Source organism: Odontesthes bonariensis, chromosome 19 (assembly GCF_027942865.1).
Source record: "Odontesthes bonariensis isolate fOdoBon6 chromosome 19, fOdoBon6.hap1, whole genome shotgun sequence".
NCBI classification, from domain to species: domain Eukaryota; kingdom Metazoa; phylum Chordata; class Actinopteri; order Atheriniformes; family Atherinopsidae; genus Odontesthes; species Odontesthes bonariensis.
In genome coordinates this window covers 18,168,940-18,372,209 of record NC_134524.1, presented here as the reverse complement: position 1 = coordinate 18,372,209, position 203,270 = coordinate 18,168,940, and the positions used below count along the sequence as shown (strand labels likewise).

The following is a 203,270-nucleotide window of genomic DNA, read 5'->3' as shown; positions in this document are numbered from 1 at the left end:
CAGAAAGCACAGCAGTCTGCAGAGTGAGAGCTGCAGGGAGTCTGTTAGAAACACGAGCCGGACAAGATAACAGTGGTGCCTGCAAGAGTCCAAATGATGCTTTGCTCACACAGTGTTCTTTGTTGAGCCGAGATCATCACCAAGGAAACCAGTTGACCCATGAACAGCACAAGATACGTGCATACATTTCCCCATCTATTGAGCTTTAGTAGAAAGACGAGTTATTCGTTGTTATTGAACTGTTTTCTAAAGACTTTTCTATCTTCATCACAGTTCCCTTGGTGCATGTTTAACTGTAGTGTTGGTGTGTTAGCAGAGTACATTCCTGAGAGGCAGGGAGGTGTCTGGAACCCCTTTGGCGGGAAGATTTGTTTTACAACTCTAAGTTAATACAAGTGGTCAATCTTCCCCCCCGAAACAGACGCATGTTGTAAAGCTGACATTCCTTGACCCTGAAGGGCTAAAGTGCTGACTGACCCTGCTCTCCTGCATCAGACACAGGCAGAAAACACGGCTTTCAGTATCCGTACGATCCCTTTGCAAAGCATATAACAAACATTTGTTGAAAGGCAACTCCGAGCTCCAGTCGCCAATCTTCCTTTGTTTCAGATTTCCACCGCAGAGCTAAGGCAGTGCATGCAGAAATCCATCCCTCGGGTTCTAAAACAAGACGATGTCGAGGTTTACAAATGACTTCCAGAGTGTGATCACCGACATGAGCATCTTTTTTTAAAAGAACGCTCAAACAATTCAGTAACTTTACAATCTCTCTCACATTCGAGTCTTTTTTGCTGTCTTGTGGAATTTTGAGAAATCTACAATATCAACTTTTCAGGATTCAAGAATAAGACCAAAGTTCTCTTTTGCTGTCACCACCATCTTTTTTTTTTTTTCCCCCCAAGAGTTCATTTGAATTAGGCGGGAAGGCTCCAGCATCACAAGTTTCAGTAGTTTCTGCAGATCCTCCTTGACGGTCAGGGGAGAAAAACTCACCTGCACGAACAAAATGTATGAAAATGTTCTGTGTAAGATGCTCCGGCTCAGCCTGGTAGTGACCCTGTACACATTAGTCCTGTTTGTGTGTTATGTGGTGCATTTAGTCAGCCGGGGTAGAGGCGGCAGGAAGAAAGGAAAGAAAAAGGGAAATCTCACAGTCAATGGAGTCCCAATAATCATTATAAACCATATGTATACGTGTGTGTGTATGTTTATCATAAATAAGAAAATAAATAAATAAAAATCAACTCATAATCATTTAGCTTTCTGTATCATATAACGATGTCTTTGAAGTGCACTTGACCTGCTGATATTAAAACTGACCTAATCATGACTTTACTCTGCCTTTAAGCTTAAGAGGCTGTTGATGATAAAAAAAACTAAAAAAACAAAAGCATGCCAGTATCACATTGGCATTGGATTTCACTATGTGGACAGAAACATCTGTCATTCCCAGATGTGCATATCAGGCAAGGCAAGGCAATTTTATTTATAGAGCACAATTCTTACACAAGGTCATTCAAAGTGCTTTACAGCTACATAAAATCACAAAAGGCAATAAAATCATTAAAAAAAATAAAAAACCCATGAAAAATAATCATTCATTAATTAACTAAAAAGTGAAGAGTGCAGATAAAATACTTTCAGGTGTCATATGCACAGCTAAATAGAAATGTTTTCAGCCTGGATTTAAACATTGTCAGAGTTGAGGCCTGTCTCACATCTTCTGGAAGACTGTTCCAGATTTTAGGAGCATAAAACTGAAACGCAGCCTCACCTTGTTTAGTCCTGACTCTGGGCACCAGCAGGAGACCCCTCCCTGAGGTTCTCAGAGCCCGAGTTGGTTCATATGGCTCTAACATGTCAGAGATGTACTTTGGAGCTTGACCATGAAGAGACTTGTACACAAGCAGAGCTGTTTTAAACTCTACTCTCTGAGCGACAGGAAGCAAGAGGAATATTAGGTACCAGGTTAGAAATCTGCATGGTGCTAGTTCATCAGTCACTTGTTTATGGGTTTCATTAAAATAGTTTACACACAAATGCTTGTTTTTGTTATTAACCCTTGTGCATTTTTCCTTTTTGGCTTTCAGGGTCTCGTGCCAAGTGGGATGGAACTACAGAACTCCATCAGAGCAGAAATGAAATGGCATTACTCTTAAAGGGTTAAGACTCTTTTAGACAGTTGTAAACAACATTTCACTGGCACTGGTAAGCTTGTGCAAAATATTTCAGTTCATCACAGTTCATGGGATCATGGTAACCAAGGTGATGTCTCAGGACAGTGTGAAACAGATGGAAATGGAGACGCTTTCTTTTAAGCTTTGGCCTAAATGAATGGTTTCCTGTCTCACTTCCTCTCCTCTGAAGAGTGTGCTCCAATTTCCACGAAACGTGGCAGTGTTGAAACATTTCTCGCACTCTAAATGGCATCGGTAATGGAAAGCTCCTCCTCGTTTGCCTCTTCAGCAGATGAGGCTTCCTTCAGATTCAGGCTGATAATCATTATATGGGCAAACCGTGCATGGTCCCTAAAGGATACGGAGGTGAGTGGATTCTTAGTGTTGCTGTCCAAAGCGTGAGAAACATTTTTCCAAGAACACTTTTTAGATAAATATAAACTTTTAAAAAGAAATAAAATAACCCGACACACACTGATGATGATATGATACATATTATGTAATAAAGTGGTCTGTGTGTGGTGCTTATTCTGATGTTTTCTCCTCAGATTGATAGAAATCTGATGAAACTGTTGCATTTTGTATGTTATACACACATTATTTCTGTATTACTCTGCAAATCGTCAAACTCTTTCTCCATTTTCGAATATCATAATGTAACTTAAGCATTTGGATACAAGTTAGAACTTCCTGAGATATCAGGGAGTCTATTCCCACTCATGTCTCCACATTGGATTTAATGTGATAAACTGGAAACCATCAGCAGTAATCTGAAAGGGTGAGTGGAGCGAGTATTGATGCGTCTCTGTGGTTTGTTTTTGGAGCAGGAAGGGACTGATAAGGGAATGAGTAAAGTCCACATCTGAAACATCTTGCAGAACGAGGTCAGGGACCAGAGAAACTTCCTGCCTCTCCTCATTGAGGCACAAACACACAAGTGTACGAGTGAAGGTGGACCTCTGCGTGTTCCAGATGTTCATCGAACTGGACTCCCCTTACGATGGCTTGGAGTGGCTTGAGTGTTAACTTGAGCCTTCTGCAAAGAGGCCGTTCGGCTAATCTGAAAAATCTACTTGTTTTTAGTTTGTGCTGCACCAACACTGGCGGACAACGCTAGGTCAGACGGCAAGGATAGTGTTGCCAGGGAAACCATCTCAACAACATCTCTGTACTTCAACCTGGTGGTCCTACCGCTGCAGAGGAGTGTAAGGGGTTGGATGGCGGAGGCTACAGGTCCAGGAGAGAAACTCAGACATCTCTCTCCCCAGCTACACTTTGCAGCTCCTCCAGGGGAACCCTGAGGTGTTCCCAGGCATCTGGGATATGTAGTCCTTCCAGCTTCCAGCGTGTTCTGGCTCTGCCCCGAAGTCTCCACCTCAGGCTTTTGCCCCGCCAGCAAAGTGACGTTCCACGTCCCAAAAGCCAGTCTGACACGTTTCTTTCTTTTTTTGTTATACCTCCAGGTCCTGTGTGTATTTCAGCAACTGGGCAATGTGCTGGAAATTTGTCACAGATCACCTCAAACCTCTCAGCGTGCAGTTTGTCTAACAGGACACGCATCCTGGATCCAGTGTGGTATGGAAACTCCTCGCTCGTCTCGAATACTGTAGAATGTGACGTGGAATGAAAACTACTCAAGTCTGATCTGGCAAATGTTTAAAATCCCACGACTCGCCAGCTTTTTACGATCAGAACCGGCAAACTCGAGTGACTGACTGACAGCTTCTTACAGATTTAGACATTTGTTCATTTTATTTAGAAAAGAAAATTGAAAGAAATCTGAAAATATTGAAGAAAAATGAAGAAATTAATGACATGATACAAAACATTCTGAGCTGTATAGGTTAACAGGATATGAACCTGATGATGCAATCTCACTGGAATCCCAGTATATATACTGTATATAAATATAAAACAATAATGCAATTAGATTCATGGTGTTTTCCATCAGACTCTGCTGAGCAACAACTATGCATCAGCCATCATAACGTTACTGGTAGTGTTCCAGTTACCTTCCAGTGTGGAGTACTGGTGGCGTTCCAGTTACCTGCCAGTGTGGAGTACTGGTGGCGTTCCAGTTACCTGCCAGTGTGGAGTACTGGTGGCGTTCCAGTTACCTGCCAGTGTGGAGTACTGGTGGTCTTCCAGTTACCTGCCAGTGTGGAGTACTGGTGTTCCAGTTACCTGCCAGTGTGGAGTACTGGTGGTGTTCCAGTTACCGGCCAGTGTGGAGCACTGGTGGTGTTCCAGTTACCTGCCAGTGTGGAGTACTGGTGTTCTAGTTACCTGCCAGTAGTGTTGCGCGGGTGAGGGTTTTTTTAACACCCGCCCCAACCCGACCCGCGAGAATTTCCAAACCGCCCTGCAAAATATGACCCGGAAAAAAAAAAAAAAAAAAAAAGCCAGGGCCTGTAGAGGGTTAATTTAACACGAACCTAAACGAGAAGGATTTGCGCTAGACTCGCATTATTGTGAAACTTCAACGGTAGTGTACACACTGAGTACATACATTTTGAGAGCAATTGAAGCCTGATGTGATAAGGAAACGTAAACCAAGGTGAACCAAGGCCTATGAGGTAGAACGGAGTTAATGTGCACCTGTCCAAACCGTGCGCCTATATTTACAAGCCCCTGTGCCACCTGTATAAAGCCCTTCCCAGAGATAATGTCAAATGGGCGTAAATCCACGCAGCAGAATTCCATGAAGTCATCCACTAATTTAGACTTTGCATGGAGTGGTACCGTGTCTTTTAGGAAAGATGACATTAAGGGCTGCACTCAGCGGGTGTGGGAAACTTGTTTGCCTGCGCAGCAGACCCACGGCATGAATGTCGTAACAGATTTGATGTAGCCTACCTGTCTTATGTCCATCATACTTGTACAGCGCCTCACAATGCCAGCACATGACGTAGTCTGCAATGGTGTCATCGGACGGGACGACTTGTCCAAATTTATCCCACACCTTGCTCTTTTGGTCGCCTTTTCGCACAACGTTTGCGTCGCCTTTTTTATCTTATCTCTTATCAAGTCAGCCATCTTCATCCGAGTCCTCCTAGAAGTTTGGCGGTGTAAACAAAAACTACGGATAGCTGTTGGGATAAACTGTTCCAAACGAGCTGAAAAGCTCTTAAACTACCGTTTTAAAAGGTAACATTTTACAGAATATAAAGTATAGAATAAAATGTGAGGTGGACACCCAGGTTATGTAATTCAGACAACTGCAGGAGTGAAAGCTTTGAGTGCAATGACTTTGTGACAGCGGGATCTATGCAATTGATAAGTTCTGTAACTCAAAATTGCGATTTCACCTATATTTCCAAACTTCCGGGTTGCGGGTTTTGACTATTTTGACCCGCCCCGCCCGCACCCGCAATACTTAGAAAAAACTGCTACCCAACCCACCCGCGCAACACTACCTGCCAGTGTGGAGTACTGGTGGTGTTCCAGTTACCTGCCAGTGTGGAGTACTGGTGGTGTTCCAGTTACCTGCCAGTGTGGAGTACTGGTGGTGTTCCAGTTACCTGCCAGTGTGGAGTACTGGTGGTGTCTCCAAGGGGAAGTGGCCCCTAACCACAGCAGGGGCTCCTTGTTGTAGCTGATAACTTGTTAGTGTTCAGAACAAAACTGCTCAGAGGACCAGAGACGGTCATAATTCGGCTCCATGTCCAATAAAATCGTTGTCACCCATGTGACAACCGAAGCTAATCACCTGTAACCCCAACACGCCCTTTCAGCTTCCGAATCGGGTGAAACATTTGAGGTTTTATTTTATTTCGCTCAGTCGCTCAGTTTTATTATTTTAAAAAAAGCTGTCAGTTGGTCTAATCAGGCTGTTCTGAATACTATGTATTATAGTGTTGTTGAAGCTATGACCTCTTCAGTTCTTTGCCCACTTTGTGTATGGTGGGAGCTGGTGAAGTGCACCCAGAAGCCTTCTTTATGCATCTACTGAAATCTGATGAAATGGAGAAAACGCTACAGGTAAACAATAAAAATAAATAGCAGGCCTGATGAAAGTGAGCCGTCTCTTTGCAGCTCAGTGGTCTTCTCCACAGGACAAAAGTTCCACATGTTGAGTTGTAAGTGTCTCACCTGGAGCCGTTCCTTCTCCGATTAGGATTCAGAACATGCTGGAGAGATCAGAATTCTCAGTGAGGTGATGACTGTGAAGTTTGAAGTCAATTGAGATCATATGTTATGTCAGAGGTTTTTAGTTTAATCAAAACACTTAAGTGTGTGCGACATGTTGGCTTTGCAGTTCAAATCAAACCCTGAAGAAGCAGTAGGGATCCTTAATATTCCGTTATGCCTGCGCACCAACAGCAGCGGTGGCCAGAGACAAGTTTTCAGATTGTCCCGTTTTGCACCTAAATCCCTGGCTGCACACTTGGCAAATGAGCCAAGCTAACCTCATGATTGATGTTTGACCAATCCAGACCGAAGGTGTAATTTCAAAAGTGATGAAATTTTTATATCCATATGATCAAAAGTCAGCTTCACTATGAAAAAAAACAAAAAAAAAAACACTTTCTTGGTCATTATTCAACCCCTTAGTTCACAATCGGAAAGGGGGAGACGGGAAATGGTTTGCACAGATTTACGGCATCTTTAAACTTTCTTTTAAGCCTTTTTGCTGCAACATTACTTTTAAAACTCAAATAGAAAAACACCTCATCTTAGTTATGAATTAAAATCCCAGTCTACTCTGTAGATACTACAGCCATAGAAACATGAAATAAAGCAGTTTCATCTTAGCGACTGCACTTAGAAACTAGTCAACAGGAGATCAAAGGCTTGTTTAGACTTGCAGCTTCTCCAGTAGAAAAAATAACTTTACATGAAATTTTTTTAACGAACTTTCAACCAGTTTGTAAGAACATTTTGGAGAGCACAATGTTCCCCTGCAACTAAAAGAATTTCTGGTTTTAATTGCCGTTTCAAGCACAATCTAAGTCCGAGAATACTCCAGAGATACAGACGAGTTTTGACCCGTCACATTGCAAACTTCAGTGACCCGAACTCTTTCACCACTGTTTCCCCCCATATTTTTGATAAATTCATTAATGCCAAAGAGCTTAAATGTAACTCAACATTTTTTCTAGTTAATAACTCAGGAAACACTCAGGTTATAGTCTGCATTTTATAGAAAAACAAAAATTTTTCACATCACGTGACAAACACGCGAGAGAATCTTCTTCATAGATTAAAGAAAAAGAACAAATTCGAAAACATATGTACATGAAACTAAATTACAAAACAAAACAAAAGAATAAATCACTTTCTGGCTAGTTTATGTTGACTGAAAAGTGCTGATTTTGGATCCTTTCAAACGGAAGGAAACACAAAACTATAGTCAGAACAAATGATAAGTCTCCTCAAACCTCGAGGCAACAGAAAACATTCTTCACATTATTGCAGGTTCCAAAACCTACGTTCCCCGTTGTGAGCGTGTTAATGAGGCGGTTAAGTTTGGTTCCAAATTAAAGTTCAGACTTCTGATGAGAGCACTGAAGGCATTTCACATTATTCAGCATGGGTAAATACTGAAGTGAGCCTTTCTGTGCAATCTAAACCTCCATGCTTAACTTGGGAACACACACACTTAACCCTAACAGTATTTATGAAAGGCATCTTCTGATAAGTGTAGGCAGAGTGAAGAGCCAATTATTCTGTTAAACACAGTAATCTAACTCACTAAGTAATGTGCCACGGCTGCTTTGTCTTGGATTGTTCTTTAAACAGTATGAATATACTGTAAAAGTACCTTTTGGACCCTCTGTTGGCACTGCAACACTGACCTGTTTTTCACTGTGCAGAAATCAAGCAGCGTTACCTCTGTCACATACTTATGACACACAATCACAGGTTCAAGTCAGTCAGTCCGGTTTTTTTCGTTGTGTTTGAGGGTTTCTGTTGGAGCTTCTGGTAAAATTCCTGAACGAGAAAAAACACCATCAAAGAACTTAAACAATGAGAGGCCGAGCGTGTGTTTTTGTGTTGAATCCTGGATGTGTTTGTGCGCACCTGCAGCTTATCGTAGTGAGCTCTACTGCAGCAGTGCTGGTCCTCCGCAGAGCTCTCGTTCAGGTAGAAAACGGAGCAGAGGTGGCAGAAATAACCCAGTTTATGGACGACAAACTCCTGACCTGAAGAGAAGCACAAAACAGGGCCGTGAGGAAAGGAAACAAAACATTTGCATTGAAAGTCGCTGTTTTAACTGCGTGCTTTGCTTTTCACCGAGGGGGTTCTTGGGGTTAAAGGGCGGCGGCTTTGAGTCGACGGCAACACGAGGAGACTGAGAACAAGAACGCTTCGCTTCAGGTCCAACAAGATCCATCCTGCATTTATTAAGGGCTGAAGGAGAAGAAACGGTGAGCGTTATTGTTCGGGAAATTAATAAGAATACTCAGGAATACTGTCTGAATTTCATAAGCATGGGACATTTAATCATCTTGCAGCAAAGGGAACAGCTTACACACACGCACACACACACACACACACACACACACACACACACACACACACACACACACACACACACACACACAGAGGCTGTGAGGCAAATGTTCAGAGATACCGAGTTCTCAGGGAACTTTTATAGGGTAGAGTGCACGGAGGCTTGCTTTTTTTTGCTAATACGAGTGGTGGGATATTCCTTCTGCCCTTCTGGGAGCAGACAGACGGGCTGATAACGCCAAGGCCGTGGGCATAAAGAATTAAAAACTAAATTAAGAATTAAGAATAAAGAACATTTTCCATTAGGACAAGAAAGGCAGTAACATGGACACATTTTTACACTTCTCTAACATACAGATAACAATCCTTTCCAGAGCAGCTAGTTTTATCTGCTTCAGAGAATGATTAGAATTCTACCTTTTGGTCAAAGGCCTCTGTCCCTTTAACATTGTCTCTGTTGCATTTTTTGCCACCATGAAGAAACTATTTATATTAAAAGAGTGTCGACCTTTAAATCTAACAGTATTGTATTACTTTGTTTTTATGGTAACCCAGAGAAGATAAACCAAACCCTGGCCCCAGTGAAGGCAAGAAGGATGGGTGCTTAAATGTGTCCGAGTACCTTCAGATGTCTACAAAATATGTTGTGGTCAAAATGCAAATAAACCCGCACATGTACGCTGTAGTTCTCAAAGACCGAACAATACAGACCTGAGCCGTCGTCATGTCTACGCTTGACAGATGAGGCTTTCTCCTCTGGCTTCGAGAAGTCCAATGATTGGCTCTCTTGGCAGACCGGGCGAGGCTCGAGGGTTCTTTGCTCATCCTTTCCATCCTGCGTATCTTTCTCCCTCTTCGCTTCTTCTCTCTCCCGGGTCCCCCTCTCCTCCCGCTGTACGGCGGCAGCAGCAGCAGCAGCAGCAGCAGCAGCAGCAGCTTGCCTTCTCCTCAGTTCCTCTTCCTCTGCTATATCATCGGGGTAATCTTCCTCCTCATCACTCACATCTTCCAGAATCAAAACAGTGGTTCTTGGAGCAATTATGTCACTTTTCTTTGGTGATGCAGGTTTCTCTTTTGATGCTGGAGGATCACTTTCGTTAGCATCTTTCCTGTCAACTACTGATTTTTCTTCCTCATCCCCAGCAGCCTTTTCCTCCACAGCATCTAATATTTCATTGGAACGAGAAACCCTCTGCTCGCTTGTGTCTCCTATAACAGTGCCACTCTTCATCGTTGGACTGCTTTCTTTTGTCTTTGACATTTTCTCTCCATTTAGTTGCTTTGAATCTCTGGCAGATGTGTTCATTATTGGCGTCTCATCGTTTTCAGTTGCATCACTCAAGGCATCTTCCTCTGCTGTTGCAGCCTCGTGTCCCGCACCGTCTGAAATCTTCTGCATGGTTTCTTCATCAGCTTTTTTGGGCACCTCTGAGAGGTTTTCATCCTCTTTGGCTCCACGAGCAGTTCTTTGAACTGAACTGTCTTCAACAAAGTCCACCAGTTCATAGACCATCCACTCCATCGGAGTGCCTCTTCTTGCTGTGTTGTCGTTTCTTTGGGTTTCATATTTTTCAACTGTGGAGCCGTCATCATTGATCAGATCACTGTCCTCTTGAACCGTAGCTTCTTGGTCTTTAGTGCTGCTGTTTTGCACTTGGTTAGAAGCATCCGTCTCAATTCTAATGCACTGCTCTAAGCAGGATTTGCCTTCATCCTCAACACTGTCAAAGACCTGATGATCTTTCTCATGTGATCTCTGGTCTGGCTCAGGTCCAGAGGTCTGGGTTTCAGTGCTGCTGTCTTGGTTCTCCTCTTTGATTGTCTGTTCATAAGTCCGATCATCAAGTGAATCAAGGATTTGGTCATTTTTACCATGTTCATCCTGAAAATGTTTTCCTTTCTCCCTTTCTTTGTCTTTACTCGCCTTCACTTCTTTGAGTGTGCCGTCCTTAAAATCAGGCTCAAAACTCTCAGTTTTGTTTGCCAACTCTAACTCCCGTCTCTGTGCAGGTGGATCCATCTTTGACAAGGTCTCTGTTTTTGTCTCCGACTTGGCAGTTTTTGCAGTAATGCCCTCTCTCTCTGGAAGTGCATTCGCTTCATTCTTATATGACTGATAGGTCTCTTTTGGGATCTCTACAGCTGCTGTTAAAGAACAGGTCTGCTGACCTGTGGATGAGGTATCTGATGCTCTAGCTGGACACTCTGTCTTGCTCAGCTGACTTGTAAAGATCTCCTTCATTGTAAAGTCTCTCAATGCTGTAACAGGCTCAGTAATGGGGGATCCACATGAGGCAGCTGATTTAGTGGAAGCAGAGCTGCTGGTTTGCTGAGTGAGTTCTGTCCCGTAATCAGAAGGTTCAGCAGGAAAAAGCCACCTTACACTTTTCACAGCTGCTGACTTGGCATCAGTCCATGTGGTGTCCAGTTCAAGATTGACTGTGATTTCACCACAATCTTCTAGACGCTGTTTCAGGTTACTTAAACTGAAATTAAGAGCAGAAAATGCCAGAGAAAATAGTGTTACTCTGACAGAACGGCCAACTGTGCAATTATTTTCCACTTCTTCAAATGTTTGAAATGCTTGTAAATGCAACAAATGAACCAGTAAGAAATCACACGGTTTAACCTACAATATATGCATATGATCTTATCACTTGTTTGCAAACAAGCCAGTATTAAGAGCAGATTTTCAATACCATTTTAAAATTGGGGCATAGCAGTTACAGTAAAAATGATTTTCACAAACAAATGAACAGAAAAAGATTTATTTTGTTGGGTGTGTTGGGACCCTCATGTCTCTGGAGGCTGAACGTTTGATCTGATTTCAGCCAAAATGAAATTCTTCTTTGAAATTTATTCAAAGACAACCAGGGGAAACATGCAGGGTTTAAGCCTATAGTCTATGTCAGAGAAAACATATTATCCAGAAAGTGTAGTTATTAAGACAAATCTACTAATCATGTTGAATACACACATGTTTGATGATTAATCCCAACATTAACTCTGAGGTATGTCCACGGGGCCACCGGTTAACCTTTGCCATCGTCAACTCAACAGTCGACTCAGAGATTCTCGTGATACCGCTCGTGTATTGACTTTCTTAATGCAATGTGGAACAATAAAGTGAAGTACTCACGACTCAACACGTCGAACTTTCCTCCTGTGTGTGGGGGGGGGAACAAACTGGTCAGATAAACGACACAGAAACACAGAAAAAGGTCAGCCACGGTTTTCCATACTATTTCAGAGGCACATACCAACTTTTGTGTTCAGACAAATCTTCTATTAAGGGAATCCTCTTCAGCACTTCTGTTACACCACCGGATTCAGCCATCTCAATGCAAATCTGAGGCAGAGACGGTCACAAACACATCTTATTGGGCAACAACAAAACATGTCACTAATCACAAGTCAAATAGTTTGTGGTTACATTATTTCTGAGAACATTATTTTGATGTTTATATAAAAACACGTCAACTTAAATTAGAAATTGGACGAATTTCCTTCCAAATACACAACATATTCTTCTAAATGGATGCTTCACACACTTTTCAGTTCAGCTGCACTGAAGATCTATACAGAAGCAACAGTTTCACGATAAAAATCCAAGATTATTATTACTACTGATTTGAGTTTGCGCTGTTTTACCCGGTTTGCGAGCGGCAGGAAGTTGGCAAAAGGAGCAATGGACTCCACCACTTTCATGACCAACATGACGAGGTGCACAGATGTTTCTGAGATCTCCACACACAGCAGCCGCGCATCCAGAGATTCAAGCTTTGGAACAGGCTGAAAAAACAAGAAGTTGAGGAAAAGGTCATCTGGACGCAACAGATTTTACAAGACAGAAAATTCCAATAAAAGAGGACTTACAGAGTTGCTCCATTTCATCAGAGTTTCGTACACGACCTCCTGCAAAATGAAAAAAAATAAATAAATAAGATAATAAATAAAAACAGAACAAGGCTTGTTTCTGTCAGCTCTCATCAAATCCTGGAACCCTTTAGTCACTTTCTCAGGATCCTGCCTCTTCAAACTCCAAATGGAGTCAGAATCCATTGTAACAACATGCAACTGTGTCCATAAGAGAAATGACTTTTAACAACCTGTAAATGAGTGATCTACCGAGAAGCCAGACTTTTGGGTTCTGTTAAGTTTGTTTAAATCCTCTAATCTAAGATTAATCTCAGTAATGCTCTTAAAGATAAGAAAGAGCATAGGATTGTAGATCAAAGTTACAGCTCAAGTGTTTCATAATCATTTAAACAAGAAAATCAAACAAATATATGCAAACTCTCCAGAGGTCTAAATTTTACTTAGAATTTTAAGCTGATATTAAATTTGGAAATAAATACTCGATTAACGGTGGTCTTAGACTTTTCTTTGTTTCAAGTATTCTTAATGAAGTATCGGATGGCTCAGATTTGTTGCAGTGATCGATCACTTTCAATCAAACTTCCAACAAATCTGAAATTCCCCCCATTTGGAAAAAACGATTTTGGAATTTTGACGGATTGATCCAGCACAGAGTGAACCGTGTTCTCATGGGCAACCTCTACGCTCTCTCCAGTTTCCGTACCTCATTGGATCCAGGACCCATGTCCTGCAAGACAAAGTGGACATTGAGCTTGACGCCTCTGACAGACACTGGATTTTTTATGTGATCTCGGACAAAATAACAGCACGCATCCCAACTGCTGAAATACACAAAGGCCTGTAGGTAAAGAGAAAAGGGTCATAACTAAGATATTAAGTCTGTGCTTGTGTGAGTCTCCTCATCGGCTCCTTACCCTCCTCTGCAGCGTTAGGACCATCACCTTGTAGTACAGAAAGTTAAGAGTGTATTCAGGGAAATAAGGCCACACCAGCTTAGTAATGTCCTCCTGGGTGTAGTTTCCTTCTGGCAAACCAGTCAACATGATCGTTGAGAACTCAGAACATTGAAGGTGAGCTTTCTACAGGACACAAAGATCAAAATCAAATGTTTACTCAAAGAGCCCACATGGTCCTCATTTGCATATTCGGTTCCCTTTTTGGGGTCCATTCGGAAGTGTTTACATGTTTTTAAAAAAAAAAAAAAAAACCCAAACAAAACAAAGCCGAGTCTGATCTGACTGGTCTGCGGGCACTGTGAAGACTGTAGACTGTTGAGTGAGTACATGTGTAGCCCTTTAAATTGGATCATTTGGAGAACAAATTGCAGCGTCCTGAAATGCTCGTGCTGGCACGACAAAGTTTTGTAAATAAGCAATTCTTGCACTCAGCATCTCAATCCAAACTTTTAGAAGTACTCATGTGGCAAACCAGTGAACATATAGAAGTAAACACCAAACATAACCAAAACAAAAAAAAAAAAACTTACCTCGATATCATCCATTTGTTTGACTGTTAGGAAATCTATGAGTCAAAAATATAGTCAGTTACTCACAGCCTCCATGGTACAGTTAGTAGATACATTTAGGTGTTTTCTTACCTGGCACGAGGAACCAAGGGGACACAGTTGGGAATATATATGGACAAGTTGTCATTGTGACCCAAAATGGTGATGTACTGCCCTGTGCCCCCACAGCAACATCCATGTTGGCTGGCATAGCCGTTGCTGCCAGTTTTGGTGCTACACAGACAAAAAAACAAGCTGATTGAAGTTAAAAATGACACTTACCGTTGCTGTGCGTCCTTTACTTTGTATGGTACATACGTGCTGTGCAGAGGCCTCGTGGTATCTTCATTCTATAGACTTTGTAGCCAAGGCCCCGTTTCAAGAAGCTGAACCAAACTCCAAGCTGATCCGCATCATGTAAGGACTCAAATTCAACGAACACCTGAAACACACAGAGTACCGATATGACCAACAGGAAGTCTTAAAAACGCTAATACATCTGTGTGATGTGTGTTTTTACCTTGTTGAGGAGAGGCAGGAAGTTTCTTACAGAGCCTATTTTTCTCAAGGCTTTCATGAGGTCTCTGGCCTCACTGGAGGTGATGTTCTTGATGTAGATGGTTCTCAATCCGTCATCTTTGAGTTTCTAGTTCAACAACAGCACGAATTCAAAACACACAGAAAAACAGGAATGCAAGCCTCACACTTTGGGGAATGGGTTGGGTGTTACTCACATAACACATTCGTCTCATCAGAAACTGATAGAAGCCCAACTGAAACAAAAACATCACAGAAGGCAGTGTTAAAAATAATCACAACCATTTAGTATCATTACATTTATACAGTGTTGCATCACATACATGCATAAAAAGAATGAAATGCATTATTATTCATGATTCAAATCAAAAGGGGACGTTACCGGTGTCATTGAAATGCCGCCGTTCACTGCATGAAAACACAATTTCGACCCACTGAGAATAAAGTCCTTCCTTGTTGATGCGTCAATGATGTTCTGCACTTTCCCCACACCCGGCATGAAGGCAAAAGCCTGAATGGAAAAAAAAAATACAACAAAACGTATATTTTTTTGCTACACTGATTAAATCTTTTACGAAATTTAACTCGATGTTGAAAAATTACACAAACACGGAATCAATTATCCAGCCCACTTAAGATTTAGAACTCGATACCTACCATGCGTGTTTGAGGAATGATGTACATGTTGTCATCTACATTCCTAAATCCAAATGGGATGAGCAGATTGGCGACGTCAGCCTCGGTGTAGCAGCTGGCGTGATATTCTGGCAGGTTGGTTATGAACAACACATCCAATGAAAAAGGCTGAAAATAACAGGACAGAATTATTTCGCCAATAGTTACGTGCCTGCAGCCACGAGTCAATAGGCACAAAAATCCACATCTGTCCAGATGTGATACAGAATAAATACAACACCATAATTCTCTGCCACCATAATTTTTTTATGGAACAAAATAGAATCATAATCCATTTTCTACGAGCAGTAGTTCATACAAATGGTTGGAAAACTTACTCGAGATGATAGGATGGTTTCCATCTTGAGACAAGCTGTGAAGAAGAGTTAAAAGCAGCTGTAAAGTACAAATTATGATCACATACAGACATTAATGAGATGCGTGTAGATTTCATACACAAGTAAAAAATCATTTGAAAAAGCCTCAAACGATGTGCTCGGTGGACTCGTCTTTAACTCTTTGAAAATGATCAACACACCTCCAAATGAGAAAACAACTTGATCAAGCTCCCCTAAAGTCTTCAACTGTCTCTCAAAATCCATTATAGTTTTATACTCCATAAAAAAAAATACATTGTTCAGTTATTAAATAAAACTGTTTTGTGTTTTGCAAAATAAAGCTGAAGGAACATCCTCCAACTGTGGAGTTCCCATCATTTCACAGGGGCTTGTTGTCAGATGTTAAAAGTTATGAAGATCACCAATTTCCTCATTTTGTTTTCAATGTGGTGAATCATCTTACAGGTTTGCACACAGTTTTGTGCCAACTTTGGTCATAATTAACATGCAGATATTTGGTGTTTCTTACAGATTCTGTCTTGATGCAGGAACTTTTCTATCTGTTCCCCAACAGTCTGGAAGGTAACAGCAGCTGCAGAAGTTCCAGCTGTCGGCTGCTTCTTGCTCACTACCGCGGCCGTTGAAGCAGCTTCTTCTGTCAGCACATTTGAAACATTTGTAGATGCTGGTGTCTTCTGGATCTTCACAACAGCCCCGGGATCTTCAAAAGATAAAGTTCAATTAGGATGGCTCAGAATATTGTGTGATTAAAAAAAAACTAAACATCCCAATTTCCCACTTAATTCAAATTAAGCTTTTACTCTTGAAAGGCTAAGCTTTTTCAGACCAACTGGGATCAGTGTCAGAACAGAGGCTGCGACACAAATACACTCATGACTGCACCATGTAAAATCCTTGTATAATCAAATGTTTGGCATTTAGCTTGAAAAATTACAAATATTTGAAGATCATAATGACAGCCTATTAAATCTTTTGTTAGCGTTTTCCTTCCGTTTTCCATGAAAGACCATAACCAACAGTTAACTGAGCATAACTAAAATTTCACAAACATTTTGGAGGATCCTCTTGACAGGGATACAATACTTTTAACTATGTTTTCAGGAATAGAACCACAGGAAAATAAGAAACTTAATATAATGGCTACTAAATGAAACCAGTTCTATCTACATATATACTGCAACCTCCTCACATCGACAGCCCAGTGGGAGTACTGTGGTCAGTCAATTTGTTTCAGATCGTCAGAGATCCACAGTAAAACAGAAGGGCGATGACGCTTTTGTTCTAATTGTCCCACAATCTGTGAAACATTTTACATCCACATACATACCACTCAAACTTCAGACATATTGAAATTGCTGTGAAGCCTAACGAACATCTTTTTGCCTCTCATCTTACACAGAGCATGAGAGACGGATCATTTTATTCGATCATTTCGCACTGGCTTGCACTGCTGTTGTCCCTTATTGCTTAGCTTAAAAAGTTGGCTGCAAAGCACTTCGGTTAACTTTGCTGCTTTTAAATGTGCTCTGTAACTACATCCGACTTTGACTTTTTTACACAGGCTGAAGTTTTCCAGTCAGTCCAACACACATCGTCCTGCTCAGAGAAAAACCTGATGAATAAATTAAAACAAACTGCAACAAATATGCACGGGAGAAATAAGCTCTCTGTCGTACCTTTTCCTGTGTTTTTGGTCTCAGTTTCCAGTTCAAGTTGAGCAGACTCTGGACCCGTCATGGTGCCAGTGGTGTCCAGTTCAAGGTTTATTTTGATCTCATTTAAGTCTTGTAGACGCCGTTTCAGACTTTTCAAACTGAAATCAAAAGCAGAAGCTGGGAAGCTAAAAACTGAATTGTTCTTTCTTACAGAGATGATATTTTAACAAATACCCTGGACTATAGCTATTCAATGAAATCATGATTCAATAGCTGAATTATCTAAGGATGTCTAATTAAATCTTACTGTCGGTGGACTTAATGTGGTTTTAACGAGCATATATGGCTTTTTAAAAATACTACAAGAACAGTAGACAAACTCAAACCTATGAAAATATCTTTGCAAATTGATAACTTAGTTTTCATAATGCACCTGCAGTGATTTCACACCAGCTTCAAATGCGTGGATCTAAACATACAATTAAAATCTACACTCGTACAGCAGGTATCTGGAGTTTCTTATCTGAGGAAGTGAAAGAGCATACGTGTGTGTGTGTGTTTGAAAGACTTGTAGAAAGAATTTCATTCTGTAAGGAAATTCCTCAACTATGCATGCAGCCAGACTTCCTTTTAATGATTTAATGAAGACCATTGGTAAAGAAAGCATGTATTCCCAGGAAGTTTGTGGTTATTTAGACTATACCAGACCTCATTCTGCATGATTTACAACAGTGAAGCTTCATTAACACAGAGTGTCTGTGCTTGACTAGCTGTCTGCTTGCTGTCTTCCATTGAAAATCTATGGCGCATCAAGAAGAGGAGAATCGGACAACCACGGACGCCTGAGCAGCTAGTCTTGTATTCAGCAGGAATGAACAGAGTCCTCTGAAAAACTGCAACAAGTCATGTCTTTGGGTCTCAAACAAAAAGTGTAAATCGAAAGGAAGGAAAATGGTAACCTAATGGTAAACATGCCTTTCTGCTAACTTTTTTATGTGTTGCTAGCATCAATTTCTAGATCTATCTACATGCTCTAGATACACAGAAGTTGATCAGAGAAGACACTGAACATCCATTTAATTTGTATTGGTTTCTGTTGAAGGTTAAAACAAATGACAGATCTATATTTTTGTTGCATTCTAGAAAACTTTTCAGGAAATGTGGTTTGCATATGTGTCTCATCCCATCAGTTCTGGGACATGTGCACGGGACCATATGCCAACTGCAGTAATGCGAAAATTCAATCGACCTCGAGAGATGTCGTAATTGTGACACTGATTATTGTCGACCTTTTCCTTACAGATTTTGTCAACCTTACAAAGAAAAGAAAGGTAAGATACTCACGGCTCAATGCGTCTAACTTTGCTCCTGAGGTGGAAAAAAAGATTTTAGATAATAAACAGATGGACAGTAAAAGCAGCTCATTTTCATGAAACCTGTGTTTGGAATTGCTCATGAATAATATTTAGATTTACTAACACATACCAAATTCCATGTGATGATAAGCTGTCCAGTGAGACCTTCTCCAGCACCTCTGTAACACCACTGGATTCTGCCATCTCAATGCAAATCTGACGTTATACGACGGTTACGGACACAGAGCAGAGCGGCAGAGGAGGAAAAGAAACGCAGAGGAAAAAAATCTTAAACCCATCCACTCACTTTTATAAGCTTCGGTCTGTGAAAGCTTCTGGTTGAGATTGGATAAAAATCTGTGGCCTGTTTAATGTTTCAGATCTGATCACAACTAATTCGGCATCAGGCAACATCGCTAGAAATTTAAAAATTTAACTGACTCGTGGCAATACTTTGCTCAAGATGTAGATGTGAGTGATTTATCAGCAGACTGTCCCCAGTTAAATGCATTTTGACTCCAGCGGCAAAGGAATGAGCAGCTTTGAAGCTAGGCTAATTAGATTTTTGGTATCAGTAAGTATCTGACATTTCGTTTGACAACCCTTGTTTTGGATACATCCTAAAACCTTTTTTTAACTAAATGCAATTCCTTTTAAGACCAACACACATCCCGACTATACGCTCTGCAGACCTCGACATGATGTGGGTACCATCATACCCTGTTAGCGAGTGGCAGGAAGCTGACAAAAGGTGCAATGGATGCCACCGTTTTCATGATCGCTGTGATGAGATGCACAGATGTTTCAGAGATCTCCACACACAGCAGCCGCTCCTTCAGAGAATCAAGCTCTGGAACATGCTGGTGGAAAAAAAGAAAAAAAAAAACTGTTGGTGTGACAAGTAGCTGCTGCCACTTTACAGCAGATTTAAATACGTGATGAATGACTTACAGTGTTGCTCCATTTCATCAGAGTTCTGTACATGACCTCCTGCAATCACAATACAAGGCACAATATCTTCAAAACCTGTTTTAACATGCAAGCATTCACGGTCATTTACTGAAGGCAGCTTTTAGTGAATGTAGGATGTACAGAATGTCCCTCTGGTTTGCAGTTAGGTCCAACTCTTACAAGTGAACTCAGGCAAGCAAAACTCCAGATGCTGCCAGTGAATATTTTCTATTGTGCAACAGAAGCACCTTCAACAGCTGGAAACTAAGCAAAGTGGAGCTATTTTAAAATCAAAACAGGCAGTAAGTGGCACTCCAACAACCTTTGTTAAAACTGGATCAGTTGTATCCAAAGCACAACTGAGCAGACTCAAGGTAAGAGACCATTTAAAAATAAACGTATAAAGAGAGAATGCCAGGGAAAAAAAAAAGTCTATCACTCCAGTTTTGGGTTTGTGGCCATAACAAAATGATATTCCAAGAGAGGAAGTTACTGCAGTGCATCAAATCAATAAGGAAGCATCTTGGTGGGAATATTAAAGCCTGGAGTTTTTTCCTCTTTATCTACTTTGTAGCTTGATGTCTTTAAAAAATGACGACACCCTCACCAAGCTGAAGCAGAATTACATATTTCAGAGGCTTCCTCATCCACTTTCTGGTTTGTATCTTAGTGGAGGAGGTTTTATATTGCGGCAGGATAATGTCCACAAACGAGTCTGAATGTTTAACAAGAACTAAAAGGACAAAACAAGAGTAAGAGAAGCTCACGGTCGTGGATTTCTCACCACCAAGTTATCTCAGCTCAGCCCCAATAAACAGAACTGAGTAGAAAAACTGTTATATTCTCAGCTGAGTAGAGTCTGATCTGGCCTTTTGATTGGATCATAATATTTGTTCCGGTATATATGCAAACTTTGTTTCAGGGAGATGTTTGTACATCTAGGTAAAGTCAAATTCACAGCACAGACATGTCTTTAAGGTCCTTAAATGGTCATTTTGTCAGATGACGCAACGGTTATAATATGTGGGAATGTTTTAAGGGACTGTGACAGATTTAATGGCAATTAAACTGTGTTAATAGATACTTACACTTTGAAGTTTTTACAAAAAGATTTAAAAGTTGGAACTCTTAAGCTTGTACAGAGAACCTGGTTCCATTGAGGTCTAACCAAGTTAACACAAGCAGCAATGATTCGAATCTCAAATGCATTTTCAGGGTATGCTAGTCCGGCTTTGACAGCTTCGATTTCGTAAGATTTCAGTGACTCTCAGGTTCTATACCTCTCTGAATCCAGGGTGCATGTCCTCTAAGACAAAGTGAAGGGTGAGTGGGAAGCCTCTGACAGAAACTGGATATCCAATGTGATTTAGGACAAAATCACAGCAGGTGTCCCAGTTGTTGAAATACACAAAGGCCTGGAAGTAAGCAGAGTGCGAGGGTTACATGTCAGTCCCATTCGTGATTAAATAAAAGCCTAAATGTGGTGTTGCCCATCCTTACCCTCCTCTGCAGCGTTAGGACGGTTATGTTGTAGTACAACGAGTGGAGATTTTGTTTGGGGAAATAGCGCCACACCAGCTTAGCAACGTCCTCGTGCGTGTAGTTTCCTTCTGGCAAACCCGTCAACATGATTGTGGGGAGCATGGAGCCTTGAGAGGAAGCTTTCTACAGGACACAAGGTTCAAGGACAAAAAATGCATTTGAAAAGCGAGCGAACAGAGAAATGAAAACTCCTGCATATTGTACTACAGGGGAGAAACCCTGGGTGTCTAAAAAAAAAAAAAAGTAGTTTACCTCAATATCTGTCATTTTCTTGACTGTCAGATAATCTAGGAGTCAAAAAAAAAATAAAAGTCACTTCAATTATAGTCAGTTAAATCGAGTCTCAGATTATTTCTCTTACCTGGGATGATGAACCAATGAGAGAAAGTAGGAAACACAAAAGGATAATTTAAAATGGCGACCCAAAATGTTGATGTGCAGCCTTCTGGAACACCTTCGTCTGTTGCTGGGATGACGGCCCCATCAACAATTTTCTCGCTATCTAGCATGCCGTTTACTGCAGGTGCTACAAAAACAAAAATAAGTAGTGATCTGTAAGAAAAAGTCTCTTTGTTTTGAATCTGTATCACAATCCCTTAAAAGACCAATATCTTATGGTCCTTATTTCATAAGAAAAGACTGGCTGTCAAGCTGCCAACTAGTTAATGCTCATCTTTCACAGAAAATGAAGGTGAAATCAATTTAATTATTGTTATACTAAACTGTTGTTGACTACAACCTGTTATCTCAGTGTATAAACATATGGACTGAGCTGCAGATCAAAACCTACACGATGAGCCTTTCTAGCTTCAACATCCATCATTTTTATATAGCCAGCCTGGATTCTTAAATTGTGTTTATTACTTTTTTTTTTTTGCAGAGGGTGAGCCGAGCCAATAATATTAAATGTAATTAATATCATATCTCCTTCCATAATATCCCAGCTCTGACTTGTTCCTCATCAGTACTCACACCTTGTTTTGGATCAGCCATCTCTTATCCTTCCAACTTGTCCTGTTGTAGAAGAATCTAGTGTTGCTATGCATGCCAGCCCTATTCCTTCCTGTGACAGCCACAATACCAGTCTGCAAGAGTTCTGCATTGTGCACTTTTATTATTGCAGCAACTCCCTGCACAGGTCACCATGATTTCTTCATTCAGGCTACTGATGAGATCTTCACTCTGTTGCTCTGCTCATGTCAGGCCATGCTGCCTATGGTTCCCAGCCACGTCCGTGGGATTTAACCTTTTTCAAAGTTGTGGAGTGTGGATGCTGTCATCTTGGTAGCTCCAGCCTGCACATTGACCAGATAGGACTGACTTTCCCTGCTGTTTTGCAGCTAGCCAGCATGCCGGCTGAAAGCCGGCAACTTGGATAAATGGCGCTCAACTACTATAGATTTTGCACTTGGCAGAATAGGGAAAATGTCAACGAGCCAAGGGAACTCGACTTTGCCAGCATTCTTGAAGTTTAAACAGGATAATGTGATCAGCACCTACAATGATTGCAGGATCCAAGATTAGATTGTCAAAGTTATCTGCTGACCACTGTCTTGGCCTCCTTCCAGCCAGGTTGGATTCTGGTGGTTAATCAAGGACTTAAAGTACCGTAGTTATTTTCTCTCTCACTGGCTTCATCACCAAGACAGTTTTTGAGGTGGCAGTTAATCTCAGCTTTAGAACAGGTAAGATGACTACTGATGTTGTGTAAAATAGCTGAACTCAAATAGGTTAACAATGAATGTGGTTCGCTTCCTTGCGCTCTGTGTTAGTAAAGCCCTATGTGGGGTCATGAGCGTCTTCTAAAGGACTTTCCTCTGGCCTTTCCTCACCAACTTGAACAACTGTCTGAAGCTTTTTAAACCTCTCCTTAATCTGCTCTCTCTTGTTCATGGCGTAGAAGAGAATAAATGCTTTGCTCTCCAACCACAACCAAACACTGTTAGTAAAACATTAACCATGTTGACGTCTCTTCGAGCTGTCCATTACTGGGTGTCAAGTTTATTTTCATATCAATGGTCGTTTCAGACTTGGTTTTCATCATTTCTTCAAACAAAGACTTACATGGTGACGTCGTGGTGGTTTTTGGCATTTTCAGCCTGTGCACGTTATAGTCAGGGCATTGTCTCAGGAGGCTGTGCCAAACCCCGAACACATCAGCATCATAAACGGACATGAAATCAACGAACACCTACAACACACACACAGACACAAAACCAGACTTGACAGATAAGAAAGGAAGCCATTTAAATTCACTTAAATAAACGTGTTTGCTGTGGGGGTAGTGTGTTAACACCTTGTTGAGGAGAGGCAGGAAGTTTCTGACGGAACCAATTTTTGTTACAGCTTCTCTGAGATACCTGGTCTCGCTTGGTGAGATGTTCTGGATGTAGACTATACATGTTCCATCAACTTTGGGCTTCTGCTTAGAGCAGCAGATAAACATTTGAATCAGTAGAGAGACACACACACAGATACACACACACACACACACACACACACACACACACACACACAATACTGCTGCATTCCCGCAGATTTGCATTCCCGCTGATGGTTTATGACATTAATAAATACTAAATTGAATAAATAAAATAAAACAAATAAGGACTAAGCCTGTATACTTAAATAAGAAGGCATTGTGACTCATATTCATCTGTAAACTCCCACGCCTCATTTCGGGGATGAGTTTATTTGTGAGGAAGAAATACTTACAGAACACATCAGTTTCATCAGAGCTGTATAAAACCCAAACTGAAACAGAATAAGCACAGAATGAGAATTTGAAGGGCTTACTTTACCAGAGAGAAACTGAGGTCAGATAGAGCAGCCATATAAAACAGTCAAGGTGTACAACATGATTTATCAACTATCACACATAGGGCTGTCACGATAACCGCAAAATGCAATCACCGCGGTGCTGAGAGGACCTCCGCGGTGCGTTTCCAGACCACCGCCACCACCGCCCACCGCACGCCCGCTTGCACGCGCAGAACAACTCGAGAAACTAAAAGAGTTTTTAAGACTGCACAGTAGATACAAAGCGACTGACAGAACTGATACTTTTTAAAGCCAGCACAGTAATAATGATACATTGTATATTCCCCACAAGGCAGGAGAAACACATTAACACAGCTATGGGCCGCGTTTCTGTCGTCATCTATGCATATAGGCACCGCACACGCACACACGTCTGCATGCTACTCGTTGTGGTCTCATTCTCCCTCAGCAGCTGATATTACAAGAATATGCCTACTCAGTGTTGTAGCAATAGAAGTTAAAATAAAATGCAGTGGCCTACCTTTATCTCGGCTTTACTCCTCTGCCTAGTCCGGACACTTTATGGCTTTGAATCTTCCCTTATTATCCATGTTTAACGTTGTAAATGCGACCGTCTAATATCAACAATAAACTAGCTTCCACAGAACCACAGCTTGGTGTGCACATTTGCTGTTGGGAAATACCTGATCATTTCAACAAAACTGTGTAGGTGAAACGTATTCTCAGAGTAGTTTGTGAATTGTCTGTTCGTGTTGCCACAATGTGTTTATTGTGTATTGCTTTGTCATCAAGAAGGGTACTACGATGCCGTTTATTCTTCCTGTCCGGTCCCACTGTTGTTTAAAAAAACTGTATCCCGGACACGTGAGCTCAACTGCTGCACTGATCTGCTTCGTTTTTCTCCGTCATTACTAAACGAAACGTGCGCAGGTCTCCAACAATGTTGCAGAACTGGGGTATGCGCTGCTTGATCTCCGCTATGTTGGTCTGTGAGCAAGTAAATGACAGGCAAAGCAAAGTGAAATGTCAGAATCGCTGGGGAAAAAAGACGGATTATGCGCTCGATTTACATCTAACATTGCGTGTCGTGGAAAGTAGCCTAATGAACAAAAATGCAATATCACCGCATACCGCGCTGTTGAGCGGCTATGAGTCACCGCGACAGCCCTAATCACACACCACTGGCCTCTTCAGAATCGGATGAACCCCTCGGTGCTTTTCTTTTCCAAATCATGAGATGAAACTATTTCTAATTTTGATTTAGTAAACATTCAGATAAAACGTTCTTTAAGTGTCATCTTAATGTTTTGATAACATTGTGCCAATAAGATGCTCCTTTCAAAATGTTTTATCCTGTTTTTTCTGTGAATTTTCTATCTTATGTGGTTTTCAATATACCGAGCATGGCTACAGTAATTGAGCTTTATTTTAAATATGCTTACCGGTGACATTGAAATTCTGTGATCAGGAACATAAAAGCAGAGTTTAGAGCCTTTGAGAATCATGTCCTTCTTCTCTGAAGATCTGATGATGTTTCGCAGCCGCTCCACAGAGGGCATGAGGACAAAAGCCTGAAAGGAAAACGAAAAGAGAAGAGCATTTTTTTTTTTTTACTATATATAAAAAAAAAAAAAAAAAAAAAGGAAAACAGACACAGATACGACACAAAACTATCGACTGACATCAACTACGGGGTAAGGTGTAAATTCAAGACTTTTAGGAAAGAGAATACTAAAATGCTCTGAGACCCATAAAGATGGATTAATAATCCAAGCCCCTATAGAGGAATAACTTGGTGCCTACCATGCGCTTTTGTTGAATAATATAGATGTTTTTGCTCTTGTAGTTAAATCCAAACGGGTGGAGCAGTTTAGCAACATCATCCTCCGTGTAGCAACCATCATAATACTCTGGCAGACAGGTGATCAACAGCAGTTTTGCATCGAGTGAAATAAGCTGGGGAAAAAAAATTAAATAAAATCAGTGCAAGGATGTCATGATATTGGCGAGTTAAAGATTTTATATCTAGAGAATGGCTTCATGTTTTTTTGTTTCCAGTATCAAACCAACCACAAGGACACAAAAGCTCAGTCGGATTCTTGCAAGACCTCCAACTGATACACTGTACAATATTATCAAATCTATAACAGACATTTTAGCAAAGCAAGATAAAGTCAAATCAAAACTGAAAGTTTTGACCAAGTTTAGCTCTTAAATCAACTCTGTGGCGTCGACTGCAGAGTTTTGTGGCTAAAAGCAGTTTTCTGATTGCTTTCACACCAGCGTGTTTCAAAGGAGACCATCCGCAGTATCAGCTGCCTATTTGCTGACAAATCTCCACAATCGTCCTCTAATATAGGACTTCATTCATTCACGCTTCTAGGAGCAAACAGGAAATATTGTAACTGGCACAAGTATTTAAGAAGAAGAGAAAAATATTTAAAGAGCTATCACTTACACAAGCGGTTACAGTGAACTTACTTTGGGTGACATGATGGCTTTCTTACTTAGACAACCTGCAAATGAGTTGAGGAAAAGTTAAATCTGAAAAAAAAAAAATGGGAGTTTTAACATACATCTAGATTATTTTGACTTCTTACTGATTTGCTCTGGATGCAAGAGATCTTGTATCTTTTCACCGATCGTCAGTGAGCCGACAGCATCTGAAGGAGGCGTGGATGTGGGCTGCTTCTTCTTGGTCTTCCCTGCCGTCAGCAGATAACGGCATTTTAAAACATCCATTATTTCCTAAATACTAAAAACCCTTAACTAACCTTAACTCTAAGTAACAAACAAAAAGTACATTGTGTCAATATTACCGTCTTATTTTCAGGACTGCACTTGAGAGAAAAAGTATGGTAACAGTTGTCACATATCTTGTGTCACTTCATAAATGGTCCAAATAACTCAGATTTGTCAGTACTTAAGACCATAAGACCAGCACCGAAATGTATAGCCTGTGCATTCCACACCATTGTTGTTTTGTGGGGTTTCCATCTTTGGATGTTTTACTGAACTGCTGACAGGCTCAAAGTTGGTTTTTCATATTTCAGGTCAGAAAGTTTCACTTGCTTCAAACCTTTGCCCCAAAAACTACTGAAACTTATCAGTGGGCCACACGGTGGAAAATTCCCTCTTTAACATTCACACGTAATAAAAGTACTTTGATTTAATCTCATATAAATCATTTTGCTGACAGAAATACTTCATAAATAAAAATGGTACCAAACACATGATATATCGTGGCATCATTTCAGATGAGTTGGCTCTTTAGGTCTTTTCATGGGATTTTGCCAGACATTTTGAACCATTCTCAACATACCTCTTCGCTTTGCTTCTGTCACCCTGACCGGCTGCTCCGTCTTCAATGCGGATTCAGCTGAACTTTCTGTGGCCTTCCGTTGCTTTTTCAAACAATCCGTCTTGGTCCCCAGTCTATGCATAGAGGACATTTGTTCCAATATTGTGAGCTGTGGGACCTGCGTTGAAGCTTTGATGGTACTCCGTGGTCTCTGAGGTGGAGCTTTAGGTGGATGACGGTTACTGGGTTCAGATGATAAAGACTTTATACAGGTCGATATTTCTTCTTTGGCCTCAGAAGAACCTTCAACTTCCATGTGCCATTCCTCTGCCGTTTTGGTTTCCCAAAGCTCCAACTGATCAGCATCTTCGATCTCTTTTATCTCAACATCAACTTTGTCAAGTTCTGCCTGTTGCTTCATTTGACAGGCTGCTGCATTGCTTGTTTTGACATAACTTACTGAGTCTTTAGGCTCTAGTGCAGCTTCCTGAACCTCTGTTTGCAATCTTTCAAGCTCGGCTCTCTCTTGAGGTGCCATTGCAGATTGTTCCCCATATCTTTTAGCTGTTGGTTTTACCTCAACCGATTTCACAGACCTTTCTGCAGTCACCTCGCCCGTCTTTACAGTCTTGAGTTTCTGCTTGGATGAGACAAGTTGTCCTTTAGTGGTTCTTTTCACTTGTTTTTGTAAAGATAGAAGTCTTTTGGTGGGAGAAACAGCAGCCTTTGCAGTGGAAGTGGACTCAGCGGTTTGAGCTGTGGGGACGCTGGTCTGTGGCGAATTTCTGTGAAAGAGTTTTACACATTTTCAATAAGTAGAAAACATATTTCTTATTGTAATATAATATCCTTTTATTCCAACTGGTAACAATTGTTTATTATGTAAATAATAACTGAATTATTTTGTCGGACGATATAAAGTCTGATTCAATTATAAATTAATTGTACTAATGTGTCATCACAAACAAGGTAAAACTTCCAAAAACAGCGTTCCATGTGAAGCGCTGACTTACTTCTTTGGAGGCTTCTTCCTCTTCTTTGTATCAGTAGATTTAGGCCTCTTACAAGCAATTTCCTGTCAATCAAGGTTTATTTGTAATTATTCCTGCAGTGTAACCACATCTTTTTATTTCCCAGACAGAAACAAACAAAGCACAGTACTACCTTTTCTCCGACCACAGCAACTGACAGTCCTTTCACATCAATGCTTCTCATGTTTTTTAGTTTCTCAGCATCTTCCTCTTTCCCAAAGCACACGACACAGAACAAACAGAACTTTTGTCCAAACTTCACCACATTCACACACATGAACAGCTAACTACTACATTTCAGTCGCTTTATAAATCAGCTCCCTTTTTTTATGAGACGATTCTTTAGTTTTTAAGACTGTAGCTCCAGGAGGCTTCTTTTGTTTCTTTTTTTTTTTGGGGGGGGGGGGGGGGGGGGGTGATCAGTGAGGCTAACAATTTCATTCATGTAGCTTTAATATAGCTTAAGAGCCACTTAACTGAAAATGTCTGGCAAACATTGAGCCATTCTGAGATCCATTTACTTCTAAAGTGTTTGGTAGTAAGTAACATGAGTTTTAAACTATGTTCAGACCATCAAAAAATGCAGTGAAGCATCATTGGTGCCAGGTTCAGAGAATCAGGTTAAACTACCAATATTGTGCATCCAGATCATTTCCTGGTGAAACATCCAACTGCATCAGGAAGACATTTACTTTACACTGGTGAAAAAAAGATGTCATTCTGATTAAATCTGTAGAGAAATTGTTCAAATTCACTGCCTGTTATTTTTCACTATGGTTGGAGGTGAGGATTTACCAAGCAGAGAAGTTGGGAAAAAACAAAACAAAAAAAAACAAATTGCTTGTTTTCTGATTTGATCATAACTAACACACACAACTGACATACTTTTATAAATTGTTGGAAGGTAAAGATCTGTTTTGATTCTGTTTATGTCACTGATCAAAACATCAGTGTTTCAGTACCGCAGGAAGGGAGGAAAAGAACCATAATGCAGACGTTAACTGTATACTTTTTGATTGATCTACAAACCAACCTTCGGCTTCGTGGAAAAATTTGACTCGTTCTTCTGAAGGAAAGGATTTACTTGAGAGATCTTAGCTGTCGACTCCTTTTCTGCATAAGAGGAGGATGAAGGGGCAGCAGGGGATGATGACGATGATGCACTTATTTTGGAAAGCTCAGTCAGTAAAACAGGAACCAGAGTTTTAACAACGGCCTCCAGGTCTGGCTCTTCCAGCAGAGATTTCACACCTAACAAGACAATGAAAAGGAAAAATAACTGGAAACAATTATCGGAATCAATTTTTAGAAGAAAGTGGCTAAACGTTCTGTTCACAACTGGCTTACTTTATCCTCTATAATATCAAATTATGTTTAACTGGTGAAAATATCACTGGTTTAATTCTCAAACCTGATGTTTCCAGCAATCTTTTAGCCAGTCTCTCTGCACTGCTTGCCCTCCTTCGTTTCTGGAATGACCTCTCAGTAGAGGATCGTCTCTTGCGGCTCCTCCTCGATGAAGGTTGCTTCCTTTTACTCCTTCTGAATGATGATCTTTTCTCACGGCTTCTTGAACGTGATCGACAATAGGAGGAGTCTGGATGGTCATGCCATGGGGAGAGGGAGCGAGACTCCGACCTAAAGGAAACGCAGATCAAATTATTAATGTAACTGTAAAACACATTTTGGCATTTCACAAAGCACTGATGTCAGGAGTGATGTTTCACAGACCTGCAAGTGGGTCTGGATCTGTGTGACGATCGTGCTCGACCCCTATGCTTCTTTCTTCTACCCTCTGAGCTTTGGTAGTGATAAGGACTAAGTGAACAGGAACTGCTACTGGATTTGTCCATTTCCTCCTCCACTCTGCGGTGATGGTGCGGGCTGTCATAGTAACAGGAACTGCTCTCATGCCTGGTTTTCAGATCAAGGTGCTGGGAAGTCTGCGCAGACCTTGAAGCTGAGTGGCTAAAACAAAACAAAAAAAATGGATTAAACAAAAAAGAAGAGGTGACTGATGGAAGACTGATGGAAAGTTCATGGAATGGTTCACAGCTATAGTGGTTATCATCTGTAACAAGATAAGTTTACCTTTGGAAGAGTGGTACTTTACCATTCCACACTGGGTATCTGTGGGAACATTGAAGCATGGCTATTAAAAAGAGCCACGGGTCACATTTTCACAACAAAAGGGTTTCTGAATTAGGATGGAAAAAGTTATTTGATTTCTGCAAACTAATTACACAAACAACACAGGAAGGACTTAAAAAAAAATCTGGTTTTGAAGAAAATCTTAAATCTGACTGAAATGCCAAATCCAAAAATGGTGTGGGTCTAAAGAAGATGACTCAAGGTACCTGCGTCACTTCTGCACTTAAGCTGCTGCAGGCGCAGTTAATAATAAGATGCACAGGCCGCATCGACTTGCAGAAAATGTAATAGGCCTCCCAATTATTTAACATAAAGATTTACGGCTATAAAAGTTGAAAAAGGAAAAGACTGACTGTTCTCGGAGGAGTTTGCAGTTCTTAAGGTGAAGGTCGGTGTTCTGGTGGGAAATCCAATCCTAGTCGTCGGAACGAAAAAAAAAAAAAAAAAACCTTGAAAGAAGTCTCACTGTCAGCTTCAGTGGTGCAAATGCCATTTTTGTGACTGACAGCACATATTTTAACAAATTTCCCAGCATTATTGGAACACTCCCCAGCAGCTTCAAATATTAGAAATATCATACAAAAGCCTTTTAAGATATTAGGTCGGGATATTAGCTAGCTCGGGATCGTTTTATTAAAAGTTATAACATATTACTGTTAATCCAACAATAACCGTAACTGTCCAACGAATTCTCATCTGTCTGATTAACTTTGATCTCTTAACAACAATTTTGAGTTGGTTAAATAATACGAACAAATCAAATATTGCAGCCATAATATTATAAATAAAACAGAAAAAATAATAAGATCATCAAAAAAAAAAAAAAAAGGTACAGAATACTTAGTTAGATATGCACAATTTCTGAAGTGGCGAAAGATGGGAATATAGTATTCAACACACCTTTATATGGACACATTCTCTGTTGCACAGAGAGCAGGAGTGTGGATATATTCTGGGTGTGGCTGCAGCATAGTCCTCCATCATGGCGGGTGATGGCAGACCGTTGGAGACCGCTTCCTTAGCTTGAGCCTGCCTGCTCAAAGGTGGCTGCAGAAGAGGAATTGAGCCGACTTGGTTTGGGACTGGCTGAGGTGGAGCTGGGTGAACAGTGACAATCCTGGGGTTGATGGCAGGCATAGAAACTGGTTTCACAGCAGAGAAATCTTGCCCTATATTTGATATTGGCTGCGTTAACTGTTGCTGCTGCCTCTGAATCTTCTTCGGTTGTTGCTCCATTTGCTGCAGCTGTCTCTGCTGCTTTTTTGCCTGCTGAACAACCTGTGAGCCTTGTCCTTGACTTTTATTTTGATCGTTTAAGCTGCCATCGAGTTTCCTACCAACAAGTACAAGGCCAGCAGGACTAGGATTCACATTATCCACAAGAATTCCAGATGGTTGGATTTTTAACGTCGACTGGCAATTTGATTTAGGTTCTTTGAAAGGAAGGAATCTGGAGACTTCAGGCTTGAGAAATGTCTCGTCTGCGTCCTTCTTTGACTGTGGAGTCTGGTTTGGGAGGGTCTGCAGTTGTTCAGTTGGACAACTGCTTGGAAGAGCCACTGAATTCCTTGTTGAGCTAAGGCTGAAGACGGAACTCATTTGATAAAGTGGAACAACTAAGGAACTACTTTTCATCTCTGTTGTACTTCTTTGCAGGGATTCATCACTGTGGCTGGCACTACTGAAAGTGTTCATCAGCAACAAACCTCCACTCCCACCACTGAGAGCTCTACTGCCAATGGTTCTGTCCATCTTATCCCCAACCCCTGCAGTGTTTTTACCATTAAGCCAAAAGTCAGTCACTTCACTTGGTTTAGGAATAGCTGAAGAGCTTTCAACCTGGTTCATTCCTTCCCCTTCAGAACAACTCAACCCACTCATTCCACCCACTTTTGTGGGTTCAAGTTCAGAATGGGGTTCTGACTGAGCTGCTGATGTTGCTCTCTTGGCCTTCTGAATGCGGATTTGGTCCAAGATGACAGGCAGGTTCTCAACAGTGGTCTGGTCTGCTGGGTAAGAGAGAAGATGTTCCAAGTCGTCGTTTTCGAGTCCAAAACGTAGAAGGATCTTAGAGGCCAGCTCTGGAGTATACCTGGGGCAACTGGACTCAGGAGACAAAGGCTGGTCTGTGACTGCATTGTCATAACCCTTCAAGCCTCCAATAGGCTGCCTTTCACATTCTCGTTCACTGAATATTTTAATTTTGCTGTCACCACTGTCTAGAGATCCAGATGCTGCAGATGATGAATATGATGTCAAAGAATGATCCTCAGAAGCCTTTTTGTAGACTGGCAACCAGTCTAAGGAGCTACTGCCACTTTCAACATGAGAGTGTCTATGAACTTGTGTGGCTGAAGATGTCAGATGGGAGGTCAGCCCTAAGCTTGAAGAGGGCAACTCGTCTCTTTGGGAAGTGGTAAAAGAAGTGCCTTGGTCCACAGGGAGACACCTTACCCCCTCTTTGGCTTTACTAATGTGCACATCCATAGATCTCTCTGTGTTTTCTCCTATTGTTGCCCTACTCTGTTCATATTTGTAGCTAAAAAGCAGAGCTCGCAGTGACGGGATTCTTGACCCAAACTGGCCAGGCATTATGGAAGACGTTCCATTAGGGCTAAAGCTGGACCCGGGTCCAAGGTGGGGAGATGCCCTCTGAGTAACCCTCTCTGCCTGTGTGCTCAACAATCCATACTGCCCTTGGGGTGAACTCTGGTTTCCAGAGACAAACAGGTTATACAGAGGATGAGGCATACTGTTAAAGATATACAAATGGTTAAGGAGATTGTTGGTCACAGCAGTTGGGAGGGGGTGTTGTGGGTATGTGCTGTCAAATGTGTGGCTTGGTCATCAACAACAAGAGAGCATTTTTTTTTTTTTTTTTTGCATCTATGCTGCCTGAGGATGCAACCTGTCTTTCAATCAATAATACGTTCCCTCAAAGCCCTACGACAAAAGTCCCAGGAACAGGAAAGGAAGGGCAAAATTCCAAAGGCAAAAGAGCTGAAGGGTAAAAAAAAGAGAAAAATCAACATTCAAAATAAGGTTTAATGTTAAAGCAGAGCTTGTCAACAAAAGTGACAATTAAGCATTGTGTTTTTCTATGAGCAACCCCATCACTTGATTCGGCACATCATCCTAAACCTCAAGCTCAGATCAGACAAAAGAGACACGTGACCCTGAGCCTTCTGAAATGAACACCCTCATTGGTCACTCCAATAAAAACCTTTTTAGAAACGTTTTTAACAGAATCTTTAACAATCAGGAGCAGGTCTGACTTATTACTGGCAATGCAAACCAACCTCTGGAAAACTGCCGAAGTTAAGTCGGACCCAGTTAATTGTGCATGAAGAAAAAAGGAGTAAACTCGACCTCCAAAAGTTAAAATGACAAACGCTTTCACGATGGTGGTTGTGTTGCTCAATACACTCCTGTGGTAAATACAGCGGTGAGAAAAACAACCACAGCAGCTCTGGGGGTGGAATTAAAACACGTTAATGTTTTGTAATTTCGGCATCTTAAATTATTTTTTCGAGAAGTTCCCAAAACTATAAGGACCTAGCTTGACATTTTTAATTCTGACAATTCAACAGGATTATGACGTAGTGAATATTAAAAAATAAATCCTTGGCTGTTAAAACTAAATTAATTCAAAATGGCACAATGAACAGAATTTCATTTCCGGCATTAAACTGCAATGATAAAAAAATAATAATAATAACAAAACCGGACAGAGAAACTCAAAAGTATATATTTTTAAGTGGCTTTAGGCCGACCACCCGCTTAAATGAACAATTTTAGCCATTTTTTTGTCGGTTAAGCTAACGGGAAAAACGGTGACAGTCTGACAAACTTTAACAACTGAGTCTAAATCCAATTGCGACTTTCTCTGTGTTTTTATATGACATGGTGTTACATACCGTTGTTGTTTATCTTGAAGCTAATGTGCTCAAAATTAGCTGGTTGGGTCAATCAAATCAACCGTTGGCACGTGCGACGTTGGTTACGTAACTTCCAGATTAAGAGTAAAAGCAGGAACATTGAAAAGCAATCGAGATTAACTGTGCCTCCCGTGAAGACGGGAAAAAAAATTAGGTAACCAAGACTGTTAAAAGAAAAAAAAAAAGAAAAAAGAAAAGAAAAGAAATAAGCTTATTATACAAAGCATTGACCAGGTAGGCTTCTCCAACCATACTATAACCTCTCCCTCATATGTCATTGTACATGTACCCGCACTGTCCCTTTACTTAGAACATTTGAGTCGGTTAACAACTGTTACAAATCAGATAACCTTTAAAAGACAGAAAGACAGCTGTTTCCCTGTGATTAGCTGAAAGATAATACAGTATAAGAGAGGAAATGCAAAGCCAAAGGAAAAGTGAATATAATGAGCATGATGGAAATGAAATTATTAAGTTTAGAAGAAAAATAGTGTTGTATGCATGTGTAAATGTGCCTGTCTCACACATGAGTGTCGGAATAAAAACAATATCTGTGGAGGCTAAAAATTCAACTGAATCAGAAGCAGCAGACATTTCTGAACCAGTCCTCTTCTCCCTCAGGATAAAAGTCAAGTTAGTCACCAAATAATTGGAGAATTAACTTCATATCAAAAGGAAAATAAAAAGACAAACACCACTGCAAGTATACTAACTGAATTTATGGGAATCGAACTTGTTTACTTTAACTCAAAAGCATTCTGAAACTACTTGTTGATAACTGGCACTATGAAAATAAACTAAATGCTGCTTTATACTCTCAAGTTTAAACATAAGAATATTTATCTCATCTGCTGTTTAACTTTCCCACTGTCTTTGTGAAAAAATGGACAATGTGGCTAACCCAAACACACACAAAAAAATTCTTAGCTTTCAAATAAATTACTGCCATTTACTGTTACTAAAGACAATGGGCCTCATGCAAGAACCGTTCGTACGCACAGATTTGTTCTTAAATCGTCCGTACGAGTGATTTAAGAGAATTTGTGCATTCACCAATCTTTTCGTATTTTACGTTTTCTTTCAGGTACGAACAGAATTTACGAGTGATCCAGACCTGTCGTAGAAGTTTCGTAAAATAGTCCGCTGTTATTCAAATCAAGGTTGCTTGACTAATGGATTGTATATTTAATTACTTTGAAGAAAACATAAATAAATATATACATTATACCCCATAATTATGCTGACATTATTCTGTTTGACTTAAATTATGCACTAATTGAAGGTTCATTTGAATCTATATATAACAAGGATAATGGGAAGCGTAACCAGTGACTGTCTTGCTACTTTCGGATGCCTTAGCGCGTCAGGCTCTTGGAAGACACCGTATGGAGACAGACGAATGGCTGACATCGCGATTAAGATTGCCAAGGATTGTGCTGCTGCAAATATGCAGCTTGCTAGAGCCACAACTCCAGAGAGAAACACGCCGATCAAACCCAATTCCACCACACGTCCAGGTCCTCAGCACCCTTGGATTTTTGGCCACTGGAACCTTTCAGAGGGAGATTGGAGACAGATCGGGGGTGTCCCAGTCCTCTGTGACTCGCGCTCCCCTTGGTCATCAAAGCTCTCATCAGTTTATCGCCCATGGTACATCAGATTCCCATACACCGCTGTCCAACAAGTACAAATTAAGAGGGACTTTCATGCCGTGGCTGGACTGCCAATCATAATTGGAGCACGAGACACATATACGCATCAAAACACCCGTGCCCCTGTCGTGGAGCGCACTGAGCTGAAGGCCAGGTGGGTGCCAGATTTGTGCAATATTGCCATGATGAACGAGGGTCTCCATCTGAACCAGACCAGACAGACTAGAAGGTGTGGTGGCAGAAGACCCCCCTCATGGACCACCCCATCAAAGTGCCATCATGATGAGGCAACAACTGATTGCACGGCTTTAGTTGCAGTCATCGAGCGCCTGCCCAGGGAGAGACGTCTTTTTTTTTAAGCCATTTTCATATCAAACCATTTATTTTTTATTTCGGTGACATTACGAACTACAGGTGACACGGAATAAACAGCACTCTAATTGCTTCCCATTTCTTTGCTTTAGCAGGTCCCGTAATTCCACTGCTGACACTGCTAAAAATGACAGATTTTCCTTTTTGGATCTCTCAAAGCAGAACTTCAGTCTCAGAGCCCGTAAAGTTGTTCTTTTTGCGCCTTGATGCCATTCTCATGACTCAACACTCAACACTTCCTGGTACAGGAGAGAGGAAGCACAGCTCCTAATATGGTATCATTTTGGGCGTGGAGTATGCAAATTTACTATCCTCGTGCACGTTCACTTAGATACGCATGAGTGGGATTCATCATTTACGCAGGTCGTTTACACACTTTTTCCGAAGTTAAAGTGATAGTTCGGAGTAGATTCACCCTAGGGTCATTTGAACCGTGACATCCAGCCAAGTAGCCCACACGAAGTTTTTCCGACATTGGCTGAACATCAGCCGAGTTATTCCGAATAGCTTAGTACAAGCGCTAATGGAACCTGGCAGTATCTCCAAAATTACCACACTAAAATCACATGCCATGACACCAAACTTCTACAGTAGTACAAATATGGTCTGTACTCACAAAACGATGCATTTGGAAGTTTGTACATAGTCCAGGAGTTTATTATTATCAACACAATTCTAATAGCTTCTCTGCTGCTAAAGCTGCGTCGACGTCACTTCCTTGATCTGGGATCTTCAAAGTAAGATGAGCGTTGATCTATTACTGTAGACAACAAAGTATATGCTATATTCTACATGAATTTTTATGTTGTAGAGTTGTGAATTTATTTTATCAATGGAGAAATTGAGCAGCCTTGCTTTGTTGTCTACAGTAGTAGATCAACCCTCATCTTACTTTGAAGCTCCCAGATCAAGGAAGTGACGCCGGCGCAGCTTTAGCAGCAGAGAAGCCATTAGGCTTGTGTTGATGATAATAAACTCCTGGACTATGTAAAAAACTTCCAAATGCATCGTTTTGTGAGTACAGACCATATTTGTACTACTGTAGAAGTTTGGTGTCATGGCATGTGATTTTAGTGTGGTAATTTTGGAGATACTGCCAGGTTCCGTTAGCGCTTGTACTAAGCTATTCGGGATAACTCAGTAACTCAGCTGATGTTCAGCCAATATCGAAAAAACTTCGAGTGGGCTACTTGGCTGGATGTCACGGTTCAAATGACCCTAGGGTGAATCTACTCCGAACTATCACTTTAAGAGCGTTTGTTGAATCTGACGTGGCGTGTTCGTACGAGACCTTACGAAAAAAGTAAGAGAAATTTAGAATAAAAATACGAAAATGTTCTTGCATGAGGCCCAATGTTATTACTCCAATTATTTTAGCAATATGACTTCCCACATTAGCTTTTTTATTTATTTTATCAGTCCATGTTTCCATAAATCTGGTCACCAAACAGATAGCAAAGATTCTTTGGCCAAAACAAGGCCACGCATTTGGGCCTAACCTGGACACTGGAAGGTGTTATTTAAGACATTTGCCTGGTCGTAGCAAATGCTGTGAGGGCCGCACATGGCCCTTATAAAATGTCAATTTAACTTAACCCACTCCAGTTTGCGTACAAACCGAGGATTGGTGTGGAAGATAGAGTCATGCATCTGCTTCACTGCTCCCTCTCCCTGCTAGAGACTGCTGGAAGCACTGCCAGAGTCATTTTTTAAAAACTTTTCTAATATTTTTAACACAATTCAGCCTCTCCTCCTCGAGGTCAAAAGCCAACTCTACTTACTGAGAGGGGTTGAGATCTTTTGGTGTGTTCATTACTATGACTTAAAATGTGATATATGTTCAGTTTATTCCCGACCTTACTTTGTTTTATAATATAACCTATATTGCCATTTGTTCCATTCAGATATATTATTATCAATTGATGTGTGATCTTTCTTTGGGTCACCCGCCATCTTGTATCCTGCTGCTGTGGCAAAGAAATGTCCCCGCTGCGGGCTGAATAAAGTTCTATCTTACCATAAATGCATGTTTGGTATAATCGCCCAAAGAAAATGTAGATTTGGGCTGTGTCTGGTGGGTATGTGGCATCAAGTCAATGGTGTCAGTCCAGGCCAAATGTGTACTATAATACCCCAAACACACTTTGCTATCTGGGTGTTGATTTAGAGCCAGCCTGACTGCCTTAAACTCCGCCAGATGGAAATCTACATTTTCCTTGGGCCTTGTTCCAAACATGCTGCTAAGACCAGCTCATGACCTTGGGGCTGCATGTGGCCCACATAAAACCATCCCTTTGGAATATCGATGCATCTCTTTAAACCAAACTGGCCACATGTCCTGTAATAAGAGAAGGCGGAGGTGATGGCTTAGTTTATACCAGCTAGACTTCAGATGAATGATGTGGAAAAGGTGATGAAAACAAGACTTTATTTCATAGATGAAATTCAAGGGCTGTTTATCTAACACTAACTCAGTGGTTCACAAAACAGACAGTTCGCTCATCTGTCTTTAACATTTTAATGAACAATCAGCAGTTTACGTTGAACAATCAGAGACGGAGCCTCGAGGATGTTGTGCCGACGCTCTTGAGGATTTCTGTTGGCGTTTCTGGTAATGTTTCTGAAAAAAGAAAGAGACAAACAATGAGGGGCCCAACGTGTGTTAATGCTGTTGAACCCGGTGTGTGTGCGTGTGTGTTCGCATTTACCTGCAGATTGTCGTAGTGTGTCTCGCTGCAGCAGTGCAGGTCTTTGTCGGAGCTTTCGTGATCGTAGAAAACAGAGCAAATATTACAGAAGGACGCCCATTTACGAACCGTAAACTCCTGACCTGAAGGGAGGAAGAAAGAAGAACGTGAAAAAGTAGCAAGGAAGCATCTGAATCTGGGGTGGGCAAAGAAAAACAAATCTGCTGTGACGAGATTGAGCTATGACTTGAACTTGTTTACACATAATTCAGTCCTAAATCATCAGTTTAACAAAGAAGCGTCAGGTCTGATTCGGACTGATACTGAGCACAGTGAGATTTCCTTCTTTTTCAGCTAAACACAAATAAAGGTTACTTGAGGATACATGTGTGGCCTTCACAACAGTTTTCAACCAGCTCTTGAGAGGTACTTATCAGAGGTCAGGATGTTCCTCTTTTCTCCCTTAAAGCTGTCTGCAACCTGCTGTCCTTGCAAATAAAACACAACACCCTTGCAGACACTCTGGTAAACCGAATGCCTCTCTGAATGTTGAGATATTGTAATGCGTGTCAACTTTCACACGTATATGAATCTGTTATATTTGTGGGATGCTTTCTATCTGATTTGAGTTGACTTTTTTCTTCAGATAAATACGGCACCAAAAAGGGCAGGACAGTGGGATTTTTATGAGAAAGCGAGAAAAGTCAGAGTTTACTGAGGAATTAAAGGGAAGTTTTCATTTTTGTCTTTTTGGGAGCGTGTTTGTTCATCACACATATTGTAGTATATAAAGATATGCTGCCTGCAACTTGTGGAGGCGTTTTGTTTTGGTGTTACGTCCCGCATCTGCAGGTCAAATTCTCTTTAAAGCTTTAAATCTATGGTGTGTGTGTGTGCGTGTTTCTCACCGAGGGGGCGATCAGGGTCAAACGGCGGCAGTTCGAAGGAGTCGGCAACACCAGGAGAATGAGAACGAGACCGTTTTGCCTCAGGTCCAACAAGCTCCCTCCTCTGTTTACTACTGGCTGAAGTGGGAGAAAGAAAAATCAATTCTTAAAGATGAACACCTTCAATGTAACGACTGTATTTCTTTGTTACCCGACAGCTTTGAGACACTCACGGAACAATCATTTAAGGACACCGAATCCTCAACAAAATAATGTGTAATAAATCTGATCAAGCTCAATCTCTCTTTCAAGAGAAAAAGCAGAATAAGTTCACAAGATCTAAGTCACATTTGTAAATAATGTAAATAAATTGAAGAATACAAACAATCCAAATTAAATATTAAATCAAATAAAAATATATAATCGTTGTTTGCAGACCCACCGCATCGAATGTTCATCTTTGTCAGAGAGAATGATGTGTTTAGTCGGTCTAAAAACAGCTTGGAGTGAATTGTGTGTTGGACAGCTTCTTGTACCTTTATGGTCAGCTCTGTTGTGTCCTCCCTTCTCTTCCTCCTCCACACTCCCCTCTGGTGGCGTCTGGTTATCAGCACACTCAGACTCTGGCTGCTGTCCTGTGGAAGCAGCATTTATCTCAGACCGGCTTGCTGCTTCCACCTCTGTCTTCTGAATCTCCGGCTGAACGTCCCTTGACAGAGCAGATGTGTCTTTGTCCAGTTCAGAGCAGGAGTTGACTGAAACAGGAGGCAGTGACTCATTTTCTTCTTCTTCTTTATCATCCTCTGCGCTCAAAGTTTTCCCTCTGGCAGATTTTCTTACTGCAAGTGGAGACACAATAAGTGGATGTCATGTTTGTCTTGTGTGCTGAGATGACAGTGTACCAGTACATAGGCGCGTTTGTGTTACCAGGAGTCTTTCTGGTTCTCTTCCTGGGTCGGCCCCTTTTCGTGGTTGTCGTCGCTTCATTTTCCTCCTCTTCAGCCGTTCCTATCTCGTCTACCATCACAACGTTCACGCTCTCCTCTAAAACAACAAATCAAAGACAGTTTCAAACTCTCATGAAGTCTAAAACCTTCAGCTTTGTGAAATGCGTAGGAGCTAACAAACAAAACAAGCATGTAGCTCCAACTTCAGAGTAGAACCTTCTTAAAACAAGTGGAAGCGTCTGGGAATCATTGGCAGGGAAACTGGACGGAACAACGTAACCAGATGGTTGAACCAGATGTTGCAAGTCCTCTGTGACTGTGTGTGATGTTACATCATACATTTATAATCAAAAGATAGGTAAAAAAATGGAACGGAGCAACAGAGGAGTCTGATTTCAATATGACCGTTTATACTACAATACCCATGAGCCTTTGCCAACTCACACCTTAAGATTTAAAATGTGAAAACAACCGAATTTAAATAGCAGATGATGTTATTAGTTTTAATCTTTGACAAAGTTTCTTGCATAAATGTACCTTTTAAGATGGTAGTTTACAAGATTTTTAGATATTTATTTACCAGCTTGTAACTATGTACCCAGATACTATGTCATCAGTATTTTTTTTAAGGATTTCAACAGAGCAAAATCTGCAAAGAAGATAATCAGCATTGAAGTACCTTTCATGTCGGACCTGCACATGTCAGGCAGAAAGTTTGAGAACACAAAACATCAAGATTCAGAATACTTCACTTCCACATAATGGTCAAAATGACACAGGAAAGAGACGTCCGACAGACTGGACTTTATTCAATCAACACAGACCTGTGCTGTCATCGTGTTTGCGCTTGGCAGAAAAGGAGCTTTTCTCAGCTTCCTCTTCTTCCGCACTGCTCGCTTCACTTCCTTCAACTGTAACCTAAATACAGACACGCGAGAAATGTATCACCAGATTCTGATATTTAAGCAGAAAGTTCACAGATAAATTAAAAACTTAAATGTGCTCAACTCTTAACCTCACCTCAGGCTTCAAAGTGTCGGATTTATTCGCTTGTGTCTTATCGTCACATCTGGATACAGTTGCTGGACCGTCCTCTTTCGTAACATCTGTTTTTGGTGTCCTGTCCTGCTCCCCTGTACCAGAGCCTTCTGCAGCAGATGGGCCATCACCAACCTTCTCTACATCATCAGCTAACTGAAGTAGACTCTTCTCCTCCGAGACTTCTTTCTTGGACACTTCCACAGCTGTGGAGTCGCTTGTTATCGAGTCTTCTTCCTTTGCAGCAGCCTCGTCTTTTGTTGTATTTTCAAGTGCTGCTTCACTCCTTTCTCCCCTCTCCGTGCTGGAGACTTGTGTGGTCATCAACTCCTCCTGAACCTGATCATCTTCCAGAGAATCTACAATGTGATACACAGGCTCCTCCTCCTCCTCCTCATTTATGAGTGAACTTGCTTCCTTTGTTTCATCATCATCTTTAGAGATGGCTAACTGGCTCACATTCTTACTTTGGTCTGTCGGAGCCCTATCGTCAACTGGCTCATCTTCAACAGAGTCCAGAATGTGATAAACTGCTTCTTCTTCATCGGCCCTTCTACTGGACGAGTCTCCCTTCTTCACAGCAGCAGGTTGTTTCCTCGTCGCTTTAACGTCTTTCTTTGGTCTTCCCCGCCGTGGTTTTTCTGGTGTTGGGGGACGATCCTCCCCAGCAGCCTCTTCCTCCACAGCATCTAATATTTCATAAGTGGCCTCCTCCTCCTCCTCGGCTGCGTCTCCTGCAGCAGATTCACTTTTCTTTGTTTGCGTGTTTTCTTCAGGAGGAGTTTTGGCTTCCGTCTCTGTAGCTTTCTCTTTGTTTCGATCCACTGAATCTCTGGCAGATTTGCTCCTCCTTCCTGTCGGGGTCTTATCTTTATTCGATTTCTCATTCTCAGCATCTTTCTTAGCTTTTTCTCTTCTGGCTCTGGTGGATCTTCTCGTCACTGTCGGTTCGTCAGAGGCAGCCTCGTCCTCCACAGAGTCTAAAATCTTAAACTCGGTCTCCTCTTCTCCGGCAGGTCTTTCAGGCACCTCCTTGGGAATCGTTGTTGGCGTTTTATGGTCTTTGTTTCCTCTAGTAGTTCTTCTTCTACCGGACTTTTCTGTGGTTGAGGTCTCCTGAACAGATTCATCTTCAACAGAGTCCACTACCTCATAGACCATCTCCTCATTGTCCTCGACAACCTGTTGGTCTTTTCCTGTTGTGCTGTCCTTTGTTGGAGTCTTGTTTTTTTCAGCTGTCCTGTCTGGTTTCTTTGGAGATTTCTCCTTCTCTTCACTTTTAGATGTTCTGGTCCTCAGGCCGCTTCTCCTGTTTGGTCTATCGTCTCTTTCAGCTGTCACATTGTCTTTCTTTGTTTTGTCTTCCTTGCCGTCAACCTCCGACTCCGTCTCTGTAGTTGTTGGCTGATCCACCACAGAATCTATTACCTGGTATGCATCTTCTTCGTCTGTGGGTTCAATGTTTCCTTCAGAGATCTGTTCACCGGGAGTTTCGGGTTTCTGACTGTCACCTTCTGTCTCAGTCTGATCATCAATCGAATCCACCGTCTCTAAGGCTTCTTGTTCAGTAAAATCTTTCAAAGTGTCTTCAGGAGGCTGGTTTTGGTGAGCATCTTTGGAGGTTTTGCAGAATTCCTCTGAAAGCATTTCTTCTTCATTTTGTTCTACCCTCCCTCCACCTCCCCCGGTACGTTGCGTTTGAGTGCTATTTGCATCTAACACTTGATTTTTATCAGTTGCATCTTCAACAACAGATTTTTCTGAATTGTTCACATTTTGAGTCAAGCCTCCCTCCGGCTTTAATGTAAAACCTTCATCTTCTACACAATGACTGTCTTCCTGAACTGTAGCTGCTTGGTGATCAGAAACACGGTCAAGCACTTGGAGAGATGCATCCACCTCCATTTCGCTGTGCTCCTCTGTGGTGGCTTTGCCTTCGTCCTCAACATTCTGTTCCGACACTCCGATTTGGTCAGCATCTTCGGAAAGCATTTCATCCTCTTTTTGTTTTCCCTTCCCTTCACTTTGCTTGCTATCCCGATCTGTGTCTGCTGTACCTTCAATGGCTGATTTATTTGAATTGTCGCTCACTTGAGTCCCGTCTTCTTCAGACATCTGCACTGCTTTGGAGCTTTCGTCCATAACCTGATGACCGTCCTCCTTGCCGACAGATGCTTTTTCTTCAGTAACACTGGCATCCATTCCACTGCACTTCTCTGGGCAGGCTTTGTTTTCACGGCTCCCACCTTCATCCATCTGTTCATCAGTTTGGTCATTGAAAGCATCTTGAATTTGGTCATTTTTACCATCATCTCCTTTCTCTTCGGTCTGTTTGCCATCATCATCCTTTTCCTTTTCTTTGTCCTTGTTCTTCTTCTCCTCTTGTGAGGCATCCTTGAAATCTGTTTCCAGACTCTGGCCTTGGTTTTTAAACTCTAGCTCCTGTCCTGGTGCTTGTGACTCAACACTTTCTGCAGGAATACTCTCTGCTGATTCTTTATGCTCAGATGCTGAACTCTCTGCGGGTTTCGCTTCCTCTCCTTCAGGCGGATGAGTCTCTAGCATCCGAGCAGCTGCTGTTAAAGAACGGGTCACGCGACGAAATAAGGTGGAGTCGTCCTCAGTCGTCTCAGGTACGCGTTTCTCACGATTCTTCTTCCATACATTCAAACCTTTACTGGTGACACTGGCCCCTCCCTTTCGGTTTTTGCACATCCCTTTTTGAGGATTGGCCTGAACGACTACAGGGTCAGGTCTAATGTCAACCAGCCTATGACCAGAGCTTTCTAGGCGATTCTGTAGGCTGTTCAAACTGAAATGAGAAGCAGAAACCTGATTAGATGCCAGTTTAAACTGGACTGTTTTAAAAGTAACATTTTACAAAACCAGTGTTCCTGAGCCAGCAGGTCAATCAAAGTCCAAATAGCTCTTTTATTTCTCTGCAACCTACTGGGATCTTTAAGGACTGGGATTGCTTCCTGTCCCTGCCATCAGTCCCATCAGATTGCTATCAGGGGAGTTTTGAGGCCCGTGAACACCTAAGACTCCTTTGCCATGTTTTTGAGTCCTTTTGAGCAGTTTTTGGTGGGCCCACTGCTGTATTACTGCTGTTGAATATGATGGGATGTGACTAGCACAAATATATTTAGGTAAGTGGCAAATGTCTAAGTAACATCAACATTTTCTATGATTCCGCCCCCTCCCAACCTGACAAGAAACAATTACAAAGTGAAATACTCACTGTTCAAAGCGTACAACTTTATTCCTGTGAGGAAGATAAAAGGAGTTGGTCAGATGAACATCTCACCAAGTTTCTTAAATAATATAAATCACATGAAATAACAATCATCTCCTCAGTTTTCCTATGCCTTTCACCTAATTTACTGGCAAACGTACCAGTGTAGAGAGGGGAAGTCCATTGAGTAAATGTTCTCCAACACCTGCGTTACACCACTGGATGAGGACATCTCAATGTAGATCTGGCAAAGAAAAACGGGTCGACGGAGGTCAATGGAGCGATCTTTCTCAAGCTCTAGAACACGTCAAACCTGAACCCGGCAACAGTGATTGTGCAAAGTTTTCATCGTACCCTGTTGGCGAGCGGCAAGTAGTTGGCAAACGAAGCAATGGACGCCACGACGTCCATGACCATCATGATGAGGTACCTAGACGTCTCAGAGATCTCGACAGACAACAACCGATTCTCCAGAGACTTCGTGTTTGGAATATCCTGAGAAACAACCAACAGCTGGTGTGAAGGACCAGACAATCCAAAAGTCACTGCTTTCTCTTGAAAGCCGATTTAAACAAGTGATAACTTACAGAATCGCTCCATTTCATCAGGTTTCTGTACATGTTCTCCTGGAAAAGGTCACAAAACATGGATCGTCACAGGTGATGCCAAAGCACATTTTGAAATAAATTTACTTGTTTACTTGCCCAGTTCAACATTTAAGATTGCACTTTGAAATAGTTTATCATTTCAGTCAGTGCCGTACGCATAATGGTACAGCTCTGAGTATGCCCTCGACTGGTTTTCCCAGTTTTCATACCTCGCCGGCTCCGAGATCCATGTTCTCTAAGACGAGGTGGACGTGGAGAGCGCAGCCTTTGAGACAAACCGGATTTCTGATGTGACTGGTGACAAAATTGTGGCACGAAAGCCAGTTGTTGAAATACACAAAAGCCTGAAGGTAAAGAGAAGATAGGAAAATTGTCTTAAAAGGAAGGGAAAAAAAAAAGCACTCAAAGAGAAAAACAGACTCGTACGATAACACCTTCAATCGCTATTAAAATGCCAGAAGTCTGCAGTATATATAATTCCATTTTGATAACATCCTTGCTTTCATTAAATATTAAGGATCCTTGGTTCTTAATGTAGTGACTGAAGAAGAAAAAAAATCGGTCCAAGTGTGAAGATAAACAGCCAGTATCCAGTGACAGCGCTCTGGAACATGGAACTTTCACTCAGAGGAGCAGGGTCCTCTGAGTGAAATTCAACTTGCTCTTATCGTTTCTAGACGTTACTACGCCTCTCAGTCATAGTTTGGTTAAGTTCGAATGACAAAGCTTTACTGAATAACTAAAACGTTAAACGTAGCCGTGTTCCGCTTCTTACCCTCCTCTGCAGCGGTAAGACGATCACGTTGTAGTACAGACTGCGGAGATTCTTCTCAGGCAAAAAACGCCACACCAGCTTAGCCACGTCCATGTGTGTGTAGTCGCCTTCTGGCAAACCGGTCAACATGATGGTGTCCGCCTTACCATCTTTAGGACTAAATTTCTATAGGAAACGAGGTTCAAAGACAAACGTTAAGGTAAAGAGCAAAAGAGCAGAGGAACAGAAGCTTCTGCATGTGATTTCTCCGCGTTCCATTGTTTCACTTTACAGTGAAATTTGACAACAGACGATAAAATAAGACAAAATCTAGCCGCTTCGAAACCAAGCTTAATATTTGCATGCATTTTACATTTCTCTTGGCTTCTCTTTGCTGAGTCGTTCTACTAGTTTAGACCATTCAAACAGCTATTAAAACATTAACATTAAAACTAAATGACAACGGGGTGGATTGAACAATGCTTACCGAAATGTCCTCCATTTTATTGACTGTGTTATAAACTGGGAGTCAAAAAATGAGAAGGTTATTTGGTCAGTCACTTACAGTCAACGTGTGATAATTGGCAGTTAAACTGAGCTTCCATTTGTTTCTCTTACGTGGGTTGAGGTACAAAGGAGAGACGGTGGGGAACACAAAAGGACTGGCCGTTATTGGGATCCAAAATGGTGGAGTGCAGCCCTGTGGAGCTTTTACTAACCGGCAGGCTGCTGTGGAGAAGAATAATGGCTTCTCAGTTTGGTTTGATGGTTGTGCACGCTGCAACCGTTTACCAGCCATTAAAGTAAAATATACATGATATCTTGATTTTTAAAGACTTTAAATACAAGACTGTGCAGTGATATGCAGATATAAAGCATCTTTGACATCATTAGCTTTCTGTAACTCTGTTTCAGCGTTTCAAATACAGATGTGAAAACTTCTCCTCTCCACTGCAGGCAGCCCTGTTTAACCTGCATGCTGTTCTGTCTCTTTCTATAAACTGGAGGATACAGAAAGCCTTCTACTCCATGTAATTTTGCCAACAAGAACAACGAAAATTCGGCATCTTCCATACATTTATTTTTCATTTTCCCAAGAGCAAATACTTACAAGGTCTGTTATGGGGTTCTGGTATTTTCATCCTGTACACTTTGTGTGTATTTTCTTTTTTATATCTGTATGCAAGTCCAAGCAGATCAGCATCACGGACAGATCGAAACTCGATATACACCTGGAACAAACGGACACAGGATGGATGAGGCTAACAACAACCCACATCAGCACATGTACTTGCTGGTGTGTGTGTGTTTGTACCTTGTTGAGCAGAGGCAGGAAGTTTCTTACAGAAGCAGTTTTTCTCAAAGCTTCCCTGAGCTCTCGAGTCTCTTCTGGCGAGATATCGTGGATGTAGACCGTTCTCGAGCCATCATCACTGACTTCCTGTTTCGAGACAAGCAGGTACAGATCAAAAGCGACCGGAGACACACAAATAACAGCATGGCATTTCCTCGCTGGTTATGGGGATTTTCGATTTGTTATCAGATTATACAGAAACATCTGAATGTTTCCGTATGAACCCATCAGTTCAGTGTTTTAAAGTCAGTAAGAACATTCAGAAGGCTACGTGAAAACACGTAGAAAATGTGACAGAAAACCATTTCCTAAAATGTGTTAAAAGTCTGAAAACTAAATTAAACTTTGAGTCAAGTTTGAGGCAAGTTAGCACAAAACAACGTGGTGAAAATGAGTTGATGTGTGGCCTGGTGTACAAGTATTTATGGGTTCATTTAAGCAGCGGGCTGTAGGTTATAAGGGAAAGTGGTACTTAAATCAAAAGGTTGCTGGTTTGCTGCCCGGCTTTCCCAGCTCCTGTATGGAAGTGTCCCTGGGAAAAGTACCAAATCCCTTATTTAGCCAAAAAATGTTTTTCCTCACTTACAAGTTGCTGGATGAAAGCATCTGCTAAATAAATGGAATGTAAATAGAGTCTCCCGTCAGGTGGATGGGAGGAGTGTGTCCAAATAAATCATGCAGAATGCATGCTGACTCAATGCTGAGTGTGGCACCGTTTACGGCTGAAGAATAGCATGTCTCATATTCTGAGCTACGTGTGGCTCTAAAAGCTGCTGCGGAGAGGAGGCACATCACTGGCAGAAAGAGAGTGTCAAGAGGGAAATTTTCCATTTGTGTGAATTTATTGGGAATGTCAGAGAGTTTTTCCGATGTAATTTAAAATCTTATTTTGCATGTGATGTATTCCATTCATCCAGCTTTTGTTGGGTGGTTTGTATTTTTTTCTTCTGTAACATGAAAAACTTCTAATCTTTGTTCATTGCTGGGACTTTAAAAAGTAACAAAGAAGTAAAGTTTGAGGGTTTCGCGTGGGCGTGATACTTACAAACTGCATCAGTTTCATCAGAGATTTATAGAACCCGAACTGAAACAGACACAGCAGGCATTGTTTAAGTCACCGTGCACCACAGAGTCAACACAGAGACACAATGGAAGGGAGTTGGAAAAGACAGTAGCAACGGCACAGAGACTGAGATCAAATGAAACCAAAGCAAACACAGAATGATAATATATAATGACAATGATAAAATATTTCAGAACAATGAAGAGTAGTGTGCTTCTCATGCTTACCGTAGACATTGATAAGTTATTGTTCACAGGTTGCATGCAAAGTGAAGATCCCTTGAAATCAATGCCCTCCCATGTCTCCGACACAAGGTGTTGCAGGTCCTCTACAGTTGGCATGATGGCAAGGGCCTGATGGGAAAATAGAAAAAAAACGTTAATGAACATGGTATTAATAAACAAACGGGGAAAAAGACTTAGAATCTTGTGCCTACCAGACATTTCTGAGGGATAACATAGAGGGTGTCGGTTGCATATAGGAATCCGTATGGGCGGAGCAAATCTGCAACCTCAACTTCCTTGTAGGTACCATCCTTAAACTCCGGAAGGTTGCTTATTAAAAACAACTGCAAGTAAAACTGGAAAAGAAAAAGTACTAATTCAAGTAAGTTGGGAATCTTAAATAAAGAAAACTCCACCTGATGTAATTTGGCGTTTGTGAATGAGCCAAAACGTTAAAGCTGCAGTCTGCAGGATTTGTTGTTGTCATACATAAAGTCCTAATTTTTGGCATTTTAAGAGTTTACATGATCTATCAGAACGCTTGAAGTTGAAAACGGTGACCTCCGTAGTCGCAAAATGCAAGAAATGCTTATTTTTTAACCAAAAAATAAAAAGTTATTCAACTTCCTGTCCCGCCCCATCAAAACACATGAGAACTCAGATGCGCGTACACGACTCCTCATTCATCAACTCACCTGTCATTTGCGATCATGGAAGACACAGTAAGTAGACTAGCCCGTAATGAAGTTCAATAGTCCAGATAAATAAGCGTGGGGACGAGCCTACCTTGTATCGCACGTGCACAATCGGTGATTAAAGGCAGCAGAGCCCAGCTCGTAACCTGATTGGTTACCTTTTACCGGTCCGGTCTGCAATTTTGTAAACAAACCTGCTGGCTTTGGAGGGACCTAGCGGGACATATAGGGGACCTAGAGAACTCATTTTTTTTGTATTGGGGTATTTAATGTACTACTTTCAGAATCCCCGGACAGTTCCAGGCATTATGCTTGAAAAAGAGTTGCAGACTGCAGCTTTAACTGGCTGTGTCGTAAAAGGAGACCAGCCCGCTGCGCTTTAATGTGACCCCCCAGTTGCTCCACTTGACAGTCCTTTCAAATACTCATCAGGAAACAGCTCAGAAATGTATTTGTACACTTTCCACCAAAAATATTACAATAATTTAGTAAATATAATATAACAATAGTAATATAGTATAAAAGCAACTGTGGTTCTCTTTCAATCAGTATCCAATTATGGGAAGCGCCCACTACCGTGACAAAAGTCTACTGCCGTTAACTCTGGCAGGAAACAGGCCAATCACACGGCCGGCGCCGGGTTACTGTTCCCCCTTTACAACAGGAGTCTGCGCCCGGTTTGGCGTTCTCGCTTTGTTCCCCGTGAAGATCCCTCGAGATAAAAAATAAATGCGGCCTGGCAGCGCTGAACGTTTCCGTTTGTTTCAGAACATATTGAACTTTTAATAAAAAAGGGAAATGTGCAGCAGTTCAAAAGTGCTTGGAAAGAACTTACTTCTGGTGTTAAGCATTTCTTCTTCGTCTTAAAGCACCCTGCGAAGGAGCATCCAAGAAAAGTGAAATAAGTGAAAGAGGGATAAATGAGATAGATGATAACCGGCAGCTTTTCTTGGTTTTCTTACTTATACTTTCTACTTGTAGGTGTGTTTCAACCTTCTCCCCAACAGTCAGGGAAGTGACAGGATCTTCAAAATACTTGGATGTGGACGACCGAATGAAACCTGCAGCGTCTGTTGAGGAAAAAAGAACAAAAAAAAATTTTTTTTAACATCAAGTCATTCAAACATCCACCTGTCTGACACAGAGTTAGGCCTCTTCAGTATCAGGAAAAACAGACATTCTGCTGCTTTAGCTGCTGTAAGCAGTAATGAGGTTCAAATGAAATAAAGCTTGCATTATAACAAGTGTGGCATTCACCTTCTTCACTGTCTTCTGCAGCCTGCTGTTGCTTTTGCTGGACCTGTACTGGACCAGTGGGACATTTAGATGCCGACTTATCCGTTGTGGTCTCACGTGTGCCGGTTGGTGAGGCCTTTGGAGCTGCCGGTTTTCCCGCTTTACCCTCTGCGGAACTTTCAACTGCAACCACAGCTGGGGATGCTTCCGGTGCCTCAGTGACAGTTTCCCTGCCCTCAGTTGGTTTACCGGTGGTCATGCCTGCTGTGGTTGAAGATGAAGGCGTTTCCCCCTTTCCAGAGGTGGCCTGAAAACAAATTTGAATCCGTTTTGAGTTCAGGAAATACAGGGCAGTTTAAAAATCAGTGCTCAATGACGCAGAAGAGTGAGTGTTTAGGTAAAGTCAAAGCCCTCCCTGTAGTCCAAGAGCATCAGCTCAAAATTAGGTCAAACCCGGAACAAATTAATAACAAGCTGGATTTCTCAGAATATGTTCAAATACCTTTAGGAACAACATACTAAAAGTTCCCGGGAATCCACCTTGGGCTTTCTGAGAAATTCAAGATGGCGTCCAAATTATATTATATTATTGTGTTAATGCAATAACTTCTGAACGGTTGAATGGATTTTCACCAAATTGTGTGTACTGACATTTTATAAATAATAAGTGAACTGATTTAATTTTGGAGGCCATCGCTTTCAAGATGGCCGACTTTCAAGATAGCCGACATTTTGTTTCTGCCATAATTTCCGAACGGTTGAATGAATTTCCACCAAATGTTGTGTGCTAACACTCTATAGTAGGTACATGATCTGCTAAAAATTTGGAGGCCAACGCCTTCAAGATGGCCGACTTACAAGATGGCCAGCATTTTGTTTCAGCCATGATTTCCAAATGATTGAGCAGATTTGCACAAAATCTTGCGTGTTAACACTTAAATAGGTACATGAACCGCTAACAAATTTGGAGGCCAACACTGTCAGGATGGCCAACTTTCATGACGTCACATTGTCACACTGATGTCTGGAAAATGTTTCTACATTCATAATGCAAAAGGGCCGTGCTAGTGAGTTTTTAGAGATCTGAGCCAATCTGCAGTGCTGGCAGTGTTGAAAAAAACCCAAAGAAAGTCGCTATTGGCTTTCTGAAAAGTTGCTAGAAGCTGTTAGATGACGTCATGATGTTCCGCATGACGTCATATCATGCACAGCACGCTGATCTTCAGAAAATGTGTCTACATGGCTAATTTCATAATGCAAAAGGGCAGTTCTAGCTACTTTTTAGAGATCATAGCTAATCTGCAGCACTGCTTAACCACGAGACAAACTTCTGGTGGTGGTGCAGTATATTGAATATAAAATAGAGTTCACATGTAAATTCCACACAGAAAGGCCCCAGCTGGGAGTTGAACCTGGAACCTTCTTGCTGTGAGCCAATGGTGCTAACCACCACACCACCGTGCAGCCCCAGTGCCACTGCCATCTTTGCTAAATAATGAGGGAGAAACTGAAGAACCAGATTCTGTAGAATCTGATGACAATGAGGATGATGACTGCACTGATGGATAGATAGATTGATTCATTGATTGGTTGATTGTCTATTTGTTTGATGAATTGAGTTATGGTACATTTATTGATGAAAGGGCCTAGTTGATTTATTTGATTTAATTTTATGTTGAAGTTGCAACGTGTTGAAAAATTACCGATTTTATTCTTGTAAATACATTCATTATTTGAGGAAACAGCTCAGTCACTGTGGTGGAGTAGGATTGGTTTCTTTTATCATTTCAAAGATATATTGTTAGTTTTTAGTGGTTTTAAGAACAGTTTTTGGAGTTCATGATGTTTTTGGTTCAAGGTAAAGTCCAAGTGACAAAAAAATTACAAAACGTTTTACACATAATACATGTAGATATTGTTATAATAAGTTGTTACCTTTTAATATAAGCATTTAATCAAAACCTAATGTTGACATTGACTCTAAATCTACCATCACAACATACATTTTCACCTTTAAAGTGCATCTGAATTACATTTCAAGCCTTAGATATGGACAAATCTCCAAAAGGCAGCCATTTTGGACGCCATCTTGAATTTCTCAGAGAGCCCAAGGGGGATTCCTGGGGACTTTTAGTATGTGATTCCTAAAGGTATTCTAAACATATCCTGAAATTTCCAGCTTGTTATGAATTTGTTCTGGGTGAAACCCTAATGCTACTGGACTACTGCTCCCATCACTGTAGCGTTAGGCGCACCACAGCGCATTATCATCAACCAACCAACCATGCTAACCATTTAGCTGTGTATCTCACAGCTATTTCTGCTTCAACTATTTTCCTGATAACAAATTAAGAAAAATTCAGTTAAAAAAAAAAGCAGGCATATGTGGACCCAAAAAAAAAGGAAAAAAGAAAGAAAGAAAATGTACGATACCCTTCTTGTGATCACTGTAACTGTGACTCCTTCCACGCTGAGGCTCATTGAGTTCCTCAGTTTCTCAGCGTCTTCCTCGTTCTCGAAACACACGTTTGCCTGCATGTGCGGGAAAAATGCGGAACAAACATCACTTTGGGTGACCACAAACACAAGCACCGTGTCCTCGTTACAGTCATAAACTAAGCAGGAAACAGTGAAAAAGTTCACCCTTCCACACATTTTAGTAACTTGCAATAAAAAATCCAAAACAGACCACAATACATTTTGAAATAACTGTACTGCTAACAAGTACGTGCTGTACTTGTTCTGTTGCTGCAGATGTGCCAGGAAATGACATATCTTTAAACACTAATTGAATTTAGAATAGTTAGGTAATTGAAGGATGTGTCTTTGGAAGACCGTTTTTAATGGTCACCATTTTAACGGGGGCCAAATAAAAAAAATAAAAAATAAAAAAAAGAGTAATTTGAAAGCTTCAGCTATTTGCTGATCTTGGAAAAATCTCTAAATAATTCAGATCCACTAAACTCTCAAGATTGTCTACTTTTTTAAATAAAATGATTACACAAACTACTGCCTTCTATATATCATGGCGAGAGGAAGACATAGCCTGTACAGTATGCTTTATAGGAAAAAAACATTTTGTCTTCACACTCTTTGATTACACGCACCTCCTCTCGAGACCTATACAATGTGACTGTTTTTGTTTTTCCAAAAATCTCCACTGCGGCGAGCACGTCATTGTGAGTGAGAGTCCTACAAACCCCTTTGAGCTTCACCAAGGTGGGAGGTGGGGATTCATCCTGCCAAACAAAAAGAGAGATAAAACATTAACCTGACCATCAGCGACTGAGTTTATTTAATCTTGTACGTGGTTATAAGGGAAGACAATTCATCTGAGGCTAAGTCCAATTCACCCTTTTGACAACCCTACAATGTGACCAGACGCAGACACTAAAAAGGGTTGTAACCTCACGCAAGTCAACAAGGGCACTTGGACATGGAAATTAGATTATTGGTTTCGCATGAGATGATCTCTTCTGTCACTGTTTACCCCCCATTCCAGCCAAGCACCCGGCGTCTCGTTTGGTTTGGGTGAGCGTGTTTATGTGTCAGTGCGCTGAACAACTTGCCGCGCTCTCCGAAAGATCAGGCTTCGCTTTAGATGACTTTAGATCCTTCATCTTGGCTAGCTCGGCCATTAAGACGGGAGTCAGATTTTTAACTGCGGCCTCCAAGTCAGACTGCTCTGACAGAGAATGGATTTCTAAAAGGAAAAAGACAGATATTCAATGCTAACAATAAGCACATACAAAGCCAAACTTCTCTGTTTGGCTTTAAGGAATTAAATCATGATCTGACACAATTTGTTGCAGTGCTATAGTTACAAAACCGATTTGTGAAGGTTTATCAAACCTGATTTTTCCAGCAGTTTCTTTGCCAGTCTTTCAGCACTGCTCAACTTCGTTCTCTGAGGGGTTGATCTCTCCGAGGACGACTGTCTCTCTTGAGTTTTTCTGGATGGCGATCGTCTCTCGTGACTCCTCGAACGGGATCGACTGGTGGGGGAAGAAGACCGGTTGCGCCGCAAGGATGAAGAACGAGACCGTGACCTAAGACAAGCAAGGATCAAGGAATCTGTGATTCGAATGACGTTAAAAACGAAGTCGAATATTTCACTGTGAAATGTCTGACTCAACTCAGACAAGAAAAAAGCCCAAAGATGAAATATATGCAAACAACCTAACATTTTTAGAACTTACTTTGCCACTTGTAGTGTGTCAAAGTTTTTCTCCCCATATACCTGCGAGAGCGTTTGGAGCTGTATTTCGACCGTGATCGGCTGCAGCGTTTGTCTCTCCTGCTCTTGGAGCCATGGCGGCGCCGTGGGCTGTTGGAGCGGGAGCTGGAACTGCTACTGGATTCTTCCCATCTGCGCTTCGATCTAGGGTGGTAGTAACCATACTCCCAAGGCTCGGCAGAGGCTGAGAGGAATGGCCCGACATTGTAGTCTGGAACACTAAAAGAACTAAAAGAACAGGGAACGAGAAAATCCTGCGTGAATCGACAGAGAAAGGTCAGGGAGGTACTTGCTCACAGCTGCTGCGGTGGGTGTTTGTCTGAAAACAAAGAAATTTACCTCAGGACAGGTAGTGCCTCACCCCCCCAATCCGGATATCTGTGGAGAAAAAAAAAAAAAAAAAGAGCATTTCCCATTTAGGCAGCTGCATTTTGGGTAACCTGGTAGTGATGTAACTGCTTTGGGAAGTGAGATTCAGTGAATGCATGTCAAAGGGCGGGGGGGTAATTGCTCAGGAGTCAAAACACTGTATATTTGGTTGAGTGTCTTAAAAGTGGAAGTAAAGGCCTGATCAAGACTAAATTAGGTCAGTGTCCCTCTTCACTGCAGAGTTGGGCCAGACAGTAAAAGAAAGTTAGCAGTTAGCTTTCTAAGAGGCCAGAATTTCAGGAAAGATGACAGTAATTAACCTTATCATGTTAGAATTAGTTATAATCCATTAGAAGTAGCTGTCCAAACCAGAAATAAAGCTTGGCGAGGAAATCAAATGTGGTGGACATTCACAATAGGAAAACAATCACTAATTCAGAGAGGGCTCCTCTCTCCATTAAATCATATCCGGGAAGATGCCATTCAGTCACATGATTAGTTGTCGGCTCAGACGGAGGGACGGATGGCGAGTCGTTTTGTCGTTCGTCATTTTAATCTTTGCCAGGTCAGAGGTCGTTCCCACTCTGTCTCCTCTACATCAAGTCTTCTTCAAAACAGGCAAAAACCACCGCAAGCTGGTGTATTGTTTTTTTTTCTCTCCGTCTGCTCACTAGTTCATTTCAATTTTTAACATTCTCATTCACCTTTTCTTATTCACATCTTCAAAATGCAAATCAAACACAGCAACAGAAACCCAGCTGAAGCTCCACAGAGGGGAGTGAATCTTCCTCACTTATTAAAAATGCAACAAAAACGAAGTGGTGCATCTCTACCGTCGACTGAAACAGGCTGTGGATCAAGAATCTAACAATACACTCCTTTCATTTTTATTTTTTTTAAAGTTACACCACTGAAGAGAAACAGCATAACCAAGTTAACAAATGGCTCAAGTTTGACGGCACTAAAAAGATCACATTCACATGGCAGTAATACCAAAAAAAAAATAGAAATAGAAAATCTTTGACAGAAAAAAGACTGACCGTTTCCGGAGGAGTTTGCAGTTTTCAAGGTGACGGTTGGTGTTCTGGTGGGCGAGCCAAATCTGGTAGCAAGAGCAAGACAAAGGTTTAGTCCCAAATTTTGTATCCGTCGCTGGCTTTAACAGCTTCGCTGCCATTTTTTTTTTGCGACTGCTTGACAACAGATACGTTCAACTAAACTTTACAGTAAACTTAACAATCTTAAAGACAGTCCGAGTTTGTCCTTCACTATCAAATGAAAAGCCCAGAGACATCAGCCCTACGCATCAGCATATGAGGGTTTATGCTCGCCACACCAGAAGGGGCAACATGCCTCGATGTGTATGAAATTTCGAGTGAATTGAATTATTCAGGACCTTAATGAATCAATCTAACAAGTCTTGATGATTTAATGATAAAACAATTAAATACAGGAGTCACACAAAAAAAAAAAAAAAAAAAAAAAAATCTTCTTGGGATCTAGATTTTGTCACGTCTCGTTCCTTAGCTCCGTGTCGTCTCAACATTTCCCGAAGGGTCATCTAGGCAAGTTGGTGTCAGGACCAAAAAAACAACACAACCCGAGGGAAGCGGAGAAAAGGAACCTGGCGCTTTCAGTTTTTGAGAAGCCAAACCGAACAATTTGATGTTCCAAAAGGAGGAAAATCAGCAAAGACAGACGGCAAAAACTGAGATTCCTCTTTGGGACAAAAAAACAACAACTTGGAACACGCTTAAAACAAAAAAAAAAAACAAAGTCAAACTGTTGGTCGTAAAAAGGACCTAATACAGAAAGTAAACGAGAATGGAACCAGGTGCTTTAACAGCTGTTTCAAAAGTAAAACAAAGCATACACTGTGTACGACTTTGAATAGTTCTCTTTGTCACAGCTGTTAAAGCACCTGGTTCCATTTTCTACAACTGTCATAGAAGTTGGCTTCAGAATTAGTTAGCAGGGTTAAACAATCACAAACAACACAATACAGTTGCTCACTTACCCTCATGGTAGCACAAACTGTGTTACACAGAGTGCAGACGTGTGGAAACATCACCGGTGTGGTGGCAGCATAGTCATTGAGCATGGCCTGTGTTGGTAGACTGCGGTTGAATGCCCCCTTTGCTGGAAACTGCCCGCCAAAAGGAGGCTGGGTCATATGAGTGTAGTTCATCATGCCTGGGATAGGCAGAGGTGGGGGTGGAGGAAAAGCGAGAGACCTGGGGAAGAAGGCGGGTGGAGGAACTGATCTCAAAGCTGAAAAAAGTTGAGGCTGCAGAAGTTGGTGTGTTTGCAGCGTCGGCTGCTGTTGCTTCGGCTCCTCCTGCACTTTCCGCTTCTCCTTCCGTTGACTCTGCTGCTTTTTCTTGTTCTCAGAAACCTCTGGGCTGTGTTTTTTAGTTTGTATCTGATCATTTGAGTGACTGTCATGATTACTGCCGGTATTGGATGGTTGGGTTTTTGGGTCTGGCTCGCAATCTGATTCTGATTTTGGCTCTGGCTCTTCCAATGCAAAGTATTTGCAGGGTTCTGACTTGAGGCGTCCCGTGTCTGCATCTTTCTTTGCAATAGAGAAAGGAGTGAAGGTTCTTTTGAAAGTGGGAGCTGGTTGGGTCTGCTTTTGTTTAATTGGGTCACTGCCTGGAGAAGCCACAGTGCTCCTCGTTGAGCCGAGACTTGTAACGGAGCTCATCTTATCACACGAAGAAACCAATGAGGTGCTTTTTACCTCTGGTACACCTTTCTGTAATGGTTCTCTACTGAAACTATTGGTACTTTGGGTGCCCAACATACTTCCACTCCCATCACTGTCAACTCTACTAGAACCTCCAATCTCATTACCAATGAAAGGATACTTGCCAGTATGTCCATAGTCAATCACTTTACTTGGTTTATCATTAGTTGTTGACATTTTGTCCTGGTACATCCCTACCCCTGTGGAACTACTCGACCTGCCCATTCCACTAAAGCTTGGGGTGGGTTGGGATTCAAGGACGGATTTTGACTGACTTGTAGTTGCAGATCTTTTCTCCTTCTCCTTGCGAATCTGCCTCAAAATGAAAGGCAGGTTCTCAGAGTTGATCTGATCGTCAGGGTAAGCCAGGAGATAGTTCAAGTCTTCCTTTCCAAGTCCAAAGCTCTGAAGGATGCGGACAGCTAATTCTGGACTAAACTTGGAGCAACGGGACTCATTTGGGGGCAATTGTTTGTCTGGCATAGGATCGTCATATTCACCTAAACCTGAAACAGACTGCTTAGCAAGTTGTCCTTCACTGGAGGCAAGCCTACGGTCCCTGTTGCTCGGATAGCTAGATGAGGCCGATGATGGACGGAATTTGGAGGTATCATCTTTGGTGGGGTTTTTGCAGCTTGGCAACCAGTTCAAGGAGCTACCGTCAACGTCAAGATCAGAGTGTCTTTTTCGTTGAAAAGCTGAAGACATTGGATTGGGTGTTGTGCTTGAAGAAGCAAACTCATCTCTTTGAGTGCTGCTCAAGTAAGCATCCTGACCTACAGGCTGATGACTTACCATTTCTCTGGCTCTGCTAATGTGCAAGTCAACTGACCTCTGTATGTCCCCATCTAATAAAGCCCTAGTCTGTTCAGGCCTGAAGCTCACTGGCATAGCCGACATTGGTGGGACTGTTCGTCCCGAGTTGGAAAGAGCTGCAGGGGGACGTCCAGAAGAGCTGAACCTGGATGCAGGATCAAGGTGATGTGATGTCCTCGAATAGTCCCTTTCTGACTGTCCACTTGAGAGCCCATACTGGCGCTGGGTGGGATATTGATTCTTGGACTCAAAGGGGTTATAAACATGACGTGACATGGTTTAATCTTCTGAAGGTTAGGGAGCTTGATGGTCCTGCAGTAGGGGAAGTTTGTGCTCCAGCTAAGTACAAAGTTAGTGTACTGGAGTTTGTTGTTGGGTTTGAACCCAACAACAACAACAATACATTGAGTAACTGCGTCAGTGCGAGTTGGGCCTTCAGTTGAGCCAATCGCAAATTAGCAGCACATCCTCAGATAAGTGATAAGCTCCTTAAGAGAAGAAGCCCTCCATGAGAAAAAAGTAGAAAATTATCCAACAGCAATCAGTAGCTGAAAAGTTAAACAAACCAGGGGGATCTAGAGTGGGATGGGGCTTCAGCCTCTCCAGAGGGGAAAATCCATGATCTGGAAGATTTTGATGCCTCCTGTCAGCAACACAATATTTCGACCCTTATCACGTCCAGGTCTTCACTAGCAAGAGAGAACAGAGGTAAAACATCAAAGGAGTGAAAAACAAGGCCACAACTGTAAACACGGAACATTTCGATATAGAAATAACTTAATTTCACTTCCTGGAAACAGTTGAGACCAGGAAATGGACAAGCACAGAGTTGAACATCTCACAATGATGCATGTTTCATTGCAAAACCTTCAATCAAATTGGCCAGATAAGCACGAAACCCCCTGGGCGTAATGCTGGTACTGGAAGTCGCAATATGAATGAACTTCAGACAACTCTAAACACAGTTTATTAAGAACTTAAAGTGACAAGAAGGCATCATTACAAAAGAATAGCATCCCAAAACACACATCAGCCTGGAAAGGGATTAAGATCCTGTTCGGAGTCAATTTAATTCAATTTGCGAATCAACCGGGATGTAGAGGCTGCCGGATTGGGGCATGTCACAAGAGGATACTGAACCGCAGTCTGGAAAAGGGTGATGAAAAAAATCTAGATTTTTTTTTGTTAGTTTTTAATTAATCACACATTTTAGTTTAAAACATGCCTGTTGGGATGGACAAGGCTTTACTGCAATGGAAGACGAAATGGGATGTAACAAAAAGCAAAAATCTCCTGCCCGCTGAAACACGCCACAATATTATCAATTGTAAACAGTGACTGAAAATTACAACGATCTAGTCAGTGGAAGAAAAAAAAAAGAGAAAGGACTTTTAAAGAACTTTAAGCAAGTATAACTACATATAACTAACACACTCAACTCGGTGTTAGTTGAGTTTGTGTTTGTTAGTATGTATGTATATGTCAAGTAAAAAAATCAGTTACAAAAAAAAAATATTATCAATTGTGAATAGATTTTTCACCGTGTGAAAAAGTTGCTGCGGCAGTGTTTCAGAAGAACTGTGTTGATAGGGAGTCTTGATGTGTATCATCGCCACCTGTGCTAGAGAGAAGCTTTTCTAATTGATCTAATTTGGGCCTCCTCGTCTCCTCTCCCCCTTCCTTCTCCTGCCTGTTGGCACATTAATTGTTTCAAGCCAAATACACTGCAGGATGTTTCCATCCCTAAAATACACCTGCAGGAGAGAGGAGACTGGTCGGAGGAGCTATAATTGACGAAACACCAGCGTATCCTTTGTCTTTTCAGCATCCATGAAGCCTATAGGAGGTGTGGTCAGTTAATCCCACGTTGAACACTGAATTAAAAGTAAAGATATACATTGTCATGAATGCAGTCAATGCTGACAGACACAAATACATCAGTTAAATGCAACAAAAGAATGGTTAGATGATGCAGTACGTCATATGTAAGTGATGGCTCTTGAGATATCAGCTAAATAAAATGTTATCTCGACTCCTCTCTCCTCACCTCCTATGCTCACTAATGCGAGGAGAGGAGTCAAGTGTGTGCAGGCAGGTAAATCTGTCTGATGTCACATTTTCTGTGGGAGGAGGGGGTTTGAGAAGCTCTCTGACATATGCAGTTTGGACAGGCCACAAATCCACCAGCATTACAGTTTTAAGAGAAACTCCACAAATGAACCACACATTTATTGTGTAATAGGAGGAGTCCCTTTCACATCTGTGCCTAGCTTCGTTTATTTAAAGGGACACTCTTATTTTCAACTGCGCCACATCAACACATTTGGGCAAGTTTTACCGAAGAGTCACATAAATACTCCACGCCCCTGACAACGACTTCAAGGGTCTTCGTGACAAGCTAAACCAATATTTCACCACAAAACAAAACTGTTAGTTTTTAAAACCCAACTGTTCCAACTCGTCGGAGCTTGCTAATAAGCGAAAACGTTAGCCTCCTGCGGGCCGTTTATACGCTAACGGCAGAACACTGTGACAGGCTGACACAACACAATGTGACTGTGTGTCAAAACGTCGCTGCTTGTTTTTGTAAGAAAGTTTTTATCACATACCGTTTTGTGTTTACTATCTTGCAGCTTTCGTTAGCTCACACTGCCACCGCCATCTTCTTCGTACTCAAACAAACATTAACAAGCATTACCGCCACCTTCCGGTGGGATATGTGGTCAAAGGGGATTTAAAAACTCACCTCAACTAAATTAGTCTGGACTACTGATATGCGTTTTAACAAAGGTGATTTCTGTATTTTTTTCTTGAATATTGATTTATTATACAGACCTATTTTTCCCATATGGCTTGTAAACGGGAATATTTTCTCACTCTTAACATTTTTTGACAGTGTACCCTGATATTAGGCCCGTAAAATGGAGCAGGATTAGGGGCATCTCCAGTTTTACCGTTTCAATTTTCAAAGCGTTTTCCATCAAATTTAGCCTTATTTGTCCTTTTTAGGTTTTTGCTTTTGTTCTTTTGAAGAAAAAAAAAAGAAAGTGGACAGTCTTAGTTCTAAAGTTTGATCTAATAGGATATTATGACGTCACCTCGTCCTCACGGGTATTAAAATTTGGCCAATTATTTACTCAACAAAAACCACGTCACAATGCAGTGTACACTTTCACTGCTTTCATTGGACTGCAGTCACAATGCTGTTAAAATCCATCCATCCATCCATTATCTTCCGCTATTTCCGGGGACCGGGTTGTTGGGGCAGCAGCTTGAGCAGAGAGACCCAGACGTCCCTGTCCCCGGCCACTTCCTCCAGCTCTTCTGGGGGGACCCCGAGGCGTTCCCAGGCCAGCCGAGAAACATGTTAAAATACAAAATGTGCATATTTTTCTCGATATGTTGGCTTTATATTTTACGAACAAAAATCTGGTTTAAATTGACTGCAAGTAATTGCAAAAATGTTTTTATTTTTTTGACAATGATTGTAATGAAAAAATGACAGATTTAAAATGTAATACTCAACATCCGCTTGCACATACAGTAGAACCCAACACAACCAATACAAAGTATTTCTTTAGATTTTCTTTGGAGCAGCAGTGTAAATAATTTTTTTTTTTTTTAAAAAAAGGAACAGGTGACTGAAATATTCTGTTTCACACAAGAATTCGAGGAATGTTGCAGTTTTGTCACGTCACTGTCAAAAGCTTAAAAACAAAGTCTGTTCGGGACTTTTCTTGCCGAGTTTGCACAAATCAGCCGACAGATCAACGTCGGGCTTTTAAAGATCTCTGGCACTTCAACTCAGAAAGTAGAATCGGATCTTACTTTTTCCACATATTTAAAAACGCAATCAGTGGTTAAAACCCCCATAAAAACAGATTTGACGTTTAATGATCTTCATACGATCTGTATTTCACTTCCCTTGTGCTACAGTAACTGGCCTAACAAAGACAGTTTTAGAAGTATTGACTTTGCGATTTCCTGGAAAATTATCTTTAAAAAGCAATGACTCATCTTCCACTAGACCAATTTTGCATCCACCGGCTTTTACGAATTTCAAGTTTCACAAGAGCAAGGCGCATAATAGTGGGCGGTGCCTGCTATGGAGCTGACCAATCAGAGCACTCTGGGGCATTCTGGGGCACGAGGACACAAAGTGAGTTTAGCCTTTTGGCTCTTTCACAGGAAATCTAAAGTGGAAATTGGTCCAAAACTCCGCGTTGAGAACTCCGCGTTGACATTCTTGAAGGTTTCTGTTCCTCTGCCGTTTTCTTGTAATGTTTCTGAAAAAACAGAAGATGAAGGGGCAATGAGCGTGTGGTTTTTTTTTTTGTGTGCGTTGAATCCTTGCGTGTGTTTGCGCGTACCAGCAGGTTATGGCGGTGCGTTTCGCTGCAGCAGTGCAGGTCCTCCGCACTGTTCTCAATCAGGTAGAAAACGGAGCAGAGCTTACAGAAATACCCCAACGTACGGACTGTAAACTCCTCCCCGAAGGAGCGGTTCGGGTCGAACGGTGGCAGTTTGAAGTCGACAGATGCATGAGAAGACTGAGAATGAGATCGCTTCGCCCTGGGTCCGGCAAGCTCCGCCCTTTGTTTCGTATCAACTGAAGGGTAAGAGAACAAAGAGTAATCCATAAATCTTTAAAGCCTAGATCAGTTTTTACTCCACATCTAATGTAATAGACAACTGATCATTTTCCAGGCAAAAATTCAAAGAGGTTCCTCTGTTAAAGATTCTCAATTGTCTCATTTAGCTGCTTTTCAAATTCCATTGATTGTTATATGTTACTGGAAACTGAATATCTTCATAAAAAGAAGCCCCTTTCATTGTTCCCAGACAGCTGATAGAGAAATACTTTATATCAATCAGTTTGTGAGTGCAAATTGTGCGTTCGATCAAGTTACCATTAAGATCAGCTCTGACGTGTTCCTCCTGTTCCGCAAATCGGTTTGGTATCTGGTTATCAGGACACTCGGACTGTGGCTGGTGTTTGGCAGCAGCAGCCTCAACATCTTGACTCGCCGCCTCTCCCTCTGTGCTCTGCATCTCAGGTTGGACATCCCCCGGTGGTGCGGATGTGTCTCTATCCGGCTGGATTCGATTCGAGGTGGAATCCGGTGCAGGGGAAGGCAGGGACTCTTTCCCCTCTTCTTGTTTTGCGCTCACCATTTTCCCTCGAGCAGATCTTCTCACTGAAAGTAGAGACACTAAATTAGCTGGGGTTTCACGCTTTAGAGCTCCCACAGATACAGATGCGTTTGTCTTACCGGGAGTCAGTCTGGTTCTCTTCTTGGGTCGGCCTCTCCCCCTGGTTGTTGCCGCTTCCTTTTCGTCCTCCTCAATCCTTCCCACCTCATCTTCAATCATGTCCTCCGCTGAAACAACAAATCGGAGCAAGGTCTCAGACTCTTATCAACACTAAAACCTTCCACTTCATTTAGAAATGTCCTGGAGCTGACTGACATGTTAGCTCATCGGAGACACGAACCGTGAGTTCACTGAATGTCCAATTCTCTTCTCATGCAGACTCGAAACATCCTGAGTTGCCTCACATGGACTTTAAATGGAAACCGAGCCGGCAGTTAACATTTAAACAGCAAACTGCTCAACAGTCTAATCTTAAACTCTTGCCCTTTGTTTTTCAGATTTTTTTAGCTTTTAAGTGATCATTTCTACACCTTAAAGGGATAGTTCGCCTCTTTTGACATGAAGCTGTACGACATCCCATACTAGTAATATTATTTATGAACATTTTCCTACCCCCCGCTGCGTCCTGTGAGCTGAGTTAGAGCCTCGTTTTGGCGGTGAAGTAAGTAGTCCGGTGAGTTGGCTGGGGCTTCACAAATAAAGCGTTTTGCTTCTGAAAAGAATATGCATTCAAAAGAGTGATACATTTGCATCACAAAATCGTATCTTCCGAAAAAGTTACACCTCACAATCGCTTGGCACTAGGTTGCAGTATCAATGCGCGCTGCCGCCTGCCGACAGCCGCGCCTGTTTCTCGGTGTTTACTGCTCGGAAAGTTAACGTAATCATGTCTGACTACGACACCGATGATGAAGACTTCACTTTCACCACAGAGCTAAAGGGATATCTTTATGAACCAGAATATACAGATGCCGAACTTCAGAGCTACTGCTGCCACGAATGGGAACTCATCATGCCACAGACGCAAGACCTTTCAATTGATGAAGAGGCCAGTGTACCAGCTTCTGTCTGCATCACAAATCATAAAGACTTCACCGCTATCCTGAATGCTGGACCTTTTTCCACGTTCCCAAAATTAACTGGAAGAAGCGACCCAGGCCAGCTCTCCACCTCCGTTGGCATTACTGGGCGCTTCGAACAAGTGCACTCACCATTTGTCGGTCACCCTGTCTCTCACAGCTGCAGCTGTGGCTTCAACTTCAGCTGGGACCACTTCTCTGTCCCTCCTCTCTCTCTCTGCCCGTTCTAACTCCATCTGGTGAAGTTCGGCATCTGTATATTCTGGTTCATAAAGATATCCCTTTAGCTCTGTGGTAAAGGGGATGTCTTCATCATCGGTGTCGTAGTCAGACATGATTACGTTAACTTTCCGAGCAGTAAACACCGAGAAACAGGCGCAGCTGTCGGCAGGCTGCAGCGCGCATTGATACCGCAACCTAGTGCCAAGCAATTGTGAGGTGTAACTTTTTCGGAAGATACGATTTTGTGATGCAAATGTATTACTCTTTTGAATGCATATTCTTTTCAGAAGCAAAACGCTTTATTTGTGAAGGAGGGGAGTTTGTGAGTAGGAGAGAAGGTGGAAAAAAGTATTTATTTCACAAAGAGACACGTGAAAACGGGGCATATCTCAGCATGGTGTGCAGTGAGTCCCTTCAGACAGTGTTGAAGAAAAAAGGTGCAAGGTCATACTTTTGGAACTGCAGTGAGTCCAGCATGCCAGAAGCGCTGGCATTGGTCAGCGCTTGGACCAAAGCAGGGAGAATAATCACAACTCAATGTGTGCCCTGATAACCTCTCAGCAAAAAAACTAACAACATTTTTGGAAACAGCGACAGCCCTCCCCTTTGATCATTTGTAGTAATCTAATCTTTTGCCTTACCTCTTCCTGCAGTCCCTCTGTCAGACACATCTGTGGGAGTCATCAGCTTTGGAACTTGATCATCTTCCAAAGAACCTACAGTCTGACACATAGACTCCTCAACCTCATTTAAGGGCGATCCAACTCTTTTTCTCATCTTCCCGTCATCGTTAGAAACTGTTGACTTTCTCGCACTCTTGGACTCGTCTGCGCGAGGCTGATCATCAGCCAAGCAGAGTACCCGGCATTCTGCTGCTTCTGTATCATCAGCTTCTGCAGAAGTTTGTTTTCTAGTCATTTTAACGCCTCGTTTTGGTCTTTCTCTCCTCGACTTTTCTTGTCTCGTCAGTCGACCATCCTCAACTACCTCCTCTTCTGCAGCATCTAATAGTTCTAATAGTTCCTCTCCAGTTGTGTCTCTTACAACGTCACTCTTCTTTGTTGGTGGACTTTCTTTAGTGGGATCGCTATCTTCTTTCTTCGTAGTTTTCTCCCCGTTTTGTTCCTTTGAATCACTGGCAGGTGATGTCGGGTTCCCATCTTTTGTTTTCTCCTTCAAAACATCTCTCTTAGCCGCTCTTTTGTCGGTTCCTCTGGTTGATACCGTTATGATTGTCGTTTCTTTTGGGGCTCCCCCGTCTAAAATCTCGTATGCAGTCCCGTCCTCTACGCTTCCTCCACCCGACCTTTCTGACGTTGAGGTCAGCTGAACTGATTCATCAGAATCTGTTGACTCAGGGACCATTTCAACAGTACCCTCATCTATCATTTTGTATTTTCCTGGTGTGAGGTTATTTGCTTGCGTCTCGTACTTTTGAATTGTCCTGTTGCGTTTCTTTGGAGATTCCTCCTTCGCTTCACCATCGGATGTTTTGGTAATTGGGCCCCTTGTCCCGGTTGGACTGTCATCTCTTTCAGCTGTCACGCCACTGAGTCTTCCTTCCTCGTTGTTAGCCCCCGACTCTGTAGCCGCCGGCTCATCTTTTACAGAATCTTCAGTGGCTTCACTGCCAACACTGGATGTCTTGTCATCATCGGGAGTTTCAAGTTTCTGGTCATCGCCTTCTTTTTCAGTCCGATCAACAACGAAATCCAATATTTCAAAGCCATCACGCAGAGGAAATGAAGCATCCATTTCAGGTTCAGGTGAACAGGTTTCAGTGTTACCGCTTTGGTTCCCATCTTCAGATTCATCCGTTTTTGATGTTTGTACTTTCGCCTCCAACTCAACAGTTTTTGCAGCAGCCTTTGCCACTGGGTTCTTTGTGGTTTTTGCCTCCTCTCGGTTAAAGTCAGCTGACGTCTGTACAGCTGCTGCAGATGAATGGATCCCATGACCTGAGAAAGACGGATCAGAGTCCACAGGGACATCGGTTCCTGCTTTCTCCTTGTTCTTCCATGGTGCCATATCACTTGCAGTGGTGAAACTCGGTCTGGTTGTGACAGACTCAGAAATGGCAGCTGATTTAGAAGAAAAAGATTGTTCCACAATCTTTATGTCCAGTTTAGGGTTTATTTGGATAAGATTTGAGCCTTGTGAACTTTGTTTGAGGGTCTGCACACTGAAATACAATCACAAAATAGCATAACATTTTACCATATAGAAAAAAATCGAATATTTCCAATACATCCCCTATTGTCCCTGAACTTATGATTCAATTTAGGTTCAAATCCCTCAACTTTCTTTCTCTACTTCCTGTCGAGCGGCAACCAGTTAAGACCATTATCAACTAATCTTCATACATTCCTAAATAACTTAATGAAAATGGCAGAATAAAAATCAAATTACAAAAAGTTTATAGTCATTTAAGTGAAGTGAAATTTATTTATATAGCACTTTTCAGCAACAAGGCGATCCAAAGTGCTTTAAAACTGACAGACAGGAAATCCTAACACTGTAGAAGCTGCAAAAACAGAAGTTTACTTTCTGTTTCTTGTCACTTGGCTAGTTTTTAGCCTGGGAGTTGAGGCCATTGCTAAACAACAAAGATATTGACTTATCTCGCCATCTCCTGGGCGACTAGTTAACCCCTGAATTTCCCCCGACCACCTTGCCAACAGCCAACTGAAACCTTGAATGAGATGGTTTCTGATGCCTGCGGACCAGCTGGAGGGATGCTGTGCACACAAACTAATGTGAGCTGTACACCATTAGCACCAGTCATAAATGGGGGTAAACGTAGGCCCAGAGTATGGACCCGGTTTGATAAGATAACGAACCAAGAATTCCAGTTGGACTGTGTAAAAAGAGCACCATCAGAGTAGTCGTCGATCGTTTTCCAGAGAGGATCCCCAGCATATTTTTACGCTGCCTTTGCTGACTAGCAAATACTTTGTAGATATTTTGCCCTTTTGACTCTTTGACTTTGCATTTTTCCTTTAAAGAAACTCGTTGACTCCTACATCAGCACTTTATCAGAGTCATACTGGGATTGATTGACTGTTCTTAAGCTTTACTGAGCCGGGGCGTAGTTTTGTCTTTTTACAGTTGAATGTTAAATGAAAACAATTTACATCTGTTGAACTAGTGAGGGATTTGAACATGGGGGAAACTGCAATCAGTGTATTTCTGCAATGAGCAATAATAGAGTGAAATACTCACGGCCTCATATATCGAATGTTCATCCTGTAGAGAGGAAAGCAAAGGAGCTGGTCAGATAAAAACATGGAGATGTCACACTTTCAGGAACACCATGCTCAACGTCTTCCTCCGGATTTAGGTACACACATACCAAGCCGTATCTGTGAACCTCGAACGCATCGCCTGATGTGTCACCACCTGCGTTACACCACTGCATTCCGCCATCTCAATGTAGATCTAAGGCACAAAGATAGTTTGAAAGAGGTGGACGGAATTAAGACATTAGACACAGACAACATAAAAAAATACAATTAATGTTCAAGTTCAAAACAGAAACTGTGGCATGTTTGGGAAAATGTCACACGTGCAATTTCCTGTTCATCCACAAATGCTTCAGCAGTTCTGAGCTTCATAAATGAGCGGATTTACCTCCCTTCTTGTCGAATGTTATACACTGAAAGGGGGTTCTGGTTAAATAAAGCAAGGAAAAACCCAAAAGAAACTAAAGGGATGAGGAAAAATGTGGATCTGTTTTCTATGCATTTGTTTAATTTTAGTCCGGGTATCATTTATGGTCAAATTAGTATCCGTTTAAAGGTGTGCAAATGCTCTTCCAGCAATGGAAAGTAGGGCCCAAACCTGGGTAAGGTGCCCCCAAAATGTCTGCGAGAATCTTATATTAGTCCTGCAGCGGCAATAGTGTCAGTAAAATGTTAAAACCGCGGTTGCGTTTGTCGTACATAGTTGGCGAGTGGCAGGAAGCTGACAAAGGAGGCGATGGACGCCACTACTTCCAAGACCCTTTTGACAAGCTCCACAGATGTCTTCGTAATGTTCACGCACAAAAGCCGCTCCTCCAAAGACTCCAGCTCTCGGACATGCTGAAAACAAAAAAAAAAAAAAAGGTCGAACTTCAGCGTTTAATGCGTTCACTTTACAGCTGACCTTCATAAAAGACGAGAGACTTACAGCATTGCTCCATTTCATTAGATGTCTGTAGAGGTTGACCTGCAGAGACAACAACAAGACTTTGAATGTCACATCAATGTCATGAATATTTTCAACGTCGTTCTATTTGAATTTACCGATAACCAGTTTTTAATTTTGTTCTTATATAATTCTTGTGTTCGCGTTGTTTTGCAGTGTTTCGTGGACAGAATTAAGGAGAGCTTTGGATAAAACCTACATATTAAAAAGTAGCACTTGGGCCTTTTGAGCTTCCAGAGTTAAATTCGCTTGCACGTAAATACAGAAAACCTGTCATGTCAAAAGGCAACCCTTCAGTATTAGAAACATTCAAACAAGCAAAAAAACTTTGACATGTTCGAGAAACTTTCAAGATGCCGCATCACCACTGTAACTGGAGAAAGCTGTTTTTTTTCTAGTTTATCCGCAATGTAATAAAAAAGTAAACCTAAAAACAGATTTATTCTGACTACATTAGAACTAAACTGCAGTGTGTGTTTTCCCCTAAAGAACGGTCCTTTGTGGAGAAAGAAAAATGTTTGGATTAGGCTTTCAGATGCGGGACCCAAATATCTCATCTGAGTAAAGGAGGCAAGCATACCAGCCCCAAGTGCTCTCTCCATTGCTCTCCCAACGCTTTTCATACCTCATTCGATCCAGGATGTGTGTCCTGTAAGACGAAGTGGACGGTGACAACGCTGTCTCTGACCAAAACTGGATTTCTGATGCTATCTCGGGCAAATGTGCAGCACATGTTCCAGTTGTCAAAATACACAAAGGCCTGAAGGTAAGGAGAGAAGAGGGAAACAAGTAATGACAGGAGATGCATTTTTTCTTCTTCTTTTTTTTTTTTAGGAATTGCATGATATCCTTCAATGATTATTATTGACCAGGGAAAAGCAATGATTTAAACTGTTAAAATCCAACTTTTTCCGTGTCTTGGTTTTAGGCTATTTTATGCACAACATACAATCTTGTGCTAAAGTCTTGAACCATCCCCTCATTTATATTTAGCTTCCAAGCAGCCAGACTTTTTGTAACTTTTTAAAGTGGTCTTGAGCAACAGTTCCCCAGGCTTTCAGAAGGTGTTTCTACGGACACTGGCTGCTTTTCACTCATTTATTTTAGTATAGTCCTGAGATCACCATTTTTCAGAGGAATGTGGGTCTTTTTTTGTTTGTTAAAAACTTTAAAATGTAATCTTTAGGCACTTTGTTATTATGAGCCTGTTAGGAAGACACAATTTGTTCCCATTTATTTACTTGCATCTACAAAAAAGGAAGCGGCAGGCCTGAAAAAGATCTCTAGCAGCAGATGAACAGCATCTGAAAGTGATGTCCTTAAAATTTAAGGAAGTTCCTGCCAAAACCTGAGTTGCAAGAAATGAGACAAGAAGTGGACTTAAAATCTGTGGCAACAGCTCTTATGGAGTTCTTCCCAGAGCCCGGAGCTCAACATTATTGAAGCAGTGTGGGATCATCTCGACAGAGAACGGAACAAAAGGCAGCCGACATCCAAAGAAGAGCTGTGGGATGCCCTTCAAGAAGCCTGCAGAACTATTCCTGAAGACGACTTAAAGAAATGACAAGAAAGCTTGTTTCAGGGGGTTCAGGCTGTGTTGAAGAATAAAAATGCCAAATATTGACTCTTAAAGCTAGTTTGAGTTCTGTATTTTTCCTTTTTTTTTCTTTTTTACTGTATTTAAATTTTTGCTTGCACACATTTCAATACATTGCTGCAACCATCTCCTGTTTTACTGGAAATGTATAAAAATGAGAGGTGGCACAAGACTGTTACCATCTACTGAATTACAATCATAAATGCCAGAATTTGACTATATTCTTGGACAGTTTTTGTAGATTCCAGTTTGGATTAAGGTAAACCATTTAACAACATGAACCACAAGATGGAAGATGGACCACTTCATTTCAAAGGAAACCACTGTAGGGTCAATGGATTCTACACACTGCTCCTTTAAGGACTTAAGCCTGGTTTATAGTCAGTAACGCAAGACGCAACGCAAGACGCAACGCAAGACGCAACGCAAGCCCTTGCGCGGTTGCAAGCCCCCCCTTGCGTGCTTGCGTGTGTCACCTCAATTTTCTAAACTTTACGCAAGACGCAAGCACAAGCCACTGGCTGTGTTCGAAACCGCCTACTACTTGAAAACGGCATACTCATCAATCTGACAGTATGCAGAGCGTTTACACACAGTGCACTTCACTCCTGTCCGAGCCCAAATCAGCCAGCCTGAAAAGCTGATTTCCCTTAAGCTATAAACTCTGTAAATATATAACTTTAGCAACATTTGAAACATTTAAAGGCGAGAAAGTAGTCGTTTAGACCCCCAAGGTGTTGAAAATCTGACAAAATACCGGCTATTTACAAGAAGAAGAAGCATGAATCCACTCGAAGAGGTCCTGGCGGTGAATTTGCTTTCATCATAGTAGGCTTGTCATTGAAAAAACCCGCTACTCCACCTACTGTCCTGGCGGTGAATCGCCACGCAGCACACGCAAGCGCCGACAAAGCAAAATGAAGTATAAACGTCTCGAGCCATTAACATACGCGCAAGACGCAAGCGCAAGGGCAGTTAAAAGAAGTATAACTCAGCCTTTAATAATGGAAATGTTCTTGTGTGGCAGCACGCCCCCTGAAATTCCTCCCAAAGCTTTATTTAATGAACAAAAACTGCAAACACAGCGTAACTTACCCTCCTCTGCATTGTGAAGACGATGACGTTATGGAATGAAGGACAATAGTTCTGTTTGGGGAAATATGGCCCCACCAGCTTAACAATGCTGCTGAAGGTGTAGTCTCCTTCAGGCAAACCAGTCAACATGATGGTGGAGAACATAGAAGCTCGAGGGGCCGCTTTCTGCAGGATGCAGGGTTTAAAGATAAAAGGCTCACTTTTAAGACAACGGGAGCGGAGAAAAAAAAAAAAAAAAAAAAAAAAAAAAATCACAAAATCCTACACAATGAGCTTCCTTGTGTAACTCAAAAAAAACCCCATTACTGATGATTTTTTGCAGTAATTCAACTTAACGGAACGTTTTGAAATCAGTTTGCAGAAAAAATTCACTTAAAAATTTCAAAAAGTATTAATTATTGGATAGATTCTGATAAATATGCAACTGAAAATTGGGTGCATAGAAAAATTTGCTCACCTCAATGTCATCCATCCCCTTGACTGTTAGATAATCTAGGAGTCAACAATGAACAGTGTAACTTGATCTCGGTCACTTGTTTTATTTACTTTTTTTACTTATTACTTTTATCTTTACCTGGGACGTAGAACGAAGGAATCGCAGTTGGTAATAAGTAGGGAGCAGCTGTCATGGAGAGCCAAAATGGCGGAGCGCTGCCCTCTGGGATGTCATATTTTGCTTTCTGGACGACTGCTCCGGAAGCAGTATCATTTCTGTCGGGCATGGCCTTGTCTGGTTGTTTTGATGCTGCACAAAACAATCAATACATTTTTTTAAAAAGTGGTGGGATTTGGGATCAATACACACACAACCTGCTGCAAAATACATCCTAACTGAATCCCTATTCCAAACCCATTTACTGGCTCTCAATCTTTTCATGGGATTTCTTTTTTTTTTTTTTTAAATAAGAAGTCTCCAACTTACATTTTTGTTTGGTTTTTGCCCCCGTTTGGTGCTTCGACTTCAAGGCTTTTGTCTTTCTCGTGCAAGCAGCTTTGGTTGTGCTCTTGGAAGGCACAGTGGTTTTTCTGTGAAGAAGGAGAGTAAAAAGCGGTCGGTGGGGTGAATACTGGAGAAACGGAAGATCTGACAGTTTTGATGCATCATGATACGGCTGCACCTGGTAGCAATGTTGTTGTTTTTCTCATTTAAACTATATGAACGACAAAAAGGAAATAAACCTGAATATCCGCAGCAAATACATTGATAAAAACAAGGTAAAACTTCAACAAGTGTTAAAAAGCTCTCTACTGAAGCATACTTACTTTTTAGAAGTTTTTTTCTGTTCTTTTGAAGAAGTCGGAGGGGGCTTCTTAGATACAACAGACTGTAATTAAAAATGAATTTTAAATAATGAATCTGACATGTCATTGTTAAAGTTTGTCAATGTCTCTGCTTCCTCCTGCTGCTTCCTGCTTTATTCGCTTTTAAATCATTCTACTTCTTCTTCCACAAGTCTTGGATATGATTTTATTCTTTAAGTGAACCGGGACTTTTTGAATAATTTTCATGCTTTTTACAACTTATCCGACCAGCCAGCGACTACAGTCCTCTCAACTTGCCCGAAGGAGTAATCCAAACAATCATGAAACGCTCCCAATGGAATCCACTGGTAAGAAGTCCACATTTCCTTCCAAAGGAAAGGGTGAAAAAACTGCTACTTACAACTTCAAGCTAAATGATACCGTGTCTTTTCCAAGACTCTGCAAGCTGTTGGTATCCATGGAGGATACGTAACTCACCCGGAATAAAGTTAAAAAACAGATTTTTACCACTGTCAGAGCCAACTGTGACTGAGTGTAACAGACAGAGACGGTACAAAGCAGCAGATGGACAGAATAACTGTGCCGTGTGTCGAGGTCAAAGATACTCTTGTGCTTGGAGACGGAGCCGTATCTAATATACAGATAAACAGAATAGCTACTTGCAGCTATCCATGCGCCACTGTCTCTGACATCACAAAACTACTACCTGAGGTACTGGAAAAACACCAAGGGAGGACAAACTAATTCAGCCGGCTGCTTCAGTTGAACACATGGCTGTCCAAAGTCTGTGAGTCCAGAGGACTGCATTTCATTGAGAAAGCACTGTAGAAATGTGCCTGCATGGAAAGCTTTTGTTGCAGCTATTAAGCATATCTGTTGATTCTTGAACTTTTGTCACTGTCAGATAAGACGTATCGAGAATTTGGCTAAATAGAAATATATCAACCTTAAGCCTTGCAGTAGACTTTGCCTTGCTCTTCTTCGCTTTCAGCAACTTCGTGGTTGACTCCAGCTTGGCTGCCTTGGAAGAGGATGGCAAGGATGTTGACGTCATTTTGGCCAGCTCGGCCAGTAAAAGAGACTGGACAGCTGGAAGAACAAAGACACAGGGAGTCAAACTATTGTGGTTTTCAAGCCTGAAAAAGGTTTTACTTGGTCACTGAAGGAATTTTATGTGATCAATAAATAAAGACTCATGCAGGGAAACTGATTGGGGAAAATCGTCATAATCAATAAATAATTGAATTACTTTGGATATAAACGTTGGCTTTATTCTGTGTAAATATAAGAGATGCATAAAGCTCCTCAGCCAGTCCTTTAAGAAAATCCCAATCTGGTTCTCCTCAACTCAACCTATACACACACATTGTTTAGAGGTAACCTGTGGTCTCAGGAAGCTGCAGAAGCTCTGAAGGGGTGCTTTAACTAAAAAGCTGTCTTCTTCCCGTAAGCAAATAATCTATCTTCCTCAATGAACCTACTCTCATTCTGACAAAGCAAAGAGCTCTGCTAGGAACACGGTCTTTGATTTCTTCAGTGATATTAAGCAAAATTCATCACGCCTGTTGGGGTTGTGTGTCCGAGAAAGGCATCAGCAGCACTGGAGCACCACAGGGGACCGAATTCTCACAATTTCTCTCCACTCCGTACACTTCAGACTTCAAGTACAACTCGGTCCTGGTATCTCCAGAAGTACTCAGATGAGTCTGCAGTTAGCGGGTGTATCAGTGATGGACAAAAGAGTGAGTTCAGGGAACCAGTCAATAACTTTGTGGTATGGTGTGGAAGCAATAGCCACATCATGTAAGCAAACAAAATGTAGGAAATGATTGTATTTTTTATTTTTTTGAAGACCAGAAGAAGTAGCACTTTAGCCTACATGGAGATTATAAAATGTTTGCGATTTGTCATACCTGGTGTTTGCACCACTCTCTTTACCAGTCTCTTCACCCTGTTCAACCTCTTTCGTTGAGAGAGTGATTCCCCTATGGATGATAGTTTCTCACTGCCTCTCCTTAATGGAGATTTTTCCTTGTCACTTCTACTCGGTGATGACCGTCGCTCGCAGCTCCCCCTTGGAGATGACCGTCTTTCATCTCTTCTCCCAGATGAGAGTTGTCTCTCACGGCTCGTGGAACGCGCTCGACTGCGAGAGGAGGAAGGCCGACCGTACCACGGGGACAGAGAGCGAGACTGCGTCCTAAGAGAAGAGGGTAAGGGAACGGATCGCGTGAGTTGAAAACAGCAACAACGTTTCACTGCAGAAATTCAGGAAAATAGGCAGAGAGGACAATTATCTAAATGTTAAATGACAGTCTACATTCAGACTACTTCACAATCCACTGTTGAGCTAAATTTCCCTCCTTTGTCTGCGTCATTTCACATCAAAATCCCCAAACACACACAGACCTGTGAGCGCGTCCGGAGCTGTGTGGTGATCGGCTGCTGCGTTTCTCTCTTCTATCGCTGGAGCCACGACGGCAGCGGGGGCTGTGCGAACGGGGACGGGAACTGCTGGGGGATTCGTCCCAACTGCAGTGGCGAAGTGGGCTGCGAGAGCAGGAACGACTGTGGGCCTTGTGCCTTCTACCCTCTAAGGAGCGACGGCGTGGGCTTCGGGAGCCGGAGCGGCTCTCGTGCTTGGTTTTTTGGTGACCACGTCGGGAGGTCCGGGCACGAGTTGAGGACGAGGTCTTTGCATTTTTACCCAAAGCACTTGAAAGAACAGTGAACGAGAAAAGCACAGTTGAGTAACAGAAAAGGAAACTTTCAAAGATCAGGAGGGTACTTGTTGGGCTCTGAATACAAAGAAATTCACCTCAGGAATTGCCGTACCTCACCATCCCACTCTGGGTGTCTATGAGGGAAAAACAAAAGAAATCAAATCTATCACAGCTACTTAAAGTGCAGAAAGGTCACACCAGTCCTGTGATTTCTATAGAACAAAAACAGGTATCATTAACTCTAAATGAACTAAGTTCCAGCAGATTCTGTACAGTGTGCGTTTGAAGACGATAGTTCAAAGTTGATCCTTTACTTCAGCAGATTGTAAAGTTGCTTTCACTTATCAATAAGGTGGGAACACTTGAACAGAAGCAGTTCAGAACACAGAATTCTAAAGAAAAAGGTTAAAGCATGTCATAATCCCTGAATCGTAGACCTTGTTTATTCGTTAACACTCACGAGATTAGGATGTTTGAAAGAAAAGTTTAAAAGAAGAAAGGACTGACTTTTTCCGGAGGAGTCTGCAGTTGTCCAGGTGAAGGTTTGTATTCTGGTGCGAGAGCCAAACCTAATGATCAAAACAACAAACAGAGTCCTCAAAGTCACCACAACTGTCATCCGTTTCAATGACGCCAAGGCCATTCTTTAAAAATGAAAATGCAAACATATTCCACTGAACTTCATTGCAGGCATAAAAGTTAAGATTACAACGATTATTTCATTCAAGTTCACCTGCGACTTCCAAGCTAAAGACTGGGAAATCAGCTCATAGCTCCGGTTAAACAGTGCTCATGAAAATGATGCATTAATGTGGACATCACTTAATTTCTTTCTTTATTTATTCATTCATTTTTTATTGCAGCTGATTGGCTCATTTAAAGGCTGCCATGTCTTTATCATGAATCATTACAAATACAGAAGTACACACTGTCGGTAAAACACCAACATTAGAAATGGTTTTCTAGACCCAAGGTATATTTTGTGTCTGGATCTTCGGTTTTGGCAGTCTCAAACTTTCCTGAGGTTTGACAAAGGTCACCTCAGGAGTCAGGTTTGGATCAGGACAAAACACACAATCTGATACATTACAGAAAGAAGAGAGCCACATTGTGAGATGTGGTTCCCAAGACAGGAAAAACAACAAAGACAGATAGTAATATCTGATATATTACATTATCTAAGATATTAGATAAGACATAATAGCATTTTGTTGGTCTGACTCTATGAAAACATTGCAACCCTTCGGATGATAAATATTTAGCGGCAAATGGCATCATGCGACGTCATGAAACAGTTAGTATAGAATACATCAAACATGTGTGAAGAGGGATAAACAGTTACTTCCAATACTTACAATCCAGGACCAAAAAAAGATTTGAAAGAACCAAAATTAGAACTTGCTTTAAAAGAAAAAAAAAAAAAAAAAGGAAAAGAGTCAGATAAAGAGATGAAAAAGAAAAGCATTTCTTAAATGGAGAGAGAACAGAGTGTAGCTGTTCACTCGTGTTTACCTTCATGAGAGCACATCTTTTGTTACACAGAGAGCAGGTATGTGGAAACACTCTTGGTGCGGCCGCAGCGTAGTCATGAATATTGGCCAGCGTTGGCAGACCCTTGGAAACTGCCACCTTAGCTGGAAGCTGCCTGCCGGCAGGTGGCACGTGTGTGGTCTTCATCACATTGGGTGACACCGCAGGTACATCGACAGTCGTCGGGATGAGAGAAGGTGGGGAAGCAGGGTTTGCAGCAGATAAAACTTGAGGGCGCAAACTTTTCCTCTTTTGTGACGCTGACGTCTTCTGTTGCTGCTCCCCGTGCTTCAGCAGAGTGTTTCGCTTCGCCTTTTGTTGCGTGTGCAGCTGTTTTGTTGGCTGCTTACTCATCTTCTTTGATCTTTTCCCTCGGGTTTTACTTTCACCTTCGTTGCAAGTGTGGTCATTGCTGCCAATGGGCACGAGGCCAGGACATTCAGCCCAAACGCCATGGACCACAGTACAGGATGGTTGGGTTTTTGATGTTAACAGGCAGTCTGGCTCGGCCTCCTTCACAGGAAGAGACCTGGAAACTTCAGAGCCCAACTGATCGGGTGCTGTACTTTTTTGCATTGGCTCTCTTCTGAAGCTATTGGCACTGTAAGCGCCCCACTCTAACATGCCTCCACTTCCACAACTATCAGCTCTACTGGTCCTTCCAATCTCATCCGACTGGAGCACCGATTGAACAGCGGTTGTTGCTCCTCTGGCTTTATGAACGCGAAACTGCCGCAGGATGAAAGGCAAGTTGTCAGGGGTGACCTGATCTTCAGGGTAAGAGAGGAGATCTTCCAAGTCCTCTTTTTCAAGTCCAAAGCTCTGAAGGATGTTTGCAGCTGATTCTGGAGTATAGTTGGGTTGATTGGACTCCGTATGGCCAACAGATTTGTCCTGCATTGGCAAAACTAGCTGCTGAGGAATTGCTCCCCCTAAGTTGGTAGAGCTTGTAGATGAAGCTCCATATAAGCTGAAACTGGACCCAGGTACAAGGTCAGGACATGGCCCATGAGGGTCCCTCTGCATTTGTCCACTGAAGGGTCCATAATTCCCTCGATGGAAACTTTGTTTCCCAGAAGCAAGTGAGGTATAAAAGGGATGGGACATAGCGCTGGCGATCTTCAGAAGTTCAGGAGATTGATAGGCCACGTAGGAGAAGAAGATTATGTTCTGGGTGAGCACAGAGATGGTCTGTTCGAGTTTGCCATCAGCAGAGTTGTGGCTTGTCCCCCAACAACATGAGCATTGTTAATTTCCATCAAGGACAGCAGGATTTTCCACTGAGCCTACCACGAAGAAGCAGCTCCCTGATGGAAAAAAAGACAGATTATGAATTAAAAGAGGACGATAACTTCTCAGATGAGCAAAAAACATCTTCCTGCGCGTCCATTTTTCTGTCTCCAGAACAAAGCAAGTAAGAACTAAAATGAGAGATAAGAGAAGTCGCATCTGATAGCGGGGCGTATAACATCCCACCAATGGAAATTTATTTGCCATAGTTCACATAACATGAAATGCCTCAGATGAGCATTAAAACACCCTGAGGCTGTCTAAATAAGGATGAACTTTCAGCCAACTTTAAATAAAAACCTTTTAAGTTTGGGATTAGATAGTGTGGTGTAGGCGGTGATTTTGCACACTTACTGGGACAAACCCCCCCCCTTCTGCTTACTCTCTGATGCACTTGTAATTTGCTTTAACAACTTGTCCGAGGACTTAAGCACACCTGCTTTAGGTTAACTACAAATGCCCTCTTCAATTCTGTACCCTTACTTCTCAGTTTGCACATGCTTGATTCCTACACTCGAGAGGTGACACCCTTTCATCAGAGCCACCATTTTAAACCAATGCCAGTTAAATATGAAGTGTGACACAGCTGCATCATAAAACCATTATTTAGTTTCGTGTAACAGAGCATATATTAACTTTTACTTCCTTCAGTGTAGGACTGATGTGCCACGACTCCTTCAGAAGTTGAATGGAGGCGAGAGGAATCGAGGAGGCGGGAATCAAACAAACGAGGTGAGCCTTTTTCCTCCTCGACTCTGATTAAGACACGGCAGCACTGTGATGGGATGCTGGTATTGGGAGACAGGCTAAAAGAAGATAAAACTTCAAAACAACTCTAAATATCAGTTTACTGCATTTGGGGCGAGATAGCTAATTGGTGGGTACGAGGCAAAAATGGAAAAACAAACAAAAACAAAGCAGCCAGGCTTGAGATTAACAATCCATTCATTCTGACTGTACCCCACTTATTGATTTCAGAGGCATGTTTGTAGATCCGGGGTAATCAGGGTCTATGTTATGCAGATATACTTCACCAAGTAAGACACTGACTACTCAAAAGTATTTCACATCCCACTCCCCTCCATCACCTTCTATGAATTTATTAGAACATTTTTGGGACATCCAACATGGGCAGTATGAACGCACCAAAAATTCCTCTCTTTACAATAAAGTGAACAAACAAGCAGATTTTTTTTTTTTCATACTTAAAACACTTGCTTGTTAAACACCAAGCCTACTATCGTTGCATAGAAAATTCCAACTTATTTGATATTATTAATTTATTCTGACTGTATTTGCTACATAATTTGCTGACAACTGCTTGACCTAAGGTTTGGATGACAATTAATTGATCATGTTCAGATGCATGCCTCCACGTTTAACAGCAAAAACAAAAAAATCTGTGAAAAGTCCACTCAACAACTGGTTAGTTTATGGGGATGTTACCAAAAGGAGTCTCGAGCTAGTAATCGCTACCTTTAGCCCTCCTCGTGCTGTTCGGTAACTGACGGCACAGCAACTGCAGGCTACACGACACAGCGTGCCTTTGCACTCTTAAAACGTTTTTATTTAGTAACAGGTTGAACACTTTATTCCTTTTAGAACTTACCCTCATGTTACTCTCTTTCTTCTTCTTCTTCGGTTGAGTTAAGTGGCAGTAATCTGCTTAATAGGAGCATTACAGCCCCCTATTGGACTGGAGTGTTGGTTGATAAATAAATAAATCCATCGTGAATAAAATAAATAAAAGAGAGTGTTCTACTTCAGCACTCTGATTACTAGGTTCTACATATGTCAACTTTATTTAGGTATCTTATAACATAAATATATCATCTCGTTACACGTTTGATAGTTTAAGGTAGATGGCGGTGCTAATACTGTTTGATGCCAATCTTTGCGCATGTGTTTCTTGATAGAGTTTTCTCTTCAGACTTACTTGATATGGTTTCAGTTGAATTGTATTTCATACAATTATAGCTTGGTAAAAACGTATATTTCTTCATCATACTGTACACCTACATGGGCTGGTATGCTGGTGGGCTGGTAAGAAATTACCATTTTTTTTGTTGCAGTTGGTAAAGTGAATGAAATACTTCTCCTGTTTGCATGATGAGAGATGAAATACTGTCAGAAGAAATGATTACATTGTGTATTTTTTTCCCCTCTCTTCCGCTCACAGTAGTGCTGGCAACATTTCTATAAATTCTGTTGAAAAAAGTGATGAATGTTGTTGTATCTCTTTTGAACAGATATATTTCAGGAGCCTTTGAACAATCACTGAATAGATTTAAAAACAACTTATCCAGATGACTAAGATAACTCTGCTACTATTGTTCATGGCAGTGAGCATCCATCTTTTCTTTTTTCAGGGTTCATACACATTTTGACCAAAAGATTTCCATGACTTTTCCAAGACTTTTCCATGACTTTAAACAAAATTTCCATGACCAAACATTTGGTGAAAACTCGGTGCATACATCAAAAAGTGATCAAATGTTGTATTAAAACTAACAATGAGAATTCCAAAGCATACAGTATTATCTCAAATGACACAAATGAATGAGAGACAATAGTTTGATTAAAAGAATAAACATTTATAGATTCAAGTTCAGAAGCAGGTGCGTGTTACGATTGCGCCCCCTGCCCCCATCCCTCAAGTGGATCTGTCCATACCGCCATTACAGGATCTCCGCGGATCCTTAAAAAGTATTAAAAAGTCTTAAATAAAAAATACTTTTTTTAAGGTCTTAAAATGTCTTAAATTTCGCCGATTTTCGAAGAGTGGCATTAAATTTCATCTGGGCGGAATGAAAGAATGATATGCCTGGAGAGAGCTTTTGTGTGTGCGCCAGTACTTCCGGTGATTTGACAGCTAGGGCGTCAGGTTAGGGCCAGTGGCCGTAAACAAAGGTTATAGCCGAGAAGAAAGATGATAATATAACGTAGCTAAAAAGACTAGCTTTCTTCAGTAGCCCAATGCTTACCAATTTAGCAAGCCTAGCAGCCTCGTTGCTAATGCTAGCCGCCGTAACGTTAGCAACCATACCCGACGTCAAGGAGTTGGCTGAGTAGGTTATGGAAGGGCTGGCAGAGTTAACTTCATAATGGGTGAGTGCAGGTTTCATTCACTTGTTTTCATTCTTTCACAGGATTGATTCACTTGATTGGTTTATCCGATTGCTGGCCGTCTATGGTTGCTATGGCCAACTTTTCAGTAGTATTCAGCGTATGCCTGCTTATAATTTGCGAGTATTTGTTTTTAAAGCATATACATTATTTCAAACTCAGCATAAATGAACGACCTGAAAATATGAATGTTACAAATTTCCATGACTTTTCCAAAACTTTTGCGATTTTATTTTTTTCAAGCACTTTTTCAGGCCTGGAAATGACCATTTTAAAATTCCATGACTTTTCCAGGTTTTTCATGACCGTACGAACCCTGTTTTTTCTTCAGATTAATTATCAGTTGGGAAACAAACAAAAAAAAAGAGGCGAAATGCTCCCACCTTCTGGGGTTAGTTCATGATATACTTTCCGTTTTGACACCTCTGATTTCTTTGGATTGCTCTGTAAAATATCCATCAGTGTTCAGTCCATCAGTATAACCTAAAGCTGAGTCAGTTTACAAAGAACACAATTCTCCCATCAACTATCTCAGGAAATACCTGAGATAGTTGACGGGAGTTACCCTTTAACTAAAAAAAAAACACATTGCTTTTAATATCTGCTTTATGGACTTTAAATAGCACGACTTCCACACACGTTTTACATTGTCATGTGCTTTTTTTTTCATTTTGATCATTCACGTTTGCAGTTATAGAATAAATAACATATACTTTATGAAATAATTAATCTCTAACTGCCACAGTGAAGAATCGCAAACTTTCCAAATTTCAATGTTTATCAGTTTTCACTTGCTTACGACCAAACTTTAATTTCTCTTGTATTGATATAGTTTGATCTTGTCTATAAATTGTTTTGTCCCACTTAAAACTAGATTAAAAGAAAAAAAAAACACACTTATTAAGGTGTTTGAACAGTATTTTCCAAAGAAGGATTGTTTTGAATATTTTTTCACAATATCAAACAGAATTAATTTCATCGCTAATGAACGAGTAGCATTATAAAACAATGTTGAAAGAAGAAATACAATTAAACAGACTAAAATACATAACATATAGATAAAATCCTGAATTGGATCACATGCACTCATGGACTGATTAGTTTTTTGTTTTTTTTGGATCAGTGGTTCACTGAGAAACTACAGTGTGTTTTGCATAGAATGTCCCTAAAAACAATAGCTTCAAAGGTCTTTTCAGCATGGCAGACGTGTAATGTCAACAGTTTATCATACAACAGATGTCTTCACACATTAAAGCGAGTCGAGGTATGTTCTGAGCTGAATCATATCCGGCAGCTTTAGAAGAGGATCAGAGCTGTTAAGACTGTTCAGACTCCTTCAGGCATCTTTCATCCGCTCCTGAGTAATTTGAGAAGAAATCTGATTACACCGGCCTCAGTGTGGAGAGGACTGCTTACAGGATCAATTCCTTTGAACAGACATGGTGGTAGAACCTGTGTTGTGGAGGCTGTGTCCTCAAGACAATATGTGACATTATCAAGACGTGGCAAACAAAATATCCCATAAAGACAGATTTGCTGTTTATGAAATCAGTTAAAAGGACTGAAAACATCAGTCAGTCATATTCTAAACTAAAAAAATATGCAATAACTTGGCACATGGCTATGCTTTAATCTACAGTCTTTCAATAATGAATAATCTGTGAAAAGTTAGATTCAGGTGGACTCTTAAAGATATGAAGCACCTTGTAATTTTCTTTTAAGCCTTAAGAGAGCTTCCATTACTGATATTTAACTTGCATTTCATTTGCAGCTCCAAACTAAAGCTATTTTATATTTCTGGTAGAAGGCTGTGAATTTCTGTCTGAAATTTTGTTTACGATGGGCAAATTTTGGATTTCATCAGCTGAAGCTAATTTCAGCTAATTTAAAGATGGAATTCAATGAGATTGTGGACAGTTTTTGTTCTTTTTTTTTTAAGCTCAATGAAATTCAAGCAAAATTATGTCGAGGGACTCAAATATACACAATAGCAACATACCTGTTTGTGATCTGAAAGTGTAAAGTTAAAGCTAACATACCTGTTCGCTAAAGCTAACAAAACTCAACATCCTCACAAGCTGTTTTTATGTGGAAGATGTATAAAGCTCACGACATTTGGATGGATAATTTTCCCCCAGATTGGGCTTTCTTCTAATGCTCTTATATACACTTACTTATGAGGTATAAATTGTGAAATTTGGTCATGAAATATTGGATTTCCCCCCCATTTTTCTTTCCTTGCCAAGGTAGACTAAAGGCGGTAGCATGGTTGCCGCGTCTGTCACGGCGGTGTCGCACCGTGACGTCAAAATGACGTTTCAGGCATGGCGCTTCCCTTGAAAAGACGGCGCAGCGCGTTGTCGTGCACCAGTCGATTTTTGTAACTTGGCGGCGCCGAGCACAACGAACCGGATAGACCGTTGTGAGACCAGGCTCAGTCAGGAGGTGCGTTTGTACAGGCAGCTGTACGAAACTGCAGTGAAACAACACAGGGAGCACGTAAACTCCCCAAACTGGTGCACAGAGATGGGCAGAACTTTGGGGAAAGAGGGAGAGTTCTGTAAGAATGTGTGGAGGAAGCTACGGGACAGATACGTGAAGGCAAAGAAGAGGGCAGAGACTCTGTTGATGCCGGGGGCTTCAAACCTTCACCTCTATTAACTGAATTAAAAAATTAAAATGATCCGAAAACTGCAGCAGTATCATTAATTACAGTATTCTTGCTCTTGACAGCGGCATTGTTTTCTTCTCCACTTTCGTGGTTGTAGAGTAGAGGTAACCTTCACGTAGCAGCGCCACCTCTGTGACGGAGAAAATTGCAACTACTGGCGCGCAACGACTTGCGCCACTATATAGGGTCCTATGGCGGGCACGAACTCGTGACGTCATCAACACCGCTCGCGCTAGCAGACGCGGCAACCATGCTAGAGCCTTAACTCACCGCAGACAGTGCCGCAGACATCGCCACAGGGAGGAGAGAAAGGAGGCCTCTGATTGGTCAACTCTACATCCGCTCTACACTATGCGTATTTCCGGTTTGCTAACCGGCTGACGCTAACCGTGCTAACCGTGACGATTCTTTCGCCTCTCTGCCAGCTCCAGTAGTAGCAGTATTTCTTCTATTTCTAGATCGATCAGCTGCATCTCAATCAAAGTGCGCATTCGTCCAGTCGCCATTGTTTTTGAATGACCTCCGTAACCGTAACACCCACAATCCTAGCTTGTTCGTGATTGTCCCTCTTGCGTTGTGGCGTGGGATTAACATAGCGCAGACAGCGCTTCAAGGCATAAATCAAAAATAACTGCGTCGTGTCTGCGACAAACTCACTGCGACACACTGCTGCGAAGTATACACGAGCCTTTAACTGCGACACACACGCAGACGACCTGGTTTCCGAGTATAAATCAGGCTCAACACGAGCTCAGTTAAAGGTGTGCAGCATTTTGCTAAACAAAACCTCAAAGCATGGCACAAGCCATTGGAAAGAAAAGTTCTTATTCTGTGTTATTGTTGTGTGTATAACGACATTTTAAAATAACGTATGATAGTCAAAGAAAGGATCTTTTCTGAACTCTAAGCTGTTATAGTTTCTAATATAGCTGTACTTTTGGTGTCGAAACATAAACGGGAAACTGTTGCTGAGCATGAAGTCACTTCAAAATGTCAGTACAACACTAGGAACAAATGAATAATAAGGGAAAAGCTCCTCTATGTCAACAGCTGCGTTGTTATTACTGTAAATAGAATTCTTGTACTGTAGTACTGATTTGAACGCTGAGCGATGAACTCCACCTGTTTGGGTGTGAAGGTGGTCACCCTTCCTCTCTAACTGGAACCCATTCGGACTTAATTGACCCTAAATGACTTTTTGGCTGCTGGGTCACATTGTCTTAGAAAGACAACTATAGAAAGAATTTTATTTAATTTTATTTTTGTGGTACAGAGAGGAATCGGAAACAGTGATTAAAAGAGAAAAAGTGCTGGGAGCAAAGAGTTGCAAGTCACAAACATATTCTAATCTCCCTTCTTTTATTGGAAAGATGCTCCCTTTGTTTCCCATGTAAAATGATGCCTGTTGAGGTGAGATGGAATTTTTAATTGGGGCCTGTAATAGTAAAGTTTGGCTGTATTTTGGGCTACTCTTATGACTGAATTACCTCTTCATATTTAGAGTCAGAGCCAGCCTGACCTAGCCTGGCTGACGCGTCCACAATCTCGATGAGATGGTGGTCTGGGAACTAGGTGTGCATTTTCTCGTATTTGAGGCGTGGTTTACGAATGCCTAGAGCCGTTTATTGGGCGCTACGAATGTCTATCAAATGACGTCAGGTTCTTCCCATGCTGCTTTGCGCGCGATTCATAGCCAATTGTATCACTTATACCAGATGACGACAGAAATTCGACGAGGAAGAAGAAAAAAATGGAAAATAAAAGTAAACTTGCGCTCTAAGCTACTTAAATTAACAACAAAGTAGGCCTATATGCTATATTCTACATGAATTTTTATGTTGTAGAGTTGTGAATTTATTTTAATAATGGAGAAATTGAGCAGCCTTGCTTTGTTGTCTACAGTAGTAGATCAACCCTCATCTTACTTTGAAGCTCCCAGCTCCCAGAAGTGACGTCAACGAAGCTTTAGCAGCAGAAAAGCTATCAGGCTTGTGTTGATGATAATAATAAACTCCTGGACATGTACAAACTTCCAAATGCATCGTTTTGTGAGTACAGACCATATTTGTACAACTGTAGAAGTTTGGTGTCATGACATGTGATTTTAGTGTGGTAATTTTGGAGATACTGCCAGGGCCCGTTAGCGCTTGTACTAAGCTATTCGGGATAACTCGGTAACTCAGCTGATGTTCAGCCAATATCGGAAAAACTTCGGGTGGGCTACTTGGCTGGATGTCACGGTTCAAATGACCCTAGGGTGAATCTACTCCGAAACACTTTCTAAGGCTGCATTGAACGGTAACGTTGTGTCCGCTGTCATGTTGGATTAAGCTCTACAAGCTTCGGTGTAGCGCATAGACGTCGTCATCGTCTTGCTGCCCCCCCCCCCCCCGTTCTGTGATTGGTTCCCAAACTCTAGCAAAAATAAGGGCGGTGGTTTCCAGGCTGACTTTGCAGTGAGAATGAAATCGAGCGCAAAGCAGCATGGGAATTCCCAGGCTAAGCCTGACCCTGACTGCTGTGTTGTTTGAGTCCCAGTTGGAGCTCCTCTTGGCATATCAATTCTAACAAAATACTAAGGCTGGTCTTACTGTAGCCCCATGATCCCCAGCCAATTGTTATGTTAGAATTTGTAAATGTCATGGTTCAGATACACTTTAGAGCTCCAACACTGACATGGTGAGTTCCAAAAACTTAGTTTTAGTTTAGTCTCTCTTCACTGAGTAACAAGCTAGTCATAAGCACATACACTCTGTCTAAATGTGTAAATGACTGCAGCCCAGTCACTGGTCAGACTATTAATAGAAGGGCAACAGAAATCCCCTCATGTCATATTTCAGTCTGCACCCAATCCTGAACATGAGCAGTTGTTCTCGTCCACACATCACCGACTTCAGACCTATTATTTTCCCAGTTGTTGAGAACAAACAAAGTCGGAGTCTGTGTTTGAGGTTTGAAAGTTAAGGATCTGTGAGTTTAAACTGTGAGGGAGGAAACGAACCCCAAAAGTCACAAGCTCAACCCTTTCCCTCACTGCCTTATCCCTCATTTTTTCTCTTGGTAAAACCTTTATCCATGTAAGACACGAGATTGGGTTTAACTCAGTCACATGCTGAGTCTGGAGCTTCAGATTTCACAGTGCAGTTTTGATATGTACCCAGCTTTATTATATCAGGAATAAAATAAGTTTTAGGTTCATCTTTGAGTTCTTTCTCTATACCGGGTGTATTAGTGAGCCTCCATCATACTTTTCACATAGAAACTTTAAGACTGCATCACTGGTAGTGCGTGAAGAAATGCCCACTTCAGGTTGTCCAGATAAACAACCAAATGAACACTCAAAAGTTATAGTGTAAGAAAAAACTAACTTTTTCTTTTAGGTAAACAACAGTTTACATGAAAGATTTAATCAGTGTGTCAGTTTGACTAAAACTACACATTTAAAATGCATGAAAATATTTTATACTCACTGAAATCATGCGACTCAAATTTTTCTAAACTTCTCCTGCTTGTATACAACAATGGAACTTGAAATGACTCAGGAGCTTTGAACATTCCACACAGTCCCCACTGAGGTGTTTGACCCTAAAGGTAAAGATAAGATCCGTAGCCGTCTGTTTGTCAATTGTATTGGTTTGTCACAAAGTTCGTCAAAAAGACAGGGAGGTATAACATCACCTATCATGGGACAAACTTCAGTCATTAAATCAACTCCCCTCATGTGCTTGCATACTGGGACAGAAACAGTTAGCGAGCCCGTGCTACAACAGTATCTCGACTAAGGTTGTTCATGAATGACAATGAAAATGACAGCGTTCATGAGCAACATTCATATTTTCCCTGAATTTTGAACTCAACGAGGCGTTCTGAAATTATTTCCGGACAAAAGTGGAGAGCTTTAAATATAACTTTTCTTTAGGTTTCGCTTTAACCTTTGGCTTATCCCATTACCTCTGATTAAATCTGCATTGAGAAGCACATTTTCCAACTTACCACATGTGTTTGCTTAGGTTGACAGAGTCTGGATTATTGATTGTGTGTGCAGGCATGTGTGACCTGAAAATAAAGACCACTGTCTGTGTGCCTGTGTATGTGTGTGTGTGTGTATCCCTTTAAGCCAGTTGTGATTGAAGGGACAGTGTGTGTGTGAGTGTGCATGAGTCAGCTAGTGCACTATGCTTCTGCTATGTAAGTGTAGGGGGCTGGCGGGGTGAGACAGCTGAGAGCTGCAGCTCGACCAGTCGCTCACTAAGTCCCTATTCATTCTTGCTCTCATTCTCTTTTTCGTTTCTCTCCTTCCCTTCAATGGATCTTCTCTGACGTTGCAGATCTCTTTTGGATATATCGGTGCCTATATATGGACCACAGTGTCTCTATTCTGGGGATTTGACAGCTTTCTGTGTGTGTGTGTGTGTGTGTTTGAATAATGTTGCGTGTGTTTATTCTTTGTGCTGAGCGTCTACATACACCGGACGACGACATCAGTGATGCCTACTGCAGCGTCACCTATGAAGGTATGGACGGCGTGTGTGGGTTTGAGTCTGTGGAAAGAAAAAGCGATATCAGATCAGGACACAAAAACGCAAAAACGTTTTGGTTTGGTCACAAGTGGGACTTGTCCATCGATGTTGTCAGTGAGATATCTCAAACAGCTGGAGGGTTATAACTGGAGACCCTCTGATTGTTGTATTTCAAGGGGTGGGGCAGGGTTAGACAGAGAAGGAGATGAGAGGTGAGGACAGGACAGGAGTAATGTGATGAGCTATAATTGAGGATGCAGGGACAGATGGGAAAAAAAAGCATTTGCAGCATCTCCAGGAAAGGTTGGCTGTGTTTATAGTTACCACCACTCTGTCTAGGGAGTTTATCCTTTCCTTGGTGATAGCCCCCATCACTCCCCACCTCCCTCTCATAGTTATGGCTTACAGTGTATGAGGGTTTGCATGCTACCATGCTCATTTTGGTATTGTCAGTCAGTCAGTCTGTCGCTCCAACACTTTGGCCGAAATCTACAGTGAAAATTATTTTTTAACAGACTGAAATTTCATGGCAGTCGCACAGAAAAGACAGATAATTCACTTACTGAGTCAGTTACATACCCAAACATCTACTTTCTTAATTTGAGCAGATAACTTTTCCAGATATTCCCTGTGTCGTTAACATGAAGTTGACATTTGTTCTTTCAAGCTAATTGATGTTAAAGTTTTAAAATGGCAAAAAACCGCATAATTCCTGCTAAACGCCAGCCTTTCAAATTCTCTCTGATGTTAACAGTAAGCAATCATTCAGGTTTCTATGACTTTGCAGTAATTGCTTATTGACATGTTCATCGTGCTGCCGTTGCTTTCTGTTGTGGTTTGCTCAGGCTGAGCACATTCTGTGTTGTGTGTAACTGGCCAGTCTGCTTCTTATCTCATTTGGGTTGGCTGCGGCTGTGTTTGAGTCTTCCTTCAGATCAAGGTCTTCTCAGGTGAATAGATAAGCTGGTGTAGATTCCAAGTCATCCAGGTTTTGATCCCAAATGTTTGAATAAAAGGCAACTAGACTTCTTTTCTTGGTTCTGGAAGGTATTTACTTTCTCATCTGAAAGGTTTCTTCGGTTCTATCTGATTGATGGTGAGTTTCAGACATGTGCGTTCTTGTTGGGACATTAACTCTGAGCCACCCGTTCAAACCCACCAGTCACCTAATCAAAAACTCCAATAGATTCCAGCATCCATTAGAGGGAAAGCTCTGACATTTTATTGAATTTCTTTGTTAATTTATTGTGTTAAATGTTTCATATGTACATATACTACATTTAAACAGTTGGATTAACGGCAAAGTTTTTAGTAAACACTTGGTGTACGTCTGATCTGAGCTATCTGACTTCAGTGTGTCATGATGAACTCCTGACAATGTTTATGCACAAAAGTTTCCCTGTGTAATATAGGCCAGTGCCTGCAGTATGTACACACACACACACACACACACACACACACACACACAGACACACACTTGTGACTTGCAGGCTGAAATCTGGGCCAGAATAAAGCAGTAAAGTAATACTATTTGATACATTTCATTCATTTTTTTTCACAAGTATTATCTTGCCACAAGAAAACCCGCCTGTCATTTTCTAAATGAGTACAAACAAGCGTCTTTTAATGTGTTATTTTGACTAATGGTTGCAAGATAAAGGAGAAATGCTCTTCATGTTGTCTTAAGTTTGCAGACTTAATCTGTTATTTGTATTTGTACCTCTTATTATATGTAGAAACTATGAAGTGGCCTTCAAGTCTGTTTCTCCAGCGAACATTTGCAGAGGGAGCACAAAGCAAATAATGTTGCTACGACTACCATGGCTATGGAACCAATGAGAAATGAATATTTTCCATTACGTGCAACGTTGGGTTTGCCTTTAAATATGCAATAAAACAATATAGAATAACCGAAACAACGACGCTTCATCAGTTGTCATAATTCCAGTTTTCTAAATAAGAATAAACACATAAAGATGCATAAAGCTGTAGTTTAAAGCGGATTGAAACCGTAACCTCCAGAATTGTATTTATCTATTTTTTTTATTTATTTTGCCACTCATAACGGGAAACACGAATATATTTTCTGTATTTCCACGTAGGCTTGCGGGAGTAACAAAAGAGATTTCCTGATGAGTTGCTGTGAGGTTTTGCTGTTCTCGTGTTGGCCTCTCCTCACTGGATGGTATCCGATAGCGCCGTCTCATCTGCTCGAACTCATCTGCTTCCTTGGAAAGATGAACTCTGTTGCGTGTGCTCCTAAAACTGCTGCATCATTTCGTTCATTCAGAACTTATTAAACTGAAAGGCTGTTGAAGCCGAGAGGGGGCAGGCAGATTGGATACATTTCTTCCAAGGTTGTTTAACTTAATACATTTGGATTTAGAACAAACATTAGCTGACTAGATTATTTAGTTTAGTAAATATTTAATATTTTTGTGTCTCCTCAGTCAGCCTTGAGTAATTTAAAAGCTATATAAAAGCATAGATAATGCAACACTAAGACACACCTATAGCCACAGTGGCTAATGCAGGGCTCTCAAGTCTCACGCGATGAGCGTGAAACACACGCATTTCAACAAGTTCACACGCTCACACGCCACACATGCCATTTCTCACGCTGAGAAATGATCAACTTCGTCGCACAAAAATTCTAATGGCCTATACTATAAATGAGTCAATGGCAGGTTACTGTGCGCTCGTACAGCTCAGAATAGCTCTGGTACAGCTGTCTTGATTTAGCAACCTTGAGAGCCCTGCTAATGTACTAAATACGAGCCACATTCTAATTCTTGTTGTTCATGCTTCTTTGAACTATTTTCTTTGTATATCAGGCTCTTTTGCTTCTTAAGGCTCCGATAGTCCCTGCTTGCTAGGTGCTAACATCAGTATTCTATGATTGGCAGGCGGTATGTCGTTGGAGTAGCAGAGTTTTCTCATTGAATACAGCTCGTTGCTGCTCCCTTTGAGCCCTGCAGCAGATAATCACACTGATACTCCTTTTGTTGTTGGTTTGAGTTGTAGAAAGCAAATGGATCAACCTTTTTATTCAGAGAAAATGATGTGTGAAGCAGAACAACACATCCTTTTTTCATCCAGCTTGGGCCAAATGAGCCAAACTACATCTGAGATAACCCTGTTGGTCTCCACATCATCCCACACATATGCATGAAAGTCCAACTACACCACTTTTTTTTTCTTTTTATTTTGTAATTTACTTACATTTTAAGCAAAGCTAATTGTTTTTTTAGTCGAGATCACAAAGTTTGAAAAGGTTTTACTACAGTGAGAAATCATCTTGCAGAACTTGATATAGAACTAACTATCTGCAACACAGTCTCTTAGCATTTTCTGTGTCATAAAAGGAGTGCATATTTGTTTTAACATGCGAAAATGTTGCAGGACGTGTGTGACACACATAATTGCTATTCAGGATATCTGAGTTCTTTGCTTTCACTCGGTGTTCAGTTAGATTTGTGCAGCTCAACCAAACTAATTAGTTTGGCCAAGTTTAGGGCAAGCAAGAGACCTGTGGCAAACTGGCAATCAACGATCATTCTGTGCGAATGCTTCAAAGATGTGATTTGTTAAGCTTGCTGACATGTCCCAGGCTTCAACTTAATATCTTAGTTAGTTATTGAGCTGTCTGGAGAAGCTTCAGCCAGTGAATCTTTGTTACATCTTAAAGTGATAGGCAATCACCATTCTGATGCTTCCACTTGCATGTTACCTTCGCTTCCTCTGAGCAGAAACGGGGCAGGCAGTGTCACCTGCTGGTGGGCCAGATTAGCATTTTCATTGATCACCATTTACTGAATGAGGTAAAGGGTATGAGGTAAAGAGGCTTTTATTTGCAAAATCGTGTAAATGTTCCATTTTTGAAGAACACAGATAACTCTTGAGGGAACTGATGACTCAGGATGCACCGATTGTGAAATTCTGGGCTGATGTCAATACTACTACTACTAATAATTATTTGTCAGACAGCTAATATTGGGAGTTTTTGTCATTAATTTCCCCTTTATTGCCAGGGAAACAACTAAGTAACGCATTGCACAAAAAAAAAAATTATTGCCAACTTAACGTCTCCTCAGAGCTTACATGGCCCAACAACTTTTTTTTTGTGCTCACTAAAGTTAAATTAAAACAAATCTTGTTAGTTTTAGGGAAAAGTCTGTGAAACGCAAACAAGATAAATATCGGCCACCGCCACCAGCTGATGTTATCTTATTTGCTGATGGGTTGAATGCAGTCAACAAGCTGAATATCAGCCGATACTGATGTGAGGCTGAAATATCTTTACATCTGTATTCATAACTGAAATAGCGAGACTTTTAGGATGCATGCTGGACAAACATACATTTGACCTGTTACTACTGCTTCTTCATAACTAATAGACATGCAGGTTTGTATGGGACCCATTCAATAACAATATGATAATACATCATTTTGACAAACTCGGAGTCAAGTTTTATGACCGCAGACTCCTGTTTTGAAAATTTACCCTCACAAAATAGAACTCTGAGAACACTAAATGCTGGATTTTTATCCCCATGTGAGTGTAGGATACTGCAGATAAGTTCTGACAAAAAGGACAACTTGCTGTTCAGTACAAAGTTCTGATGCTGGTCTATAAAGCTCTGAATAGGACCAAAATACATCAGTGACCTGAACCTTCCAGACCCCTCAAGTCATCAGGATCCGGTCTTTTATCAGTTCCCAGAGTCAGAACCAGACATGGAGAAGCTGCATTCAGCTTCTATGCTCCACATGTCTGGACTCCCAGAAAGCCTCAGATCAGCTGAAACACTGGGTGTATTTAAGTCCAGGTTGAAGACACACCTATTTTCAGCTGCATTTGAATAAAGCTCCAAATCTGAAGCTTGAGTTTCAAAACTTAATCACATTTTAACTACTGATTTTATCTGATTCTATCTATTGTTCTTATTTCTTTCTTTTTTGTTAAAATTTAAATCATGCTTTTTATTTCTACTCTTTTAATTTATCTGTAAAGCACTTTGAATCTAGCCTGGCTGACGCGTCCACAATCTCGATGAGATGGTGGTCTGGGAACTAGGTGTGCATTTTCTCGTATTTGAGGCGTGGTTTACGAATGCCTGGAGCCGTTTATTGGGCGCTACGAATGTCTATCAAATGACGTCAGGTTCTTCCCATGCTGCTTTGCGTGCGATTAATAGCCAATTGTATCACTTATACCAGATGACGACAGAAATTCGACGAGGAAGAAGAAAAAAAAGGAAAATAAAAGTAAACTTGCGCTCTAAGCTACTTAAATTAACAACAAAGTAGGCCTATATGCTATATTCTACATGAATTTTTATGTTGTAGAGTTGTGAATTTATTTTATCAATGGAGAAATTGAGCAGCCTTGCTTTGTTGTCTACAGTAGTAGATCAACCCTCATCTTACTTTGAAGCTCCCAGCTCTCTGAAGTGACGTCGACGCAGCTTTAGCTGCAGAGAAGCTATCAGGCTTGTGTTGATGATAATAATAAACTCCTGGACTATGTACAAACTTCCAAATCATCCTTTTGTAATTACAGACCATATTTGTACTACTGTAGAAGTTTGGTGTCATGACATGTGATTTTAGTGTGGTAATTTTGGAGATACTGCCAGGGTCCGTTAGCGCTTGTACGAAGCTATTCGGGATAACTCAGTAACTCAGCTGATGTTCAGTCAATATCGAAAAAACTGCGGGTGGGCTACTTGGCTGGATATCACGGTTCAAATGACCCCAGGGTGAATCTACTCCGAAACACTTTCTAAGGCTGCATTGAACGGTAACGTTGTGTCCGCTGTCATGTTGGATTAACGCTCTACAAGCTTCGGTGTAGCGCATAGACGTCGTCATCGTCTTGCTGCCCCCCCGTTCTGTGATTGGTTCCCAAACTCTGGCAAAAATAAGGGCGGTGGTTTCCAGGCTGACTTTGCAGTGAGAATGAAATCGAGCGCAAAGCAGCATGGGAATTCCCAGGCTACTTTGAATCACCTTGTTGTTGAATTGTGCTATACAAATAAATTTGCCTTACAAATGTTGATTTTTTTTTTTTCTTTTCTTTTTTTTTTCACAGGTTATATGAAAAGATCTAGAAGATATTCAAATGTTTTATTTTTTTCCCCTAAGAAAAGATTTGAAAGTGAAAGAAATTTAAGCAGCACCGGCAAGACAGTTTACTTAAAAACATTGGCTTAAAATCAGCCCGTAACATATACAAAAAGGCCAAGTAAGGTAAAGGGATTAAAGGGGAGAAAGAGTTGGAGGGTACTGAAGCAGATAATATTCTGACAAATATTTAGGCAAGAGAGGGAAACAATCAGTAGACAAGAGAGGAAAAGAGAACAGGAAATGTCGAGATTTCCTTTGGATGTGAGGTGTGTGTTCCTGACATTTTCGCTCATTGCTCTCTTTCCCTACGGGAGTGTCAAAGAGAATCAGAAGAGAAGAAAGAGAAAAGCCGGATTGGTCTATTTGAGAAACGGAGCTGTTATGTTGTAGATTTCAGTTCAGACATATGCTGTGAGAGAAAGCTGGAAAGCAATCTGTGGATAATCAGCCTTTTGACGAGTTTTTTTAAAAAGCAATTCCAGGTTTGTGAAGGTCTAAGGAGAGCTTTACGCATATTCTCTTTTTTTATGTTTTATTCTTGCTTCCTATCCCTCCGTGGCTGGCTAAATTAGGTGGTCTCAGTATCATCACAAAGCTCCTGTGGTCATGTAACCAACTGTTCCTTCAGCCCTGGATGCCTCTCATCTGGTTAACCCACTCGTCATTCATTTGTATCTGAATCCATCTGATTCCACCAGTCTTGAAACTGAACCAATTTCAGGACGCTGCCGGACTCTGAGGTTTCTACCATGTTACGTTGCGTTATTCAGCGAGCCAACAACTTGAGACACTCTCACCCTCTGGCCAGTGTCATATTCAGAGGTAAGAGATCAGTCGAGACTCAGGGTAAAATGTAACAAAGCAAGTGAGCATAAACTCAGGAATTGATGACGTGAAATCGAGCTTTTAAAAGTTTAAATATCAAGTCAGTCAAGACGCATTAGTTAAAGCATTTTACAAACTTCAGTGCCTGGAAGAATACTGAATTATATCACCAACAGATGACACGTGTGCTTAGATAAAGGGTGATGCCTGTTGGTGTGCCATGCAATCGTTTAAGGATTTCTATCAGATCAAATGCCCAAAATTTTATTTTGTGTTTATGAAGACTACGATGAGCACTCTTTCTGAAAGGATGATGAACTGTTACAGACAGCTTATCTGCCCTTTAAAAGTTACTAAGCAATGTCAGCATATTTTTCAAGTTGTGTCTCCTTTAGTGAATAAAAAAAATCTATTTTATCTCTGTTTTTGTTCTCCACCAACTTAAGGAACTACCTGCCTCTGCAGCTGCTTATACACTGGTTTCAAACGATTGTTATTGATACTTTAAGTCAAACTAAATTTTAGCTTTTTTTCTGTGTCAGATGATGACATAAAAGCTTATTAAACATGCCTTGCGTACTTCTTGAAATACAAACAATACATTCAGTGTTTTAAGTGGAAACGCTATGTTTCTGTGATAACCAATACGGTTCTTTTGATCCATGTTATTTTCTGTGCTGCTGGTGGGTATCAGAGATGTTATTAATTATTTCAAATGACATAATTGTGGCTTGAGTCCAGAATGAATCCCCTTGGTCGATATGGAATAACACAGTAATTGCGATAAGGCTACCTGTCCTAAGTACTTTTGTTCTTTCCATTGATATGTTTTTGTACTCTGCACAAGTCGGTGTTTACCTCCTTAATGAGGTGAACTGTGTTCTTAGCTTCCTGCCTTTGTCTGAGCATAGTTTCCTGGTGCCATCACACATACATTGCCCTCTTACCGCTGCTTGGACCTGAATCTAACCTGAATGCCAAAATCAAGTCACCAGCAGTAAACTGTGTAATTTTATCTCAAGGTTAAGAACTACTGGCAGCATTTATTTCCTCTGTTTTGTTACTTTTGGAAAAAAAGATTCAAGTCACCTTTATAATTGTACACGAGTGATTTTTTTTTTTTTTTTTTTTTTTTTTTTTTTTTTTTTTTTTGGACAGTGACACTGCAAGTTTCCTTCTCCAGCTCCAGTGAAAATGATTGGTAGAAAATATTTCAGCAGCTAAAACTAAATCGAGACTAAACAAACTGTTTTGCTGTCTGAAAAAGTCTATAAAGTCTCTGTATAGCACAAGTATAAAGGCTCTTGCTTGCTTGTCTAATGCTGTCGTTGTAGAAGCAGAAACCAACACAACTAAACAACTGCTGACAACGTTTATTTTTTCCCCAATATTTTGTCAATATTTTTTTCTATATTACCTGTTTTTAAGAATAATCTTGTTCCAACACACATTCCTGGATTAGTTGAAGATATTTTTCAGCAGGCTGTTTGTGGGTTTCATCTGCTTCAGGAATTCATGGCAGAGTAAGAGAAAGAGGGAGCATTTCCTCCCCTCAGGAAAACAGATACCATGCCCATTTATAGCAATTAGGGATGATTATAGACCAACAAGGAAGCAGTGGGAGGAGAACGAAAAAGAACTGCTGTTAATAAATCCAGACCGAAGTGTAAACAAAGAGAAGCACAGATAAGGCTTTTGTTCTCATTGTTGCAAATCGAATGCTTTCAGACAAATTCGAATGCACTTTAAGATTATTTGGTCTTTTTGTTTTGAGCGGGAATATCCCTTTTCTGAGAAAATAAACCTTTTTAGGCAGTATTAGTGAATAATACAGTCAATATTTGTATTACATAAAGTAGTTTTGGTAGTAGTTAAAATAATTTTGCTGCTGAGTAAGGCTTTGATTCAATTTTATGAATGGCAATTTCTGACCTTTTTTTTTTTTTGTTTTTTTTTCGGCTTACATCCTAATATGCTCGCGTGCACGTGGGTCTGCAGGTGCACACGTGATCAACCGAGATAACGTGTGCATTTGTGTGCTGAAGAAAGGATTTCCGGGCAAAGCGTTTTCATTGAAACAATAACTCTTGTCCTCTGTTGAAACAAGGAATAAAATCCAGCAGCCACGCTATCTCATCCCTGCCCTGTGTTAACCAGGACACACAAACACGACCATCTTGTATTGTCCCAGAAATGTGAGAAATTCCATTTTTCTCATTCAAGGGCTATATCTGATAAAACACAAAGGTGTTTTTGGAAAACACAAGGCTGTCGGTGGGCAAGTTACACACCAGTTTTTACACACTGACAGACAAACACACACACAGGTCTAAATTTAGATTTCCCATACGCAGTTCACAGCCCTTCGAGTCACAGTCTGTTCTATTCTCAGCTCATGACAGAAAATGTGCCAAGCTGAACCAACCGGGAAGTTAACGCTGTGCCTATTCCTCACAGATCCAAACTAAGATACCAGCCCGAGGGACGTTTTTTCTCACACAAAGTACAAACAAATAATGTGTAACCTCTCGACCTGCCTGTGGAAGGGTGGGGATGTTTTTAAGATATCCTCCAAGAACGGAGGTACACTTACGTAGGTATTTCTGTGTGCATGCACTGATGTGGATGTGTGTAGGTGTTTTATTGCGTGCGTGTGGTCTGAAACTGGATGATGACTGTGGGAAAAACAGGAAAGAAAACAGCCTCTCTGAAGGTGTGTGTTATGAGGAATGAGACTACGTTTGAGTGCTTTTGAATACATAAGACAAAAACAAAAATTGTGCTGAAGCTGAGGCCAAAAGACCAACAACATGCGATCTCTGGTTTGCAAAAGGTTGTGGTTGCATTCTAATTGTGCACGGATTATTGGCCAACCCAAAAGTTATGCCATTATGTCTTAATTTTGTGCTCTTAGGCGTCTTTTTTAAAAAGAAAATATTCAATATCAATTTGGACAAAACTTATTATTTCAGAATAGGAATGGAGTGTTGTTGCGGTTTAACCCACATCTCTGTGCATATTTTTAATCTATGTTAAAAAAAAAAAGAAAAAGAAAAAACAAGCCATATTATGTTAAAACTAAATTAAAAATATTGTGGCTTACTTGGAATAGTTGGGGTATTAGCCAAATCCAGCTGTTTATCGTAATAATACACCTTAATTCTAATATTGACATAACAGTTTATAGTATATATCTATTTAAAAAAAAAATATTCATTTCTCAAAGTTCAGCTAAAATTTGTCATTGATTTTGATGGTAAGCTAGTTCCTTGTTATCTTTTTGATTTTCCTTTTGAAGATATAATGTTTTCATTAAGAGTTTTTTTTTTTTTTAAATTGTGGAAAAAAGACTCAAACTGTAGAATTGTTGGTGAGTTTTGTCCACGGGTCATCCCTTTGAAATCAATGAGTTTCTTCTTAACTCAGATGATGGCTATTGAAAACATCTCGTGTGAATGTGGGTGAAGTCCTAATTTCGTATCAAAACCAAATGAAAATAATGATGGTGGGCCCTCGTGTGACAATCAAAATTCCCATGTGTTTGCCTACATTTATGTGTTGGGAGCTGCTAATCAGCTGATGTTATATTCTGGCAGTTCATTGTCCTGTCTGACCTCCCACTTCTCGTCCGAGTTACCCTGTGGACAGGAAATCAGAGCCAAGGACTTCATGTTACAGGAAGCAAAAGAAAGATAACATACAGACACATACAACTGTTATTTACTGGTTGTTGCAGTATTTAAGAACAGCATAGCATGTGTGTACTTCTTGCGACTTTATTCGAACGTTTTCTGATATTGTCTCCTGCATTGTTAGGACTAGTAGTCCTCATGGGGACGAAGACCTGGTCCTAATGACACAATCTTAATTCTTCAGGTGCAGATTTGGGTTTGAAATGAGCACGATTGGGTTATGTTTAAAGTTTGAGGTAGGCTGGCCGCAATTATTAGAAGTCAGTGGCAAGGCAAGGCAATTTTATTTGTAGAGCACAATTCGTACAGTGCAATGTCCTAATGACGACAGAAGAGCTTCAAAGCAAGCTGAATTGATAATAAGTGGTCATACACATCTGTGTTCACAGACTGCAAAACTTATGATACAGACATTCTATCTGAGTGCACAGATGGCATAACCATGTGCATAACTTAGAAATCCAAAGCCACGATTATAAACCCAGAATATGGAGTAGCCTACATTTTTTTCCTTCTCTTTTTGCTGAGCTCTTTTGTGCTCTTTTAGGATGTAAAAAAAACCAACTTTACTTCTTTTATATCTGCTATAAAGTTGTGCAACAATTGCTGGTTATATGGTTCCTTTCAAAGATCAGTTACTCACAGGTACACGTTCGTGTTTGGAATACAAGATTTGTATTTCACTTTTGTTTTGTGAGCAACGTCTTGGGTTGTCTGTAGTGATGCTGGTAGAGTCAGGGGTCTGTCCAAGTGCTACATCTTACTCTTTAAAAATACATTTTTTAACCTTTCTTTTTTACAGTGCATAAGCTAACATTACTGATTTGATGGTTTACTACTGCTCGCTGCAGTACATAGTGCCACTGAATGTTGAAGGTATTTGACTGCAGTACAGGACAGCAGCAGTTTTGATCTCTAACCTTTTAAAATATATTTCATAATCTATCTTATTAATACGACTGTTTTTTTTGTTGTTTGTTTTATTGTTTAGGCTCCAAGAAGAAGACAAAGGTCATCAAAAATAACCCCAACCCAGTCTGGAATGAAGTAAGTCATGTCTCTAACCCCAGATTCATTTACACCATTAAAGGGGAACTACTGTATTTTCAACATTAAGCCTCTTTTCTGAGTCGTCTGCAATGTTTTAGAACCCCCTTCACCGCTTTTTTGATGTTTACTGCTGTCTCCGGTATTTGCCTAATTTTGATTCTTCTCAACCTGCTTCAGAATGGCAAGTCATGCGCATCTAGAAAGGTCCGTAAAAGCACACTAAACGTCCGTTTTCAAAATAATCAACTCACCGGAGTGGTTACTGGTGTGCACTGGTAATCCATATCAAATTTCGTGGCGAAAAGTTGCTTCTGTCGTGTTTTATTTGGCAGCTCGTTCATGCTCGCACTATTTTCTTCGCGGTGGCGGAGTAATATCAACGAACATCCAGTACAAAATGTCAAATAAAACACGACAGAAGCAACTTTTCGCAACGAAATTTTATATGGATTACCAGTGCACACCAGTAACCACTCCGGTGAGTTGATGATTTTGAAAACGGACGTTTATTGTGCTTTTACGGACCTTTCTAGACATGCGCATGACTTGCCCTTCTGAAGCAGGTTAAGAAGAATCAAAATTAGGCAAATACCGGAGACAGCAGTAAACATCAAAAAAGCGGTGAGGGGGGTTCTAAAACATTGCAGACGACTCAGAAAAGAGGCTTAATGTTGAAAATACCGCAGTTCCCCTTTAAGTGAGGGGCTGAAAAAAAGTCAAAGCACATAAAGGCTTTTTATGTTTCTCCTGGTAGATAGAATCCATGTTCAATTAGTAATTATGAACTTTTTATATGAAAACAAATCAGTAAACGTTAAAATCCCACAAACATGACCATTAGATGTTTATGGATCATGCCTACTTAGATTTTGGGACGTTAGGGAAACAAGAAATCATTTAAAACAGCTTTTTATAACGGGCATAACACAGGAGCTCCCTGCAGCTGAAAAAAGAGTGATTTTCACATTAATCCTTTTTGATTAATTTGTCCGACTAAATAGAAATCAGTCACCTGGAAAAGCAGATTATGGATTATGCTTGTTTTCTGTTAGGGATTTGAATGGGATCTGAAGGGGATTCCTCTGGACTCTGGAGCAGAGATTCACTGCGTCGTCAAAGACCATGAGAAGATGGGAAGAAACAGGTTATAAATGCAAACACACGCGCACACACACACGCGCAAATTGTGACCCACAGAGTTTGTGAAGTTTCTGGTATTGAATCTGTGCCTTTATGGAGATGCAGCAGTTTTAAGTGGTGAGCTTCAAGGACAGCAGTGTTGGGTCTGTTTGTCAGTTTAAGATAAGTTTTAGATGAGTTTGTTCTACCACACAAACATAAATAGTTGAAAAAATGAATGGATTGTCATGATGTTCTGTGCAGACAATCATTAGAGATTTTTAATTACCTCGGTGTTCCTCTGGCTTTTTTTTTTTTTTAGCAACTCTATGAGCTTTCAGTAACTTATTTAATTGTTTGAATGATGAAATTACATCAAATGTGTTTCAGTTGATAAACTGAAATAACTTTACTTATCCTCTGATTTTTCAACTAACTTTATCATCTGTGTAATAACATTCCCAGTTTTTTTCAGTAATGCTTTGTATTTAAGATAAGACAAGTCTTTATTGTCATTGTCACTTTTCTCTACAAAAGAACAACTAAATTTGTTGTGTTTAGCAAATGCATACTAAACAGCTTAACTCTCTACTCCGGAGACCCTACCCGAAACTGTGCCATAGGTAGTTAGCTAAATATACAGTACTAACAATTCAATCATTAACCATTAGATGTAGTTTAAAATTGTTCTCATTCCAGCTTAATTTAGCTCCCATTAGTGTACTTATTGTGGCTGTTATGTAGATCATGCCAACTATGTACTCTTTACCTCCATCTTGGAAAAATGAGGAGCTTCACTACACAATGCAAAAAGGGTGAAAAGCAAGACATACTGTAGTTAAATGTAAGCACAGACATTAGCTATTTGGAATGGGATCTCCATCTACTGAAAACTGTATCAAATAGCACTCTTTGGTGCAAATGTGATAAGGAGTTTTTGTTCCCCGGTAATCAACATAGTTTAAAGCAATCCCTCTCTGTAAGGTCTCCCAACCCAGTAAAAGTGTGTGGTGGTGTATTTTTCATGTCTTTACTGGCATATCCTTTTTTCTTATTCTGCTGTGTTAGGAATTTTTTTGGGCTGCAACCTTTACATGAATTGTGTGGAGACATAAGCCAGTAAAATTGTGCAGATGTAAGGACTACAAAGACATATTTTGTCATATTGCTGGTGGTTGGCACTGTGGCCTCCCAGCATTAACCTTTCTAGTTTAAAAATCTCAACTGGGGCCTTTGTGTGTTAAGTTTGCACGTTCTCCCCATGCATGCGCAAGTTCTCTCTGGGTACTCCCTCCATGTTAGGTTGTTCGGTGATTCTTAAATTTGGCAAAGAGGTGTATAATTACTCATCATGTTGGGTCTGTGATTGGCTGGCGATCAGTAGCAGCTTGGATAAGCTCCAGAAATCCTCAACAGGCCCTGAAAGGAAGAAGTAGGTATGGAAAATTATGGATAAATGTTGTTTTCACTTTGCCTGTAAATATAGGCTGCTGAAAGTCAGGAAGCATATGAAAGCTCTTTCATAAGATTTCATCATCAACATTTCACATTTACAACATGTTAAAAGTCCCAACAATTGCATAATCATCTTGTGCAGAGATCCTGTGTCCAGTCCTGAAACCGTAATCTGGTATCCATGTGAACTGTTATCAGAGGGAGGAGGAGGGAATACAGATGAATCAATTCCATAAGTCAGAACACCGGAACTGAAATTAGAGCTGTGGTATTGTGTGTCTGAGACGTGGTAAATGGATCACACTGAACTCAGATCAGGGGTGTGGTGTATGGTCCCTCAACTCAGTTATTTTTGGATTGTTGTTGCCCCGTCAAGATGTAAAGGAGTCTGATATCTCACAGGGAGGAAGGGGCAGGCGGGACAGAAGTTGGTCATCCTCTCATTGTGGTATTTATTCAGTTACATTTCCACCCATTCACCAACTGATGTGCTGACTGATGAATTGATCCATTCATCAGCAGCTTGTTATACATACAGACCAGAGTGTGACATCTTTGTGACCAGAGTGTGACCTCTCAGGTCTGTAGCATTTCACCATGTGTTCGTAGCGAAAGCATAAACCCGCTGTTTATGTAGTTTGTTGTGCTACCCTGTATTTTTTTACATACATTGTAGTTGGTCAGACTTGCTTAGGAAGTCTGCAGTCTGCTATATTTTGCATTAAACACATTTAACTAAAAAAACTTTCAACTTTAATTCATAATTTTGTGTTGAAGATGAATTTGTGAACTGATAAAGTCAAATAAATGTAGTATAAAGTAATGCAAAACATACACATTCAAGTGAAGAAATGTAAATAAGAATATTTCTTTAGTCCGCAGAACAGTTTTAGAAACTCATCATAATGTGTCTCCCTTCTGGCCCGTCCAGGTTTCTTGGGGAGTGTCGGCTGGCTCTGCGAGATGTCCTCAACTCTCCCAACTTAGCTGCCTCCTTCACCGTCTCTTTGGTTGACACCAAGAGGAACAACACAGGGGTGAGCACACTGACGTATTCCTACTGCCTCACTGCACCCTGACTCAACAATAAATCATAAATCACTCTGAGTTTCCTGTCTGAGGCTTAAAATAGAGATTCCCGAATCACTGCAGAATAAGACATCCGTCCTTTTTTCCATCTGCATGCTGATCTCTTTTGACTAATTTTCCCCATCTTTAAAAAAATCTAGCCCCAACTGAGGCACACAAAAACCTGGTCTATAAATAAAATGAAATATATGTGATTTATCTGATTTGATTACTTTCATAGTATGGTTGATCTCAGCACTGATGAGGCTCTGATACGTTCATGTGCTGCTGTGAAAGTACAGACATTGAGCCTCATGTAAGAACATTTTCGTATTTTTATTCTAAATTTCTCTTACTTTTTTCGGACGAAGGTCTCGTACGAACACGCCACGTCAGATTCAACAAATGCTCTTAACTTCGGAAAAGTGTTTAAACGACCTGCGTAAATGATGAATGCCACCCATGCGTATTTAAGTGCACGTGAACAAGGATAGTAGATTTTCATACTCCACGCCCAAAATGATACCATAAGGCTACACTTCCTCTCTCCTGTGCCAGGAAGTGTTCAGTGTTGAGTCATGAGAATGGCATCAAGGGGCCAAAAAAGAACAACTTTAGGGGCTCTGAGATTGAAGTTCTGCTTTCAGAGATCCAAAAAGGAAAATCAGTCATTTTTAGCAGTGTCTGCAGTGGAATTACGGGACCTGCTAAAGCGAAGAAATGGGAAGCAATTAGAGTGCTGTTTATTCCATGTCACCTGTAGGTCATAATGTCACCGAAATAAAGAAGAAATGGTTTGATATGAAAATGGCTTAAAAAAAACGTCTCGCCCTGGGCAAGCGCTCGATGACTGCAACTAAAGCCGTGCAATCAGTTGTTGCCTCATCATGATGGCACTTTGATGGGGTGGTGATGACCTGGACGTGTGGTGGAATTGGGTTTGATCGGCGTGTTTCTCTCTTGAGTTGTGACTCTAGCAAGCTGCATATTTGCAGCAGCACAATCCTTGGCAATTTAAATCACAATGTAAGCCATCCATCTGTCCGTTTAAGAACAAATCTGTGCGTACGAACGGTTCTTGCATGAGGCCCAATGTCCTTCTGAATCAGCTGCAGGAAACTATTGATTTTCTATTGCCATAATTCAAATGAAACAGGTTAATTGTTGTTGTTTTTTCTTAACGCAGCAATTTGTACAATATATATGTAAAACAAATGTAGGTGCATTAGGACCATACAGACGTGTAGTTGCAGGCATGGGAACTATGCTATGGGAAGACAGCAAGACGGACACTGGCAAAAATTGGAGTAACTGGGATACAGAAGAAAGCTAAAAATAAGGATGTGAAGAACAAGTTTGCACAGCTGAAAGGAGCTGTAATTAGATCAACCTTTTGTTTTGGCCTTGATGCAGACATTTGTGACTTCGGCATCTCTGTCCTCACCTGTGTCAAGCACTGCCACGAAGTATGATTTCACACAGCTGCTGCTCTGCTTTCCTTGTGATACATAACTATCATGGCGAGAGATATGATGATTTTTCTCGCCATGATTACTGAGTCAATAAAGCTAAGCTTAAACTCGTATGTCTTTATTTGGTTAAAAATATGAGGAACCCGCATTTTGTGGGCTATGATGAACAGCCTCTGGAAACAGTGAGCTGTTTTCCATCCTCTTTCCCTGAACTCAAAACAAAGTCTTCCTGTCAGTGTCAGGGTGGACCTGACTGATGTCTCTGACATACACATATCTATAGTGGTTGGAAAGATATTTGGAGAACAAGGGGCATATAGTGCACTCTGATTGAATCCTCAAAGCCACACACATGTGTATGGAGACACCCAATCATTAATTCTTTGTCTGCTTGTCTGAGCATGTAAAATGAAAGCAATGGTAAGATCAACAGACTCATTATCATAGATAAAGTGTGTGTTGTATTGTGTTGTTCCTTATTACCACCCCAATAAACTCTTCCTTGCCTTTTTTTTTGGCAGCTGATTGTTTCCGAAACATTTTTCCTCTCAGACTAAATAACTAAACTTAAAATTTTGGCGTTTTACGACACGGTAAAAAGTTGATAATGTGGACACCCTCCACAATGATATTCAGTGAATCTGATCACACAAGCGGGAGATCCTTTTACCGCTGCACATACACCCAACCAGCTACTGCCGAACTTCATACAGTGTATGAAGCGCTGAGGCATCTCTGAAAGCATTCTGCACTGCAGCATAACCCCCTTTCTATTTCTTGTTGTGACATTTTGCACTTGGTTTCACAGGTCGGGTACTACTCCACTGTTGCCACTTCGTAATGTGTTCCTTTCCTGAATAATTGTGTGTTTCGTCTCCACTAGGCCACGCTGACCCTGCAGGTTTCCTACATCCCTCCTCCAGGATTAGCTCCTATCTTCCACCCTCCTTCGCAGCCAGAGTCCCTGCCCCATAACAACACCAATGTGGAGATGGACACTGTCACAAGTAATAAGATCTGTAGAAGAGTTTATCAATAAAGGTCTTCAAAACTCATTCTGTCACGTTCAGAAATAAATTCAAAACCTAACAGTTGGTTCCATGTTGTCCCTTTTGGGACTACTTTCTGTCAATCCATCTGCCTGAGCAGTGATTTCTCTGGATACTTTGGGTGAGGAGGATACAGAGAGCATGATTATGGTGGAGGCCGTGGAGGACCAGGGAGCTGACGATGGACGCTCCATGGTGATTGTTGGCCCTCAGGGACCCCCAGGCCTGGAGTCTCCCACTGCTCAGACCCCCAAGCGCTCACCACCATCCTACCACACCCACGGAGGGCTGAAGAAGAGAAGGAGAGGAGCCAGTAGTCAGTCCAAACAACTGCCCAACAAACCTCAGGACATACAGGTTGGTTGTTTCTTCTGATGACCCCCCCCCCACACACACACACAAAAAAAGAGTATGACTTAAAGTTGCATTAACATCACTTGCTAATTAGCTCTTAGGTTTTGAGTTATATACTGTATATTTGGCATGGACACTGAAATTCTGATGTCATTGGAAGATGAGTTTAGCAGAGAATTAAGATTATTTTGAGTTTAACGCAAGTACACAAGTAAGAATTGAACCAATTAGATTGGTTATTGTGTCAATTGTAATAATAGTATGATCAGCAACAAAATAAAAGCGCTTTCATGTGAGACTGAGACCAGCGTGTGACAGGTGCAATAACTACAATTATATATGACAATATTTACACTACAATCTCACTTGTTTAGGACTACAAACCAAAGCTACTTGGTTAGAATTAAAGAGAAGTCATGATTAAAGCTCAAAATCAACAACATGAGCATCATCTTCACATTCAATATTTTGCTGGTTTTACATCACTCTGTAAGGCCCAAACTTACAATAAATATATAAATTATCATCAAAAACAAACCAAACAAAACAACAACTTGGTATATAAATGACTTTTGTTGGCTTGAGTTGCTGAATTTCATTGAAAACCCTGTAAAATGGTTCACTCATCTTCTCGCCCAGATTCGTGTACGGGTCATCGAGGCACGACAGCTGCCGGGCATCAACATCAATCCTGTTGTCAAGGTAGCAGTAGCCGGACAAACCAAGAGGACTCGCATTAGAAAGGGCAACAACCCAGTCTTTGATGAGGTAAAGACATTTATTTGCCAATATTGTTTCTTTATATAGCTTTATTTTTTTTTTTTTATCAATTTGGCTCTTCTGATAAAAACTTGTGTTGGATTCACTTCACAGACGTTCTTCATGAACTTTTTCGAGACACCTTCAGAACTGTTTGACGAACCAATTTTTATCACCGTGAGTGAGACATTGTGTATATATTTATGGTACAACAACTAAGACAAAAGAATGTCACTGTTGCTTACTTTTATGATGCCATTTCTACAACTGTCAGTCCAGATATCAAAGGTAAACGGGATGAAAATATTTTGTTCTGCTCGCCTGACAGGTGTGCGACTCTCGCTCACTAAGAACTGACGCAGTGATCGGCGAATTCAAGGTAAACCCAATATCGATGTACACAAGAGAAACAAGTTAACAATATATAGCATATCCATTTATTGTTACTTTCAACGCTTAATTAACGAGCGAAAAAGCTGGTTTAATGTTGGACTTTTTCTGCACATCTTATTCCAACCTGTGTTGGTACATTCAGACAGAGAAAATGAGTTGTGGAAATTAAGCAAAATCTGAAATCTTTCTGCTGTTTTCCACAGTTGGATGTTGGAACTGTATACAGTGAGCACAGTGAGTATGTGTTTTTGGTGGCAATGTACTGCTGAGTTTGTTGAAAACTGTCACCAAGGAGCCATCCGCGATAGGCTGTTTTAAAGCGATCGCTTTCGTGCTTTTTCAGGACACTGCTTCTTGAGGAAATGGCTGCTGCTGTGTGACCCTGACGACCTCTCTGCTGGCGTGCGAGGTTACCTGAAGGTCAGCTTGTTTGTGTTGGCCGCTGGAGATGAGCCGCCGGTGAGTTGGGTCGATCGGCAGAAGAGGTTTTTCACAAGGAAAAAAGCTCTGCAAAAGCTTATCATGTTGGTGCCTGCCTTGAGAAAAAGGTCATCTCTAGAATGCCAGATCTCTGAGCCTTCACCACGGTTCTTCAGAAAGCAATAGGAGACATCCCAATGATTTCCATCTTTGGTAGATAATCCATGAATCAGTGTTGGTGGCCACTGGTTGGTGGCCACTAATTTCACTCAATGTATTAGCAGCTATTGTTTCATAGCTTATACCAGCAATGAGTGAGGTGCAGGCTGGGGTAGTCACGCAGTTCAGAGTTAATGAGCCACAGGTGAGTTGAATGAGCAATCACTGCCCAGCAGACTGCCAAGGGAAGACTGAAGGAAAGGGAGGCAACTGTCATATCCTAATATTATTTAACATATTGTGAAACATTACCCTCTAAGTAAAGGAAACTGAGGCGACAAACAGCAAACTGACAATCTTGCCAGCTAGTAAATGGCTTTTCTGTGCTTGAATTGTCATAAACCTCGTTTAAGAGTTGATGAAGATTAAAGATTGAGGAAAAACCGAATGAAATTGCAAGTTTGATATAATTTGTTTGTTTTGATTTTCATCAAATTCTGTCTGTTTAAACTGACATTTTTCTAAGTATACCATAAAAATGTCTATGAATCCTTTAATAGATGTTGGCGCTTGAACATTGTCTGTTTCCAGGCCGACAAACGAGAGTGTGTGGAGGAAAAGGAGGACATAGAGGGGAACCTGCTGCGGCCGGCTGGTCTTTCTCTGAGAGGAGCCGTGTTCACGCTGAGGATCTTCAGAGCTGAAGACCTGCCCCAAAGTAAATCTCCAGTGTGTGTTTATGGTCAGTTGATCTACTTGAATAACAGAAACTGAGAGATTGTCCATTTGTTCCTGCAGTGGACGATGCCTTCATGGATGGTATGAGGCAGGTTCTTGGGTTTGATACAAACAGGAAGAACTTGGTGGATCCCATGGTGGAGATCCACTTTGCCGGCAAAACGGTGCGTATGACCTTGTGACAAATTCCATCATCTGTAATTTCAGCCTAGCAAGATTTTGGTCCAAGCTCAACTTCATATACAAAAACCACCCTTCTAAGTCTGGAGTGCACTGGCTGTCTGTTTCAGGTCTGCACGAAGATTCTGGAGAAAAACGCCAATCCACAGTGGAACCAGAGCCTGGGCCTTCCAATTAGAGTGAGACACACAAACAGTATCTGTGCAGATTTACAAGAGAATAGACTGATTGTAATACAGACTTTTTTTTTTTATCCTTTTCCCTCCTAGTTTCCCTCCATGTGTGAGAAGATGAGGATCAGAATTGTGGACTGGTGAATCCTAGCTCATACACAACCTTTTTATCCCACATACATTTATCAATTGCATGAAATCTGTCTTTAGAATTGGGGTTTTCAAACAGTCATGCATACAGAAGTATACCAAAGAGTCTGTATGCAATGTAACCATCGATGTACAGACTGATATCACAGGAAAACCTTATGAAGAAGACTTGAAATATTAAAAAATTTAGTGGAAGTTTTTCAATTTAAAACAAATCCTTCTCATCACAGCAAATTACCCAATCATAAAGAATTGTGCACAGTCTCTGTGACTTTTACTGCAGGCGTACCCCACCATGCCTTACATGCAGGGAGGCGCACTTACCCGACAGTTTGGAAGCCTATAGTTTACAGGGTCACATTGTAGTTTATGTAACCATTTAGCTGTGAAAGCGTGTGTAAAAGTTCTGGGTTCTTCCACGTTGTCATTACAGGGACAGAGCCAGTCATAACGATGTCATTGGCACCACCCACCTCTGTATGTCTAAGATCTCCGCCCCTGGAGGAGAGATAGATGGTAAGTAACAGAAATACTTTGAACTGGACTGGACCTGAGCAGCCAAGTCTAGATTGGTTTGAAATCAACCTCACCGGAGTGTTTTGGTTCTAATGCACATCATAGGTGTGACCAAACAGGCTTTGCTCTCAAACGACAGAACCTTTCTGTCTTCTGAATGGTTTGTAGCATTTGGCTGAAATGTAAAAAAGTAGGATATCACAGGAGTTGGCCTTTTGGAACGTACAATGCAGGATTTTTTTCAGCTTATCTTATTCACCTCATCTGTTGTGGAAATCAATCTGTTTGATCTATGATGTGTCGTCCTAAACGGAGATAAAAAGCAGCTCACCTAAGAGAGCAGCTCTGTCTTCAGGTGTAAATGTTCAGACGTATCATGAGTCAGAGCCTGTTACGAAAGTGCTTCCCACAGGAGTCGGTGACTAAACTGTTGGTGTTGCATTATTGGTGCTGTGTGTAAATGCTTGTTTAGATATATTTGCTTGAAAATTTAATGCGAATGTGCACTTAGATCAGATTATCAGTGGTAAGTAATGTGTCCAGGCTTGAATAGTTTCTTGGACTACTGTGGTATGCCATTACAATAGTAGATTCAGTGGATGTAAAGATGAAGGAATAGACTATAGACAGATTTGAACTCGCAATATGTGTTTAATGTAAACCCATAATGTCCTTTCTTACCAAGCAAAGATGCTGGAAGCATATGGGGAAAAAAAAGTGTTTTTCTATTCTATCTGAAGTTGAGTTCTCTCCGGGTACTCCGGCTTCCTCCCACTGTCCAAAAAAATCATGCATGTTAGGTTAATTGGCATCTCTAAATTGTCCTTAGGAGTGAGTTTGAGCGTGCATGGTTGTTTGTCTCGTTTGTCTCTATGTGGCCCAGCGATGGACTGGCGGCCTGTCCAGGGTGTACCCCGCCTCTCGCCCATTGACCGCTCTGATAGGCTCCAGCCCCCCCCGCGACCCGACCGACGGTTTCAGCGGTATAGATAATGGATGGATGGATGGATGGATCTGAAGTTGATGAATTTACTCCATTTCTGATTTGTAGCTAATTAAATCAGCTTAAAGTCAACACCTCTGCGTAAATTTGCCAATGCAAATAAGTCTGGAAGCTGAACATTTCCGATTTCCATCAAATGGTGCAAACAAAAATACCCCTGGTTTTGAACTGGTGAGAAATGCTACCAAAGAATGCTATTTGGCGGTGATTGGAGTCCCTCAACTTGCTGCAGGTTGCACGGTTTTATTGGCTGGTCTGGCTCGAGGAAGCCTAATGGAAAGCTGTCTGGATGTGAGACGGGCACATTGTGTTAGAGCAAATAAAGCATGAGTTTCCCAAACTATCCGACTCCCAGGTTAGCCATCCAACGCTTAAAGTTAGTGACTTTATGGGATTAAATCTGTTTTTGGGAATATTCAGTGGTAATCGCATTTCTGTGTTGTAATACATTTTCAATTAAATTAGAACTTGGCTCAGACAACAGTCCAACAGGCATGTGGAACTGAAGTGTAACTCAGATCACTTGGCTTGCAGCCAGTAACTTCACTGCTCTTTAAGCCAGAACAGAAAGGGTTTTGCTCACCATTTTCACTAGTGACATAAATTATTTTGTTGACTTCCACTTGTGTAGAACTTCGTATCAGCTGGTTGTCAGTCTCATGTCATAAACCATTGGAAGAGTATGTGGTTTGTGAACATTTCAAAGCATGAGTATTTTGTTGCTTATATGCATGAGGATTAACTTGGTAACGTTTGAGTGTACTCAATACTGACACAGCTGGAGTCTTTGGAGTCTTGGGCCAGGAAAATACAATTTGCATGAGTTTTGCTCACTGTTTGTGGGGAGTATTACATGTTTGTCTGGAAGAGACAAACAATAGGTTATCAGCATCCTGCAGCGCATTGCTGCCAAACTCGGTCTCAGACAAATCAGACACAGAAAACATCAGCTTTTTGTTATATCTCTACTAAAAGCCTTGTGGTGCTGGAAAACTATGCACAGCTTAAACTCTATATATTTCATAAAACTGAGTTAAGGAGGAAGGACTCCACACAAAAGGAGTGCTTCCCCTGACAATGAGACACAGGTGCTGATTACAGGAGGGCAGGAAGTGAAGGAAGCAAATGGAAAGCATCACTGAAAGAATAACTGTTCAGTCCTTTACCATAAATGAGACCAGGGTTGAGAAACCAGCATATCTAGGTTTTGCACATGCTGGTATTTTTCAAAGTATAGACATATCCTGCTCCTCCCTTCTTGGACATGATGGATGGTTAGAAGTATTTTTCATCCTGTTTTCACCACCTTCTGTGTCGATGGTAACTGAAATTTATCCAGGTTTGGACCTTAAAACCATTTCCCCTCAAAACCTGTTGTTTGTGTTTAATCATAGTATATAATGCAGAGAAAGTCTGTTTTTTTGCCATCGGTGGTTTAATGTTTTCATGAACGTCATGAACTCACTTCATAAGTGCTGTTTACTTCATCATTTAAAGGTTTAACCTTGTAAAGTAGAACTTAGGGAAGCCAGTCCCGTTCCCAAAATGCCCAGTCTGCTCTGATTGGCTCAACATTTTTATTTTTTTTATTTTTTATTTTTTTTAGGAAAGGTAAAACTCAAACAAATCACTAGGAATAATTCCTAAATGTTATAATATCAGTTTAAACTGGTTCACAGAAGATGTAAAGTGTCGGAGAGATGATGCAAAAACATTGAGCGATAGTTCAGGGATCTCTAATAAATCTGTTTCTGATTTCTTTGAGAACAGCTTTTTCTGCTGTTGTACAACATAATAAAGTCTTCATGGAAAAGTGACTTGTTTTATTGTCTTGCTTCAAGTCCCTCACACAAAACCAGCTGAATGATCTTACACGGAGTGTTCGAGTTTGCGGTGTTTTGCTTCTGTTTGGGTTTGAGTTGCGTTCAAAGACATCTGTTTCCTCTCTCTCTGAGTCTGAATTCTTAACCATCCTTCCTCTCTACGCATTCAGATGACTTGACTCCTCGGACCATCCACTCTGGCAGTATGTCCACCATCCTCTCTACACCACCTTTTTGTTTCGTGTGAAACCATTCAGATTTCAATTAATCAGTTTCACTTTATCTCAGATTAATTTTCTTCCCCTTTAAACCAAAATCTTTTTGAATCATGCCTAAATTCTGGAGAAATTTTGAAAATATCAGATCAGTTTAACATCTTATCCGATTCAAAAAGTCTTTCCTCCATCATCATCATATATAGTTCTGCATTTTACCTGCTGACAATAAACTTGCTGTCCATTCTGTCATTGCAGTTGATGACAGCCTTGGTTTCCTGCCGACTTTTGGCCCATGTTTCGTCAACCTGTACGGTAGCCTCAGAGAATTCACCGCCTTCAGCGACCCACATGAGGCACTAAACCTGGGAAAAGTATGTTTTATGGGCAGTGTCTCAGATTACTCAAGTAACTTATTGGAAACGGCAGTACACATTCAGTTTTATCTGTTACTGATTGACAGCTGGTGGTTTTAGGGTTTCAGAAAGATATAGCAACATTCATGAAAGACAACATTAACATAATACATGTAGAAAAATTTGGAAAACAGCTCATGCAGAGGATATAGGAAGAAGGAAAACATTATTTTTTTTTCTTCTCAGAACACCTGATCATTTATGCTATTAAACAATCAGACACTTATGTTCAGAGCAGAAATCTGAGTCTGCAGCGGGCACAAATTCACTAAAAACTGAATAGCAGAAGACTGGAATAACATGGCCTGGTCTAATGAAGGCTGCAGATTGTAGGTTCAGTCTTTGGTCTCAGCTGCATAAATTCATGGACTCAACTTACCTGACATCTAAAGTCCAGGCTGCTTGTGGTTGTAATGTAACAGATGGGAGGAACACTCTTTTGACAAACTTTTGGCCAGTATCATTGACCATGTGCTTGGACATTTCCAGCACAATGCACCCTAGAACAATTTCAGCTGGTTTAAATGGTAGAACAGGATATCTATAGGAACAGATTTCATGAAACTAGCATGTTGACATGGACACAGGAGACATGGACACAGGAGAGTAATATTTCCCAAGTTTTGTGGAGTCCATGACACCAGAAACCCGAGTTTCAAGAGCAAAGATAGGCACATATCGGTATTGCTTCTGTGTTCCTAATAAAGAACTGAGTGAGTGCATTTTTGTCAAAAATACAGAAAACATGATGGTAAACAATGCTGACTATTTACTTACAGCAAAATGTCCAAGTTGCTTATCAAAGAGTAAATTGTTCAGCAGTCAAAAATAAAATCTGTTAGATTTTGTTAATGAACGATTTTGGTTTGGAAAAAAAATATTGAAACATCACATCTTTGACATTTTTTTTTTTTTTTAGAAGAAATTATATTTAGTTTAATAATGACAACAACATCTAATTAAATCCGCTCTGTCTTTCAGGGTGAGGGCGTGGCTTACAGAGGGAGAGTTTTACTGGAACTAACCACAAAACTGACGGACAAGCCGGAGCAGAGAACTGAAGACATACCATCAGATGATCAGTTGGTTGTGGAGGTGAGAGAAGGAGGATCTGAAAAACGCACTGCATGTACAGTAGGGAGATGGATAGATACCATCGCTCTTTTTCAATCTCTCTTCGTCACACAGAAGTTTCTCAGGAAGAGGAAGTTCTCTCTCTTCGTGGCGTTTTACTCGGCCACGCTCCTTCAAGATGTCGATGATGCCATTCAGTTTGAGGTCAGCATCGGTAACTACGGCAACAAGTTTGACTACACCTGCCTCCCTTTGGCCTCCACCACACAGTTCAGCAGGGCTGTGTTTGACGGTAAGTCAGACATCAGGAGTTGAGCTGTTGATGAATAACCTGGGGAGGACTGTATAATGATGCTCTGGTTCTAGTTTTTTTTCTTTTTTTTCTTGTGTGTTCCAGGTTGCCACTACTACTACCTCCCTTGGGGTAATATTAAGCCCGTGGTGGTTGTGTCTTCAGAGTGGGAGGATATCCGACCGAGGATTGAGGCTCTCAACATGCTGCTGGACATCATAGACAGACTGGTGTGTGCCGCTGTACCTGCATTTGTTCTTGTTAGGAATTGCAGACCCTAGAAATTGAGAAACCCTTATACAAAATGAGCTCTTCAAAAGATCCCTGTGGAGTTTTAAGGAGCTGGTTTTAGATATCCATTTCTATTTTTTTGTTTGTTTTAGCTCAAAGATGTCCTCAGTGCAAAGCAAACTTTCAGTTTATCAGTGTGTTTGTGTTTAGGAGACAAACCTGCAGCGGGTTCAGCTGGAAGTGAAGACGGGCAACGACATGGAGGAGGTGGAGCTCCGGGTGGTGGAACTGTTGGATCAGCTCATCACAGACTGCAGGTAAATGCTGGCTCATGTCACATGTGTTTGAATTGTTTAATCCAGTAGAGCGATGTACAGTGACTCCAGTCGTTGTTACTGCAGTATTCCAGTGCATTTCTGCTGACATTATTGATTTATTTTTATTATTATTTTTTTTTTTCCCACTGTATGATTCTGTATTGAACATACCCATCAGTAAAGTTACTAGCTGTCAATTTCTTCATGCGTTTCTGGGTTTGGTTCCGCTCTTTCTTTTCACAGTGAGGAGCTGCCTCCCATTGACCACTGGCAGTGTGCTACGCCTCTGGATCGCTCGCTGAGGCACATTCGAACCCTCCACTTGCAGCAGATTGTTACTGCAGCGTTGAAGCTCAAAAATGGAACCGAGACAGAGCTGTCCACGGTGTTGGAGCAGGCTGAGGACTGGGCCAACAGACTGAAGACCTTGGCCGAGGAGGTGTGTGTGTGTGTTTGAGGCCGCTAACTGTTAGATATACTCCAGTAAAGAATTGGAACATAATTTTGCATTGTTTTAATGATCAACTAAGCCTTTTAGTATGCTTTGTTTAATTTTCATTCCCTACTTGTCACATATGGACATTTGGTTAAAGCCCCTTAAGTACAGCCTTGGCAAAGTTGTCTGACAGACTTTAACAGCATTGTCTGAAATATACATATATGTAAGTCTGAGGCAGAAATCAAGTTCTCCTTCATTGAAAGTTTTTCTCCTTTTTTTCACACTCAAACTGCACCCTGCGTGTTAAAATCTGTGATTTTCTGTGATGCAATACAACCCTGACCCACCCCTCATTTCTTGATACATTTTAAGTAAAAAGGTGCAGATTTAATGGAAATATAGCATATAAGATGGAAATAGAGTTTGTACAATCAGTCAGTATTTGGTATGAGCATCTTTATTGTTCAACACAGCCTGAACCCTCCTCAGGAAGTCTTCAGGAATAGTTCTACAGGCTTCTTGAAGGACATCCCAAAGCTCTTCTTTGGATGTTGGCTACCTTTTGTTCCGTTCTGTCATGATGATCCCACACTGCTTCAATAATGTCGAGGTCTGGGTTCTGGGGAGGATTTATCCCTCCTTAAGACCTGTTGTCACAGATTTTCAGTCCACTTCTTGTGTCATTTGGCATAGCTCAGCCTTTTCTCGCTGTTTCCCTTCCTTAAGAATGGTTTCTTGACAGCCACCTTTCCGTGGAGACCATTTCTGATGAGGCTTTAGTGAGCAGTAGATGGATCAACTAATGGCATAGATGCATCTCTCAGGTCCTGTGCCAGGTCTTCGCTGGGATTTTCTTATTTCTTAAGGACATCACTTTCAGATACTGTTCCTCTGCTGTAGATAGTTTTTCAGGCTAACAAGTGTCGGTGTTGAGAGATTTAAAAAAAATAAAAATAAAAAAAATACAAAATTTGGGTACAAGGACAGGACTGAAAATGAGTAAAAAATATCCAATGTCCAAAGAAAATCTGTGAAAGACCTTCAGAAAACCTGGAGAACTATTGCTCATGACTACAAAAAGAAAAAAAGGTCTGGCTGTTTGGAAGTAAAAAGCAAAGAAATTAAGGTTTGATCAGTACTACATACGTTTGCATTTCTTCACATCTCCCATCTGTTCAACATGAAGCTGCTGGCTTAGCCTGACTCGCAGAGCAACGATAGACATAAGTAACGTGCTTGTTTGTGGTAAATTCTTCAGTAAGATTTCTTCTTTAGCAAGGAGACAAATTCCGGCTAATGCTCTTTTTCCTCTCTTTATTTTTCCTTTCTGTGCTGTCCGTCTCTCTCAGCCCCAAAACAGTCTTCCAGACATTGTGATATGGATGCTGCAGGGTGACCGCAGGGTGGCGTACCACCGCATCCCAGCACACACAGTCATCTTCTCCCAGCAGCACTTTGGAAAACACTGTGGACAGCTGCAGACCGTCTTTCTCAAGGTATACACACACACACACACACGCGCACACACACACATACTCACCTCTTATGAAGTGTGACCGCCAGCGTGTGTGTTATTGCTGTGCAGTACCCACAAGGCAGCGGTGGAGAAGCCAAACTTCCCGGTCAGCTGAGGGTCAAAGTGTGGTTTGGGTTGGCTGCGGATGCCAAACACTTCAACCAGTATGCTGAGGGAAAACTGTCGGTATTTGCCGAAACGGTGAGTCATATGACCTTTAAACAACTGGAATGGGGCTGCAGTAACAACGTTTTCTTATACAGATGATCTGTCAGGGCCACTGCTGTCAGTATTTGATTTATTTCCTGATACGAACGATGCTGCTACAGTTAGTTTTTACCACAGACGCTGCAGCTGATGCCCACTGTTACTGCTGCTAATATAAACTGTGTAAATGGCAACATTAATCAAGTCTGCACAGGCGCTTTAAGAGTGATCTGATCTTCTCTGCAGTATGAGAACCAGACCCGGCTCGCTTTGGTGGGCAGCTGGGGAACGACGGGTTTAACCTACCCAAAATTTAGCGACGTCACTGGGAGAGTGAAGCTGCCCAAAGAGAGTTTCAAACCCTCGACTGGCTGGACCTGGGCTGGAGACTGGTTCATCAGCCCCGAGAGGACGTGAGTCTCTACCCGTTTCAGATGTTCCGTTTTAAGTTTCTTTTTGATTCCCATCACTTCCTGGAAAAGCTGATTGAAGTTTTTAGCTTTTCTGATAGTTTGTAGGTCACAATTTAGTTAAGTTTGGGATAACTGGGATACAAATGGGATAACCATATTAATCCTTTATATTTGTATTACTAATAAGTACTCTCAAAGGCAAATCAAGTAATTTATGAATGTCGGTCAGTTCTGTGAGTGTATCTTTATCGGTTTGTGTTGCCAATGCCTCAGCCTGCTGTTTGATGTGGACGCTGGTCACATGACCTTCACAGAGGAGGTGTTTGAAAACCAGATGAGGTTACCAGGCGGACAGTGGATCGGCATGACAGAAGGATACACTGATGTGGTACGTGTGTGAAGGTATATCTGCACCTGCTGGTGGCGTCAGTCATTTCAGTAAATCTGAGATTTGTGTGCGTGTCAGAATGGGGAGAAAGCGGTGCCAAAGGACGAGGTGGAGTGTCCTCCTGGTTGGGTTTGGGAGGAGGTGGAGTGGAGCGAAGATCTCAACAGGGCTGTGGATGATCAAGGTGTGCACACAAACGCACTAAAAACCAAAACATAGTTCAGAGTTCAGATAAACTCAGTCCAAACAAGTCCTGTACTCTGTGTGTTTGTGTGTCCAGGCTGGGAGTACGGCATCACCATTCCTCCCGATCGCCGTCCCAAGTCGTGGGTGCCGGCAGAGAAGATGTACCACACCAACCGCCGAAGACGATGGATACGGATGAGGAGACGAGACCAGCAGAAGATGGAGGCTCTCAGGAAGGTAGCGGGAGAGAAAGACCAGACCGAACACCCAGAGAGACGGATTAAAAAAAAAGAAGAGAAATATACTAAAGCCCTACATAGTTCAATCTTTTTCCAAGAAAATCATGAAGGCTAGGGGAAGTTGAGGTTGAAATGTCTAAAAAAAATAACACATAAAAGAAGCAGCGGTATTTCTGCTGTGATCATCAGTTTATTTTCTCACTTGTAAAAGGCAAGTTAAAAAGTTTCATGTCAGATGATCCAGTTTATAGTTCTGGTTAAAATTTTTATTGCCTTTTTTTTGCAAATAACTACAAATAAGTCCCTGATCCTCTTAGGACTTCCATGTGACCAGCTGAACTTTCCTCTTCAAACCACTAGATGGTGCTCAGGTTTTGCAAATGAGAAAAGGAGAAAATGACTTCTGACTTCTACAGACTTGGGGGAAAAGGACCTGAATAAATTCAATTTTATCTGACTGAACAGATGGCAAAGTAATCCACCACGAGATATGACTGAGATGCTGTCAAAACGTGTGTATTTTCACAGCAACGTCCGGATGAGGCGGAAAGAGAAGGTTGGGAGTACGCTTCGCTGTTTGGCTGGAGGTTCCACCTGAAGCCCCGGAAGACGGACAGCTTCAGGAGGCGCAGGTGGAGATGCCGCATGGAGCCGCTGGAGAAGACAGGACCAGCAGCCATCTTTGCTCTGGAATGCTCTCTGGTGAGGGGACAAACATGTTTAGTGATAAGTTTTCAGCATCTATCACACTTATGGTGACGTATGGTGATAAGATGTAATGTCTAGTGACTACATTAGAGTTACAGCTCAAGCCGTAGCTCACTGTAAAGCAGTTTTGTTGGCGAATGGTAACTGAAGTTTAGATGGGGACTGAAGTTTGACCCTCATGCAGCCTTTTATTGTAAAGGCTATACAGAAGGAAATTGCATTCTTGAGTATTTCAACCTCAAATCTTGAGTTTTGGGTACATTTTATCACCATTCTCCTCTTTTCTACCCTCTTCAACCTCCAACAGAGCAGCATAGAGGACAAACACGATGACAAATCAGTGACAACTACATTTGGAGTGAACAGACCAACCATTTCCTGCTTCTTTGACCGTAAGACGGCACTCACACTTCCTGCTGTTTGCTTTTTTTCCCCACCTCGTCTACCTTTTTCTTCTCCCCGCCATTGTACTTATAATGTTTCTTATGTGTGTGTAGGTGGCACCCGCTACCATCTGCGATGCTACCTGTATCAAGCCAGAGACCTGCTGGCCATGGACAAAGACAGCTTCTCAGGTACAGTGCAATGAAGTCCATTGATCGCACGTAGCTGTTGTGTGTCCATCACTTTTGGTAACTTTGCACCATCTAGTGGCTAAAGAGCTTGATTTTATTATTTATTATACATAGGTTTTGGTGTTGTGTTTCTTTGGGCATTGACAGACGTCTTGCAAAACCACATGAACTGTTCTATTATTTATGTTTCATACTGTTTCCCTTATTGTTCATCCTCTGAATTAGAGTCTGAAAGGCCCCAGAGTCCCACAAAGTTTGGACTGCAGTAAATGTGACAATAAATTTCTCTGCACAGACTACACGGACTACTTCAGGCTCACTCCTGCTGTTTTCATCCTTTCCCAGCCTTGTTTGTTGTAAACATTAAATGTCAGTTGGTAATGATATCAGATGAAATTTCAGTTTAGCTAAGTGTCAGAGCAACATGATCAAAATATCAATCAGTAAATAGATATTGGTTTTCATCATTACATTACATTACATTACATTACATTACATTACGGTCATTTTGCAGACGCTTTTAACCAAAGCGACTTACAATAAGTGCGTTCAACATCGGTAGGCAAAAGAACTTCAGGTCACAAGAAATCATAAGTGCATTTCCTTCCAATACCAAACAGCTAAGAGCAAAACTAGTGCTAGAGTAAGTGCGATAAGTCAGGTACCTCAGCCTCTCACCAACTGCACACCAGTCACAGCGGGTGGGGATGCAAACCCTGGTTCGGGTAGGGGAAGAAATAAAAGAGGTAAGAAAAGCAGGAATGGGATGCAAACCCTGGTTCGGGTAGGGGGTAATGAAAATCTAGAGGGTGCCAGTGGTGGAGGAAACAATAAGTGCGTAAGGAACTTGGACGGAGGAGGGTAGTTTTTCCTGAAGAGGTGGGTTTTCAGCCTGCGGCGAAAGATGGGCAGCGACTCAGCTGTCCTGATATCAGTCGGGAGATCGTTCCACCATCGGGGTGCCAGAACAGAGAAAAGCCGTGACCGTGTCGATCGTGCGCAGGCACCCCTGAGTGACGGGGCAGCCAGGCGCCTGGTGGCCGCAGAGCGAAGTGGTCGGGCGGGGGTGTAGCCTGGAGGTATGAAGGAGCTGTTCCTTCCACTGCCCTGTAGGCCAGCACCAGAGTCTTAAACTGGATTCATTCATTTTGAAGTATTTTAACTGATTATTATCTAAGAAAAACAAAATGTTTTACCTTAAGGATGGACTTAAGGATTTTCATTTAGTGAAAGAGCTCGACCGCAGACAGGCCAGTCCAGCACCCGATTCTTCTACTATGAAGCTGCTCCTCTGTAAAAGATGCAGTTTGCAGTTATATATATTGCAGTCAGAGATGCAGACTTTTGAACTGAGCTCTGATAACAAGCCAGATGATTTACAATCTTTAGTCCAGATGTCGTATCAACGATTTCCAAAAAAGAATTTAAAATTTTGATGTCTCTGATCACAGAACAGAACAGAACAGTAATCAGTCCATTATAAATTAGCTTTGACCCAGAGAAGACGGTAGTGTTCACAAATTGTTTCTTCTTTGCATGACAGAGTTTGAAGCTGCACAGTCAACTGTGTTCACAGAACATGATTTCTGGAAGTGTTCCTGAGCCCATGCAGTGATTTCCATGACGGAATCACGTCTGTTTTTTATGCAGTGCTGCCTGATGGCCTGAAGATTATTACAGGCATCCTATAAACCATTTTCAGCCACGTCCATTGCAAAACAGAAATGTCTCCAGATTCTCTGAATCTTTTGATAATGTGTGCTGTCAGTGTAGTGAGGGAATAATCATAGTCTTTGCATTTTTACTTAGAGAAACGTTATTTAATGTGCTCTTTTTATGCCTAATGATGTTTCTGGCCTGCTGCCAATTAACACATTTAGCTGCAATATGTTCCTCCAATTGTTTCTTTTTAGTTCCGCTTAATTTTAAAGTCTTTTGTTGCTCCTATTTAAACTTTCTTGAAACGTGTTGCTGCTAACAAATTCAAGATGAGTTAAAATTTTTCATCCATCCATTTGCTATAGCCACTTAATCCAACTCAGGGTCACACTGGGGCTGGAGCCCATTCCAGTTGATATTTTTCATGAAATGATAAAATATTTGATGTTTTCTATGTTCAATTGTGAATTAGAATATTTTTTTTAAGATTCGTACGTCATAGCATTCTCTTTAGATTGATATTTTACAGCTTCCCAACTTTTTGTTGTAGCTCCCGTGTTCCGAAAGTAACTTGTGACTAAAATATATGCAGCAAAGGGGAATGAATCAAACTGAAGTGCCAGTGGAGCAATGGCATCAAGGTTTCTGACTCATAATTGTGACGCTGTTATTCACTCTTGAGTTTTACATTTTCATGGGTGGAATTTATGTTTTTCAAAGCTCTCTCTGGCCTGGTGAAGGCGACAAGAAGACTTATTGCATCTAAGCATTGCTTAATATGCATAGAGCCCAGTGTGGTTCAGTTTGGCTCAAAAGTCAGAGTTAGAACTGATTGGATTTCAGTATTTTGTCAGGCGGTAATTAAAAAAAAAATAGCCTGGAGCTTCAAAGGTTAAATAAACCATCTGTGCCTGATGACGTCCAAATAGCAAGCAGACAAAGTCAGAAGCTATCTGGTGAGAACAGTAAAGCACTTAGCAGCTAAATAAGATCAAACTGCATTATCAAGTAGCCAATAACATGTCACGTCTCAGCTTTGGCCACTTGTGTACAGAACAGTAAGACTCGGTGAGGCAGGCAGAAAGTAAGAATCATCAAACTTTAGTATCAAGCACATTAAATCTAAGCGAGATTTGTGTTTTTACATAGCCATGGCAAGAGGGAAAAAGGGAGCTGGATGTGGGGAGTTAACAACATTAAAGATGCTGATTTAATTATAAAACGGCTCTGACTGTAACTAGAATTAAAAAAAGAAATAAGAGGAAGGTTCACCCTTTGATTTAGCTGGGTCATGGAAACTACAGCTACTGTGTGTGTTAATCAGAGGCTCGCCACAGACTCAGATGTAAAAACAGCTCTTAAAAACAGAACGATGGCTGGACGGCAGAGAGCGAAATGATAGATGAGAGTCTGCCTAAAGACAGGGTTACTGAGAGGGAACGCCAGAGAGGATTCAGGCTACAGACTAGTGATAAATCACTATCTTCACTCAGCCTCGTTAGCTGTTAGCTCACCCAGACACGCAAAAACACACTGTAATGGATGAGTAGAGCTGATGGATGGGCTTCGGTTGTGTGTTAATCTGGTATTACATGGCGTTTTGGTGGTCATGATTAAAGACTGCGTCAGCTACCAAACACTGAGGTTTTTCAGGTTTTCTTTTTTTACTTGTTATCCCTCTTTTTTGGGATCTTTTTTTTTTCCTTCTTCACCCGTGTCGTTTTCTCTTTTATACCTGCCTTATCTCTTTTTCTGTCTGCCTTTCATCCTTTCCTATTTTTGTCTCTCTTTCTTTCTTTCTTTCTTTCTTTCTTTCTTTCTTTCTTTCTTTCTTTACCCCTTTCTCCTTGTTTAAAGCAGCAATCAGTTCATTCATCTACAACTTGAGGTCTGAAGCTCACTTACACAGGGCTCACAAGTTCTCTCTCTTTTATCAGTCTCCTGTTTACTGTCTGAAGACGTTTTTCAACTTTTCACCCCTTTGTGTTCAACAAAAGTCAGTTAGGAAACGCAATTACTCAGTCACTAATAGGACAGTATAGATCAAACTCAAGGTAACCCCTAGGCTAACCCAAACCAAAGTAATTTTATTCGTGCAGTTGGTGTACTTTTTTTTAAAACATTTTTTTCTTCTTGCCTCCCAGTTGTGATTCTTTACTTGTTTTGATAAAGGTACATGGTTAGGTCTGTGTTACACAGTGCAAAGTTGGACACTTGCAAACATCTACGTGACAACATGACGACTATCACATGTCATGCGTTGCCGTTCTCTTTCATAATATTTCGCTCGATGTCTCACTATGGGATGCACGCCCCCGCTGCAGACCTCAGAAGCATCAATCTCATTACGCCAATCCTGATTGGCTGGTGAAACGTGTCCGTCCGCACCAGGTAGTCCCACCTACCTTAAATACCTCCTGCGGACGGCACCACGTCATTCAAACACCTCTTCTCACTCGGAGCATATCTCGCGTCCTCTGGCTAGCTAGCTTAACTGTCCGCAGACGGATCTTACTCAGCTTCTGTCGCCGGGCGCTAGCTAGCCTTGGATACTTTTTGCTTCGTCGGTCACACCAGATCGAACTCAGTGCTTTCCTCGCCTCTCCACGGCTTGGCCAGCACTGTCCTCGGCGCCTCACCACGGCTGTTCGAGTCCCGAGCGTTAGCACACCAGCTATCCTCTCGGCTTCACAGTTAGCACACCAGTTAACTGCCTCAACTCCCTGCCTGCACACCAGCTCGCGAGGAATGGAGGACAAAACCCCTCACACCAGAGGGCACGGAGACTCCGGGGCCCGTCCCTGTCGCTGTGGGAACAAGATATCGAGTAAAGATCCACACCAGGTCTGCTCGAGCTGCCTGGGGCTGCAACACGCCCGGCTGGCTATCGACGTCCCCGGCTCGTGTCAACACTGTGCGGTGTTCACCATCAAGAGTCTCCGCAGACGGCTAGCCCGCCAAGCTAGCTTGTCTGGACATGACCCCTATCTCCCTTCCGACGGCGCCGCCGTCGAGGGTGGAGAGGAGAGAGGGGTTGTTGCGGTGGCGGTACCGGAGGCTAGCGCCAGCTGGGGCTCCCAGCTCGACCTAGCCGCGGATCCCCCGCAGGAGGAAGACGTCCTATTGTTGGACTATGGGGACGATGAAGATGCCGCCTCGGACCTCCTCATATCAGAGGATGACGACGAGGAAGACATCTTCATCACTCCGGCCCGGGCTGCACAGCCCACGGCCTCCGTCGCCTCTCGGGATGGAGATGAGAGCAGCACACCAGCTTCTCCCCTCGCCAGCTCGGACATGCTCGACGTGTGCAAACGCGCTGCTGCCCGGCTTTGCATCCCCTGGCCTGCTGTCGTAGCTGAGACCTCCAGATCCCGCTACGAGGGGAAGAAATTGCCCTTGGCCAAGAGCGCGACGAAGCAACTTCTCCCCGTCTTCCCAGAGCTGCTGGATGAGGTGGCGCGCTCATGGAGAGACCGCCCATACAGCAGCAGGAGCCCGATTCCCGGGGCCTCGTCCCTCGACTGTGAGGCGATGGAGAGCCTGGGTCTGCTCCGCATGCCTCCGATGGAGCCACTCGTTGCAGCCCACCTTCACCCCCGGCTGTCAGCAGTGTCCTCCCGGAGCCCCAGTCTGCCGTCCAAGTCCGACCGTTTTCAGTCAGCCCTGACTGAAAAGGCTTACAAGGCGGTGGCGCTTTCGGCCAGAGCGCTCAATGTCCTCTCCCTGCTCACGGCTTACCAGGCTGAGTTGTGTGAGGATTTTGGGCAAACTCAGGACCCAGCTACGTGGGAGGAGATACCGGTCATCACCGACCTGTGTCTCCGTGTCCAACGCTGCGCGGTCCGGGCCACGGGAAAAGCGCTGGGGACGATGGTTCTGCAGGAACGAGCGAGGTGGCTCAACCTCGCCAACCTGTCGGACAGAGAGAAGGAGGACGTCCTGGACATGCCCATTGTCCCGGGGGGGATTTTCGGCTCCGCGTTGGACTCGATGCAACGGCGGTGTGAAGCCAAAAAGAAGGAGGATGAAGCTCTTCGGCTCTGCCTCCCTCGAAAGTCCCCGGCTCCCTCTCCGACTGTGCAGCGTAAAAGCTTCGCACAGGCCGCTTCCCAGGTTTCGCAGTTTAAAACGCCCAAACAGACGAAACCCCAGCTCGCCCCGGGCCCCCCGCCCGCTCGGGCCGGCTGGCCCAGGAAGCCCTCGGTCCCGGCTGCAGCTCCGCCGGCACAGCCCGTGCAAGCTGTCTTCAACCAGGCCAGGAAAAAGAAGAGAGCGGCCTGATCGCCCCTCTCTTCACCGGTGATGCAGCTGGATGTTCCCCGTTCACCAGCTCCACCTGTTCGGCTTTTGAGCGTGCTCCCGGAGGCCCACCACGCCCCCGTCTCCCGGCTGCCACGGACCGTGCCAGAGCAGACCGGGGGAGACGGACATTTGACGGCGGAGGGTTCAGCTGTTGCCCCTCTCTCATGTCCACAAGCACGCACAAGCACACACATTTCTGTAAAGAAAATAAAATGTGTCCCGCTGCAGCATCCAGGCCAAAGGCCGAGGGCTCAGCTAACAAAAGCCAAACAAAATATCAAAATAAGCAGCGTGGTGGTGACGCCCGCTGTCCCCCCTCGGCGAAAAGCCACGGCTTTCCCCGGGGCGAGGGGTGTGTGGGCCCGGCCGCTGCTCTGTCCTCCCGGGCAGAAACGCGCAGCGTCACCCGGGGGTCATGTCACTGTTCCGCCAGGAGAGGGCGCCGTCGCACCGCGGCTGGGGCTTCTCACGGCGGAGGGGCTGCGGTGTGTGTCCACTCTCTCCCCCAGATGGGAGCGATGGGCCGCTCTCGCAGCCTCACCCTGGGTGGTAAAGACGATCTCGAGGGGCTACAGGCTGCAGTTCGCCGCTGTTCCCCCGCGATTCGCCGGTATAATATACTCCCAGGCTCAGGGAGAGTCAGCTCGTGTTTTACAGGAGGAAATCCTCTCACTGTTAAACAAAGGAGCAATCTGTGTCGTACCTCCCGCACAGTGTCAGAGCGGTTTTTACTCCAGGTATTTTCTGGTCCCCAAACGGGGGGGGAGCGGAATTCGCCCTATCCTGGATCTACGTGCTCTGAACAAATATCTCAGGAAATACAAGTTCAGGATGCTAACACACGCATCCCTGCTGCGTCTTGTGAGACAGAACGACTGGTTCACTTCTGTAGATCTGAAAGACGCGTATTTCCACATCCCGATATATCCTCCCCACAGAAAGTATCTGAGATTTGCTTTCCGGGGGATCTGTTACGAGTACCGCGTGCTCCCTTTCGGTCTGTCCTTAAGCCCGAGGGTGTTTGTGCGGTGCACGGAAGCGGCAATAGCCCCGCTGAGACGGCAGGGCATCCGCTTGGCCACATATCTGGACGATTGGCTGCTGTTGGCACAATCGGAGCAGGAGGCCAGGGCGCACACGCGTATTCTCATACGACACCTATCCGATCTGGGTTTCGTGATAAACGCGGAAAAGAGCTTGCTGTCCCCGGCACAGGGCATAATCTTTCTGGGATTATCCCTGGACTCGGTGACTTTCACAGCGCGTCTCTCGGGGGACCGAGTGAAAGCTTTCAGGGCATGTCTTGCGCTCTTCCGTCCAGGCAAATCTGTTCAGTTCAGATTATGTCTGCGGTTACTCGGGCTGATGGCGTCTGCCATACTCGTAGTCCATCTTGGCCGGCTCCACATGAGGGAATTCCAGCTCTGGGTGGCCTCATGCGGGCTGGATCCCGTGCGTCATGGCGCACGGAGAGTGCTGGTCACACCGGGGTGTGCCAGGGCACTGCGCCACTGGCGGGTCCCGTCCTTTCTGACCCACGGGGTGCCCATGGGTTCCGTCCTGTCCAGGAAAGTGGTCACTACGGACGCCAGCCTGACAGGTTGGGGCGGAATTCACGAGGGCCGGTCTGTGAGGGGCCGCTGGAGTGTGGATCTCCAGCGCTCTCACATAAATTTTCTGGAACTTTCAGCGGTGTTCCTCTCCCTGAAACATTTCCTTCCGTCTCTCATGGGTCACCATGTCCTGGTGAGGACGGACAATACGACTACGGTGGCGTATATCAACCGTCAGGGGGGATTACGCTCCCGTCAGTTGCATATGCTGGCACGCAGACTGATCCTGTGGAGCTGTGGTCGTCTCCTCTCCCTGAGAGCGACGCACGTCCCGGGAGTCCTGAACACGGGTGCGGACCTGTTGTCCAGGGGCGCGCCGGTATACGGGGAGTGGACTCTGCACCCGGAGATTGTGGAACAGATATGGGCACGTTTCGGCCGGGCCGTGGTGGATCTGTTCGCATCGAGAGACAACACGCAGTGCGCGCTGTTTTACTCTCTCCGCAGCATGGATGCTCCCCTCGGCGTAGACGCACTAGCGCACGCCTGGCCGCGCGAGCGTCTTTACGCATTCCCCCCCCTGGCCTTGATACCCCCCACTCTGTCCAGAGTGAGGGAGCACGGCCACGCACTGATTTTGATAGCTCCGCATTGGCCTGCGATGCATTGGTTAACGGAGATATATCAGCTGATGTGCGCTCAGCCCTGGCAGCTCCCGCTTCGCAGGGACCTGCTATCACAGGGGGGGGGAGCGGTCTTCCACCCGCACCCAGAGCGCCTGGCACTGTGTGGCCCCTGAGTGGCTAAATCTGTCAGCTGTGGGTCTTTCACAGCGGGTGATTTCCACTATACAAAACGCTCGAGCCTCCTCCACTAGGTCTCTGTATGACTGTAAGTGGAGAGTGTTTGAGGGGTGGTGTCACAGAAATGGCCACATTCCTTTTCAGTGTCCAGTAGGAGTGATATTGTCATTCTTGCAGGACCTGATTGACAAAGGAAAAGCTTTCTCCACGGTTAAAGTGTACTTGGCGGCTATCGCCGCCTGTCACGTGGGTTTCAGGAAGCTAACAGCGAGCCAGCACCCGCTGGTTTGCCGCTTTATGAAGGGAGCGCGCAGGCTTCTCCCCGTGTCCAGACCGCTGGTACCACCATGGGATCTGGCCGTGGTCCTGGAAGGGCTTAAGGGCCCTCCCTTTGAACCACTGGAGGGGGCAGACTTGAAACACGTGTCTCTCAAGACAGTGTTGTTGCTGGCTTTGGCTTCGGCTAAACGGGTCAGTGACATCCATGCGCTCTCAGTGCATCCCTCATGCGCTCAGCTCTTTCCGGGGGATGTGAGGATGATTTTGAAGCCCAACCCGGCCTTTGTGCCTAAGGTGGTGGGCTCATGTTCTCCTATTGACCTTGTGGCTTTTGCTGCCTCACCAGGTGAGCAGATGTCGCATGCGTTATGTCCGGTCCGTGCAGTGAGCACTTATATGGACAGGACGAGGGGTTTCAGGAGGAGCGATCAGCTGTTCGTCTCCTGGGCTAACCCTCATAAGGGGAAACCTGTCACAAAGCAGCGTCTATCCCACTGGGTGGTGGAGGCGATTGCTTTGGCTTATACGAGTCAGGGTTTGCAGCCACCTGTGGGCCTGCGAGCGCACTCGACTCGGGGCTTGGCCGCATCCTGGGCCTTATTCAGGGGAGTCACTGTTCAGGACGTTTGTGCTGCAGCGAGTTGGTCCTCGCCTCTCACTTTTGTCCGTTTCTATATGCTGGACGTCTCCGCTCCGTGCGTGGCTAGAGCGGTTTTGCTGTCCTGATTGGAACAGTGTACTTATCCCTATGGGTTGGTGGACGCTGGATAAGCTTGTCTGGCAATACGGGAGCAACCATATCCCATAGTGAGACATCGAGCGAAATATTATGAAAGAGAACTTTAGGTTATTTACATAACCCCGGTTCTCTGAGTAATATGAGTGAGATGTCTCACCAGACAACCCTTCTTGCTTGGGCGAGTGAGAAGAGGTGCTTATCTTGAATGACGTGGTGCCGTCCGCAGGAGGTATTTAAGGTAGGTGGGACTACCTGGTGCGGACGGACACGTTTCACCAGCCAATCAGGATTGGCGTAATGAGATTGATGCTTCTGAGGTCTGCAGCGGGGGCGTGCATCCCATAGTGAGACATCTCACTCATATTACTCAGAGAACCGGGGTTATGTAAATAACCTAAAGTTTTCATCATGTGAATGCTGCCCAAAAGAAAACGACCTTGGGATATATTACAATCTCAAAATGAGCAACCCTGTATCAGTCACAGGGTTAACTGATGTATTGTGACACTTCTGCAAGTAAACAAATGTATTGCATGATTTCTGATGAGACTGGGCTGAACCACCTGTTAAGCCTGAAAACGGAGATTTGTAACATTCGGTTAAACACCTGAGTCCAACCAAAGAAAGTATGCAAAAAGGTAAAATGGAATTTATATATATATATATATATATATATAAATACCCCCCCCCAAGTCTTTATTGGGCTTTTGTAGCTCTGTCGGTCCCACTGGAGGACCGACTACTGCAGCTTCCTGCTTCCCTTCTGCAGACTCACATAAACACATGCAGACTCGCAAACCCCCCCCCCCCCCCCCCCCCCCCATGGGCTATTTGTATTGCTGTTTATATGAGCTAATGGGCTGTTGGGAATGGACGGTAATTGAACGGGTCACCATGGGTGGTGTGTCTGTACAGTGCATGTGTGTATCAGCTACAGGGTTAATTGAGGGCTGGTGGGAAAATGCATTTTAACTTCTGTTTACTCCGACGCTAACGGCTCCACAGAGACTCGTTACCCAGCCTGAAACAACAAACTATTCGGTCGGCGTAACTGTATGTACATGTGTGCTTTTATACATATGCCACACACACTTTAAGTTATTCGTGTGTGTTAACACTGAGGACAGTGGCTATGACCTGGAATAACAAACTTCTCATAGTGGTGTTCCCAGCACTCTCTCTCAAGCTCGGCATTCCCAAGCTGCTCATGTCACTGTGTGGGATGCCAGGATAGTTTGGACCCTTGAATACATAAGTATTTATAGCTATACTTGTTAGGACGCTCATTAAAGTGCATTCATTGTGCTCAAGAAGAGCTTCATCCTCCTCTCTTCAAGTCGGGACAGAAAGTCTATCCACAGCTACTTTAAAGTTTTCACAGGAGAATAGTCATATGAAAACCAAAGTACACCCTCTTTTAATTAGGTTTTTTATGTATCAGAACATTAAAAAATCATCTGGTCCTACCAGGTCTTGAAATTAGGTAAATGCAACCTCAGATGAACAACATATGACATATTACACCGTGTCATTATTTACTGAACAAAATCGAAATGCAGGAGCAGTGTGTGGAAAACCATGGTACAGCCTTACTGCTTCCATAAAAATCAAGAGGGTAAGTATCAGCCAGGTGCTGCTGATCAAATGCACTTGATTAACTGATCACCAGGAAGTGTGACCACCTCTGTAAAAGCAGAGGTTTTGGAAATTTATCTGGAGCATCAAGGTGTGTCTGTTAACACGATGCAAAGGAGGAATTGGCAGTGATCTTAGAAAGGCAAACGTTACTGCCCTTCAAACTAGGAAGGGTTCAAGTCAAGTCTTTTATTGTCAGATACACAGAACAACAGAGTCGGACTGGGCACTGAAATTCTTGGGACGGGACACCGTACAGCAGCTACCATAACAAGACAGGACATAACATGCCGTAACATGTCATGTCAAGTACTCTACTAAAATATTTACAAGACAGTAGAATAGATAGGCAATGTGGATATTACAATATGCAATATACATTTTTAACGCTAATTATAAGAGCTGTACTGTACATATAATACACATAATAGCATATGCTAATCAGAGACCTATACTAACTATAATATAAGGAAAATAAAAAAAGAAATACAATGTTGTGCAATATTTAAGGTTGCAGTGCAATCAGCAGTGGAGGTAGGCATGTGTAAGTATAAAGTGTGTAAAGTACAAGTGTAAGTGTAAGTATAAGTGTCGAGTGTGAAAGAGATGAGAGTGCATTATAGTCCATTTAGGAGCCTGATGGCCTTAGGAAAAAAACTGTTCTGCATTCTGCGGGTGCGAGACCGGATGCTTCTGTACCGCCTACCAGAAGGCAGCATGGTGAACAATCTGAAGGATGGGTGGTGGCAGTCTTTTAGGATTCTGCCAGCTCTACGGAGACATCGTGTGTGGTAGATGTCCTGAAGGGTTGGGAGTTTCCTACCAATGATGCACTCAGCAGATCGGACCACACTGCGTAGGGCCTTACGGTCCATGGCTGTGCAGCTACCGAACCACACTGAGATGCTGCCAGTCAGGATGCTTTCTATAGTGCACCTATAGAAATTGGTCAGGATGACTGGGTTCATGCCAAACTTCTTGAGTCTCCTCAGGAAGAAGAGGTGTTTCCGGGCAGCTTTGACCACCTTGTCTGTGTGGGCAGACCAGGTGAGATCATGGCTGATATCAATCCCAAGGAACTTGAAGCAGCTGACCTTTTCTACCTCAGATCCGTTAATGTGGAGAGGTGCATGCTCCACCCCCTGCCGCCTCCTAAAGTCCACGATCATCTCCTTCGTTTTGCTGATGTTGAGAGAGAGGTGGTTCTCCTGACACCATGTTGTCAGGGTGTCCACCTCCTCTCTGTAGGCTGACTCGTCACTGTTAGTGATGAGGCCCACGATGGTTGTGTCATCAGCAAACTTCACGATGAGGTTGGAACTGTGCGTTGACACACAGTCATGTGTGAACAGGGAGAACAGGAGGGGGCTGAGCACACAACCCTGGGGGGTGCCAGTGTTTGTGACCACTGTGGCTGAGGTGCGGTCACCGAGTCTCACCACCTGTGGCCTCCCCGTCAGGAAGCTGTAGATCCATTTGCAGAGGGAGGTGTTTAGTCCCAGATCTGCAAGCTTGGAGACGAGTCTGGAGGGGATGATGGTGTTGAACGCTGAGCTGTAATCAACGAACAGCATCCTCACATACGAATCCCTCTTTTCCAGGTGGGAGAGCGCGGTGTGCACTGTCAGGGCGATGGCGTCATCTGTAGACCTGTTGGACCGGTATGCAAATTGCATCGGGTCCAGGGTGGGAGGCAGTGAGGAGCAGATGAATGATTTGACCAGCCGCTCGAAGCACTTCATGATTACAGAGGTCAATGCTATCGGGCGATAGTCATTCATGCTGGTGGCTTTAGTGTTCTTAGGCACAGGGATGATGGTGGTCCTCTTGAAGCAGGTGGGGAGTACGGATAGGCTGAGGAAGAGGTTGAAAATGTCACTGAAGACCCCTGCAAGCTGGTCAGCGCACCCCCTGAGGGTCCTTCCTGAGATGCCATCGGGGCCCGGGGCCTTGCGAGGGTTGACCTTTTTGAGGCACTGCCTCACCTCCGCTACAGACAGAGTAGACATACTGCTGTCACGGTCATCAGGTAGTTCCGCTACAGGGAGGTCACCTTCTTTCTCAAAACGAGCATAAAAGGCGTTCAGCTCGTCTGGTTGTAGTGCAGAGAACTGGGTTTCACTGCAGCCCCTCCCTTTGTACTCTGTGATGGCTTGTAGTTGATGACATGGTTCTTGGGAACCATGTCATCAATGCAGTGGTGAATGTAACCAGTAACAGTGTCTGCATACTCATTAATGTCCCCATCTGCTGCCTCCCTAAACATCAGCCAGTCAGTGGTGTCAAAACAGTCCTGGAGAGCCTCCATACTCTCATCACACCATTGTTATGAGGCCATTTCCGTCATTCTACAATGAGAAAGATAACTTATAAGTGGAAAATATTCAAGACGGTTGTCAATCTTCCCAGTAAGTTCATTCCAAGGGTCAGACTATAAAATGCTCAAAGAAACTGCAAAAAAGAGCCACATCTTAAACCATACAGGCTTCAGTTAACATGAATAAGTTTGACTTGTTTGGAAAAATTGCGGGTGAAGGCCTCTTCTAGTTGTTTTCTTTAAATGAGGTATAAAAATACTACTGGCAAAAACAGAAATGCATGCATTATTGAAACTTAGTTAAAGCATTTAGATTTTGTGGTAGACTGATGTTCTCACTTAAAAGCGCAGTCACTCTCCTCCATGTATGCTGTAATCCAATCTTCTGTGTTGAGCAAGCTGGTCTGGCTACACTTGCATGCCGATGCTTGTGAGATGCTGTCCTGAAAAGTAATTCTTCAGTAAACTGAACCAGCAACACCTTAGTTTCTCTCACTCCTTCAGTTGTAGAGCTATGAGACAGCAGGTTGAAAATGGCAAACAGAGAATTAACTTGTGAAAAATGACAATATTCTCTTTCCAGACCCCTACGCCATTGTGTCGTTCCTCCATCAGTCCCAGAAAACGGTGACGATTCGCAACACCCTCAATCCCACCTGGGACCAGACACTCATCTTCTATGAGGTGGAGATTTTTGGGGACCCCGATGCAACAATAACCAATCCTCCCAATGTTGTGGTGGAGCTCTATGATCAGGACACATATGTGAGTGTTTAAATTCTGGGAATTGTTATGCATGCATATCCTAGCACATATTTTGTGCTAGACTGTGGCAGGACCAGTCCTCATTTTACAGTAGCTTTAAACTTCTAATTTAAACCGAAAACAACTCGATCTTAAACGCTCCTCTAATGTCGCTATAAAACACTTGCTGTGATTGTCTACGTTGTCTTTTCAATGTCTAGGGAGCAGATGAGTTCATGGGCCGCTGCGTGTGCCAGCCTTCCCTGACTCCCTCGCCCCGCCTGGCCTGGTTCCCAATTCGCAGAGGGGGCAAGAGCGCCGGCGAGCTGTTGGCCGCCTTTGAGCTCATACGTAGAGAAAAGGTCAGAGGTTTTCCCTTCAGCGTCATCACCACTTTTCTAGCCCCCTGCTCCTCTTCCTGCATTGGCTTTCTGGATGTACCCCTCTTCTGCCCATATTAAATTTTGTGGAATGCAGAGTGTGTTTGAAGGTTTTGGGGATATGAATATTTGATGTGGGAAATGTTATTGGTAACATACAAGTTGAACAATTATCTATATGCCTAAGCATAAGCGGAAAACCAAACCACGGGTGTAAACGCTGCTTTAAAGTAGTTGGTTGTGTTTTGGCAACATGATTTCCTGGTTAGTGTTTGGCACTAAAAACTACTTGGTTAGGTTTAGCGAAAAAGTTGCGTTTGTGTATAAAACGCAGTTTACACACTACGTTTACCTGTCATGTTGAAGTCTGATGCTAAAAACTTCCATCTACACTGATTATGTCATAAAGAGGTCTTGACTAAACGGCAGGACTGAAAATAAAGAGTTTTACCCAACGACTGTCCTATACTTCATATACACCTGTCTTTCCAAGCCTCAACAACAGAGCTACCTGAAGCTATTTTTCTTTTTAAACAATAGCTTTATGCCAGTAATTCATCTCACTATTTTGTGTCCACAGCCAGCAGTTCACCACATTCCAGGACAAGAGGTCAGTCTATCTTTTTTACCTCTCTGCCGTGTAGTTGTCTGTCTTTATTTGCGTCCGTGGACATTTTCATGCTTTAAAACGAAACTTTTCTCATCAACAGGGAGACATCGTCAGCTCCACACACGTGCTTGACGAGGTAAAACTACTACGACTGCTGCAGAGATTGTTTTTATTTTATTTTTTTTAATGAATCTGTCACCAAAACAGAAAAAAAGAATCCCTGTTTCAGTCGTATTATACAGATGAGTAGTTTAAGAAAAAAATTGGCTTTGATATTTGTCATCAAGGTTTTGAGTGTATGAAAATAAGCTAGACTTTTAAAAAAAAAATAAAAATGTTTTTTTTAAATAATGCAAGAAGTTTGATTCTCATGAAATAAATCTAAACAATCTGCATGTTGCAGTGATTAAGGCCAAAAAAACTGTCTGATCATTTATCTTTTGTGGTGAGTTTTCTTTCTTTTTCTTTACTCCTTTTCATCTTTTTCTCTACTTTTCTTCAATGTTGCTCCCTCAGTTGATGTTTCCTGGATTCCTCTCAGAAAACCTGCAGCAATGGGTACAATGTAGAAGCACACGCATTAAACGTCTAGCCCGTCCAAAGCCGTCCTGTTTAATATCTGCGTGTCCTCTTACAGCTCACACGGATAACCTCATCATGCATGCACGTCACAGACTGACTGTCATATGGCACAAGTGTGCTCTTCTTCCTCAGTTGGTTCTTTTCATGCGGTTTCTTTGTTTTTCCATCCACTAACATAATTTGGTTTCCTGTTCCATAGTTCCTGTTCCACAGATGTGTACGGAAGCCCAAAGAGGACATGTGTAAAATATTGAAAGTATATTTTAGCAGAGGACTGAAAGAAAGTCCCAGTATCTCAGGACAACCGGCTAAATGTTTTTGCACTAAAACTTTGTTGCATAGTAATTATCTATCAATCTGTCACTATCAGCGACAGCACCAAAAAAAAAAAAAATGGTTATATTAAAATCAAGTTGTACCTATGGAAATGTACTTACACTACATTTTGCCATTCTTTATTTTAATAAAACAGCTTGATAAGACTGGACAAATAGTTTTCCAGATGTGTCGTCTTTAGCCTTCCACAGATCTTGTTGGTTTGTATGCTTGCTGTAAAATAACTCATGGATTCATCTAAAGGGAAGTCCTTTTTATTTATTTATTTTTTAAAGTAAAATGTTACATATGTTCCCTCTAACAAAACATATTTGAGATGCTACTACAGTACTAAGCCGCGTCATTTAACAATTCTTTATGTGGGTTTAAAACAAAAATACAGCTGGCAATAAACAGCACGGCTTCACCATCTTGTGTTTTTCACTTTCGTAACCTGTCTTTGACCTGTCTTTGCCCTGCTTTTGTCCTGTTGGCAGCCGGAGGAGTCGGATCTTCCGTACCCACCTCCTCAAAGGGAGCCCAACGTCTTCATGGTTCCTCAGGGAATCAAACCTGTTCTGCAGAGAACCGCCATCGAGGTATTTGCTAAGATCTGCAAGAACAACTTCAGCGTGCTTTGTTTCGTTGTTTCCTGCAAGCTCAGAGATTCAAATTTTTTCATTCGTCATTGTATTACTATTTAAAGGTCTTTCTATTTTCGACTGTTTGTCGAGCTTAGAGAGCAATTTAAAGGCTCTGGCTTGAGCCCTTAATCACCCCCCCCCCTCCATTTTTCATTATTAAATGGCATTTCAATTGAGTAAATGGCACTCCGGGCAACATAAATACTTCCCTCTCCTCCTGCCTCCCTTTTTAAGATCCTGGCGTGGGGCGTTCGGAACCTGAAGAGTTTCCAGCTGGCAAGCGTTACGTGTCCAAGTCTGCAGGTGGAGTGCGGCGGCACCACTGTCCAGAGCTGTGTCATCCGCAGTGTTAAGAAGAGGCCAAACTTTGACATCAATACACTCATCCTTGATGTGGTGAGAACAGAGACTTGCTGTAATATATATATATATATCTCTATACGCACGCACAAAGTGTAATCAGTGCAGAGACTGGCCGCTTTCATGGCTAATGAGAGCTCTTCTGTGATGTGGGTTTTGTTTCAGTCATTTATCTTCATCAGTGAAGCCACAATAATGGCAGCAGAGAGAGGGACTCTAAGCTACTTTTTGTTTTTTTCTGAACCCCCCCAAAAAGCACAAACAAAAAAGCCCAAATCTTTTGGTATAAAAGCAGATGCTGCACTTTTGAGATGGTTCCAGCTGTTTACAGCTGTTGTATAATCAAATATTGAACATTTCTGCAGATGCACGGTAGGGGACTTTGCAATGGCTAATGTATTTTGTGTATCACTAAAGCAATGTGAATATGGGATGGAGATTTTTTCACCTTGGGTGTTGCAAAGATAAAAGCTAACTAACAGTTTTCAGCTGAGATATTTTTTCAGATATTATGATTAAGATATTACGGGCTGTGATGTGCTGCACAACACCCTTTTTAAAAAAAACTAAAATAAACAGTGAGACGCACTGTAAAAAAAAAAAAAAATAGCGAATCCCTGTATTAAATTAACAAGAGTATAAGATGTTGTAATTAAGAACTGTTTCTGTGTCTTAAAAAATATGTATTCTCTGTAATTTTGATGCTGATATCATGTTTTGAATAGATGGAGATGATTTGTTTCCCCCAAATGGCAATTTCATATGGTCAGCGAGGCTTTTAGCTAACTTATAAGCAGTTTTGCTAAGGGGGGCAAAAATATGAGGACAAGCAAACTCACAGGGGACATATTTGGCTTTTAAGCTGCCACACGAATCACCAAGTTTGCCAGTTGTTAACTTTGTCTTTTGTCCAAACGAGAAGCTGAAGGAAAGCTGAAATGCTATCTTGGACAAGAAGAAGTGCAGAGTTGCATAAATGTCATCATATGAATTGTTCCTAATGTGTGCACTTATCGCCACTTCACTGCCACTCATTTTGTCTTTTTTTTTCTTAATTTTCTTTAGATTAAGTTGACATAGCTGGCATGTAATTATTATACATCCTGTGGGAATATATTTCCACTGAGTTTACATTGCTGCCAATACATTCCTCCAAAGTGTTTTCTTGTGAAAACCTAAAATGAAATATGGAAATCTTACGCACATTTTCCCTAACAGCAGCAGCAGCAGCAGCTCCAAATCAGGCTCTGTAGTTAAATGTTAACAATATTAAGGTCTGAAGTTGATCACCTCAGTGTTTTATTATGACAGCTTTAACTGGAGTATGGAAATATTCACATATTTTTCCCTCAAACGCAGTTCCTTGCTCTAATGTTAACAAGATTAAGGTGCTTTTTTTTTTTTTTTTTTTTTTGACCACCACAAGGGTATGTCTGCCTCAATCAGACTGTGGAAAAATGCATATATTTTTCACCTAAATTCAAACCCTGAAGTAAGTCCAAAGATTTAATGTGAACAATATTAAGGTCTTGAGTTGACTGCAGAAGTGTTTTCTCATGCCATGGAGGGATAAGAAAATGTCATGTCCACAGTTTCATCATATACGACTCTCTCGAACCATGTAATATCAACTCTGTGTATTGTAAGTCTTCAGCATCATTAGCTTCACTGTAGCCTTTTTAAGCCAGCGGGGTCAAACGACTTGCAGTTACCACACACCTTTTGGCCTTTGAGCTGCTGTGGTTGAATGAGACGAGGATTTTTTTTTTTCACATGTATCTGATGCTGTTGTCTCGGTTACATCTTTAGCCGGGGTTTTATGTTTAAGTGGTACTCTGCAGACTCAAAGCAGAAGTCTCTAGCCATTGCACTGATAGCTGATTTTTGCTCATGATATATCTTAATCACAAAGAACATCTTATAAACATGTCAACGGGGTTAAAAACTCAATTTTAAGTGGAGGAGAACTCAAAAATCCTGAGCTGAATACTTTACTTACTTGTGCCCTGATTTCCTTCACAAAGATTAAATCTCTAATTTGATGGATGAAGTAAGTTCTTCCTTCAGGTAGGTGCCGCTTGTGAAGGTGTGATCATGCCTTCATCAAGTTGTGACCTATCGACTTCAGACAATCAGCAGCCAGAGCCAATGAGTATCACACAGGCACATAACGTAACCAGTTAGTAGGGGCAGTTAGGGAGTCCGGTGCAGCTGAAGGAGGTCCTTTACTCACCTTTTTGACATTTTCCATTTCTCATTCTTTCCCTCTATTACTCTGCTCATCTCTCCACAGAGGCTCCCCTGTGAAGAGCTTTACATGCCGCCAGTTGTCATCAAAGTCATCGACAACCGTCAGTTTGGGAGGAAGCCGGTTGTCGGTCAGTGCACCATCCGGTCGCTGGAGGAGTACCGCTGCACTCAAGAGGCAGAGCGAGGGGCAGACGAGGAGGAAGACGAGGGATGGAGACGTAAGAGACGGAGCAATGGGTGAAAGCAAACAAAGATCCAGATCCACGATCTCTGTTAAAACGCGCCTTTCTGCTGCGTGTTTGTGTGTGAAGGTGAGACACCCTACATGACTTCTGGGGAGGTCTATGTTGACATCGATGACGAGGCGCCGCTCATGCCCGACCAGGTAAGAATATCTTCTCCATAAAGTTGCTACTTGTGAATATCACTGCATTATCATAACAAGCTATTTCCATTAAAAAGAGAATCATCAGTGAGTTTCTCTGTCCCTTACTGTCTGACGTTTCTAGCATGTCCGACTTTCAGCCAGAACTCACTGTTTTCTATAAAAAATTGAAGCCACTGAAGCCACTTCTCTCTGTGTGTTCTAATCTGAGCCCTCTAAGTTCCATATTGTGACAGCCGGTCTGGCAGCGCATGCATGTGTGTGCGAGCCGGTAACGCCATCGCTATCATGAGCTGGCACTCTTAGAAATAAATATCAAATAATAAACCACGGTCCTCGACTTAAACGTCTCTCACAAAGAGAGACACAAAACCAGACGCCACAGTGCTTTAGTTTTCCCAAGATGGAGAGCCCAGCGAGCTGCTAAAGGGCTCCAAGTTGGGTTTCTGTGATGGTTTGTGTTTGGTTTATCATGGACTGAAATGCTGTGACTCTGGTGCATCACATTACTGATGGATGCTTTCACCGGGGTCATATCTGTTGAACACGCAGAGCATTCGTTTCACTGAAAACTTGCTGCTCCTTGTGTTTATTGCAGAAAAGTTCAAACTACAACTGAGCTCTTGTTCTCCAGTTGTACGTTACTCTCTTAAAGCTCACGAGGGCTGCGTTTGTTGCGATAGTTCTGGTTTCATCTGTGTGTGTGCAAGTGTGTACTTTTCTAGGGGGTGTGCGGCGTTGCGACCAATAGGTGTAAAGGGCAAGTATTAAACACTCATCTTTCTTCAGAGACTGCGTGTGTGTGTGTTATTATGTGTGTTCAGTGGTACCAGCAGCATAAAAAAGAAAACATGTTCCGACACAATGACCTGGCAACCATGTCTGTGGTTGGTGGTTGTCGTGGCAACCAGAAGACCTGCACTCGTCACCAATCATTAATTTCGAGACTCTTGGGTCTTTCTTTCTTTCTTTCTTTCTTTCTTTCTTTCTTTCTTTCTTTCTTTCTTTCTTTCTTTCTTTCTTTCTTTCTTTCTTTCTTTCTTTCTTATTTTCCATTCTACATTTGTCCTGCTGAAATTCTTTTACTTTCACACACACACATTTAAAATTTAGGCTAAATACACTTGAACGCATTAAGTAGTTCGGTGTTATAGGCAACTTTTTTTTACAAGACCAACAGGTTGTGTCATAACAGTTCCCTGTCCTTCAGTGTATGGGCGCAGCGAATGCAAAGTGATGCCCTGGACATATAAAGGTTTTCACGCTGTTCTTCAGCAAAAAAAAAAACAAACTAAAAGTTGTCCCACCATCTTGATAGGAGACCATAACATTTTTTTCTTAACAATTGCCGATGCCTCTGTTCCTGAGTACAGTCAGTGAATAACACACTTGTGTGCGAACACTTAAACGCCTCATTAGCAAGGTTAGCATTTGTGCTATCTTGGCTCGATCTGCCAATGCCATATAAACAAATGAGTGATTGGCACATGAAATCAGGTTGAATACCTTGAATAACAGGCATGCTTTGTTCTTGACTTTATGGAGCTCCATTTAAAAAAAAAAAAAAAGGCTTTTTTTGTTTTTTTTTCTCCCCCACTCACAATATTCATCACTGAAATGCATCCAGAAAAATGTCATATGAAGCTTTAAAGTTTCCAAAAAAAACAACCTCAACCCGACAAGAGCAGTTTATCTGATGATCTTTGGATCAGTTTATGCTATTAAAGTATTTGTGTCCATACCCTTTTTCTTTTTTTTTTTTTTTTTTTTGGAATATATCAGCCAAATATTTTTGACATCTGACTTTGAAGAGCATGTAAACTCAATTACTTAGAAAATGCAGTCAGCTAAAGCAAAAAACCTCCTGTCCCCTGATACACAGATACTGCTGTGGTTTATTAAGTGGTTTCTCTGTGTATATTGGTGAACAGAGGTTTGTATAGAATTAGATGACAACATAATTAGGTCTTATTGGTTTGGCAGACCACATGAGGTTCATTTTAGGGGGGGGGGGGGGGGGGGGGCAAACATAAATAATGCAGCCCCATAAAAACTAACTAAAGAAACCACAGTTTTCCTTTGTGAAATCACTTTAGCATTAAAAAGGACCGATGGGAGCTGGACAGTCTCACTCAGGAATGCACTGTCATCAAACTGTGGTCTCCGAATTCAACAAAAAAACAGGAGTCTTTGTTGTGTTTAAGATGTTGATGGATTTGTTTAAAACACTGAGCGGAGATGAGTTTAAGGAGTTTTGGGGCTGACGTAGAAAAAGGAGTAAAAGATGGTCGAGAGGAGAAGTAAAAGTTGGGATCAAATCAGAAACCAAGAAGAAGAGGCGGTCCATTTCAGACCACTTCTGAATACAGATGATTTCACTCTATTACATAAGATATCAAAGTAATCTTTTAGCATTGGAGCAAAACAATGCGTCATTCTGACATGACTATTTTTAACTATCTTTAACTATTTTTAAGCCGTTATGCACATTAAAATAAGCTGCCTTTGCACAAGTGTTAATGTTATGATACTCCCAGTGACATATTACTTAATAATCAAACAGTACAATCTATGTACACCGATTCAATTTGCCTGGAATAGAAAACAAAAAGTTTAAATCTAAACATTAATTTGAGCATTTTATTACCACTTATAATTACATTTGATGTATTTGCTGTTTTATTTAGGGAGTTTTAGTGGTCATGCAAAACTGTAATTACAAGTTCTGAGACACCCGAAACCTCAGTTTGTTTTGTACACACGGATACGCAGAGAATTAAAAAAAAAAATCTTCTCTTTGAAAGACATTTTTAAAAATCTGAGCTTTGATTTGATTAAAAAAAAAAAATAATAATCTACTGCATATCTCCTTGCTTGCATACATTCATAGACATCGCATCAGTGGGTAGTGACAAACAACCTAAATGGGCCATATATGCTGGCTAAACTAAAGAAACGGTTGTCTCTACTACAGTGGTTGGTTTTGAGTATTATACCAAAGACTGCCTGGTTAGAAATCAGTAAAGAGAGCCTGGCAGGTCTTGGAAAAAGCTCTGCAGTAATGTTCAAGTGTACAGGATTTGAAGTTAATGGGCTACAACATGGAAAACCACTGGGCTGGCCCTTTTTAGGAGTTCTAAGGTAACATTTAAAGACGGTGACTCTATGGAGGACTTCTGGGTGTTGCGGAAAGCATTCCAAGCTCGTGATTCCTGTCAACCTCCTTTTTGTGAGGAAAATGATTCAAGACTTCTGTTCTGGATTCCTGCACCTCCTCCTCTTTTCTTCTCATCTCTTTTCATCATTTCATCAACTCATCAATTGTCAGCCTGCCTTTATTCCCTCCTCTGCCCTTTCCTCACCCATTCCAACCACCGCTCTCTTATCTCACTGTAATATCTTATCCTTTTCTCTTCTCCCTTACTACTCTTTCCTCATTGTTTCCTTTTTTCTCATCTTTTCTCCTAATTTCCTCTCCTGTCAAGACACAGGAGTCTGTTCCTTGTTAGCCACCTTCACTGGAACTCTCCCTACGTCCTGTCTTCTACCTCCTTCCTCTCTCCCTCTGTTCCAAACTTACAGTTTTTCTATTCAAAACTATTCGTTTCCTTTCTCGTCATCTTGATCCATTCTTCCCTTTTGATTTTACTTTTAATTATTATTACTATTAATCCTCCTATTTCTTGTCTACACATGAAACAAATGATCATCTCTTTTATTACATTCATTCCTTTCTTTTAGAGATGTCCTTTTGTTAACATGTACGCATGTGTGGGAACTGATGTCCATCTGTCTGGCTGGAGCTTATTTCTTATCCTTTAATATCATAATGATTTCCCATGCGTCTCTTATGCGTAAACACAAGCACATCCCGGTGGGAGGCTTTCTGCCGGACATGTACTCTCCTGGCTGAAAATGGAGGGGAAAGTGAGCAGAGAGCTGCACGCAGGTCAGCAGAAAGGACAAACTCTCACTCTTCGCAAATTCTCAGGAATATTTGCTGACACATTCATAAGATTTTTCTGGAGATTTTAGGAGAGGCTGGGAGGAAAACCTCGGCAACTGTTCGTGACGTTTGTGTTCTCACCTGTCACCATTCCATAAAATCTCTAAAACATTTTATTACTCCAGTGCCTGTGTTAAAGCAGCTTATGCTCGTCTTCTCTTGGTCAGCTTCAAATGTTTGTTTATCATTGTTGCACTGTCTTACAGGAATAATATTCATTCCCTTCTCTTTCTCCTCTCTTTTCTTACCTTTTCTCTTTTACTCCCATCTGTCAATCTGACAGTTATTTTGATGTGGCAGCTCATTAAAGTGCATCCTCATGTTATCCTCATCTTTTCCTCCTTTTACTGTTTTGGTTCATCTACCACTTCTCTCCTCACTGACCCATTCATCATCTTTAAGTCCTCCCTGGAGTTTTTCCATCTTTTAATTTTTTTTTCTGTTCCTCCATTCCTCTCAGTTATCCTTTAACCCACAGGCGCGACAACAGCTTTCGCACACCGTCCTGTTTCCATCACCTCAGAAGACATTGCATTAACTTCATTTCCCAGGGACCAAAACTAATCTTAAAACTTGTCTTTATACTTGAATAATGATTGGCATTGTCGGGACTTGCAACATCTTCTTACATCACGAGTAACGCACACAAGCACAGATATATATTTGCACCATTAATCACAGAGGGTCAACATTGAACCGTCTTTGATAGACCGCTGTTGCCTCATTCTTGCAACACTGACCTCCATAAGTTAAACCACACACACAATTTTCCATTCTCACTGCTGCAAAAAGCTTGCTTGTGTTTTGTGTTTGGTGACATGGGAGGTCCAAAAATGTACAGCATGAGCTAAGATATGTAGATTAATGGGTTTGTGTGTTTGTGGGTGCAATGAGTCCACGGAGGGCGTCGAAATTAGTGTCGGCTCCGTGACATCAGCGCGCCCATCCAATATAAGTGCTTTGACATCAAAGCAGCAGTGAGGATGCAATAACAGTAACCCAACCAGCCAATAAATTTGCGGTGACAGCTGAATGTTGTGCACGTTTGCAGAATGTAACCAATGGATGATTTGTAAGTTTTAATTTGAAACACTGAAGGTCAACAATTGGTCAACATCCTCAACAATAAGAAACATTTTTTCCTCTGATTTTTTTTTAGATTCAGCATTAGAAAATGTTGGGTATGGTACACAGTTAACTTAATAACTTGTATAGATGCAACCAAAAGGTAGAATTTATGATATACTCTCAATACTAAACTTGTATAAGCGCCATGGTTTGAATTATGCGACTGGGAGGGGTACTACTGATGGAACATTCCATTATAGGTGGATGACTCCTACTGGTTGAAATATTCAAAGAGCAAACAAAGTCATTCTGAATCCAGGAGGCGCTCCAACACAAATAAAATTTCTAGATTGAGGTTATATTTGGCCCATATATTTATTTAAAATGTACTTTGAGACGTACATGCTGCCAGATCTGAGGAGACAAAGACGGGTCTTGAGTGATATTAATGGTCTTCCTGATAGTTAGTTTTTCTGAAAAATGTTAACTTGTCAGAATGTTCTGAAGATACTGTATGCTACATATTTCCTTTGGAGGCTATGGGGCAATCTACGGAATCAAATGATTTTATCCTATTTAAATGAATACACCTTGGAACCGCCGCTATACTCCTAAAGGGGAATGCCAGTGTGTGAAAACCACATGACAAGAAACATACAAGAAAGAACTCTTCAACAAGTCGTCTCTCTGCTCTTCTAAACTTCTTTCTGATCTGCACACCGTTGCTCCTGATCAGCACTAACCAAACGCTTCTCTCCACACCTTACAGAACGTCAAAGGTATTACCAATTATCGTTGTCTGGAGGAACACACTATCATCATGATGATGTTTCTGCATATTTGAGTCACAAATATGTTTGATAATGTAAAAACCACAGAGCTCTTTCTGGTTTATTTCTGACATAGCAAGCCTATTTTTTGACTGATTTCCTATCTGAAATTCATCATGGAGATGTGACATATTGTGGCTAACTCTAACCAGCTAACCTGAAAGTGTGTGTTTCTGTGTGTTTGTGCATGTCTTTTTGTAGCTTGCAGATGGAGCCAGTTCAGCTATCATTAATCTTTCAGCCTCTAGCTCCAGCCTTCATGTAGGTAACAAAGTCATCTTTTAACTCATTTTATCAATCATGTGCAAAATGTTAACCTGTGTACTTGTTACATTCCTTGTTTTGTTACCATCCGTTTGTATGTTGTACCTTTCCCCTTTTCACACCATGCTGCATCCCATTTCTCTTGAAAGTGAAAGTTAGTACAGATCTGCTTACATTGGCAACAAGCAGCGCAGACGTGTACAGCGATGCTGTTATTTAAAGTTATGTCAACTTAATTGGAAACTCTCTTGGTGTCTGGAACTGTGATATAAATGCATAAAAATTCAAAAACTGATGAATGATCCACATAAAGTGCTATAGCAGAGGTCTAATGTTTAGATCTTTATTGATGAAGTATATCTTGAACGAGACACTGATGGATAACTCTGACTGCAGAGAGGTGTGTGTTGATCTGGAAGGAATGAAAATAACTTTTTACATTCCATTTCCTTGGTCTTGACTCGGGTAAAACCCATCCTACTCGAGAAATCCGGGTTTTACTGAGCAACACTCTGAGACATATAGTTTCAGCAGAAATCTGATCCCTGGTTTATACAGGGGACCGCGCTCCTTGTTACGTTCTTCCATCTTATTTTTCTAAGCCAGGTCAATTTGAAGACTAAGCTTGACCCGGAGCAGACTGCACACACAAACACACACGTCCAGTAGTGCTCCCCTCCTTCCTCAATCGGCAGTAATTGGGGGGGTGATTTCTTTCTCTCAAAACAAAGATATTTGTTTTATTAAGGGTCAGATATTGAAACCAGTCTAATTAAAGGCTCAGCTTTCTGTCTGGCCGGGGCCAAAGTAAACAGAGCTGCTGTAGATCCTCTATACCACAACTGTCTGTAAGCAGACAGTTACCAAAAGGAGGGATGAATGAATGAGAGAGAGGCAAGGAGGAAGAAAGTGACTAAAAAGAGAAGCAAAAAGACCAAAAAGAATCAAAAAAGGTTTGAGAAAAACGAGAAGAAGAGGGGGATGATATATCATGATATCAGAAAAATCAAACTTTCTTATGTGTTGTAAATCCTGGAATCTTAATTTCTGGTTCAGTTCCCAAAAAAAAAAAAAAAGAAAGAAAAGGGCATGGGCATGGGCGTATGTCTGATGATTACCATATTACTCCAGCAGAGTGTGTGCACTGTAAAGCAGCTTCCAAGGCAGATCAGTCAGATCTAGTTTCAGAGTTGGAAAAGTTTAAGAAGATCGACTGTCAGTAGCGTGATGACGTCCAAAGCCTCGGAGTCTCCGATCCCCTCTCGACAAATCTGAGATCTAACATTTCTCAGATGGAAAATGAACGTTGGCCGTCACATCTCATCTGCAGAATCTATGCTTGACGACAGTATTTGTCACAGATCAAACTGGCCTCTTTGTTTTCTCCTTGCCACAAGGTAGCTGGACTTAAAAATCATCATATAATGTGGTTTTTAAGATTCTTTTTTTTTCTTCTCAATAGGTGATGTGTTTTACATGAATACTGCCCCATCAAAAAATGTGGTTGTGCTGCGCCTCTCCTCTCCCATTAATTCTCATCAAAACTATTCCGGTTCGCTGCCAACCACCAGTCAGATTGGGTTAAAATCCCACTTTGAAAATGTTGTATTTTGCCTCAACTTCTATAAATCCTTACTGGCTGCTTTAGAACCAGAGAAACTAACTGAAATGGCTTTGTGCCAGACGACATTGTGGCATTTTTGGGGGTTTATGAAACATGCATTTATGGCTCTCTAATGACATTGTGACCAGAAACAAGATGTCAAAATAGCTTACTAAATCATCATTGTTTTTCTTGTTCTGCTAATTTCAGCCACAAACTGATGTAAGCTGCAGCTCTTTTCCAGAATCTGAGAGCTGCACTTTTTTGTCTGCCCAGAATGTCATTCAGATGTGTCCATGCAGTTCTGGATGGTGCATTACTTTAGCAAGTTCACTGTTAACCTATGGCTTAGAATTAATTCTTAGTATATTCAAAGGTATGCCACAATGATCTCTGCTCTTGAACACAGTATGTTTATTCTACCAACCACTTTGTCATGAAAAACTAAAGCAGAAGGTACCTCTTAAAGTAAAAAAGGATCCTAAGTGGGTACATTTCAAGGATACCACATTATAGAAGCTCACCGAAGAACTGTTCTGATGCCAGAGATCCTTTGGAGGACTTTATCCTTCTTTCTGTGACATATCATGGACCCTTCTGTGTGTATCCTGTGTTCTCAAAACACCCACAACTCCTTGAACACATTGAAAAGGGGAAAAAATGGATTCAGGTCGGCACAATAAGCCATTGACTTCATATTGAGGTACTCCACCCATGCAGTTCACTTTGGTCGGATATCACCATAAAGAATAAGAATTGGTTAGACCAATCCACAACCAACAGGTTGTAGAATGTCAATGTTGGCAAATAGCTTGTGACCATTGTTGAGTGTTCAGCAGCTAAAGAGGCAAATATTTCCCAGAAGAGTTGGTAGAGTTAAGAGCAGAGCGATGTTAGGACATTGAATACCAGACTTGGTAACGTCCTCAGTAGAAATGCATCGAGTAATTTCTGCAAATATGCACATGAACGATAAAATGGCAAAAGAAGCAACTGAGCCTACTTTGGCATGCACGTGGCACAAGGGCAGGCCAGCCACAGAAAACCACCAGAGAAAGACTGCGTACTCTGTTTGTTTCTGCTCCAGCTTCTGACAATCGGAACGCGTTGTTTATTGCAAGCAGCTCACAACAGTTAAGGCTTCATTACAGAACAATCAGTAGCCGCAGTTCTTTTCAAGCTTCAGTCAGTATGAAATAATCAAAGCATTGTTATTGTATTTCCCCCTTTACTCTGTTTAGAAACTGATGACGTGCCATGCCACTGTCACCATCTCTTTTTAAGTGTTATGACTGTATTTCTCTAAAGCTCTGTAAACTTGCTCCAGCGCCAAACCAGCATTTTCAGATCGACACACTGCCGAAAAGCATTGATTTCAAGCAGAAAACCAGCATGTTAGTGATTTGCTCTACTTTGACCTTAAAGTCATGCAAACGGTTCTCGAATCAATGCAGCCACATTCATACCCTTGATTATAACCCATAACAGCCCTGTGTAAAGTATCACCCCTTAGTGGAGTTTAAGCCATAAGGAAAGTTGAAAGCAAAGAAAGATTAAGACTACTTTCTACACACCTGGCTCAATGCTGTTAAAAGTTAAAGCAGTTATCGATACAACCGCTACAATCTGCTTCTATAATTCCCATTTTGGAAATGCACAGGACGGTTTCAGATGTTGTGGGTTTTTTTTGCACCTGAGTTTATTTGACTTGTAAATCAAGTAGTTGCAAGGAAAGTTAAACCTCTCAGTTAGAATGGCCTGAAGTGAGGAAGGTTAAAAAAAAGAAGCTACTTATCATCTTTACAATGATGGTGGAAACACCATCATCGGGAATGGAGTCTACCACCACAAACTACCCATTCTTTTCTTCTGGTTATTCAAAAGTAGCCAGAAATCTGGTATGCTTCATCTGCTCCACGGATGAATGATTTTCAGAGAAAAGCGGTACCATGTGTGCTACCATGTGTGCTACCATGAAAGTAAAGCAGCCCATGGAAAAGCATTCAGGAACCAGATTAACTCAGTTCTGTCTAATTTCAGTCAGTAATGGCAAAGAAGACATTTATTCATGTGAAAATGCCACAGATTTTTACTTGAGGTTTGGTGCTCTGCCTTGAAACCACAATGACAAATGCATACAAACAGCGCTGCTGAAACATTTTTTCCCCATCTTTCCACATTCTTAACATAGACCAGTTTGTTTTGGCGATACTATAAACAAAAGGGTCAAAGAATGTCAGGGTAAAGTATCGGACAAATTATTAGCTGGTTAAGGAAATTCTTCTCCAAGTACTAAACCTGCTTCTGAAAGCGATTTTTAAGTTGATACATCCTTGATTCAGGTGCCCTTTGGAATTGAACATCTCCAGACTCGGTGCATAATAACCCTTTGAAAAGGCCAGTCAGTTGATGTTGATAAATGCAACCTTTTTGGCATCACCTCAGAGGACAAACCTGTTCTGATCTCAAGGTATCAGATGTTTTAATTTTGTCAAAACCTGTGGCATCTCTAAGATTTGCACACAAGTTGTGTCTGTATATGTTACATCAGTAGCAAAAACTTCAATATAATCCCGGAGGAAAGGTTGGAAAAGGAGTTGATGGAAAGCACAGAGCTTAATATCATTAGACCCGAGTTAAGGACAAGGTTTGTTTGGTTATTTTCTTGAATTCCTTGTTTTTACTATTGGTTTCACATACAGCGTGGTTGGTAAGGACAACACAATATTTCCGGTTTCAGTTCTTAAAAACTACTTGGCTAGGTTAAGGAGAAGATCACATGTTAAATAATGGCGTGGAAGCACAACGCTTCAAATGGTCCAAAGGCCTCCCTACAGGAGGCACTATGAGATGCTTTCATCAAGAGAACGAGCTGAGTGAACACATCCTTTACAACCTTCAGTAGCTCACAATCTCCCATAGATAAAGCTACTATAGATTCCAATCTCAGCAAAGGATTTCATTCAATGTTAATTCAGAGGCTTTTTATTGGCTCTTGATGTCTTCTTTTCTTTTGAAAGCCATTTATAATTTCTACCATACTTGTCAATACACCAATACACTGGAGCTTTTTTTACAGATCGAGCTACAATCAAAAAACATACAAGTTTATGGAATATAGAAGCAACAGCAGGTTATTGGGTCACAGATAAGGGTGTCAGGGTTGAGTATAAAAGGAGCATCATCCAACTGATAAATCTTTCCAAGCAAAGATGGGTCATGGCTCACTACTTTGTGCCAAACTCCTTGAAAACCTCAGGCAATGTACGAGAAATTGTCATGCTACCGTAATCAATACAGTCGCATTGGCTTAGAAATTCATTGAAAAAACAGCTTCCCTCAGCAGAGACCCCTGTTGCTTCCAGAAATGTAACCTGAAGCAAATTAGCAAATTAGCAAGACACTGAAAATGATTTATTTTGTACTTGTGTCTGTTGAATAAAGGTCAAACAGAACAAGTTACTGATTCAAGTATTTGTTGGTTTTAAACAAACTTTTAGAACAAGTTCCTGTTGAGAAATTTTAACAACAAATCGCTCCTGAGTGCCCCATCAATCTTTTGTCTTTGTGTATGTGAAGGTCGCCTCTTCCAACACCGGTCGTGTTGCTGTGATCTCTGACCCTGTTAAGGACGGGGTTTCCCCACAAAAAGCTTTTATGAAGCAGCTCAGAGCTCTTACGTAAATCCAGTCGCTCTGCTCTCAGAGCTCTTGGCAGTGCCAGTCTGGTTTGGTTAGCCTGGCTTTCCCTGCAGGGCGTAATGATAGGCTGCAAACCACACTGACACCCTGAACAGACCACTGCAGGCTGTGTGTGTGTGTGTGTGTGTGTGTGTGTGTACTCAATCTCCAGAGTATGCTTAATACATGTCGCAGTCTGGAACGCTCCACCGGCGGCCTTAATCTGTCTGAATCAGGAGTTGTGGACTTGAGTGAACACACCCTGACACACTGGTGGGTGCACACAAAGTTTCTGGCGCCCCTGTCATCAATGCTTGGCACGGTCTCCACACTGAGGGCACATTAACACACAGCAGACACTTCACGCCTCCGACACAGAGCGCTACGCTTGTGTGTGTGTGCGAGTTAAAAGCCACGTGCTGCTCTTTTCCATGCCATGCTGCCACTTTGGAAAAATGAGGAATTCCATAGTTTCCCTCTCCCTCACTGTGTGTGCCTGTGTGTTTATGAGTGATTGTGTGTGTCTCTGAGTCTGTGGGAAGTAGGAGAAAGGGGATTCCACACAAACTCATTGCCATAAGAGCACTTTTGTTGTACATTTATGCCTGAACGCACACAAAGGAAAAAGTAGTGCATGAGTCACCAGTGTCTTTTAAGCTCAAGTGTTCCTCGGAGAGTTGAAGGTTGCAGGGCGGGAACAAATGGCACTAAAATGTGTTTGTGTATGTGTATAGGGACAGCTGGGAGGATCTGTCCCCTTCCCTTTTTGTATCATCGTTGTTTCCACAAACACACACACACACACACACACACACAAGGACAGACCTTTTGCTACTCTATAAACATAGTTATAGTAGCTCTGTGGTTGACGTTGCCAGTGTGAGCAGACTTTTCGTAAACTTGATGCACCAGACAGCTTCACGCTTGATAAGATTTCGTAACAAGAGTTTCATCCAAAGATGTCGCACATCGCCCCAAAAATCACATCATATGAATCAATACGACTCCCATCCAAACCTCAACATTCAAAAACAAAGATATATATTTTACCCTCAAAACAGAACGACATTGTAATACCTCAGGATGACTCATGGCTGTAATAGTAAGACTTTAACAGCCTTTGCTTCAAAGCCAACAGTCATTTTGTAATAGAAGGATCATTTCTTTTTTTTCTTTAATGGTGCATGTTTCATTTCGGAATAAAACCTTTAATGTTCGATGTGAATTAGGTATTAGGAGAAGTGTTGAAAAGCTACTTAGAATGTGTTATTTTAATGTGTGGTTACATTCTGTTAGTGTTTGTGCGTCTGCGCTGAGTGAGTGCGTGCATGATGAAATTTAATTCCTGTTTTTTCTTTTACTGTTAATGCCGACTCTAGATGTTACAATGGGTAAGTTCGTAAGCATGTAGTCTTGTAAGAGAGTGACAAAATGCTAAAATATTTGGGGGTAGATAGAGACATGCAGCTGAACAGAATGTATATTCAGTCACATATTGTAAATTGGGTAAGTAACCTTATTGATAGATGTAGTCCTACACCAAAAGTAATATGCAGAAACTGTTTTAGGACACTATCGGTAGAAAAGGACCATCATGCGATGTGCCTTGCAGCCAGAAGCTGATACTAGCTAGCTAATGTAAGCTGTCAATAACATTCACATCTCATTATTGTCATTTTCTTGCCCATTGAGAATGCCAGCTGAACAAAAACAAATACATATCAGGCTCATCAACCATGAAGTGATTGAACTGTAAGAAATTGATGGTTTGAGACTCAGCCCTCATGATGTTAAAAACTGTCCTGCTTTTTTCTACTTCCCTCCCCTTGAGATTCCTTACTTTTCTGACGTGCTCTCTCTCACGCACAAATGGTTGATGTTCTGAATTACAAGTACAGTGTAAGTTCTACAAATGACAAAATATACTGTTTAAAAAAACAGTGTCATTATGGCTTACACATCAGTTCTCATGATGATTCCCATCATGTCATCTGGACACTACTATTAAGAACAGCTGAGGGACACATTACCATCTCACAATTTACAGCCACGGATTATGGCACAACCACATAAATAGATAAATGGGCAAACATATGTATTACAGTATTTCTAGTGTGACTGGTCTGTGTATGCATATGGCCAATCATTAAACTCCCTCATAACAGCCCACAGAGAAAGCCATTGTTGCATGTAATGGCTGAATTTGTCGATACTCAGCTACAGCATGTACACACATGGTAAATTGCTGATAAATTATGCAAAATAAATGTTGCAGTAATAAGTTTAATCCTCAAGTTAACCCAGATGGGAACAATACAGCTCACAAAATAGGTATGGCAGGCAGCTAAATCTTTTGGTAACACAGCAATTTGAGCATGTCTGTGGTTAAAAAGTTGCCCTTTTACTTTAATGGAGTCAATTTGGGGTTGTCTTTTAGAGTTCTTTATCTCAATATTGGACTAATGCCAAATATTTGTGTCCATATTAATAATCTAGACCCCGAAAGATGAGGTAATGCTGCCCAGTTTGAAAATACCAGCATTTCCGTTATACTTGGGGCATATACTGTTGTGATTTTGGGAGACCACAATCTCTTTGGGTAGATCGTAACAGGCTAGTGATTTAGTCTGTAAATCAGTTTTTACAGCAGAGAATCGTGCAGGATAACAGGTTAGGGTCAGGTTATGCTCAGACAAACAGAGCAGTTCGATGTGTTGACGATTTTCATTCCACATCTGAACCACAATGAGCTTAGAAAAAGGGGAATTGTTTGATCATTGGGATATTTTTTCTCATTCTCAGACAGTTTCTCTGTAAGATGAAGTTGCATTTGGTTCTTCCCTTGAAATACCTTTGTAAAGACTAAAAACAGAAATAGAGAGAGTTCAAACTCTGCTTACTCCTCTGCATTGCGCTTAAATGCTAATGCAATGTTTAGCAGGGTACAGAAACTTGATCATGATTTTAAACGGCATGAAATGAATTTCAAAGTAATAAATGCATTCCTTATTGCTGCACATTTACAACACAACTGTAGCTTTGTCTCCTGTTGGATGGAATCAAATTTAGTCAGTGGCGTATAATGACGAGTGTGGGGCTGAAAACCCAAAGTTTACGACTTGGACTTGATTTTAAGGCTTTAAAGCCAAGACTTCAGACTTGATTGTCACTTTTAAAGAAAATGTCTTCTTATTCCCTGAAACGCAGAAGTCACATCAGATCCCAAGCAGGTCAAACGTTCACTTTGGAGAGCTTGTAATCCCTTTAGACGAGCTCTGCTTCCCATCAGTGATGTTGACCACACACATTGCTCTCAATGCGCAGGAATCGGAAATATACACGGATCGAACAGCTTAATTTGAACGCAGCATATTTGTTCAGTAAAGATACTTGATGCTTGTGTGTTTTTTGAGAGACACAGTTAGAGTTTTTACCCAATCTTTCCTGGTCTGAGAGGAATAAGTTGAATAAAAAAAGACAATAGATGTTGTAAATGTATCAAAGCCTGCAGAAACAGAGAAGGAATGGGGGGAAAAAACCTTGCAGCAAAGCAGCAGAAGGATCTATTACTTCATGCATACACATATAGATTTTTTTTCTTTTTTAGTATGACACAGTTCCCTACATGTACATACTGGTTTTGCCCACTTTGTACCTTTTCCCATTGCAGTGTTGCCCATTTCCATTGCCTCAGAACGCCCATATACCATGACCTTAATGCCATGGAGCCACCAGAGACAATTTTACTTGTGTTGACGTGAGTTGGCCAACTCCATCTTGCGATGCGATCATTGGAAAAATTATAAAAAGCGGGTTGTTTCTGACCCCAGCACTGCACTCTACAGACAAACAGAGCTCAACACAGGGCGTTTAATGAGTTTGAGAGGTCAAAGGTTGTTAAAGGAGTTCAGCTGTCAGGCAAAGTCGGACTTATCAATGATGCAATGGCTGTTTCAGTAACCAGAAAGGACTTTAAAGGAGAGGAGACGCACATTTGAAGCAGAATGACTTGAGACCGAATGTTATTTTTCAAGGAAGACATCAAGGAAGACGGTGAAAAGTAAATTAGGTTTAGTTCAATGAAGATATTTACACAAGAACTTGAGTTGTGAACAGAAAAATATACGGTTTGGATTCATGAATTTTTGGGTAAACAATGTCATCTCACATAGAAACAACAGAAATGAAAGTAGTCTAAGATCGTTACCAGAACAAACATACATTTTCAAAGTACATTATATGCATTTCCATCTTAAGGTTTTGATAGTTTATGCAGTCTCCTTTAGATTCAGCACCTAATTTTCATTGTGCCAACCTCTGACTCTGAATATATGACAACAGGGAGAAGAATCCATGGACTGGTGGAGTAAGTTCTACGCATCCACCGGAGAGAAAAACAAGTGTGGGACTTATCTGGAAAGAGGCTTCGACACGCTGAAGGTAGGAGTGTGTGAGTGGTTAATCAAGAATAGGCCGTAATGAAAGCCACATTAAAGGCTTGGTGTACATATGGTGAGTGTGGTACTTTAACTCGAGGGTTAGATAAGTACAATCTTCCAAGGAGAGAAGACAATAGACAATAAACAAAAAGATACAATTCAAAAAAATGTTCTTTGTCTATGTTTTGACACAACACTGGTTCATCCCAGTGTCAGCAGGTGTTTTTTTTTTTATGCTTCAATGATTGATAGGTCAGCGTTAAGTGGATTAAGGAACAGAAAAAGCAAATTTCTTCAAAAACTGTCGGGTACAAGGACTGGGCAAGAAAATAAGGGAAAAAGCAGCCAGAGTTCAAAGAAAAACTTTGAGAGACCGTCGGAAAGCATAGAGAACTACTGCAACAGACCACTTCAAAATATCACAGGAAAGTCCAGCTGCTTGGAAGTAAAATACTGTATGTATTGACAAATGATGACAAATTAAGATGATGCAGGGAAAAATGCAAATGGCCCCTCACTACATGTTTGGTTTCTCCCTTGGCGTTGCAACATGATGAACTGTCAGGAGGACCCCATGCTGTGGCTAGATGTGAAATGCTTGTTCTAAAGTAATGCAAACACAATTCTGCACAATTAAAAACATAGTCAAGAGTATTGCTTGCGTCCATGCCAAGAGAGAGGCCCAAGTGTCACACACTGGAACTCTGAGAGAATGCGTCATACCAAGCAGCACGGTCAACCACACCTCTTCACTGTGGTGAAAGTTTCTGTCACCGCTCCAATGTTGCCTTGAAAAGTTTCCTAAATCACTCAAAAGTTAAGACGTCTTTCCACCTTTTTTTTTTTTTTTTTTTACGCTTAATGAGGAGCTCTGAGCATTTTCTCAGGATGTTTATGAGGACAGCCTCTGATTGCTCAATGCTAATTATGCACTCAGAACTGAAAGGGAGGTTTCCTTGTTGGGATATGTAACATTTTCCAGTCATTACTTTTGTGATTTGTGCAGTTAATGGCACAAAAAATGTTCATGCTCGTGTGTGTCACTGTCGCTTGCATGCATCACATTTATTCGTTTTCCTTGTGTCTGTTTCTACCACTACCACATCTGAACGTATGTCCGCAGATGCACTGCTAGGCCTAAAGTTTTGTTTGTGCGCTCAAAAAGAGGAGGAGACAATTAAAAAAAGGTAAAAACAGAAGGGAAAAGGAAAAAGTGATCACAGAGAAGATGAAAATAATGCAAGCCTTTGTTCCATTGCCCAAACTTCACCATTTAAATCACAGTCGGCCTCGCTGCCAGTTCCCTCTGTCAGTCTGTTCCTTCTTCCTTCCCCTCCTCCTCTCTTCTCATGCTCCGTCCTCAGAGCCCGGCGTCTTGACATTCCGTCTGTTTTCTAAACTCCTCCGGTGACTCATTCGGGGTGAATTTGTCTTCGAGATCGCAGCACTGGGACGGATTCAGGGAAAAGATGTCAGCGATGTCCGAAAGAAGCAATCGCATCAGTTACCGTTAACTTCTGTCTTTAGTCTGGTTCTTTCAGGGTCTGCCACTGTCCCAGGAGCTCCCTCTCCCTGGCCATCGCCCACGCTCTGATCCACCCTAATCCCCATTCTCTTGGTCCAAACAGTGACCTTTTCTTCCACTGGGACTCGAAGCATACGTCAGTCTCCTTGTTTGATGCCCAAACAAATAAGTGATCGTGCCAGAATGCGGCCTTGTTATTTTTCTTAAACCAGACCCCTCACCTTTCCCTCGAAAGCCATTTCACATCAGCGCTGCAGCTTTAACACTGTTCTATTCTTTGTCCTCTCAGCCCAATAAGTGAGCTTTTCAGCTTCATAGCAACCTTTCTATTACTTGATTGGTGTGAAAAAGCAGTTGTAATCTGCTTGAGACTATCAATAAATCCTCTGACCAACTTTTTTGGAAGCATGATATTATCCAAATAACAGCTCATTCTCATGACCGGGTGTTTGGGTATTAACCTGTAACTTCTTGGAATTTTGCAAAAAGACCATGACGTAAATGGTCCGACATAAAAGAATATTTCTTTGTCTTTTCCTTCAGATGAAAACATTGAAACATGAGCAAAGTTAAATGGCACAACAGAGAACAATAACCGCTTGCCCCTTAAAAGACTCCTTCCAGTTTTTGTGGTGGGCGTACGCTTTTCATTCAGGAAGCTTATTAAACTGTTTCACTCTGTCTGATGGAAATGCGTTCAAGTCGCCTTTGAGTTTTTGTGACTTGTCAAAACGTTTAGTCCAAATTCACTTGACATTTGGAAGGAAACGAGCAAAATGACCAATGAGCCGCTGATCCCATCGTTGCTCTGCCTCACTTTCACCCTTTCCTAACTCCTGCGCTTTCACTTTCTCTGTTCCACCGCCTTTTTATTTATTCCATCCATGCTCTCATGTTCCTCTCATTTGTTTGACAAGCCTGCTACTGTCACAGGGAAATGAGCCATTATTTCCAACCTTTCCAGCATCCTTTACCCTCCTTTAAACCCATGCTGCCACCTTATTATTCTTCATTTGCCTTCCTGTTCTGAACCCCTCTGCTCTATAGACTTTTACTGATAGTAGAGACACTGTTTCCAGCCTTGCCTTGACCTGAGGAAAACCTTTTCGCTCAGCCTCGGCTCTGTTGTCGCCTCCTTTCTTTTCACCTTTTTGTTTCTGTTTCCACCCCCCCCCCCCCCCCTCCCGCTGCTTTGGAAATGTTTAATTTCAGTAACCAATATAGCACGCTTGTCTCGAGCAATACAAAGGTCTCTGCTCTAGCCACCGTTTTCTGGAAAACCCTCTTTCATTTCAATCATTTCAAACATTTCAAGTGTCTGGTCCTTACCAGGTTTTAAATAGGTGAATACAACCTCAGATGAACAACATAACGTGACATAATCCATCATTTGATTATTTATATAACCAAAACTAAGCCAAATGCAGAAACAGTGTATGGAAATGTACGTACACCCCGTGATTTAATAGCTTGTAGAACCACCTTTAGTAGCAATAACTTGAAGTAATCATTTTCTGTATGACGTGATCAGTCTCTCACATCATTGTGGAGATATTTTGGTCCACTTTTCTTTACAACGCTCTTCTGTTCGTTGTAGTTTGCAGCATTCGCTCTCTTGAGGTCCCACCTCAGCATTTCAATCAGGTTGAGGTCTGGAGTTCGTTGATTCTTTTCTAGGATAGCGTGTTCCCCTCCTGAGGTGTCCAGGCTTCATGCTAAGCTAAATAAACCAACTCGTGGAGGTAGCCTCACCCTAAAACCAAAACACAGCAACTAAGTCGGTTGCTGCTGGACACACAGATTCCCTCACCAAGTTGAGGACACTTTCAGGGGCTGAGGACATGAGAGAGGTATCTCTCTTGGTCAGATATCACATAAAAATTATGTAAAGGGATTCTGATTTATGAGATGGAACTCTCCTAAAACATAAACAAGATGAATAGTCTCCAGTTTAATCAAAAACAGTTATTTTTTGTGCTTCCATGCATCATACATATTACCAACCCTTTGTGCTTTGTTTTCGTCTCCCCTTTCCCTTGATGCTGGGTTTGGTTTTCAAGTATTGAAATAAACTGCCTGTTCTTCGGTTGACATCATCCCCATCATCGCTCTCTTTTTCCCCCACCCCCCACCTCCCACCCCTCTGCCCTTGCCCTGCTTTTCCATCTCTTTCAACCTTCTCCTCCCAAATCATAGACAATGTACCCCACATAACAAACATCTACCCTCCCTTTCTCATTCTCCTCATCTGCCACATTTATTTCCCAACAGGCCTCTCATTTTGCCTCATTTTTTAATCACAAAGTTAGACTGGATGAGAAGCATATCATTGCTTTCTCCTCCCCCTCTCAGCTCATTTTAATGAACTACTAAGAGCAGTATCTAACGAACAAAACGAACAAAACCAAAAGACCTCACTTCATGGAAGAAATCACAATCCCTGTCTGTTCTGTTCTGTCTGTTCTGTTGACTGTCTGTGGATACTGTAGTTTTTTGCCTTAGGCAATAGATAGCGTGGCTCTTCTGATGAGTGTTTACAGCGTCTTTTATAACCTGATTCCTTTTATGAGTACAAATTATTTCTGGGAAATTTTCTGAAAATATATTACGGAAAAAAGGTTTCTGTATGCTATTCCTTATGCACGAAAAACTGGACGGATTTAGTCAAGTTATTGTTACAAAGTAGAACTGGGTGACAGATTTTTTTAAAATTCTACATCTAGATGTTATGTGTGAATTTAAATTGCCACATATTTCTGATATATGTTCCATATATTTTCTTTCCCATAGGGATTAAAATAAATAGTTTTTATTGGAGAAAGCTTTGCCAACATTGTCAACATTGCCAGGGCAACACATCTTGTTACAGTTAGATTACTGGCTAACAGAACCCTGTACCAAATGTAGGTAAACTGGTTTAAAAGGCTCCTGAACAAGTCCATTATGTGATGAGTCGGGAGTGAGAACAGGTTATTGAAAAAGATGATGGAGTAAATAAGGTTAGGGATCGCCTGATCAGGGGCATGTTATCCAATTTTGGCTGATTCATTACGGTCAGATAAAGTTTCTGAACAAAAATAGAAGACTTCTAAGACAATACTTGTACATTTCCATCCGTTGTTTCATGTCTGCTTTAGAAGAGTTTGCCTTTTTACCCACCACATTGTCATTCTTTTGGGAAAGAATCTGTGTGTCTGTGCGCTCTTCTTTGGCAGCAAATCCAGACTCGTGCACTCAGATCCGTGTGCAGCTGACGTAAATAAACATCACTAATGAACACAAATGAACCATCTTGTACTTTAGACACATAGACGTCCCTGCCCAGATATGCACGCCTCTATACTGTAGACACGAGCACAGATGCTGTTTAATGCCATCACTCATGCACTTAAAGTTTTGTGCATGTATGTCCTTTTGGCTTCACTTTAAATCCAATACCAGTGGAATTACACTGCTTAATCCTCATCTGTGACGCCATATAAAACAATGTCTCCGTGTTTTATTGGAAAACCTCAGTAGGACTGTTAGAAATAAAAGAGAATTGAAGAGAAAGCAGGGCTGCACGGTGGTGTGGTGGTTAGCACTGTCGGCTCACAGCGAGAGGGTTGTGCGGGTTCTCTCTGGGTACTCCGGCTTCCTCCCACTGTCCAAAAACATGCATGTTAGGTTAATTGGTGTCTCTAAAATTGTCCCTAGGAGTGAGTGTGAGCCTGTGTGGTTGTTTGTCTCGTTTGTCTCTGTGTGGCCCTGTGATGGACTGGCGACCTCGTCATTGGCGCCTCTTGCCCAATGACCCCTGGGATAGGCCCCAGCCCCCCGCGACCCGACCGACGGATGAAGCGGGTATAGAAAATGGATGGACGGATGAAACGAAAGCACAAACTTAGCTAACAATACATACATGTTGCATATAGCACCGCTATATGCATGTATGTATGCATGTATATATGTATGTATATGAATACGTGCAGTCTACAGCTGATAATTAATATTTGCATATTTATTACATCATCTTTCTTATCATTATTTACATAATTATTGTTTGATCCCAACACACCAGGAAATAGTCCTTGTAGGTGTGAACTTACTTGACAAGAAAAGAATATTCAGAATCTGGCTTGAAAAATATTGTTTCTCTTTCTTTCTCTCTCCTCCATCCTTTGTTCACCCCCCCTTTTTTTAAACCACTAATTGAAACTTCTTTTTCAATAGTTCTTTTGTCATTCTTCTTTTGACCCTCTTCCTTAATCTCCTCTCTGTCCTTTCTTATCATTATTGTCACTATCCTTCCTTCAGATTCACCCTTTCTCTCCCTTCCTCATTCCTACTTATTATACCTATTTGCTCCCCTGTAAAGCCCTCTTTCTGTGCCTTCATCTTGTCCACTTTTAAAATCCTAAATCTGTTTGTACAACTAAACGGAAATGATGAGTGCTGAAAAAACTCTGCTCCCTCTCTCCTCTTCTTTAGGTGTATGACCAGGAGTTGGAGAAGATTGAGGATTTTGGGGGTCTCTCTGATTTCTGTCAAACATTTAAACTGTACAGAGGAAAGACTCAGGATGAAGGAGATGACCCTTCAGTGGTGGGAGAGTTTAAGGTAAAGTAAGACTTTTAACTTGTCTGGTTTGGTCCTTCCCAACTCAATTTGGTCTCAATAAAATCCCATTATAATATCATGTCTCATTAACTCTAAGAAATTGTAACATTATATGGTGCTATGTCACATGCATTATAACATTATATCACAAAGTGTGGCATAGCTTCACAAAACCTCAACAAATGTTCTGCAAAATGTGTCACATGCCACGTACTATCATTAAGTCTCAAATCACATGCAGCATGATGTGTTTTCCTGTCTTATAAAAATACAGAGCATCTTACCAAATGATCATTATTGTCACACAATGTAACATCATAAAGCATCAACTGTTTTACGAACTATGTTGTCGCATAAGTTGTCACATTTGGTACAGCAGAACTAGTTACATTCGGTCACTTCTTGCATCGTCTTTGACCCCATAAACCTTCTCTTCCATGTTAATCAGGGTATGTTCAAGATCTACCCCCTGCCCGATGACCCATCAGTCCCTGCTCCCCCCAGACAGTTTAGAAAGCTTCCTCCCAACGGCATCGAGGATTGTCTGGTCCGAATCTACATCATCCAGGCCCAAGGACTGCAGCCCAAAGACACCAATGGAAAGGTGGGAAGTGAGATGAGGACTATCTGACAATCCTTTTTACCACACAGTTGAAGGGACTACAATCATAAGGATACTAATGAATAATATTAAGGGGTTTTGATATTACAAACTTTATCTGTTGCAACTTCTGTGGTATTCAAGGCTACGTTGGAAAAAAAATGCTCAAGAAACACATTCTTGTCGAGAATTTTTTTTGTGAAATGAAATTAAACAGATGAATCAAAATGAAGTGAGCATGAGAACAAAGAGATTAACAGAAAGCTTGTGCCATTCTTTCTTTTCAGTGTGACCCTTATGTGAAGATCACTTTGGGGAAAAAGACCATCAATGACCATGACAACTACATCGCCGGTACACTGGACCCTGTTTTTGGAAAGTACGTAGAGTTATATCCCTGTGCTCTGTTTCTTTGTTTGTAGCTGAAACTAAAAGTCCGGACTTCCCCATTTTGGCAGACTTACAGGCAATATGAGTAATCCATAGCTCATCCAGTGTGTCAGAGAATCTGAACGGGCTTTACTAGACTCTACGCAGAACATACATATTTATCTTATAAGTAAACAAGAAAAGTCCAGCATTTTTTAGCATCAGTGAAATCACAAGTGAGGAGCACATTGAGGGGCAATGTGGGGTTCACAGTCTTGCCCAGGGATACTTCAAAATATAGACTGGGGAGGTTTGAGATTAAACCAGCAACCTTCAGACTCTAAACTTAAAGCACCAATTAGGACAAACTAAGTTTGCAGCTAACAAACAACAGACATTTGATATTTTATCAGCTTTGACATCCATTTGGTGAAGTGGTTGGAGTCTAGACTTTACCACACTGCACCTTCTTCTGCTGAACTGTTCAGAGGACTCATGAATGTTCTCATTCTCATTCGATGTGTTAAATGATGGGTGGATTTGCTCTTTCCAGCCCAAACACACAAGTCGGATTTAAACAAAGTCAGTCTTTTCCAAAAAAACATTGAAAATTTGAACTGTGAGCACTATTGACTGCATTCATGACAGCATTGTCAGTTGCAATGTGATCTCATCTGCACGTCTTCGTTGTACCATCTACATTATTTTTGTTGTCATGCCAGTAGGGGTCACTACACACAAACCAATCACAGGTCAGAAAGTAGAGCAGAGGCTCAGTGAATATCGGAGCTCTAACTGCAGGCTGTGAATTACTTTCTGAACGTACACTGGACTCCAAAGTCTAACTTAAAAGACTTGAAATGTCCTCATTTATACACCGTTATGTAGGTATGCAAAGTGAATGCCATTACAAAGCTTCTTCAACCCTTTTGCGCTTGACTTTACGGAACATTGCAGTTCAACTAGAGAGAGGAATGCAACACAAGAGTTCTTAGTCTCTTCCTCCGGAAGTTTCTGTCTGACTTTGTATACGACTGAATCTTATACTGAAAAGAATAAAAATGGCTTTGACAATACAATTCCATGTATGTGTACATATAAAATGTGATCATGTTTAATGTTTAGGACATAAAAGGAGAAATAAGATTTGACCCCTCAACAAATCTTACAAAGTCGTATCACACGACATACCTTTAACTCACACAATGATACTCAGAATATTATGTTGTATTACATCAGATCACAACAACTCCCACCACAAAATGTGCTGTCAAACCTTAATTTATCCTTCTGCTTTGAATCTGTGCAGAGTCTGCCTGTTTTCTTCACTCTGCATTCACATCACTGACACATTAGTTGGCAGCAGACTGCTCCATCGCACCCCATCATGTCACAGAATATCCCGTTAGACACTTACAGACGAGATGCCTCATGCCTCATTACAAGCTGTGAACTTTTGTCATCAGGATGTTCGAACTCACCTGTTCCCTCCCGCTGGAGAAGGACCTTCGGGTGATTCTGTATGACCACGACATGCTCACCAGAGATGAGAAGATTGGAGAGACAGTGATTGATCTGGAGAACCGCTTCCTCTCTAAATATGGGGCCATGTGTGGCCTGCCGCAGTCCTACTATGTGTGAGCAGACTCAACCACCTAAGTTGTTGTGTGACAAATGAATTAAAGTGGACTGAATGGTGTCACTTTTTTCCAGGTTTATACTCAAATTTCTTTCTCTGCCCACACTTCCTTCTCACGCGCAGCGTTTTTTTTAACTGTCTCGTATTAGATCAGGGGTAAACCAGTGGCGGGACCAGCTGACACCCAGGCAGCTGCTGTGCAGACTGTGCGAGCGGCGAAACCTGCAGAAACCCGTGTACGAAGACGACGCAGTCCGCTTTAGAGGACAGAGATACACGGCTGCAGACCTCGGTGAGTGATGAATGCTTATAAATGATTTAAATAAATCAACATTAGAATGAATCCAGACAGGAGAGTGCAGAGACACAAAAAAAGGAATGAATGGATGTGAGGGAATTTATATAGATAGATGTATAGATGAGGACAGAGGATGGATGAATGGTTGAGGGAGATGGATGGTTGAGTTTCCAGATGATTAGGGAAGTGGTTGAGGAGAGTTCCTGCTCCTAAACATAAGCAAGTTAACTTTGTTCCGTCATACCCCACATCTCATCGCCTCAAATCTTAAATCACATCCTATCCTGCTCCATTCTACCTGCCAATCGCACCGCATTGCATTGCATCTCGTTCCATGACGCTGTGGCAGTCCCGCCCAATCGTTCTAAGTTGTAGAATGCTGCACCAGTGGCAGCCTGTTGCAGCAGTTCTAGTTATATTGTGCTTTGGAGGTTCTCGAGTTTTTTTCGGTGAAAATATTGAATTTTCTTTTTTTCTTTTTGGATGACTGTGCTGCCAGAAGGATTTCTGATGGTACTACAGACACTTTATAACATCTGTTATGATGGGTTACCAGATCAAAATTGTTTACATGGAGTAACTGCTTGAGCATTCCACAGCCCAAGTCATCCCTGGAATAAGATCCCAAATCCATATATGTTAAAGAGTAGATGTTGAGGATGTGAGGCGGCAGTAAAATGGATGGCGAAGAGGAGGAAATTCAAACCATCTCAGCAATGTGAGATTGTTACCAAATAAAGTGAACAAGCTTTGAGCTGTGTTTAGAATACAGTAGGAACGTCAAGAATGAAGTACATGTTTCACCAAAACAAGCTGCAGGAACATATTCTGACTCCAACACCTTTCTACCCGGCCTTTAGACTACATAGGAAGAAAGAGAGGCACTGAACTATCAGCTGTGAGTTTCCTCTGTGCTTCGTACAAAAGGTCGTACTGTTGTTACTTGCAGACACTGAAAGTGAAGCCATCAGCTCAATTTTTGCCAGTTTGCAGACTCAGACTCTTTGTTGTGCTCTTTGTTTTTTCGGGGCCCTCTGCTGTCCTGCTGGGGGAGGCTGCTACTGTATGGGGAGTACTGTTGCCATAAGGGGGGCAGAAATGTTTAAGTTGGTAGATAGTGTCAAAGTAATATCCAAGATGATGCCGGGATGCAGCTTTTCCAGCAGAACATTGCCTTGCAACAAGAAGAGCGGTGTTACTCACTTTAGTTGTCAGTGGTTTTAATGTTATGGCTGATTGGCATATGTTGTTTTCATTTTTAAACAACCTTTCTCCGTCTAAATCTGGATTGATGTCTGCACTCTTGGTGCACAGCTGATTGACTCAGCCTCCATCAGACCCTCAACTATTGGAAAAAAAAAAGAGCCAGTTTCATAAAAACAAAACGTGCACAGATTTATATCATCGACGTGTTTGAGTGCGCAGCGCTTCTTAACATAACTTCACAGCAAATAAATCACTCCACACTGTACTCCCACTCCACCCATATCTCCTCTTTTTCTGCTTTTATTTGCGTTTTTCTTCCCTCGATTCTGTCTCAGCCCTCTCTTTCTCTTTTCTCCACGTCTGCTATTCATTCCTCTGTTTTCTCGCTCTACATTTAAACCCCAGTGCTCTCCTCTTCGTGGCGCTTATCCATCCTTCTACACTTCGCTGTCTTTGAGTGAGGGAGATTCTTCATCCTTTGCTTCTTTTCCTTTAGTTCTCCTTTCTTTTTTTTAATCTCCACTTCGCGCTGATTGTTTTTCCTGTTCATTTTTTTCTTCGCTCCTGTCATCTGTCATGTTGTCTACTTGTATACCTCCTCATCAGCAGTTCCGTCTCCCTTCTTTTCAGTTTCAGTCTCACCCTTCTGTCACCTTTAGTTTTCCTCGTGTCTCCAGCCTCTTGTTCTCATTGCACCAGTTTTCCCTTTTCTCAGTAGTTTCTTTAAATATCTTATATGTGCAAATGTAAGCTCGGCAGCATGTTGTCATGGTTTTGGAACAACACAGTTTCAGTGAGACTGCCACCTGTTAGAGTTTAATATAACAGGAGAAAGTGGGTACAGAAGGTGGTTCTTGTAAAGTTGACTTTGTGTAATTTGCACTGTGCACTAAGTAAACTGAAAGTGGCCCCGGTTTGCACGCTTCCCCTCATGATGAGGTCATTAGTTGGGATTTACACCATCCCAGTGTTGATGCTGTGAACTGCAGCAGATTTATGAAAAATCATGTAAATGTTTGGATTGAAAACAAGCACGTTTAGCTGAGCACTGCTCTGCTAGATTAGGTCATAATGTAGTTGTCACCTCCCGTTAACTTATTTGGAGTTAATTAAATTTCCACCAAGCAAATCTGCGCAGTTATTGTAAGTTGCATTTGCCCATTTTGTCAGGCTGTGAGGTCAGTTTTACCCTCAATGGACCTGCCTCACTTCATCCCACTCTACTTCCATTTGACCCTATTTTTCGTGCTCTCGTCTTCCTGCTCACTTTCTTTTCTGTTCCTTCTCCCACCATCAAACTCTTTTTCTTTCTCTTTGCTTTCTTTGTTATAGCTTCCTGATTTCTGGGAATTGAGATGTTCAGAATTACTCTCTAATATCATTGCCTAGAAAATAAAAACATATTTCTTTATCTTGGCATAACATGGCTTGTTTTTTTTTGTTGTTTTTTTTTGGTAATAACCAATTAATAGGCCTGTATTTATTTTAGCAGCTGCTGGCTGAGGCAGAGATGTGTGAGTTGTTTGACTTCTTTTTGTTGTCTTCTACTATCAGACAATATAATCTGCTGTAAAAGTTCAACAAAAACACCCATGTGTCTCAACTTACTGCTGACAGTTATGTGAGGGCAGAAATCAGAGACCCTTACTATGATTAATATTAGAGTCTTAGCGAGGTAACTTAAGGTTCGGCCCTGAGGTTTTTAGTATGGCAACATAGTCTGGAAATATCAACCTGCTCCAGAGCAGCTTGGGTTGAATAATAGATCAGCATATGTAAAAGCACTGCCTCTAGACCAATCAAATCTTTTGGGAAATGAAAGAATAAGAAAAAACACATTGCTGCATGGACTAAAATGCTAATGTCTTATAAAATCCCTCTCTTTGCACATTTTAAAGCCTTAATAACAGAAAATGAGTTCAGCCCAGGTCTTTATTTGGTTTGAAAACTATTTGCAACAGCCAGTTAATACATTTGCATAAGCAGTTGTGCCTCCATAAGTTGAGCTATGGTTGTAGCTCAACTTGGCCTAATATTTGGACTATAATGCTCTTCCCAGAGCACAAGCACAGGAGGGGTCTCGATTCATCAATAGAAATATGTCTGACTCTGCTCGGATAGTCAGCCATATGCCCCCTGTTATTTTTGTAAAGTATTGGACTTTGTCTTTTCACAAACCAAACCAACTGTCAAATAGTTTGCTTCCGGCTTTTTCCTGCAGCTATACCAGAAAGCATTCTGGCCTTCTTTGAGTATGTGATTGGTCATTGAATGTCACTTTGAGCGTTAATTATTAGAATCATTTGAGCCAGACAACCAGAAGATACCCTGGATATGTTGAACCTGCTCCAGAGTACAGGCCCCAGGTGTGACCATCATTTTTCATAAGTTTGACAAAGCAAAGATCATTTTCTTGAGAAAACAGATCCTGTATCTTCATATTTCTCACTGTGCTCTGTTCCATCTCTCCCCCTCATCGACTCTTGCCCTTTTCCTCATTTCTTCTACTCACTTTCTCTCCCCCATTACTTGCCCTCTTATCCTGCTGGCCGAGGAGGGAGGGAGGGACGGGGGAGGAAACCACAGGACCACCTGTGGAGCAGAGCGATGAGATAAATATTCAAGATTCATTTTCGCCCCTTCACACACACAAACCGAGCCCACACATATGTTCCATGGCTGCTGTGATGCAAGGTCATGGTTGTCGTTTTGGTGATTTATGGTACAGTTGTGTGTGTGTGTGTGTGTGTGTGTGTGCCAACATCAACAGAGCGGTCGTCTCTTGGTTAGTGAGGAGCGCCGCCACGTTCTCTTTCCATGGTTGCCGCGGTTACTGTGCGTCAGCTTGCTGCCAGTCAAACACGGTTGCTAACTGGCTAAAAAGCCACGCTCCTCTTCATCTGCCTCTTCTGACTTTTGCTTTTTCCTTTTTGTTCTTTTTCATTTCTTTTATTCTGTTTTTTCTGACTTATTTGGTTTTTCTCAAACCTTCTCATCCTTCTTTTACTCATCTTCCATATTTCTCTGCCTGATGCTCCCTTCAACAATATCTGTCTTGTGTATCACGATTTGTTTTTCTCTTTCATTTCAACTTGTCTTTACCTCTTCTCTTTCTCTTTAATTTCTTTTGGTCTCTTTCTTTTCTCTGTCTCCTCTGATCTCATATTTTCTCTTTTTTACCTCATATTTTATCCTGGTTTCCCTTGCTGTCTTCTTTGTCTCCAATTACTGTTTTTTTTCTGAACTCTACCTTTGATTTAATTCTTTTATTTCCTTCACTTGAGCTTCACTTTGTTTCCTCTCCTCTCCCCCTTGCCTCTTTATTTTCTCCTCAGTCAATTCTTCTCCTCTCGCAGTTAAGGTGACTCTAAGTTTACAGTCATAAACTTTTGACGTTAGTTTGATATTTAAATTTTTCTTGGATGCGGCAAAGACTTTCCTCCTTCACTTGTGATGCAGGGACCAATAACATGGCAAGGAGTGTATCTATTTCATGGATGTTTGAGAATGTGTGTGAATAATGAAGTGAACTGCTCGCCTCCCATTCCACCCGTTATTCTGGATTTCCATTCTCCACTTTGTGAAGTGTAACGATGGAGTTCCATGGCCTTCACATAAACTCCAAACTGTGTTTTTGTGTGTGTTTCCAGATAACAAACATGAATCCAAACGTCACCTCGGCCCAATTAAGGAGCAATTGTCTCTTCAGATCTTAAGGAATCTGTGTCTGGTTCCTGAACATGTGGAAACCAGACGGCTGTACAGCCCACTGCAACCTGACATAGAGCAGGTAACACACCCTCAAACTCACTATGATCACTCACTGTTTGGGCCTGATTTATTTATTTTTTCCTTCTTCCATCTTTTGGCACCTTTTTAATCAGTTTATAGCATGTTTTTTTTTTTTTACATTTCTGCCTTTGACTGGTTGCTGTCTGTCAGGGGCGTCTGATGATGTGGGTGGACCTCTTCCCCAAGTCTCTGGGACCACCTGGGCCCCCGTTCAACGTCACGCCACGCAGGGCCAAGAAGTAGGAACAAAAACGCACAGACACACAATGAGTTTACTGTAGACAAACGAGTCAATTTTCAGGGCTGACAGTCAGTGGATCACTCAGTTATTCAGTCTATCAATAAATCAATAAGTCAGTCTGCCAACCAAACGGTGTACAAACAAGTCAATTAATTGGCAATGTAGGCATTGAGTCAGTCAAACCCTCTGTCAGTCAGTACGTCATTCAGGATATAGATCTATGGTGTCTCAATCAGTCGGTCAGATGTAATTAGTTTGTCAAGATCAGTTTGTCATCATGTAGTCAGGTACCCAGTATATCAGTTAATCTGAATGGGATTAAATCAATCAATACATCAAGGTTTTAAAAAGTCAGTCAACAGAGCAATTAGTCAATTTGAATAGTGAGTTGATCGGTCCAACTTTATCTCACTCGGCTGACTTAAGCTGCTACCGGTTGGCCACTTAATCTTTCTTCTCTTTAATCTGTCTTTTTGTAGACAGCATTCACTTTGCAAACATATTTAAAAGTCACACCATCGAAAAAGTCGTGAAGATATTTGTGAACAAATACATCCGTTCTGTAGTTGTACACCCATAAATATCTGAGGTAACATGGTCCGTTTCTGCTCAGGTTCTCCCTGCGCTGCATCATCTGGAACACCAGTGACGTCATCCTGGACGATGTCAGCTTGAGCGGGGAGAAGATGAGCGACATCTATGTTAAAGGGTAAGAGGAGGAAATTGTTAATTTCACGGCCGCTCTCCCTTGTTCTGCTTCATTCCGTTTGCGACGGTCCACGCTGACAATTGATCGCTCATCAAACAAAGACAGAATAACGGGAGTGTTTGTGTCCCACAGCTGGCTCGACGGACACGAACACAACAAGCAGAAGACCGACGTCCACTACCGCTCTCTGGGCGGCGACGGCAACTTCAACTACAGATTCCTGTTTCCCTTCCACTATTTACCTGCTGAGCAGTTGTGTGTCGTCGACAGGAAGGTAAAAGCAAGTCTTATCACTTATTATAAACATGTGCTTATTACCTATGCAACTGCAGCAATATGACACTAAGAAGAAGTAAAGAGAAGAGGAAGCGCAAAGGAAAAGAGGTTATTAAACTTGTTAAGAACAGAGCCTCATTAGTTTAAAGGTAATGGCTTTTTACTTTCAGCAGTTATGGATCCAGGAGTTGTGGCAAAAACATTACAGCCAACACAGGAGTTGAGTCAGATCACAAGGTTTAGTCGGGAGAAATTTCTGAGACGGGGTCCTCCCTGCAACTCTCCTGCCTCTGAGCTAATCTACTGTGGCCGGCAATTAACAAAAATAATGATGTGACACTTTCACAAGAAGGAGTAGATGCTGCTGAATCTTTGAGACTCAACAAAAACATGCATCGAGGAGCTAAAATAACATCACTCTGAAAACTGGAATAACAACTCGGCTGTCATTTGCTTTTCTTGGCCCGAGGCCGGGCCTCTTTAGCTGCTCGCAGCGACATGTTTTACGACGGCGATCGCTCGCTCGCACCAGCATCTTCAATCAGTGAGCAGCTGAAAAGACAAGAGGGAGTTTCAAATGAAAAACTCTGCTTTGTGGAGAGCTTCGACTCGAAAAAAAGGAGCCAGAGCCAGAAACTGAGTTTATGAAGCAAGAAACCTCAGCGGCAGAGCCGCAGGGACTGATCAACACTGCGCTGTTGTACTATGTGACAGCATCATGAGGTCAAAAATGTTAACCTAAACTTAGAATATAAATCCTAAGATCAGCATTTACAACCCTTAGATAGTTCTTAACATAATGATTGTGTTGGTGTTAATTCATTTGACAGTTATTTTCTCGATTAATCATTTAGTGCAAAGTAGGAAATGTATCATTCTCAGAAACAAAACTATTCAATTTAGAGTCATATGTAAAACGCAGAAAGCTGCTCATGACTTGGAAAGCTAGAAATAATTTGTATTTTTATTTGAAAAAGAAGTGAAACTGTTGATCGTCAACTAATTCTACCCACTGGTGAAGGTGTTTGTAGTCTGTTTGAGGTCATATTTAGTACACTGAACCTTTTATAGAACACCTTTTACCCTCAAATACCTTCAGACTTCATAACTTAAGTTATGTTATCAAGCTCTTAGATTTATAATTACTGTTGTTATTAGTTTATTTGCATGTTAAAATGTGTAGAACAGCCTAGAAATTGTTGCAGCACATGTGCAGCACAAAACATAAACCATAGCCTGCTCCTTCTGTTTGTATTTAAAAATACTTTCTTAATCTATATTGAAGTCTCTAATCCTACATTAGCTGTGTTCCCCCAATTTACATGACAACACATCATTAACAGTGCTATGCAGCTTGACTGTAGAGGGTTAGGGAGAGCTTTTCTCTGAAAACAGCTGCCTGATAACAGAGCTGAGATTGAAACAAAGCAGTCACAATGCGAGCCATAAAAATGTTACACTGAGCTGAGAGTTGGCTATTTCCAACAGCGCACATGGTCATTAGAACAATCTCCAACATACAAACTGTGGCTCACTTTATTTGGTAGATTTAAACAGCCCGAGCATGGTCTCATTCATGTGTTCCACGGCTGCTTGGTCAGAGAGCCCGTTTCACACTGAAACCCAATGAGTACCAGTGCACGATTAACATTGTCAGACAGTGTATGCCAAACCAAATGGGGTGGTTTCTTAACCCAAACCAAGGAGCTTTCGGTATCAACAGGTGAGTCAAATGTGGGTCTCCTGGGTGAAAGTTCCATGACATGAAACCTTTGCACACAAGGCCGATTTTGATATTTATCTTATATTCTCATTTATATTATATTCTCATGAGCATTTTGTATATTGCACACATATTTGTCAAAGGTCTGTTAAGTGTATGATCTCAGTGAGATTTTCTTCGTTATATAAAGACAACAACAATAATGTAAAAAGTCGCTGTGGTTCAACAACACCTTTATAAATGATAGTTTCCTGAAAGAAAGCATGCAAACTATTACTAGTATTACCTAAAAAGTCAATAATGATAATAATATAATGGACTGGACTTATTTCAAATGAAACGTGTTGTCCCTACTTCTACTGATTAGCAGCATTTCATGCACAAAGCAAAATATACTTATTATATTCTCATTATGCCTTATATGAAGCCATTATAAACGTACTATTGTTTTGTAATTAAAAAGTCATGTGTCGTGTCCAGCAGAACACATTTGTTATTTCACAATGTGGAATTCAGCTTTGGCATCAATTTGACATCTTTTTTTTTTTTTTCTTTTCTCTGCAACTCAAGCTGATTTGTTTCGAGAGATAGAAAGATGAATTCAGGAAATGAAGGAAAAGACTGAACAAGTTTCTGTACTCAGCACTCTGGCAACAAAGAGGAAGCTGATTGATGCTGTTAGATATTGCAGCGAGCAGTTGCACATGCACACTCAGACACACACACTCATGTTCAGTGTCCCACCCCTGCCTGTGACAGCTGTGGAGTGATAACTTAATGTACTTGGACAAGAGGCTGTGCATTCGCCGAGCCAAGCTTTGGAACACACACCCTGACAAGCGTACAGGCATTAGCAACCGCACACACTCATACGCACAGAGGGTGTTGCATGTTTACTCTACTGTTTGTGTGCGTTGTCATGAGGTGTGAGAGCACGATGTGGATTTAGACTCTGATTTAGGGAGCTGGTGTTAAGTCATTACTTCGACTGCAGATACGAGTCTGTCATTTAAACAGATGGAGAAAAAAAAAATTGTTATGCAAAACTCTACTACTGTGCTTGCTCTAAGAAAACCATCCTTTTCTTTTTGTCCTCTTCTAATGCAGTCGATAAAACGACATTAAAATAAACCCATAAGGGTGATTTTTGACGATCACGGTGAGTTGAGGCTTTGATCCAGTAGACAGACATTGTATGAAGTGTACCAGAAAGCGTACAGTATAAAGGGTATACAAACCAGCCATGGGAGATGTTCCCAGAGCAGAGCAGGGATGAAGCATAATCATGTCAGAGGGCCGGGGCTGGAGGCTGACAGAACAGGAGCCGTGGAGCAAGAAGCAGAACAGATCGGCTGCTGGAAATCCAAGCAGACGACCATCAGTCCAGTGTCAAGCAGAGTAGACTAACACAAGCTGTACAGTCTGGAAATTCTCAGCAGGTTTGGATGCAGACTGTGGCAAGTCGGGTGCAGGTGTAGTCTTCGGCAGGATGAGTGCAGGATCTGGAAGGGGGATGGGCATCAGTTGACCCCAGTGGGGATTTGAAAGACAGGCAGGAGCCTAGCGGACTGACTTAGGGACTGTCTCTATTGTGGTCTCAGCAGTCCTTGTGCAGGAATGGGAGCTGAAAGGTGCCATAGACCCCTTTGGGTACAGGGGGACAGGTGACTTCAAATCAAGAGATGTTGAGGACCCCCCTCTATGACGGAATAATTATTTTATTTTACAGTTCCAAATGGGCCCATGTCCCAGCATTACAATCAAGTGATCATAGTTCTTCAGAGGTCTGGTTTCCAAGTCTCTGGATCCTGTAAAACAGAGTTAGTAGGATAAACTGGATTTTTATCCTATGTATTGGTGTCTCTTTGTGTAGACATTTGATGAGGGTTTAATTATTTTTGGAGTGTTTTACTTAAAAGAAAATTAAATACATACATATATATATATATATATATATATATATATATTGTTTATATGCAGATAGATTTTTTTAGAACCATGTCTTAAATTCTGTAGATTAGGCCCATGTGGGTGGGTGAGTGTGTGGATGACAGACAAAAAAAAGATCCACATTTTACACCTTATCTCGTTTCCATAACTCAGCCATGACATCATAATTGCAGAGGAGAGATATTTGTCGCTGTGGGAGGTTACAAGGTGCACCTTTTAGTTTGGAATATATTTTGGAACAGTGATGTACGGACATTTGTTGCAAATCACAGGCGTCCTATTTAAAATCATGTGTAAAAAGCCATATTTTCTATCAACATGACAACAGCCAAAGAGTCTCGCAAGCGGATGAAAAAAAAAAAGAGAAAAGGACGAATGAGGGAATGGAAAGAGAAAGAGAGGAAACTTGGTGTGCAGCAGCTGGAGAGTGAAGCCCATTAGCACAAAGGTGAGACGGGATCAGATTCTGTCTGGCAGTTTAGCGTGACTTTACCGGAGGTGATAATAGGTGTAATACACTTACAGACACAGATGTATGCAGCAGTGTGCGTTCACACAGAAGGTGTGTAGATCCAGTGTGGAAGTGGCGATGTTGTGAGAGATGTGGCGGCGCGGCGCTGTTGGGCTCTGAGCGGAGCGTCATCTTTCAACACAGTTTGACTGAAAGAACGGGTAGCTGCACCAGCTGGACACAGGAACACAACCATGAATCTGTCACGATCATTTACTGCCCTTCATCTACAACTTTCACAGTGCTCAGAACAGAAGTGTCACTCTTAATTTGTGGTCGCGTATCCTGCATAAAAACACGGAAGCAGGGTTTTCGATTGCCTTTTTTAAAACTTTTCAAACATTCATTTTGTAGATGTGAATAAGAAAAGGTGCATGGAAAGGGCAAAAAATTTTAAAAACGCTTCCACAGATGCGCAGAAAAGTTTACATGGAGGGGAGTTTTGCCAGTTTTTCAGAAGACATGATAAATAGTTTTAATTTTAAATTGTTTAAATGGATGTGACTCACTAGTTGTTTCCAGTTTGTGGTGGCAAACAAAACTTCTGACCTTTGTGACCGACTGGCGTCTTTCCACAAATAATTTCCCAGATATTCCCAAATATGACCATAATTTCTGAAGAAGCACTCTTTCCACCCTCTGGATGCACTACACAGGCTCCAAACCAGTTCATTAGAATATGTCTGATTCCCTTTTCTTTCTTCTTTTTTGATGGCTTTTGAAAAGATCACTCAGATTGACTATGTTAATGAATGGAAACCAGACGAGAAATTGCTGTTTTGAAATGCAAAATTTGACCTTTTCTTCCTTTCCGTGTGTCTGCAGGAACACTTTTGGAGCCTGGATAAAGCGGAGACGAAACTGGCACCTAAACTGACCATCCAAGTCTGGGACAATGACAAGTTCTCCTTCGACGACTACCTCGGTAACACTCATCCCTTCTGAGTGCACGTGTGTTTTTCCACCGTCAGTCAGTCAGTGTGTGAAAATGTTGTCCTGTTTACTTTTAGAAGGTTTGCAATTTGTCAGCTGCGTTAGCGAAAAGGAAACCAGTTGTACCTGAACTGTCGATGCACATTAATGGCCTTTAGCTCACATATAAGGACAGTTTGGTCCTTTTTTTTTGGCATCACTTTCATAAGATGTAAGATATCGAGATGTTTTTGACTTCCTAACAAACATTATTTGATTTTAGTCCACTTTAAAGTATGTAAATGGATGCATAACCTCTGCAGTTTTCAGCTTTTTAAGAATGGTATAATTATGCCTTTTGGTGGTCGGAAGACACTTAAATCATTTTGGGTACGACATTTAGACGGATTTACCCTCCTTTCTGGCCAAGGATTAGGGGGTAAATCTATCCCAGAAACCATATGTGCGATGTAAGAACAACTACTGCGATAACATTTATCTTTGGAATTAACACTCTTCCATTTCCACTGTGTCTGCACATTTTGCCGAGAGGAGGGGCTGATTTTATTTTGTCTTCCCGAAACTCAAGCTGTCAAAATTTTGCCTCTCCTTCACCCCTGACTCTGCCCCAACCCCGTCTCTTGAAATAACTCACCGCCCTGCCTCTCCTCTTTCACTCCCCCTGCCTTGGTTCCTTCTCTCTCTGCCTGTGAAGGGAGGATGACGGTCTGTGGACTGAGAGTCCCTCTGCGGTGGGAGACGAAGAGGGAGATGAGGAATCCAGATTCTGACCTGTTCCTGTCTGTCACCGTCTCGCACGGCTGCAGAGTTTTCTCTTGCTGGCGTTTATTCGCCTCATACAGCCTATGGGTGTGTGGCCACCTCAAAGCATTTTTTCCATGACTGCCTGTCTTCAGCTCGTCGGCTCGGACCGCTGACTGTTAATCATCCTGCACAGTGTGAGGATCAGACACGAGCCATTTTCCTACGGTCAAACTGTTAAATTACAGTAAAATCTGGGAAAACACTTCCAGCAGATATCTAGTCTTTCTTCAGCCGTCCTTAATGAATTAAAACTATTATTTAAACTGTACTTACCAACTTTCATCACAGGATCATCCATTCACTTGGAGATCAATAGTAGTCATTAGTTGTTATATACGGATGAACTGGTTAAACAGCCGATTGTGCTGAGCTTTACTTCACTTCCCAAAACAATATCCATCTCTGCAAACCAGTTTTCTCAGTGCATGGCAATTTAAAACACTTGTACGCCTGGTTCAGACTACAAAGTATTCTCTTCTAAGATGGCCACTATATTCTATTTATTGAAGATTTGGGGGACTGGTTGGGTCTACTTTAAGGTAGGCGGAGAGGGAAGGGATAGACATTCTGGTCTGGCCCAAATGCTTGGACTTCAGCCTGGTCCTTCTCCGCTCAAGGTCACCTTTTTGTCTCATCTGCCAATGGAGAGAATATATCTAAACTAAAATATTTTCCCAGTCATTACACTGTCATGCATTATTGACTGACAGTACTTGTGTAAACTGTGTAAACAAATCTTCCTGTTAAAAACATGGCTTTTTTCCTTCCTGTTTTCTGGTTGAACATTTTAAATTCCTGCTTTAGAAAATGTTGATTAGAACTGCGACATTAGAAAAGAAATTTGCAATCAAGCATTTACATTCACTTGAGTTTTTTTTTTTTTTTTTTTTGCATTTTCTTTTGGAAAAGAAAGAAGAAAAAAGAAAAAAGAAACTTCAGCTTGAACCAGCTTTTGCTAACAAGCTCTGATTCAGTAAACATTTTGCTCACATGACAATCACCTGAACAATAGGCTATTTCTGCTTCTAGATGACATCGAAGAATAATCACAATGTACTCGGTTGGAAAGAATTCCTGATGTTTTTACATTCTTGAATTTGTATGCGAGTCAATTGGACGACCATTTGTTCCTATGAGGAATCCCCGTGACCTCCGATACGTGTGGAAATCTGCTCTCTGTTTTCTCCCCTTCTTAATTTCCCTCAAGTAAGTTAGAAATGTGCATGATGTGCATTCTCTATCAAGCAACATGTCAAACGTTTACTTCAAATTCGCTTTACATTTGGACAGGAATACAGTTACTTTTAGATTTCAACACATTTTTATCCTAAGAAGCTTTAACAGAACCTTTCGAACTGTTCTGATTGCTTTAATGAAGTCAAAGTGTGGTGGACCATGAGAAAAATAGTGTTAGTTACTTGTAAACAGTGCTTTAATGAACTTAAATGCAATTTAAGCACGAAAAACAAAATGTTTCTTAACATTTGGACCTCATTAGATGTGCCTCCATCCGTGTGTGTTTTTGCATTTTTGATAAATGCACACATAGCTGGGTGGAAATGCGAGCAAGACAAACATCGGAGAAAAGTTGCAGCCAGGTTGAGTGAACAAGTGATGACATTCAAAAATCACATTCTGAAAGAATGCGCAGAGGGCTGGGAAATCTGGGGAAAAAAGAAGTGTGAATCAGACACGTTTTCCGCTCAATGGTCTGAATAGAACTTCTCCAATTCTTTGTCTTTTCCTCTTCTCACTCTCTTCTTTGTCTGCTTCCTGTCGATCCTGTAACCCTTTCTGCTGTTGCATTGAACATATATAGAGTCAGAATGTTTCCTGACCGACTAAATAATAGTCAAACAAGTAGTCTGACTGAATTTGACGGATTTATTTTTAGTAGAAATCAAGTGATTATGCACAAATAGGAGGGGCAGATTTGACCTCCAATGAACATTCTTTAAACGTGTCATTAGGCCACCTGGTCATGGACCTGAACCACATGCTTCGTCCCGCCAAGTCTCCAGAGAAATGCACCCTGCAGCTGCTCGACCAGTCGGTGGACAAGCTGGTGTCTCTGTTTGAACAGAAGACTGTGAAAGGATGGTGGCCCTGCACCTATGAGCAAAACGGAGAAAAGATCATCGCCGTAAGAGCACAAACACACACAGATGCTGTTACAAATGCAGGATTGTGTTCTCAAATCGGCTCCAGAAGTGCGAGGGAATAGATATATAGCGGTCAGAACGGTTCATCTTTAAAATTTGCAGCAAAGACACGAAGGACCCTCTTCTCCATTGTTGTCTCTTTTTTCAGGGGAAGGTGGAGATGTCCCTGGAGATCGTGACAGAGCAGGAGCAAGAGGAAAGACCAGCCGGCCTCGGCAGAGACGAACCCAACATGAACCCTCACCTGGAGGAGCCGCAGTGAGTCTCTCTCACAGACACAAACACATACAAGCACACACACGATCATGCACTTATTCTCTTCCTGTCTGCTGCTCCTCCCACCAGACGTCCAGAGACGTCCTTCCTGTGGTTGTCATCCCCCTACAAGACCATCAAGTTCATCCTGTGGAGGCGATTCAAGTGGTTTATCATCCTCTTTATCATCCTTTTCCTCATCTTCCTCTTCTTGGGCGTGTTCCTCTACTCCTTCCCGGTAAGTTTGAAACCTTTTCCACTGTATTTTTTTTTACCTCTGTGTATGATTTTGAGCATAAAAGTTACAGAAAACTATAAAAAATAAAGTAGGGAAAACGTGAGATTGTGAACAGAAGAGAAAATTGGCTCTTGCATCATTTTATGTTTTCCTCTTTTCAGAACTACGCTGCCATGAAGATGGTTGGACCTTTTGGGCCAGCCAAGACCACACAGGGATGATGGGGGCCAGGAAGAAAAAAAACCTGAAAAAAGGGACACGAGTGAAATGAGTTAAATGAGACTGACCTTCACTGTTTTTTCTCTTCTTGAGCCTTGATGGATTAGACCACTGTGAGTTGTAGACGCTGTTTTGTACAGAGAGAGCTGATCAGCAATAGATGTTTGTGTGTCCGTTTGTGCCTTTGCTTTTAGAGTCACCCGTTTCAACAACTCTGCACTGCTGTTGTGAAAGTATTACCAAAGGTATTATCAGATCTCGGGGCGTGACGTCTGTGTCCTCGTCACGCTTCCGTCACCTCTTTCATCTCGTTTGTGCTCCTGCGGAGATGAAGGAGAATAAAAAAACTCTGCTGGCCGTCGGCAACATTTTAAAGAGCAGAAAATTCAAAGATTCTGATGTTGCTTGATCTTTTTACCGCCCACTGTCTCCCAGCAAGGTGCACAGTCTGGTCAGGCAGAGACTAAATGGATTCAAAATGTCAAACTTTATTGCTCCCAAAGTTCAATCCGAGGTTAAAACAGGATGGCAATTTGAGCCAGTTCCTCTCTTTGAATGTCCATTTTACGTCACTGTTGTGCTTTTAAGTGCAGTTAAAGTTATATAGTTTTGAGAAAGAAACTTTAGATGATGCAGTTTGTGTGGGCGTATGTGATGCCTTCATTTGCGGTGGGATTTCTCATGGGGTTACCAGTTTAAAAGCTGGAGTATAGACAATGAATTTCTCCACTAATTTCTGTCCACTCTTTTCTTCCTTTTTCAGTTCTTCATCAGCTTTATCTTCATCCTCCTTTATACCTCTCTCTTCATACTAACTTCCTCCTTTTTCTTTTTCTCTTGTTTTTCTGTTTTCTCCATTTTGCTTTGTTTCTCTTCTCCCCTCGCCTCTTTTCATCCCCCCCTTTATTTCATCATTGCTCTTCCTTCTCTTCTTTATGTCCCTCTACCTCCTCTTTTGCCTTGGTCTTCCTCTTTTTCCTCATTCCCTCAGTACTGCCCCTCCTCCAGTCCTGCAGCACTCTCAGGGTTCAGCGGGTTAAGTCAGGGATTTGCTCTTGTTGATCTCAGAGCTTGAGTTTTATTAGTACAAAGCTGGTCTGAGATAGATGATGTAGGCAGATAAGGACACATAACAGTGTAAGTGTGTGTCCTATACGTGGGAGTCTTTTGATCTAAGAATAGTTCCGGCTCATTTCACGAGCAGTGACAAATCACAACTTAAAAAAACAAACATTTGATATTCATGAAATATTTAAATCTTTTATTTCACCATTTCTAACATCTAAAGTTTTTAGTTTTTTTTTTTTTTTTCCTTTGGCTGTGATCACATGCTCGCTCATTTTGGTTTGGTCCAGATCAGAGTGGAAAAAAAGGACTTTGTGCAGTTCACAGCAGCCGAGATTAAAAGCCAATCAGGCCTTGTAAATGAAAGTCTCATGGACTCACAAGCAGTTCATTTTCCAGAGTTTGCAGCTTTAACTCCATCTCTGCTGACCTCCGAATATATCAGACAAGCTTACCTCCACCGGAGTTTAACAAACATCTGAATGTGGATAACAACTGCATTTTTCTGAGAATTCAATTTTCTCTGCGTTGACTTCCAAACATGAGGAACTCGCATCTTATCTGCCAACACTGTCAAGTCAAACAGTCTTCTGCAGTTTCGGATGTTTTTGGCTGAGTTTAGTTTACGTTGTTGCAGACGTTGAAAGCTGACAGTGATTTAGCATCATTGAAACCCTTGCACAATGTACTCGAAACACACCAGTAAATAAGTATGTTTCAAAGCTTTAAAAGTACTAAAGGATAATGGTGTCAATCATGTATATAAACAGGAGAGAAAGAAAGTCTGATGATTATAAGAAATACCATAAAAAGTGCCATCACTCAAGATGTCTGTCTTGATCTGTTTTTTTTTGTTTGTTTTAGAGCCGTGGAGCTGGTTTATATATCTGTAAAAGCCTTAAATATACCGCTGATGTAAACAAGCTTTATTCAGACAATCCTGCTGTGAGCTCAGTTTACAGTGATTCAAGTCTCAAGTAGCCTTTAAAATACAAACTCAGCTCTGTTTTTGCCTGATATTCTTCCTGTCAGTGAATGCAACGTGCCTTTAGCCGTTGCTGCTTTTATGTGTTGAAGCATGTACTCTTGCCTCAACGTCCAACAAAACTAGCAGGGGATGTTGAAAAGTTTCTGTGAGGAAAACTGTCAATCGTACTTTTAGGAGACTTCAAGTTTTCACTTGTTACAGGGGGAAAAAAAAACTAAACATGAGCATCTCTTTGCTTTGACCCCCATAAACTACTGATGCTAATTAACTGCATTGAACAGTAACCCGTCATAACTTTATCACAGCAAACTTGGAAACTGTATTTGCATGAACAGCTATGATACAAAATCCATCAAGAGTCACTGTTTGTGGGAAACAGACCAAATGTATTCTAAACATGACGTGTATCTGACCTCATATCTGCTGCAAAAGGCAATACTGTGTGCACTGCATCATGTTAGCATTATCAATAAAACTGCATTTCTGTTCAGTGTGCAGTATCATTTTTCCCCCCTTGTGTTTGTGTCATAGCATGTCATTGTTGGAAAAGTGTAAAAATGTAAGGAACCTTTCATTTCTTATTTCCATGCCTGTGAATGCAACTGAATACATCAACAGTGAATCAGGTATAAGTCCCTGTGATGTAGCACTGAGCAGCGTGCATCTACTGTGCCTCTCTTCACAGTCTTCATATCAAACGTACCCCTTTTCTTGTGTGTGTACCAGTCGAGGCAGAATCTAAAGCAGCGTAACACAATACGACATCATTGCTGCTGTCACAAAGCAAAAGGACAAAAAGCCCGGGTCGTTTCTGAGTGAAAAGACGTGGAAATATTTACAGTAGCCTATGTGGCAGCCATGGTAAATGGTGGACATGTTCTCTAAGTGCTAAGGATAGGAGCTTCACCACTTCCTCTAACCTCTCATTTGGCATAGTAAACACTGAACCGTCCTTTATAAAAGGAGGTAATTCACCCCACAGTTCCCTGCAGCTGCCGCATTCAAAGGAATGCTCTGCTATGTCTCACTGGGAGTCACTTAAATGAAAATGAGGACAGGAGGGTGAGCAGCCCACAATGGCAATATATTTCTCATTTGTCTTTTTCCTTCCTTTTTGAAATGACCAACTATCATGATAACGAATTATTTCATACATCTCATTACACAAATAAAATACATATAATGTATAATGCATCATGAGAATGTACTATATTCTCTTTTAAGAATATATCTTTTTAGAGCTTTTCTTAAGTCGTTATGAATTTCAACTATTATCTTTCCTGAGCCCTATGATATTTTCCAAGCAAGTTGAGGAGAAGTCCAAAGGAAAAGACTAAAACAGGTTATTTCTTTGAGGATTTGTCTGTAATTCTTAACTGCAGGTAGTTCAGGAGCAGTTTCTTCTGGATTAAATAGGAAAAACTCGATTTGGTGCTTACAAAGCCAGAACTTTGTAATTCTGCAGACCTTTTATGTGCAAAAAAAAAAGCTACGTAACACATTACAGAAAAAAAAAAAAGGGGGGGGGGGACTAAAACCATCATATGGCCCATTTAGAGAAAATTAATGATGGCCTGCGCTGTTAATAAATTTTGTTATTCTGCTTAAAATGTAAAAAAAATACATTTGCTTCGTCATCATTTCTCCCCGTTTGTCCATTCTTATTGTTATCAAAGGAAAATGGCTTTATGTAAAAATTTATGTAAAAAGAGAGCTCTGTAAACCCAGCAAAACAGATCCATTAATAGTGGAGTGCACAGTGAAACCCATGGTATGTATACTGATCATATACTGTAAGTATTATGTCCTGTCAGTCCATCAAGTCCAGTTTGTTCACATTGTGTAAAATTCTGGCACTATAATTTGTACAAATGATTACCGTTTTTTTTCGTCTGTGGTCTTTTCTCTTGCTGTGTTCCATACAGAAATTCATGTCACTAACACCTTTTGCAGCTCACAAAGGACTATATCAAGTTTCTCCTGCTGCACAATGTTTTGCATTTTTCCATATAAATGTGGGATGGAGTGGACTAATGGCCAATTTGTTCAATTGCATAAACTGTTTCTTGATATGTTTTAGGGAAAAGGTCGTTAAGGGTTTCTTTTTTTTTTAAAGAGCTGCAGTATGTTATGAGCACAAATTCCCTGGAGATTTGTATGTCAAATATCTGATAGTAATGCCACGGCTACTGGATGTGGCTGAGCTAAATGATATTATTTAAAGGTGGATTATTTTTCTTCAAGGTTACTGTGGATCATTTTACTTGGCGCCGTGATTAGTAATTTTGGTGAAGTTTCCATTAAATTGCATTTCAAGATGTAAAGAGCTGTGTAAAGCCCACCTACACCGCAGTTTGATCTATTCCATTAAGTATTTTCTTGCCAATAATTAAGATGTTTTCCTGCAAAATCATGGCGGGCGAGTAGCTCGAAGGCGAACTCGTGTGTCTATAAGAGACGTTTATTAGTAAGTATGCAAAGTGTGTGTAGTTCACTGACCTCCGTACGAACCTGCAGCGTCGGCAGAAGTCGGAGTGAAAAGTCTTTCAGACCAATTCCTCCTCTGAGCTCCCACAAGCCTAAATTATTACTTTGCTCTCCCACCTCTTTCCTCCATCCTCCATCTCTCCTCTCGTTTTCCTCTTGCTGTCCATCTCAAGTTCTGTCTTTTACTCTCTTTCTCAGGGGTGTTGTTATGGTCAGCATGAACTGCAGGTGAACCTCTGACCGCAGCATGGGTGTGCAGTGTGGGTGGGCTGTCTTCACTCCATCTCTCTCATTTTCTTTGACCTTCTCTGTCTTTCTCCTCTTCCTCTTCACCCCTCCCTGACCTCCCTCCTTGTCCTCCTCACTCGGTTTTTAACTCCTGCGTTACTTCTGCTCCTTATAGCTTCCTTTGTCACTCAGATACGTAGGTGACTGTGATCACTTTGCACCTGAAAAAGTATCAATTGTGAGGATTTCTTCTCTGACGACGGCGTTTTTGTGATCGGAGGGAATGCACTGAAAATCTGAAAAAAAAAAAACTTCCAAAAGTATGAAAGTTCATCAGAGAATGAAATTCCATCACATTGAACAGTTATGGGAGACTCTAATCTTGATTTCTGCGCGTTGCTTGTTCTGACGTTTTAGACCATATCCCATTCATTCTCAAATGGTTGCGTTGTAAGTTTTCCATTTCCCAGAGAGCAAGACTTAAATCATACAGATCTTCAACCAAACATCAATTCATCTGCCTCATGTTTTACCCTGTTCAGATGTTTTATGACAGAACAAAGATCATGATTTGTCTTTATTTCTCACTTTTAGCTTTTACCCGCGCTTGAATGAACTTTCTGCTTTTTTAAACGATAATATATCTGCTATTTTAGCAGCGTAATGCTCCGGTCAGTTAATGCTAAGCTGTCATGGTCTTTGGGTTTTGTTGAGATGATGGTTTGTCTTACCTTATGATTTCTTGGTTTGATGTTTTGATTAGATCTTCTAGTTTTGCCATTGATTTTTAGGGATTTCTTTGTTTCTGTTCAGCTCCTGTTCGTATCTGCTTGAGTTATTGTTTTTTCTCTTCTTTCTTTCTTGTTTAATCAGTTATGTTTCTCGTTATTGGTTTCTTGTCTGTTTAGTTTAAATTTCTCTGCTGCTAGATATCCTTCATTGCCTTTGTCCTGTTGCTCAATCACCATGTGACCACCTGTACTCATTATTCGCCTGCATCCACTCACCTCGTCACCCACGCCAGCATACATACCCTTGGTTTTCCTTGCTCTCAGCCTGAATGTCATCACTATGGTTGCTTCTGCCTTATCAGGCTGTATTTTTTTTTTTGTTAAGTTAGCTCCTTGCTTAGGCAGCAGTTTATGTTTTGCTTTGATAAAGCTTCTGATTTCCGGCTCCTGCCTGTTTGGTCCTGCATTTGGGTCCAACATCTCCACTGAAGACATAAGCCGTTTTCATGTCATTTTGTGTAAAATGTGAAATTTGTGAAATTTTGCCCAAAAGACATGGTTTGTCAGTAGATGTTATAGCCAATTCACAATTTCTCCATGATCTAGTATGCACGACCTATGTGACGTATATGCAGTCTGTTCCATGGTCCACCGAGTCCCTCTGCCAACCCCATGTAATCCATATATAACTGGGAAGACCTCACTGACTTTCCATGCACCTTGATCGATCTAGATCCGGGACTGGAGCCTATCCCACCTGTCATCTACATCTAATTCCCAGGAACTACAATATAAAGTGAGTTTAAATTAGCTTCAACTCTCTCCTCCTTTTCCTCATCTTCAGTCCTTCATACCTCTCCAACTTCACCCTCCCTCCTCCTATCTTCATCCTGTTGCCTCATCTCCCTGTTATGTTGATTACTGATGATATAATCTTAATTTCTCAGAAAAGTCTTGTTTACAGCCATCGCGAATGCTTGTAAGTACATTTACAGACCGTGTGAGTATTTGGGGCAGCTTTGAACATGCTAAGGTCAAAGTGCACCAGACACGATGGAAAATGACTGGAGGGGAGGCTTGCAAACAGAATTCCAGTTGTTTCATTATCACCTCAAACACCCCCCCCCCCCCCCCCCCCCCACACACACACACACGTAGCCTGGAACATCAAACACTTGTCGCTAGTAAAAGTGTAGTAGCCCCATCTATACCTGCGACTGCGAGTCTATCCTTCACACTGCCAAAGTTCAGACCAGTGATATCAGCTTACAAACTCTCACACACACATGCAGACATATGATATCAGCTTGCAAACACTCGTATGTGTACAGATGTGCGTTAACAGCTTGCACTGACACCTTTGAGGCCGTCCAGAGTGCAACTCCCCGTCTCGATGAAGCTGTCTGTCAGTGAGCTCTGAGGTTTCACGTTTGGCTGACATGATTTTTTGGATGAAACATGAGAATAAAAATATCTCACTGCATTCATATTGAGTTGGAACGCACACACTTTATGATATAATATACGAAAGCACATAAGAGGAAGTAACAAGATATAAAAAGATTGATATGTAAAGATGTCCTCCATAAAACTTGAAGCAGCACCTGGAGCAGCTATTTTACGGGAAAGGTTTGGACTCTGCAATGGACTATTCAGTAAATCAACACACTCATCCTCAGCAACAGCAAGTGATCAGCCCGGTTTCATGTTGAATGTGAAATTCAACATTGTTTGTGGCCACACAATATGAAGATGTTCACCCATACTGCACTGCTTTGCCAGGGTTTTTGGCTGTCTTTTGAATATAATCAGTAGTTTTTGTGTCTGGAGCAGCTTTGTGTGAAACTTTGTGTAAAGCCTGGATTCAGGCATAATGGTCGATTGTATTTCACCTACATGTTTGTGATTTAACTTTGTGCATGTCCGTGAGTAGGTAGGCGTGTCTTTTCTTGTTGTTTGTTTTCTGTTGCCCGCGTACCACCAGCACACGATTGTAAACTCATTTTATACACCATGCCCCTCTCATTAGTCCCTGTGTTAACTAGCACCGAGGAATGCAGTTGAACAGCTCAGTGGAAAAAGCTGTATAATTTAACAAGTTGCTAATCATCAAATTGTTGGGAAGTTTCGTCACTGTGAAGCTGTGCACTGTGACGTACTCGAATGCTCAGGTAGGAGATGGTGGTCCACTCGTTACTTCATCCTTTTTTCATCCCAAACTCCTCTGATCTGAGCAGATAGAGTGGTTCGAGAATGTCCAAAAGCTGAAAAAAAAAAAAAAAGAAATGGAATGCTCTTTGTCTCTTATGGATTGTCATTGGATCAGGCAACTAATTTCTAAATTAAAATCAACTTAGTTCAACGATATTGATGTTCTGACGTCGATGACAATATTATTTTAATTTCACTTCATTTATGTTTTTCTGGCTCGTGTTTAAAAAGTTAACATGTTTACTTTTATACCTGATTACTAAAAGTCAGAGGTGTCCGATGACATTTTGAAAAATATATATTTTTAGACTTTAATGTACAGGTCAGAGGAAAGAAAGATTGGCATGGTTGGTTTGCAACATGGCAACGTGCTCCTTACCACTCAACCAGCGAGCAGACCTGCAGGTGTGTATTTCCTAACTTTGAGCTTCATTGTCTATTCCTGATGATTTCTTGGTCATGTGATACTTTTACAGCCAGTCTCTTCAAACCAGGAAGTTGTTTGGTTTCCATGAAGCTTGTATAATGACAGTCCTTGTCAATGTGCAGACCTTCTGACCATGAAGTGCAGGTACCCTTTGTACTGTAAAAGGAATTATTTAGTTGCTCTTAGAAAAATGCATGAATTTAGTCATTCTGTTGCAGTTTTGGTCACATTTGTTAGCACATGCCGTTGACCTATTTTTGCCACAAATCTGTTCATGAAGGTCTCCAAGCTGGGGTAGGGATTTCTTTAATGTGCCACAGGAACAACTTTCTTCTCTTATCACCTTTTATCTTTTGACTAATAAGACAAATTTACCTTCTGACTGTTAGTATAAAACAATTTAAAAAGATAAAATTACGGTGTAGAGACACATTTTTATCTATTAAATGACAGTAAAAAGTGATTAACAAACATTTCTTCTGTATAATATATTTAAGTAAAATAATTATTAGAATTACAGTAATAATAATAAAACATAATATTAACATAGGTGCCAAACCACTAACCAGGAGAACAGTAAAATAATGTAAAAACTCACATGTAAGGTTTTGACATTTCTGTATTAAGGCAGGACAACAGAACTTCAGTGATCCATAAAGTTAAAGAGCTTAATTATTTTCTCTATCAAACTTGTCTTAAAGCTGTGTTATGCAAGAATGCGACTTTATCTTCAAACAAAAACAGGTTTGATAGCAATAATAATACAAATGATCTCAGGTATGGAACAGCGTTTTGAAAAAAATGAAGATTAAGGACACCCATCCATCCATCCCTGTATTTTCTACCAATTACCTGAGACCATTCCATCCATAAAGACTGTGGACAGGATTGGTGACAAAAGGCAGTCCTTCAATTCAATTATCCACTTTACACACTGATATCCTGATCTTAAAGCCCCTCTGGGGATACTACTTCACATTCCAACTCTCAAGAAATGAACTTTCAATTCCAGACACAAAAAGCTGAAAAACTTCAGTGCTTCAGGAGGCTTAATCTGTCCATCACTACTCACAACTGTGGAGGCGCAATATAGCAGACTTAATGGGAAAACTTCCACACTGTGTTGTGTACATGGTATAAAAGCCCAGTATGTTTGCACATACTGGATTTTTATAGCAAAACTGGGGGTGAATATTACGGACAAATTGTCATATCCCTTCAATGAAATTATTTTGGTCACGGTTATCAGCTGTGTAAAAAAAGTTGCTGCTTTTTTAGAAAGTTAAACATTTCTCCTCAGTGCACAACCCCCCACCATCCTTACAAACCCACAGGACAATATTTAATGTTGGAATTTCAGTAACAAGTTTTTTTTTTTTGCATATTCCCTTTATGTATCATGAGTTAATCAGTACCCGATAATGAAGTTCACTGCAGTTCAAGTCTGTGACTTCCAGGAAGACTCAGGAAATGCCCAAAAAGTTTTCCTGTAGTTTCCCAAGACACCACTTTTCCAACTTTTCTCTACTTCTGTGCCCTAAGATGTCCAGAACCTTTTAGCGAAGGTCAAAGCTCAAAGTTACGAGTGAGCAGAGCAGAGCTGGATGAGGAAGAGCAGCGTGAGAGACACAGAGCGGACGTGCAGACTTATTCTGAAGGGAATTTGAAAGGAAGTGGCATTGACATGGTCACATTGTGATGAACGGCAGGCGCGAGGTCACCCTCGCAAATCTTCAAGGCCGCCTTTGAAGGATGTCATTCACACACCTACATGTCAAGGAGAGGCTCCTGACATCGAACAAATGCGCAATCCGCCTGTCCATTTCCTGTGCTGGACAGGACGCTGGTTGGGTCAGAGAGACAAAAGAAACCAAGAAGGCCCCGTTTGTCACGTTAGGCCGATCATTTCAGGCCGGAGCCTCACCTTTACTGTCGGTGTGTGTCTGCCGTGAGAGCTGTAACTTTGTCCTGTCTCACAGGCTCCCCTGCCAATAAAACAATGCCTCTCTTTGTTCAGCCTGCGTCTGCTCAACCCTAGTTGTGTTGAGCCGGGTTGTGTGTGTGGCCTCAAACGCACTCGCACGCGGGCTGATATTTTACCAAAGCAGTGGGATGTTGCAATTACAAATTAGCATCAGCATTAATACGATTTCGGGCTGTTAAAGTAGCAAGTTTTATTTTTGTTTAGCTCGTGAAAAGCAACACTTAACGACCTCAGAGGCCGATCTTAAAATGGTCACAAAATCAAATGAAGTGTGTGTTTTTTGGTTCAACAGCAGCGGCTATCTGCCGGAGATGTTCCCGTCGTCATCCTTGTTCTGTCATGTTTGTGTCCACCGTAGAGCATCTCTGCGGACATTTAAAAATTATGCATGTGAGCGTTTATCCGTGGGCCTGCCCACGTTGGTGCCTGCAAGATGATTTTTACATTTTTTTTCTTCTCTCGCGTGTGTTTTTGAATGTATTTGCTTATGCATGTGTAGTGCTTACACACTTTTAATCCACACTGCTTTGTGTTCAACTTAATACATTTGTGTCTTTCTGCTTTTTGTGTGTGTTTGCCATGCTTTCTGGTGGTCACAGTTACACAATATCCCTCTGTGTATTTGCAAGCAACAATAGATAGTAAAGTTGGTTTCGTACTGTGATGATTGCTCTATAAATCTAAGTGCATGCAGAGCGTTTGTTATTGCAGCTCATTGTTCATTGTCCTGTTGGAGAGTTGTGCTGGTTGGTCACAAGACTCCTCATCATCACGGTTGCGTCCTCATCAGTGTGTTAAACTGCATAACAAGCCCACTTGCGGTGCTGCTTGGCAGCGCATAGTTTATATTGGGGACTCTTCTGAGGAAACACTGGATTGTCTTAACAAACTCGGAGCTGCTGCTTAGTTCCAAGTTCAAGTCAAGTTTAGGTCAAAAGGGGGCCAAAGAGGGCCAAGACCAGGTAAAGACAATCATATTAAGTTATTCAGAGCCATCATTTCAAGAGGCAGTTTTCCTAAAACCACAATGGAAAAAAATATCCTGTTAACTTAACTTAAAGGGACATTTTATGAAAAAAAAAAAATAAAAAAGTCGCTTTCTCGTGCTTCAGAGCATTGGTCGTCTGATGTTACCGCCAAACAAGAATAAAAAAACCTCAACTCTGGCACTAACATTTAAAGGGATGAAATATTTGTTGTTTGTTATGACTGAAAACTTACAGAAAAAAAAATAAAATAAAATGACCCATATATATCACAGAGAATATTTACTTACAATGTTTTGATCCGGACACAGAGTGATAATTTGGTCAGTAGTTTACACTTTTTTCACCAGATTAGCTTTTCTCATAATGTAAGTGTCCATCAAACTTTAATGTATTGGGCAGGAAAAGAAAAAAAAAGAAACATTAAAATTGATATTTCCAACCACTATATTACCTTTGTATCTTGACATCTTGAACCAAAACATAATTTCTCTCGCATCGTTTTACTTCCTCTGCAGACGTTGGGCCACCCTGCTCTCACTTCGACAGTATCCTCATCTTCCTTCTTGCCTTGCAGTATTAAACCCTTCCAGACACATAACTGTCAGAAACTATATTGTTTCCTCTTCATGCCAGCGACGAGGACCACCAACTGGCAGCGAAGCTAGTTTTCTTAAAATTATTAGCTTGTCTTTGGATGTATTTGACTTAACAACCACAATGCACGCTCATGATATTATGCGAGTTTTGGGGCGTCCGTGTTCGGGCTATAACTCTCAGAGAGGTTTCTGTCTGAGAGGAGAGGTGGTGCCAACAAGGAGAGACGAGCCGCGGTTTAATGTTTTCATCCACTCACAATGCGGTTAGCTTCCCTGTATGTATGTGTATGCGTGTCTTGAAACACTAGAAGCCTGCAGCCTGCTCTCCATCTTTAACTTTTTTAGCGGAGCTTATTTTTCTTCTTTAATTCAATATAACCCATGCTTCGCTTTATATTCTCTTTTCTCTGTTTTACTTTTCTTGTCAAAACCCATCTCGCTGGGCTCTTTGATAATTTTATTGATCTCTCTTTCCCCCTTTTACCCCCATTCCCTCCATCTGTCTTGCTGTATTTCTCTCAATTAAATGCTCTGTTTATGTGTAATTCCTAAAGCCAGAGCTTATAGCGCTATAATAAAAGTTAAATCGGTGCAGACTAAACATTTGGGCTTGTAGTTGCTCAGATTGATGAAAAATGAACAATCAAACAACCAGGATGCTGGCCAGTTTCATGATGTAATATCCTGTTGGGTTAAATCCTTTTATTTGAGTGTAACTTGGAGTCTTTCTCTGCATCCTGGAGTTTATGCCAAACTGTACATGTTCCACACAGACACACACAGTCTCATATCCTTTCACTCACCTCTGTAAATGGGAGCAGGAAGACTAGGTTTAGACGTCAGAGAGGAAACGGCCAACAACTTTATTCCAATATGTTTTTATTGCTGTGATTATTAGATTTCATGAAATAAATCCATTTTAACCGGCCTGTTTCAGAATGTGGCATGTTGTTGTTGTGGTGCGCGTGTGTGTGTGTGTGCGTGTGCGTGTGCACACTAAGACTTAAGCTTTTTAATCTTTTTTGCATCTGGGTGAGTATTTCTGGCTTTTAATGACACTTGTGAGCGTTTGCATGTACAAAAGTCATTTGCTACAATAGAGCTATAGATTAGCTATAATTCCGTTTCACAGCTTGGCTCAGTTTGCACTTAACATTAAAACTATTCCACTTACCAGTCTACCCATATCTGCTGACCTACTTTGCATGTGCATGTCTGTGTGACAAGAGTATATTAGCTTGAATTTTCCACATGCAAGTGTGTCGGAGTGCGGTTTCCACCATGCCTTTGTTTTTAATCATGTGTCCAAATAACGTTTTAATGTCTGTTCCTTGCCTATCTTTGATGTAGTCCATTCATGTCAAGTAGCTTTCACTCTTAAATCTAACAGGAGTGAAAAGTGCATATTTTGTTTTATTTTGAGGTCTGGAATCACGAACGGAACAAAACTGCTAAATGTGAACAGGAACAGAAACATCAGCTCTGTAAGATCAGAGAAAAGGACCCTGCATTGAAAAAAAATCGGATAACAAACGGTACATATATGCCAACGGCAGGACAAATCCAGCTCCTCAGACTGCTCAGGAAGAGCAGCCCAATAAAGCTTTAAGTGGTTTATGAGCCTGCCATCTTTGTAAGCCAGAGCATTACAGATGCACTCGCTCTTCACACACAGGTGATGCACTGCTGCAGCACATCAAGGACCACCACGAGCTCCAACAGGAAGTGCCGCTCTGTAGCACACAGATCACGGGCTGTGGCATTTTAATTGTTGAGTTACCCACTGTAGTTGTCCAATATCAAAGCAATCAATGATTGCAATATATTGAAGCAATCAACACAGAGCCTGAACTTGCTATGATATTCCAAATCAGTCTCAAAGCAGAAAGAAGTTCATGAAGTTTTGGTCCAACTTCACACAATCGTAATTTCATAGTCTAGCGCAGCATTACATCATTCAGTGAAATGGTTAATTATTGACTGTCGCATCGTGTTTAATAAGTGAAAATGTGAGCATTTGGAGGTAGGAGGAGCTGGAAGATTGTGCTACACACCTCACTGACAAGTGTGTGGATCAAGTTATGAATCTAAAATAAAGTGGCTAAGGTTAGGAATTGTCATGAAAACAGTTTATTTAAAAGAAAAAAGCTTTGTAAAAGAGCTGCGATTGGTAACTTAGAATAGAAAAGTGCTATATAAGTGCCGTCCATTTACCATTTACAAGCCAAAATAAGACAAACACCTCATTGGTCAATGTCTCTAAAACTGAGCCCCAACTAAAGCAATCTGGATGGCTGAATAGAGCTGGAGCCCATACAAAAGAAATGTGTAGTTCAGATTTGGGGTTTAACTTTCTCTTTGAACATGGATATTATCAAAAAAGCTCAGTTAAGTGTGAGAAAGACTTCTACTTTAGGAATGCTAAAAGGACAATTTTTCTATCAAGTTGTTCTGTTTTTTTATATATTGAATAATAATTCAAAGTTGTGTTATCATGCTTGTTGACTGTTAAGTGTGTACCTCCACTATGGTGTGTATGTGTGGTACTCTGAGGGCGTTTCAACCGTTTAATGTCTAGCACAGCAGCATTCATTACATGGACCATCGTGGCTTTGAAACCCCCTACTGAGTGGGTTATGAGTCTAACACATGTGGCACACACACACACACACACGCACCCACACACACACACACACGTACACAGGATGTTTCACATACATTATTAATTTTAGGTTTTATGGACTGCAATCACGCAGCCAGTGGTGCAGTACAATTATGTGAGTCTATCAGTGAGTGTTGTCACCATTAACAAAGGTGACCACACACACCAGCACACACTCCGTCGCCCTGCTGTTTTAGGAGTCATGGTTTTGATGGAGCAGACTGAGGCCTCTCACTGGTTGCTGGCAAATGTCCAGCAGCCAATCACAGGCTCCTGCCAATTAAAGCTCAAAGTATGGCGAGCAGAACATTTCAGAGGGCTGGTTTGTGTGTATGTCCTTAACACAGTACATGATATTGCTGTTAGGAAGTATGTTTTCAGATATTTGTCGATTTGGTTAGGCGTGTGTGACTGAGTGTGCCCGTTGTTCTTGTGCCAGCTGCTCAACTGGACACATACCCATAAAGATAACAACACCGTTGCACTGCCAAGGCTATTAGAATGTAGTTCCCCAGTGAGTGCATGTGTGTGTTTTGTACTTGTGGTCTTTACAATTGTCCCAAAAGTTGATTTAGCTCTACCTCCCTGGTAGTTTGTGTTTTAAAAGAAACTCTAGTGACTAATTAGGGATGTCTATCTACATTTTAAAAGGAATTAGTCAAACCTTAAATTCACTTCATTATTCCTTTCAAAAGCCCCTACCCCTGCCAGTGTAACGCCTTTGTTTTGTATTAACTCCGTTGCCAATGTGCAGTGTTATCATTGGGCCCAAACTCAGACTCCCATCCCTGACTAACTTTGAAGTTTTAGACAAAACCTAAATCATAAGCAAATCTCTGCATGTGCCCATTTGTGATGCTTCTTAAGTTTAGGCTGCCAAAGATGTGTCTTCACTTGTTACTGTTGTGGGTATAACTTTTCTTTATTTTTCTTTTTTATATTCCATTTGTTTGATATTGCTGAAAAAGCCAGCAATGTTGGAGATCTACCGGTAAACAACGGGAGGGATATGAAATGGAGTGCTTGCAGTAACAGCAGGAAAAGTCTGCATTCAGAGTTGGAGGGGCTGGTGGCAGAACCCAGACTGGGCCACACAGGAGACTGGGGTTGAGGTTACACATGGGAGTATTCTTTTTCGACTTAAAGAAGACTAATCGGGCCCTATTTTTTTATACAATTTTGACATAATTCCCGGAGGTCTTAATTAAAATGTACGTGTCATGCTTTGTTCAAAACACCCTCTCTACAAAGGGCCGTCTCCTAATACATGACCTCGTCTTAGAGCTCACACAAGTAAAGACTAGCAAACCAAACTCAGGAGATCAAACAATAAACTGGAAATACTACTTTATTCTGAAATACTTTTGGACAATTTCCTAATCTGCATCTGTTTTTTTTTGTGTGAATTTCAGCCAAGACTTTTAACCAAGAGACTGGACTTTGTTTGGCTAGGTTTAGGCCCTGAGACTACTTGCGTAGGTTCAGGGCTTAAACCTAAACCAGGGCCTATCGAGGTGTTTTACCTACTGTATACATCAGCTGCTTTAACCCTAATTAAAAAAACACAATTCTGTTGTACTCTCTTTGGGGAAGTGCAATGTTGTTTTCAAGTTTAGGCAAAAGGTGACACTGTCATGGTATCCTGCAGTGATCCAGCAGGTCTGTTGAAATGCTTTGGTGGGATAATGGGCTGTTTTGTTTACAACATTCATCTAGACAGAGGATGAATAATGGAACCAACTGTAAATTACTTTCACTCGTACTTAGTAGTAATTGTTAATTGGTCATATCACGATGCAAAGGCACTCCAGTAACCACAACAGGAATGCAAATCAAACTGCAGAGCATTAACCTCAACAGGCAGCCGAGCCAGATCTTCAATTACTTTAATTTGTACAGATTCTTCCAAGGTTTGGTCACACATTGCATTGCTTCAAATGGGTATTTAATGAGGATTAGTCCTCTTTTCTTTCATGCATTTTCCTTCTGTTTCTCTCTTACTTCTTTCAGTGCGCGAGAAATTCTCAGAAAGCACACACACGTGCAGCATAAATCACTAAAAACTTTTATATAAATACATATAATTGATTTTAAACTTAAGTCAAGAAAGCGAAAAAGTCCACCACGCACACACGCTCCTACTGACTGTTAAAGAGCATTTGTATGAAAAGGGAGGAAAGAATAAATAAATCTGTTCGGGAGCTGGAAAGTTTTCAAGTCCTTAGTTGGAGGGCTTCACAAACACACATTCGCACCAGTTTAGACCCTCACAAGCACTCACACAGAAAGTTAGACCTGCACTAGCACCAACATAAATAAAAGGGCAGAACAAAAATCATCTTAAAAATGTAGTGCAGACTGCCAAGGCAACGGTCCTCCCTTTTATCAAAATAAATCATACTAAAACGCTGGAACTATGTGCATGATTGTGTGCGGGCTCGTGCGCACACATTCACGGACGGCTGTCTAAGCGCTGTCTTTGTTTTCCATCCCACTTAAAAAGGTCAGAGCCCCTGGGAGTCATTATATCACCCCGATATTAATGCCTTTGAGCGAGAATATTACGTATGTGTGTCTGTCTGTGTGTGTGCTGTGTGTGAGCGATATGTTTTTCCTAATATAACTTCTCCAAAAAGCCCAGATCATAATTTTAATGGATAAATGTGTTTATTCTATGAAGTTCATGTCTTGTGTTATTGAAGCGTTGAGAACTCGGTGTCTCGGCAGCAGTGCTGTAGATAATCCGCGTCCACGTGTGGGAACACATACGTGTGTGTGTATGCAGCTGTCGCATGCTTCAGCTTTTAGGCTACACGTACAAAGTACATTTGAGATTTCCAAATCAATCAGCGTCCATTTGTGTACACGTTTGTGTGAATCTGTGATTCCTCTCTTAAGTCAAGCCATGAGGAAGAGCTGTATTGTGCTGAGTTGCAGCAGGTCTGCTGTTCTGAGGTCACAAGCCTCCATTCTTTTAATTTTCCGTTGTGCAAACATAAATGACAATTGAATGAAATTGATCAGTTACTAATTAAAAACACGTTTGCCCATTGACTTATAACACAAACACACACACACACACACACACCCAAAAGAAAATAAAGAACCAGAAAAACATTTCCTGTTCATTATAGCCTTTACATATTGTATGACCCTCGACATACTGACCCCCTCATGCTTTGCCACCTGTGTACGTACCTATTATGTACAGCTACTATCATTTAGAGTTGCTAAAGTTAACATTTTTTTGTGTTTTACAGATAAGCAAAAATGATAAAAGTTTATTTTTCAAAATTTTTTCATTTAACTTAATTTCATCACCACATGTCTTCAACTGTCCTAAAAACACATGTTAGCGTGGTCTGATTCTCACTATTTATGGGATAAATAGAGTTTTGCTATGTACGGGGTTTTTGTGTATATTGTTTATGCATGTGCCCCGTGGTCTCAGATTGTTTTGTTAATTGTGTTTTATGGGGTTTTTTTTGGACATGATACCCCGCGCAACCTTGAAAGAGATTAATTTCTTTCGTGTTTGCACATTCCTTTGGAGATGGCGCGGGACTTCTCCTGCATTGAATGAGAAAAATGAGATTTGTAAGATTGGTTAAACGTTGAGTGTCCATTTTAAGGAACGCCACCATGCTTCTCTAAATTTAACCACATCATTTGAAAGAGAACACCAAACCAAACAGGAAGCAAAAGTAAAAGTGAAGTTAAAAATGAAAGCAAATGTATGAATTACTGGGTTGGGAAGGAGACAAACTCTTGGACGATTCATTCCTGTAACTCCACCTTAAAATCCCTCCTGCTTCCAAATGTGAACTTTCGTTCTTTTTAAAAGTGGTACTCACTCTTTTAGTTTGAGATTATATTCCTTCGTGCCTGTAAAAATAACACAACATGGTCAGTAGTATAAACAGATCACAAGACAAATAGACAATATTTGTCACAAGGTCATGGACTACTGTCAGCCTCCTATTTCTCTCTGGGTTTAAAAGGAAAATCCTAATGCTGCTTCTGTGCAAGTCACTAAGCACATATATATGACACTTAAAAAGATCAACACATTACTGTGTTACTTTGACCAAACTTTGACTTTTAAAATCCATGTAAACATGTTAGTCTGACCGAAATAGGACATAATTTGGCTTCTCAAAGCCAAACTAACACACCCAGATTATGCGGTTATGGATCAAATCCCTCCTGCATGTGTTTGCTCCACTGGACCTAAATGGGCCTTGGCATTCCGCACATGCTTCATACTTAATTACTTTGCCCCTCTTTTTTTTGTGAAAACAGTAAAGTGTAAGTGTATGTTAATACAGCCAAACTGCAATAAAGCTGCTCTGATTCACATATTCTTAGATGACTAACCATGTCTAAATTGTAATAGAAAATAAGCCCATTCAGTCTAGGCATCAACTTTAAGGTACCATCACACTGCTCTTATGAAATTCAGATTTTTTATAACTACAGCATCATCTGACAAAATCCCCATTAAAGTGACTTAAAGACAACATCTGTACAGTGAGTTACTTACGTTCACAATGAAAGTTTGAAGTGGCAGAATGTCTTGAATGTTTCCGCTCACAGTCCACATCGTCATGGCCTTAACCCATTGACGCCGGATGTTGCGTAGCGCAACATTGTGCCTAACGCCGGTTGTTGCGTTGCGCAACATGGTCCCTAACGCCGGTTGTTGCGTAGCGCAACATTGTTCATTTATCATTATTTTCAAGGCGCATGTAATGCACAATGATTGGTATTTGTTTGGAGAGGATGAGGACGAGGACGAGGAATTTTTTGGCTTTCAAGTAGACTGGCAGTCCGCTGGATTTCGCCCCCGACGTCAACAAAAGTTTACTCGTACACCGGGGCTGAAGGTGCCAATATCTGAAGATGCAAGGCCTTTAGATGTGTTCTCGCATATTTTCACTGATGAAGTTTGGGATATGTTGGTGACACAGACAAACTTATATGCGGATCAGGCGCGCGGCCACACACCACCCAACTCGAAGTGGAGCCCCGTGTCAAAGCAGGAGATGAAATCTTTCATTGGTATCTGCCTAACTTTTGGAATAATCAAACTACTAACTCGCCGGGATTACTGGAGGCAGAGCAAGTGGCTGTATCAGACAAATGTCGCCCGAGTGATGGCACGAGATCGTTTTGACATGATCTGGAGGTAATTATTTATTCTTGCGCTTCATTCTGACGACTTCTCATTCTTATTTGAGTGGCGTTGCCCTTATGTCAAAAAAAAAGAGAGAGCCCGGTGCGAATTACTGCAGTATAACTATGATGTTTTAGAAGTCGTGTCACTGAAGTATACAGTATAACTGCACAATGCAAGATATATTGCAGTTTCTTTTTATCATTCATTATTATTGCTGATATTATAATTTTGCAATGACGTCTCTATCATGGCCAGAAATGTAGCTGAAGTGGTGCCTACATTTACTACTAATACTAATAATAATAATGATGATTAGTTATAGTATAGTAATAGTAGTATAATAAATAGCAGCATTGGGTATTATCCTGAATCATGTGTGTGTCTGTGTGTGTGTTTGTGTGTGTATTGACTCATCTTTTTCATTTTTTTTTAATGAAAATGTGTTGGTGTTAATGCTGAATGAACATGACGGAATAAAAGCAGAGAATTTAACCTTTAAAATGCAACTTATTTCATGTCTTTATGTGTTTCAGAGGCTGAGACTATTGAATTGTTCTTAAGTGTTTTCAATTAATTGTTTTTAGTTAAAAAAAAACCTCAGGCATTGGGGACCTTTTCTAAAAACTGGCTTAGGCATTGAGCAGCTTTTTTTGCAGGTGCTTTAGGCGCCAATGGGTTAAACATAAGTGCATGTATACCAGGACGAGGACAATGATCCAATTAAATTGCCAAGTAAAACCCTAGCTGTAGTTCCACTCCACTGTGTATTTAACTGTACTGAAAGTATAAATAATAAGCTAATAATGTTACAGCTATTTGTTGTGGTCTCTTTATGTTATAACAATTATAGCGACTTTTTTTTAGTTAGTTCAGCCACCTCCAAGTCCCCAAAATGTCTTAAATTTGCATTGATACTGTAATACATAACTTATGTTGTCTCCAATTAAACTTAAAAAGAAGGTTCCTATAATTTTGAGGAGCGTGACAAATATTTCCTTCTCCAGCTATGTGATGTCTTTAACTTTCGGGCTCTGGGATGTGACCAAAGATAAATGTTATAATCACTGGTGATGTCTGATTGAACATTACCTTGTTAACCCCTGACTTGGCTATGAAAGTAACAAATCAAGAAAGTGTCAGTCATGTTTACGATACATTGGACTTTAGGATATGTTTTTCTGTGTCTTTTGAGGATCAAATATTTGTTTGTCTCGTTCATCAAAAGACACACAAATAATAGTTTGCTTTTCATGGATATATTTTTTCCTCTTAACAGGACCCTTTTCCAGTCTGAATACTCCGCTTGTCACCATTATCAAACCGCTAAGACCTTTTAGGTACAAGACAGTCTTTCTAACAGCCAGGTGAAACTACTCCTTCAGGCGATGTAAATGGAGGAGCGGGTTTTCATTATATTTTAAGAGTCGCCCCTGTTATGTTTTTACAGGCCAGTTTGCTACAATATAGCCTTTCTCCACAGTCAATGAATGGGAGCCATATAGAAAACACGGTACAGTACCTGAGCTACTATTTTAATAACACAGACAGGGTATTGTACTGTAAGGATGGAGAGAAGGAAAGAACAGGGGAGAAGAAAAGCAGGCATGGAGGTATGAGGGGGGGGGGGGGGGGGGGGGGGGGTAATGAGAATGAATACATAGAAGAGAAGGAATTATTTAAAGGGAAAAGAAAATTAGTATCAACATAGATATAAGAGAGAAGACTGTTAAATGGAAAGGAAGGAAATAATAAAAATGTCAAAAAACTAATAGAAGTAGCGTCATAGAAGAATGAATTTAGGGAAAGGTACATGCACTTGTAATAAGACTCATGTATTAGACTTGTGCTTTTTACAAATATCATCTCAGGTTCCACTGGAGTGACTCACTATCTAAATCATCCATCAAGCTGTGGGGACTTTGTAAACTGTTTTCTCAAGATTTTATCTAAATGTTTGACCTACTTTCTATTTTCTAATTGTAGGCTATGTTTACAATTGGAATATTCATTTCGGATGAAATTTAGAAAACAAACATAAGCTTTAAGCGCACCTGCGTGGTCAAAGCTAAAGGAAACCCCCCATTTGTCCTCACATTTATCACGTCTCCTCTCACTGATGCATTTTTGAGTTTTTACAGTTAACGTTGAGAGGAAAAGATGGATGATGGTAGAACAAAACCTTGCACCCGCTGAAGATAAAATCAAAGCTTCAATGCAGACAGAACTTCGGCAGCAGCCACTGTTCAGTGAACCCATCCGTGCAGATTCTAGGCGAGGGAATTCTGTGAAGTTGCGGTTCACATGGATTCTAGACCATGGATATACTTAAACACAGAAACTGGATGACATGGAAAAGTGAGGAGGCGTAAGGAGAGGAAACGGCTCAGGTCAAACACTGTGGCGGCATTTATTCAAAGAAACGACGTAAGAAAGGCGAAAGAACTCTGACTCTGCATCAATTAGAGAGATTACCAAATGGATGCTGACGTATGATTGGCAGGGAGGTTCACACACTGCGTGAAGCAAATTTCCCACAGAACAGGAACACACACACGCATGCTTTTTGCAGTGACGCAAGCAGGCTGGTACGTGCTGAAACACACTCGCATTTGTGAATCAGTATTAATGTATGTTTGGATACTCATGCAGTTTTTTCTAAGCTCATGCATATATTCCTTTGATCCAGTGATGTTAGCGAACTGATGACCTTATTATTCGTTAGCTGTCAATCAAAAGGAGAAAGTAGAGTTGAGTTTGACTTGAACTAACTCTTTTTTTTTTTTTAATATGGAAGATGCAGCTTTACC

The 203,270-nt window shown here is 41.5% G+C and overlaps 3 protein-coding genes across 13 annotated transcripts; 1 reads left to right on the top strand and 2 right to left on the bottom strand.

The window, feature by feature from the left end:
- Positions 1-38,815: 38,815 nt before the first annotated feature.
- LOC142369285 (uncharacterized) lies at positions 38,816-61,901 on the bottom strand. Of its 2 annotated transcripts, none has more exons than XM_075451618.1 (32): positions 61,825-61,901; positions 57,668-59,904; positions 56,691-56,752; positions 55,621-55,659; positions 55,285-55,509; positions 54,897-55,093; positions 54,614-54,747; positions 54,152-54,283; positions 53,478-53,576; positions 51,066-51,351; positions 50,771-50,878; positions 50,644-50,681; positions 49,326-49,469; positions 49,117-49,242; positions 48,872-48,910; positions 47,788-47,913; positions 47,584-47,704; positions 47,091-47,201; positions 46,960-46,994; positions 46,494-46,658; positions 45,928-46,062; positions 45,698-45,736; positions 45,465-45,605; positions 45,272-45,354; positions 45,117-45,140; positions 41,858-44,687; positions 41,662-41,755; positions 40,818-40,934; positions 40,427-40,729; positions 39,912-40,028; positions 39,025-39,146; positions 38,816-38,936 (listed from the first exon to the last, which is right to left on the bottom strand). In XM_075451618.1, exons 2-32 carry the CDS (start codon positions 59,489-59,491, stop codon positions 38,853-38,855), a joined length of 8,100 nt encoding a protein of 2,699 aa, XP_075307733.1. In that variant the 5' UTR covers positions 59,492-59,904; positions 61,825-61,901; the 3' UTR covers positions 38,816-38,852. The 2 variants fall into 2 exon arrangements, with proteins under 2 accessions (XP_075307733.1, XP_075307734.1); XM_075451619.1 differs by having other exon boundaries at positions 57,668-59,899; positions 61,825-61,890.
- Positions 61,902-62,711: 810 nt separating this feature from the next.
- LOC142369131 (uncharacterized) lies at positions 62,712-80,993 on the bottom strand. Its single transcript, XM_075451392.1, has 22 exons — positions 80,966-80,993; positions 78,049-79,373; positions 77,044-77,105; positions 76,632-76,670; positions 76,223-76,528; positions 75,727-76,013; positions 74,760-74,902; positions 73,814-73,875; positions 73,473-73,576; positions 73,125-73,295; positions 73,008-73,042; positions 72,551-72,715; positions 70,484-70,618; positions 69,841-69,879; positions 69,612-69,752; positions 69,023-69,108; positions 68,893-68,916; positions 66,312-67,852; positions 64,489-64,596; positions 64,126-64,413; positions 63,586-63,824; positions 62,712-63,501 (listed from the first exon to the last, which is right to left on the bottom strand). Exons 2-22 carry the CDS (start codon positions 79,171-79,173, stop codon positions 63,409-63,411), a joined length of 5,193 nt encoding a protein of 1,730 aa, XP_075307507.1. The 5' UTR covers positions 79,174-79,373; positions 80,966-80,993; the 3' UTR covers positions 62,712-63,408.
- An 8,353-nt stretch (positions 80,994-89,346) lies between these two features.
- On the top strand, positions 89,347-183,459 carry dysf (dysferlin, limb girdle muscular dystrophy 2B (autosomal recessive)). 10 transcript variants are annotated; one of them, XM_075451183.1, is made up of 57 exons: positions 89,347-89,667; positions 101,311-101,366; positions 102,422-102,513; positions 104,875-104,980; positions 107,367-107,490; positions 107,633-107,889; positions 108,526-108,654; positions 108,760-108,822; positions 108,974-109,024; positions 109,242-109,272; positions 109,382-109,497; positions 110,209-110,335; positions 110,416-110,519; positions 110,646-110,714; positions 110,805-110,848; positions 111,292-111,374; positions 114,371-114,403; positions 114,674-114,789; positions 115,813-115,926; positions 116,020-116,197; positions 116,303-116,427; positions 116,639-116,745; positions 116,989-117,184; positions 118,534-118,680; positions 118,770-118,901; positions 119,154-119,320; positions 119,594-119,708; positions 119,787-119,892; positions 119,989-120,131; positions 120,662-120,835; positions 121,149-121,233; positions 121,339-121,416; positions 135,290-135,471; positions 135,672-135,812; positions 136,411-136,440; positions 136,541-136,576; positions 136,957-136,998; positions 137,835-137,936; positions 138,216-138,377; positions 140,635-140,809; positions 140,903-140,976; positions 147,082-147,141; positions 156,769-156,867; positions 162,862-162,990; positions 163,439-163,594; positions 163,879-163,970; positions 165,427-165,597; positions 165,749-165,891; positions 170,754-170,893; positions 171,046-171,134; positions 171,750-171,845; positions 171,978-172,119; positions 177,131-177,230; positions 180,013-180,185; positions 180,353-180,462; positions 180,550-180,697; positions 180,859-183,459. In XM_075451183.1, the coding sequence occupies exons 1-57, from the start codon at positions 89,580-89,582 to the stop codon at positions 180,916-180,918; spliced, it is 6,408 nt and encodes a 2,135-aa protein (XP_075307298.1). In that variant the 5' UTR covers positions 89,347-89,579; the 3' UTR covers positions 180,919-183,459. The 10 variants fall into 10 exon arrangements, with proteins under 10 accessions (XP_075307298.1, XP_075307297.1, XP_075307300.1 ...); XM_075451182.1 differs by having other exon boundaries at positions 136,948-136,998; XM_075451189.1 differs by lacking the exon at positions 89,347-89,667 and adding an exon at positions 96,133-96,624.
- The last annotated feature ends 19,811 nt before the right edge of the window (positions 183,460-203,270 follow it).

What these genes read in the sequence shown, in the direction of transcription:
- dysf (XM_075451182.1), top strand. Translation starts at nt 89,580, where the DNA reads ATGTTGCGTGTGTTTATTCTTTGTGCTGAGCGTCTACATACACCGGAC. An exon ending in AGCTCATACGTAGAGAAAAG is followed by an intron (nt 135,813 to 136,410) that starts GTCAGAGGTTTT and finishes TTGTGTCCACAG; the next exon opens with CCAGCAGTTCACCACATTCC. An exon ending in CTCCTTCGACGACTACCTCG is followed by an intron (nt 177,231 to 180,012) that starts GTAACACTCATC and finishes ACGTGTCATTAG; the next exon opens with GCCACCTGGTCATGGACCTG.
- LOC142369131 (XM_075451392.1), bottom strand. Translation starts at nt 79,173, where the DNA reads ATGTCCCATCCCTTTTATACCTCACTTGCTTCTGGGAAACAAAGTTTC. An exon ending in TCCTTCGTTCTACGTCCCAG is followed by an intron (nt 73,043 to 73,124) that starts GTAAAGATAAAA and finishes GTTGACTCCTAG; the next exon opens with ATTATCTAACAGTCAAGGGG. An exon ending in AGGGGATGGATGACATTGAG is followed by an intron (nt 72,716 to 73,007) that starts GTGAGCAAATTT and finishes TGCATCCTGCAG; the next exon opens with AAAGCGGCCCCTCGAGCTTC.
- LOC142369285 (XM_075451618.1), bottom strand. Translation starts at nt 59,491, where the DNA reads ATGTCACGTCATGTTTATAACCCCTTTGAGTCCAAGAATCAATATCCC. An exon ending in TGGATCTCGGAGCCGGCGAG is followed by an intron (nt 45,737 to 45,927) that starts GTATGAAAACTG and finishes GACCTTTTCCAG; the next exon opens with GAGAACATGTACAGAAACCT. An exon ending in CCGACACTTTGAAGCCTGAG is followed by an intron (nt 41,756 to 41,857) that starts GTGAGGTTAAGA and finishes GTCTGTATTTAG; the next exon opens with GTTACAGTTGAAGGAAGTGA.